At 46.8% G+C, this 259,497-nt stretch overlaps 2 protein-coding genes and 1 pseudogene across 3 annotated transcripts; 1 reads left to right on the top strand and 2 right to left on the bottom strand.

Moving 5' to 3' along the window:
* Nucleotides 1-9,989: 9,989 nt before the first annotated feature.
* Nucleotides 9,990-40,184, bottom strand: PLD4 (phospholipase D family member 4). Its single transcript, XM_060261581.1, has 11 exons — nt 40,149-40,184; nt 38,458-38,532; nt 36,455-36,645; nt 30,520-30,703; nt 27,955-28,075; nt 24,591-24,718; nt 21,908-22,108; nt 19,961-20,100; nt 19,630-19,795; nt 10,912-11,008; nt 9,990-10,202 (listed from the first exon to the last, which is right to left on the bottom strand). Exons 1-11 carry the CDS (start codon nt 40,182-40,184, stop codon nt 10,003-10,005), a joined length of 1,539 nt encoding a protein of 512 aa, XP_060117564.1. The 3' UTR covers nt 9,990-10,002.
* Nucleotides 40,185-51,286: 11,102 nt separating this feature from the next.
* Nucleotides 51,287-179,471, bottom strand: CEP170B (centrosomal protein 170B). Of its 2 annotated transcripts, XM_060262925.1 has the most exons (19): nt 179,334-179,471; nt 156,795-156,884; nt 139,805-139,883; nt 135,521-135,579; nt 129,149-129,287; nt 105,421-105,540; nt 103,045-103,521; nt 97,458-98,215; nt 92,170-92,358; nt 88,643-88,778; nt 82,599-84,350; nt 75,626-75,872; nt 68,527-68,680; nt 66,272-66,295; nt 61,420-61,563; nt 57,936-58,024; nt 56,737-56,830; nt 54,878-54,929; nt 51,287-51,583 (listed from the first exon to the last, which is right to left on the bottom strand). In XM_060262925.1, exons 1-19 carry the CDS (start codon nt 179,436-179,438, stop codon nt 51,345-51,347), a joined length of 4,947 nt encoding a protein of 1,648 aa, XP_060118908.1. In that variant the 5' UTR covers nt 179,439-179,471; the 3' UTR covers nt 51,287-51,344. The 2 variants fall into 2 exon arrangements, with proteins under 2 accessions (XP_060118908.1, XP_060118909.1); XM_060262926.1 differs by lacking the exon at nt 66,272-66,295.
* Nucleotides 179,472-205,268: 25,797 nt separating this feature from the next.
* Nucleotides 205,269-229,789, top strand: LOC132589036 (oocyte zinc finger protein XlCOF6-like; annotated as a pseudogene).
* The last annotated feature ends 29,708 nt before the right edge of the window (nt 229,790-259,497 follow it).

Raw genomic sequence — 259,497 nt, 5'->3', positions numbered from 1 at the left:
ACAACTGAAGTCATTTATTTGCACTGTCCTTTCATGCAGTGAAATTTCCCTGCTTCCCCAGATTCGAATCAGGTGCAGAAAAGCAGTAAAATTCTTCTAGCTGCTCGACAGAACAGCAAAGACATTCATGCTTAGAATATCGCCTCATTGTTGGGCTATCTCATCCTGTTTGATTTGGTGTTGCCTTACGCTGTGTAATCCCGCCTTGAGTCTCAGGGAGAAAGGTGGGCTAAAGTAAATAAGTGAATAAAAGAATAAATGCAAGCAAACATGCAGAAACGGGCAAAGGTCTGCCTAGTCCCAGCATCATATTTCATACAGTGGACAACGAGATGCCCCCTGGAAGGAACAGAGACCGCCTCCCCCTACAATTGCCCCCAAGCACTGATATTCAGAGAGTATTCCTGTGAACATAAAAATGTCTTTTTTGTCAGTGTGTTTAATAGTTGCAGATAGCTCTTATTCTCCTAGAATCTGCCTAATCCTTTTCTCTAGACACTTGAGCTAATAGCCATCATTCCTGTAGCAGTGAATCCCACTAGTAAATTACTCTTTAAGCAAACAAGTGCTTCCTTTTGTGCGTCTGCTGCCTACCAGGTTCATTGGGCGCACATAAGTACAAGTATTTGGAGAGAAAATGCTTTCTGTCCACTTTCTCTACCCATGCATAATTTTGGAATCTTCGCTCACCACCACTCCTTTGAGTAAGCTCTTCTAATTAAAAAGCTCCAAACTCCTTAGCTGTTTCTCATAAGAAAGGTAGTCCAACCCCTTAATCGTTTCGGTTGGCCTTTTCTGCATCTTTTCCAACTGTACCTTTTTGAGATGCAGTAACCCAAACTGTCTGACAGCATTCTAAATGGGACCACGCCAAAGATTTATATAAGGGTCATACGATACTTCAGAGGATGGTGGAAGACGGGAAGGCCTGGCGTGACTTGGTCCATGAGGTCGCAAAGAGATGGACTCGACTGTGTGACTGAACAACAACAACATACAATACTGGCCATTCTATTTTCAGTCCCTTTTCTAATCTGTAGCTACTCCGTAAGGCAACTTTTTAATGGAGATGTGCACCACAACAAAACGGCCTTGTACATATGGCAGCAAGTAGTTACCTCATCTTTATTCACTTTACCATGTGGTAATTTATCACAACGTGCATAGAACGTAAGAAGAGCACTGCTGGATCAGACCAGTGGTCCATCTACTCCAGCATTCTGTCTCACACTTACTCTGAAGGGTCAACAAACGGGCCATAGAGACCAAGGCCTTCCCTTTATGTTGCCCTCTGGCACTGGTATTCAGAGGGTTAATGCCTCTGAATGTAGATGTTCCTTTTAATCATCATGATAAATCTGTCTTCATGAATGTTTAATTCCCTTTTAAATACATCTGTGCTTGTGGCCATCACGACATCCTCTGGCAGCACATTTTAATCACTCATCGTAGAAAGAAGCATTTCCTTTTGTCTGTCCTGAATCTACTGCCCATCAGCTCTGTTTGGCAAGCAGTATTTTCTACATACCTTGCACGAACACAAGGTAGCACCTTAGTCCCAAGAGTTGCATCAAGCTCCTTAAGATTCCATTTTTGCACCAAGCTCCTTAAGATTCCATTTTTGCACCAAGCTCCTTAAGATTCCATTTTTGCCAGAACGCATCTGTGATATGAACCCGTAACGGGAAAAGGCAGCACATAAGCCTATGAAACAAACCTGACAAGAAATACATCTAACCATCCTGAAGGAACAGTCCTTGGCATGGCTGTTTGATAAAAAGAAACCTCTGAAGCAGACTTCAGTATTCAGACCTTGACCCCTCTGAATTCATTGGGGCCTAAAGTGAAACTGGGAAGTAACACCTTTCAGGTATATTCAGAATGGAGAATATTCAAGCAGCTTTAAAGGCTTTTCTAGAGAGAGGGGTTGTAAATAGTTATTTGGCTTTCGGAGTATATGATTTCTTCTTACAGATATGCAGCCAACCAGAGGGTACATTGTGTTACCGTGCGGCAAGAATGTTGAATGTATTTCTGGTTATGTTCCTGGTATGAAATAAATGCAATACTGTTAAATGCTGTGATCATCAATTGGTATAATGAATTACAAAGCAAGCTAACCGGGATATTTCTTTCCTATCTGGAAAGTCTGAAATAAACCTTTGGTTCTTAGGAGCAGGATTCCCCAATGTGTTTACCAAGAAAAGAATATATCGCCATGCGACTTTTGACTGAGAATCCTTTCCCTTCATTTCTTATGGAGAAAGCTGGAATATAACCCTTGCAGTATGGTTTCAGACTCTTGTTATGAAAACTGTCCCGACCTCCCACGAGCACGACCGCAAAGCAGATGTAAATTTATTTGTTTGGTTGTTGACTTCATTTTTAATTTGCTTTTCTTGTCGAGACTCCAGGCAGATTACAAACAAATTAAAAACCAATAATATAATAAAAAGGCTTAACTGTTGTTGCCAGAGGCCGAGGAAACCCTGTTCCAGGCATAGCCTGTCATTTTGTTGCTGCAAAACTAAATGGGAGTCTTCTGGCAGCTTAAAGACAAGCAAGATGGGATGGTGGAATAAAATCATTTTCGTCTTTAAGGCAGGGGTGTCAAACATGTGGCTTGGGGGCCAAATCAGGCCCCCAGAGGGCTCCTATCAGGCCCCCAAGCACCTAACTGTCATCTGCTTCCTTCTCCTTCTCTCTTGCTTGCTTCTGCATAACAACTTGCTTTGCAAGGCTTGCTCAATTGCATAGGAGCTACAGAGCAAAACCTCTATTTTCTCCATTGGTTGAGGCTTCTTTCTTGGGGAGGCAGAGCTTGCTTTGCCAGGCTCTCTCAGTCACACAGCGCAGCTACTAAGCCAAGCCTCTCCTCCTACTATTGGCTGAGGCTCCTCCCCCTCCTGGTCCCCTGTGGAAGGAAGGAAAGAGTCAGAGCTTTCTTTGCCCAGTTCCCTGGATCCCATGGGAGAGATACAAAGAAAGCACCTTTAAGACCGAGTGCTAGTGTTGTAAGCATGTTCTAATTTTTTTTTTAATCTTTGTGCGTATCCTTTATAAAGTTTGTATCTCTGCTATCTTATTTTAAATATGTACACACATGGCTCAGCCCAACATGGCCTGGCCAACAAGGTCTCATTTATGTCAGATCCAGCCCTCATGAGTTTGACACCCCTGTTTAAGGTGCAACAAGACTTCTGCTTGTTTCTCTGAACCAAATGAGATGCCGGAGGATCTGAGAGCCTCAGTGAAGCTCTTCCTACATTTCATGGCCCTTTGAGTCTACTTTTTGCAAATTCACGTGATGGTCTATGGAGAACCCACTCCATGCATCTGATGCAGCAAGCGATGGACCGCAAAGGTTTACACTAGAACAGGAGTGGCCAAACTGGCTTGGGAGCCACATGTGGCTCTTTCGCACCTATTGTGTGGCTCTTGAAGGCTCCGTGACCCCGTCGACCAACTTGGAGAAGGCGTTCTTTCTCTTTAAATCACTTCTCCAAGCCAAGTCAGCCAGAGACTTGGAGAATGCATTTAAAGTTGCTATCTTTCCAGCTATAGGGCATCAGTGTCCAGTATGCTGTGACAGTGTAAGGCTATGTGTCACTGGCAGGATAATTCATACTAAGGTATTCTCTGTTGCTATGTACAGGTGTGAAACTTGGACAATGAAGAAACGTGACAGGAAGAAAGTTGACTCATTTGAAATGTGTTGGAGGAGAGTTTTACAGACACTGTCACATGAGTGGGTTTAGCCTGAACTCTCCCTAGAAGCTAAAATGACTAAACGGAGGCTACTTTGGTCACATTGTGAGAAAAGCATGATCACTGGAGAAGACAATAATGCTAGGGAAAGTGGAAGGCAGCAGGAAAAGAGGAAAACCTAACACGGGGGTCTTCTTGACAGCCTCAGGAAGGCCACTGCAGCAGATGGGCACTGGGGGAAAAAAGTCTGTAATGAACAGCCACTAGTCATGCTCCTCTGCCAGATGAAAGTTTTAACACACATTTAAAAGGAATTCAATAACTACTGAAAGAGGCATGCAGAACGTTACCTTCAGAGGAGGATGCCTGTCATATCTGTGAATTTCTGGCCTAAGCTTCCCACCTTCCAGTCAGAGGAGACACCCTTTTATTCCCTATGGAGACCAATTCCATAGGGTATAATGGAGATTTGATCCACTGGTATCCGGGGCTCAGGGGGGGCTGTTGTTTGAGACAGAGACACCAAATTTTCAGCATAGCATCCAGGGCCTCTCCTCAAAATACTCCCCAAGTTTCAAAAAGATTGGACCAGGGGGTCCAATTTTATGAGCTCCCAAAGAAAGTACCTCTATCCTTCGTTATTCTCAATGGAAGAAAGGCATTTAAAAAGGGTGCAGTCCCTTTAAATGTGATGGCCAAAACTCCCTTTGGAGTTCAATGCTTGTCACAACCTTACTACTGGCTCTACCCCCACCCCACCCCCCAAAGTCTCCTGGCTCTACCCCCAAAGTCCCCAGATATTTCTTGAATTGGACTTGGCAACCCCAAGTGCAACAATGAAATCTATAAACAGTAAAGGTGGTGCAAAATGAAAGAAAAGCCCTAAAGGTTCCCTTCCTCTAGTGCCAAAACTCATCCTCCTTGAGTGAGGGATCTCTCTCCAGCAGCCTTCCCTCCGAAGAGAACCTTCCTCCTTGAAGCCTTTTCTAGAGAGCAAACTTTCCTCTGCAGCAGGGCCTTTTATGCTTTCCTCCCAAGCCCTGCCCCTCCTATGCCAGTTTTCCCTCCAAAACTGCTTCACCCAATCAGAGGGACAGAAGGGATCTTGGGAAATGTAGGCCCTCTAGCAACACCTAAGCAGGCTTCTCCTTGCCCTCTAGGCCACACTACGCCTCAGATCATGACAGCCTCTATGCCCTGTTGGTTAGTCCTCCAGGGCAGATGTCTGGCTGAAGTGGGAAAGAGGATGCTGAACTAGATGGACCACTGGTTTGATCTAGCAGGGCTCATCAAAGGGTTCTTGAGGAGAACCTAGGGTTGCCAAGTCCGACTCAAGAAATATCTGGGGATTTTGGAGGTGGAGCCAGGAGACTTTGGGGGTGGAGCCAGGAGCAAGGGTGTGGCAAGCAAAATTGAACTCCGAAGGGAGTTCTGGCCATCCCATTGAAAGGGACCACACTCCTTTTTAATGCCTTCCCTTCCTTTGGACTAATGAAGGATAGGGGTGCCTTTCAGGGATCACAGAATTGGACCCCCTAGTCCAAACTTTTTGAAACCTGGGGGGGGGGGGATATTTTGAGAAGAGTCACCAGATGCTTTGCTGAAAATGTGGCACCTCTACTTTAAAAAACGTCCCCCCCCCTCAGAGCCCCAGATACCCACAGATCAATTTTCCATTTTACCCTATGGGAATCAGTCCCCATAGGGAATAATGGAGTGCCCAGCAGACATTTCCTTCCCCCCCTCCCGCTTTCTGATAACCCTGAAGTGGGGGGGGAGGGCCTCTAAACTGGGAGATCTCCTGCCCCTACCTGGGGACTGGCAGACCTAGGAGAATCAGAGGGCATGTGGCAAGTCTAACTACATTATGCCAGGTTGCCAACCTCCAGGTGAGGCCTGGAGATCTCCCGATATTATAACGTATCTTTGGACAGCAGAGATCAGTTTCCCTGGAGAAACGACTGCCTGGGAGGGTGCACTTTAAGGCATCACATCCCGTTGAAGTCCCTCCCCTCCCCAAACCCTGCCCTTCCCAGTTTCCACTCCCAAAACCTCCAGGTACTTCCCAACCTAGAGCCTCTTCACTGGGCTGATGTAAGAATTGTCTTGAATGTTAGGAAACATGAATAGAGAAGTGCAAAAACTTAACTAAACCTCCACTGTTAACGGTTGATATGTTTTGTTCAGTTTTCTAGCTGCCTTTTTTAAGGTTGAAGAGGGAGTGTGGCCTTCAGTAAGTGTTGACAAGGGCAATTTGAATTAAATTTTCGGAAACAGAGCCTCCGGTGCAATCATTTCCCACCTTTAATCAGCCTGTCGTTTTCTCAAACAGTGCCATCTTTTGACAACTGCAAACATGACATGTCTGTAGTCCAATGACATCATATGCTTCTGACCTCTGGGCTGCATGCAGTCTGGAACTGTAGGACGAACCCTGGGGTCCCGTGTGCATTGCTACATGGCCATCAGTCAGTTCAGAAAACCGAGACGAGTGCATTTAAAATGCTGTTATTCCCACAGCGGAAACCCAGTAGCGCCGTTCTGTTTTTCACACATGCACACCAACATAGAGAGACGATTTAGAAAATGGCATCGATTTTATTAAAGATTTTTATTTAAAATATTTATACACTGCATTTCTCTCCTTTCTCTGAGTGTAAAGTGCCAGCAAGTCACTCGCAGCCGACTTATGGCAACTCCAGCAAGGTGCTTTCCAGCCAGGTGATTAAACAAAGATGGCTGGCCATTGCCTTTTTCTGCAGAGCCTTCCTTGGTGGTCTCCCATCCATGGACTGGCCTTTGCTTCACTTCTGAAATCTGGCCGCACCATGCTGCTTCCCTTTCCCTTTTCTGCCCTAACACGCTCCAAACGACATACGTGAATTTGTTCTGCACAGTTTCACTAAAACTAGAAATAAAAGAAGTCCTTGGATCACATTTGCTGGGGGTGTATCTTTTTAGATATGCTTGCCCAGGTCTCGGATGCAGCGGGAGCTCACAGAAGAAGAAGAATTGCAGATTTATACCCCACCCTTCTCTCTGAATTAGAAACTCAGAGCGGCTTACAATCTCCTTTATCTTTCTCCCCCACAACAGAAACCCTGTGAAGTGGGTGGGGCTGGGAGGGCTCTCACAGCAGCTGCCCTTTCAAGGACAACCTCTGTGAGAGCTATGGCTAACCCAAGGCCAGCTCAGCTCCTGAACCTTTCTGGCAGTTCCATCTCCTTCCCACCTTGTCCATTGAATAGTACGTGCAGCTGCATAACAATCCCTGGATGAGCTCCACCACCTTTTTTTCTACAAAACAACCCCTGTGCTTTCTTGAAATTACTGTTAAATGCTTCAGATTAAAAGATATCTGCCAATTATGCCCTGTACTTCAAGCACCTTTTAAAAAAGCTGCTGTGTGTCACCTTAAGTCCACCAGGGGGAGGGAGAGGTAAAGGTTGGGGAAAAAAAACTCATGGGCATCCCTTTTTTTTAAGGACGATAGTCCATGAAGAAGAATAAGATAAATGTGAAGATTTTTGAAGAAACTGCTGAGGGACCACCAAGAAGATCATGAGAATTACTCAGCACACATATAAAGAAAAATCAAGTACCAAGACATTCACCTTTTAAGAGAAACCAGGGACCAGTACCCAGAGGTCGTTTTGTAGAAAAATAGGTGGTGGAGCTCATCCAGGGACTGTTAAGAAGCTGCACCTACTATTCAATGGACAAGGTGGGGAGGAGGAGGGGGAACCCTCAGAAAGCTTCAGAAGCTGTGCTCCTGTGAGCTCTTGCTGAATCCAAGGCCCGTCAGGACCTGAATAAATATGGGCAGGGCTTTTTTTTGTAGAAAAAGCCCAGCAGGGACTCATTTGCATATTAGGTCATGTCCCCTGACATCACTATTGCATTTTTTGTAGAAAAAGCCCAGCAGGAATATATTTGCATATTAGGCCACACCTCCTGATGTCAACCCAGCTGGAACTGCATTCCTGCTCAAGAAAAAGCTCTGAATGTTGGGATTTCAAACACGCATTCAGCTGTGCGTATGTTGAATGTATCTTGAGAATTATTCAACACACATATTAAGAAAAATCAAGTGTACATTATACGACCTTTCCCGGGCAAGAAGAACTAGGCGTGACGACAGAAGCTGAAATGCCACACTCTTCACTCTGACAGAACCCATGTCTCCATAGCATCAGGATGGATGTTACGACAAGCGTTACAACGGATGAGGAGATAAGGCGGATCAGAGAACAAGCAGTAATAACTAACGGTCTGATAAAACATTACAAAATGTTGCTGCAAGGGAAAAAAACAACTTGTGAAAGATCTTAATGGCTACAGTACGCAATGCCAATCAACTGCTTCAGAGGTTCAGAGTTCACAGGCAAACCAAGGTCAAGCCATGCCAGCGCCCCTAATCTCTGCGGCAGTACATGCGGATCCACCCATGAGCCCTGTGAGGGCAGAAGCTTCATTTAGCTGACCTCTGCACCAATTAAAGGTAGTCCCCTGTGCAAGCACCAGTCATTTCTGACTCTGGGGTGACATTGCTTTCACAACGTTTTCACAGCAGACTTTTTACGGGGTGGTTTGCCATTGCCTTCCCCAGTCATCTACGCTTTCCCCTCCTCCCAGCAAACTGGGTACTCATTTTCCCGACCTTGGGAGGATGGAAGGCTGAGTCAACCTTGAGCTGGTTACCTGAACCCAGCTTCCGCTGGGATTGAACTCAGGTTGTGAGCAGAGCTTAGGACTGCAGTACTGCAGCTTTACCACTCTGCACCACAGGGCTCTCCCCCTTTAATGTCACCAGTATTTACACCTTCTTATTCCTGGCAAACTATTCAGCAGCCTCCAGTAGCACAAACAGCCTACATGCATGAACTTGCACCTTTCCAACCTGGGGAAGGCTACTACATCAATTGAGCTATCTCTCTTGCATCCTCATTTCCCGTTGAGGGACGCACCAGAGCAGCAAGTTTGCAGACAGCTCTGCACTTTCTTTAGATACTTTCAGGGCTTTTCTTTTTTTTAGCAGGTACGCACGGAAACACAATTCTGGCTGGCTTGGTGTTGTGCGGTGTGGCCTAATGCAAATGAGGCCCTGCTGGGCTTTTTTGTAGAAACAAAATGGTGTGACATTTTTTGTGTGAAACAATGGTGATGTCAGGGGTGTGACATAATATGCAAATAAGCTCCTCCTGGGCTTTTTCTACAAAAAAAGCCCTGCGCCAAACAATGGTGACATCAGGGGGTGTGGCCTAATATGCAAATGAGGCCCTGCTGGGCTTTTTCTGCAAAAAAGCCCTGCGTGAAACAATGGTGATGTCAGGGGTGTGGCATAATATGCAAATAAGTTCCTCCTGGGCTTTTTCTACAAAAAAGCCCTGTGCCGAACAATGGTGACATCAGGGGGTGTGGCCTAATATGCAAATGAGTTCCTTCTGGGCTTTTTCTAGAAAAAAGCCCCGTGAAAAACAATGGTGATGTCAGGGATGTGACCTAATATGCAAACAAGTTTCTGCTGAGCCCCATGTGAAACAATGTTGCATCAGGGGGTGTGGTGTAATATACAAATGAGTTCCTGCTGGGCTTTTTCTACAAAAAAAGCCCTGGATGCTTTTCAACAGAAACCAGCTGTCAGCACCAGTTTCCCCTCCACTGTTTTCTTTTCAACCTTCAGTGGAGAGATTCATCTTATGCTGCTTACCCACAAGATACTTCAGCCTTCTGCTCAGGTATGCCAGTACCGTAATGGTCATCATTTGTCGTTCATCAGCGCATAAAACATTCCGCGTGTGTCCCGCATCAGGTCAATAAACCTGAACGGCCCAGGCTAGCCTAATCTTGTCAGATCTCAGGAACTAAGCAGGGTGGGCCACCAAGGAAGTCCAGGGTTTCTATGCAGAGGCAGGCAATGGCAAAACACCTCAGTTCACCTCTTGCCTTGGAAACCCTATGAGGTCACCCAATAGCACCTTCCACTGCCATCGTATCAATGCCAGGTTGAGAAATTCCTAGAGAGGGACATGGAATATACATGCATTCGCTGTAATATGTGAATAGGTTTAATGTTAAAAAGCGGGAGTGGGGGGACATGGGAACCAGTTTTGTTTGTGATCAAGGTCTGAGAAGCCATGGATTGAAGTATTCCTCATCAGCCAAGCACATAACAAAAAGCCAAAGTTTCATGCATTGAAAGCCTAGGTTTCTTACATAGACATAATTCATCACCAACAACAACAAAAAGAATTTAGCTTCCCCCCTCCCCCCCCAAAAAAAAGATTAAATGCATTATCTCCAAGCACAATCCTTCTGCCCAGATAGGTCCTTAATATTTACTGAATATTGGGAGTTCCAGTCCCGTTCAAAAAGAGACCGCAATTGATCCTGGATTACTGGGATCTTTCTTTGAGGATCTGTCAGGGACTGGGTAGCGATCAGCCCCACTCCAGCTGTGCTGGTGAAGTATTCTTCTGACCAATTAGAAGTCCCTAGAGGTAACACAAAATTGAAGACGGAACTGTCATTTTCATTTATTGCAATTAACGACAATAAACTTGAGCTTTCCCGTTCTGGTGTTATCATTTGAAACAAGCCTTTAGTGGTAGTGAAGAAGCAGCAAAATGTAGGTACATGAAGAAAAAAAAAGGCAAGAAAAACCTTCTCATGGAATCTTCTCAGGGGAAGAGGCCTACAGCAAGGGGTGAAAGCAACCTACACTGTTCATGGGGTTACCATTTCTGGCTTGGGAATTTCCTGGGGATTTGGGGGGTGATGGAGGGCAGAAAATGGGGAAGGCGGGTGGGTTTGGGGGAAGGGAGGGACCTCAGAGGCCATAATGCCAGGGAGTCCATCATCCAAAGCAGCCATCTTCTGCAAGGGAACCGATGTCTGTAGACTGAAGATTAGTTGGGGTTTAGTCAACTCCAGGTGGGGAAATTCTCTCAGCCTAGCCTACCTCACAAGATTGGTGTGAGGAGAAATCAGAGAATAGAAGAACAATGTAAGCTGCTTTGGGTCCCTGTTGGGGAGAAAGAAGGGATATAAATAAAATAAATGTTTTTAAAAGTTGTACTTCCGGGAGACCCCCAAGTCCCACCTACGGCTGCAATGAGAAACTTAAAGCAAGCAGAATGACGGTGCATGTTCAGAAATGCTTTAGGGACTCATGTAGGCCTCTTTTCCAATAGGAACACTCACCAATATAGGCTGTCTTTTCAGTGACCATATATTTGCCGTGACTGAGTCTTGCAAAGGGGATGTTTGTGTGGTTTGCCACTGGAACAATGAAGATTTTCTGCGGGGAAGTAAAGACAAAAGATGGGTATGGTGAGCAAGAAGGAAACATGGGTGACTTTGTGGACTAATGCCACTTGCCTGCATTTCCTGATAGTACAACAGAAGAGCTCCTGGCTAAGGTTCAGGAGACTGACAGCTTTCAAAAACAGCCCCAGACTTTTCCATTATATTACCCAGCAAAAAAAACATACACCTGTAACAAGTATTTTATGAAGTACCCCTAAAATGATCAATCTTGTGTTGCACCAGTTTACCAATATTTTCCTTTAGAAATGACACTTTAGACACATTTAAACAGTTAAACAGCATTTAGATTTATTTGAACAAACAGGCAGGGAAGTACAGCTGCCAAGCCTGGGCTGGGTGGGGATTCCCCCGCCCCGGAGATTTCCAACCTGCCCGCCTGCATTGGGCCTGTAGGGGGGATCCTCCCCTGATGTTGCTGGCATGGTGATGTCACTCGCAGTGACATCATCACACTGGAGACGTCACGTGCCAGCCGCTCTAGGAGCTTCCAGGAAAACTCTATGGTTTTTTCATATACTCTAGCAATTTAAGAGGGGAAACTCTATGGTTCCATAGAGAAACCCGCCCCCCCAGAGGCTGCGGGGGACTTGGCAACCCTACAGGAAGGAAATCAATATTTACTTAATATTTGGAATTTTGTTTAAAACAATTTATTATACTGTAATATATAATAATAACACTTATCATTTGTTATTAAAAATTAATACATATACATTAAATTTTCTCCACCCTCCCCCCCTTTCGGTGACTCCCAGCAGTGTATTTTAATTAAATTGCTAAAAAAAGATAATCACCGTCCGGGGAGGGACGGTGGCTCAGTGGTAGAGCATCTGCTTGGGAAGCAGAAGGTCCCAGGTTCAATCCCCGGCATCTCCAACTAAATAGGGTCCAGGCAAATAGGCATGAAAAACCCCAGCTTGAGACCCTGGAGAGCCGCTGCCAGTCTGAGTAGACAATACTGACTTTGATGGACCGAGGGTCTGATTCAGTATGAGGCAGCTTCATATGTTCATATGTTCAATTTAATCTGTTAAAGAATCTTCATAAAAAAGAAAACATCATAAAGCAAAAAGAAAAAAGAAAAAAAACCCATATGTTATAATTATAGTCCATCTTCATAGTAGTCCTTTAGTCATTGTCAAAAGAAAGATAAAAGATATATTCCAATAGTCTTACTTTTTTACTATAATCCATTTAACGTTCCTTTAGAATTTAATCATTCTCAAAGATCATAAGAACATAAGAGAAGCCATGTTGGATCAGGCCAATGGCCCATCCAGTCCAACACTCTGTGTCACACAGTGGCCAAAAAATTTATATATATATATATATATATATATATATATATATATATATATATATATATACACACATACATACACACACACACACACATATATATATACACACTGTGGCTAATAGCCACTGATGGACCTCTGCTCCATATTTTTATCTAACCTCCTCTTGAAGCTGGCTATGCTTATAGCCGCCGCCACCTCCTGTGGCAGTGAATTCCACATGTTAATCACCCTTCGGGTGAAGAAGTACCTCCTTTTATCCGTTCTAACCCGACTGCTCAGCAATTACATTGAATGCCCACGAGTTCTTGTATTGTGAGAAAGGGAGAAAAGTACTTCTTTCTCTACCTTCTCCATCCCATGCATAATCTTGTAAACCTCTATCATGTCACCCCGCAGTCGACGTTTCTCCAAGCTAAAGAGCCCCAAGCGTTTTAACCTTTCTTCATAGGGAAAGTGTTCCAAACCTTTAATCATTCTAGTTGCCCTTTTCTGCACTTTTTCCAATGCTATAATATCCTTTTTGAGGTGCGGTGACCAGAATTGCACATAGTATTCCAAATGAGACCGCACCATCGATTTATACAGGGGCATTATGATTTGTTTTCAGTTCCCTTCCTAATAATTCCCAGCATGGCGTTGGCCTTTTTTATTGCAATCGCACACTGTTTTGACATTTTCAATGAGTTATCTACCACGACCCCAAGATCTCTCTCTTGGTCAGTCTCTGCCAGTTCACACCCCATCAACTTGTATTTGTAGCAGGGATTCTTGGCCCCAATGTGCATTACTTTTCACTTGGCCACATTAAACCTCATCTGCCACGTTGACACCCACTACCCAGCCTCAACCGATCCCTTTGGAGTTCCTCACAATCCTCTCTGGTTCTCACCACCCTGAACAATTTAGTGTCATCTGCAAACCTGGCCACTTCACCGCTTACTCTCAACTTCAAATCATTTATGAACAAGTTAAAGAGCATGGGACCCAGTACTGAGCCCTGTGGCACTCCACTGCTTACCGTCCTCCACTGTGAAGACTGCCCATTTATACTCACTCTCTGCTTCCTATTAATTAGCCAGTTTTTGATCCACAAGAGGACCTGTCCTTTTACTCCATGACTCTCGAGCTTACTAAGGAGCCTTTGATGAGGAACTTTATTGCCAAATATCTCTTAACATTCCATTGTTTTTCAACATATTTTTGGAATTTTCCCCACTAATTTTTAAACTTCTCTAAATCATGTTCTTTTAAGATTCTTGTAAGCTTGTCCATTTCATTCCAATAACTTTTAGAGTCCATTCCCACTTTTCTGGTATTTTGTCTTGCTTCCACATCTGCGATAATATTTGGGATTTTGAATTGGTAAACAGAAAAAGATACAGAACTGCATCTTATGGTGCAGAATACATAAGAGACATTTTCAGACTCAAAACTGTTTTACTTTCACTGAAGGTATTACAGATGTTACAGTGCTTTATCTTAGATATTAACTGGTTCTTGATTTCCTTAGGTTTCCCTTTGAATTTAATATTTGTTGGTTACACAGACTTGAGAAGGTACTCAGCGTTATCCCTTTTTGTTTAAGATTAGGGTTTTCCTACTAGACCCTTTTCTCTGGCAAGATCGTTATCTTCTCTTGAAGATAATGACTGGGGCTTTTGGCATTTTTTAGGGCATTTCAATGCCACTTCAAACCATTTGAGCAAACCATGGTGAAATTGGCTACAAATCATAAAGTTTTGCCCAAAGACGAGAGTGTCACCTCCCTGGTGTCAACGATAAGATGACGTCACTACCAGGTGATGTCATCATCGCACTGTGTGCTTTGCGCAGGGGTCATTTTGTAGAAAAATAGGTGGCGCTCATTAGCATAATTTATTAGCATATGCTGCCCTTTCACCAGCCAAAAGCAACCGAACGCAAGAAAGGAGAGCCCCGGGCGAGCAAGGCCTGCTTGGGCTGGCTAGAGATCCAGTCAGCCCAAGCAGGTCTTGCTCGCCTGGGGTTCTCTTTGGCCACCACCCCCCCTCACAGTCAAAAGGCCAGCAAGCCACCAGCTGCCCAAAATCACATAAGGAGTGGTGAAAGGGTGGTGTGGGCTTCTCCAGGGGTTAATGAGGGCTGCTGGGGGTGTGGCAAAGCCCCTGGTGGCTGGCTGGCTACCCGCTCTCCTAATCCAGGGATTGTTATGCAGCTGCACCTACTATTCAATGGAGAAGGTAGATGGGGAGGAAGAAGGGGAACCCTCAGAAAAGTTCAGGAGCTGTGCTCCTGTGAGCTCCTGCTGCATTCAAGGCCTGGCTTTGTATATGTGGCATAAGATCCCAAAGAGAACCAACAATCCCCCTGCCAGCTGCCAGGTAAGACCTGGGAACCCGAGGGAGAAGGGTGGGATATAAAGTAAAAAACAAAACAAAACCTCTATGAATCTTTTGAAGTCATTTTTAACACTGCACATCTGTCCCAAATCTTGCATGTACCACGCCTGCTGTATGCACCTTTTGTGTTTTTGTCAGGTCACATCTGACTGACTGCTCTCAGCACCAGAGATCTGCAGACTGCAGAGATCTCCCAGGAGGGATTGGCAGTTTCAGAGCCTCTGTAGCATCACATCCCCACTCAGCTCCATCTCCTCCCCGGACTTCTCCCTTTCCAGGCTCTGCCCCAAATATCCAGGAACTTCCGTATAAAAAAGTTGGCAGCCCTACCTCATAGCCAGAGGGTGGTGACTTCTGCGGGCACCTAACCACTTTTGAGGCTGAACCTGGACCTGTTTTCTGACCAAGGCAAACGGACAACTGCTGTGGACTGCTACGGGGCCAGCCCTGGACTGTCTGGCACACTAGGCAAGGCAAACTTCTGTCACCCCTCCCTACACTGATAACATCACTGAGTCATATTGTGGTAGGGTTGCCAGGTCCAATTCAAGACATATCTGGGGACTTCGGGGGTGGAGTCGGGAGACTTTTTGGGTGGAGCCAGGAGAAAGGTTGTAACAAGCATAACTGAACTCTGAAGGGAGTTCTGGCCATCGCATTTAAAGGGACAGCACACCTTTTAAATGCCTTCCCACCACTGGAAATAATGAAGGATAGGGGCACCTCCTTTTGGGGCTCATAGAATTGCACCCCTCAGTCCAATCTTTTTGAAACCTGGTGGGTCTTTTGAGGAGGCGTGTGGAATGCTGTGCTGCAAATATGGTGCCTCTATCTCAAAACACACACACACACACACACACACACACACACACACCGAGCCCCAGATACCCGCAGATCAATTATCCATTATTCCCTATGGGAATCGGTCTCCATAGGGAATACTGGAGTGCAAAGCAGACATTTCCCTCCCCTCCCCCCGCTTTCTGATGGCCCTGAAGTGGGGGAGGGCCTCCAAACCGGGGATTCCCTGCCCCCCACCTGGGGATTGGGCAAACCGGAAACTGCAGTGTACTGATTAGCAAACACTAGAAATAAACCACTGCGTTTTCATGTTGCAAATAAATGCTTAGGCAATTTTTTTCATACTGATGCAATTATACGATTATCATCACAAACCAAAAATTCATTAAATGTCCATAGAAAAATCAAAAAGTTATTTCACGCCACTCTTGTAAGGTAGCACTTTCAAAATCAGAATGTTATTTCACACCACTCTTGTAAGGTAGTACTTTACAGTTCACCATCTCAGTTCTCCTTTGCTTGAAAGACGTAGACAGTCCCACGCTTGTATACGACTCCTCCTATGCGTAGCACCTGTCAGACTTTGGTCTGCTACCATTGATTTTGAAAGCACTACCTTACAAGAGTGGTGTGAAATAACTTTTCGATTTTTTTCCTATGGACATTTAATGAATTTTGGTTTGTGATGATAATAATATAATTGCATCAGTGTGAAAGAAATTGCTTAAGCATTTATTTGCAACATAAAAATGCAGTGGTTTATTTCTAGTGTTTCCCGCCTCGGGATTGGCAACCCTTTACGATGGGCGTCCAGAAGGCCAGTGCCCAGGGAAATCACCTAGTCTGCCATGTGGCAGGGCCAGCCTGCACAATGGGCAGGGCAGGGCACTGATCGACCATGGCGGCTCCACTCGTTCCTTGGCACCAGCACCGCAGGAGTCAACTGGAATGCCAGCCTCCAGGTGGGGCTCAGAGATCTCCTGGAAATACAAATCTCCAGATACTTGAAGTATTTTATTATACTGGTAAGAGTTAAGCAGATATTGAAGATCCTTACGATGACTTTTGATTTGTGAACCTAAGGTTGATCTGCTGGAATACAGGTTGCTTCTTCCTTCCTCCCATCCTTGCTGAAAAATCAGTTATTTGGCCTGCTGATCAATCAGCGACTGTATCTCAGTCAAGGGTCTGCTCCATATTTATCTCCCATGAAAAATGTGTAAAGGGCTTATGAACATACGAAACTGCCTTATACTGAATCAGACCCTGGGTTCATCAAGAGGGCAGCATACTCAAGAGGACTGAAGATACTGGAATTTAATATTAGCACCAAATTGTTTTAATATGTTTTAATTGTTTATATTGTTCAGTGTTTTAATGGTTAAAGTTTAGTACTGTAAATGTTTTATTGATGTAAGCCGCCCTGAACCTGCTTCGGCGGGGAGGGCGGGATATAAATCAAATCAATCAATAAATAAATAAATTAGATTTAATGCACTACCATCGGCCATCCTCTCCGGAAGATACCACAGAATCCCCCGCAATCTTAGACGATGCCCTTGTAGCCAAGGAGTCATCGAAATGGTCCCTCATGTTCTTCTGGACTGCCCTTTCTATAGCAGCCCATGAGCAAAATACCTAGATGCTCTGCTCTCTGACCATCAAGGCCTTTCTGATAATGCCAAGGTCCGCTTTTTACTCCACGGGAAACACAACTTTGTCACTACTCACGTTGCTTGTTTTTTACAGGTTGCGATCTGAATCAGAGAGGCTTTCACTCATGCATAGCCCACAGCTATTTTATGTTATTTAACTTTTGCTGGGTTTTTTTATTATATTATATTTTTTATTATATTTTTATTATATTTTATGTCATTTAACTTTTGCTCGTTTTATATTATATAATTTTTATTATACTCTATAGTGTCACTGCTGGTTTTAAAGTATTCTTATATTAATGCCAATAAAGGTCTATGATGATAAATAAAATTCAATATTGTCTACTCAGACTGGCAGTGGCTCTCCAGGGTCTCAAGCTGAGGTTTTCCACACCTATTTGCCTGGACCCTTTTGAGTTGGAGATGCCAGGGATTGAACCTGGGACCTTCTGCTTACCCAGCAGATGCTCTACCACTGAGCCAGAGCCCCACTTCATGGCTCTTCGGGGTCTCAGGCTGAGGTCTTTCCTATCACCTCCTCCCTGGTCCTTTTTAACTGGAGATGCCGGGGATTGAACCTGGGACCTTCTGCTTATCCAGCAGCTGCTCTACCACTGAGCCACCGTCCCTCCCCAAACGTTCCTTTTCTTATGTTCTTTTTCTCCCTCAAAGGCATTATAAAATTATCCTTGGGGTGGAGAGAGTGGACAAACATAAACATTTTTCCATCTCCCCAAATACTGGAACTTGTAGGCATCCAGTGAACCCGACGGGCAGAAAGTTCAGGACAGACAAAAGGAAATACTACTTTATGCAGAGAGTGTTTAAAATGTGGAATTCACTGCCAGAGGGTGCCGTGATGACCACAGGAACAAACAGCTTTAAAACAGGATTAGATGGATTCATGGAGGATAAGTCTAACAATGGCTACGAGCCATGGTGACTAAGGGGAAGCTCCACATTTCAGGAGCACGAATCCTCTGAATCCCAGAGCCAGGAGGCAACATCAGGGGAAGGTCTTGGCCTCTCTGCCCTGTTGTTGGCCCTCCAGAAGAACTGGCTGGCCGCTATGTGAGACAGGATGCTGGACTAGATGGACCACTGGTCTGATTCAGCAGGGCTCTTCTGATGTTCTAATGAAGGCACTGGCCTCTCTGCCCTGTTGTTGGCCCTCCAGAAGAACTGGCTGGCCGCTATGTGAGACAGGATGCTGGACTAGATGGACCACTGGTCTGATTCAGCAGGGCTCTTCTGATGTTCTTATGTAGGCTTTGGCCTCTCTGCCCTGTTGGCCCTCCAGAGGAGCAGCTTGGCCACTGTGTGACACAGGATGCTGGATTAGATGGATCACTGATCTGATCTAAGAGAGCTCTTATTATGTTCTTAGATTTCATCAGCATGATACTTTGATTGGTTAGGATTTGCTTCCAGTTTTTAAAAATGATGCTTTTCTGCTTTTTGTCCTATAGAAACAACATTAACATATTTACCCATTATGGTTTTATCCCACACTTTTTCCGAGGAGATCCACACGCTATATAAAACACACACATAAACGCATGAAGCTGCCTTATACTGAATCGGACCCTTGGTCAATCAAAGTCAAACTGGAGATCAGTTGTCCATGTGGAAGTTGAGTTAAAGCACAATAAATATACTGTGGTCAAATTACTAATCAAGTCAACTAGTTATATCCATCACCAATCAATCCAGACTTAACACAATTCATTCAAAGCACAGATATTTCCACATTGCATGTAACAATCTTCCAATAAAGTGCTTGTTTCAAAGTAAAGTGCTTCTGTCAAAGTCTCTTAATAATTCAGTCAATAGTGTCAAAAGTGGAAACTTGTACAGGATGCCTTAGACACCTAAGACATTGCTTACCAGCTAATGTACAGGATGTTGGAGGTGTCTAAGACGTCCTGTACAAGTTTCCATGTTTGGCCCTATTGACTGAAATTAAGAGACTTTGACAGAAGCACTTTACTTTGAAACAAGCACTTTATTGGAAGATTGTTACATGCAATGTGGAAATATCTATGTTTTGAATGAATTGTGTTAAGTCTGGATTGATCGGTGATGGATATAACTAGTTGACTTGATTAGTAATTTGACCACAGTATATTTATTGTGCTTTCACTTGTCTTCCCATGGCTCTCTTCATTGTATATCCCACATGGAAGTTGGCAACCCTATCTGGGGGAAGTCACCTTGCAGCAGAGGTGGCTACCATTAGCTGTACAGATCCCAGGCAAATGCAACCCTGCAATAGGACCGTGAGTGGTGAACACCTGAAGAAAGACCACAGACCCCCAGACATAGAATCATAGAGTTTGAAGGGACCTCCAGGGTCATCTAGTCCACCCCCTGCACAATGCAGGAAAGTCACAAATACCACCACGCACACATACAGACACACACAGAGTGACCCCTGCTCCATTTTTGTCTTACCACTTCAATTGTGATGTTGGCATGTGGATCACTGAGCGAACTGAGGGACGCCAAATAATGAAACATAGAAGGATCAGAATGCATCCAACAACTGATCAAAAGCCGAATGCATATATTACGGCCGATGGCTACACTTCGCAGAGCATTATCAATAGTTGGCCAGTACCTGGAAAAGTAACACATGGTAAACAATATTGCTTTAATTGTTAATAACTAAGAATAAGGCTCATTGTGGGGGGAAATACAATGGGCTGTAGAAAGTTTGGAGGAGCCCAAAGTCACTTAACTGAGAACAGAAAAGGGTGCGTAATGTTCAGGCTTCAATGGGTACCTTGGTGGATGTCTGAACCGGCTTGTAGGGAAATACTCCATAACAGAAACATACACAAATTCTTCTGCACTGTTGATCACATCAAGTATACCTTGGAGGTCATCGGTGCGACCCTCTGGACAAAACGAGAAGGGAGAAGCCTAGAGCAGAAGAGAGGTTTAATGGCTACAACATCTAATCTCCCCATAACTCTCTAAATTTGTATGTCCAGTTCAGGGGTGGCCAAACTGCGGCTTGGAAGCCACATGTGTCTCTTTCACACATATTGTGTGAACAGCTCCCCCTAACCCCTTCAGCCAGCTCGGAGAAAGCATTTGTCTCTCTAAATACCTTCTCCAAGCTAAGCTGGCTGGTGTGAGGATAGGGGGCTTGGAGAACACATTTAAAGTTAAACATGCTTTCTTTCCACCTATCCCTCTCCCCTTCTATTTGTTTTCTTTCCACCTTTCTCTCTCCCTTGCTTCCTTCCTCTCCCTCCCTAATGTCATTCTTCTTTCCTTCCTTCCTCTCTTTCTCTCTCTCATTTGTTTGAGGGAGCTAGAGAATGCTTGGCAAAATATATCACTTTGGAGGAAAAAATCAGGAAACAAATAGTTCTAGTTATCTAGTAATTAGTTCAGTTTATTACCATCAAAGATCAGTTAAAAATTGAAATAAATAAGATGTTGTGCCAGCACCTCAAGGCTACTGTTATTCTTTCCTGATGCACTCTCTCTCGTTTAATCTCAGTAGGCTCAGCACTGGCAAGTATTTGGATGGGAGACTGCTAGGGAATGCCAGGGCCATAGCACACAGGCAGGTAATGGCAAGCCACCTCTGAATGCTTTTTGCCTTAGAAACCCTATGGTCCCATTCCTCTGCTGACAGCTCTTCTGCTGTTGTGGAGAGTGAGAGTCTCTAATTTGGCGTCAGTCTGAGGAGGAGGGATGTGATCCCATAAAAGGGACCTCTTTCTTGGGAGACAGACCAATATTCTCTCATACTGAAGATATCGCTCTGGGGTTGAGCGGAGGTGGGTTTTGGTAGTGGGGAATTCAATTGGTAGGAATATAGAGAGCCAGTTTGGTGTCGTGGTTAAGTGCACTGACTCTTATCTGGGAGAACCAGGTTTGATTCCCCACTCCTCCACTTGCAGCTGCTGGAGTGACCTTGGGTCAGTCATAACTCTCTTGGAGCTGTTCTCTGAGAGCTCTCTCAGCCCCACCTACCTCACAGGCAATGTTCCCTCTAAGCTGAGTTAGTGTGAGCTAGCTCACAGTTTTTTAGCCTCCAGCTCACACATTCTTGTCTTAGCTCAGGAAAAATAGCCCCAGAGCAAGCTAATTTATGCAGTAGCTCACAACTTCTACGCCAGTAGCTCATGAAGCATTATTTTTGCTCACAAGACGCCACACCTTAGAGGGAGTATTGCTCACAAGGTTGCTGCTTTGGGGTGGGGAAGGGAAAAGAGATTGTAAACTACTCTGAGATTCCGAGTGAAGAGTGAGGTATAAATCCTAACTCCTCTTCCTCCTCCTCCTCCTCTTCTCCATCATCATCTGTGATGTGAGGGCACTTTCCACCACACTAGGTGGCAAATCTCACTGAGTTTGGTCAGATTACCCTCTAAGTACACATGCCCCCATGGCACAAAGTGGTAAGCTGCAGTACTGCAGTCCAGCTCTGCTCACGACCTGAGTTCGATCCTGGCGGAAGGTGGGTTCAGGTAGCCAGCTTGAGGGTGACACAGCCTTCCATCCTTCTGAGGTTGGTAAAATCAATACCCAGTTTACTGGGGGTGAAGTGTAGATGACTGGGGAAGGCAATGGCAAACCACCCCGTAAAAAGTCTGCCAAGAAAACGTCATGATGTGACATCACCCATGGGTCGGTAACAACTCGGTGCTTGCACAGGGGACTACCTTTACCTTCTTACACATGAAGACGATTGGGCTGTCGGTCCACTTACAGAGAAATAAGCCTTGGTGGTCATTCCTTTGAACTGCACTTCCAAAGGGCTCTCCCTGTTAATGTCGGTGGAATAATTCCTCGGCCAGGGAGAGGGGACGGTGGCGCTGGATCCTCCAAGATCCCAGTATGTCTTGAAGGTCTTCCAGAGATCGTTCGCCAGGCAGCTGCAGTTGCTGATCACCACGCCAACTTCTTTCACCTGCGGAAATGGAGAAGCTAGAGGGAGAGGCATGTGCCAAGCCAAACAGCTGTCATCCTTCCCACCCTCAAGCAGTTCTCCATCTGGTTCTAGTTACTGATCTGTTCCTCTTTGAAATCATTGCTGTAGATTATGAAGGGAGCATGGAGCAAAACACACATGGGGGAAACGCTGCTTCAAGAAGGCTACCAGCTTTAGCAGCGTAGTCTATTGTTTTGTTATATTTTTAATGTTCCAGCGTAATCCACTTTGATTCCTAGAGAGCCAGTTTGGTGTAGTGGTTAAGTGTGTGGACTCTTATCAGGGAGAACCGGGTTTGATTCCCCACTCCTCCACTTGCACCTGCTGGAATGGCCTTTCTCCACTTGCACCTGCTGGAATGGCCTTGAGTTAGCCGTAGCTCGCAGGAGTTGTCCTTGAAAGGGCAGCTGCTGTGAGAGCCCTCTCAGTCCCACTCATCTCACAGGGTGTCTGCTGTGGGGGAAGAAGATATAGGAGATTGTAAGTCACTCTGAGTCTCTGATTCAGAGAGAAGGGCGGGGTATAAATCTGCAGTCTTCTTCTTGATAAGAAGCAAATGGGGTTATTTGTTTTAAAGACCTAAGTCAATGAATGAACATCACCGGTTTCTTTTTAAACATTTACATCCCGCAAAAACTCTCAGCTTAAGAGCTTTCGATACAACCTGCATACAATCAGTAGTAATTAAAACAATAATTGAAATTACCGTTGATAATTTATTGTATTTATTTTAAAAATTTATATCCCACTGTAGCTTGAGATTCCCCCCGCATCCAATTGGAGAACCTGACCTGGCACTTTCAAGGGACAATGCCTCTACAAAATGTTTAGCAACAGGGTTCTCCTGGGTTTAGCATATTAAAAGCTGATTAGCAACCTTTAATCTTGGAAATACCCAGGGCTTTTTTAGTAGAAAAAGCCCATGCATTTGCACGTTAGGCTACGCTCCCTGATGTCACCATTGTTTCACATAGGGCTTTTTTAGTAGAAAAAGCCCATGCATTTGCATGTTAGGCTACACCCCCTGATGTCACTTCATTATTCCCTATGGGTACTTCATTATTCCCTATGGAAATCGATTCCCATAGGGTAAAATGGAGGATTGATTTGGGGTATCTGGGGCTCTGGAGGGGCTGTATTTTGAGGTAGAGGCACCATATTTTCAGCATAGCATATGATGACTCTCCTCAAAATGCTCCCCACGTTTCAAAAAGATTGGCCCAGGGGGTCCCATTCTATGAGCCCCAAAAGAAGGTGCCCCTATCCTTCATTATTTCTAATGTAGGGAAGGCATTTAAAAGGTGTGCGGCTCCTTTAAATGTGATGGCCAGAACTCCCTTTGGAGTTCAATTGTGCTTGTCACAACTTTGCTTATGGCTCCACCCCCAATGTCTCCTGGCTCCACCCCCAAAGTCCCCAGATATTTCTTGAATTGGACTTGGCAACCCTAGTCTGTAGACACAACCCACATGCAGAACAAGTTCTGCGTCTATGGTGGCCTCCCGTTCTACTCAGAGGAAAGTCCGGTTTTTTTAACAGAGATGACCAAAAAATCTCCAATAGTCTTGGTCCTCCTGTAACCAGTCCTAGGACCATCCTGGAAGATCTTTAACTACAAACCAATATTTCCTGATGATATTTTGCATGGAGTGCGCCAAGGGAGAGTACTGCATTGCACAAGTAATCCTAGATGTCTCACATCGAGGCTGTTGTTTAACCTTAAGTAAAGTAGCCAGGGCTTTTTTTTATAGCAGGAACTCCTTTGCATTTTAGGCCACACACCCCTGATGTAGCCAATCCTCCAAGAGCTTACAGTAGGCTCTGTAAGAAGAACCCTGTAAGCTCTTGGAGGATTGGTTACATCAGGAGGGTGTGGCCTAAAATGCAAAGGAGTTCCTGCTACAAAAAAAAGTCCTGAAAGTATCCCTCGGAACACTGTTGATCCTGGTAAGAGCCCCCTGAAAACCTTTCCAGGAGCAAATGTGAAACAAGGGCATCAGTACGACCTAGCTGCAATAACTAGATTGCTGACTGCAATCCATAAAAAGATTTGGCTTGGTGACATCATCTTTCTTCACTTCACCGTCGGATTTTCTGGCAAGAGACAGCATTGATTTGCTTTGAATATAGACTTGGTTTCTGATGGTCTTTAAGACGTTCTACCCTTTGTATAAGTGATTGAATTGGTTCTATTTTGAATATTACTCTAAATAAGACTTCCATCTTTTGTATAAGAGACTGAATCGGTTCTCTTTTGAACATCGCTTTATATTACACGAGTCTTTTTTATATATTGTTTGGTTTGGTTACTGATTTCTGAGGCAGGTAATCATGGAAGCTTCGTGCTTTTTTCCCCTGCTACTCACCTGGAGATTGGCAACCCTACAAAATAGGGGGTGTTAGGATCAACCTCTTTTTCCACATACCTGCCCCTTCCACTTTATATCTCCAGATCTCTCACCTGAGTTATAGCTCTCCAGTCCATATTAGAGCTGCCAAGAAAGACATGTTTCTTGTCTACAATCCAGAATTTGGAGTGCAGGACACCCATGGTTAGACGTTGAAAGTTAATTCTTCTAACCTGAGCCCCTGTTAGGATGACATAAGCGGGGAAGGGGGATTATCAAACAACCGGTTTGCTGCCAATTTAAGCAGTAGTTGACAACGAGCGAGTCATCGGCTGTGTCTGTTCCCTCACCATTTCTATGATCGTTTATACGTAGGTGTTCTGTTCCTCTGGCTTTCTGTTTCTCTCCTTAGAATTATTTTTAGTTTATGGCATTTTGCATAAAACATACAAACCTGAATGCACACATCTGAAGATGTACTTAGCTTAGCTACTTGTTGCCAACACAAAAGAGGAAGCCATGTAAAACCAGAAACAAAAGCTCACGGCAAATAGCTGTAAATTGTATAATGTATTCAATCAAGTGCTATAAATCTGAATTTTCTGAAATTCTTAGGAAAGATGTCAACCAAAACAAACTGTACAATGACAACCTAAAGACACTCTGTGCGTACCCAAAATAGCATGCTCATATATAAAGTCCACATTACGATGCAAGCATAATCTTGTAGCTAGAGTAATGAAGTCCACACAAGAGCTAATTGTAATCCATTAGAGCAGGGGTGGCCACCTAGAATAAACGTCAGATGTCTGAGAGCTGCAAGACATGAACATCAAATGTTTGAGCGCTGCGAGACAGGAAGGAAGGAAGGAAGGAAGGAAGGAAGGAAGGAAGGAAGGAAGGAAGGAAGGAAGGAAGGAAGGAAGGAAGGAAGGAAGGAAGGAAGGAAGGAAGGAAGGAAGGAAGATAAATGGGGGGGAGAGGGAGGGAGAGGTGGAAAGAAACCAACTTTAAAGGCATTCTCCAAGCCACCAGCTGGCTTAGCTTGGAGAAGTGATTTAAAGAGAGAAATGCCTTCTCCTAGCCAGCTTACAGGGCAGTGGGGGCTCTGAGAGCCACACAATATGTGTGAAAGAGCCACGTGTGGCTCCTTTGGCCACCCCTGCATTAGAGCCTTGCTCTGTCTCTTTGCTTACGTGGAATTATAAAGGAACCAGTCCAGTTGTCCCAAATGAAAGAAGTGCAATGGATAACCGGGCACTACCAAGCCGTTTCCCAGCAGGGCTTCATCAGGCCCGTGGTCCTGGATAATTGATACGATCAGGAACTTGCTTCGAGTCATACAGAAAAGCGGGCGTCTTCAGATCGCTCAGCTACTTGTTGCAGCATTTCATTAGCTGGTGAATTCACACAACATTCCTACACTTTTCCCCAAGGCTTAATGTGAAGGGACTTGATGGGGGAACCCAAAAATACTGGCCTTTGAAATGATTTGCAGCTGTACAACCTACGAGCATTTTGCTCTTCGTGGCATCACATCCAGTATTAGGCATTAAGGCACAAAACTGCCTTACTCTGAATCAGACCCTTTGTTCATCAAGGTCAGTATCATCTACTCAGACCTACAGCTGCTCTCCAGGGTCTCAGACAGAGGTCTTTCCCATCACCCACTGCCTGGTCCTTTTATTGGAGATGCCAGGGATAAAACCTGGGACCTTCTGCATGCCAAGGAGATGCTCTTCCACGAGAGCTTTTTTTGGTAGCAGAGCTCCTTTGCATATTAGGCCACATGCCCCTGGTGCAGCCAATCCTTCAAGAGCTTATAGTAGGCCCTGTAAGAAGAACCCTGTAATCTCTTGGAGGATTGGCTACATCCGGGGATGTGGCCTAATATGCAAAGGAGTCCTGCTACAAAAAAGCTGTTTACCACTGAACCACAGCCCCTTAAATACAATGTATACAAAAATTTTAAATAATAACTGTGTAGACTTCCATTCTATTCTGCCTTGAATGTGCCTTCCAGTCCAATGTTGAAAAATAATTAAACCAAAGTCCTGGCTCACTCACAAGAAAGCCTAAATGCAAACCGCTGTGTATATTACTCATAATTGCTCCTATGTATTGGAATTGCTTATTGCTTATCTGTAGGTGTTTTTTAAGCCAAGGACGGGAGTGGAGTTGCCTTGGGAACCGTAAGGTGAAAAGTGCAAATGCAGGGGAGGGTTTGCTGAAACGGGACGCTTTAGGATGCCTTTGAGTATGCGTATCTATTGCTAGGCAGATAGTGAGGGGGCCCCACCAATTTGTGGGAAGAGAAACTTCAGAGTTAGCCAATTAGTGTGGAATTTTACTCACTTAGGAGAGATGAGATAATGAAGTAATAGTATCTGTGAAGTGCTGTTTTGCGGCCGGGAGTAGTCAGATTGTGCACCCTGCCAATGGCCTGTTTGGTCACAGGGGGAGAGAGAAGGGGGGCGGGGGGGGGGGCGTGCGTCGGGAATGCTTAAAAAACAGCAGCTTAGGCTAAAGCGGGAGAGAGGCAGCCTCTAGCATGAAGCGTCTCTCTCTCACATTGCAATGAGATTTTTACAAATAAACCTTTGGACTTTTGAGCAAAAAGTCTCTGCCTGGTAAATTGTTTTTGGGTTTTCAGGGCTGTGGCCCAGAACCTGTTAACACTATTAAACTGAATCTTGGGATTCCAGTTAGGGTTGCCAACCCCAGGAAGGAAATGGAGATCTTATAGAAGTACAACTGATCTCAGAGATTCATTCCTTTGGTGGAGATTGGAGCTTCAGAGGGTAGATTGTATGATTTACCACAATCCTATGTGAAATTCCTCCCCCAATCCCCCCTCTGCAGGTTCTGCCCCCAAATCTCCAGGGAATTTCTCAGGATGTAGTTGGGAACCTTACCTAAGACTCCAAGAGTCTAGGGTCCTGGCTGCTGAGGCCCCATATAAGAGTGCAAGAACTCAGTAGAGTCAGGCCTCAGATTCAGCAGGAGCTCAGAGAAGCACAGCTCCTGAACCTTTCTGATGGTTCCCCCTCTTCCTCCCCATCTACCTTGTCCATTGAATAGTAGGTGCAGCTGCATAACAATCCCTGGATTAGGAGAGCGGGCAGCCAGCCAGACACCAGGGGCTTTGCCATGCCCCAGCAGCCCTGGAGAAGTCCACACTACCCTTTCTCCACTTCTTATGTGATTTTGGGTGGTGGGTGACTTGCTGGCCTTTTGACTGTTGGGGGGGGGGCTAGGAGAGCCCCAAGCGAGTGAGGCCTGCTTGGGCTGGCTGGATCTTTAGCCAGCCCAAGCAGGCCTTGCTCGCCCGGGGCTCTCTTGCATCAGGTTGCTTTTGGCTTTGGGGAGGGGAAGCGACATATGCTAATGAGTTATGCCAATGAGCTCCACCCCCTATTTTTCTACAAAATGACCCCTTAGTCATTATGCTTATAAAGAGAAGGAATTAAAAATTACCTTTTGCCTCCAGAAACTCAAGATCAGTGGAGTTACGGTCTTGAGAGGGCACGTTTGTCGCGATAAACAGAGAGACGTTTCTCAGAAGCAAACTTCCAAATTTAGCAAGAACCTCTTCACCCTGCAGAATCATTTGTATTGCACAAGGGTAGAGGTTGCCACACTTTGAATGGGGAAAACATACAGAGCTCCATGGTACATTAGGTACCAACCAAAGGAGAAAACCGTGGAAAACAATTGTATAAAAATCTTACCAGAATTTTACCATCAGATATGTTAAATCCAGGTAGGTAGTTCAACAGGTCAAGTCCAAATCCACTATCATATAAGTTAAATACAAGTAGGTAGTTCAACAAGTAAAGTCCAAAAAAAGTGTCCAAGCCCAAAATCTCTGCAGAAGTGAAGCTGAATATTTGAAGGCTTGCTGTTCCGTTTTGAAACTGATGCATCTATTCAGTATTATATGAATAAGGTACCAGGCTCTTGATAAAGGGAACTACACTCCAAAACGATTAACAGGTTTGGACACTTTTCTCCATAGTTATCTATGCTGGAGGAGTCCACTAGGAGTGATTCTGAGCAGGAACTCATTTGCATATTAGGCCACACCCCTGGCATCAACATTGTTTCAGCATGAACTTATTTGCATATTAGGCCATGCCCCCTGACGCCAAGCCAGCCGGAACTGTGTTACTGTGCGTTCCTGCTAAAATAAAAGAGCCCTGGTTCTAATTATATTCTTTAGAGATTCTTCACCCGATTGAGCACGGTTGTTTTACTAGCATTGTTGCTGCTGATAGATTTGAACTTGACCTGTTGAACTACCTGCCTATATTTAACTTACGTGATAATAAATTTTCTGATAAAATTTTTATACAATTTTACGTGTTAAAACAATTTTATTGGTAACATATGGCGGTTATATCTAATACTAATAAAATATTAATAATCACTTAATACCTTCCCCATACATTACCCTTTTCCCTCCCCCCAGTCTTAATTATAAACATTGGTAACATAAGGTAACAATTTCTATTTCTACATCCTTAATCATTTTTCACCACCATCCCCTATATTACTTTCTAATTACCCTCCCCCCGTTACTTAGTTAAAGTTATGACATGGAGTGAAATGGACAAATTAACAAGAACTTTAAGAGACTACGATTTGGAGGTTTTTAAGATGGAGTGGAAAAAATTTAGAATATATGCAGAAAAAGAGTGGAAAGTGAAAGGACATTGGACAATTTTTGATAATGATTAAGTCTTAGAAGAAAGAAGAATATTAATTTTTGGTTTTAGTAGTTAAGTGTATCTTTAAATGTTAGTAGTTTTTGATAATGATTAAGATTAAGTTTTAGAAGAAGATAGAGTATAAATATTGGTTCTTGATTAGAATAGAGTACCTTTAAATATTATTATTTTGAATTAATTTTTATACAATTTCTCCTTTCATTGGTACACTTTGAATGGGGCCATTCCACCCAGCTGCTAAGCATGCTGCTTTTGGGTTGCCAGCCTCTAGGTGGGGCCTGGAGATCTCCTGGAATTGCAGCAGACCTCCAGGCTACATAGATCAGTTCCCATGGAGAAAACGGCCGTTTTGGAGGGTGGACTCTATGGTCTTATGGCTGAGAACCCACCCTTCCCTGAACCCCACCTCCCCCAAATTTCACCTCTAAATCACCAGGAATTTCTCAGCCTGGATATGGGAATCGGAAGACTTATATCCTCTGGTGTGGGGAAACCCAATTTGGTCTTAGTCTGATCACACACATGGTAAAGGGCAGGAGGGAAAACACAGTCTGAAACTGAAAGAAAGGCATCTGAAACAAGTTCAAAGAACTTCTTCCAGGGTTTTTTGATAGGAAAAGCCCAGCAGGAATCATTTGCATATTAGGCCACACACCCTGTTGCCAGGCCAGCCGGAACTGCGTTCCTGCTATTTAAAAAGCCCTGACTTTTCCCCTTTACTTTACCTTGGGGTCAACGTTCCCTCTAAGCTGCAGAATCTTGTGAGCAACAATTCTACTTGGTGTGCTACTTGGCACGAAAGTTGGGAGCTCCTGGCATTAAAGTTGTGAGCTACTGCATAAATTAGTGTGCCCCGGGGTCATCCTTCCTGAGCTAAGGCTAAAAATCTGTGAGTAGCTCACACTAACTCAGTTTAGAGGGAACACTGCTTGGGGTGTGTCTACTTAAGAGTCCTGCTGGATTAGACCAAAAGTTCAGCATTCTTTCTCTAACTGTGTGTAAATACATGCTCCTAGAACATGCAAAAGGAGGCCTTGGAATTAAAAGAGATCAGAGGGAAATATTTACTGAGAGTTCTCCAGTCTTGTTTGCAAATTGCTGCAGCTTTTTTTGACCCCAGCTTGGGAAGTAGTTTGAACACCGTGAAAAGAACTTCAGTTATCGGCTTTAAAATGAGCTGTTACAGTCAAGGTAGTGCCGACACACAGAGGGCATGTTTAATTCTCAAATTGTATTGGAAAATTGACTGAATGGTCTGTACTTGCATCAGATCTGGGGGAGGGTTTTTTTTTTTAAAAAAATCTGATCTCACCTGTTTAGATGATGAGTCGTGAACACCTAGATCTTCCCCAGTCAGAGACCAATAAAAAGAAGCCACGTGGATGCTTTCCTGGGTCATATTCAAGAGCTCCATCCATGCCTGGTATAAGGGTTTCGCCATGCTGCTGTTTGGCTCGTAGGGCATATCACAAGGAAGGCTTTCCACAAGCTGAAAACTGGAAGAGACATTCCGTGACCGTGACGCTAGATCGAGGTGGTTAGCTGTGTTAGTCTGTATGCAGCAGCGGAAAAGAGCAAGAGTCCAGTAGCACCTTAAAGACTTACGCAATTTTGTGTCAGGGTGGGAGCTTCCGTGAGTCATTGCGCACTTCTTGTGACACAGAGTGGGACCGTGGCATCTAAGGAAAGGGGGCTTAACTTCCTCCTAACCAGGGCTGGCCCTACTGTCTGGCACCCTAGGCAAAGCTAACTTCTGCTGCCCACCCCCTGCACTGATAATGCTACTGAGTCATGTGGGGGTAGGGTTGCCAAGTCCAATTCAAGAAATATCTGGGGACTTTGGGGGTGGAGCCAGGAGACATTGGGGGCGGAGCCAGGAGACATTGGGGGCAGAGCCAGGAACAAGGGTGTGACAAGCATAATTGAACTCCAAGGGAGTTCTGGCCAGCACATTCAAAGGGACAGCACACTTTTTCAATGCCTTCCTTCCATAGGAAATAATGAAGGATACGGGCACCTTCTTTTGGGGCTCATAGAATTGGACCCCCTGGTCCAATCGTTTTGAAATTTGGAGGGTATTTTGGGGAGAGGCACTAGATGCTGTACTGAAAATTTGGTGCCTCTACCTCAAAAGACAGCCCCCCCCCAGAGCCCCAGATACCCACAGATCAATTATCCATTATTTTCTATGGGAATAAATCTCCATAGGGAATAACAGAGTTCCCAGCAGACATTTCCCTCCCCTCCCCCCGCTTTCTGACGACCCTGAAGCGGGGGGAGGGCCTCCAAACCGGGGGATCCCCTGCCCCCACCTGGGGATTGGCAACCCTATGTGGGGGGGCGGGCGCCTAAATCAGCTCCCCCAGAAGGCCCTGCTCCCAACCTGCAATGGACTCAGGCAGCTGAGGACGCAGTTGTGGCTCAGTTGGAGAGCCTCTGCTTTGATTGCAGCCGGTTGCTGGTTCAATCCTTCTCTAGTTAAAAGGACCAGGTAGCAAATGATGTAGGGCTGCCATGTTCCCAGGCGGGGTTTCCCCCACCCCAGAAGTTCCTAACCTGCCAGCCCACATTGGGCCGGCAGGGGGGATTCTCCCCCGACGTCACTGGAGTGATGACGTTACTCACAGTGACAACATTGTGCTGGCGACGTCACATGCCAGTCTCTCTAGGAGCTTCCAGGAAAACTCTATGGTTTTCCTGGACGCTCTAGCAATTTGGGAGGGAAAACTCTATGGTACAATAGATACCACTTGCCAGTAACGTCATCGCGCCGCGCACATAAAAGCAGTCCCCCACCAGAGGCTGCAGGGGACTCGGTACCCTAAAATGATGTGATAGTTCTCAGCCCCAAGACCCTGAAAAGCAGCTACCAGTTTGAGTAGAAAGTACTGACCTTGATGGACCAGTTGTCTGATTCAGTGTAAGGCAGCTTCATGTGCATTCATGAGTGTATTTGCCCCAATGGGAATCAATGTTCCCTCTAAGCTGCAGATTCTTGTGAGCAAAAATTCTACTTTGTGAGCTACTGGCATTAAAGTTGTGAGCTACTGCATAAATCAGTGTGCTCTGGGGTCATCCTTCCTGAGCTAAGACAAAAATGTGTGAGCTGGAGGCTAAAAATCTGTGAGCTAGCTCACGCTAACTCAGCTTAGAGGGAACACTGATGGGAATACCAATGGCTATATCAGGGGTGGCCAAACTTGTTTAATGTAAGAGCCACATTGATTAAATGTGAGATGTTTGAGAGCCTCAAGACATGAAAGTCAGGTGTTTGCAAGACGGATGGATGGAAGGAAGATAGGAAGGCATATAGATGGAGGAAAGAGGGAGAGGTGGAAAGAAACCAACTTTAAATGCATTCTCCAGCTAGCTTGGAGAAATGATTTAAGAAGAAGAAGAAGAAGACTGCAGATTTATACCCCGCCCTTCTCTCTGAATCAGAGACTCAGAGCGGCTTACAATCTCCTATATCTTCTCCCCCCACAACAGACACCCTGTGAGGTAGGTGGGGCTGGAGAGGGCTCTCACAGCAGCTGCCCTTTCAAGGACAACCTCTGCCAGAGCTATGGCTGACCCAAGGCCATGCTAGCAGGTGCAAGTGGAGGAGTGGGGAATCAAACCCAGTTCTCCCAGATAAGAGTCTGCACACTTAACCACTACACCAAACTGGCTCTTTAAAGAGACAAATGCTTTCTCCAAGCTGGCCAATGGGGTGGGGTGGGGGGCTTCAGGAGCCACACAATATATGTGATTGATAGAACCACATGTGACTCTTGAGCCACAGTTTGGCCATCCCTGGGCTATACCTTTGTTTTCCCAAGAGGGCAAATAGAAGCTCCCTGGGGCCATTTTAGGTTGAGAAAACAGCAGGCAGAAGCACTAGGGAGGCCAGACTAGTCTGGGGAAATCCCTGGAGATTTGGAGACAGTGCTTGGGGAGGGTGAAATTTGGTGAGGAGAGAGAGCTCAGAGGGCTGTGATGTCACTCTGGAACTTCTGAACTCTATGGTATACCATAGAGTTCCCCCTGCCATTTCCTCCAGGGGAACTGGTATCTTTGGTCTAAAGATGAGCTGTCATTCTGGGAGAACTCCGTGCCCCACATAGAAGCTGGTAAACCAGGGTGGGGGTGGGGGCTTAATTTCTCTCTGCCTGCACACTGAGTTCTGACACAAATTGCACTAACATGGGAGTCATGGGGCGTTTTCGCACTTATCTTACGCCGGAGCAACGTCCCTCTTCACCGCGCAGCGTCTGCGCGGATTTCGCACTAATTGCTCTGCAGAACCCGGAAGAGCCGCAAAGTCCCGGGGCTTTTGCGTCGCAAATGTAAACCGGCAAAAACCAGTTTACATTTGCGACGCAAAAGCCGCGGGACTTTGCGGCTCTTCCAGGTTCTGTGGAGCAATTAGTGCGAAATCCGCACAGACGCTGCGTGGTGAAGAGGGACGTCGCTCCGGCGTAAGGTAAGTGTGAAAACGCCCATATAGTAAAAGAGTCCAGTAGCACCCTTAAGACTAACACATTTTATTGTAGCATAAGCTTTTGGGAAACACAGCTCTCTTTGAGCTGTTTCTCGAATCACAGTTCTCTTCGAAAGCTTGAACTATGATTTATTTATTTATTTATTTATTTATTTATTCTATGACTTATATCCCGCCCTTCCCATAAAATGGCTCAGGGAGAGATAAAGAGAGCTTCGTCAGAGAGCTGTTTCTCAAAAGCTTATGCTACAATAAAATGTATTAGTCTTAAAGATGCTACTGAACTCTTGACTATTTATCAGCAGATTGCAGCGCTACCTCCTCTGGATCTATGGGAGACATATAACTCCCATTACGCATGCGATCAAAAGCCCATGTGGACTTTGCAACTTTTGAAACTGTCCACAAATATTGGATTCGTTAATTTTTAAATTTGTTTGGCAGCTTTTTGTTGGCCGTTTTGTGCAGCTGTGGCCCCTATCCGGTTAACAGAAATGAATGTCGTTCCAAATGGTTAAGCTCCCAGATCTGGCCTCAGTAAGCTATTATGCTTCATTCTGATGGAAGCCAGAAAGGAGCATCACGACGAGCTACGTTCTTTGCAGCCACGTCCAAACATTGATCATGCGCTCGTCTGCAATACCCGTTCTCTCTCAGCTCCAGCACCCCCAAGTGGTCACACCGGTGAATTGTTCACATTCCAAAACCATCAGAGTTTCTAACGATTCGATAGCGCTGAAGCTGGAGGCATTCAACCTTCATGGGCGGACAGCTGTTGTTGGCGCATGCTCACTATTTAATGCACTGCCAAAATTACAGGGTGGGGTTTGGGGAGAGGAGGGTCCTCAGTGGGGAACAGTTGTTGGAGTCAGAGACTCAGCATGCCTGGTCATTGGGGGTACCACATCACTCTAAGTTGGGGTTACCCAGGGGTGGAATTCTAGCAGGAGCTCCTTTGCATATTAGGCCACACACCCCTGATGTAGCCAATCCTCCAAGAGCTTATAAAGTTTTTGTAAGCTCTTGAAGGATTGGCTACATCAGGGGTGTGTGGCCTAATATGCAAAGGAGCATTTTGTATAAGGAGCTTTGTTGTAAAGTTTTTGTAAGCTCTTAGAGGATTGGCTACATTAGGGGTGTGTGGCCTGATATGCATAGGCGCTCCTGCTAGAATTCCACCCCTGGGGTTACCACCAGATGTCTTCTTTTTAGAGGATACGTCCTCTTTTGGGGGTGTCTGTCCTCGTTTGGGTTCTTTTTAAAAAACTGATGAAAATGTTCTCTTTTGAGGTTGGGAAGTTAGGAATATTTCTAGTTAGCAGCAATTATCCCAACTTAAATAGGAAGGGGTATTTAAAATGAGATTTGTTATTGTAATCACTTGTTTGAAATAGCCAGACTGAAAATATATCCTGTTTTGTTTTTCAAAATGTGGTAACCCCAAAACCCAACTTTTCTCTCTGGCCTTTTGTTCTATCCAAGTCTCCCCGTTGCTCTTCGTGGAGACACGTTTCTCTGAAGATCTCTCCTGTAGAAAACAGTGCCCTCATACTTCCATACATTTGGTGCCAGATTTAGCAGGCCACTTGCAACAGGGAAAGTACTCTTTAGATTCGGCTTCTCTCTCCTTTTGACTGCAACCTGAATGTGAACTGAATCGACTTGAATAAATATTTTTACATTTGCAATATACAGTTTGTCACAGAAGTGAGTTCACCCCCTCACATTTTGTAAATATTTAAGTATTTTAATGTGACAATACTGAAGAAATAACACGTGGCTGCAATGTAAAGTAGTGAGTCTACAGCTTATGTAACAGTGTAAATGTGCTGTCCCCTCAGAATTACGCAACACACAGCCATTAATGTCTAAACTGCTGGCAACAAAAGTGAGTACACCCCTAAATGATAATGTCTAAATGGGGCCCAAAGTGTCAATATTTTGTGTGGCCACCATTATTTTCCAGCACTGCCTTAACCCTCTTGGGCATAGAGTTCACAGAGCTTCACAGGTTGCCACTCGAGCCCTCTTCCACTCCTCCATGATGGCGTCACGTAGCTGGTGGATGTTAGAGGCCTTGAGCACCTCCACTTTCCATTTCAGGATGCCCCACAGATGCTCAATAGGGTTTAGGTCTGGAAACATGCTTGGCCAGTCCATCACCTTTACCCTCAGCTTCTTCAGCAAGGCAGTGGTCATTTTGGAGGTGTGTTTGGGGTCATTATCATATTGGAATACTGCCCTGCGGCCCAGTCTCTGAAGGGAGGGGATCATGCTCTACTTCAGTATGTCACAGTACGTGTTGGCATTCATGGTTCCCTCAATGAACTGTAGCTCCCCAGTGCCAGCAGCACTCATGCAGCCCCAGACCATGACATTCCCACCACCATACTTGACTGTAGGCAAGACACACTTGTCTTTGTACTCCTCACCTGGTTGCTGCCACACACGCTTGACACCATCTCCGGGGCAGATAGTGTGAAATCGGAAGGAAGCCCCGGTGAGAAGAGGAATGTGAGAGCAGCACAAGGCGAGTGGGAAATCGGTAAATAACACGCTTCTATGACTGGGCAATCCCTGCCATATTAACCAAATATCCAAGAATAGTGCCACAGAGTCCACTCTCCAAAGCAGCCATTTTCTCCAGGGGAGCTAACTTCTGTAGTCTGGAGATGAGCTGGAATTCCACCAGGTCTCTATACCCCATCTGGATGTTGACTTCCCTAGCTGAGAAGCTCCTTACTTGTATTGCTCGTTTGCTTACCTGCATGAATCATTACATCTAATGCTGCTTTCTATCTTGGTCATTCTCTCCTTTACAATTTCTTGGTCTTCGTTAACCAGGAGCCAGCTGCCAGGGACTACACCTTCATCCTCTGAAAGTGCCGTTGTGTCACGTTTTGTGAGGTGAGTTATTACCACAAGAAGCCCAGCCACTGAAATCAGCACAAGTACCTAGAAGAAGAACAGAATTCACATTTGTGATGGTCAGGGCTGAAGGTTTTCCCTTCGTGAGTTTTAGCAAGATGACCAAGCAAATAACCACCATGGCTATCAACAACCATCGCCACCCGCAGTCCCAATGAGAATTACTATAGTATAGAGCCTTTTTTAAAGAGAAAAGGGCCAGCAGGAATTCATTTGCATATTAGGCCACACACCCCTGCTGCCAAACCAGGCGGCACTGTGTTCCTGTGCGTTCCTACTAAAAAAAAGCTCTGATGTTTCCTCAGAATTTCGCAAGCATCTCCATAATCTTTAAAATTACTCTCTGGTGGTGGTGAAAAGCATCATCAGGTCACCGATGGCAACCCTGTAAGGTTTTCAAGGCAAAAGGTAAGATGTGGTGGTTTGCCATTGCCTGCCTCAGCATAGTGACCTTGGACTTCTTTGGTGGTCTCCCATCTAAACACTAGCCAGGACAGACCCCGCTTAGCTTCTGAGATCTGACAAGATTGGGCTAGCCAGTTCACTCTGTAGGGTAGGCCTAAGGTTGCCAGCTCTGGGTTGGAAAATACTTGGAGATTTTGGGGATGGAGCCTGGGGAAGGCAGGGTTTGGGGAAAGGAGTACGGTTGCCAGGTCTGTGTTGGAAAAAACCTGGAGACTTTGGAGGTGGAGCTGGGAGAGGGTGGGGTTTGGAGAAGGGAGGGGCTTCAGCAGGGTACACTGTCATAGAGTCCACCCTTCAAAGCAGCCATTTTCTTCAGGGGAGCTGTTCTCTGCCAACTGAAGATCAGTTGTGAAAGTGGGAGATCTCCAGGCTCCACCTGGAGGTTGGCAACCCTAGCCAGAGGAGGGACCTCAGCAGGGTATAATGCTACAGAGTTCACCCTTCAAAGCAGTTACTCATTCAGGTCCAGGCATGAGGTAGAAAACGTAAATAAGAGAATGTGCTCTCAGGTACTTTTCTCTTTATGTCATCACGGGCAACAGTTATACTGGCAGGTTTGCCAGTTTCCCAGTCAGAGCAGGGGATCGCCCGCCCTTGGGTTCTATATATATATATATATAAATGGAACTGTTGTGTACATTATTATGTCACTTCTGGAGGAAACCCAGAAAAGACAAAGGTTGTCTCTGGAGATTTATAAAGCTACCTGGCAATTCCTAGAGCAGGGCTGGCCAAACTGTGGCTTGGGAAACACATGTGGCTCTTTCACACATATTGTGTGGCTCTCAAAGCTCCCACCACCCTATTGGCCAGCTTGGAGAAGGCATTTCTCTCTTTACATCATTTCCCCAAGCCAAGCTTTATCCAGCTTGGATAATGAATTTAAAGTTAAAGCAACTTTCTTTCCACCTCTCTATCACTCTTCCCAATCTATTTTCCTTCCTTCCTTCCTTCCTTCCTTCCTTCCTTCCTTCCTTCCTTCCTTCCTTCCTTCCTTCCTTCCTTCCTTCCTTCCTTCCTTCCTTCCTTCCTTCCTTCCTTCCTTCCTTCGACATTCATGTCTTGTGGCTCTCAGACATCTGAAATTTATTTTATGTGGCTCTTACGTTAAGCACGTTTGGTCACCCCTGTCTTAGAGCTACTCTCTGTCACGCCCAGGTTTTCCCTGAAAGTGTTGTAACGATGCATGTCATGTTGAGCCCAATTCGAGTACCTGCCCCTAAACCTACTTGATGAAACTGAGGGTTCTGCTACTGCTGAACTATGATTTTACGTAAGTATGGGGCATTTCGCACACGCACACACACACACACACAAACACACCACACACACAAACACACATTTGCTGTATCTTGTTTTTATTCCAGCACTTACCACTTTAATGTCCATTTGTTCACTGGGCAGGAATCTCAAGGAGATGGGCCTGTTTGATAGCCAAGGTTTCCCGACCTAGAAAACAGAAATGTACAGCAAAGAAAAGAACCAAAGAGAATGAACAAACATAGGCCAGTGATTTGTCAAGCTTTTCTTCCTTTGGGGAATAGGGTTGCCAGGTCAGTCAAGTCAGTGGTTGGGGTGGGATTTACCTTTCCAGGAGCAAGGAGGGAGAAGCAGGAAATAAATGTGTTGTAATCAGGGCTTTCTTTGAGCAGGAACACACAGGAATGCAGTTCCAGCTGCTTGGCATCAGGGGGTGTGGCCTAATATGCAAATGAGTTCCTGCTGGGCCTTTTCTACAAAAAGCCCTGTGTGAAACAATGGTGCCATCAGAGGGTGTGGCCTAATATGCAAATACGTTCCTGCTAGTTTTTTCCTACAGAAAAGTCCCTGTTTGTGCTTATGTAATCAGGTAATGATGTAGGCACATCAGTGATGTGGGGGCGGGGGGCGACACCCTGGTTTTGGGGCAAAACTCTATGGTTTGAAGCTAATTCTACCATAGAGTTTTGCTCAATAACCAAAGTGTCACCCCTGACGTCACTAATGTGCTTATGTCACTTCCTGTTTACATAGGCACATTATATTTCTTACTTCTTGCTTGTTTGGGGGGGGGCGTAATTCCCACCACAGAAAGAAGTGCCCTGTGGCCATTTCTCCCTGCTTTCTGATAGCTCTGAAGTGGTGTGAAGGGCTTCAAACCAGGGGATTTCCTGCGCCCAACTGGGGATTGGCAACTGTACCATTCATGCAGGGTACTTCTCACAAGGCTACTAGGCATGTCAGGTTGTACTGGATCTACTGAGGCTGTACCCCTAAATACATCAACATTCCCCTGTAGGCCTGGCTCACAATCTCAGGAAAATTAGGAAACTCAGGAAAATTAGTATGATTGTCTGAACATGAGATACTCCACAATGGTTACTTAGTAGGATCCATCAAAGCAAAACCTGAAAGTGTGGTTTTAAGTTCGTTTATTAACCACAGTTAGTATTAGCAGTGCTTTTGCATGACTTCCAAATGCCAATATCCCCAAGGTCACTCTCAAAACACTACCTAGCTTTAGAGTTAGTCACTTGATTCAGAGAGCCAGTTGGTGTAGTGGTTAAGTGTGCAGACTCTTATCTGGGAGAACCAGGTTTGATTCCCCACTCCTCCACTTGCAGCTGCTGGAATGGCCTTGGGTCAGCCATAGCTCTTGCAGAGCTGTCCTTGAGGACAGCTGCTGTAAGAGCTCTCTAAGCTCCATCTACCTCACAGGGTATCTGTTGAGGGGGGGAAGGTAAAGGAGATTGTGACTGCTCTGAGATTCAGAGTATAGGGTGGGATATAAATCCAGTATCATAATCATAATTATTATCATCTTCATCTTCTTCTTTGAGTGAAGGAGGTGGAACCAACATATGTCAAGGATTTGAGTGATTCTCTGTTAGCTAAACATTGGTTTCACAAACTAACTATAATAAAAATATGGCATAGCTTCATAAGAAAATAAGAAGTGCCCTGCTGGATCAGATTAGTGGTCCATCTAGTTCAGCATCCTGTCTTACACAGTGGCCAACCAGCTCCCGTGGAGGGCCAAGGCCTTCCCCTGATGTTGTCTCCTGGTGCTGAAAGCCAGAGGTTGCCTGCTTCTGAATGCGGAAGTTCTCTTTACTCACCATGGCTAGTAGCCAGTGATAGACCTATCGTCCATGAATCTGTCTGAACTAAGCTATTACTTGCGGTGCCAGATTAAACCCTGTGGAGGCCCCTAGGTAGTCAAAATCTCAGGGGGGGGGAGGGGGCTCGTAGATTATCTCAGAGCTGGAGCACCCACCCCCTTGCCCATGACCCCTGCTGCAGTCTGAAGACACCTTCTTAAAAGCCCCTTTTACTAAGTTGCAGGGGAGAGCTAGAGAGAGGCAAACTTGGCGACAACGCCAGCATCAGCCGAATCAGGTAAGCTGGGCAAAGAGTGGCTCAGTTGCTGGCTGTGTGTGAAGGCTGGGAGGACTGCAAGCAGGGGGGAAACTGGGTGGGGGGGAGCCAGCTCAGGGCCCCTAAGGGCACGGGGGCCCATAAACCAGTGCCTACTTGGTCTAATTGTAAATTCAGCCCTGGTCCTAAAAGGTTCAACTCAACATAACCACGTGACTAGTTTAGACTGAACAATAGTCACATAGATTTGGTGGTGGTCACAGATACAAAGTTGGAGTCCCGTGGCACCTTTAAGACCATCAAAGTTTAATTCTAGATATAAACTTTTGTGTGCATGCACACTTCTTCAGATTCTTCCGGTATCTAAAGAAGTGTGCGTGCACGTGAAAGCTTATGCCTCAAATTAAACTGTGTCTAAAAGGTGCCACTGGACTTAAACTTTCTTCTGTTACTTCAGACCAACATGACTATTCACCCGAATTGCAAGTAATTCCTAACTAATTATCTCACTGAGTCAGAAATGCACAGAGATTTTCTCCTTCTCTCAATGGTTCCTGTTTCTTCTTGCCTCATGCAACCATCACTTAAAGGAGTGTCAAGAGCTTGAGGCAAACTGAAAGAATGAAATCTAACCTGCCCTCCTGCGCCATTAGTTGATGGTGGGAACTGATGGGAAAGGGGTGGTTAGAATGTGGAGACCACAAGCGGTGCCCTCTCAGAGGCCCAGAAATGCATTCAATGGCTTTATCGCCAAAGAAGCTCACACAGATCTTGAAAAAGTTAAATTCCTGTTGTGTATCCATAACTGAAAAAGGCTCACCATCTCCAATGCTTGCTCGAATTGATGAATCTCTGCTGTGCTCTGCCTCCTCCAAATCAACCCCAACCGGACGCAACTGCCGTTCTAAACAGCAGTAATGCTCAGCTTGTGTTGGTGGGGGGTTTCAGAACAATAATTGGAGGTGCAAAGTCTCATACGTGCTGAACTTCCCTTTTAAGAACAGAATGTCACAATTCAACAGCTAAATATAGAGGGACAGACAACATCACAGTTTTGGTAGCAGCTATCGGACCAGAAAGAGCCCCCATGGCGCAGAGTGGTAAAGCTGCAGTACTGCAGTCCAAAGCTCTGCTCATGACCTGAGTTCGATCCCAGCGGAAGCTGGGTTCAGGTAGCCACCTTGAGGTTGACTCAGCCTTCCATCCTTCTGAGGTCGGTAAAATGAGGACCCAGCTTGCTGGGGGGAAAGTGTAGATGACTGGAGAAGGAAATGGCAAACCACCCTGTAAAAAGTCTGCCGTGAAAACGTTGTGAAAGCAACGTCACCACAGAGTCAGAAACGACTGGTGCTTGCACAGGGAACTACCTTTACCTTTATCGGACCAGAACCATTGGGTTGAAATTAAATCAACTCAGCTAAACATTAGAAAGAACTTCCTAAGTTAGAGCGATTCCTCAGTAGAACAGGCTTCCTCAGGAGGTGGTGGGCTCATTCTTTGGAGGTTTTTAAGCAGAGGCTAGATGGCCATCTGACAGTAATGCTGATCCTGTGAATTAGAGCCTGATGTTCACACTGAAATGAGAAGCTTAATGCTGTAATTAGAGAATTTAGAACAGGGTTCCTAAATAATTAAGCCGTCAAACTGAAGAAAGAATTGAAACGTCATCAAAATCTAGAGAGACATCTTTTTAAGAAAGTGGCTGCGTTGAAGGTACACTCTTCAGGAGCACCCACCTTGTGAATTTCAGTTGGACTATTTCCAAGTCTGGAATTATATCTTTTCATTTGGAGACTGGGTTTTTTGGCCCTTTGGGGTTTTCTGTTACTTTAAAAGGCCCTAGCACCGCCGGCCTCTATCATTATTGTATTGTCTATTATGTGTTGGACACAATACTTATATTTTTGCAAACTGAAAGATGGTGTACTACTTGGTGGCTTTGATCAGTTGATCCTGTGGGGGTCACAAAGCAATTTTTCTCCAGGCAAGTTTAGCCAAGGATCCAGGCCAGTTTTTCCAATCACTGGAGGTGTGGGGGGAGGTATTTGTGAATTTCCTGTATCGTGCAGGGGGTTGGACTAATGACCTCGAAGAGCCCTTCCAACTCTATGATTTGAAGAAACGTTTCTATGATACCTGAGTTACAATAGATCTGACACTGATCAGGTTATTAGCTACTTCCACATGGGGATTTTATCAAAACATAGAAAGTGGGAAGCCCTGGAAACTCTGAATATGTCGCGTGACCTTCCTGGGGCTTTCCCTTTTAATACAGAAAACACACCTGCTTTTCTCCAATTTAAAGCCAGATTTTCAGAGTGACTGAAGGAATGTCCACATGTCCTAAGATTGACAACATCTACATGGGGCCAGGAGATCTGCTGGGATTATAACTGATTTCTAGACTACAGGTATCAATTCCCCTGGAGAAAATAGCTGCTTTGAATGGTGGACTCGATGGCATTATAGCTCACTGAAGTCTAGGGTTGCTAGGTCTGTGCCTGAAAATACTAGACTTTGGGGGTGGACTCAGAAGAGGGCGGGGTTTGAGGAGGGAAAGGGCCTCAGCAGGGATGCCATAGAGCCCACCCTTCAGAGCAGCCATCTCCAGGGGAGCTGATCTCTGCTAGCTAGAGAACAATTGTAAAACCTGGAGGCTGGCAACCCCACGGAGGTCTCTCCCCAAACTCTGACATCTCCAGGATCCACCACTAATGTGCAAATGAGTTCCTGCTAGGCTTTCTCTTTAAAAAAAAAAAAAAAGCCCTGGGCATTGTTGTGTATGGTTGATATTTGTGTTTCAATGATGTCTTCCATGTGCGTTATCTACTCTGAGTGTAAGTGATTCAAAGGAGGAAGTTGTTTGATTTTTTTTAAAATTGGTTCTCGCTTTCCCACAACACCATGGTGTATGGGTTTCCCAGCAGCTTTTCTCCTTTCTCAAACCTGCTTTCCTCTGAATTTTTTTGGGGGAAAGGTCACCGTTAAAGCCTGGATAGCTGTCATGTGGGGTGGCAACATTTGGGGTTTTATTGCCAATGTGGCAGCCATTTGCACTGGCACTGTCCCCACAACACAAGTGTCGGGGGGAGGAGAAGCAGAAGAAGAAGCCGAAGAAGAAGAATCAGCACTGGAATATCAAGGCTCATCTCCAACAGCAGAAGGTCTAAATGCTAAAGTACTCCACAACTCATGGAGATAGGGTTGCCAAGTCCAATTCAAAAAATATCTAGGGACTTTGGGGGCGGGGCCAGGAGACTTGGGGGGGGGGGAGCCAGGAGACATTGGGGGGTGAAACCAGGAGCAAGGGTGTGACAAGTATAATTGAACTCCAAGGGAGTTCTGGCCATCACTTTTAAAAAGGACCACACACCTTTTAAAGTGCCTTCCTTCCACAGGAAATAATGAAGGACGGGGCACCTTCTTTTGGAGCTCATAGAATTGGGCCCTATGGTCCAATCTTTTCGAAACTTGGGCGGTATTTTGGGGAGAGGCACTGGATGCTATACTGAAAATTTGGTGCCTCTACCTCAAAAAACAGCCCCCCCCCCAGAGCCCCAGATACCCACGGATCAATTCTCCATTATTTTCCATGGGATTAAATCTTCATAGGGAATAATGAAGTGTCGAGCAGACATTTCCCTCTCCTGCCCTGTTTCTGATGACTCTGAAGTGGGGGGAGGGCCTCCAAACTGGGGATCCTCTGCCCCCACCTAGGGATTGGCAACCCTAATATACTTACTTGCTCTGAAACGAAAGCAAAACAAACGAAGAGACTTTGACAAGGTCTGCTGCTGACACTTCCCAATTAAGTACTTTCTGCTCTTATTTAAAGGAACACACACACATTTTAAAACGAAACCTATTTGCAGGTTTCTAAACTTGCCGGAGATCTTCCCCTGCTGGCCAGCTGGCTGGGGGTGGGGAGAAGCCAGTAAAACCAGGAGATCCCCCACTGGGACCTGGGGATTGGGAAGCCTACATGAAGACCACCAATCACCCCTGTAGATCCCTGTGGCTACATTGTGTCAATGCACAAAGGTCAAAGGTGAGGAAAAACAATTTCAAACCTTCTTCCATCAGGATAGGGACATTTTCCCTGGTGATTTTACAGCATTTACTTCCATTATAAAACTGAAATTCTCAGAAAGACTTCAAAAATTTTAAAATAGTGTCACATGGGAAAAAAGGAATGATTTATTATAGCAAATTTATGATAAAATTATATAAAATAACTATTTATTTTGTTTTTTTAAGACATCCACAACATCACTTTGGAACAAAAATATACAGATAATTGCCTATAAACCAAATAAATTATCATTTTAAAAAAACAAAAATTTCCCAAAGTTGAGGAAGGGGGGAAAAAATAACATGAAACCCAGCTGTTTATGGTTGGGTGGGGAGAAAGAGGAACTTTAAAATTATACACCTTAAAAAAAAAAGATGTGAAAATGAAAGGAGGAAGAAACCAGACAAGCCATTAAAACAGTTTTGGATTTTACAAAGTTGAATTTCAGTTATACTCTCATACAGCTCAGCTTTGCGTTTTGTGCTGCATGCAGATGGAATGGTTGATTTCCGTGATGAATGTTTTCGAAGAGCAGAAAATGGTTTCAGCAGCATAAACAACAGCAGATAGTTAGGCACAATTCAGCAAGGAGCACAGCAGAAAGTGAACAGGTAGATAATGTCGTTTTTACAGCTGCAAAGTCTATATTCTAGCAGCATTTGCTAGATTTTTTAAAAATACCCTACCATCAATTTACTAAAATAAAGAAAAAAGATCAGTAGAATACTGCACTTTTACAATAGCTTTTTAAAAAAAAAAAAAAAAACCAACCCTGTAAACATTCAAAGTAAAGGTTTGTTCTTATTTAAAGATGACTTGGGGCCGTTTCAAACATTACAGTATTTAGATGTATCCCTAACAGCCCTAGCCTATTCAATTTTTACTCAGAAGTAAATTCCACCTGCTTCAGAAGCACTCACTCCTAAGTCAGTGTGCATAGGGTTACGATCATAGCCATTTTACATATATGTATATTAAAAAAATTGAAAAGTGCAGATGTAATGAACATATGTACAATGGAAAGAAATTTGTCACGATAGTTACAGTTGCCTGTTTAACTGTACACTGTGGTAAACCGGGGTTTTGCCAACACATAATGTATGAAATGTCCCTCAGAGCTTATCCACACAACCAGTTTCCTCAGATTCTTCTTCCAGTGGGCTGACTGAGCTGCTAGTCTTCTGAATGTGCCTCCAGAATAGATTCTGAAGAACTTGACGGTTTCTCACTCAGTCTGAAGCAAATCCAGTCACGCCGGCTCACCAAATGGACACTGAGGAAAAATGATTTGTGAATGGGCCACTTCATTGGATTATATTGTCACCAAGGGCATCAGAATGCCACATTATCAGAATAGGCAACTGAGAATTTACATTCAGTCTATCATAATGAAACTAGAATGTAATCTAAATGTAACCTTCTGTGTGGGGCTTTTTTTTTCAAGCTTTTAGAACCAAGCAGCAGTTCTTTAAATAAAGAAAAAGAAAGAATCCTGAGGCAGTCAGATACCCTATTTGCCACTGAACTCCCATGAGATATGGGCCTTCTATCCCTCTGAAACGTACCAGATGAGTAGATCTTTCGAAAAATTAAAATATAAACAATACATGCAATTATGTATACAGGTAAAACAAAAAGCAACGTGCCTGTCAAGAAACCCCAAAATGCCCAATGACAACCAGAAACTCAGTCCATTGATATAAATGATATCTGGATAGTCCAGAATATCAAGATGAATGTTTAACAAATTATATGCATTACAAAAACTGGAACTCAACAAGGACCCAAAGATGAGGGAGGGAGTTTCCTCTTTGGCTTAATTACATCTGACAGAAGGCAGACCAAGCTGTAACGTTAGATACACAGCCCCTCTCCCTTGGAGGAACTAAAGACTTGGGCCAGTGGGGTCACACAATCACAGAGAGGTCACACGAGTGTGCCTATCCAGTCTCCAGGCCTGTGTGTGGATGCGGCATTTTTGCCTGTGTAGGCAAAAGATCACACGTGTGATATGAGGTGTAGTGGTTGAGACCGGTGGACTCTAATCTGGAGAACAGGATTTGATTCCCCACTTCTCCTCAACATGAAGGGTGTGATCTTGAGTCAGTCACTATTCTCACAGAGCTATCTCAGCCGCACGTCCTCACAAGGTGTTTGCTGTGGGGAGAGGAAGGGAAGTCGACTGTAAGCTGCTCTGAGACTCCTTAGGGCAGATAAAAGTGGGGTATGAAAACCATCACCTCTTTTTCTTCATGCTTAGGACAGAATCTCCCAGATTTTACAACTGAGCTGTTTGGGCCTACATGTATAAACAATAAATGCCACCTCAGAGTGGCTTATGTAGATCTTCCTTCCCCATTTTATTCTTGCAACCATAGCTTTTTTTCAGGAACTTCAAGCATGAAGTGGGGGGGGAAACATATTACATGTCATTCTCCCAATTATGCTCAATTGCCCTTCTTGTTCAAAACGGACAACATATATATTTTCTGCTTCAGTACACACAAACCAGCACCCAGGGATAGGGTTACGCATGTACTGAGGCTGAAAATACAGACATTTGGCCCTTTCAGACAAAATGGTGAGTGTTATCAATAGGATAAAAAGTAGTACTTTCTGCTCATACGCATAGTAAAACATGAACTGAAAAGGGTCTTGTAACTGGCCCAAGAGAACTCAGCAAACATCATGGCAGAGTGTAAATTCAAACCCAGCTCTCCCTGGTTCTAGCTTGACCACTATACCACCCAGCTTGTCCATGTTTAGACACACAAACAGGTCTAGAAAGCAGGGCAGCTAACAACGGCCCAGTCCACTACATGCACTCCCTATGCTTGTTTTTTCTTTCAGTGCGTTTCAAAAGATATTCAAAACTCAAAACTGACAAAGACAGAGAAAGAGTTGCACTATATCTGTTTAGTTATGGTGAAGAATCAAAGGAAGGGGAGAGTACCATAGTCAAACCATCCCTTTGAGGTCAAATGACTTCTGAAATATGCCCGAAGAACAAAAATCAAAGATTACTGTGAGGCAAACGAAGAACAAGTGACTCAGATAACCCATTTATAAGGTAATAGTAGAATTCATGGTCACAGGGTATAGTGACGGTGGCTAGTTTAGTTGGCTTTAAAAGGAGATCAGACACATTCGTGGGAGACAAGCCCATCTGAAGTTCAGAGCCAAGTAATGTGACGAAATAAATTTACCTCATTTCTCCTCAGCCAACATTTTTAATCAACTGCACAGCTGTGGTAGAACACAGCTCACCGTATGACATCTCTCAACATGGCTACTTTCCTCCAGGGGTTAAGCCATTACAGGGAACTGAACACGGGCAACCGATTAAGCGGGTCTCCATCTGGATCACAAAATCAGAGTTTGTGGATCCACTGCTGTGTGTCTCTGCAGCAGCGTTTGTGCTGTTTAAGCCTCTACGCAGCCAGTACCAGGAAAAATAAGTGTTTAAAGGAAAAACAAACAAACAAAAAGGATAGCATGAATTTTCTATAGGCAGTGATGAAACATATGATGACCAAGTGCTTTGTTATTTTGCCTGGGCAATTTTACTTCTACCTTCTAACGTGAAGTCTGGGTTTTAAAAAATCTAGCACAGACTAGTATTCTCTCTATTGCAGCAGTCCTCGCAACCTTTGTGAGTCTGCCGGCACATATGGAATTCTGACATGGCATGGTGGGCACAGCAACAAAATGGCTGCCACAGGAGGCGGAGCCAGCCACAAAATGACTGCCACAGCTTAACTTCAGTAACAGTATAATTTCTTGTGCTGGGATGGCAGCTGCTGCCAAAGCAACATTGAAAAACAATCTTCACACCCAATCAGGACAAAAGCTTCACCTAGCCCCACCCACTTCTAAGAACACTTGGTGGGCTCCAGAAAGGTATCAGAGGGTGCCATGGCCCCCACAGGCGCCATGTTGGGAAATCCTGCTCTATCGGCTTCATCCTGATTCTCTATCTCCCCTCTGCACACAATCCCTGCATGTTCCATTCTACATAAATCTCCTGTTTATAGCCCCTATTTACAACAAACAAGAAATCAGGAATCACCATGCATTAGATTAGGTTCCAGGATCGATCCCTGGTATCTCCAGTTAAAAATGATAGCATGAAGCCAATTCCATTTTGGCAAAATCATTTTGAGCAATGTAATTTCAGCAGAAATGCCTCAACTAAATTTAATTCTATCTTCAGCAATAAATAGACATTTTTTCTTTTTTTACAGCAACTACTTAGGAAAACGAGAGTTTTACAAGAGGAAGGGTTTCACTTGGCCAACTGGCCTCAGCAAACACTCGTAACACTTAAAAGGACCATTTGCCCCTCTATTTAAGCTCCACTAATTGCTTAGAATTTGGCAAGCAGAAATGGAAAACCGTTTTTTAAATGCTGTGTTTTTAAACAGCGTGCACATCCGTCTTAGCATTACCCACAACTACAGTGCTTGAAACTTAAAAATGGTACTAATAACACTGCATTTAAAATCCAGCTATCCAATACATTTATTTCCTAGAAGCCCAACAGGACTCCTGTCTCTGGAATCAACAGTTGTAAGATGGCACTGACATCAGGCTTAAACTACAGCTTTGAGAGCAACGGAATGAGCATAAATACACCATCACCGCTTTTGCTCGGACATCCTGATTCTCACAAGGGCTCTGCCAGCTCCAATTCCCGTCTCCATTTTGGCATGACCACTTGGAACAGACCAAGCATTGGAGCATATGTTAATTGACACCAAAACGGGAACCACAGTAGGCTGAAATTATGAACCCGTTAAAAGAAAATACCAACTGCAATGCCGGCAGCTGTAATTTTGGCATCCATAAGCAACGCAAAGGGACCACTGGAATGCCACCTGGAGTAAGTTTTGTGATTTCAGACTTCAAGTTTAACAAGGAAAGGTATTGCAGCAGCTGCTGTGACCATGTTCAACAATATTCCGGTCTTACAGCCAGCTCCAGAAAGAGGCAAAATAAGACATCTGCAGGAGATCCAAGGCCAGAAAAGGGACAGTCATCCCTAGAGAGAGAGAGATTCTTAGTTTTGAATGGAGCCCCCAAGAAGACAGGGTGGCAGGAGAGGATTCTCAGCTTGCGTGACCCGTATGCTGTATCAGTTTGGCAGGGCTTACAGAGCATGCCTTGAACCAGGGCTTTTTTTTGAAGCAGGAACTCCTTTCCATATTAAGCCACCTACCCCTGGTGTAGCCAATCCTCCAAGAGCTTACAGGGCTCTTCTTACAGGGCCTCTTGGAGGACTGGCTGCTTCAAGGGGGTGCTGCCTAATATACAAAGGAGTTCCTGCTACAAAAAAAGCCCTGACTGGAACACATGTAGATACCATGAGATCATTAATATAGTCTTCTCTGATTGGCAGCCTCTCTCCAGGGTCTCAGGTGGGAGATCTTTTGCATCACCTACTGCCTGATCTCTTTTAAAAACTATTGATGAGAACTGGGACCTTCTGGGTGCAAGGCAAATGCTCTGCAAGTGAGCCACAGCACTCTTCCATGAGGGCCTCACCTGAGGGTTCTCAAAATCCTGGAGCCGGCACTGTACCTGGCATCACACGAACATAACTTCCCACAAGTGTAAAAAGCATGTACAAACTTCAGAGTATGGAACACTGCTGACAGATATTGATAAAATTCAAAACATGAAACGGCAGGGGGGAGAGGTGTTTACTTCCTCGGTAATCTCCCCAAACTCACGAACTGCAGAATCATCTGCAAGAAATATGGAGTTCTGTTAATTATGGGGAGGGGGGGACCATGTTTGGACCACATAAAGCTTTGATAACACAGCAGATGCTGTGACAGAATAAAAATTTTGGCAACACTGTTATGAAAAACCTTGACCTGATGATTGCATTGTCTCCTCTAGATCTATAGATCATGCATCTCTTGAGTGAATTACAGTCATTCAGAGGGGTGGGGGGTGTTATTGACTGCTCTCCATCATCGGCAGGGGTGGAATTCTAGCAGGAGCTCCTTTGCACATTAGGTCACACACCCCTGATGTAGCCAATCCTCCAAGAGCTTACAGAGCTCTTAGTACAGGACCTACTGTAAGCTCTGGGAGGATTGGCTACATCAGGGGTGTGTGACCTAATGTGCAAAGGAGCTCCTGCTAGAATTCCACCCCTGATCATCAGCATTCCTGGTGGTAGAGTGAAAGGGGCATTAACAAAACTGGAATGGTTTAATGGCCATCCTTGTTTCCTGTCTTCCTGAAGGGGGCCTGCATGAAACCGCTCCTGGATTCCCCAAAGAAACCTTCTGTGCCCCTTCTATTGGAGGAAATCTTCACGCTATTTTGAGTGAAGTGGCAGATATAAACCATTGTGTTGAAAATTATAATATACGGTAGCAGCCCCCTCCTATTGCCCCCTGTCCAAAAGGTAGAATTTCCAAAACAGAGAGCCTATACAACTAAACAATTAGCTACAAACAGGCTACATACAGGTACAGCTTCAGCAGTACGGAATTGAACACGCAAAGCCCATTTTGCTATGGCACGTTGGAGGAATTACGCATTGGTAGCTTTCTCTTGAAAATTCGGAATCTGCCTCTATGCTGAATATGTGCTCTTCCACAGTGCTAGTCTTTTTAAAAAAGGCATATATATATATAGGCCTGCCACACACACCCCACTCAGCATAGATTGTACCTTACTTTCTTTTCTTTTGTGCAATGGATTAGCAATCTAAAGAACTGCTCCATACAGACTTATCCACAACCACTCATACACAAATACTAACACCACAGTTTAAGTTACATACAAGAGGGATAAGCGATAGAAAATATTCTATTTAGATCACATATTTCTCCCCATCTGGAACAAAGCTTGCATCCTGCAGATTAGAAGGGCCAAAGTTCGATTTCTGCACGTAATTCCTCTTCTTAATGGGAGACAACGCCTCCATCGGGGACCCAGAAAGGCTATTAGCAGTCCTGACTTTAGCTGCCGCGGATTGGGTGGTCATAGAAGAGGTTTTATTATTGGCGATCATATCCAGGTTTCCGCTGGGATCGATGATGGCGTTTATAACTGTGAGGGAGAGAAAGCATTGTCAGCATCAGCCTAAGATCACTGAAACGGCTGGGCTGCCAAACAACTCAAAGATCCCACCAGAATATATTCTCTACAAAAAGTCTCACGGAACTCAGATAGGCTCATGGAACTGGAACAGGCCTTTTGAGCTAGCAATCCTCTGTTCAGTGCAGAAATCCAAGATACAGCATCCCACAGACAGGTTTAAAGGGGGATGACACAAATTCATGGAGGGCAAGTCTATCAGTGGCTAATAGCCATGGTGACTAAAGGGAACCTCCAGATCAAACAGTAGTGAGTCTCTGAATCCCAGTGCCAGGAGGCAAGATCAGGGGAAGGCCTCTATGCCAGGAATGTAAAACATGTGTTCAAGGGGCCCAATCAGGCCCCTGGAAGGCTCCTATCAGGCCCACAAGCAACTGGCTCTTGTCTGCTTCCTTCTCCTTCTCTCTTGCTTCCTTCTGCATCTCAGCTTGCTTTGCAAGGCTTGCTCAATCATACAGAAGCTACAGAGCAAAACTTCTGTTTTCTCCATTGGTTGAGGCTCCTTCCCCTCCTGGTCCCCAGGGGAGGGAGAAAAAGAGCCAGAGCTTCCTTTGCCAAGTTCCCTGGATCCCATGGGAGTAATACAAAGAAAGAAGATGATGATGATTTTGGATTTATATCCCTCCCTATACTCTGAATCTCAGAGCGGTCACAATCTTTTCTACCTCCCCCCCCCCCCCCCCAACAAACACCCTGTGAGGCAGGTGGGGCTGAGAGTGCTTTTACAGCAGCTGCCCTTTCAAGGACAGCTTCTATGAAAGCTATGGCTGACCCAAGGCCATCTCAGCAGGTGCAAGTGGAGGAGTGGGGAATCAAACCCGGTTCTCCCAGATAAGAATCCGCGCACTTAACCACTACATCAAACTAGCTCTCTCTTAAAACACCTTTAAGACCAACAAGTGCTAATGTTTTAAGTTTTTTTTAAAAAAAATCTTTAGTTGTGTTTGTTTATCTCTTTTTAAAAGTTTATATCTCTGCTACCTAAACTTAAATAGGTACACACATGGCCTGGCCTGACATGGCCCAGCTTAGAAAGGTCTCATTTACGTCAGATCTGGCCCTCATAACAAATAAGTTCGACATCCCTGCTCTATGCCCTGTTGTTCGCCTTCCAAAGGAACTGGGTGGCTACTCTGAAAGGCAGGATGCTGGACTAGATGGACCCCAGGTCTGGTCCAGCAGGGCTCTTATGTTCTTAAGGTACACAGATGTCTGTCTTACTTTAAAACCTCCACTGAGGAATAGCCTTCTCTACACCTCAAGTGTTTCTCCCCATTAGGAATTGGATCCTAATGTTTACCTGCAATCTACCGTCTCATATTTATTTATTTATTTATTTATTTATTTATTTATTTATTTATTTCATTTATATCCCGCCCTCCCCCACCTTGGCAGGCTCAGGGCGGCTAGCAGCAATCCATAAAAACACACCATAATAAATAAAACATTAGAATTACATTATAGAACAATAAAACATTAAAACATTAAATTAAAACCAGTCTAGTAGATACAATTATACTGCGGTATAGATCTTTGGACCGCATTGGCGGATCTTTAATTACCATTTTTCTTAGCAGTCCGAATATGCTGATTTAAAAAGGATGGTCTTGCAGGCCCTGCGGAACTGTTCAAGGCTCCGCAGGGCCCGCACCTCCTCGGGGAGTCGGTTCCATAGGGTAGGGGCCGCGATCGAAAAGGCCCGTATTCTGGTGCTCTGATATTTAACTTCCTTCGGCCCAGGGATAGTCATTAAGTTTTTCCCCGTTGACCTCAGTGCTCTCTGGGGTTCATATGGGGAAAGACGGTCCCTCAGGTAGGCAGGTCCTCGGCCATATAAGGCTTTAAAGGTAACGACCAACACTTTGTACTGGACCCGGTATATAATCGGCAGCCAGTGCAGTTCACGTAGTCCCGGCCATATATGCTCCCGTTTCGGGAGTCCCAACAACAGCCTGGCCGCCGCGTTCTGCACTAGCTGCAATTTCCGGGTCCGGCACAGAGGTAGCCCCAAGTAGAGGGCGTTACAGTAGTCTAGTCTTGAGGTGACCGTTGCGTGGATCACTGTTGCGAGGTCCCGGCGCTCAAGGAAAGGGGCCAACTGCCTTGCCCGCCTCTTGAAACTGCCAAGTGATAAACATGCATGCAGGACCGCAACCCTGAGAAGATGGGATCCTCTCAGTTTTTTTTTTAAAGGCTATCTTAAAATATTCCCAATACTCTTCAGTACAAACAGGCAGGCCTTTTTTTTGAGCAGGAATGCATAGGAATGCCATTCCGGCTGGCTTGGTGTCAGGGGGTGTGGCCTGATATGCAAATGAGTCTCTGTTGGGCTCTTTCTACAAAAAGCCCTGCACAAAACAATGGTGACATCAGGGGGTGTGGCCTAATATGCAAATGAGTCGCCACTGGGCTTTTTCCTATAAAAAAGCCCTGCAAACAGGCAAAAGGTAATTTGATCCCTCAGTCCTAATATTGGATGATACAGGCAGGATTTCAACAAAGCAATCAAAAGCAGCAAGAATTGACATCCGTTATATTACTGAAATCCTAAAGCTGCCGTCATTTACATAAGTGGCTCCAGCCATTTGCTGACTTTCTCATCTGCGTCTTGGGTGCAGCAGTACACAGCTGCAATCATCACAACGCAATTTTTCTTAAGGCTTTTAGGAAAACTGAATAGGATGCATAAATGCAGGACAGCTATGGGGATACACAACCCTTGGGTTTGCATGTGGCTGCCGTCTTGGCATGGGAAAAACGGGACTGTGGCATCATCCTGTGTTATTAATAATTCTGTGATTTCATCCGTAAGCAAGATGAGTTCAGTACAGTACAGTACAGTTCAGTGGGAGGAGTCTATGGTGGTGGAAAGTGCCATCTGACTTCTGGAGCTTCTTAGGGTTTTCAAGGCATTCAGAGGTTGCAAGAGGCATTCAGAGGTTGTTTGCCATTGCCTGCCTCTGCATCCCAACCCTGGGATTCCTTGGAGGTCTCCCATCCAAATACTAGCCAGGGCCAACCCTGCTTACCTTCTGAGATCTGATAAGATCAGGCTAGGCCCAAGGAATGCAACAGTAAAAAAGAGAGTTATATTTTGGGCTGGGAACAAAGCAACAAAAAACCCACTGAAGTAGAATTTCCACCAAACGACAAAGTATATTCTTTAGTTTCTGAGATTTTATGAGATCGGGGTAGACTTGGTGATCCAGCTCAGGAGAGAGGTCTAGTAACAGGGATTTAACTAACCTTCAAGTTGTTTCTGGACTCTTCTTAGCTCCTTCAGAATTGAGCTGATCTCCTAGCAATGAGCAACAACAAAGTTAGTCAAAACACAAGCAGTGAAGACAAGCATGGAAATTTCAGTTTACTCCACTTTTTGCATTTATATTTTAGTTCCAGATTTGTACAGATTTCTGCACCAAAAAGTATAAACCAGGGCACCACTTCCAAGTTTGAATGTTTACTCTTTGTTTAAATAGTTGAAATCCAATTAGTCAAACTTGATTTTTGATCCCACTGTGTTGGCACTACAATGGAAATTTTACATAGCCACAAAACACAGTTCCTTAGATTTAGAAAAAGTAAAAATCGTCATATGCACAACCTGATTTTTAAAAAGCCACATTTCCAAATTGGCTGTCACCCAATTCTGTAAATCTGGCTGCTGGAGAAAAAGTCTACTCACCAAGTACTGTAAAGGAAAGTTGAAAAGAATTTTGAAAAGAGAGAGCTTAAAAGTAATTAAGCGGTAAATGGGTTCAGTCCCCTCAGCTCAAAACCTCAAATTCTATCTAAATATTTTTATCTCACCTTTCTTCCACAGAAGGAACTCAAGAGCAGTGTTCATGAGATGGTGTAGTGATTAAAAGTGGCAGACTCTAATCAGGAGAACTGGGTTTGATTCCCCACTTCTCCAAATGAAGCCTGCTAGGTGACCTTGGGCCAAACCCAGTTCTCTCAGAGCTCCCTCAGCCCCACCTGCCTCACAAAGGAACTGTTGTGGGGAGAGGAAGAGAAGTTAGAGAAAACAGAGTATAAAAACCAATTCTTCTTCTTCCACAGGAAGCCTGCTGGGTGACCTTGGGCCAGTCACAGTTCTCTCAGAAAAACCAGTCACAGTTCTCTCAGAAAAACCAGTTCCTGGGCGGGAACTTGGTTTTATATTAGAGGTTTTTGGAGGGAAACGGGAGTTAGAAGTTTTCAGGGGAAGCTGGCAGTCAGGTTGAGTTTTGATTTGAGTCTTGGAGACTGGTGAGTCAGTTCTGGATGGTATGGTCAGCGCCAGTTATATATTAGGGAAAGAAGGAGCGTTTATCCCTACTTTCATTTATTACTTCTGTTCACCCTGTATTTAAAAATGCCTGTAAATAGTTATACACTTTAAATAAATATTTTGTCTGTTTAAAAAGGTAGTCCCTCCGTACCACACAGGTTCCCCAACCACCTTAGATCACGCTACTTCAAGGGGGGAGTCCAGGGAAGGGGGGAAGGCACGCAGTTGGCAACGGTGCCAATCCTCCAGGGGTCTCCCAAAGAAGGACTGTGGTCTCTGTGTTAACCAGGTGCTGGGTTGGCAGATGACCTTAAGGCCACAGAACTGGCAAGGGGGATTGGGAGTCCTGTTCCTCTCAGTCAGGAACCCCTAAATTGAACAGGTGGTGGCAGCGTGCCCTAGTGAGGGGAAGAAGACAAGCTCCCTTCAGGAGTTGGCAACTCAAAAGGAAGTTGACAGGACAGGGTCTGAAGGCAGAATCGGGCCGGTTCCGTCACAGTAACTATACCATAAATTTTAATGCTCACCATTCATTTCTCGTTCATTATTTCAGTTATCAGCTGCCATCACTCAGAGAGAGGGGAAGCAGCTATGACATCTGGGCTTCACATGTTATATTTTAATTGGTATTTGTGTACACTTTTGCTGTAAGCTATTTCCGAAGCCATTTTTTTTTTTTTTTGGTCTGAAAAGGGGGGGGGGGGGAGGGAAATCAACTGCTTTGCAGCTGTGTGATAAGTATTTGCACTTGCAATTCCAAAGGCTGAAGATCTGCAAAAATGGCTTTTGAAACCAAGTTTCCTAGAACAGGATTTAGGACAATTTTACACACCTTGTTTGAGGTCTTCAGAATTGGCACTTCATTTTCAGAGTTAATTCTGGCCTCCATCTCCTCCCACGTCCGCTCGGTATTCTGGAAAAGGAGCCTGATAACCAAACAGATAGAATCTCATCCAAGTGTCAGAAACTGTATCATCACTTAAAGTAATAAACCATCAAGGCAACAAGCTGAACTTCTGGGGAGGGCTTTTTCAGTTCTTTCCTCCTCTTACTGAAGACCTCCTACTCTACCCTCTTTTCTTGGGGAACCCCCATCTTTCAGGAACAGCATTTCAGGGGGAATTTTTGGCTGCAGTGGGAGGCGATACTGGAAGTTCCACTTTGCTGCAAGAAATCCCTCTTACAGCAACATACTGGAACAAAAGTAATAATAATAATAATAAATTTTATTTATACCCCGCCCTCCCCGCCGAGGCAGGCTCAGGGCGGCTTACAGGACATGGCAAAAGCCATGTTAAAACAATAAAACACGATTATACAGTTCAATACAATTAACAATTCAGTATTTAAATAATCTAAAAACAGTCTAAAATAGAATCTAATAATGCTGCATCTCAGTTATATTAATGATGGCGTGATGTTTGTTCCAAGCTCCATCTTAGAAGGCTAGCCGGAAGAGGGCGGTTTGGCTAAGGTTCCGTAGGGCCCGCACCTCTTCCGGCAGCTGGTTCCACCATTGGGGTGCTTTTATAGAGAAGGCCTGTTCTCTAGTTGTTTTTAATTTGGCCTCCTTTGGCCCAGGTACTTCCAGAAGGTTTTGTGAGCTGGATCGTAGTGCTCTCTGGGGAGCATATGGAGAGAGGCGGTCCCTAAGGTAGCCTAGTGTGCCCTGAATTCTTAGGTTCTAACTGCTAAGCACATAAAATTTAGCAGATGTGCCTTCTGTCAAAGTCACTTATTAAACTGTGACATAAGCTTATACTTCCCAGTTCTTTCCTGAATGGAACACAGCCTAATATTTTAGGGCTTGCCCATCATAGAATTGGAAGGGACCTCCAGGGTCACCTAGTCCAACCCCCTGCACAATGCAGATACATCCCCATATTTAAAATATGAATTGCAAGCTCCTTTGAGACTCGGAGTGAAGAGTGAGGTATAAATCCAATTTCCTCTTCCTTGCAACACAAACTCTCAGGTAAGGCGGTGTTATTCCACCGCTGCACAATTCAGGTTAAAGGTTGATCAACTCACTTCATTTTCTCAGCCAGGGTTTCTGTATTTTCACGGATGGTGTGAGATAACTGGGAGACTGGGTTGAGCATCAGGTTGTCAAAAATTACCTGAAACACAATCAGAACAGGAGAATCGTAACAACAGCATTTGCTTCAATAAGTGCCGATTTGCATTTCTCAGAAATGTTACAACAGGATTTATATTCCCTGCAAAAGGAGGATGGTTTGTGAGATTCTGGCAAAAGCATAGGTTGATATTTGTAATACAGTAAAGCTTTCTTGTAGTATTTCACTGGTACATTAAAAACTGGCGCTGATATCAGATAGAGGCCTGCCTAGTCACAAAGGGAAGTGCTCTGTCTTTGCTGAGGGACACTTTGGATCCTGGCCTGCATTCACATAGGAAAAAAGCCACATTTCCATTACACCGCAGATACTTTCTTTTGCCCCCTGGACCACCAGTCTGTTTAGTCCTTTGAACAAGGAAAGAAAAGGGGATCTTGAGAAGCCCTGATGTGATTCCTATCAGAGAAGAGAAAAGGACCTACAATGATATGAAATGAGAAAAGAAAAGGACCTGCAAGAACATGGGTTGTATCTAGGCTTCCCAATCCCCAGGTCCCAGCGGGGGATCCCCCGGTTCTACAGGCTTCCCCCTGCCCCCAGCCAGCAGGGGAAGCCCCGTCCCCACAGCCACCATGTACCTCTAGAGCTCTGGCAGGTTTAGAAACCTGCAAAAAGGTCTGTTTCAAAATGTGTGTGTGTCTGTGCCTTTAAAGTTAAGCAGGAAGTACTTCATGGGGAAGGGTCAGCAGCACAGTCCCTTCGTTTGTTTTGCTTTCGTTTCAGAATGTGTGTGTGTATGTGTGTGTGTGTGTGTGTGTGTGAGAGAGAGAGAGAGAGTGCAGCATAGCCCCTGTTCTTTTCAGATGTCATTGTGGAGGAACCAGACCCAGTAAGTGTGCGTGTGTGTGAAAGAGAGTTGCCAATCCCCAGGTTTGGAGGCCTTCCCCACCCCACCCCACTTTAGGGTCATCAGAAAGCAAGGGTGGGGGAGGGAAATGTCTACTGGGCACTCTATTATTCCTATGAAGAACAATTCACATAGGGAATAATGGGGAATTGATCCGCGGGTATCAGGGGTTCTGAGGGGGCTGTTGAGGAAGAGGCACCAAATTTTCAGTATAGCATCTAGTGCCTCTCCCCAAAGTACCCCCCAAGTTTCAAAACAATTGGACCAGGGGATCCAATTCTATGAGCCCCAAAAGAAGGTGCTCCTATTCTTCATTATTTCCTATGGAAGGAAGGCACTTAAAAAGTGTGCGGTCCTTTTAAATGTGATGGCCAGAACTCCCTTGGAGTTCAATTATGCTTGTCACACCCTTGCTTCTGGCTCCACCCCCAATGCCTCCTGGCTCCACTCCCAAAGTCCCCAGATATTTATTGAATTCGACTTGGCAACCCAAGTTGTATCCAACAATCTGTTCACACTGATTTGACTGTGAATCTTCCCCAATTTCCCCACCCTGTACTGACAGAAGATGCAGAAAAGGTAATGTTGCCCCCTCTCAGCTGAAGCCTACTCCACTTTTCTGAGATTAGAAGGGACAGCTCAGGTGGAGGGAGTGGGGAAGATCCATGATTATCAGTGCCTTCCATTGACAGACTGCCTTGTCTTGTGACGCACAGCTTATCATTGGAATTCTCTGTTTGTGGCAGTGATGCTCTGTATTCTGGGTGGTGGTGGGGGGGCACAGTGGGAGGACTTCTAATGTCCTGGCCTCACTGGTGGACCTCCTGATAGCACTTGGGGTTTTTTGGCCACTGTATGACACAGAGTGTTGAACTGGATGGGCCATTGGCCTGATCCAACATGGCTTCTCTTATGTTCTTATGCGTGACACAGAGTGTTGGACTGGATGGGCCATTGGCCTGATCCAACATGGCTTCTCTTTTGTTCTTATGTGTGACACAGAGTGTTGGACTGGATGGGCCATTGGCCTGATCCAACATGGCTTCTCTTATGTTCTTATTGAACTCAAAACCACCATGTTATTATTAAGTCATTGCTATTGCTGGTGTGGTGGAAAAGAGAGAATGAAAACGAGGCCATACTATCAATGGCTCTGAGTTCTCGTAGAAAGTCGGTTGGGAATATTCGGTGCACGTTCATGACTGTTTACACGATGGCACCGAAAGTGTTCAGGCAGTCACCCTTGAACACTCCACAGAAAATCCCTCTTCCATATTTGAAGGAATACAGAGGAGGAGAAAAAAAATAAGACAAGTCTCCTGAGATCATCTTCAGAATGCTGTGACCTGCTACAGAATTCTAAGATGCCTGGATGACAAAAGGGAAGAAAATTCCTTCCTTCAACTACCTAAAATCAGTTTTCAGTGAAATCCGCAGACCAGGGGTGTCTAACTCATTTGTTATGAGAGCTGGATCTGACATAAATGAGACCTTGTCGGGCTGGGTCATACGTGTGCCTATTTAAGATTAGGTAGCAGAGATATAAATGTCATAAGGAGAAGGAAAGGTCCCCTGTGCAAGCACCAGTCGTTTCCGACTCTGGGGTGACGTTGCTTTCACAATGTTCTCATAGCAGACTTTTTACGGGGTGGTTTGCCATTACCTTCCCCAGTCATCTACACTTTTCCCCCAGCAAGCTGGGTACTCATTTCACCGACCTCAGAAGGATGGAAGGCTGAGTCAGCCTCGAGCCAGCTACCTGAAAACCCAGCTTCCACCGGGGATCGAACTCAGGTCGTGAGCAGAGCTTAGGACTACAGTGTTGCAGCTTTAACACTCTGCGCCATGGGGTTCTTAAACTTCATACACAGAAAAATACAAAGATTATTTTTTTTTACAAAATTCAAACATGCTTAAAACATTAGCACTCATTGGTCTTAAAAGTGCTTTCTTTGTATTCTCCCAGGGACCCAGGAAACTGAGCAAAGGAAGTTCTATCTTTTTCCTTCCTTCCCTAGGGAACCAGGAGGGGGAGGAGCCTCAACCAATAGAAGGAAGAGAGGCTTGGCTCAGTAGCTCTGCTGTGTGATTGAAAGAACCTGGCAAAGCAAGCTCTGCCTCCCCTTCCTTCCTCCCCAAGGACAATGGAGAAAATAGAAGCTTTGCTTCGTAGCTCCTGTGCGATTGAGCAAGCCTTGCAAAGCAAGCTGTGATGCAGAAGGAAGCAAGAGAGAGGGAGAAGGAAGCAGATGACAACCAGTTGCTCAGGGGCCTGATAGGAGCCCTCCGGGGGCCTAATTTGGCCCCCAGGCTGCACATTTGACATCCCTGCCTTAGAGCACCTAAGGTCAACTCTGACTTTTCAGTACTCTGTATGTACTCGGCAGGAATGATGAAGAACGCAATACATTGGCAGGTGGTCATTCTCCCCACCCCCCACCCAAAATAGTCCTTAGTTAAGCATCTCAGCTAGGCAGAAGTTTTGTTCACTTAACTGCTGTCAAATACAGACCGAGAGAGGTGAACTTGCCTCATCCCTGTTCCTCATCCTGGTTTTTCTCGTGAGATCCTCTTCCCGGCTATCGTTCATGTTTTGGTCGAAATCGCTGAACCCCGTCGATCCGGGAGGCACCTTCTGGTAGTTCAGGCTCGCTTCGGGGATGTGCTGCACCAGCTTGAAAAGACATAACGACAAGGAGATGACCAAATGGCATTCACAAGAACGAAACACAGAGCGGAATAAAGAAGCAAACGCAGGATTCGTTCCCTAACGCCAGCCCTGCTTCGCCCTGGCTGAAATGCCGCATGAACACGTGCGGAGCTGCCTTAGACTGAATCAGAGCACTGAGCCACCAGGTCAGCCTCGTCTACTCAAACTGGTAGCAGATCTCTATGGTCTTAGGCAGAGGTCTTCCATGTCACCTACTATGTGGTCCTTTCAACTGGAGATGTCAGGGACTGAACCTGGGACCTTCTGCATGTTATTGAGCTACAGCCAGGCCTCAGATTCAGCAGGAGCTCACAGGAGCACAGCTCCTGAACCTTTCTGAGGGTTTCTCCTCTTCCTCCCCACCCACCTTTTCCATTGAATAGTAGGTGCAGCTGCATAACAATCCCTGGATTAGGAGAGTGGGCAGCCAGCCAGCCACCAGGGGCTTTGCCACATCCCCAGCAGCCCTCATTAACCCCTGGAGAAGCCCACACCACCCTTTCTCCACTTCTTATGTGATTCTAGGCAGTGGGTGGTTTGCTGGCATTTTGACTGGGGGGGTCGACCCAGGAGAGCGAGGCCTGCTTGGGCTGGCTGGATCTCTAGCCAGCCAAAGCAGGCCTTGCTCACCCAGGGTTGTTTCTTGCATCAGATTGCTTTTGGTGTGGTGGGGGATATGCTAATGAGTTATGCTAATGAGCTTCAGCACCTGTTTTTCTACAAAACGACCGCTGGCTACAGCCGCATTATACACAATATGGAAAAGGTTATCCCTATATTGTCTGTTCTTTTCTTTTCCCTGGGACATGATGTGACATCTCATAGAATGTTTTCCTGACCTGTTTCCACAGCATTGGCTGCTACTGGTCTTTTACTTTCATTAGTCCTGAATACAATTGCTACAAGCCGGGTAAACCTTACATGGTAGCCTAGCAGGGTTGTGTCTTTCCCAGGGCTTTTTTTTTTGTAGCAGAAACTCCTTTGCATATTAGGCCACACACTTCTGATGCCGCCAATCCCCCTGGAGCTTACAGTAGGCCCTGTACTAAGAGCCCTGTAAGCTCTTGGAGTATTGGCTACATCAGGGGTGTGTGGCCTAATATGCAAAGGACTTCATGCTACCAAAAAAAGCCCTGGTCTTTCCCATTCCACAGCCTTCCGGCTTAAGTTTATGTACACATCAGCCTATTCATGTACATTACTTGCCTTTCACAATCACAAACTGCACACATTTAGCATGGGTGCATGAGAGTCTATACACATATACATGCCATATATGATGTTGTATTGAAAATGTGGGGGGTCCAGGATGAAGCCAATTGTGAGAAGACATTTCTGAACCCCAAAATTCACCCTACACGTCTTATCTTTTTTTAACACTGTTTTTTAAAAATATGTAACATAATGAGGCCAGGAAATAAAAATGTTTGCATCTAATTCTAAAATCCAGCAGAAAGGAGGAGTAGGGGGAGGGGGAGGGAGAGGAGGAGGAAAAGGGGAGGTGACAAAGCAGGAAATAATATAAAACCAGCCAAGCTTCTAAAGAAAGTCAACTATATTTTTTTAGCTTAAAAGTGATCCATGTCATGAGGCAAAACTTAAGTTTAAAAGAAATTTGCAGTGCCCGGAAGGGGACAGTAATGGGATGGAAAATGCACCTGAGATGGAATTCCTGCCCGTAAAGATGAATGAGAAATCTGTATTTTAAAAAAAAATTAGGAAGAAAAAGAAAGATAGAAAGATCAATGCAGGCCACGGGATTAACAGAATCTGTACACACAGTCACACAGACCAGGGGTGGCCAACAGTAGCTCTCCAGATGTTTTGCCTACAACTCCCATCAGCCCCAGCCAGCATGGCTGATGGCTGGGGCTGATGGGAGTTGTAGGCAAAAAAAGCGTCTGGAGAGCTACTGTTGGCCACCCCTGACACAGACCATGGACAAAACCAGAGGCAAAAGTACAAGGCAGCACATTCCAGAGGGCCAAAGTCAAATTAAAGAAGCCACAACACTACTACAAAAAAAATCCCAACACCTCACATGAAACGGCTTTATAGCAACACAATACCTTCAGTCCCTGATACCTTCTACCCTATCAGTAGCTCTCCAGGACATAGGAGAAGCCCTGCTGGGTGGATCAGACCAGTGGTCCATCTAGCCCAGCATCCTGCCTCACACAGCATCCAAAACAGCTGCTCTGGTGTGTCAACCAACAGGGCGTAGAGGCCAAGGCTTTCCCTGAAGTTGCCTCCTAGCACTGGGATTCAGAAGTTGACTGCCAGTGAATGTGTAGGTTCCCTTTAGCTCCTGGTAGAGCTGTCCTTCACTAATCCCTTTTAAAGCTGTCTGCACCTATGGCCGTCAGCACATCCCCCAGCAGTGAAGTCCACATTTTAATCATTCTTTGTGTAAAAAAGTATTTGCTGTTGCTCATCCTGTACCTACTAAGAGAAGTCTATACTAGTATTGCTAGCTGAGATTTTCTTAACTACAGTGCCTCACTTACCAACAGGCTCAGCGCCAGATCAACCATTACCCTTCACAGTTTATTTTTATGGATGGGTGCCATCATCTCAGAACCAAGCTATTCTTCTAAACACTTATCACACTAAAGAAAAATGGAATTCTGGTCTGGCTTTTCCTGTTCTGGAATACAATATGCAACCAATTGTACTCAGTACTGCAGGAATACTGACTTTTTAAATTTAGTAAGTAATATCTGTATGCCTTGTATGTGCACAACTGAACAAAGGGTATATAAAGAAGCATTTTGGGGAGAGGGGGATATTCCACATGTGCAAAAAGCCCTGAGCTTGTTTTTAAGCCTGTATATCACAGGTTAATAACTAGATCAGCAGTGTCGAACATGCAGTTCGGGGGCCGAATCAGGTCCGAGCAACTGGCTGTCATCTGCTTCCTTCTCCATATATCTTGCTTCCTACTGCATAACAGCTTGCTATGCAAGGCTTGATCAATTGCACAGGAGCTAGAGCAAAACCTCTATTTTCTCCATTGGCTGAGTCTCCTCCCTTGGAGAGGAAGGGGGGAGGAATAGCTTGCTTTTCCAGGCTCTCTCAATTGCACATTAGAGCTACTGAGCCAAGCCTCTCTTCCTTCTATTGGCCGAGGCTCCCCCCCCTCCTGGTCCCCTGAGGAAGGAAGGAAAGAGCCAGAGCTTCCTTTCCTCAATTCCCTGGATCCCATGGGAGAAATACAAAGAAAGCATCTTTAAAACCAATGAGTGCTAACGTTTTAAGCATGTTTAAAGTTTTTTTAAAAATATATTTGGGTTTGTCTGTGTTCTTCATAAAATTTCTATCTCTGCTACCTATAAAATTTATCTCTCTGCCCTTTTAATCTTAAATAGGTACACACATGGCCCGGCCCAACAAGGTTTCATTTATGTCAGATCCGGCCCTCATACCAAATGAGTTCGACACCCCTGAACCAGATGAACAGGAGGCTCATTCTGAGTGTATTGCCCGCACATCCCATTGCGACATCCACTATTACTTTTATGTATCCATCTTACTTTCCAGGTAGCAAAGCAGAGGTGAAAGGTGATCAACTTCAGAGGCCATTTCCTTACCCTGGAGCCTCCACTTGCTGACCCCTATGACCAACCGCAGCTAGTGTGGTGCTTCGCTAAAAAAAAATGGAGCTACCATGTCAGAGTGCTAAAAGAAGGGGCCCTTTCCTCTTTTCCTGCTGCCTTCAACTCTTCCTAGCATTATTGTCTCTCCCAGTGACTCTTGTCTTCTCAGAATGTAACCAAAATTATGATAGCCTCAATTTAGTCATTTTATCTTCTAAGGAGAGTTCAGGTTTGACTTGATCTAGAACCCACATATATCCTCACAGTGAATCGCTGCACAAACTACATCTGCCAATGAGAGATTGAAGGGGGCTTTAATACATTTCAGTTAAGTTTTTAGTGTTTTAATCATACGGCAATGTGTGCCTTCTTATCTGTTATTTCATTATCTGTTATTCAGTCAGTTAGTTCATTTATTGTAATTAGCCATTGGCTGTTACAAATCCACAAAAATGTCAAGAAAAAAGAAAGTAAACTAGAAGTTAAAACACACAAAGTATCATGTAAGGTATAACAACGGATGCAATACAATGGCAATAACAATAAAGGTGTAGACGTAGATCTAAAAGTTATCCTTTTGCATTGCCACCTTGGCACGTATTTTCTTTGCTCCAAGGGCAAAGACTGAAACTTTCTGGGAGATATAAGCATCAGTATCAGATAAAAGAAATACTACTTTTTCCTCGACTGAATAAGCACTTAGGCCTGACAGAATCCCATCTAAAAATTTAGCCCTTGGACTGGAATAGAGCGAACAGAAAAGCAAATAGTGAGGTAAATCCTCTCACCATTCTAGTAAAACACGACTCTCCATTGATAAGAACAAAACAATAGTAGACAGTCAACAGATAGATTAGGCTGTCTCTAATTAAGCAGAGGTTGGGATGAGAATGGATTTTTTTTTTAAATGCAGGTTTTAGATTTCAATTCCAACTCCCGGTTCTTTAGCTTTAAGGGCAGGGCAGCTGCACGTCTTACAAAGCACCAAACAAAGCACATACACAAAAGACTCTATTATCTCTATACTAATCTATGTCTGAGAAAGGGGTGCAGGTGCATATTAATATTTTACTTACAGGTAATAAAAAGTCCAGCTGAAACTGCGAGGCAAGAGGGAGAATTGTTATCTGGCAGCTCATTATAACAAAATCTGCAGGTGTGCAATTCAATCCCAACATTATCCATGCTCTACTGGCAAACCATTACTCCGGTTTAGCTGCTCTGAGCTACAAATGCTCGATGCAACCAGCGGAAGAGCTCAGGAAACAGAGTTTTGCTCTTGGAGGTCAGGATGTCTTATTGCAGTGATCAAGATGGGCAGCCGTGTTAGTCTGTCTGTAGCAGTAGAACAGAGTAACAGTCCAGTAGTACCTTAAAGACTAACAAAATTTGTGGCAGGGGAGGAGCTCTTGTGAGTTATGGCTCACTTCTTCAGACACTGAAGATGTAGGTCATACCCTACCACAAAATTTGTCAGTCTTTAAGGTGCTACTGGGCTCTTGCTCTTTTCTGTTAATGCAGTGATGATATGGCTAGTTTGTGTGTAAAAAGACAACACAGTTATCAGTTGGCTAATCCTGCTTCTGTCTTGCACATTTTATATCCTACCCTTCATCCAAAGTGTTCAGGATGGCATACCCCTTCCAGATTTTTTCCCCTTGTGAGGTAGGGTAGGGCGGCTCAGCAACACCAAGCAATCTTCATGGCGGAGTGCTCAATCTGGGATTCCCAAATCCTAATCTAACACTCTAACCGAAGATTGTCAAACCCCAGGTCTGGGTGGGGGTTCTCCCAATTTTGGAGGCTCCAATCTGCTGCTGGCCAACTAGTTGGCTATGGAAGCCCCAGCTCCAAACAGCCCTCTCCCGCGTCAATGTTGGTGGCATGATGACAGCATGTGGAAGTGACGTCATCATGCCAGGCACATTGCATGGCGATGCGCTAGCATTTTGCTCAAAACTCTATGATAACCATAGAGTTTGATCAAAATGGTAGAGCATCGCTGTGCGATGATGACGATGGCACTTCTGCATGATGTCATCGTGCTGACACCCTGCCCTCCTCACTCCCAGAAGGCTCCCTCCCACCCCCCACTGGCCGGGTAAGTAGACCTGGCAACCTTACTCTAACCACAACACCAAACTGACTCTCTTGCCCTTGGAGCCTTGGAGTCAAGGGCTTACAGTACCACTAAGGAAATCTTGGGAATGCCTTGTCTCCCAAAAAAGGAGGCAATTGCCTTTCTTAATCTTGTGTTGGCAGAACAGTATTCTGCTATTCAAGAATGGCAGAAGGCAACGTAAGGTGGAAGGCATCAAACTGTAGGAAGGCAGAGCCCGGTCAAAGGGAACCTGGTTACACAAGGGGTATCAAAGTGTGCCAAGTGTAACCAGAAGTGTGCCCAAGTTCCAATATGATTAAAAGTGTACCAAGAGTCAAAGGAAAGAAGATGTCCACCTGGAAGGAAGTACCCTCTAACACCACCACCATAACCTTGAAGGTGCAGGAGTAGCAACTCTAAGCTGGTGCAAATGAGCATGCAGAATGAATGAGCTTGGAGAGTCAACGTGGAAGTCAAGTCATGCTTTAAGTCTGCCCGTCAGTGGGGTGGGCAGCATCAAGTCATATGACAACTCTGAAGTTCAGACTTGAATTCTGACCACATGAACGGACTCTAGATACAATCAGATGCGTAACATCCATCTTTGTGGTGCCCCAAGAAGGGAACAGAAAGAACCTGGGGCCAAACATGATGAAATTTAAAAGGAACCTTGCAAGTGCATTTGGATTATGTTCAGTGTTTTGCTGGTAAAGTACGAAATAATCATTTTTCCTCAAGGAGAACAACCGGTAAGTGACAGGGTGCCTGAGAATGTACCAAGGATGCAATTATGGGCTTCTCAGGTTGAGGAATAAGGAGCAAGGTCTCATAACATTTCAAAAGAGAGATGAGGGCGGCGGGAATGGAATAATAAGAGAGTCTTTGCACAAACGGTGTCATCCAATGCAGAGTTATACCCAGGGCTTTTTTTGAGCAGGAATGCACAGAAACGCAGCTAGCTTGGTGTCAGGGGGTGTGGCCTAACACGCAAATAAGTTCTGCTGGGCTTTTTCTACAGAAAAGACCTGTGTGAAACAATGGTGGCATCAAGGGGTGTGGCCTAATATGCAAATGAGTTCCTGCTGGGCTTTTTTTTTTTTTTTTTTTAAACCTTTTAAAAGCCCTGGTTATACCTTAAGAAAGGTGCAGTTCTGCTTAAGAGGGCACTTCAGGGACACATTTTACCTTCTGTTTTGCTTTGTACCCACAAGTCTTTACCAGACATCTCACCTCTTCCCTGGCTGATATGGTAGAAGCGGGGGTATTCGGCACAGAACTGAGGGAAGTGCTAGGTCCCGAGGAGCTCTGGGAATCACCGTCCCCAGCAACGTCGTGAATCTCTCGAGCCAGGATCGCAACGTCCTTCACCAAAGTCTGGCTTAATCTGGAAGAAAGGACAATAAATAAAGCAATAGAAAAGACCAAGAGTCCAGTTAGCCCCTGAACAAAATTTGTGGCAGAGTTTGAGCTTTCGTGAGCCACTGCTCACTTCTTTGGGTTCAAGGCAAGGTATTGGCTATCACGTACATATCCTTTCATGGCCTTGGTAACCCTCGTAACTGCAGTACTGCCTCTCCCCTATGCTCTGCCACATCACCTTCGCTCATCAGAACAGGGCCTTCTGTGGGTGCCCTGCAAATGGGCAAGTTCAAGAACTGTCAATACGCAGGGCTTTATTTGTAGCAGGAACTCCTTTGATTAGGCCACACACCCCTGATGTAGCCAATCCTCCAAGAGCTTACAGGGCTCTTAGTACAGGGCCTACTGAAAGCTCTTGGAGTATTGGCTACATCAGCAGGGTGTAGCCTAATATGCAAAGGAGTTCCTGCTACAAAAAAAACCCTGCCAGTACATATGAAAGAGCTCTGTGGTGCAGAGTGGTAAAGCTGCAGTACTGCAGTCTGAGCTCTCTGCTCACGACCTGAGTTCAATCCCGGCAGAAGCTGGGTTCAGATAGCCGGCTCAAGATTGACTCAGCCTTCCATCCTTCCGAGGTTGGTAAAATAAGTACCCAGCTTGCTGGGGGGAAAAGGTTTTAAGGTTTTTAAATGTTTTGACTTTTTAACTGTAACAATTTTGCACTTTGTGTATTGTTTTATCGTTTGTTGTGAGCCGCCCTGAGCCATTTTATGGGAAGGGCGGGATATAAGTCATAGAATAAATAAATAAATAAATAAAACGTAGATGACTGGGGAAGGCAATGCCAAACCTCCCCGTAAAAAGTCTGCTGTGAAAATGTTGTGAAAGCAATGTCACCCCAGAAACAACTGGTGCTTGCACAGGGGACTACCTTTACCATTTTAATACATATGACCCCTGCTCTATGGAGGATTTCAGGAATGCTTCCACTCTCCTGGAATTCCACAAACCATGCACGTCTTAATTTTTCAGGAGGGCATTTTTACAAAATTAATAAGAGCTTTATTATAATGGTAGGAGCCCATTATACTGCAGAGTGGTGCAGAGTGGTGAAGCTGCAGTACTGCAGTCCAAGCTCTCCACTCATGACCTGAGTTTGATCCCGATGGAAGCTGGGTTTCAGGTAGCCAGCTCCAGGTTGACTCAGCCTTCCATCCTTCCGAGGTCGGTCAAATGAGTGCTCAGCTTGCTGGGGGGAAAGTGTAGATGACTGGGGAAGGCAACGGCAAACCACCCTGTAAAAAGTCTGCCATGAAAACATCGTGATGCGACATCACCCCAGAGTCAGAAATGACTGGTGCTTGCATAGGGGACTATTTTACTTTTTATTATAAAGGTATGGTTCATGAAGACACTTTTAATACTTTACACAAAGAGTAATTCAAATGTGGAATTTGCGGTCAGAGGATGTAGTGAAATAAATAAACAGAAATACACAGCTTTAGAAGGGATTAGGCAGATTCATGGAGGAGAGGTCCATCAATGGCTACCAACTATGGCGGCTGAGGGGAACCCCCACATTCAGGGACACTAATACTCTGAATCCCAGTGCCAGGAAGCAACATCAGGGGAAGGTCTCAGCCTCTATGCCCTCCAGAAGAACTGGTTGGCCACTGTGTGAGGCAGGATGCTGGACTAGATGGACCACTGGTCTGATCCAGCAGGCCTCTTCCGATGTTCTTAGGAAGGCCTCAGCCTCTATGCCCTGTCGTTGGCCCTCCAGAGGAACTAGTTGGCCACTGTGTGAGGCAGGATGCTGGACTAGATGGACCACTGGTCTGATTCAGCAGGCCTCTTCTGATGTTCTTAGGAAGGTTTCGACCTCTATGCCCTGTTATTGGCCCTCCAGAGGAACTGGTTGGCCACTGTGTGAGGCAGGATGCTGACCAGATGGACCACTGGTCAGATCCAGCAGGCCTCTTCTGATGTTCTTAGGAAGGCCTCAGCCTCTATGCCCTGTTGTTGGCCCTCCAGAGGAACTGGTTGGCCAATGTGTGAGGCAGGATGCTGGACTAGATGGACCACTGGTCTGATCCAGCAGGCCTCTTCTGATGTTCTTAGGAAGGCCTCAGCCTCTATGCCCTGTTGTTGGCCCTCCAGAGGAACTGGTTGGCCACTGTGTGAGACAGGATGCTGGTCTAGATGGACCACTGGGCTGATCCAGCAGGGCTCTTCTTGCATTCTTAAAAAGGAGAAATGAACATATGAAGCTGCCTCAGTCCATCAAAGCCAGTATTGTTTACTCAGACTGGCAGTGGCTCTCCAGAGTCTCAAGCTGAGGTTTTTCATGTCTATTTGCCCGGACCCTTTTTAGTTGGAGTTGCCAGGGATTGAACCGGGAACCTTCAGCTTACCACTCTACCACTGAGCCACTTCCCTCCGCAAATTGCCAGTACGTATGGAAAATGGGACTGTGAACTGTCTGTGAGGGAACAGTCTGAACTACCGTGCATAGGACATTTTATGTTGCCAAATATATGGTCCTACTATGTAATAATATTTCAGGTAAGTACATATGCTTGTTTCAACTCTGTTTTTCTGCTTGGTTTCAAATTTCCAGTCCTAATCCTATTACACCGCTTATTGGATGTGAACTGCATTGATTTGCAGAGTAATCCCCCTTAAGTCTCCGTGAGAAAGGTGGGCTAATAAATAATCTAAATAAAAAGGATAAATAAAATCCTATATGTTCATTCAATTTTTTTGATTTTTTTTTCCTCTGTGGTAAATATGGCCAATTATATTGGTTTGTATCCTACGAATGAGTTCTGTGTGCGCTAGTTAGCCTCTGCCACAGCACACGCTTTCTCTTCTGCTAATATCTGTGTTTGAACAAGACCAGTGGCTTTCGGTGGAGAGCCAGTTTGGTGTAGTGGTTAAGTGTGCAGACTCTTATCTGGGAGAACTGGGTTTGATCCCCCACTCCTCCACTTGTACCTGCTGGAATGGCCTTGGGTCAGCCATAGCTATCACAGAGGTTGTCCTTGAAAGGGCAGCTGCTGTGAGAGCCCTCTCAGCCCCACCCACCTCACAGGTGTCTGTTGTGGGAGGAGAAGATAAAGGAGAGTGTAAGCCACTCTGAGTCTCTGATTCAGAGAGAAGGGCGGGGTATAAATCTGCAGTCCACTCCATGGCAGAGACTGTCTAGGGTGGGATGGTACCGCCGGCTGTATATTAGGGGAAACCTTTTTTACAGTCAGAGTTGTTCAGCAGTGGAATCAGCTCCCTAGAGAAGTGGTGAGCTCCCCCTCACTGGCAGTCTTTAAGCAGCGACTGGAGAAACGCTTGCTGGGGATGCTGTGGGCTGATCCTGCATTGAGCAGGGGGTTAGATGGCCCCATTGAGCAGGGGGCTTGGATGGCCCCTTCCAACTCTGTGGTTCTACTGTTTGTTTGTTTATTATTTCAAATTTAGGTCCCACCCTTCCCAAATAGCCTCAGGGCAGTTAACCTCAAAGGAAAACAATACATAAATACTAAAGTAGCCCAGCTAAAAAAAGGTAAAGGTAGTCCCCTGTGCAAGCACCAGCTGTTTCTGACTCTGGGGTGACGTTGCTTTCACACCGTTTTCACGGCAGACTTTTTATGGGGTGGTTTGCCATTGCCTTCCCCAGTCATCTACACTTTCCCCCCAGCAAGCTGGGTACTCATTTTACCGACCTCGGAAGGATAGAAGGCTGAGTCAACCTCGAGCCGGCTACCTGAAAACCCAGCTTCCGCTGTGATCGAACTCAGGTCGTGAGCAGAGCTTAGGACTGCAGTACTGCAGCTTTGCCACTCAGCGCCACAGGGCTCTTAGCTAGCTAAAACATACAGACAATAGTAGCAATACAATTCAGGTGCAGATGGCAACCATTTTCTACTAATACTGGCCCCTGGCTGACAAATGGAGACAGATGATGGACCATCATACAACAGCGTGTGACAGGGAGGCCAGGGCTGGTGTGTAGAAGTTGGTGAGGTAGGTGGTCGCCTTGGGCGCCAACTTGCCTACAGGATGCCTTCAGGTGCCTTCTCCCACTGCTTTGCGGCTCGCAGACCCCAGAAGCTAAGAGTGGCGGAACTGTGTGCCGGTTTGTGCTCTCCTCCAAGTCCAGCTTCCTAGCCAGGTTTAGAGGAGAGCAGCCTTGCTCTGAAGCTGCCTCCCCTGCCAGGGGAGACACCCTCAGAGCGAGGCACAGCAGTTCCGTGGCCCTTTCCCCCGACCGGCAGCCAGGTGGAGGAAGGAGGTGGCACAGCGTCACTCTGAAACTGCCTTCCCTGCAAGGCACGGCAGTCCCGTGGCCCTTTCCCCTGCCCAGCAGCCAGGTGGAGGAAGGAGGTGGCACAGCGTCACTCTGAAACTGCCTTCCCTGCAAGGGAGACACCCTCAGAGTAAGGCACGGCAGTCCCGTGGCCCTTTCCCCCACCCGGCAGCCAGGTGGAGGAAGGAGGTGGCACAGCATCACTCTGAAACTGCCTTCCCTGCAAGGGAGACACCCTCAGAGCAAGGCACGGCAGTCCCATGGCCCTTTCCCCCGCCCGGCAGCCAGGTGGAGGAAGGAGGTGGCACAGCGTCACTCTGAAACTGCCTTCCCTGCAAGGGAGACACCCTCAGAGCAAGGCACGGCAGTCCCGTGGCCCTTTCCCCCGCCCGGCAGCCAGGTGGAGGAAGGAGGTGGCACAGCGTCACTCTGAAACTGCCTTCCCTGCAAAGGGAGACAGCCTCAGAGCAAGGCACGGCAGTCCCGTGGCCCTTTCCCCCGCCCGGCAGCCAGGTGGAGGAAGGAGGTGGCACAGCGTCTCTCTGAAGCTGCCTTCCCTGCAAAGGGAGACAGCCTCAGAGTGAGGCACGGCAGTCCCGTGGCACATTTCCCTGCCCAGCAGCCGGGTGGGTGAAAGGAACCGCGTAGCCTCGCTCAGCGCAACTGCGTGGGCAACCTGGGGCAGCAAAAACCCTAGTGCCGCCCCTGAGGGAGGTCATATTGATATTCAGATATTAAGTGATGTCCCCCCACCCCCAAATGAAGGCCTAGAGGAACAGCTCCATTTTACAGGCCCTGCGGAACTGCAACAGACTCCGCAGGGTCCGGATCTCCAATGCTACCTTGTTCCACCAGGCAGGGGCCAGGGCAGAAAAGGCCCTGGCCCTAGCTGAGGTTAAGTGGACATCCTCTGGGTCAGGGACTATCAGCAGATGCTGCTCAGCAGAGCGTAAAGCTCTCCGAGGGGTATACAGGCAGAGGATAGGAATATATATATATTCCTTTGCAGCTGCTTTCTTGTTCAATGAAAGCTCCAGGTTTTATTTCTTCTTTTGAAATTTCTGAGACTTCTTTTGGAGTTTATTCGTATCTCAAATCTGGTTAGGAAATTACATTCTAAAATTTAAGGTTACCTACCAATACTGGCCCCACCATCGAATCAATGCATGCCTCACCTGATTAAGCTACCTGACTTCTTGCGGTCCTTTAAAAAAAAAATGCACAAAACGATAAGGTTTCCAAAATATTTGAAAGCCGTTTCCTTGGAAGCGAAAAGGGTGCACGCGATAGAACTGGCTGTGTTCAGAAAAGCATGACTAATTGAGCGGCTAGGATTGTCTGGGGTCGGAGGAGTACCTTCTAATACCTCAATTACGCAATTAAGTCCAGCATCAACAAGCAGGGATAATTTCCCTTTGAACTCTCACTTGCTATTCCTCCCGCGTCTCCCAGTTAATTCAGAAGGCCCAGCAGAGGAGAATGCCAAAAGACTGCAATTACGGGGTGGCCTCCTTGGAAATTTCAATAGCGGCCTCTCTGCTGCCAAACGCCATGCTGATTCAAGGGGAGGCATCTGGTTTTAGCTTCTGCGATGCCCAAAGGGTTCTCAAAAGCACAGATTTCTTTTTAGGAAGCCAAACGGCTATTTCTGCTGTGAGATCGGGTGCTGTAGTCCGAAAAACATTTTCAGACTTTGCACAGCCAACGGAAGACACTTGTCAAAAGATGCAAGATTCAAGTCCAGTGGCACCTTAAAGACAACAGGATTTCCAGTACATAAACCTTTGGGAACTGTTAGCACTTTTAGAATTCTGGCACAGGGTGGCGGGCGCAACCCAAAAATGGCTGCTATAGGAGGCAGAGCCAACCAAAAATTGGGATTGAGGGTAGGCATAATTCTAATAGTTAATCTTCAACATTTCAGGCAGAAGTTCAGTTTAAAAGGGTGCCTTTGAAAATGAACATACTTTTGTTCATTTTGCTCATATATAATTGGTTTCAAGGACTAAGGTTAGGCATAATTCTAACAGTCAGGGCTTTTTTTGTAGCAGGAACTCCTTTGCATATTAGGCCACACACCCCTGATGTAGCCAATCCTCTAAGAGCTTACAGTAGGCCCTGTATGAAGAGCCCTGTAAGCTCTTGAAGGATTGGCTACATCAGGGGGGTGTAGCCTAATATGCAAAGGAGTTCCTGCTACAAAAAGAGCCCTGGCTAATAGTTAATCTTCAACAATTCAGACAAAAGTTCTGTTTAACAGGATTCCTTTTAAAATGAACATACTTTTTTTTACAGGGTGTTTTTTCCCCATATTCACATCTTCCCACCTTCAGTCATTCAGTACAGACCCTTGTGTTATGGCGATAAAAAGGTAAAGGTAGTCCCATGAGCCAGGATGCAATAGTACATGCAACATGTAATCAGATGGATAAGAACAGGAGAGAAGTGTTGTGTAGTGGTTTAAGTGTTGGGAGACTCAGGTTCAAATCCCCACCCTGCCACAGAAGCTCATTGGGCAACCTCAGGCCAGTTATTCTCTCAGCCTAACCCACCTCATCAGATTCGCAGTGTGAGTGGAACAGAGGAGAACAATTCACAACTCTCTGTTGTCCAAATGGCCCCACCCAACCACCCCCTTGGCTCCAAATGCCGCCCACTCTGACCCACCTGGCTATTTCTGCGATCTCCGCCGTCTGCGCAATGAAGTTGTAGGGGTCGCGTTCGTCATAATCTTCCTCTTCTGTCTCTCGGCTGCTGCTGCGCTTCTGTTTGCTCAGGCCGGCACCTCGCGGCCTGGGCGTCTGGGTGGCTGTTGAAGTATGGGAGCGTTTGTGTTTAGGGGAGCTGTGGTTTGAGCCATACTCCTCCTCGGAAGTAGAGGTATAATCTGAACCCTGCTGCCGCCGCCTCGAAGCTTATAAAAAATGAATTGGTTTCAGGCGGCGAAGGAGGAGAGGAGGAAAGAGAAAAAGGGAAGAAGAAAAGACTTTTCAGGCTGACTTCGAAGCGGAAGGAGAAAACGGCGATACAAACCAGCTCCAGAATGAAAGGGTGGGGAGGAAGGGGGCAAGAAGCCTTCTGTGCATAACCACAAAGTGAAACTTTGAAGTATTAAGACTGAAATGGTTTGTGTTCTAACCACGAGTGGACCCAAGACAATCATTTTCACCATATATTTCAGAACACATCTACGATTTCCTAATCCCTTCACAGAAAACAGAATCACCTGAGGCTGAGGGAGAACATGCAGAATAGGCTATGGGTCAAAATTCATGGCTAGAGTCTCCCAGTGTTATTAAAATGCTAACAGAACTTTCAAAAGGGATTCTGCTCAGCTCAGGGTCATGAGGTGAGAGAAATTTTAACCCGTGTCCACTGTGAGGTTTGTTTGTTTGAGAGAGAGTTTTGGGGGGTTCTCTGTCAAGATGCTTCTGACTTGAGGCAACTCTATGAATTAATGTCTGCCAAAATGTCCTATCATTAACAGCCTTGTTCAAGCCTTGAAAACTGAGGGTCATGATTTCCTTGATTGAGTCATTCCAGCTCATGTTGGGTTTTCCTCTTTTCCTGATGCCTTCAACTTTGCCTAGCACTACTGTCGTTTCCAGTGAACCTCATTTCATGATGTGACCAAAGTACAATAAAGGTCATTTTAGATTCTAGGGAAAGTTCAGACTTAATTTGACCTAGAATCCATTTATTTGACTTTTTGCCAGTCTACAGTATCCATAAAACTCTCCTCCAACATCACATTTCAAATGAATTAATTTTCTTCCTGTCAGCTTTCTTCATTGTCCAACTTTCACACCTATATATACATGGATACTAATTCACAGGGTCACCACAAGTCAGAAGCAACAGCATTTAACACACACGACAATAAAATATGGTTCTGACTAGGACACTGCTCAAAGTTCGACTCTTCTTGCCCATAACATTTACTTGTGTATCCCCTCAACATCCAGCTGAGAGGTAAGAAAAATTTTAACATACTTTCACTGCAGATGTGGTATGAGAGAATATATTAAAAATGGCTGTCTTTATCTGCCCTTTATCTGTCACAATTTAGTCATAACAGACAACACTCACTGAGTTTTAGTGCAACAAAACACGAATTGCAGATTATCAACTGTGGCCTGCTGCACTTGTCACAACATTCCAACTACGGGTGTGTGCTTAGTATACATTGAGCCAAAAAAATATTCAGCCGAATACAGATTATACAATCTGATTCAGCTACCGAAATAGTCACTCCCCTAATTCTAACACTTAAGGCTAGGGCTGCCAAGTCCAATTCAAGAAATATTTGGGGACTTTGGGGGTGGAGCCAGGAGACTTTGGGGTGGAGTCAAGATCAAGGCTGTGACAAGCATAATTGAACTCCAAAGGGAGTCCTGGCCATCACATTTAAAGGGATGGCACACCTTTTCAATTCCTTCCTCCACAGGAAATAATGAAGGATAGGGGCACCTTCTTTTGGGGCTGATAGAATTGGACCTCCTGGTCCAATCGTTTTGAAACTTGGGGAGTATTTTGGGGAGAGGGACTAGATACTATACTGAAAATTTGGTGCCTCTACCCCAAAAAACAGCCCCCCCAGAGCCCCAGATACCCGCAGATCAATTCTCCATGATTTTCTATGGGAATAATAAATCTTCATAGGGAATAATAGAGTTCCCAGCAGACATTTCCCTCCCCTCCCCCCGCTTTCTGATGACCCTGAAGCGGGGGGAAGGCCTCCAAACCGGGGGATCCCCTGCCCTCACCTGGGGATTGGCAACCCTACTTAAGGCGCCACGTGGACTTCTCATTAATTTCTCTAGGACCATGGCATGTTGTAGGAATTGTGTAATATGTCTTGCAGCCCTGAATTCTGTTATGCACAGAAGACTCCAGTAAAAATGATTAAGCGGGTTAGATTCCCCCCGCATTCTCCATCCACACAGCTTCATTCCCAAATGCAGTTAAGTACCCCCTCAAAGACGACCAGGAGAGTAGAAATGCTTGGCTTGTTTACACACTTAGGAGCATCCTTGGTGCTCTATTTAGTGTCATTATAACCTTCAGCCAGTGGATTTCAAATTGTAGAGCTGACCAGAGGGGGCACGAAATATGGGGAGGAGGGTAAAGAGGATCTTGCAGCAGAGACCTGTGTTGTCACCACCCAAACTGCTATGCAGGCCATGAAACTAGCAGGGGAACAGGGAATCTATTAGTGCTTCTAATCACAAAACGCTCTCCCCTCCAGATGGTTTCCCTTGTGCTGCTTTTACATAGGCTCAGAGCATCATTTAAATTGAGCAGCAATACATGCAAAGCAGCTACAGGTGCTTAGTGTACGTGCCAGAGACTCTGAGTGTGCTCGTTGTACGCATGTAGTTACTTCATACCAGGGCTTTTTTGGTAGAAAAAGCCCAACAGAAACTTATTTGCAAAGTAGGCCACACCCCCTGACATCACCATTGTTTTACATAGGGCTTTTTTGTCAAAAAAGCCCAGTGGAAACTCATTTGCATATCAGGTCACACCCCCTGACACCCAGCCAGCTGGAACTGCGTTCCTGTGTATTCCTGTTAAAAAAAAAAAAAGCCCTGTTTCATACTAGAAGTCATACTATTAAAACCAGGATCTCAGCTTATGCTGAGGAGCACTTTTCTCTCACCAACATCAAATTCAAAATAGACCTCAAGAAGAGACACTGAGATGTGCAGTTCTAGCGGCTTGGCTAAAAGATTCATACAGCACACTGTGAACTGCGCACACATGTGTGACGATTTTGTACATTCACCTGCCAGAGGTGGCTGCTGATGAGTTGCGGGGCTCAGGAGGTAGAGTTAATTTAGTATAATGCAAAAAAAGGTATGAAAAATCAACACAATTTTTTCACATAAACTGAGGGGAGGAGGAGGAGTTGGGTTTATACCCCACCCTTCACTAGAGTCTCAGAGTGGCTTACTTTCTCTCCACTTCCCCACAACAGACACCTGTGAGGTAGGTGGGGCCTGAGAGAGGTCTAACTGAGAACGACTCTTGAGAAAGCAGATCTTTCTAGAACTGTGACTGACCCAAGCTAGTTTATTATTTTTGCTCGCTTGTTTTCTAAACCCCCCAGCACATCTCTGAATATCCAAACCAATAAGCATGCTATTCTTTACCTCAGAATAAAGCTGAGGCAAGCTGAGAGCCGCTAACAATTCAGGGGCTCTTTTCATTGTCATCCAATTAAGTGCAAAGGGGTAGCTGTGTCTTAAGTATGTTATAGCAAAATAAAACAAGAGGTCAAGGAACACCTTAAAAAATATCACCACTTGTTCCATGAGTCACAACTCACTGCCTCAGAGGTGGGGAAGAAAATTTCCCACCAAATATCTGAGGCAGTTTTAGAAGGCAGCCATGTTGGTTTGCAGCGGAACAGCTAAATTCAAGTCCAACAGAGCCTGAAGAGACCAACAAGATTTTTCAGGGTATGAGCTTTTGAGAATCAAACCACGAGACAGCTGATGAAGAGAGTTTTGACTCTTAAAAGTTCATATCCCCCAAACCTTGTTGGCTTTTAAGGCACTACTGGACTCAGCCTAGAATACCTGAGGCAGCTAGCACTGACTCATTACAGCTATTACTGAAATAACTGTTGTGAGTCTTTAAGGCGCCACTGGACTTTCGTTTTATTGTACCCAGCTAAGGCAAGCTAATGAAACAAAGGGAAGAGCAATACCTCAGGATAACTGATTGTGTAAACAAGCCCAGCAAGTAAGAAAGAGAACCATTAACCAGGAAGGGGGCTCCATCTGGTGTTTGTTCTCAGTAAGTCAGTGCAGATAATCTTCATTATCTCCATGAGATTTCTGTTTGCCAGCCAGCATTTGCAAGTTACCTTTTACTAAGAAGTTATCATGCAAAGCTCTACCGCATTGGTAGATGGTTCCTAGCTGCAGCCAGTCGAGGCAAAAACCCACAGTTGCTTTGGATCCCTGGAACATGCTTCCCCCCTAGCCACGAGAGATGTCTTCCGGGTCCAGATTTGAGGACAGTAACTTCATGACAATTCCAAAAGCACCATCAGGTAGGTACTTTGACAGCGATAGCACTGTGTTTCATCTTATCAACATCAACCTGTTTTGCCCGCTTCTTTCTCAAAACAAAAGGTGTTAAGATGTACATGGACAGTAGAGGCTGAACACACTAGATACCCGTCTCCATTCTACAAAGCCCAGTCAACACCACCAGCCTATGCAGGTTTAGTACCAAACCTAAAACCCCTACAAAGGAATTAGAGCATTAGTAACGTTAAGCCGCATATTGAGTCTTAAGGAATCCTCGGGTTAATTCTACGCTTGAAATGGTTAGCGGTTCTTGCAAAGTGACAGAAGGACAAAACCAATTCATTTAAAACAAGGAGTGGACAAGGTAGGGTGGAAGGTCTCTCGGACAAGGATTCTCGGCAGCAGAATCAAACAATTCAGAAGTCGTGACAGTTAAATTGGTTAAAGTTTATGCTGGCCCAATGGTACCCTAGCCAACCTTCGTATTATTTATTCCAAGGGTGCGATCTGCTAACTTTAAATCATTTGACCCACAAGCATCTCAAACCTCATGAGGCACTAAACCAAGTAATCTCCAGCACGATGCCCCTGACCACCACCACGCCTGCTGTTGTGTTTCCCTGGTGCCCAGTCATTTCTTGCCCAAAGCAAACCGCCAATCTTGGCTTTCGCTTACCTCAGCAAAACAAAATTTGAAAATCATAGGATCCATTGTATTAGGGTCTTTAGGGAGCTCCTATTAGCCGCCCCCATCACAAGAAGACACTTGGCTTGGAACTTCCCAATGTGTAGCGATTGGCTCCAACTCCCACGGCAGCCACTTTGTGGTGGCGCCCACTTCTCATTCTCAAAAAATCCCAGGAAGGAATTGTCTTTGGGGAGCACCCATTTGGAAATAGGTGTCTCTCTCATGGGAGACCACCCAGCTTGGAAACTCCTAGTATTTCATGCTTGGTGCCACCTCCCATGGTAGCCATTTTGTGTTGGTGCTACCCATATGTGTTATTGTGACCCATATGCTCAACAAGTTTGGGGACCTCTGCAACAAGCCTGTGGCTGCTCAAAGTTACAAGGGATTTGGTAGCCTTTAGTTCTCCCTCTAGGGCAGCGGTAGCCAAACTGTGGCTTGGGAGCCACGTGTGGCTCTTTCACACATATTGTGTGGGTCTTGAAGCCTCCTATCAGCTGGCTTGGAGAATGTGTTTAAAACTACTTTCTTTCCACCTCTTCCTCCCTCTCCCATCTACTTGCCTGCCTTCCTTCCTTCCCTTCCTTCCTCTTGCAGCTCGCAAACATCTGATATTAATGTTTTGCGACTCTCAAACATCAGATGTTTATTTTGTGTGGCTCTTACATGAAAGTAAGTTTGGCCATCCCTGCTCCGGGGCTCATCAGCCCACAAGAACTTCACAGACTCCCAGCTAAACAAAAGAAAAGGGATCAAAATTAGCCTCAGTAAAAGGAAGGTATGAGAATGGGCCAATCTTTGCTGGCTGCGCAGGCACAACGATTCACCAAGGCAGGCTGTTCTCTGCGTTTTGTCCTCTTCATTGCCCCTTTCCACTGCCCTGACCTCGCCCACTGCTCTGCCTGCCTCCTCCATGCCAGGACAGCTTCCTTTCCCTTCCTGTGTCAATTTGACAATGTCAAAGCAGCTGTTGGTGGTGGTCTCTCTCTTGCCCCCGGACAGGAGGAGATCAACGGTTTCAGACAGGAGAGGGGGCCCTTTCTCATACTGGCTGAGCCTTTCAATCACCCTTATGTAGCCAATCCTCCTGGAGTTTGCAGTAGGCCCTGTACTAAGAGGCCTGAAAGCTCTTGGGAGGATTGGCAAAATGAGGACCTGGCTTGCTGGGGGGGGAAAGCGTAGTTGACTGGGGAAGGCAATGGCAAACCACCCCGTAAACAGTCTGCCGTGAAAATGTTGTGAAAGCAACGTCACCCCAGAGTTGGAAACGACTGGTGCTTGCACAGGGGACCTTTCCTTTCTTTCAAGTGGTGGGGGGGGGGGCAGGAGGAAAGGTCAGGGCTCCTGAGTTGGGTGCCCCTAAGTGCCCCCCTCCAGCTTTTTACATATCCCCCGACTTTTAAAATCCTGGCTATGGGCCTGGCACTGGTATTGAGATTTGCTGCTTCTGAATGTGGAGGTTCCCTTTAGCCATCATGGCTAGTAGCCACTGACAGACCCATCTTCCATGAACCCGTCTAATCCCCTTTTAAAGTTTTCTCCCTCGCTTAACTTTGAATTCTTTGATAGAGAATGCTAGGAATCAAAACTCCAAGCTGAGGTAAAGAAAGGTGCGTCCAGTCCAGGGGTGGCCAAACTGTGGCTTGTGTGGCTCTCGAAGCCCCCACTGCCCCATTGGCCAGCTTGGAGAAGGCATTTCTCTCTTTAAATCACCTCTCCAAGCCAAGCCAGCTGGCAGCTTGGAGGATGCATTTAAAGTTGCTTTCTTCCCACCTCTCTCTCCCCCTCCTCCTATTTGCCTGCCTGCCTGCCTTCTTCCTTCCTTCCCTGTCTTGTGGCTCTCAAACATCTGGTGTTTATTCTATGCAGCTCTTACGATAAGCAAGTTTGACCAGTCACTCTTACTCACTGGAAGAAGACGAATATTTGATACTGCTGGGGCGCGTTCTGGTGAAAGGCTGCTTGGAGGTAGCTATTGCCGCTGCGGTCTTTCTAGCAGCATTTCTGGCTTCTGAGACAGGCGGCTTTCGGGTGGCGTAATACGACTCTGCACTGCGCCCCGAGAAGGTTGGTCTTGGCGGTGTGCTCTCCGAATCACTCGGAACATTGAAGGATCCTGCCCGTTTCCTTGGCATGGCGAGGATGTCGAGCCTTGAAAGCTTCTTGGGCTCAGCAGGCGGTTTGGGAGATGCTGCCGTCCCTTCAGGGTGAGACGTCGTTTTCTCGGTGTCAGCGCTCTCATTGTCTGAGGTGTCCCCCAATCGGGCGCGCCGAAGTTTCGAGGCTCTCGTCGGTCTCGGGGTAGATAAGCTATTGGACCTCGTGAGAACTTGCTGGATCTTCTGCACCGTCGGAGTGACTTTGCTGTAGTCTTCTTTGGTGGCCTGCGAGAAAGGCTTCTTTTTGGTGAGAGGCCTCGAGATGGACTGTTCTTGATCGGAGGAGACGGTTTCGGTCACTGGCAGGTAGGGGAGGCTGGTACAGCGTTCATCATCTGTATAATCCTGAGACCCTCCAGTCCCTGCGCAACGCTTGACTTGGAAGCGCTTTGTCGTTTCCCCTTTGTTTCCCGACTCTGATGGAACGGTCTTGCGTTTCTCCGAAAGCCTTTCGCGTGCGCTTGGTTGAACGTTCTGCTCTTGGATCGACAGTGCAGAAGAGGATTTCTCTTTTGGTGAGGCCGTCGCAGCTTTACGCTTTGGCGGGTGGGTGGGGACGTTTTTACCGCTGACCAAGCTTACAGTGCTTGCCGTGTCCACGTCAGAGTCCCCAGATAAGGAGTCATCCAACGGCCCTGGCGTACTTTCTGGAGCATCGAGCTGCTGTGTTTGACAGAGTAATTTGGCCTCCAGGGCTGCCAGAGCCGTTTCCGTGTCTTTAAGAAGAAGATGAGTGTCCGGATTATAGTCCATGCGGTTTGCTCGCGCCACGTCGAGATCTTTAAGCAGAGGGTGGCTAGAAATATGAGGCAACCTGTTTTGAGAAACGCTGCTGCTGGATTTCTCTTTGGTAAAACTTTCTTGCCGGACAAAGGACGCGCTTTCTTTCGTGGCTGCTCCTTGTTCTTGAACAGGAAGACTCGAGTGTAAGGAAATGACCATTTTTCCATTTGAGCTGACATAGCTATTGCTAATGCCTTTAACAGCTGTCTTGACAGGCGGGAAGGCAGCGTCTTCTTTGTCTGCTCGAGAATGAGAGGCGCTTGGGGAAAGCTTGGAAGGAACTCCTGCCTCCTCCTCGTCCCCGATATAAAACGAGGTGGACAATGGATCACTTGAAGCTCTCAGGCTTGACAGCCTGGGGACAGCTTGCTGACGGTTTTGGGGTTTTCCATGCTCAGGCCTCACTTGCTCCTGCTTGTCTTGGCATTTCCTTCCTTTGTCCAAGCCAAAACCGTCGTCAGATTTGCTGGCATCGCTAAGGCTGTCAGGGTCCAGATCTTCTTGAATGAGCAGCCGACCGGAAGGATCAACGTAGATTTCTGCCCTGGGATCATTCGCAGCGTTCCTTGGAGAAGCATCAGAATAGGAATCCGGGCAGATCAAAATGGGCGGAGTTGGACTTTCAGGCTTGTCCCCCGGTGGGAGCTGAGGAAGAAGGCGCCTTGTCCGTGAAGCCACAGAGGTCTCCGATTCTCCCATTTTTGGAACAGAATCCTTTTCTAATAAGAATAAGTAAAACAGGAATCTTACTTAATGATGCAGTGTGACACATCTTCATTTATATCTTAGCGGGGGGGGGGGTTGTAGCTGGAACTCCTTTGCATATCAGGCCACACACCCCTGATGTACCCAGTCATCCTGGAGCTTACAGTAGGCCCTGTACTAACAGCCCTGTAAGCTCTTGGAGGATTGGCTACATAAGAAGAAGACACTGGATTTATATTCCAGCCTCCACTCAAGAGTTTCAGAGCGGCTCACAATCTCCTTTATCTCCCTCCCCCACAACAGACACCCTGTGAGGTGGGTGGGGCTGAGAGGACTCACAGCAGCTGCCCTTTCAAGGACAACCTCTGCCAGAGCTATGGCTGACTCAAGGCCATGCCAGCAGGTGCAAATGGAGGAGTGGGGAATCAAACCTGGTTCTCCCAGATAAGAGTCCCCACACTTAACCACTACACCAAACTGGCGTGAACATATGAAGCTGCCTTCTACTGAATCAGACCCTCGGTCCATCAAAGTCAGTATTGTCTACTCAGACTGGCAGTGGCTCTCCAGGGTCTCAAGCTGAGGTCTTTCCCATCACCTCCTGCCTGGTCCTTTTTAACTGGAGATGCCAGGGCCGTCGCTCCCAGAAAGGTCAGTATTGTCTACTCTGACTGGCAGCAGCTCTCCAGGGTCTCAAGCTGAGGTTTTTCATGCTTACTTGCCTGGATCCTTTTCAGTTGAAGATGCCGGGGATTGAACCTGGGACCTTCTGCCGTCCCTCCGTGTGGCCTAATATGCAAAGGAGTTCCTGCTACAAAAAAAGCCCGGTGTCTAAGAGCTGGGCTATACATTTACACTTCATTTCAGAGGATTGCTGTGTTGGTCTGCAACGGAAGAGCGAGACTCAAGTCTGGTAGCCCTTTAGAGACCAACAAGATTTCCAAGGTATAATATTTGAGAGTCCAAGGGAGATGTCAGCTCTCTAACAAAGGGAGCTTTGACTCTCAAAAGCTTATACTGGGGTTCCCGACATGGGGTGCAGGCTTTCGAGATTCATAGGGTCACCGTATCTGACAAAGGGAGCTTTGACTCTCAAAGGTTTATCCCCCGAAAATCTTGTTGGTTTCTAAGGTGCGACTGGACTCAAATCTAACATGATTGTTCACAAGATGACCGATTACTTGGCTACCCTTGTTCCTGAAATGGTTTTGCTGAACTTCTGGCCTGATCCCAATATTCCCTCATGCTGGAAGGACTTTTTATATTGTTATCAGCAGCTATAGCTACCATTGCCCAAACCTGGAAAAATGTAGTGTCTCCTTCCCAGGGTGGAATTCTAGCCGGAGCTCCTTTGCATATCGGGCCACACACTCCTGATGTAGCCAATCCTCCGAGAGCTTACAAGGCTCTTTTTTGTAAGCTCTTGGAGGATTGGCTACATCAGGGGTGTGTGGCTTAATATGCAAAGGAGTTCCTGCTAGAATTCCACCCCTGTCTCCTTCAATTTCTAAATGGTTTAAATTACTCTGGGCTTTCGTCACTATGGGGAGGCTTTCCAATCATCTCTCTTGTTTATACAATCCCAGCTATGAATCACAGTTCGTTACAATTTGGGGGCCATTTTTGAATTTTGTTCGATCTGATTCAACCTTTCAACGGTTTAGCAATATCTTAGATAAGCTTTTATCTTTCTCCTGAATTATTTGGATATGGTATAAACTCGGTATGTTATATTTGTTGTTCTCATAATCCAACTTTTCTGGTGTTACAGCTTTTGTCAATGCGGATATGATTCTTTTCATGGATTACTATGATTAGTAGAATCATGAAATCATAGAGTTGAAAGGAATCTCCAGGCTCATCTAGTCCAACCCCCTGCACAATGCAGAAAACTCACAAATACCTCCCCCTAGTAGTAGCAGTATCATTATTTTTTCTCTGTTCTCCCATTTTCTCTTTTGTTAACCTGTACAATTTATAACATTCAGAAAACCAAATATTGTTTTAAAAAATCTAACACGTTAATACTTAATACATAAAAAGCAGAGTGGTTAACATACCAGAACATAAGAATATAAGAGAAGCCATGTTGGATAAGGCCAATGGCCCATCCAGTCCAACACTCTGTGTCACACATAAGAACATAAGAGAAGCCATGCTGGATCAGGCCAATGGCCCATCCAGTCCAACACTCTGTGTCACACAGTGGCCAAAAAACCCAGGTGGCATCAGGAGGCCAGGACACCAGAATTCCTCCCACTGTTGCCCCCCCCCCCCCCGCACCAAGAATACTGAGCATCACTGCCCCAGACAGAGGGTTCCAACAATACACTGTGGCTAATAGCCACTGATGGACCTCTGCTCCATATGTTCATCCAATCTCCAAACTCTGAAGGATACCTCCTCTACGGGCAAGAAAAGCTGGGGGACCTTGAAGTCATATGTGCAGAGGAGGAGTAATTGGATGGGATTTTTCTTTTTAATTTTTTGGGTCTGCGATCAACTCCAGCTTTCTTTTTTGGCCTCTAACAGCTGGGAGGAAAGGAGCAGAGAAGAACAGCCAAAGTGAGAAAGAAAACAGGAAGAAAAAAACAGGCCAATGGCTTCTCTTTCCCCATGAATTCAGACACAACAGTTTTTATTGCCTTGCAGACAATCTGTGCTATCCTGAGAGTTACACCCTTCAAAGCCTACTGATATGAAGGGGATAACTCTGCTTTGGACAGCATTGTGAGTATCTTGAATACACAAAACCAGGTTGCTTTTTTTACATGACAAGTGTAATATGTAGCTCAACTCTTAACAACATACATATTTTATACAGGGTTTCTTTTATAGCAGGAACTCCTTTGCATACTAGGCCACACACCCCTGATGTAGCCAATCCACCAAGAGCTTACAGGATGTACTGTGAGCTCCAGGAGGACTGGCTACATCAGGGGTGTGTGGCCTAGTATGCAAAGGAGCTTCCTGCTACAAAAAAGGCCCTGATTTATGTAAGACAGAATTGTCCACTTAAGCTCGATTATGAACTACATACATATTTGGAGGGGCTGCAGCTCAGAGGCAGAGTTAACTGCTTTGCATGCAGAGGGTCCCAGGTTCAAGCATCTCTGGTTAAAAGGATCAGGGGGTAGATGATGTGAAAGACCTCCGCCTGAGACTTCTGAGTTCTGCTGTCAGTCTGAGTAGACAATACTAGCTTTGATGGTTAAAGGATGTGATTCAGTACAAGGCACCTACATGTGTTCATATTTGTCTTATATCAAAGTCAGACCACTGATCCATCTAACTCAGACTTGTCTACACTGACTGGCTTTTGAGCAGAGCAAGGTGATTTCATGCTCATTTTCAACAAATCTCTGTCCGGTCTCATGGTGTCTGTATGTAGTTCGTCATGATGTCTGTATGCAACCAATCCCTTCTGGAAGCACTATGATTTAAGAGACATGGGCTGTGTTCACACATGCTCAGGGCTTTTTTTTGCAGCAGGAATGGAAGAACATAAGAGAAGCCATGTTGGATCAGGCCAATGGCCCATCCAGTCCAACATTCTGTGTCACACAGTGGCCAAAAAACACAGGTGCCATCAGGAGGTCCATTAGTGGGGCCAGGACACTAGAAGTCCTCACACTGTTGTCCCTCCCAAGCACTAAGAATACAGAGCATCACTTGCCCCCGAAGGAGAGTTCCAACAATACGCTGTGGCTAATACCCACTGATGGACTTCTGCTCCAGATGTTTATCTAATCCCTTCTTGAACTCCTTTGCATATTAGGCCACACAGCCAATCCTCCTGGAGCTTGCAGTACACCTTGTACTAAGAGTCCTGTAAGCTCTTGGAGGATTGGTTACATCAAGAAGAAGAAGATGATGTTGGATTTATATCCCGCCCTCCACTCCGAAGAGTCTCAGAGCAGCTCACAATCTCCTTTACCTTCCTCCCCCACAACAGACACCCTGTGACGTGGGTGGGGCTGGAGAGGGCTCTCACAGCAGCTGCCCTTTCAAGGACAATCTCTGCCAGAGGTATGGCTGACCCAACGCCATGCTAGCAGGTGCATCAGGGGTGCGTGGCCTAATATGCAAATGAATTCCTGCTACAAAAAAGGCCCCGCACACACTGAATAATGCACTTTCCAACTGGATTTTACTGGCAAAATCCAACTGGAAAGTGGATTGAAAGTGCCTTATTTAGTGTGTGTGATCACAGCCATATATCAACCCTAATGCAAAGCTACGGAAAGAAGGCACAAAACCAAGGGCACTTGGACCATGTGAGACCAGCATCAGCAGCAGTACATACCAGCGCCAGCCTGAGAAAGGGAGCCCTGCTGCTGGATGTCTCCAAGTCCTGGAGCAGATCCTGTGTCTGTGTAGCTATCTGCCAGGCTTGCCCATCTGGACACCCATTTCTGGCCACCTTGAGATGCTGGTGGAAGCTACAAAGTGTAAAAAAAAAGTAATCAATAAAAAGTGAGGGAGAAGGGAAATTCTGCACCATTAACTCAATGTCATCTACCAAAGCTTCATCATGAGCCATAACCAGGGGTGGAATTCTAGCAGGAGCTCCTTTGCATATTAGTCCACACCCTCTGAAGTAGCCAATCCTCCAAGAACTTACAAGGCTCTTTTTTGTAAGCTCCAAGAGAACTGGCTACATCTGGGATGTGTGGCCTAATATGCAAAGGAGTTCCTGCTAGAATTCCACCCCTGGCCATAACATCTCGGCATATCTGCTGTTGGTAGTAAGAAATGTTAGATTTGGCGGAAGAACAAATTATGCCGGCATAAACCAAAGAAAGAGGAGACATGGCATTTTAAAGACTAGCACATTTATTTTGGCATCAGCTTTCACTAATCAGAACTCACTTTGTCAGGTATGTGAAGTGCATACTCGTGAATGCGTGTATCTTTCTGCCAACACTCAGCTGGCAGAGAGATAAAGAGAAAATAACTTGTAAGCAGCAAAATCAAGAGGCAAGGAATGAAAGAGAATCAGCATTATGCTATCTCTATGCAAAGCACAAACATGCATACAAAACAAAAATCACAGATACATAGAATCACAAATACATAAAATCACAATTTTATGTATTTTATGTACATAAAATACAATTGTATGTATATGTGATTCTATGTATCTGTGATTTTTGTTTTGTATGCATGTTTGTGCTTTGCATAGAGATAGCATAATGCTGATTCTCTTTCATTCCTTGCCTCTTGATTTTGCTGCTTACAAGTTATTTTCTCTTTATCTCTCTGCCAGCTGAGTTGGAAGGGACCTCCAGGGTCATTTAGTCCACCCCCTGCACAATGCAGGAAATTCAAAAATACCTCTCTCTCTCACACACACACACACACACACACACACACACAGTGACCCCTGCTCCATGCCCAGAAGATGGCAAAAAAAAAAAAAATCCCTGGTCAAACTGGCCTGGAGAAAAATTGCTGCTTGATCCCAAAGTGGTGATCGGCATTTCCCTGGGCATGTAAGGGCCATGAGAACTGAGGACTTATGCGAGCCTTCCCGCCCTCCTTCTCAGGATCTGTCTTATTCACAGGCCTCAGATTCAGCAGGAGCTCACAAGAGCGCAGCTCTTAAACCTTTCTGACGGCTCCCCCTCTTCCTCCCCACCTACCTTGTCCATTGAATAGGAGGGGAAGCTGCATAACAATCCCTGGATTAGGAGAGCAGCCAGCCAGCCAACCACCAGGGCTTTGCCACACCCCCAGCAGCCCTCATTAACTCCTGGAGAAGCCCACGCCACCCTTTCTCCATTTCTTATGTGATTTTGGGTGACGGGTGGTTTGCTGGTCTTTTGACTGGAGAGGGGCAGCCCAGGAGAGCCCCAGGCAAGAGAGGCCTGCTTGGGCTGGCTGGATCTCTAACCAGCCCAAGAAGGCCTTGCTCACCTGGGGCTCTCCTTTCTTGCATCGGGTTGCTTTTGGCTGGGGGGGGGAATATGCTAATAAGCTCTGCCACCTATTTTTCTACAAAATAGTAGAAATTATCTAAATAATTCCACAAAATAAATTATCTAAATAAATAAAATGACCCCTGCTTATACAGTAAACATATCTTATACTGAATCGGACCATTATTAAGGTTGTGTTGTCTATGCTGACTGGCAGCGGCTATTACCCGATCCTTGTTTAACCGGACAGGCCAGGAATTGAACGCTGATCCTTTTGGTTACAAAGCAGATACTCTACTACTGAGCCACACCCTTCTCTGACTGAAACCTTAGGAAGCCACTACAAATTATGCATAGACAATACTGAGCAAGATGGACCAATGGTTTGACTCAGTATAAAGCAGCTTTCCTTATCATTATACCTAATTTTGAATGTGACAAAATGCAGACTAAAGAATCCACAAAATAAGGCCAAATAAGGGGGAAACGATCTAAAAATTCAGGGAAGCTTGTGGAAATATTCAGGAACAGGAAATAAGGGAATGGGGTTTGTAATAGTGCCAAAACTGAAACATACCGGTGTGGGGGGGGGGGAAAGGGCAGGACCAGATCTACATGTTTTTTGAGGGGGGGCCCAAATTAAAAAAAATGGCGCCCCCTTATGGGCCATTCTATATTATGGTCCCATAAAATAGACTCCATACCCAATTTGGCACACACCCCCCCCCGCTCTGTCGGCGCCCAGGGCAAGCACCCCCCCTCTGCCACCCCCCTAGATCCAGCCCTGGGAGAGTGAATATACATCAAGAGATCTCAGCTGCCATTTTGAGGGTTGCCTAATAACCCCGTAAACATTGTTGCAGGCCGGTGTAGCCACCACTGAGAGAAGCGGAACAAGATGGGGGTGGAGGGAGCGGCAATAAGGAAAATGACAACTGATGGCGAAGGTGGTGGCAGCAGTGTTTCAAGGGCAGGCAAGTGGACAACTGAGCCAGCCAGTGAGATGGCAGACAACCGAGCCAGTGGCAGACAAAAGAGCAAAAGGGAAGTGAGGCAACATGCAAGCAAGGCAAATAGCTTCTAGCGCAGGGGTGGCCAAACTGTGGCTCTTTCACACATATTTTGCGGCTCACAAAACCACCAATGCACTGTCAGCCAGCTTGGAGAAGGCGTTTTGCTCTTTAAATAACTTCTTGAAGCAAGCCAGGTGGTGACTTGAAGAATGCATTTAAAGTTGTTTTCTTTCCACCTCTCCCTCTCTCCTATCTATTTGACTTCCTTCCTGCTCTCAAACATCTGACGTTCACGTCTTGCAGCTCTCAAACATCTTTTTTATTCTACGCGGCCCTCACGTTAAGCAAATTTGGCCACCCTTGAGAGAGCCAGTTTGGTGTAGTGGTTTGGTGTAGTGGTTAAGTGTGCGGACCCTTATCTGGGAGAACTGGGTTTGATTCCCCACTCCTCCACTTGCACCTGCTGGAATGGCCCTGGGTTAGCCACAACTATCGCAAGAGTTGTCCTTGAAAGGACAGCTGTTGTGAGAGCCTTCTCAGCCCCACCCACCTGTCAGGGTGCCTGTTGTGGGGGAAGATATAGGAGATTGTAAACCACTCTAAGTCTCTGATTCTGAGAAAAGGGCGGCGTATTAATCTGCAGTCTTTTTCTTTACCATAGTGCACAGAGAGCAAGTGTGAGGCAGAAAGGTGGTTAAAGAAAAAAAAACAAGTATGAGGGGCAAGAGAAGTGATGGCGATGAAAGGGGCAGCAGGAAGGAACAAGGAGGAGAGTGTAATCTCCTCTGGGGGCTTCTTATGGGTCCCCCCCCCCCCCCGTTTGTACAGAAGTCAGCTTTTACAACAAATCTGTGGAGTTGAAAATGCACGCCATTAGAACCGACAAGCGGTGGTTGTACCTGCGTATCTATGTGTTGTCCGCTTGCCACTTTGGACGCAATGACCTGCATCATAGTCACCCTTGGGCTTGAGCCGTTTTCATTGATCAAATGATGGGCCCCCAGTTCTTCTTTTTCGCCTTTAATCACTGGCCTGAAGGCTGGCGAAGACATTTTGGACAATTCAGCAGACTCCAAAACACCAAAAACCTGATAAAGCAAAAAGAGCAAAAAGCTTTTAATGAAACAATGAATTCCCATTCCGCCACAAATCTCTGTCCAGAATCCCTGAAGGGGTCAGCCTATGAAAAATCCTTCATATGGGAGCACCTTCTATATGCCGGTCTGGTAGCATCTCAGAGGTAACAATAATCTTGTGGACAGGGGCCTGTTGTATGGGTCTCTGTCATCCAACTGATTCCTCCAGTTTGGTGTAGTGGTTAAGTGCACAGACTCTTATCTGGGAGAACTGGGTTTGATTCCCCTTTCCTCCACTTGCAGCTGCTGGAATGGCTTTGGGTCAGCCATAGCTATCGCAGGAGTCGTCCTTGAAAGGGCAGCTGCTGTGAGAGCCCTCTCAGCCCCACCCACCTCACAGGGTGTCTGTTGTGGGGGAAGGAGATAAAGGAGATTGTGAGCTGCTCTGAGACTGTGATTCAGGGATACGGGTGGGATATAAATCTGCTGTCTTCTTGTTTGCTTCTTCTTCTCCCTTCCCATCCATATAATAACCAGGTGGGAAAGACATCCAGGGCTTTTTTTGTAGAAAAAGCCCAGCAGGAACTCATTTGCACATTAGGCCACACCCCCTGACATCACCATTGTTTCACACAGGACTTTTTGTAGAAAATGCCCAGCAGGAACTCATTTCCATATTAGGCCACACCCCCTGATGCCAAGCCAGACGGAACTGCATTCCTGTGTGTTCCTGCTCAAAAAAAGCCCTGAACATACCTAAACAATACCAGTCCCAAAAACATCATATTATAGTTCTGTAATAACACATAATGGGCCCCTTCAATTATCTCACACCCAGAAAACAACCAGGAAAAGGAAAGGTCCCCTGTGCAAGCACCAGTTGTTTCCGACTCTGGGGTGACACTGCTTTCACATTTTCATGGCAGACTTTTTACGGGGTGGTTTGCCATTGCCTTCCCCAGTCATCTATGCTTTCCCCCCAGCAAGCTGGGTCCTCATTTTACCGACCTCGGAAGGATGAAAGGCTGAGTCAACCTCGAGCCGGCTACCTGAAAACCCAGCTTCCGCTGGGATCAAACTCAGGTCGTGAGCAGAGAGTTCACAGACCACAGTACTGCAGCTTTACCACTCTGCGCCACGAGGCAACAACCAGAGTGGCTTGTATTTCTGGGTTTTTATAACTCAGTGGAACTATCGAGTGGTTTAAGTTAAGCTTTGTACTTGGTTAGGGTTTTGGATTTTTCTCTTCTGGCCCAGAACCAGTTTTTCCAGCCCAGAATGCATCATTCTCTTCAGGACAGGCAACATGTGATTCTACTTTCTCCATCTGTTTCCCCTTAAGATTCCCCATCCGCACCCAGATTAAGCAACAACCAAGGCAGCACTCCTAAGATTGCATCACTATAGTTAAATGGCACGTTATGCTTTTGCTTTCCTGTGCTCATCATTTTCTAGCTTCATATCTTGTCAGGCGAATAAAGATTTCCTTACTGGAGATTATCTCTGTTTCGTCTTTCTAAGAAAGGGCACTGTGTAGGCAACAGACTGAAAGGGTTCCAAATAATAACTTTGGAACATGCATATAAATATGTCGAGGACACTATGTGCACAGCAGATCTGGTGCAGGAATTTGGGGAACCAGACGGGGAGGGGCTGTGGCTCAGTGGCAGAGCTTCCGCTCAGCATGCAGAAGGTCCCAGGTTCAATCTCCAGTATCTCCAGTTAAAGGACTTGGCAGCAGGTAATGTGGACAGCCACTACCTGAGCACTACTGCCAATGAGTCGGAGCGAACAATACAGACTTAGATGGACCACCGGTCTGACTCATTACAAGGCAACTTCATGCATGTTCATATTCTTCACCAGCTCCAGTTTCCAATCATCTTCAAGGGCAGCCCCACATGAAAAGTCTTACAGCAGTTGAGCCTCGAGATTACGTCCAAACAGATCAATTTAGCCACATTGGCAGACTCCAAGCAGTCAGAGAGCTTGCTGTCATGGATGTGGCCAGAAATACAGGGGAATTGCTGCTAAGGATGGGAAGGATGGGATGGGATGGGAAGGGGAGGGGAGGGGAGGGAAGGGAAGGGAAGGGAAGGGAAGGGAAGGGAAGGGAAGGGAAGGGAAGGGAAGGGGAGGGAAGGGAAGGGGAGGGGAGGGAAGGGGAGGGAAGGGGAGGGGAGGGAGGGAGAAAGGGAGAAAGAGAGAGAGAGAGAAAGAGAGAGAGAAAGAGAGAGAGAAAGAGAGAGAGAGAGAGAGAGAGAGAAAGAGAGAGAAAGAGAGAGAAAGAGAGAGAAAGAGAGAGAAAGAGAGAGAAAGAGAGAGAAAGAGAGAGAGAGAGAGAAAGAAAGAAGAAAGAAAGAAAGAAAGAAAGAAAGAAAGAAAGAAAGAAAGAAAGAAAGAAAGAAAGAAAGAAAGAAAGAAAGAAAGAAAGAAAGAAAGAAAGAAAGAAAGAAAGAAAGAAAGAAAGAAAGAAAGAAAGAAAGAAAGAAAGAAAGAAAGAAAGAAAGGTCTCTGTACTAGCATGGCCTCTTAGTGAAGCATGCTGAAAAGGGATTCTAAAGACCCAGAACAGAATAGCCTTGGAGAGGAACAAGAAGAAACAAAGTAGTAACATAATTATATGGCCTTGCATAGATCAGAAGCTAACTCATTATCAATAGGTATAATTTGTTGAAGCCCAGGTGCAGGTGTGCCCAAACATCACAAGAACATCCAGCTTCACAGAAGTGAAGACATGATTGAAAGATGGGCGTGTTGGTTACGGGCCAAAAGGTATATGAATGAGAAATCTATAGTGCTATTTTATTTGTTAAGATAACAAGTAGCAAGAACTAGCAGTTTCTGTCCAGGTGGGGACTGCAGCCATATTGGTCTGAAGCAGTAGAGCAAAGTTTGAGTCGAGAAGCACTTTTAAGACCAACAAAGTTTTATTCAAGGTATGAGCTTTCGTGTGCATGCACTGGGCTCAAACTTTGTCCTAACGGTTTTTATATATATTTAAGAAGACATTTCAAGTATAGATAATCTTGTATGGCAGTTGAAATTATAAGATAAAAAGAACATGTACCCATATCAAGTGGACAATCAGCTATTGTTAGATTATTCTAAAATCCTATAAATATGGGAAACTGAATTGATTGAGAGCTTCTTTTCCGAAAGGGCTCTTTTCCTGTGACCTTATTTTCAGGTAAGAAGTTCCGATGAACTGATATAATTGCTCTCCTTTCATTGTCTATGTAACAGTGATGGATGTTACAATTTTCTGTTGGTGTAGTCAGTATCAAGAATGCAATAGCTATGCTTTAATAAAGAGCTTAACAAGTGAGCAGAGATTCTCTAATAATACTTACTTGTGCAGTATAACCAGAACAAACCTAAAGCATTGCTGAGGTGTAGCTCCAGCCAGCAATGATCTGATATAGGCAAGGAGACTAAATGTTTAGGGATTCTTGAGTGCATGCCTATATCTAAATCAGGACTGACTTGAATCGTTATAATACTATGAGTCAAATAACAGTCAATAAAAAGCATAAAACGTTAAAGCATAAAAGTTAAAACGGATAAAAGGAAGTACTTCTTCACCCAAAGCGTGATTAACATGTGGAATTCACTGCCACAGGAGGTGGTGGCGGCCACAAGCATAGCCACCTTCAAGAGGGGTTTAGATAAAAATATGGAGCAGACGTCCATCAGTGGCTATTAGCCACAGTGTGTGTGTATGTATAAATTTTTTTGCCACTGTGTGACACAGAGTGTTGGACTGGATGGGCCATTGGCCTGATCCAACATGGCTTCTCTTATGTTCTTATGTTCTTATAAAAGTAGTATGTTTAAACTATGACTTGTGCAGAAAATTCTGCTTAGTGTATCAGATGTAAGAGAGAGCCAGTTTGGTGTAGTGGTTAAGTGCGTGGACTCTTATCTTGGAGAACCGCATTTGATTCCCCATTCCTCCACTTGCAGCTGCTGGAATGGCCTTGGGTCATAGCTCTCAGCCATAGCAGCTCTCGTAGGAGTTGTCCTTGAAAGAGCAGTTTCTGGAAGAGCTCTCTCAGCCCCACCCATCTCACAGGGTGTCTGTTGGGGGGAAGAAGATAACGAAGATTGTAAGCCACTCCGAGTCTCTGATTCAGAGAGAAGGGCGGAGTATAAATCTGAAATTCTTCTTCTTCTAAGTTAATGAACCCTAGTTTGCTCAGGAATCCAAAAGTTCTCCATCTCTTGTCTCCTCTCCGTATCTCAGTCCAGGGAGGAAATATTCCCTTTACTGTGTCTCTGTGGCCAAATGACTGAGTAAAGTAGTGTTATTGAATGAACTGATTTGTCAGTTCAGACACCATGGCAAACCACAACTAATACAATCAACTGTTGGAGAGAGAGGAAGGGAAGGTGATTGCAAGCTGCTTTGAGACTCCTTAAAGGTAGAGAGAAATGGGGCATAAAAACCACCTCTTCTTCTTCTACCTCTCAAGATGCCTGCTGTAGGAAGGGAAGGTAGGGAAAATGTGGGTTATAACAACCAACTCACCTTCTATACCAGGGAAATTCTATGTTATAGCTCTGTATGTACTCCTGTGTATAGTATGCTGCAAGTTGGATCCTAGTTTCCAATTTTGCATCATTAATGTGTGGTGCTTGCACAGGGGGCAACCTTTACCTTTTTATATCTCCTAATAGCAGATTCGGTAGCCGAATCTGATTTGGGAGATATTCGGCTATTCCCGAATATACGGCCCCATTATACCTTATGGGGCATTGAAATCAATGGCAAAATAGGGTATAATAAAGGCAGATGGAGGGGAGGGGGTATGAGGTAGAGGCCCCAAATTTACAGGACAGCTGCAGGGGCCTCTCCCCTATAGAACCCCCAAAGTGTGGCCTAATATGCAAATGAATTCCTGCTGGACTTTTTCTACCAAAAAAACCCCTGGAACTGTCCATGATGCAAGCTTGAAGGTGTCTAGTTTTCTAAACATTTTGAGATATTATAGATTTCTTTCCTCTTGTTTCTTTCTGTAAAGCTTGCAAATTTTCATTATAAACAAATTTTTGGAAAAAATCAACAGCCAGCAAATACAAAGTTCCCAGTGTCTAAATTTTTTTATTACCTGATCGATCATTTTCCGAGCCTCTTCCACTTCTTTATCTTGCGATTCGGTCTCAATGGTGTATGTGCCTGTTTCACTCAAGCTGTCCTCTTCCTCGTGCTTCCTAGCTTTGACCAAGTTAGGATCGACAATAGGCGCAGGGACGGTTTCAGGTGGTGAGGGTACTACCACCCGTGGGGTGAGCGGTGCAGGCATAGGAGGCGGCTTCTCCACAGCTTTCACGGCTTGAGAGCTCTCTTTCAGGCATTCGGCAGCAAAATCCTGTGCAATTTTTGACTTCCGCCCGGCACTGCCATGATTTTTTACTGAAGACCTTGACGTGGAGGATGAGGAAGAGCTGATCCGTTCCTCTGTCTTCTCCCTCTTAAAGGAGCCAGCTCGTGGAGTGTTGAAAGGGCTTGGCCCTTTCGTTCCTCCAGGGGCCAGGTATGATGATGGTGCTGAACTCCCTGGTTTCTCAGCGGGGACGGTAATTTTTCGTTTCTCAACCTTGGTCTTCAGGGCAGCATCCACTTCATTCTGGGTGGCGTGGCCACTGTGCGTGAAAGACTGCGACCTCTTCTTCCGAGGCGTGTCATCGTCGAAGAACTCGATGACGAACGCTTGCTGGTTGTGAAGCATTTCCTGAGGGTCGCGCCGAATTTGCCGCTGGAGTTTGGATTGCTCGCCCATGTGGTCGTGGACAGCTGACTCCTTTTCAGGTTTGGGTGCAACTGGGTCTTCCGAATCGCTCTGTGTTCCGTCTTCGTGTCTGTTACCTGCAAAGTTCAGGCACAATTAGTTGTCCTGGTATGAAGCTTACTGAATCAAACATCGATCTCACTGAGCTAGCATTTTCAAGACCATTGCTCTGGAAACTAAGATATATTATGTTAAAACCATGCAAAGGGTACGATTCAGTTGCTGTTCTGCTACCATGATCTTCATCCAATATGGCTGAGGACTTGTTTACCTGAGGGACTGTCTGTCCCTGCACATTCCCCAGAGAGTACTAAGATCTGGATCTCAACATCTCCTAGTGATCCCTGGGCTGAAAGAGGCGAGACTGTCGACCACCAGGGATCGGGCCTTTTCAGTGGTAGCCCCCTCCTGGTGGAATAAATTGCCGGAAGAGGTTAGGGCCTTGTGGAACCTCGCTAAGTTTCGCAAGGCCTGTAAGACCGCTCTCTTCTGGCAAGCCTTCAGTCGACTGTAGGAGAATTCTGGAACAACTGTTGTCCTGTTGTCCTGAGAATATGAGTAACATCTCATTTGTTAGCACCAACTGTAGGTTGTTTTAACTTGTACTGTTTAATGGTTTTATTGATTTTACAACTGCAATCATAGTATACTATGATTTGATGTAAGCTGCCCTGAGCCTGCCTCAGCAGGGAGGGCGGGGTATAAATCGAATTAAACATACACATACACATAAACAAACCTGGAGCTTACTTGCTTGAGCTATCTGGAAGAACCTTCCAGCAAAATTTGCACCTGCTCTCTGCTTGTTCATACCCTGATTAACAACAGGACAACCTCTTTGAATGTCAGAAGAAAAAAAAGCACCCCCATACTATATGTGGTGGGACTGTCCCACAGTGTCAAACTTCTGGAACAAAGTGGTAGAGCAAATAAAACTTATATTCGATCTAACCATTCCAGTGGATTTTAAACTTCTTTTATTTGATATCTGGTCTGATAAATTGGTGAGTAAAGATCAGAAATCTTTAATCTCGACGATGTTGGCGATAGCTCGTATGACGAGTGCTAAAAATTGGAAACCCCCACATACTCCCACGTTTGAAATGTGGTATGATAAAGTTATGGGACCAGTATGTAATGGGTAAGACAATGGATAACCCTTTCTTCGAAAGTGATACTGATTTGGCTATAGATTATGATTTGCTTTGGGCCCCGGTTTTGGAATTTTGGGGGGATATTTCTTTTTTGCCTAATAGAATAAATGGTAGGCTTCCTCTTAATTCTTAATACCCAGCGTATTATGTATTTGTTTTTGTAAATTGTTTGTTATATGCATCCAGTGATCTAAATTGGACTCTTGTATGTTGGATTTGTATTTCTGTTATTTGTTTCCCCTATGTTCTCTATGTTCCCTGTGTTCCCCTTGTGTTGGTTTGGATTCAATATAATAATAATAAAACTTTTAAAAAAAACTTGCACCTGCTCTCTGCTTGTTCATACCCTGATTAACAACAGGACAACCTCTTTGAATGTCAGGAGAAAAAAAGTACCCACAATTTGGGAAGACACTGGTGAGCCAGCAAACAACAACGCGGAGAGGTGGGTCACACCTAGCCAGATATACTACACGTAAGTGGCATATCGATTTTTGTTTTTGCACAAGAGTAAAGGAGTATGACTGTTTTAAGAATTTCAACACGAAGCATCAGAAGTTATGCTTTGAGGAACACACTTATTTATTCATTCATTTTCCATTATTTGTAGTCCACCTTTCTCGCCGACACTCAAGGAGGATTACAACAATGCAAGTCAATGCAATCAACAGGATTTCAAGATAAAATATGAATGAAAATAAAGCCAGCATATTGCCTTGCCTTAAAAGGTGCTTTGTCAGCACGGTCCTAGCTGGGCTCCAGAAGACCAGTGGAAGATTTTCTATTCAAACTTCCAGTTCCCAGAACTACGGTAGGAGATTCACAGTTGGAATGGGTTCATACAAGGACCGTCACAGGGCTGCACTCAGGCCTCTGCTAAAACTGTAACTTTAAGTTCTATAGTAACGAGCTTCTAGACTTGAAACTTTGGTTCAGTTTCCCAGGAGATTTTAGGACACTTCTGGTGATGTGACCTTTCTGGTACACATAACACGGTACATGATTTTTGCCTTATATGATTTTTCCTTTTTGAAATGTTCATACACTGTTTTATGTGGCCCCAGAAGGTGGGATCAGAACCAATAGGTTGAAATTAAATCAAAAGAGTATCCGGCTCAACATTAGGAAGAAGTGCACTTTCTGACCGTTAGAGCGGTTCCTCAGTGGAACAGGCTTCCTCGGGAGGTGGTGGGCTTTCCTTCCTTGGAGGTTTTTAAACAGAGGCTAAATGGCCATCTGACAGCAATGCGGATCTTGTGAATTTAGGGGGAGGTATTTATGAATTTCCTGCATTGTGCAGAGAGTTGGACTAGATGACCCTGGAGGTTCCTTCCAATTCTATGATTCTATGAATTCTAAATAGGTAGAGCAGGGGTGTCAAACTCATTCGTTATGAGGACCGGATCTGACATAAATGAGACCTTGTTGAGGTGGGACATGTCGGGTTGGGCCAAGCCATGTCGGGACAGGCCATGTGTGTACCTATTTAAGATTACGTAGCAGAGATATAAACTTTATAAAGGACACAAACACAATTAAATATATAACTATATTTTAAAAACTTAAAACATTAGCACTTGTTGGTCTTAAAGGTGCTTTCTTTGTATTTCTCTCATGGGATCTAGGGAACTGGGCAAAAGAAGCTGTGGCTCTTTCCTTCCTTCCCCTAGGGACTGGGGTGGGTGGGGAAGGAGTCTCAGCCAATAGAAGGAAGAGAGGCTTGGCTCAGTAGCTCTGCTGTGCAATTGAGGGAGCCTGGAAAAACAAGCTCTGCCTCCCCCCCCCTTCCTTCCCAAGGGAGGAGCCTCAGCTAATGGAAAAAAATAGAGGTTTTGCTTTGTAGCTCCTGCGCAATTGAGCAAGCCTTGCAAAGCAAGCTGTGATGCAGAAGGAAGCAAGATAGAGGGAGCAGGAAGCAGATGACAGCCAGTTGCTTGGGGGCCTGATAGGAGCCCTTCAGGGGCCTAATTTAGCCCCTGGACATCATGTTTGACACCCCTGCTCTACCACTTAGCCACGGCTCCTCGCTTGCCTCAGGACTCTGCCAGCTTCCAGTCTGGCTTTACCAAAAGCTCACTGGACTCATTCTACTTCTAACCCTCTTATTATATTATTTTAATACTTGGACTAAGTACTGGTATTACTACGGTGATGTTTAAACGAAGACAAAATTTGCACAACTTAAAGAAAAGAATGTTCCAGTAAGGAAAAAAAAAAGTTCAATGTTTTGCCTGAATGAACCAAAATGCAGAGAAAGTTTTGCAGCTGAGCCACTGGGAAAAGCTTCCTTGAACATCCAATCCAAATACTCCTATCTTCAACCTGCGAGTACCTGATTAATCAAACTAAATTCACAAGCCTTAATCAGACTAAATTCACAACTCCAGTTAACAACCAGCTACAGGGAGTTGCTGACAGGTCAAACCAGGCTTATTCTTTCTTGAGCTGGTATTTCTGATCCACACTAACAGTGTAATCCTGAGACTTTCTTGGGAGCAAGCCCCTTTGAATAGACCTGAGCACGATTCTGAGTAGACCCAATTAGGATTGCTCTCAAAAACGAAAATCCCTGCCCGGATCCCTTCCATTAAACTCCATAGAATGAAGTTAAGAGTCCAGTGGCACCTTTAAGAGGAACAAAGCTTTATTCAAGGTATGAGCTTTTGTGTTTGGTGTAGTGGTTAAGTGTTCGGATTCTTATCTGGGAGAACCGGGTTTGATTCTCCACTCCTCCACTTGCAGCTGCTGGAATGGCCTTGGGTTAGCCATAGTTCTCGTAGGAGTTGTCCTTGAAAGGGCAGCTTCTGTCAGAGGTCTATGAGCCCCACCTACCTCATAGGGTGTCTATTGTGTGTGGGGGGGGGGGGTAAAAGAGACTGTGACCGCTCTGAGACTCTGGGATTCAGAGTATAGGGTGGGATATAAATCCAATATCATCATCATCATCTTCTTCGAGACTCTGGGATTCAGAGTACAGGGTAGCATATAAATCTAATATCGTCACTTCTTCTTCTTCACTCTGGTATTCAGAGTATAGGGCAGGATATAAATCAAATATCATCATCATCTTCAGTGTGAACACGAAAGCTCATACCTTGAATAAAAATTTTGTTAGTCTTAAAGGTGCCACTGGACTCTAACTTCATTCTACTGCGTTCAGACTGTGTGCAGTTCTGGTCGCCGCACCTCAAAAAGGATATTATAGCATTGGAGAAAGTCCAGAGAAGGGCAACTAGAATGATTAAAGGGCTGGAGCACTATCCCTATGAAGAAAGGTTGAAACGCTTGGGACTCTTTAGCTTGGAGAAACGTCGACTGCGGGGTGACATGATAGAGGTTTACAAGATAATGCATGGGATGGAGAAAGTAGAGAAAGAAGTACTTTTCTCCCTTTCTCACAATACAAGAACTCATGGGCATTCGATGAAATTGCTGAGCAGAAAAGTTAAAACGGATAAAAGGAAGTACTTCTTCACCCAAAGGGTGATTAACATGTGGAATTCACTGCCACAGGAGGTGGTGGCGGCCACAAGTATAGCCACCTTCAAGAGGGGTTTAGATAAAAATATGGAGCACAGGTCCATCAGTGGCTATTAGCCACAGTGTATGTGTGTATATAAAATTTTTTGCCACTGTGTGACACAGAGTGTTGGACTTGATGGGCCGTTGGCCTGATCCAACATGACTTCTCTTATGTTCTTATGTTCAGACCAACACGGCTACCCACCTTGATCTATCAACTCCATGCTTACCTTTCAGAGTTCTCACGTGCACCGGGAGGTCGCTTTTGGTGCTGTAGACATCATCTCCCACCGCCTGCCTTCTCATGAGGCAGGGGTCATTCTGTACCAGCCAGTCGGCCACTTTGTTCTCCACCGAAATCATCTCGGTGTGGCCAGCTTCCTTGCTGAGGTTCCTTCTCTGCCTGAGTGAAAATTTAGTTACGTGATCTTTTATCTTGATTTTGCCCGGAGTGCAGTCGTCGAACTCAATGGTGAAAGAGGCATGGCTTTGCACGACAGGCAGCACTGCCGCGTCAACATCCTTGGTGGGGATCTCGTGGACTTGCGCCTCTGGAGATTTCACCGGCTGCTGGAATTCTTTTGTCGGGATTTCGAAATAACTGGGTTCTCTCCGGAAGGCATACACGGAGTCGCCTTGAGAATCTCTGTAGCCACTGATGTTACCGTTGATTTCTTCTTCGTGTTGGACTATTTCTTTTGTTCTTTCTAAAGGTTAAAAATGAAAAATTGAGGGGAGGGGCGGAGATATTCAAAACATACACCAGAGCAGGGGTGGGCAAACTGCAGCTTGGGAGCTACATGTGGCTCTTTCACACATACTGTGTGGCTCTCAAAGCCCCCGCCACCCTGTCAGACAGCTTGGAGAAATAATTTACATGTGGGAATTCTGAAAGGTAAGCATGGAGTCAAACCGAGCCAGCCTGCAACTTGGGGAATGCATTTAAAGTTGCTTTATTTCCACCCCTCTCTCTCCCTGTTCCCTCCCCTATCTATTTTCCTTCCTTCCTTCCTTCCTTCCTTCCTTCCTTCCTTCCTTCCTTCCTCGTCTTGTGGCTGTCAGACATCTGACATTCATGTATTGCAGCTCTCAGACATCTGAAGTTTATTTTTATGGCTCTTATGTTAAGCAAGTTTGGCCACCCCTGCACCAGAGGTTAGTGTGACCAGTGTGCTTTAGACACCAAATAATAGGTTGCTTTTACTATTCTAACTTGATTCTAACTTGATGTTACAATTTTTATGTCGCAAGTTTGTTCACAGTTTTTCTCTTCCTAGTTTACTATTATAAAAACTCTGTGCCTGTGGCAGGTTAAAGTGAATGTGATCAGCACAGGGTCACCCAGGGATCTGAACACATGAAACTGCCTTATGTTCATTGGTCCATCAAGGTCAGTATTGTCTACTCTGACTGGCAGAGGCACTCCAGAGTCTCAAGCAGAGGTCTTTCCCATCACCTTCTACTTGGTCCTTTTAACCAGAGATGCCAGGGACTCAACCTGGGAGCTTCCTCATTCAAAACAGACCCTCTACCACAGAGTCACAGCTTCTCCCCACAGCTGAATGGGGATCTAACTATTAAGCCTGTCGCCATTACTCTACACTGGTTCTACGGTGATTTGACTGACTTGGATCCCAAGGTTTGTCCTGCTGGCACAGAACCAGGGGTGGAATTCTAGCAGGAGCTCCTTTGCATATTAGGCCACACACCCCTGATGTAGCCAATCCTCCAAGAGCATACAAGGCTCATTTTTGTAAGCTCTTGTAGGATTGGCTACATCACGGGTGTGCGGCTTGATATGCAAAGGAGCTCCTGTTAGAATTCTGCACAGAACAACTCTTTGGTTTGATGAGGAGGGGAGAGGAATTGCTGACAATTTTCACCCTCCTGCCCCAGATTTGAGTTCTTCTCCACAAACTGTTTTTTCGGGTCCACTGACCTAAAGGAGCAGTTCACAGAGAAGTGGAAGATATGAGTGGAAAATAGGGAAGTGATCTTCCTTGAGCAGAATTTGGCTAGCACTGTTTAGAATCCAAGCCAGTGTGTCTTAGGCGAAGTAAAAAAATAAGTCAAAAATAAATAAATAGTATTAGTAAGATACTTCAAGAAACCCGGAGATGTCTGCCATTTTTATCCTACCTTCTTCTAATATATGGTTCTACCTTCTCACATCACATTTTACCATCAAAATACTCTTTAAAATTTTTGTTAAAAGTTTGTTTTATTGCTATTGTAAGCCACCTTGCAGCCCTGTGGCACAGAATGGTCAGCTGTAGTACTGTAGTCCAAGCTCTGCTCATGACATGAGTTTGATCCCAGTGGAAGCTGGGATCAGGTAGCCGGCCCAAGGTTGACTCAGCTTTCCATCCTTCTGAGATTAGTAAAATGAGTACCCAGTTTGCTGGGGGGAAAGTGTAGATGACTGAGGAAGGCAATGGCAAACCACCCCGTAAAAAGTCTGCCAAAACATCATGATGTGACATCACCCCAGAGTCAGAAACGACTGGTGCTTGCACAGTGGACTACCTCTTCCTTTAAGCCACTGTGAGTTCTGCAAGGAAAATAGGCAGCCAATATATATTTTCTAAAAATGAATAAAATAATACCTGAATAATGTTCTTCTTGCCTCCTATCATCCGAGGTCTCCAACTTATTATTGGCATCATCCTCACCCCACCATGATGGCTGGCCATAAAGGGGCGTGCGGTACGTACTCGTTGTCGTCTCTGGAGATGGGATTTTTTTCAAACACAAAAATAAAAAGTTAAAAGTTAACTTCCTGTAAAGTACCACTAGAGAAACATCATCTGACTCTAGAAGGTGACAGAGTACACATTCTAGATCAGGGATGTCAAACGTGTAGTTCAGGGGCTGAATCAGGACCCCAGAGAGCCGGTTTGGTATAGTGGTTAAGTGTGCGGACTCTTATCTGGGAGAACCGGGTTTGATTCCCCACTCCTCCACTTGCACCTGCTAGCATGGCCTTGGGTCAGCCATAGCTCTGGCAGAGGTTGTCCTTGAAAGGGCAGCTGCTGTGAGAGCCCTCTCCAGCCCCACCCACCTCACAGGGTGACTGTTGTGGGGGAGGAAGGTAAAGGAGATTGTGAGCCGCTCTGAGACTCTTCGGAGTGGAGGGCGGGATATAAATCCAATATCTTCTTCTTCTATCAGGCCCCCGAGCAACTGGCTGCCAACTGCTTTCTTCTCCCTATACCTTGCTTCCTTCTGCATAACAGCTTGTTTTGCAAGGCTTGCTCAATTGCCCAGGAGCTACAGAGCAAAACCTCTATTTTCTCCATTGGCTGAGGCTCCTCTCTTGGGGAGGAATAGCTTGCTTTGCCGGCTCTCTCAGTCACACAGCAGAGCTAATGAGTCAGGCCTCTCTTCCTTCTATTGATTGAGGTTCCTCCCCCTCCTGGTCCCCTGGGGAAGGAAGGAAACAGCCAGAGCTTCCTTTGCACCTAATCTTAAATAGGTACACATGTGGCCCAGCCTGACATGGCTCGGCCCAACCCGACATGGCCCGGCCCAACAAGGTCTCATTTATGTCAGATCTGGCCCTCATAACAAATGAATCTGATACCCCTGTTCTAGATAGCATTCTGGATGATAGAGCACATCTTTATTCCTAAGAATGCCTTTTAGGAAGCTACATAATGTATTTAACTGAATTGTGTTCTACTCAAAGTTTTGGATACCTGAAATTGGTAGAACTCCTTCACTACAAACACAAAGGCTCAGATCTGAGTTTAAGGGTAGAATCATCTGATATTGCACTACAGTCATGATTTCAGCTCCTGCTTTTTCCCGGTCTAGACAGAAAAATACAGGAGCAAAATAACAACTACAGAGCAATACCTTAAAAATATATCGATGTGGCCAGGGTTCTGCCTAGGCTAGTTTTTATAAAAAGTTAAACACAGTTCATAACCCTAGCCACATCTCTTTAGCCACAGTTAACTCCTGTGCAGATACATTCTTATCCACAATAAAAGCCATGTTGATGCAGGATTCCAAGGTCAGACATAAGTTTCCTAGTCACAGCGAAGGAAGACCCTGCATTACATTTGCTTTGATCTTAAACCCAGCTTTTAGGAGTTCTAGAAGGGAATACATTTGTGCTTCTACAGCTCTAACAAGAAGGTGTCAAAACACAACAGCTATTAAGAACATAAGAGAAGCCATGTTGGAACAGGCCAATGGCCCATCCAGTCCAACACTCTGTGTCACACGGTGGCCAAAAAACTCAGGTGCCATCAGGAGGTCCATCAGCAGGGCCAGAACTCCAGAAGCACTCCCACTTGGCTCCCCAAGCCACTGATAGATCTGCAGCAGTGAATTCAACCATGCAGAAAGCTATGCAGAATGCACAGCAAAGTCGAGTCAGCAAGCACAAAGATTTTAATTTATGGTAGATATTCCACTGCTTTATTTCTGTTCATATTTCTACCATGCTTTGCTCCCCAATGAGGATACAAAGCAACTTACAACATCATACTCCCTCACCCTCTCCTTCATTTTATGCTCACAACAACTAGCCTGTGAGGTAAGTTGGTTGTGAGAGAGCAAATGATCCAGCTCACCCAGATGAGCTTCCATGCAAGAATGAGGATTTGAACCTGGTTCTCTCAGATCTCAGTCCAACAGTATACCCCCCTACAGTTTGGTATAGAGGTTAAGTGTGCACTCTTATCTGGGAGAACCAGGTTTGATTCCTCATTCCAACTGCTGGAATGGCCTTGGGTCAACCGTAGCTCTGGCAGAGTTGTCCTTGAAAGGGCAGCTTCTGGGAGAGCTCTCTCAGCCCTACCTACCTCACAGGATGTCTGTTGTTGGGGGAAAAGGTAAAGGAGATTGTAAACTACTCCGGGACTCTGAGATTCAGAGTGAAGGGTGGGATATAAATCCAACATCTTCTATCTTCTACACCATACTGGCTCTTTTTGGTGACTCTCCAAAACCTGAACTTTCTTCAGAAGAACATTTTATGGAGACTGGCTTGCAATGTCTCGGTCCAAGTCTTGAACGGGATTAAATTCCAGCACAGATTTTGCCTCTGTCTTGAGTCTTACCTGGGGCCATAGTATGTATTATTTTAACCATTCTAACACATGCTGAGAATTAGGAACAGGGCTTGCTAGGGCTTGAAACGCACGATCCATGTTCTCTCATGCAAACATGAAAGATGGCTCTTCTGATAGTTTCTTCCATGATGCAGACTGAGTTTCTCTTTCTTCTTCTTATCGTTGTTGTTATTTTAATACAGTACTCTGTTAGAATGTGAGAGTAGGCTTAAGATACCCATAGTGATTTTTCTAAATGAACATCATTTCTAATTTTGAGAGAAAGCACTTGTAGTAGCTAAAAAAAGGGCCAAGCTACAACCACGGGCGTTGAATTCTTTTTTTTAAATGAGAGCTGGATCAGACATAAATGTTGCTTTGATAGGAAACTGGTGCTCCCTAAAAATCATTAAGGACTGAGCATAGTTAAGAGCAGATGAGAGGTAGCGTTGCCATTCTATTGGTGGGGCCTAGAGTTTTCCTATAGTTACAACTGGTCCCCTGGAGAAAATGCCTGCTTTGGAGGGTGAACTTGATGGCACTGTACCCCACAGAGGTCCTTCCCCCCCAAGCCCTGCCCTGCCCTCCTCTCCAGGCTCCACCTCCAAATCTCCAGGAATTTCCCAACCCGGATTTGGCAACTCTACCAAGAAGGCCTCATCTGGATCTTCACTAGAGTTACCAGCTCCACGCTGGGAAATGTCTAGAGATTTTGGGGAGGATATAATACCATTGAGTCCACCTTCCATAGCAGCCAATTACTCCAGGTGAACAGATATTGATCACCTGGAGATCAGTTGTAATCCTAAGAGATTGGCAACTCTAGTTTCTACCCAACTTGGAGAGCTCTGAGGAGAATTCTTCTCCACAGTAAGAACCACTCATAGACTCTCAGAACCACTTCTTATGTTAGAAAATTCCTACACAGAAGAGGCCTGCTTATAGGAATTATTATATGATAGCTCTACCTCTGACTAGATAGATAGAGTCACTGGAAAGGGGGAACTGGAAAGGGGGAACACCGCTTCAATACTTCCTAAATCTCCACAGGTCTGAGGCAGATGATGTAGAAAACTTTGCTATAAGTGTGGGTAGGAACACATTCTCACACATGCCTGTGCAAGCAACTGTGGAGGATCAATGCCACGATACTGTTTAAACATGGGGACTCTTTAAGCATTACCCTAATCACACTGAAATCACTGTTCTGTGTGTATCTCCTACACAACTGAGGTAATGTTTGAAATTACTCAACCAGGTGGGCAGGGGCCAATCACACAGGTGCTTACTGTGGAACTGGCACCTTGCTGGCAAGGGGTGCCAATTGTATGAACATATCCATGCAATCAAACCACACCCATGTGACAGTGTCATTTAACTGCTACCTCAGCCACATTCACAAAAAAGGAGTTCCCTCACAGCTCAGGTTAATAGGCTCACTGAAAAGCCACAGAACCCAGTACTGGGCAAATCTCAATTCGTTTTTTCAAAAAGACCCCAAAACCCAAGCAGCAGTAGAAGTGTTTTATACCCCACTTTTCTCTACCATAAGGAATCACAAAGCAGCTTATAATCACCTTCCCTTCCTTCCCTCCATAACAGACAACTTGTGAGGCAGATGGGCCTGAGAGAGTTCTGAGAGAACTGTGACTGGCCCAAGGACACCCAGCTGGCTTCATGGGAAGGAAGAGCAGGAATCAAAATTGGTTCTCCAGATTAGAAACTGCCCCTCTTAACTACTAAGGGAACATAAGAATGTAAGAGAAACCATGTTGGATCAGGTCAATGGCTCATCCAGTCCAACACTCTGTCACTGCCACAGGAGGTGGTGGCGGCCACAAGCATAGCCACCTTCAAGAGGGGTTTAGATAAAATATGGAGCAGAGGTCCATCAGTGGCAATTAGCCACAGAGTGTGTGTGTGTGTGTGTATAAAAATTTTTGCCACTGTGTGACACAGAGTGTTGGAAAGGATGGGCCATTGGCCTGATCTAACATGGCTTCTCTTATGTTCTTATGTACTCTGTCATACAGTGGCAAAAAAACCCCTAGGTGCCATCAGGAGGTCCACCAATGGGACAAGGACACTAGAAACCCTCCCACTGTTGCCCCCCCAAGCACCAAGAATACAGAGCATTCCTGCCCCAGACAGAGAGTTCCATCTATACCAGGTCTACATCACACTGGTTCCTAGACCTTATGGAGATTTAGCTATACTTGAAAACTGCATAAGAGTGAGACTACAGAATCCAAAAGAATAGCTGAATAAGAATTCCAGTGGTCAGAGGACATTAGAACGCATGAAGCCGCCTTATTCTGAATCAGACCATCAATGCCAGTATTGTCTATTCAGACTGGCAAAAGCCCTCCAGGGTCTCAGATAGAGGTCTTTCACCCCACCTCCTACTTGATCCTGTTCAATGGAGAAGCTGGGGATTGAACCGGGGGCCTTCTGCATGCCAAGCAAGGTGTAAACACCTCTCCGTCCTCATCGCTTTTTCTTTTTAATCACATCACAGACAGCTTACAGTGATCCCGTATGGTTTTCAAGGCAAGAGACATCCAGAGGATGCTTGCCATTGTCTTTCTTTGAGTAATACCTTTGGTATTCCAAAGCAGGGCCAACTAAGGCCGATTCCCCACTAGCCTTATGCCGCTCTCCCTCTCCTCTTCTCCGCGGGGCTTCTGTCAGATTTCACACTATCTGCCCCAGGGCTGCAGCTCACTCCGCCTCTTTCGTGCAGCAAACAAGATCCTCTAAAAACCAGTTTCTGTTTGCCGTGCAAAAAAGGCGAAGCGAGTTGCGGCCCAGGGCAGATAGTGTGAAATCCGACAGAAGCCCTACAGAGCAGAGGAGCGTGAGAGCAGCATAAGGCTAGTGGGGAATCGGTCTAATACTAACCAGGGCTGACCCAGCTTGGCATCCGAGAACAAAATTAATTACACAAACCCAGGAACCAAGCAAAACACAAAGGCTGTAGGTGAGAGCAAAGCTTCAGTGAAAAGTAACTAAGCCACGCTCCGTCATTTCCACGGTACTTAAGCCGGTCTCTTTGAAGGCAGCTCATTAACCGCCTGTCCAAAATGCCCCCACCCTCCACCACCACTTCATGCCAGCCTGCCCAGATGGCACAGATTCATCCCAGCCCTTTTCTTGGCTCATCAATTCCAGCAGACAGCCTGGGCACAGGCAGGGATTGGGGGGATGGTGGAGCACGGGGAGAGACAATATCCATTTAAATGACAGGATTAAGGTCAGCTTGAGCACTTGTCTAGATAAATATTGAACTGTTGGTGACAGCGCGATGCAGTGAAAGCAGTCGGCAGGCAGGCAACCTCTTCCCAGACCAGCTCCTACAGTTGTAAGTTAATCAAAATACTAAGGGAGAGGAGGAGAACTGGATCAACACACAGAGGGATGGAGTACCAGCAAAATATTTATCTCCTTGCAGTACCCTGCAGCCCTCAGTGAGCTTACAGGGATGTGAAACATGTGGCCTGGGGATGGATCAGGTCCCTGGAAGGCTCGTATCAGGCCCCCGAGAAAGTCTGCTTCCTCCTCCCTCTCTCTTGCTTCTTTCTGCATCACACCTTGCTTTGCCAGGCTTGTGCAATCGCACAGGAGCAACAGAGCAAAGCCTTTATTTTCTCTATTGGCTGAGGCTCCTCCCTTGGGGAAGAAGGGGGGGAGGGACCGCTTGCTTTGTCAGCTCTCACAATCATACAGCAGAGCTACTGAGCCAAGCTTCTCTTCCTTCTATTGGCTGAGGCTCCTCCCCCTCCTCATCCCCTGTGAAGGGATGGAAAGAGCCAGTTTGCCCAGTTCCCTCGATCCTAAAGGAAAAATACAAAGAAAGCATCTTTTTTTAAAAAAAAGAAAAGAAAAGTTTGCACTAGCCCAAATGCATTTGTATGAATTACCTGCCTAGACATAACAAGCAAATCGTTTTCGATTTCTGTAAAATATTTCCTAGCTGGTTGTCTGGAGGAGCCTTGTACTTACCACTGACGATCAAGTACATAAGAACATAAGAGAAGCCATGTTGGATCAGGCCAATGGCACATCCAGTCCAACATTCTGTCACACAGTGGCCACAAAACAAAACAAAAATATCTCCACCAGTCTCTGGTGCCATCAGGAGGTCCACCAGTGGAGCTAGAAGCCCTTCCACTGTGCCCCCCTCAAGCACCAAGAATACAGAGCATCACTGCCCCAGACAGTTCCAATAATATGCTGTGGCTAATAGCCACTGATGGACCTCTGCTCCATATGCTTATCCATTCCCCTCTTGAAGCTGCCTATGCTTGTAGCCGCCACCACCTCCTGTGGCAGTGAATTCCACATGTTTTCCACAAGTACAGGGCTGCTTAAAACGCAGGCTTGAAATCAGCGCATATATACTTTCTGAGATCCAGGGTGGTGAAGTGGTTAAAGTGTCAGATTACAATCTGGGAGACCCAGGTTCAAACCCCCTCTCTGCCATGGAAGCTTGCTGGGTGACCTTGGGCCGGTCACGTTCTCTCAGCCTAACCTACCTGACAAGGTTGTTGTGAGGATAAAAGAGAGGCAAGGAGAATCATGCAAGCCGCTCTGGGTCCCCATTGGGGCGAAAGGCAGAATATAAATAAATAAAAAATTGCTGAAAGGTTTTTGTAGGATCACTCACAGTGGCTTTCTTTGCCTCCTCTGTTAGGTCTGCAATCTGAGTTCTGCAGAATTCGGGATTCCACAGTACCCAGAGCAAGGGTAGAGAGAAAGAGCTAGGAACACAAAAAATTGGGGGAGGGACAGCTGAGCAGGGGATCTAGGAGGGATCTCAGGAATCATGTCATAGAAATCTTTAGGAGTCAAGGTAAACCAGCAACCTCTTTCCTGTTTTTTTTACAAAAACCAACAAAACTAAAATGAGTGATAACAAAGAGGGCACTGTACGAGCTCGCTCCAGACAACGAATTTGAGAGCACGGCTAAAAATACCGCCTGGTCAAATCATAGAAAGGAGAGCTATGCACTAAAATAGGGCAGCTTCCCAGGAGACATCTTTTAATTGACGGCTCCTGCCACTTTGATGGTAGCTGCGGTTTCGTCTCTGCACAATGGTGTGTCTTTTTTTTACATTAACCCTAGAGTGTACAGGATCTTCAACTTTAACAAATTGTTTTAAAGCGGAGCAAAAAATGACCCTCTGACATACAGCTGAAAAGAGTGGGGTGGGCACATAAACCATTACGCAAATGGTTCTGAAGACCTGCAAGGGCAAAAAGAGAAATCCATATTGCCGCAGTCCAGCCCTTTCGCTACACCTACCGCAGCCAGAAAACGGACAGATGGCTTGCTGAGAAGCTGAAAGGAGAAGTTCAGTTTTAACCAGGGATGGAATTCTAGCAAGAGCTCCTTTGCATATTAGGCCACACCTCCCCGATGTAGCCAACCCTCGGAGAGCTTACAAAAAAGAGCCTTGTAAGCTCTTGGAGGATTGGCTACATCAGAGGTGTGGGGTCGCCTAATATGCAAAACTGCTCCTGCAAGAATTCCACCCCTGGCTTTAATGTCTTAAGGTTTACAGAACGCCTAAAGCCTCCGATTCTGATCAAGTGAGCTCGGCCTCACGAAAATCTAAGAGTGGAAAGTGCTGTCAAGTCACAGCCTACATATGGAGATCACAGAGGACAGGCCATATAGAGCCATCAATTAAAAGATTTCTCCTGGGAAGCTGCCCCATCTTAATGCATAGCTCTGCTTTCTCTGATTTGGCCAGGCAGTATTTTTAGCTATGCTCTCAAGCTTATTGTCTGGAGAGCCAGTTTGGTTCAGCGGTTAAGTGTGCAGACTCTTAGCTAGCTACATCGGGGGGGGGGGGGGCGGGGGCAGCCTAATATGCAAAGGAGTTCCTGCTACAAAAAAAGCCCTGTCGGTGGGACTTTAATAAGGTTGTTTTAAAAAATGTTGTGCACGAAGCGAAGCAAATGGCTAATTTTTCCCCTTCCTCTCCCACAATACAGCATTAAAATTCAGAGTTGCCCAATTAAATTGATTAGGAACAGATTTAAGACATGAAGGCTTGAAAGGCCTACTGATGAAGGCTAGAGCAAAAAAGTGACAAAAGCTGGATTACAGCTGAATATCAAGAAGCCAAAAGTAATGACCACTGCAGAATCACACACCTTTAAGGTTGATGATGAAGAAACTGAAATTGTTCAAGATTTGCCTTTCCTTGCCTTGCTCCAATCATCAACCAAAAGGGAGACTGCAACCAAGAAATCAGAGGGAGACTGAGACTGAGAAGGGCAGCTATGAAGGAGCTAAGAAAGATTTTTAAGTGCAAGCAGGGCTATTTTTGTAGCAGGATCTCCTTTGCATATTAGGCCACACACCCCTGATGTAGCCAATCCTCCAAGAGCTTATAGGGCTCTTCGTACAGGGCCTCCCTGTAAGCTCCAGGAGGATTGGCTACCTCAGGGGTGTGTGGCCTAATATGCAAAGGAGTTCCTGCTACAAAAAAAGCCCTGAGTGCAAGGATGTGTCACTGGTGACCAAGGTCAAGTTAATTCATTACACAGTATTTCCTGTTACTAGGTATGGTTGTGAAAGCTGGTCAGTGAAGAAAGCTGACAGGAAGAAAGCAGACTGTTCTGAAATGTGGTGTCAGAGGAGAGTTTTACAGATACCATGGACTACAAAGGAAACCAATATGTGAGTTCTAGACCGAATCAAGCCTGAACTCACCTTTTTAGAAGCTGAAATGACTGAGGCTATAACTGAGATCACATTGTAAGAAGAAGAGCCCGCTTCGGTGGGGTACGGCAGGATATAAATTGAATGAAATAAATAAATAAGACAGCCACTGGAAAAGACAGTAATGCCAGGGAAGAAGAAGAGGAAGAAGAAGAAGAAGAGGAGGAAGAAGAAGAAGAGGAAGTAGAAGAAGAGGAGGAAGAAGAAGATGACAACGACGATATTGGATTTATATCCTGCCGTATACTCTGAATCTCAGAGTCTCAGAGCGGTCACAATCTCCTTTTACCTTCTCTCCCTCCCCCCACAACAGACACCCTGTGAGGTAGGTGGGGCTGAGAGAGCTCTTGCAGCAGCTGCCCTTTCAAGGACAGCTCTGTGAGAGCTGTGACTGACCCCAGGCCATTCCAGCAGCTGTAAGTGGAGGAGTGGGGAATCAAACCCGGCTCTCCCAGATAAGAGTCCGCATACTTAACCACTACACCAAACTGGAAAATGGAAGGCAGCAGGAAAAGAGGAAGGCCCAACAGGAGATGAATGGACTCAATAAAGGAAGCCATGGCCCTCAAGCTGCAAGACCTGAACAAGGCTGTGAATGACAGGACATTTCGGAGAATTTTAATTCATAGGGAAGCTACTTGATACTGCTTAACACACACATAAAACACATAAAAGGAAAGCTTCAGTATTCACTGTCGGAAGGCATGGCGTTGGCTAGTTGCCTAGACGGTGTTTTAAAAGGATTGGACAAATTTATTTATAGAGTATACATCTCCCAAAGGTTATTAGCTGTGATAACTGAATGGAAACTCCATATTCATTCTGCCTACAAGTACCAGGTAAGAGAAACCATAGGGACACCCCGCCGCTGTTAGAAAGATGACCAAAAAATTATTTTAAGGGCTAACAAAAGCAAGTGTGAAGAGTTCGATTAGCGAAACCACGCAGGGGTAGAAGGATTAAACCAGGAGTGGCCAAACTGTGGCTCAGGAAACATTTGTGGCTCTTTCACACATATTGTGTGGCTCTTGAAGCTCCCACTGGCCCGTCAGCTGGCTTGGAAAAGGCATTTGTCTCTTTAAATCACTTCTCCAAGCCAAGCCAGCCAGTGAATACATTTAAAGTTAAGGTTGCTTTCTTTCCACCTCCCCCTGCTTGCTTGCTTCTTTCTTGCAATTCACTGCCACAGGAGGTGGCGGCGGCTACCAGCATATCCACCTTCAAGAGGGGATTGGATAAGCATCTGGAGCACAGGTCCATCAGTGGCTATTAGCCACAGCTTACTGTTGGAACTCTCTGTCTGGGGCAGTGATGCTCTGTATTCTTGGTGCTTCAGGGGGCACAGTGGGAGGGCTTCTAGTGTTCTGGCCTCACTGGTGGATCTTTGATGGCACTTGGGTTTTTTTGGCCACTGTATGACACAGAGTGTTGAACTGGATGGGCCACTGATCTGATCCAACATGGCTTCTCTTATGTTCTGTTATGTTCTTGTGGCTGCTAAACATCTCACAGTCATTCAAAGTGACTGTTACAATAAGCATGTTTGGCCACCCCTGGATTAAACCCTATCTCCCGTCCCTGATCCAAATGGAAGGGAGGGCCTGAGGAGGCAAAAAATTTACTGTTAAAAGTCGCAGGGAGGCTTGAGATGTCCGTCTCACTTTGCCTGACCTACGGAGGAATAATAAGGATAGACGTGGAACTTCATTAGTTCCCTCATCAGTGATTAAAGTGTGAAATTCACTATCATCGAGAAGTACTTCCATTTTCCACAGCCATACCTTTTACCAGTTGCCTTAAGAATCTTCTTAGCAATAGGAACCCTGAGGTTACATACAAATTAGCAAAATTTGGCTGGCTTGCCACAAGAATAAGGAAAACTCTAATAGTTCAGTCAGGAAACGGCTAAACACCTTTGCCAATCTGTTTGCTGTAACTGCCATGTTGTGTTATATTTGTAGTTTTATAACAGTATTTTATGCCTTTTATGTATGGTTTTATGGTCAATCAGGCTTAATTTTGTATGATTTTACTGCTTTAAATGCTGGCTTAGGCAGTGAATAATTTATTTATTTATTTATTTATTTATTTATTTATTAAGGGAAGAACAAAGAGGTCTAGACAGGGTTTTTTAGTTAATCCTTGGTTTCAACACTAATTTTACATCTTCTTTGTCAGTGTCTTAAAGCCTATATTCGTATTTGATGTATATTTTAGGTGGTATCATATTTTAGTATTGTATAATAATTATTGTATATTTATATCACCTTTTATTGGTTATGAATTGGACTTTTATGAATTGTTTGCTGGTCTATGATCGTTATAAATTCATTCATTCATTCATTCATTCATTCATTCATTCATTCATTCAGCCAGCCAGCCAGCCAGCCAGCCAGCCATTCACTCACTCACTCACTCACTCACTCACTCACTCTCAGAGGATGCAGGGATGGCCACAGGAAGAGACAGCTTTAAAAGATTAGACAGATTCCTAGTCTTCTGGCAAAGGGAGAAGTTCTCCACCCCAGACATAATTTTATAAACCACTATAACGTCTCCCCTTCCATGCCAGTCCTAGGGCACATGGCACCCCAGGCAGGCTCCCTGCCCACCACCTCCCCCGCTGCTGCACTCTGTCGTTCCCTCCTCAATCAATTAGAAGAGTCTGCTGCCCCGAGGCACGGCATACTCCTGGGCAGGGCGTGGAGCACAGCATGGCAGAAGGGAAGGGAGGGAGCTGGCGGCAGCAGGGGGGAGAGAGACATATTTAGGTGGCTGTCTTGGGCACCAGGAGGGGGGGAGGTCAATTTGGCGCAATGCTCCCAGCGCCCTAGGCAACCACCTAGTTTCCCTAGTGGGCGAGCTGGCCCTGCTCCCCTTAGTTGACTCTTTTCTAAACTCTTCTCTTGCTCCTCTGGCTTGCTACCTACCTGGTGCACTTTCTTCACTACTGTAAGTGGTAGGGAGATCTCTTGGTGGCTGGAGATCTCTTGGCAAAAGAGATCAGTTCCCTTGGAGAAAATGGCTGCTCTCTAGGCAAAAGAGATCAGTTCCCTTGGAGAAAATGGCTGCTCTGGAAGGTGGACTCTATGGCATTATACCCCATTGAAATCCCTCCCCTCCCCAAACATTTCCCTCCTCAGGCTCCCCCTCCCCCTCCAAAAATCTCCAGGTATTTCCCAGCCTAGCACTAGTACGGTAATTCTAAACCGAATGCACACAACTCCCAAGAATTATTCTAAAACATACCTGTTGCCCTTGTGCAGTTCACTGCTGTCTCAAAAGGGGGGGGGGGGCGCAAAGGGAAGACTGAAGCAACTATAGACTACCCCCGGACGTACGCAAGGCATTGCACCTAGGAAAATACGTCTTCCTAATCCGATCAGACCATCATTTTCTTATATTAAACAATAACAAATTCTCACAAAGCGCAGGTGGCTCGAGGACTTTTGATTTACTTCTTTCAATAACATCTCAGAGCAATGGGTTTGCTTCTGCCTCATATTAAAATTGACCAAAAAAAAAGTTGTGTATCCTTCCACTGTGCTGTTTCAATGTTTTATTAAAATATATTGCAAGGGATGGTAAAGAGTAACAGGAAACGATTTGCTTTTTTGGCTCCTTTGCCTCTCCCGTGTCTCTTACACTTTCCTGTTTCCTCCCCAAAAGAGACCTTTGGTCACCCAAGACCTTGGCTTTAATTTGCTAGAAGCAAATTACTAAAATACCTACAGGCTTAGCCAAGCTGTTTTGTCCCGAAAGCCTCTTTTCTGCTCTAAGTAAGCCCATTTTGCCGTTCAAGGTATTACGATGGCCATTCTGTTAATGATTTAAATCCACTAATGATCTTGAAAGAAAAGAGATGGCAGAGACCCCAATAGGGTTGCCAATCCCCAGGAAGGGGCAGGGGATCCCCCAGTTTGGAGGCCCTTCCCCCTCTTCAGAGTCATTAGAAAGCAGAGGGGGGAGGGAAATATCTGCTGGCACTCCATTATTCCCTATGGAGACCAATTCCCATCGGAAGGGTCACGACCCTGCCCCAGGTCTCAGACCTCTGGCTACCGGGTTGCGGGGAGACAACTAAGTGCCGAGCTCCCCTCCCCATTTAAACACCCAAGGGGGGGGGGTGCTTAAATGTGGGGAGGAGGCAAATCGCCCGCCTTTGCAGCCTCCCCGCAATGCGGGAAGACAGTAAAGGCAATTCATGGGCTTCCTCCCCCTTTAAACAACCTGGTGGGCTGTTTAAAAGTGTGTGGGGGGTAGATTGCCTGCCTTTGCTGTCTCCCTGCCAGGCAGGGAGACGGCAAAGGGAGCTCCAAGCTTCCCCCCCCCCTTTAAACACCCCTGGCAAGGTGTTTAAATGGGGGGGAGGCAGATCATCTGACTTTGCAGAATCCCCGCCAGGTGGGGAGACATCCTTTCCTGTCTCCCGGCTCCATCCCCAAAGTCTCCTGGCTCCACCCCCAAATTTTAGTGGGCCAGGAAGGAGCAGTGTAAAAATAACCGGGCCACACGAGGTGAAAAATTTGGGAAACCCTGCCATAGGGGTATCTGGGACTCGGGGAGAGGCTGTTCTTAGAGATAAAGGCACCAAATTTTCAGCTTAGCATTTGCTGACTCTCCTCAAGACACCCTCCAAGTTTCAAAAACACTGGACCAGGGGGTCCAATTCTATGAGCCCCCCAAAAGGTGCCCCTATCCTTCATTATTTCCAAAGGGAGGGAACGCATTAAAAAGTGTGCGGTCCCTTTAAATGTGATGGCCAGAACTCCCTTTGGAGTTCAATTATGCTTGTCACAACCTCGCTCCTGGCTCCGCCCCCTATGTGTCATTGCTCCACCCCCAAAATCCCCAGATATTTCTTAAATTGGACCTGGCAACCCTAGACCCCAATTCATCAAGAGCCACCATTCAGAGCTGCAAAATACTTGCATGAACCTTTTATGGACAAATGCACACGAGAAATCGATTTAGAAGAGAATGATAAAGCTCTCCTGGGAACATTGAACTTTAGAAAGCAGGGAAGGGGATACTGTGGTTAAGGGCTACGTCATACAAAATCCTTCCTGCCCAAGGAAACAGCGGGCAGGGACAAATTGGCCCTCCAACTTAACAAGGGAAGTTACTGTAGAGCTGCTTCCTTGTGATGTCGCTGGCAACTCAGAACAAGCTAAGCTGAGCCCAAGCTGCAGTGCCTTAAGAGCGGCTCAGCTCAGAGCTAGGCAGTGGAGGTGAAGATTATTTAGGCTCACCATCACCTCTGCTGATGCCACTAGCTGAGTACAAGGGCCGGATCTGACATAAATGAGGCCTTGTCAGGCTGGGCCCTGTGTGTCATAAAATGTAACGCCAGGTAGCGGAGATATAAACTTAATAAAGGACACAGACAAATACTCCCAACTTTTTTAGCCAGGCAGTTAGGCTTCCCAATCCCCAGGTCCCAGCGGGGGATCCCCCGGTTTTACAGGCTTCCACCCCCAGCCAGCTGGCCAGCGGGGGGAAGCCACGACCCCCCCACAGCCACCAGTACTGCTAGATCTCCTGCAGTACTGCTAGATCTCCTGCAGGAGATCTGCTAGATCTCCTGCAGGAGAGCCAGTTTGGTGTAATGGTTAAGTGTGCGGACTCTTATCTGGGAGAACCCGGTTTGATTCCCCACTCCTCCACTTGCACCTGCTAGCATGGCCTTGGGTCCGCCATAGCTCTGGCAGAGGTTGTCCTTGAAAGGGCAGCTGCTGTGAGAGCCCTCTCCAGCCCCACCCACCTCACAGGGTGTCTGTTGTGGGGGAGGAAGGTAAAGGAGATTGTGAGCCGCTCTGAGACTCTTCGGAGTGGAGGGCGGGATAGAAATCCAATATCTTCTATCTTCTAAAGGTTAAGAAACTTGCAAACAGGTTCTGTTTTAAAATCCCTCTTTGTGTGTGTGTGCCCCTTTAAAGTTGAGCAGGAAGCAGGAAGTACTTCATGGGGAAGGGTCAGAAGCAGAGCCTCCATTTATTTTGCTTTAGTTTCACAGCAAGTAAGTGTGTGCGTGTGTGAGAGAGAGAGAGAGCAGAGCAGCCCCTGTAATTGTCAGATGTTGTTGTGGAGGAGCCAGACCCAGCGAGAGAGAGAGTACTTTTCAGAAGTCTTTGTAGGGGAGGCAGTAATAGTGTGTCTGTCTCTGTGCTTGTTTTGCATTGTTTTCAGAGTCTTTGTATAGGAGCCTGTTTATGGGATACAGGAAAACTCCACCTCTCTCTTTTTTGTTTGCCTGTGTTAGGCTGAAGAACAGCAGTTCCTGTGAGTAAAGCCCCAGTGAGATCACAAAAATGTGAGCTTGCAAACTGTGCATTTTGGCTGCTTTTTGTGTGTTTACACTTTCATTTACTAGAATTGCACCTATTGGGGGATGAGGAAATGATGACTATTTAGGTGAGTTACACTGCTGTATTTTTATGCATCTATTTTGGAAATGGGAAAGTCTGACTCTGCCCCAAAGTCTCCTGGCTCCACCCCCAAAGTCCCCAAATATTTTCTGAATTAGACTTGGCAACCTTACAGGCAGTACAAACCCTTGAGATACAATTCAACAAGGATCAGTGCAGAGTTCAGTATCTGGGTAACAAAAATGAGAAGCATGCATACTGAGTGGGGGAAACATTTCTGGGGTACAGGGTAGACTGGAAGATAAGCAGTCAAGGTGATGCAGCAGCAAAAAAGGCTAATGCAGTCTTGGGGTGCATCAGCAAAGGCATAACGTTCAAACTGCAACGTTATGTCATAGTCCTGCTGTACAGTGCACTGATCAGGCCACACTAGGAGTACTGTCTGCAGTTCTGGAGCCTCACTTTTAAAAAAGATGGACAGAATGGAGTGGGTGCAGAGGACGACAATGAAGATCATCATGGACCTGGAGACCAAGCCTTACAAGGAAAGACTGAGGGATGCAGGAATATTCAATTTGGAGACGAGGAGGTTGCGGCGGACATGATTGCTCCCTTGAAGTATTTTTGGTGTAAAACTTGTGAAAAAACAAAACAATTTGGCAGATGATTCAACAAGAGATTATAAAAATATTAGGATATGGCTTTAAGAGACTTCCAGAGACGTTTTTATTGGGATTACAAATGGAAAAGTTTCCAAAGGAAGACAGAACTTTAATTTGGTACTTACTTTCAGCTGCAAGGACATTGTATGCGCAGTTATGGAAGCAAGATAAAATGCCAGAAAAATGGGACTGGGTTGTAAAAGTTATGTCATGGCGTGAAATGGATAAACTCACAAGAATCTTAAAAGACTATGAGTTGGATGGATTTAAAATGGACTGGGGAAAATACAGAAGATATATAGAAAAAGTATGGAAGATAAAAGGACATTGGGCAATTTTTGATAACAATTAAGTGTTAAAAATATTAAAATGAAGAACGAAGGTGTACTATAACAATGAAGTTAGGGTTATGTATTAGTATTAGAAATATGTATTTTCTTGAAAAATAACAATTTTATATTTTCTTTTCTATTTTTATGTTATAAGATTCTTAAGAGATAAGGTTACCTTCTTTTAATAAGTATTTTAATCAAATGACACCAGCAGAAGTCAAGCTATAGGGGGGAAGGAAGGGTGGAAAATAGCAACATATGAGATAGCTAATGAGTTTTATTAATGTTTTATTGAAATTGAACATCATATGTTGCTAAAATAAAAAGTGTTTTACACCTCCCTTGAAGTATTTGAAAGGCTGTCACTTAGAGGAGGGCAGGGAGGATAGGACTCACAATAATGGGTTTAAATTACAGGCTAAAAGGTAGCTGCTGGATATTAGGAAAAAACTGTTTACAATCAGAGTAGTTCAGGAATGGAATTGGCTGTCTGGGAAGGTAGTGAGCTCTCCCTCACCGGCAGTTTTCATGCAACGGCCAGATAAATACTTGTCAGGAATGCTTTAGGCCAGGGGTGTCAAATATGTGGCCCCAGGGGCTGAATCAGGCCCCCGGAGGGTTCCAATCAGGCCCCCAAGCAACTGACTGTCATCTGGTTCCTTCTTCCTCTCTCCTGCTTCCTTCTGCATCACAGGAGCTACAGAGCAAAGCCTCTATTTTCTCCAAGACTTTTTTTGAGCAGGAACGCACAGGAATGCAGTTCCGGCTGGCTTGGGATCAGGGGGTGTGACCTAATATGCAAATGAGATCCTGTGTGAATCAATGGTGACATCAGGGATTTGGTCTAATATGCAAATGAGTTCCTGTTAGGCTTTTTCTACCAAAAAAGCCCTGATTTTTTCCATTGGCCGAGGCTCCTCCCTTGGGGAGGAAGGGAGGGGGGGAGAGTTTGCTTTGCCAGGCTCTCTCAATTGCACAGCAGAGCTACTGAGCCAAGCCTCCCTTCTATTGACTGAGGCTCCTCCCCCTCCTGGTCCCCTGAGGAGGGAGGGAAAGAGCCAGAGCTTCTTTTGCCTAGTTTCCTGGATCCCGTGGGAGAGATACAAAGAAAACACCTTTAAGACCAGCGAGTGCTAATGTTTTAAGCATGTTTTAAGTTTAAAAATATATATATTTAATTGTGTTTGTCTGTGTCCTTTATAAAGTTTATATCTCTGCTACCTGGCATTACATTTTATGACACACATGGCCTGGCCCAACAAGATCTCATTTATGTCTGATCTGTCCCTCATTAAAAAAACCCAAAACCCTGCTTTAGGCTGATCCTGTGTTGAGCAGGAGGTTATTATTTATTTTTCTTTATTTTTGGATTTATAAAGAAGATATTGGATTTATATCCCGCCCTCCACTCCGAATCTCAGAGTGGCTCACAATCTCCTTTACCTTCCTCCCCCACAACAGACACCCTGTGAGATGGGTGGGCTGAGAGGACTCTCACAGCAGCTGCCCTTTCAAGGACAACCTCTGCCAGAGCTATGGCTGACCCAAGGCCATTCCAGCAGCTGCAAGTGGAGGAGTGGGGAATCAAACCCAGTTCTCCCAGTCCACGCATTTAACCACTGCACCAAACTGGCTCCCACAAAGGGCTCAGGGCTGTGTACATCACGGCCTCTATGGCCCTTCCCATCTCTATGATTCTATAGCCAAGCCTGCTCTAAGTAATAGCTGTCTGACCATTCTGCCTTTCCAAGGTCAACAGAGAAATATATTCAGACAAGCACAAAATGTGCTTTGGGTCAAACTGCAGACCCCAGGCCATAACTGCTCTCAGAGATCCTGCTGATCGGAGAAAACACCTCTCCTGTCTGGGTTTGGGCCTAGCCACCCCCAATCATGGCTCACACGCTACATTCCGTGTTGACACACTCTTCAACAGGTGCCAGCTATCAACACGCCCGCCCAAAGCATTTGTTTGCAAACGAACAGCCCATGAGATGTGGGCACCCCGGCTGCCAAGCCGGCAGGTGACAGGTGCAAATTAACGACACTGGGGATTGCACACAGGTCTTTATGCCACATGCGACGAAGGATCCGGCTTACGGTACAGCTGCTACTGGCAGCCGCCGGGCAACTCCCTTCAAGGCTGAGAAAGCAGTAACCTCCTTTCACCCTTCTCTGCCGTCAACGCTAATCACCGGGAAAGCGCTCCGACAGACAGCGAGTTCCCGGTTTGCATCTAGCAACGCAGTATGGCACCTGTCACGTCGGCTGGAGCTGCCCCAGGTAGAGCGGGCCCACTCAAGCATTCGACGGTAAAGTGAGATCCTTCTGACAGAAGCAAAGGGTGCGCGAGAGAAATAGAAACCTGTGCAGGTACTTTCCCCTCTTTCTCCGAGCTCCAGACCCAAGCAAAGAACTAGCAGCGAAAGGACGACGCTAATACCCTCTCCCAGCTTAAGAGGGGATTTTTGCAAGGACAATACGCCGCACGGAAGATTAAGGTCACGAGAATCAGTGTCGCCCGGCACAGCCACAGACCAGCCTCCATAAGGCCAGCTAAGGATCACTTCCTTTTTTTTTTATTTGCAACTGAGATTGGTTTAAAGAGTGAACTGAAGGAATATGTCCAGAGCCCTGTCCTCTTCTGACCTGTAAGCGCTCCTATAGAAAAGCTGGCCCTTGAAACAATACGACTAATGACTGCTGAAGGGAGAAATGAAGGGCTGGCTTGAGCTTAACGTTCCCTATTCTAGAATGTTTTGGAAAACACTCGTGCTAGAGAACCAATGTAGGGCAGCAATTTCAGAGGCAGGAGTTTGTCTGTTGCCACACAAATAAACAGGAATCTAGTGGCACGCTAGAGGCGGACATGTTTTTACATGAGCATAAAACTGTGCTCATCTTGAACGGGCCTCTAGAGCCAGTTTGGTGTGGTAGTTAAGTGTGCGGACTCTTATCTGGGAGAACCGGGTTTGATTCTCCACTCCTTCACTTGCACCTGCTGGAATGGCCTTGGGTCAGCCACAGCTCTGGCAGAGGTTGTCCTTGAAAGGGCAACTGCTGTGAGAGCCCTCTCAGCCCCACCCACACAGGGTGTCTGTTGTGGGGGGAGAAGATAAAGGAGATTGTAGGCCGCTTTGAGTCTCTGAGTTCAGAGAGAAGGGCGGGGAATAAATCTGTGGTCGTCTTCTTCTTAGATTCCTGTTTCTTTTTGTAGCCTGGTGGCTAGAGTGTTGGTTTAGGACTGGCAAGACCCCAGTGCAAATTCTTATCAGGGACTCATGAAGATGTTTCTGGATTCTCCTCGCCTGATCAACATTTCCCACAGAAACACCAAAAAAGCTGCAGATAACTTATTTCTCCAAGTGACACGGGGATGTATCAGGGTTATGCTGCAAGGAGTAAGGTTACCAGCTTTGGGTTGGGAAACACCTGGAGATTTTGGGGATAAAGGATGGGTGGGGTTTGAGACCCCGGGTACAGTGCCACAGAGTCCACCCTCCAAAAAAGCCAATTTCTTCAGAATAGTAAAGAGTCCAGTAGCACCTTTAAGACTAACAATTTTTATTGTAGCATAAGCTTTCGAGTAACACAGCTCTCTTCATCAAATGCATGAAGCTACTGCTAAGAACATAAGAGAAGCCATGTTGGATCATTTTGGTGCTTGGGAGGGGCAACAGTGTGAGGACTTCTAGTGTCCTGACTCCACTGATGGACCTCCTGATGGCACCTGGGTTTCTTGGCCACTGTGTGTACAGTGTTGGACTGGCTGGGCTGGCCTGATCCAACATGGCTTCTCTTATGTTCTTATCAAGCCAATGGTCCATCCAGTCCAACACTCTGTGGCACACAGTGGTCAAAAAAACCCAGGTGCCACCAGGAGGTCCACCAGTGGGGCTAGGACACTAGAAGACCACCCCCCACACTGTTGCCCCCTGGCCAAGCACCAAGAATATAGAGCATCACTGCCCCAGACAGAGAGTTCCATCTATACCCTTTGGCTAACTGGACTCTTTACTGCTACTGGACTCTATACCATTTTGCAGCAAACGACTAACATGGCTAACTCCTCAGAATCAACTTCTCCAGAGGGACTGATCTCTATTGTCTGGAGATCAGCTGTAGTAGGCGAGAGATCTCCAGGCTTCAGTTTTCCCAATCCAAAACAGCCCCAGGGAGTTGTTTTTAAGAACGTAAGAGAAGCCATGTTGGATCCAGTCCAACACTTCGTGTCACACAGTGGCCAAAAAAACCCAGGTGCCATCAGGAGATCCATCAGTGGGGCCAGGACACTAGAAGCCCTCCCACTGTTGCCCCCCCAAGCACCAAGAATACACAGCATCACTGCCCCAGACAGAGGGTTCCAACAATACGCTCTGGCTAACAGCCACTGATAGACCTCTGCTCACAAACCCTGAGCCAAACCCCAACCTGACGCATGGAGAAACATGCTGTGTAGTTTGGGCCTCAGCCATGATACTTGCTGAATGAAATGGGGCCCTTTGCTCTCTTTCCACCTAACGCCACCTCACTGGGTTGTCCTGAGACTCCACTTTTATCGGAATATGAGACCTTTCGAGACTTCTGCAATAACAAACCTACCACCTTCTCAGCAAGGCGAAGAGAGTGAGGGAAATTCCATGAATCTTAATCCTGCTCTCTCATTCAAACAGAGCTTTTTACATTTACCAGCAATAGTCCCTGTCTCTAATCCTGTTTTGACCAGGCTTCATCCTCTCGGACGATTCTGGAGAGGCCTTGTAATCTGGAGAGGCCAGTAAAATACTCTCTTTTTTGGGAGGGTGGGTTTCATAGTGGTGAACATGCAGCTGCACTGGCTCACATCTTACAACTCCACTCAACAAGGTTTGAAGATTTCCTCTGGCCTAAGGTAATAAAATGTACTGGGTTCAAAGCATGAGGACGCCCAAGAGATAGTGAGTTCAGCTCTTTATTCAGTGATTCAGCATAGTGAGATAGGAACAGAACTGTCTGGCAGGAACAACAGCCCTGCCTATATGCATGCAAACCTCCCAACTCAAAAACTCATTACCATCATCCCATTACACACTATAGGTTAATAGCTGGCCTAACAATCCCTGATGGGCCTCCTTTCCTGAATCCAGGTGGCTGTTGTTTTAGCGTCTCCAGCTCAGTCAAGTCTCTGCTGGCCCTAAGGCCAAACTCCAGTTCCAATACATAACAGGTGACTTCCTCTGACTGGGCCTCACATTTGGAAACTAAAATAACACAGGGGATGGAGGGATACGGTGGCCAAATCCAGATTGGGGAAGAAGGGGAAGAGACTGGATTTATATCCTGCACTTCACCTGGAGTTTCAGAGCAGTTTACAATCTCCTTTCCCATCCCATCCCCCACAACAGACTCCCTGTGGGGCTAAGAGAGCTCTCCGAGAACTGTTCTTGAGAGGCCCATGTGGGCAGCCGTGTTGGTCTGAAGCAATGTGACAAAGTTACAATAGCACCTTTAGAAGAAGAAGAAGATGATATTGGATTTATATCCCGCCCTCCACTCTGAAGAGTCTCAGAGCGGCTCACAATCTCCTTTACCTTCCTCCCCCACCACAACAGACACCCTGCGTGGTGGGTGGGGCTGGAGAGGGCTCTCACAGCAGCTGCCCTTGCAAGGACAGCTCTGCAAGAGCTATGGCTGACCCAAGGCCATTCCAGCAGGTGCAAGTGGAGGAGTGGGGAATCAAACCCGGTTCTCCCAGATAAGAGTCGACACACTTAACCACTACACCAAACTGGCTCTCTGTTGTTAAGACCAACAAAGTTTTTATTGGGGCTGTGAATTTTCGTGTGTATGCACACTTTGTCAAACAAGATGGAATCAGACTTGCCTGGCTATCTATCATCCAGCCGTCCGTCCATCTATAAAAGGTTGAGCAGCAAACTAGCATACAAGCATACAATACAATGAAATGTTTCGACAGATGCAAACAGAAATAACAAGCGAAGTATATAAGGTGATTATAGTTTAGATTCAATTCTGGGAGAAAACAGGCAGCCACAAGTTCTCTCAAGGCTGTTTCCTCTCAAGAGCAGTTTCTGTCAGAGTTCTCTCAGTCCCACCTACCTCACAGGGTGTCTGTTGTAGGGAGGGGAAAGGAAAGGAGATTTGTAAGCCATGAGACTCCTTTGGCTAGCGAAGGACGGGGTATAAATCCAGTCTCTTCTTCTCTAAACGTCTCAGAGTGCTTTCTATTTGCATCTGTTAAAACATTTCATTATATATGCCTGTATGCTAATTTGCTGTTCAACCTCTACTATAAGTGTGCGTGTGTGTGTGTGTGTGTGTGTGAGAGAGAGAGGGAGAGAGAAAGAGAGAGAGAGAGAGAATGAACAGGCAAGTCTGATTCCACCCTGTTTGACAAAGTGTGCATGCAAACAAAAGCTCACAGCCCAAATAAAACTTTGTTGGTCTTTAAGGTGCTATTGGACTCTCTGTTCTTGAGAGGAACAGCTTTGAGAGAGCTCTGGCTGACCCAAGGTCATTCCAGCAGCTGCAAGTGGAGGAGTGGGGAATCAAACCCAGTTCTCCCAGACTAGAGTCCATGCACTTTACCACTACACCAAATTGGCTCTCCTGGAGATTTGAGGGTAGGGCCTGGGGAGTACAGGGATGCCAAAGCCTCCATTTTCTCCAGGGGGACAATCTCTGTAATCTAGAGATGAGCTGTAATTCTAGGGGGTCTCCAGGTCTCACCTGGAAGCTGACATCCCTACTATCAGCTGTAACAGTAAACTTGCCAAATACCACTTGCTCCTGATTCTATTGAAGACTCAATTCAACTTTCCCATAACCTCAACATAAAAATCCACGTCCTCAGAGACTCTTTCCCCCAGCTAAGCCATTTGTGATTCATTCACATAAAAAGAAAGACATGACAAGCAAAAAAAGAAAGAAAAGAAAGCGGACAGACCTGCTCAGCCCACAACCTTTTTGTGTTATTTCACTCACACGCAGAGCACTTACTCACACGCACAGTACAAAGAAACATGAGCTTATCTCATTTCAGCCCGCCTACGAAGAAATGAGTTTTATCATCAGCAATCCACAACAACTCCCCAAAGAAGCAGCTACAGGGAAAAACCAAAATTCCCAAAGGGCTTCTGTCAGCCCTTGATGGACTGGTTTTCTAAAACTGGTACCTGTAACTGCTTTCTTGTCACCTTTCTCCAGCTTGGCTTGTGGCGATTCGGTCTCTCCACCATGTTCCATCAGCTGCTCCGCCCGTTTCATGGCCATTCCTTTAAAACTCATCTGAAGCTGGCTGGTGTATTTCTCATGCTGAAGGGGGGAAAGGCAAGAGATGTGATTTATTTTCTTTTTCTGATGGGAGCCTAACACCTTCTGAGGCAGCTTATAAAGCACAATAAATGTTTGGCAATGACCGGAAAAGAATTTCCTTCCTTCCTTCCTTCCTTCCTTCCTTCCTTCCTTCCTTCCTTCCTTCCTTCCTTCCTTCCTTCCTTCCTTCCCTCCCTTCCTCCCTGTCAAGTCATAGTCGATTTAGAACAGGGGTGGCCAAACTGTGGCTCGGGAGCCACATGTGGCTCTTTCACACACATTATGTGGCTCTCAAAGCCCCCTCTGCCCCATCAGCCAGCTTGGAGAAGGCATTTCTCCCTTTAAATCACTTCCCCAAGCCAAGCCAGCCAGTGGCTTGGAGAATGCGTTTAAAGTTGCTTTCTTTCAACCTCCCACCATCTATTTTCTTTCCTTCCTTCCTTCCAGCTCTCAAACATCTGACATTCATGTCTTGTGGCTCTCAGACATTTATTCTATGTATGTGGTTCTTATGTTAAGCAAGTTTGGCCAACCCTGACTTAGAATCATAGAACTGGAAGGGGCCACACAGGCCATCTAGTCCAACCCCCTGCTCAATGTAGGATCAGCCTAAAGCCTTCTAAGTGTTCACGCAGCCACTGCTTGAAGACTGCCAGTAAGCAAGAGCTCACCACCTCCCTAGGCAGTCAATTCCACTGCTGAACTACTCTGACAGTAAATCCCCCCCCCCAATATTCAGCTGGTACCTTTCTGTCCATAATTTAAGCCCATTACTGCAAGTCCTATCCTCTGCTGCCAACAGGAACAGTTCCCTGCCCACCTCTAAGTGGCAGCCTTTAAAATATTTCAAGAGAGCAATCACGTCCCCCTCTCAACCGCCTCTACTCCAAAACATTCCCATGTCCCTCATCCTTTCTTCATAGAGCCAGGTTCCTGATCATCGCCCTCCTCTGCACTCGTTCCATTTTGTCTGCATCTTTTTAAAAGTATGGCCTCCAGAGTTGCACTCAGTACTCTCAATGTAGCTTGATCAGTGCATTGTATTGTGGGACTATGACATTTTGCAATTTGGATACTGTTCCTCTGCTTAGATTCCAAGACTGCATTAGCCTTTTTTGCTGCTGCATCACATTGACTGCTCATATTCATCTCGCAGTCCACCCTCTAGCCAGGGCAATTTATATTTAGCCCAACTTTTAAAAATCATTCTCTGTTTTCTTAATTATTAGACACAGATTTTGTTCTATTGTTTGGTCCAACTTATTAGAGACTAGAATGCCTAAATATCTTATTTTCTCACTGACACACATTATTTCACTTATTATACTTTTATCCACTTCTTTTAGTCCTACTCCAATCAGCAAAGACTTAATGTTGCTAATTTTACATCCAGAGATTGCCCCAAACTGCATTACTGTTTGATTTAGACTCTGCACTGAGATCTTAGGATCCCATAATGTAAAAATTATATCATCGGCATACAATAAAAGTTTTGCAGCATTTTCCTGGAAATTGATGTCTTTGATGCTGACACACCCACTGTCGCCAAAATTTCAATGCTAGAATATAAATTTCATAAAGAAATACATAAATAGGTTGCCCTCATCAAGATGAATTAGTTCAGAAAATACTGCAAGTCGCCGAATTGGATGTTTTAACTAACTTAGTTAGAGGGATGTCAAAAACTGAAGCGCTGGAAAAGTGGGAAAAATGTTATATTTGGTTGGAAAAAAAACGAAAATGAAATTATTCAATTGATATATTTATGAAAATATATTGTTGTATTAGTAATTTTATTTTACTTAAGTAGGTGATGTTATTAAGATTGGAGTTAACCACAATCAACCTCTCCTAATACGAATTTAAACTGTATAATTGGATAACAGATGTAGATAATTTGTTTTATTGCTATCTTTGTGTTTCCATATATGTTTAAAATAAACGTTAAAAACTGAAGAAAAAAAAAGAAAAAAAAGAAATACATAAATAAATAAATTCATGGGAGCCTGGCTTGCTGGCATTTTGGTTTAAGCCAAGGGGTGGCCACACTGCAGCTCAGGAGCCACACGTGGCTCTTTCAAAAATATTGTGTGGCTCTTGAAGTCCCCAACACCCTGTCAGCCAGCTTGGAGAAGGCATTTCTCTCTTTAAATCACCTCGCCAAGCCAAGCTGCCCGGTGGTTTGGAAAATGCATTTAAAGTTAAAGTTGCTTTCTTTTCACCTCTACGTCCACCATCTATTTCCCTCCCTCCCTCCTTCCTTCCATCCAACGTCTGACGTTCATGTCTTGTGGATCTCAAACATCTGATGTTTATTCTATGTGGCTCTTATGTTTAGCAAGTTTGGCCACCCCTGGTTTATGCCATGAGCTTGCATTAGACTCTTAAAACAAGCCACATACTTTTTTTTTTCTTTATAAGTCTCTAGAAATCAGGATTGTGGGCAAAAGACCCAAAGGCAGAATACCCTGCAGGGCAGGTGGAGATCTCATTCTTGCTGAAATAACTGTCTTGGCAAGACACTGATCTTTCAGGAGGATTAACTCAGATATCTACGATTGCTCAGCATAATGTGTTGGAACGTTCTCCTGGGAAAGCTTTGTCGAAATGAAAAGGAGTGGCACGAAGGCACGTCTGCACTCTTGCACAAAAGACTTATTCACATCACTGCAGCTTCTGCAAGAGAAAGCCTGGACAGATTATGCCCGTCACATGCCAAGTTCATTGGGGTGATGTGGGCGGTGGTGGTGGTAGGGGGGGAGTCACAAAAAGGGACAGATCTTGGCAAGCTCAGGATTCTAAAATCCCTGAAATATCCAAGAACCTTTGGGGTAGCCAGAACGGTGGTGGTGGTGGAGGAGGAGGAAGAGGAGAAGCAGGAGGAGGAGGAGGAGGAGGAGGAGAAGAAGACTGCAGATTTATACCCCGCCCTTCTCTCTGAATCAGAGACTCAGAGTGGCTTACAATCTCCTATATTAGTCAAAATATATCCCACCTATGCTCCAGGAAACTCAAAGCAGTGTTTCAGCCTCACGACAAACCTACAAAGCAAAGTTTCAGTTCAGTGGTCTTTAAGACCAACAAAGTTTAATTCTGGGTTTAAGCTTTTGTGCGCATGCACACTTTTCCAGATATTTGTGTGCAAGCGCACAAAAGCTTATACCCAGAATGAAACTCAGTAGGTCTTAAAAGACCACTGAACGCAAACTTCGTTCTGCTGATTCAGACCAACACAGCTACCCACTTGAATCTACCAACAAACCTACAAGGCAAGCCATAGGGTTGCCAGGTCCAATTCAAGAAATATCTGGGGACTTTGGGGGTGGAGCCAGGAGACTTTGGGGGTGGAGCCAGGAGACACTGCAGTGGAGCCAGGAGCAAGGGTGTGACAAGCATAACTGAACTCCAAGGGAGTTCTGGCCACCACATTTAAAAGGACCACACACCTTTTCAATGCCTTCCTTCCATAAGAAATAATGAAAGATAGGGGCACCTTCTTCTGGGGCTCATAGAACTGGATGTCCTGGTCCAATCTTTTTGAAACTTGAGGGGTATTTTGTCGAGAGGCACTGAATGCTATGCGGAAAATTTGGGGCCACTACCTCAAAAAACAGCCCCCCCAAAGCTCCAGATACTGCAGATCAATTCTCCATGATTTCCTATGGGAATAAGTCTCCACAGGGAATAACAGAGTTCCCAGCAGACATTTCCCTCCCATCCTCCCGGCTTTCTGATGACCCCAAAGTGGGGCGCAGGCCTCCAAACCAAGGGATCCCCTGCCCCCATCTGGGGATTGGCAACCTTAGAAGGCAAGCTTCAGAAAGAGTAACTGGCCTCAAAGTCACCCATTTAACTACGTGGATAAAGCTGGGATTCTGAACCCAAATCCAAGCCCAACACTGTATCGATTATGCCACACTGCACAGTTCAAGTCTCTGCTCATCTTTAAAGCTTGCTGTGTAACCTGGGAACTTGCACGGTTTCCCTGGAGCATTCCCCCCCACACACACACACAAGGTATAAATCACTTGGAGTTTCTCATGGAAGCAGAGTTTATCTATGCATCACATTTAAATGTCAGTTGGCTGTTCACAAGAAGAGGCATTTATTACATGACTCAGTATTACAGATCAGGACACCTGTAGAATTCTGCCCTATTGGATTTCTCTCCAGATGGCAGGATTCCACATTGAAAGATCTTCTGGGTCAGACAATTGCTTCAATCAGGTAGCTTCAATCGGCCCCAAACAACGTCGCCTGTCTGTTGATGCGGGCTGCCTCAGTTCAATTTTATTACGGTCAGCGACCAGATCCAAATGACAAAAATATGATCACAGGTATTCAAGTTAAGCTCCAGTTAAAATAGAAACAGAAAATTTTAAACAAAAATCTAGATAAAATTACGTGGTAGAAGGAGAATAAAACATAAAATACATAAAATAACATCATAAATAACCATATTTAAAATTTGGAATTGGGCTGTACATTTTACCTGCTACATTGGTTATGTTTTTTTGCTTTTGGACACAGTTTGAGGTGCTGGTTTTTAACCTCTAAAGCTCTAAACTGCTTGGGACCAGAATACCTGAGGTAATACCTGCTTCCATTCATTGAGATCTGCCACTCAGGCCCGTCAGAGACTGGTATCTAAAAGGAAAAGGGTGCTCTCAGGAGTCCAGTATCATGTAACTTTTTCCCAGAAGAGGTCAAGTTGACTGCAATAGTCATGTTTTTAAGGAAACAGTTAAATCTGTTCTTCTAGAGGGGAAGAAGAATTGGTTTTTATACCCTGCCTTTATCTTAAGGAGTGTGAAAGAGGCTTACAATCTCCTTTCCTCCTCACCACAACAGGCACCTTGTGAGGCAGGTGGGGCTGAGAGAGTTCTGAGAGAACCATGACTGGCCCAAGGTCACCCCGCAGGCTTCTTAGGGAGGGGGAGGGGGAATCAAACTCAGTTCTCCGCATTAGAGTCCACTGCTCTTAACCACTACACCACGCTGGCTCATGATGTAGTTGTCAGAGTTCTGGACTGGGAGCTGGGTTCTGTTCCTTACTCACAACAAAACTACCTGTGCAACCTTAAACCAGTCACTCTCTCACCCAAACTCACCTCACAGCACTCTTATGAGAATTAAAAACAAGGGAAGGGAAACCACATATGCCACTCAAGAGCTTCTTAAAAGAAGGGTAAGATTAAAAATGGTAGAGATGGGCTTTTAGGAGTTTTTTATGGTCTCTGATGGTTTAAAAGGTTATTGGATTTGCTTGGTTGTAAAGATTGGTTTTAATAAGTGTTATTATGTCGATCTGAAGGCTTTATTGGTTTTCCTCTAATCAGTTTTACAGAACCAATTTTCATTTTTTTGCTGACGTAGTTAGTATTTATGATCTCCTATAGCTGTTTTTAGACTTGTGCTAATAACTACTCTCTATTTTGTAACAGTTCAGCAACTAGGAAATTTGCCAAAGACCAAAATAAAAAATCACAACAGGGCCGGTACCAATTTATAATGGCAAACTGGCTCTGGCAGAAGCAATTCCGGCAGGGGTGGAATTCTAGCAGGAGTTCCTTTGCATACTAGGCCACACACCCCTGATGTAGCCAATCCTCCAAGAGCTTACAAGGCTCTTTTTTTGTAAGGTCTTGGAGGATTGGCTACATCAGGAGTGTGTGGCCTAATATGCAAAGGAGCTCCTGCTAGAATTCCACCCCTGAATTCCAGGATTTGTAACTTTTGGGACGCCAAATGTATGTATAAAGGATGAAGGGGCAACAGGAGAGGGAGACATAAGGGTCCCATCAGACTCCTAATAATATTATCAGGAGTCTAAAAAAATATTATTGGGATCCAGGAAAAACTGAATTTCAGAACTGGGTCCTAACAAAACAACGAAAATGTGGGGTTTTAAAAACAGCTTCGTTTGTCAAGCCCAGTTATGAATCAAGCCAAGCGATGTGGTGATTTTCCCCTTCTTTTCTTGTATGTATCTGCCTGAGGGTGGTTTTTAAATAAAAGAAACAAAAAAGAAAACCCTTTTTGAGGTCACTAAGGTGAGCCACCAATGGTTAACAGAAGTCCAATAGCATCTCAAAGACTAACAAACGTCTATTTAATTAGGCTGAAGCCAACTAACACTGCTACCCCTCTGGAACTAAGGTTAAGGTCAGACCCACTAGCTGGTCTTAAACACCCTCTGTAATTCTCCCACAAGAACAAAGATTCGGGCTCACCTTTAATGCTTCTTCTGGGACCTTGTGTTGGATCTGTTCCAACACATACATGTTAGCATGTGAGAGGGGAAAAAACCATTAAGGAAAATCTACTGTTACAGTAATAGAAACAACTGAAGAACCACCGCCACCCTTCCAAAAGTCACTGTGTGAGCTGGGACCAGTTTGCAGCTCAAAGGGTGGCCATTTGTAAAGGGCAGTCAACCTCCCCCCCCCGCCCCATGACTCCACTGGGAAAGAATGAGTGGTACTGTCATGTGAAAGAAAGTTAAAGTAATGACATCATCCTGCACCATCTAGCCATCCACTTATGAGACGCTGGATTTCAAATAGGTAGAAAAGAAAGCTTTGCTTCGTGCATGGCTGCTGTGATCCAGGATATGCCTTTGCCAGGTATGCAGCGATTTCACACTAATAGCAAATACGTTTTGTTATTAATTGCTAGAGCAGGATTTAAAAATAAAGCTGTAATGAAGACTGACAACTCTGTAATGAAGACAGTGCTGGGGGGGGGGCAGAAGTTCAGCCGAGACATGATGTCACTCTAGGACTTCTCTTTCTCCTAGACTCAATGGTATACCATCAAGTTTGCCCACCAAAGCTGCCATTTTCTGATTTCCGTTGTCTTGAGGTCCACTGTAATTCTGTCCCCATCTAGTACTCCCCCTAAGCTGTGTCTTGTGAGCAAAAATTCTACTTCATGAGCTACTGGCATTAGAGTTGTGAGCTACTGCATAAATTAGTGTGCTCTGGGGCCATTTTACCTGAGCTAAGATAAACATGTGTGAGTCGGATGCTAAAAAACTGTGAGCTAGCTCACACTTAGAGGGAACGCTGCTTGGGAGTTGGTAACCTTACAGACTGCAGCAAGCATAGCTATACGTTATACTCTCCATCGTGTCAGTGCTCATGTAGACGGGCATCACACAGGAACTCCCAAGGGGAATGCAGAGCCAATGCTCTTGACAACTACCCCCCTAATGTAGCCAATCCTCCTGGAGCTTATAGTAGGCCCTGTAAGAAGAGCCCTGTAAGCTCTCGGAGGATTGGCTACATCAGGGGTGTGGGTGGGCCTAATATGCAAAGGAGTTCCTGCTACAGAAAAAAAAGCCCTGGCTACCATCAATGATCAGCAATAGGGCACTGAGATCACATCTGGGATTCTGCCTGCTTTCGGTGGGCTCCAAACTGAACGTCCTGTCTATACCTGGAATTCCCAATGCATCAGCTGTGACTCTCAGGGTCAAAAACCTGCACTTCCTTCCCCCAACTTAGAAAAACACAAATATGAGGTAAGCAGCAGTGCCGGCCATAAAGAGAATACAATCTGCAAAATTTACACAGGCCCAGTTATGGCTGCACAAACCAGATGAGTGAAACTTTGCCACCGGAGCAGCAGTGTGTCGGGGGGAATGAGGAAGGGGATGATTTGGCAGAACACAAAAGACAAGAAAGGATGGGAAATGTTCCCATTAAAAATAGACCAAGCGCAGGCTACGTTTTGGCACAGCTGGGAAAATTCACTGCGAGAGAACACTGCTGACTCAGGCGATGCGAAAGATGATGGAATCCGGAAAACCCTAAATGAAGAGGGGAAGGGGCAGGGGGATGAAAAGAAATGCCAGCGGGACAGCAGAGAAGGGTGAAGGAACTGCCTTGGGATGCAAAAACTGAATCCATGCTTTCATTTGCAGCGATTTTATTTCAGCGACAATTTTTCCCCACAGCCTGCCTGCCTCTGTCTGTCTCTCTCTCACACACACACACACACACCCTACACAAAAGAATGAGCTGAACAAACGCAAGGACTTCATAGCTGTGTCTGCTGCCAAGGTCCACCGTAATCTGCATTTTGTTTTGTTTTGTTTTTAAGCCTTCACTTGCCAACACAGAATGCAGGACAGTAAGGTCTGTGTCTACAAAAAAAAACCCCAAAACCCGAAACTGATGAAATGTACAGCGATAACAAAAGCTTACAAGACACAAAAAGGGGGAAATGTCTAAGAAAGAGAAGAACCGTGATTCATTGTCCAGTTCAGCAACTTATTTAAACTGATGTCTTACTCACCAGGAGCAGGTTGTGGGCTGTTCTTTTAAAATTAGAATTATTATGTTTGTTCTGCCGCTGATCTGCTTTTTGAAACAGGGATGCCTCCATAAGGAGAAATCCGTAAAGATAGGGGAGAATGGAAGAAGGAGAAATGCGTGTGTCACGTATGCGCATGAAAGAGCATGCTGGTCCCTGACACAAGGTCTGAGCGTATTATGGGTTGTAAACTGAGTGCAGCATCCCTAAACTTACTCTCAGTGCCAATACCCAAGTCAGACCATTGGTCCACCTCGTTCAGTGGCGTCTGCTCTGATTGGCTGAAGCTCTGCAGGGTCTCAAAAAGAGAACGATCTTTCCCTACACTGAGTTTGTAGTCTCCGGCTGTGACCACACACACGAAATAATGCCCTTTCAATCTGTTTCTAGCGCACTTTCTGACTGGATTTTGCCAGGTGACAAAGTAAAATCCAGGTGGAAAGTGCACTGAAAGTGGATCGGAAGTGCATTATTTCAGTGTGTGTGATCGCAGCCTCTCTCTTACTATACATCTTTGTGAAGATCTGAAGCTGCCTTATACTAAGTCAAACCTCGTGTCCTTCAGCTGATCGACGGGGAGGTCATCCTTTAAATAGCTGGGGAGGTACTTCACCGTCCCTTCCCTGGCCTTAAAATGGTGAAAACGGAGGGAGGAGGAGGCGCCACAGGGAGGAGGGGGGAGGGAGGCTGAATTCGATGCCCCCACCCTGCTGGCCCTGCGGCCATGGTGGGCGGATTGGCCCTGGTGCCAAAAAGGTTGGGTGCCACTGGCCTAGAATACCACTGCACAGGAGCGCTTCATCAATCACGAAGACGTTTGCACGACTGTTAAAATTATTTCAGGGTATTCTTTGATACAGGCACTAAAAATGAAGCACCTGAGCAAAATGAGGGAATGCCCATTTCTGAGTTGAAGAGCCTCTTTCAAAGGGAGGACATGGAGGCACCCAAAGTCCCCAGTGGCACCAGCTTGTGAGCCCCCAAAGACCCTCCACAGAAGCCTTGCATGCTGGCAGTGCTTTGTGTACTGCCGCCTAGGGCTGCCAGAGGGAATGATGAACCCCTCTCAGAGTGAGAAGAGCCTAGAGTCAAAACCTGGCTTCAAGCAGGATACTCTGCCAGCATCCCATCTCCACCACCTTACACAAAGAGGCGGCAGCTTAGCAAGTTGGGATCCACCTCCCCTTATCTGAGAAGGGTATAGAAGTCACAAAAGCTAGGCAAGGAAGCTGCCTGTGAGGCTGCTGTCCTGTTGGATGCTGCTAAAGATGAGTGCAGAAGAATAGATGCTTTCGAGCTGTGGTGCTGGAGAAGAATCTTGAGAGTCCCTTGGACTGCAAGAAGATCCAATCAGTCAGTCCTGAGGGAAATCAACCCTGACTGCTCCCTGGAAGGTCAGATGCTGAAGCTGAAGCTCAAATACTTTGGCCACCAAATGAGAAGGGAGCACTCCCTGGAGAAGACCCTGATGCTTGGAAAGACAGAAGGCAGAAGAAGAAGGGGACGGCAAAAGATGAGATGGCTGGACAGCGTTACTGATGTAACTAACACGAATTTGAGCAGACTTCGGAGGATGGTGGAAGACAGGAGGACCTGACATGACATGGCCCATGGGGTCGCAAAGAGTAAGAATTGACTGTGCGACTGAACAACAACAACAAAGATGAGCGGTTGACGAAAGCTACGGATGGTCAGTGGTCCCTCCCAGAATGACAAGAACGTGGCAGGCAAAAGAGATAAGAACATAAGAGAAGCCATGTGGGATCAGGCCAATGGCCCATCCAGTCCAACACTATCATGTCACTCCGCAGTTGACGTTTCTCCAAGCTAAAGAGCCCCAAACGTTTTAACCTTTCTTCATAGGGAAAGTGTTCCAACCCTTTAATCATTCTAGTTGCCCTTTTCTGGACTTTTTCCAATGCTATAATATCCTTTTTGAGGTGCAGTGACCAGAACTGCACACAGTATTCCAATTGTAATGTCTGGCTTCCCTGTTCTACACTGGGCACTAAAAGTGGAAACTGTGGCATGGAGAATAAAGTCACCGAGTTGGCAGAGAAAGGCACTGAACGCTCAGGATTAATTCAAAGCAGTAATTAAACCTCCGCAGCACAAGGTCAAAAGGGAAAGCCTCCTGAAGGTGCACCTGCAAAGCTGCGCACAACCGGACTTGCAGAATTCACACGACAAAAGGATATCGTAGCCGAAGCGGATTACGTCGTTCAGTTTCAACGTGATGTATTTCTGGTCGGGGATCCGTACGTCATTCACAAAAGTCTACGGAAAAGAAGGACAAAAAACATCATTAGGTTTAAACAGGGATCATTTCATAGAAAAAGAGGCAATGGAGCTCATTAGCACAACTCATTTGCAGATGCCATACACCCCTGACATCACCAAAAGGTGTACTAAATTATATTAGCTCAGCATCTACCTTAAAATGCTTCTTGAATTATAATTGTCATAATAAAACCTTACTCCCATCATACTTTTAAAATTACTTTTTCCCTATGTGACCACAGTGGCATGATGAAGATTTCCATCTGTTTGCTTGATATGTTTTGGTTATTTTCCATTTTTTTGTGGGGAGAAATATTAGAAAGTTTGTCAAATCTTAAGAGTTCAGCAAAATTCTCACAGGGAGGTTGAACAACAGAGCCCAGAAGGAAGTATTTTTTTTTGGGGGGGGGGACCATAAGAAAGAAAGAGCACAATAAAATTTAGAGGTTCCAGAGTTCCGCTCCTGTTAGCGCCTGCGCAAAAGGAAGGAAAAGCAGCCTGGTCTATTTTCTAGAGAAGCACACATGAGCGGCAGAAATCCATCTGCCCAGGCCTCCTTTAGACACCGATCTTCCCACTACCTCCCGGATCCCTGCTTCTCAGAACGACCAGATCCTTTTACACCAGAGGTCCTCAGCGTTGTGCCTACCAACAATTTTCCTGGAGAACCCCTCCCCAAGTGTTTTTAGAAAGTGGTCAGCAAGGCTTCTGATTGGTTTCTGGAGATTCAATTGGCTGTGCAGATTTAAAAGGAGGAGGAGGAAGGGGAGGAAGAGGAAGAAGAAGAGGAAGAAGAAGAAGAGGAAGAATAATAAGAGGAAGAGGAAGAAGAGGAAGAGAAAGAGGAAGAAGAGGAGGAAGAAAAAGAAAGAAAGAAGAATTGCAGATTTATACCCCACCCTTCTCTCTGAATCAAAGACTCAGAGCGGCTTACAATCTCCTATATCTTCTTCCCCCACAACAGACACCCTGTGAGGTGGGTGGGGCTGAGAGGGCTCTCACAGCAGCTGCCCTTTCAAGGACAACCTCTGCCAGAGCTATGGCTGACCCAAGGCCATTCCAGCAGCTGCAAGTGGAAGAGTGGGGAATCAAACCCGGTTCTCCCAGATAAGAGTCCGCACACTTAACCACTACACCAAACTGAGTCCCCAAACATTGTTTGGGCTGGAGCTGCCACCGCAGAGCAAGGATCTTCAGTGTGTTATTGAAGACAAGCTACGGCTGCCACTTGGTGGCTCGCTCCGCCTCCTAAGCAGCCAATGATATGATCACCATCTTCAAGTACTTGAAGGGCTGTCATATAGAAGGAAGTGTGGAATTGTTTTCTGTTGCCCAGAAGGTTGAAATTAAATCAAAAGAGTTTCCAGCTAAACATCAGGAAGAACTTCCTGAGAATTAGAGCGGTTCCTCAGTGGAACAGGCTTCCTGGGGAGGTGAAGGGCTCTCCTTCCTTGGGAGGTTTTAAAGCAGAGGCTAGATGGCCACCTGACAGCAATGCGAGTTAGGCAGATCATGAGAAAGAGGGCAGGAAGGGTGGCATCAGTGCTTAGTTCTCATGGCCCTTTCTTACACACCCAGGGAAATGCTGATCACTACTTTGGGATCAGGCAGCAATCTGCCTCCAGGCCAGATTCTGGAGAGGGTTTTTGGCCACATTCTGGACATGGAGCAGGTGTCACTGGGGGTGTGGGGGAGTGGTATTTGTGAGTTTCCTGCATTGTGCAAGGGCTTGCATTAGATGACCCTGGAGGTCCCTTCTAACTCTATGATTCTAAGACTCATTAGGTGACAACCATTTTGTGGCTGTGCCCACCTCGCTGTGTCAGAATTCCAAAGGTGCCCAGAGGCTCAGAAAGGTTGAGGACCCGTGTTCTACCCTCTCTGTCGCTGAAAAGAAGAAGACTATAGATTTATACCCCACCCTTCTCTCTGAATCAGAGATTCAGAGCGGCTTACAATCTCCTATATCTTCTTCCCCCACAACAGACCCTGTGAGGTGGGTGGGGCTGAGAGAGCTCTCCCAGAAGCTGCCCTTTCAAGGACAAGCCATGTGAGAGCTATGGCTGACCCAAGGCCATTCCAGCAGCTGCAAGTGGAGGAGTGGGGAATCAAATCCGGTTCTCCCAGATAAGAGTCCACGCACTTAACCACTACACCAAAACTTCAATCAACACTGCTTATTTTACCAAGTCCTCCTCAATATGTGGGAGGAACAACAGCGACAGCCTAGCCATGCTCTTTCCGGCAACTGTGCTTCTTAATCACTGCAACCAGTGTTTGCATCTTTTGCGCATCATGAAATGCCACAAATCCCTCTCATCTTCCCTGAGCCATGGAGGCAGCATATGCACCAACTGCAACGCCATCGCAATGGCTTTCCAAGGTCAGAAACATCCATCGGCTGCTGTTTCTGGCTTGGAAAAGAGGCGTTTTGGCACTCGCGAGGAGTAATAAATCAATAACAATACTTAGCATTCATGAAGCATGTCAGAGCCTTCGAAGCATTTAAGGTACGTGATATTACAGAGCTGATTTATAAAACTGGGATCTTCCTTGTACGGCTCAGCCTCTTAGCCCTTATAGTGTTCAAGTACAAGAGATGCTGTGAAACACCCAGAGAAACTGCCACTCGCCTTGGAGACAACGAACTCTGGCTCTGAAGAACATGGAAAACATGGCGTGACAGTACCAGTGCTGTATACAATCTAACGTGTCCAACCTTCAAGTGGGACCTGGAAATCTCCTAGAATTAGAACTCATCACCAGGCAACAGAGATCAGTTGCCCTGGAGAAAATGGCTGCTTTGGAGGGTGGACTCTATGGCGTTATACTCTGCTGAGGTTCCCCCCCCTTCCCAAACCCTGCCTTCCCTGGGCTTCACCCCCCCCCCCCCAAAATCTCCAGAATTTCCCAACTCACGGCTGGCAGCCCTTAGCTTCCAATACTGTTCTCTCCATTTCATTATTACAACCCCCCACCTTGAGAGGTAGGCTAGGTTGAGAGGTGTTTGTAAAGTTTTTGTAATCTGCCTTGACGCTCAATGAGAAAGACAGGCTATCAGTGAAACGAAACAAAATGATAACTAGTTCAAGGTCACCTCGTGAACTTTGACGGCAGAGCGGAGATTTGAACCTGGGTCTCCCAGAGGGGAGGGACTGTGGCTCGCGGGAAAACATTCTTTACAAAACAAGAAGCCTTCCCAACTCTATTTATTTGTTTGCTTGAATCCTTTCTGCCCCACCTTATCTCTTTAGACTCAATCCCTGGCAGCTCAAAGCAGGACCTGTCAAAGTCCTTTCTCTGTCTGAGGCCTTGAAAATCTGAAACCAGTCAGTTCTATGCTAGATAGGGTTGCCAGGTCCAGCTCAAGAAATATCTGGAGACTCTGGGGGTGGAGCCAGGAGACTCTGAGGGTGGAGCCAGGAGCAAGGTTGTGACAAGCACGAATGAACTCTGAAGGGAGTTCTGGCCATCACATTTAAAGGGATGGTGCCCCTTTTAAAATGCCTTCGCTCCACTGGAAATAATGGAGGATAGGATCACCTTATTTGGGGGGCTCATAGAATTGGACCCCCTACCAATCTTTTAGAAATTTGGAGGGGGGGGGAGTGTGAGGAGAGGCACCAGATGCTATGATGAAAATATGGTGCCTCTACCTCAAAGAACAGCCTGAGCCCCAGATACCCACAGGTCGATTCTCTATTATACCCTAAGGGAACAGGTCTCCATAGGGAATAATGGAGTACCCAGCAGAGATTTTCTTCTCCCCACCCTGCTTTCTGATAACTCTGAAGCGAGGAGAGGGCCTCCAATCCAGGGGATCCCCTGCCCCCAACTGGGGATTGGCAACCCAAGATGAACCACTCTGCAAGTTATTCAAATTAAACTCCCCCCGCCCCCAGAACATAGCTTTTTTTTTTTTAATTCATTTTGTACAACTGTGGTTTCCTCAGAAACTGGAAAACCAACCGTGTAAATTCTATAACATGCACTGTGGTCTCTGCCACCCACAGGGATTAGCCGAAAGAGTACTACCTAGATGTACCGTGGGAACTCGTCAAGTTCCAGCATGTCCGTGTTCTTTGAACTGTCAGGTGTCGGCTGCTGGCCAGACCTGGCCCAACCAAAAGGACACATGAGCCAAAACTTCAGAGGCATCTGCCTCAGCTAAGTCCTGGAGAGAGGTGGAGAGAGCACACTGCTAATTATACTCCTCAAGGAGGAACATAACTTAGCTGCTCATTGAATGGTTGGGGTTTTTCTACATTTCACAGGACAGGATCAAAGATCTGAAAAAGTCCAAAGATGTACCCCAAGGGGCATAGCATATACAAAAAAAATTTTTTTTAAACCCCATCTATATCAGGGGTGGCCAAACTGTGGCTCAGGAGCCACATGTGGCTCTTTTACACACATTGTGTGGCTCTCAAAGCCCCCACCACCCTGTTGGCTGGCTTGGAGAAGGTGTTTCTCTCTTTCTCTCTTTAAATGCATTTAAAGTTGCTTTCTTTTCCACCTCTCCCTCCCCATCTTCCTTCCTTGTCTTGTCACCCTCAAACATCTGACATTCATTTCTGGTGGCTCTCAAACATTTGATATTTATTCTATGTGTATCTTATGGTAAACAAGTTTGGCCACCTCTGATCTATATTATTAGAACAAAGTTAGAGTCCGGTGCATACCCTTAAAACCAACAAAGTTATATTCAAGGTACAATCTTTTGTGTGCATGCACACTTCTTCAGATACATTGAAATGGAAATTACCAGTCCATACATATGGGCAGAGGGAGAGCAGCAAATCAGCATGCCGTTTGGCACATGCAAGAACCATCGTTGCATTTGTTAAACAACTTTAGTAAGTCCTGCACAGTCCTCATCCACAGACACTTCTCAGTATTTAGCAGAGTAAGTTTATCGCATGAGTGTGGCAGGTGCAGAGCAAGATACCTCTTGCTGAAACTGAGGCTTACGGCCTCAGACCTTATATATATATAGGCTTGGATCCATCCATTCCTAGTAGCATCATTAAGCCAGAAATGAAAGGACATTCTCTGGGCCTCTAGGGTTGCCAAGTCCCCAGCGTTGCCTGGCAGGCACAATGACATCATTGCACTGGTGACATTGCTTGTGACCACTCTAGGTGTTTCTGGGGAAACTCTGTTTTTGCTGGACGCTCTAGCCATTTGGGAGGGGAAAACTCTATGGTACCTATTGTACCATAGTTTTCCCTCCCAAATGGCTAGAGCATCCAGGGAAAACCATAGAGTTTCCCCAGAAATGCCTAGAGTGGCCGCTGCATGACGTCACCAGCGTGATGACATCGGGGGAGGTTCCCCTGCTGGCCTAATATGGGAACCTCCCGGGCGGGGACTGGGGGTTGGCACCTCTATGGGTCTCAGATAACATAGATTGACCTTGGTACCATGGTGTTCTCTGTTCCCAGGGTAGAAATGGTTACTTTGTAAGGTGCAGACATAACAGGCCAAGCATGCAGCAGCATAATAATAATAAAGCTAAGTTGAACACAGTGAGGTTACTTTCAGTCACGTAAGAATCCTGGGACTATTTCCATGGCAAGAGGCACTCTTGACATACGATAATTTGCTGGTCACCCTCTTCTGATACAGATGGATTGGTAACTTCCATTTCAATGCATCTGCAGAAGTGTGCGTGCACACAAAAGCTTATACCTGGAATATAACTTTGCTGGTCTTAAGGGTACCACTGGACTCAAACTTTGTTATGCGTCTTCAGACCAACATGGCTACCCACCTGAATCTATCTATATTAATACGTAGGTCATACATATTCAACTGTTTTATTTCACTGTTTTCTGCTTCTGCAAAAATAAACCATCTGAATATCTGCATCTAAGGAATCTGTTCTTCCTAACACAGAAAGGTTCAGTTTTGGAAAGAGAGTTGTACGAATCCACACATCTAGATATAGGTTGTTAAACGGCACAAGAGATCGCTTAAAGCAGGCCCCTTACTCTGAGTTGATTTGCTTTAAAACAGAGTTATTGCTTTTTAACATACCAATGGATGAGCTTTCCGCTCCTCTACCCTTTTGCCTCAAATACCACAATTATTTGCCTCCGAACCTAGCAATAATTTCTTCTTCCTCTCTGGCCCTCCCTCATGTAGATGGTATACCTTTTAAATCCTCCCTCCCCATTTTTTCCAAGTACGTTCTAAGGTGATCCAATTAAACAGCATACGGAATCTTTTTCGAATCTTTTTTTAACTTTTGAAACACTGCTAAGGGAAGGCCAGAAGAACACCTTTGTGGCTGTCATAAGGGCCAGCCAAACACTGCGCAGCCCCTTTAATTGCAAAGAGGAAAAACTGGCTTTCCCCAAGCTTGAAGCTTGGGCACCTGACTGAAAACAGGATGCGTAAGCAAGGTCACCATTTAATATATCCAGGGCATCTAGATGCACCCTGAGGTTTCAAAAGTGACTTGCTGAAACTCATATAGAAAGTCTGTAGCAAAGAAAGTCTTGTCCCAATGACAGCATAGGGAGCTGCTTTATAGGGCTGCCAATCCACAGGTGGATAATTGACAACACAACCAAAAGGTTATAGCGGCCGCTTAGAGCCATCTTTGAGCATTTGCCACAAGTAAAAGACGAAAGAGGAGACTTTTTGTTATTCAGTCATACAGTCGAGTCCGACTCTTTGCGTCCCCATGGACTAAGTCACGCCAGGCCCTCCTGTCTTCCACCATCCTCCGAAGTCTGCTCAAATTCGTGTTAGTTACATCAGTAACACTGTCCAGCCATCTCATCTTTTGCCGCCCCCTTCTTCTTTTGCCTTCTGTCTTTCCCAGCATCAGGGTCTTCTCCAGTGAGTGCTGCCTTCTCATTTGGTGGCCAAAGTATTTGAGCTTCAGCTTTAGCATCTGACTTTCCAGGGAACAGTCTGAGTTGATTTCCCTTAGGACTGACTGATTTGATCTCCTTGTAGTCCAAGGGACTCTCAAGAGTCTTCTCCAGCACCGCAGCTCAAAAGCATCTATTGTTCTGCGCTCGGCCTTCCTTATGGTCCAGCTCTCACAGCCATACATTATTACTGGGAATACCATCGCTTTGACTATACGAACTTTTGCTGGCAGAGTGATGTCTCTACTTTTTATTATACTGCCCTATTAGTGTTGTTTGAGGGATTATTATTCATTATTTCTAATATCAGCAGAATATCCCCTTTTGAAAAAGACTGGGAAACAGGTGGGGCAGAAGTCAATGACCTGTCCAGAGAATTCCAAGTTGGTTGCGTTACCAAGTCATTTGAAGGATATTATCTTCATTGAAAGAGTTTTCAACATGAAGACGACATCCGCATCTGCTGAACATATAAACTATTTTCTTTTGGGACTTGATTAGGGACTTATGTTTCTCTTTTTTGCTTGATGCTATACGTAAATCATTAGCTATTTGTCACTATAACCTTTTGGTTGTGTTGTCAATTACCTCTAGAGCAGGGGTGTCGAACTCTTTTGTTATGAGGGCCGGATCTAACATAAATGAGACCTGGTGGGGCCGGGCCATGTGTGTACCTATTTAAGATTACGTAGCAGAGATATAAATTTTATAAAGAACACAGACAAACACAATTTTTTAAAAAAAAAAAACTTTAAATATGCTTAAAACGTTAGCACTCATTAGTTTTAAAGATGCTTTCTTTGTATTTCTCCTATGGCATCCAGGGAACTGGGCAAAGGAAGCTCTGGCTCTTTCCTTCCTTCCCTAGGGGACCAGGAGGGAGAGGAGCCTCAGCCAACCGAAGGAAGAGAGGCTTGGCTCAGTAGCTCTAATGTGCAATTGAGAGAGTCTGGCAAAGCAAGCTATTCCTCCCCCCTTCCTCCCCAAGGGAGGAGCCTCAGCCAGTGGAGAAAATAGAGGTTTGCTCTGTAGCTCCTGTGCAATTGAGCAAGCCTTGCAAAGCAAGCTGTTATGCAGAAGGAAGCAAGATATATGCAGAAGGAAGCGGATGACAGCCAGTTGCTCAGGGGCCTGATAGGAGCCCTCCAGGGGCCTCATTCTGCCCCCAAACTGCATGTTCGACACCCCTGCTCTAAAGTGACTTCTCTCGTGTCTACAAAATCCCCAGGTAGAAGCCGGGTATCCCCTGGTTTGGAGCCCATCCCCCCCGTTTCAAGGTTAACAGAAATCAGGGGGGAGGGTTGAATGTCCCAATGGAGACCAGTCCCCATAGCGTATAATGGAGAATCGATCTGTGAGTATCTGGGGCTCTGGGGAGGGGGGCTGGTTTTTTAGATAGAGGCACCAAATTTTCAGCGCAGCATCTGGTGCCTCTCCTCAAATCCACCCCACCCATTTCAAAAATAAAACTGGACAAGGGGGATTGATTCTATGAGTTCCAAAAGGAGGTGCCCTCCTCTTCCATTCTTTCCAATGAAGGGAAGGCGTTTAAAAGGAACACCTTTCAAGGACAACCTCTGCCAGAGCTATGGCTGACCCAAGGCCATTACAGCAGGTGCAAGTGGAGGAGTGGGGTATCAAACCCGGTTCTCCCAGATAAGAGTCCGCACACTTAACCACTACACCAAACTGGCTCTCAGTTATAGCCTATGCGGTGTACACAATTTGTTTATATTGGTTGCTGGCTCCTAGGGCTGCCAGCAGTGGGGAAACTGGGGTATGGGGAAGCTGGCCCAGGGCCCCTAAAGGCATGGGAAGAAGAAGAAGACCATAGATTTATACCCCGCCCTTTTCTCTAAATCAGAGACTCAGAGCGGCTTACAATCTCCTATATCTTCTCCCTCCACAACAGACACCCTGTGAGGTGGGTGGGGCTGAGAGGGCTCTCACAGCAGCTGCCCTTTCAAGGACAATTCTGCGAGAGCTGTGGTTAACCCAAGGCTTGGCAACCCTCTTTATTCTGATCCAAATGTCTGGTCCATCAAGATCGCTGGTATCATCTAAGACTGGCAGTAGCTCTCCTGGAACTCAGATAGATTTTTCACATCACTGACTGCCAGATCAGTTTAACGGGAGATGGAGAGGATTGAACCTGGGACCTTCTGCAGCGCACAAAGCCGATGCTCTCCCGCTGAGCCACGGCCCCTCCCCAGTCTTAACCATAAGGCTGCTCTCTTGGAGAAGTCGCTCGTTTTTTGCATTGTGCCTGTGAGGAAGGGAAAGAAAAAGACTGCTTTCTTTAAACGCAAAGCAGCAGCTCCAAAATATAAAATCGATTGCCAGCAGATGCAGACGTGTGCTGGCAAGCCGAAACAGCCGAGGCATGGACGGCTGCACTTGGAAGGCAAGAGCGGTATTGAGAAATACTGAGGGTGATCAATCTGTTGCAGATGGGATTTGCACAGCAAATGAAGAGAGGAAATTAGCTCCGAGCCCCTTAGCAGGGGGGCTCTGACTTTTACAGCAACGATGCAGAAATAACCTTGCCTGACGCCAAACGCTTCGACAGGAAGCCGCTTGCTATGGAATTAGAGTGCTGATCTACCACCGTCTGTATCACTTGTTCTGACTGTGGCAACGGTTCTCTGGATCGTTGGCATCACCCAGAACCTCATCCTTTTGACCAGAGATGTTAGGGATTGAATTTGGAACCTTCTGCATGCCAAGCAGATGCTCAGCCACTGAGCCATAAGAACAGAAGAGAAGCCATGCTGGATCAGGCCAATGGCCCATCCAGTCCAACACTCTGTGTCACACAAGTGCCATCAGAAGGTTCACAAGTGGGGCTAGAAGCCCTTCCACTTTGCCCCCCCTCAAAGCACCAAGCATACAGAGCATCACTGCCCCAGACAGTTCCAATAATATACTGTGGCTAATAGCCACTGAAGGACCTCTGTTCCATATGTTGATCCAATCCTCTCTTGAAGCTGTCTATGCTTGTAGCCTCCACCACCTCCTGAGGCAGTGAATTCCACATGTTAATCACCCTTTGGGTGAAGAAGTACTTCCTTTTATCCGTTCTAACCCGACTGCTCAGCAATTTCATTGAATGCCCACGAGTTCTTCTATTGTGACAAAGGGAGAAAATTACTTCTTTTTCTACTTTCTCCATCCCATGCATTATCTTGTAAACCACTATCATGTCACCCCGCAGTCGACGTTTCTCCAAGCTAAAGAGCCCCAAGCGTTTTAACCTTTCTTCATAGGGAAAGTGCTCCAACCCTTTAATAATTCTAGTTGCCCTATCTTCAAGCCAGGGCCAGTGCTAGGGTTTTTGGTGCCCTAGGCGAGCTGCCCACTAGCGCCCCCCCGCCCGGCAGAAATTTTAAAAACAGAGAATTGTAGGAGAAATGAAGAAACTTGAAACTTATTTACTTTTAATTTACAGTTTATTTTAAATGTTATTTATTTTTTTTAAATTGTGAGATTAAGCAATAAAAATTGTGAGAATACTACTCGATCGTTTTAGCTGGAGGTGCCGGGGACTTCGCATGACCATTTCTACTTGATCCTTTTAGCGGGAGGTGCCAGTGACAAGACCTTCTCATGACCATTTCTACTTGATCCTTTTAGCGGGAGGTGCCAGGGACAAGACTTTGTGCAGGCAAGAAAGATGCTCTAGCACTGAGCTATGGCTCCCACCCCATGGTTCTGTTAGAGTAGGAAGGATGAGTGGCAGCATACGACTTCAACAGGAGCCAATTTTTAGGAACTGTCATTGGCTCTTCTTCAGCTTTTACAATTGGTTAATTTAACCCAGCTGGGCTCCAAGGGGCACACTGTGCAAGCGCCGTTTGCTTTCTCATTTCCCAGGTCTGTAACAGACCCAGGGAACGCAAAACTGGCTGGGCAGCATCTACACTCATTGAGCCTGCTTTCCATTGGGGAAGGCAGGCTCCAAGGAGCACACATGCTGCACATGCGGAGAGGGGTCGCCTAGCAGTACCCCCTAGGCGGTTGCCTACTTGGCCAACTGTTATGCACCGGTCATGCCTCAAGCACAGCTGAAAACCCAATAAGGCAATGAAGGCTATATCAAAACCCTGGAAGTAATGCAGGTTCGCTCTAGGAATTGCTATGGTTTTATCATAGAGTCTCTTAATTCCTAGAGCTACCTTGCGTCACTTCCAGACTTTCCCCACAAGTGACGCAAAAACGCAGCTGACATCACACTCCCTCCTCATCTCCACCTCTAACTCTCCCATGGCTTGGCAGGTTTGGACTGGAAACCCTGTTTCCACATCAGCAACTTATGTCAAATTAACCCTTTCAAGCTAGTCTTCGCCTGATCATTTCGGGGCTGCTTTTTGGAAAGGTCTGCTGCTTGCACCCAAGCCCATCAAACCTCCTCTCTCTTTGCATACCCAATGAGAGGAGCAGCAGAAAGCAAAGGGAGAACGCTCAGTAATTAGGGTTGCCAACATCCAAGTGGGGCCTGGAGATCTCCCAGAATTAGAACTGATCTCCAGCTCCCCTGGAGAAAATAGCTGCTTTGTGCATACACAAAGCTGGATTCTGTGCAGGGTGAGTCAAAGATGCTGGCAGGAGCTTATTTTTCCCACCACACCCTTCAGCACCTGCCCGTGAGCATCAGAAAGGGTTGTGGGATCCACATGCCCTCTCATGTTGTTGTTGTTCAGATGCACAGTCGAGTCCGACTCTGCGACCCCATGGGCAAAGTCATGCCAGGCCCTTCTGTCTTCCACCATCCTCCAAAGTCTGCTAAAATTCATGTTTGTTAAATCAGTAACGCTGTCCAACCATCTCATCCTTTGCCATCCCCTTCTTCTTTTGCCTTCTGTCTTTCCCAGCATCAGGATCTTCTCCAGGGAGTACTCCCTTCTCATTTGGTGGCCAAAGTATTTGAGCTTCAGCTTCAGCATCTGGCCTTCCAGGGAACAGTCAGGGTTGATTTCCCTCAGGACTGACTGATTTGATCTTCTTGCAGTCCAAGGGACTCTCAAGAGTCTTCTCCAGCACCACAGCTCAAAAGCCCTCTCACAAGAGATAAGAAAAACCAACTTCCATTTTTTGCTGGCAACACACAGAATCCATCCGAGGAGAGGTGACGGCTCAGAGAACCAGAAAAATATGGAAGAATTCTTTTTTCAATTTTTCCAATGGGAAAAAAACCTCAGGAAATTTGTAGGGTGCACTAACCCCCCCCCCCCAACAACCATGAAATATTTTTCTTTTGGATTGAGTGAAATGCTTACAAAGGGAGAAAGTTAGACTCCAGTGGCACCTTTAAGACAAAGTTTTATTCAAGGCATTAGCTTTTGTGTGCACGCACACTTCCTCAGATACGTTGAAATGGAAATTAACAGTTCATACATACAGAGGCAGATGAACAGCAAATTAGCATACAACTCACTGAAGATGTTATGACATATGCAAATGCCAAAGAGCAATAACAAATGAAGTTTATACAGTTACCAGGTCACTATTTGTTTGGATTTAATTAGGGGGAAGGGAGAAACGGTGTAGCCTGGATCTATGCTTACATAGGGTTCTACTCGTTCCAAATGTATAGCATGAAACAGTATGTGCCTAGGTTCCTAGAGAGGCAGTACATTTTTCAAAATAAATAAATACATGCATCCCCATATGAACCCCAGAGAGCACTGAGGTCAGCAGGGAAGAACCTGCTGACTATCCCCAGGCCAAAGGAGGTAAGACTCCAGAGCACCCGTACTCGGGCCTTTTCTGCCATGGCCCCACAGCTCTGGAACCAGCTCCCAGAAGAAATGCGGGCCCTGTAGGACCTTGAACAGTTCCGCAGGGCCTCCAAGACCATCCTGTTCCAGAACGGCCTTCACCAGCTAAAACTACTAAACTACTAGTAAACTTGCCAGTGATGTAGCACAAAGTATTAATGTTTTTAGAATTTTAACGCATTTTAATTAACTGTAATTATTTGTTATTTATCGTATATTGTATGTATTGAGCTTTTGCTGTTAGCCGCCCTGAGCCGCTTTGGTCGGGGAGGGCGGGATACAAATAAAATGTGACTGACTGACTGACTGATAGGAACTGCCGTTATCTAAAGAATGTTGTCATCAGGGGTCATTTTGTAGAAAAACAGGTGGTGGAGCTCATTATTTATTTTATTTTAGTATAGTATATTTCTATTCCGTCCATTCCCCATAGGGCTCAGGGCAGAGTACAACATATGATAAAACAATAAAATACAATAAAAACATTTTAAAAACAGACAACTCAACAGCACTCAGAGAAGTTTACCGTATCGTCACATATTGTCCAGCCTGGCCGTCTTACATCATGATATCTCATAGAAATGGCAGATGATAATCCATTTTATAGCACAGGTGGGCTATAGGGGAGGCCAACCAAATCAAGAATAGATGCCCTCAGCCTCAAGTAAAAGCCTGGCGGAACAGCTCCGTTTTACAGGCCCTACGGAAGGCTAATAAGCCAGGTAGGGCCCGGATCTCTGTAGGGAGCTGATTCTACCAGGTCAGGGCCAGGACTGAAAAAGCCCTGGCCCTAGTTGAGCCAAGGTGGGCGTATCTTGGACCAGGGATGGCCAACAGATGTTGGGAGGCCGAACGTAACAACCTCCTGGGCATTTATGGAAGCATAAACATATATTAGCATAACTTATTAGCATATGCCACCCCCCACCAGCCAAAAGCAACCCGATGCAAGAAAGGAGAGCCCTGGGCAAGTGAGGCCTGCTTGAGCTGGCTAGAGATCCAGCCAGCCTAAGCAGGCCTCGCTCATCTGGGGCTCTCCTTGGCCACTCCCACCCACCCCAAGTCAAAAAGCCAGCAAGCCACCTGCCATCCAAAAACACAAAAGAAGTGGAGAAAGGGTGGTGTGGGCTTCTCCAGGCGTTAATGAGGGCTGCTGGGGGTGTGGCAAGGCTCCTGGTGGCTGGCTGGCTGCCTGTTCTCCTAACCCAGGGGTTATTATGCAGCTATACCTCCAATCGATAAGGTAAGTGGGGAGGAGGAGGGGAAACCCTCAGAAAGGTTCAGAGGCTCTTGCACTGAACCACATCCTCCAACAGTAGATACAAGGATGAGGTGTGATCTGGAGATCCATAATTCCATTCCCAATTCTTCAATCTAGTCATGCGGTTACCTGAATCAAGCTACTTTCAGTCTGCCCTACTACCATCACACAACTGCATTCTACAATAACAGCACTGTCACACAGAGCTGCTCCAAAAATTATACCAAGGTACAGCACATAAGAAAAGCCTTGCTGGATCAGGCCAATGGCCCCTCCAGTCCAAATTCTGTGTCACACAGTGGCCAAAACCAAGTTGCCATCAGAAGGTCCACCAGTGGGGCAAGAACTCCAGAAGCCCTTCCTCTCTTGCCCCCAAGCACAGAGCATCACTGCCCCAGACAGAGTGTTCCCTGTAGACCTTGTGGCTAACAGGCACTGATGAGCCTTTGCTCCATATGTTTATCCAAGCTGCCTATGCTCTCACAGCAGTGAATTCCACGTGTTAATTACTCTTTGGGTGAAGAAGTACTTCCTTTTATCTGTTCTAAGCTTACCGCTCATTAATTTCATTGAACGTCCACATGAAGAACTCTGAAGACCAGAAGCATTAGGTGAGGGGTCTCCAACCTCTTTGAGCCTCTGAGCACCTTTGGAATTTTGACAACGCATGGTGGGTGTGACAACAAAATGGCTGCCACATGAGGAGGACCCAACCACAACATTTCATGGAGCGAAGTGCATAGTGACTCTTCAATGCTTTAGGGACAAGCTGTATTAAACAGGATGTCTTTTAATCTGCACAGCCAATCAGAAGTTCTTCAGGGCAAAAAGTCCACCTGTCCCTGTCCACTTTCTAAAAACGCTTGGTGGGCATGATGGCACCTCTCTGCTAGATACACACTAAATATCAATAGCAGGGCTCTTTTTTTTTTTTTTAAGCAGGAACGCACAGGAATGCAGTTCTGGCTTGCTTGGGGTTGGGGGTGTGGCTTCTACAAAAAAGCCCTGTGCAAAACAACAGTGATGTGAAGGGGTGTGGCCTATTATGCAAATGAGTTCCTGCTGGGCTTTTTCTACAAAAAGCCCCATGCAAGACAATGGTTATGTAAAGGGGTGTGGCCTAATATGCAAATAAGTTCTTGCTGGGTTTTTTCTAAAAAAAAAAAAGTCCTGATCATTTGCCTCTCTTTGGCCCTGAAAATACCTGAATCTAACAGAAGGCTGACAGCAGACAGAGAGAGTCCAAGGGTCACACATGCTCCACAGGTTTCAAACCAAAATATGCCTCTCCCATGCACTTTGCACACTCATTTAAGAGTGAGTCAACAATTCTGCAGGCATCTCCCCTCCTGCCACTCCGAAATACTTGTACTTCAAGTCCACAAGCCTTTCATCAGGAGCAACCAATTCTGGGCTGAGAAAAGTCACATTTCTCAGGGCTTTTTGTGTAGAAAAGCACAGCATGAGCTCATTTGCATATTAGACCACACCCTCTGACATCACCATTGTTTCACACAGGGCTTATTTTTGTAGAAAAGCCCGGCAGGAACTTATTTGCATATTAAGCCATGCCCCTGAAACCAAACCAGCCGGAACTGCATTTCTGTACGTTCCTGCTCAAAAAAACCGCTGACATTTCTTATTAGCCACCAATCAACTCCTCCTTCTTGTGAGCAAGTGTGTGACTAGTGCCCTATAAATAGCCACGATATCTCCAAGCAATGGATTCCAAAAGGTGAAAGGGCCTGTGAGATTAATTTAAAAGCCGACATGTCCTGGGAATGGTTCTCGTTCATTAGAGCTTCCACTTATCAGTTCAGCAACAAAACTTCAAACGCTTTGGATGCAGTGACACCCCCCCTCCCCCGTTCAATTAATCCCCTTGGAAGTTACTCCTTGTCATCAGTTACTTGGTTTCCTTCCTATCCGCCAAAATTAGAAGCCACATAAAATATTCAGGTATATCAAGCTGCAAATTAAAAACTCAAAACTGTAAAACAAAATCAAATCAGAGTTATGGGTAAATAGCATTTAAATTAGGGCTGCTAACTCCATCTTGAAGAAGATGATGACATAAGATTTATACCCTGCCCTTCACTCTAAATCTCAGAGTGGCTTACAATCTCCTTTATCTTCTTTCACCACAATAGACACCCTGTGAGGTAGGTGGGGCTGAGAGAGCTCTCCCAGAAGCGGCCCTTTCAAGGACAACTCCTACGAGAACTATGGCTGACCCCAGGCCATTCCAGCAGCTGCAAGTGGAGGAGTGGGGAATCAAACCCGGTTCTCCCAGATAAGAGTCCACGCACTTAACCACTACACCAAACTGAGAAATTCCTGAAGATTTGGGGGAGATGCCTGGTGAGGAAACTCAGCAGGGATGTGATGCCATTAAGACCATCCTCGGAAGCTGCTGTTTCCTTCATCTCTGTAGCTTCATTTTATGAAAACTCCAGGCACTACCTAAAGAACAGCACCCCTAGGCTGAACCAGTGTCTATATTCTAAATAAAAATCCAGTGCCACAATTCACTGCCATCATTGGCAAGCATGAAGGGGTTTCTGTCAGGTTCTGGCACAATTATCTCCTCCAAAAAGAAAAAGATGATGATATTGGATTTATATCCTGCACTATACTCTGTATATCAGTCTCAGAGAGGTCACAATCTCCACCTCCCACACCCCCAACAACAAACACCCTGTGAGGTGAGTGGGGCTAAAAGAGCTCTTGCAGCAGCTGCCCTTTCAAGGACAACCTCTGCCAGAGCTATGGCTGACCCAAGGCCATTCCAGCAGCTGCAAGTGGAAGAGTGGGGAATCAAACCCGGTTCTCCCAGATAAGAGTCCGCACACTTACCCCAACACCAAACTGGCTCTCATAACGGCTAGGAATTCAAGAAAATTCAAGGAAAATGAGCAAGCTGACAACAGCAGGGGAGAAAAACAGCACAGAAAATGCATTTAGCGGCAGCAAGCTCCCTACTTACCCCATTTAAGCTTCCCAGGTCCTTGACACAATGCTCATCTTTCTCCTTGTCGTAGTTGATGACCGCATGCTGCTTATCCACACTGCGAGACTGGGGACAAAAGAGAAAAACACAGCACTTTTAGGCCCACAGGATAGCCATCGCCTTCATAATTGCAGTGGCACACAGTGGTGGCTTTCTGATGCAAAGGAAAAGGTGTACCTTGCTGGACAGGTACAGTATGTGTTGTCCCTCCCATTCCAGGCACCCAGTTTGAACACCATGAATACATGAAGCTGTCTTATACTGAATCAGACCCTGGCTCCATAAGGGTTAGCAGGGCTTTTTTTGTAGCAGGAACTCCTCTGCAGATCAGGCCACGCCCCCTGATGTAGCCAATCCTCCAGAAGTCCTGTAAGCTCTTGGGGGATTGGCTACACCAGGGGGTGCGGCCTAATAGTCAAAGGAGTTCCTGCTATAAAAAAAGCCCTGAGGGTCAGTATTGTCAGCTCTGACTGGCAGCAGCTTTTCAGGGTCTCAGACAGAGAGATCTGTCTTGCCCTGTTAAATGGAGATGCCAGGGACTGAACCTGGGACCCTCTGCATGTCAAGCAGAGGCTCTTCCGCTGAGCCGCAGTGCCTCCCAACCTCCCAAGGTTTCTTTCATTGCAGTATTCTAAACAGGCCTCTTTGCCCAAAGACACCGTACAATATTTCTGCAGCGCCGAGCAAAAATTCTGCACCTTCTCCTGGTCCCTGCGTTACAATGTGAACGCAATAAAACAGAAACAAAAGCTTAGATTCTCAATAAAACTTTGTTGGGTCTTAAAGGTGCTACTGGACTCCTACTTTGTTCTATTGCTTCAGACCAACATGGCTGCAAACCTGGATCTATTCAAATACCACTGTGAATAAAACTATCTTCAGCTGCCTCCCAAAGGATAACAGTGAAGGGGCCATGTGCATAAAATTGCCACATCTGGACTGTGAAATACCTGGAGATTTGAGGGGAGGGGTGGAGATTGAGGGCGGGGTTTGGTTAAGGGAGGGAGTTCAGTGGGGTATAACGCCACAGAACCTGCCTTCCAAAGCATTCATTTTCTCCAGGTGATCTGATCTCCACCTCTCAGAGAACCGCTGCAATCTCAGGAGATATCCAGCTACCACCTGGAGGTTGGCAACCCTAGGCCAAACACATCTCCCTAAGAAGGTTATCCCATAATTGTGGGGCTGCTGTTAAAAAGGCCTTCTCTTTGCCTTTCATAAAGCCAGACCTCACAATTCTGGTAGGAGCTTATTTTGGAATATTTTAGCGCAAGATACTGCAGGAGAGAAATGATATCCAAGAGCCCCAGTTTCCAGAGGTACCCATGTCTGTGGAATAGAGGATGGGTACAAGTCTTTTTTGTTTCTTTCTTTAAGAAAAGGAATGTGTGAGTAAAGGGAAATAAGCCCTGCTCCTTCCCTTTTCTTTACCCCACTTTGCTCCCATTTCTTGAACCGTTTTCCATCCCAGTCTAGTACTGATACTGAGAAGAACAACAAGAACAAGGAGTAGGAGGAGATTGGACTTATACAGGGCCGGATTAAACCCTGTGGAGCCCCCTAGGCAGTCGACATCTTGGGGGGCCCCTCACAAATTATCTCCAAGTTGGAGCATCCGCCCCACTGCCCGCGTGCTGCAGCCTGCAGGCACCAGTGGCTAAAAAGGCATTCCCACATTTCTGCACCGCAGCTCTTCCCACCCCGTTCCTACCTACCCCCCGTCTCCCAGCAGCCCTGTTTTTGCCACTGCCGCTCTCCCCAGGCTCTTCCCTGCCTCCCCCGCTCTCCCTGCGGCCCCGTTTTCCCCACTGCTGCTCTCCCCGGGCTCTTCTCTGCCTCCCCCGCTCTCCCCGCAGCCCCATTTTCCACACTGCCGCTCTTCCCTGCCTCCCCCGTGGCCCCATTTTCCCCACTGCCATTCTCCTCGGGCTCTTCCCTGCCTCTCCCGCTCTCCCCACGGCCCCATTTTCCCCACTATCGCTCTCCCCGAGCTCTTCCCTGCCTCCCCCGCTCTCCTCGCAGCCCTATTTTCCCTTCTGCCACTCCCCCCAGGCTCTTCCCACCCCCAAGAACGTGAGAGCGAGTGAGCTGTGGCCAGGCAGCTGGCAGCTGGAAAAAGCAGCCAAGCCTCCATGGCCCCCCCACCCAGAAATTTCTGGCTACGGGGCTGAGCTGCAGTTAACCGACTAAGGGAACCAACAGTTAATTAACAGCACATTTATCCATAAATCAGACTCACGGTTACTTATATTCTTACAGATGAAATAGCTAGGATGCTGTTGCTCCACTGCTAAGTTGCTCAGCACAGCAGAGCCGCCCCTCCTGCACGGGATTCCATGGATGGGGGCTGGGGGGAAAGAGCAAGTGAGACCCAAGGCCAAAGGGAGGGAGGGGGAGCAGAGCCTCACAGACTCCCAGCTAAGCCAGTCAGACTGAGCCAGCCAAGGAAACGGCTGCTCCCAGTTGCACGGAGGTCCTTTCGGTGCCGGCCTTTCTCAGCTTCAGTTTGAGAACAGCTGCTGCCCGCCGCGCGTGCCTGCTCCACCCCTATCATGTGCCACCGCCAAACACCAGCCAGTCTGCACAGGATGTCAGCAGGATGCTGGGAAAGAGCATTGTCTGCTGGGAAAGTGATTTTCAGAGTCACGCCGCGGAGGACGGCAGAGGGATGCACAAGGAATATGCTGGCCATGAAAATGGGGCGGGGGTAGGGAAGCTGGTCCGGAGTCCCCCAGAGACACGAGGCCCCTAGGCAAGTGCCTAATTTGCCTAATTGTTAATCTGGCTCTGGACTTATACCTCACCCTTTGCTAACCAAAGGAGTCCCAGAGCGGCTTACAAATCTCCTTTCCCTTCCCCTCACCACAACAGACACCCTGTGAGGCAGGTGGGGCTGAAAGAGCTCTCCCAGGAGCTGCCCTTTCAAGGACAGCTCTGCCAGAGCTATGGCTGACCCAAGGCCATTCCAGCAGCTGCAAGTGGAGGAGTAGGAAATCAAACCTGGTTCTCCCAGTTAAGAGTCTACGCACTTAACCACTACACCAAACTGGCTAAATGAACTGGATGGGTAAGAAAATGCTGGAGAGAGCAGAGCTGCAAACTCAAAGTCAAGCAGGTTTCAGCTCCTCTTGTGCCCACATTCTTTTTAGTCCAGAAGAGTTACCTACTATTATCCTCTGCTTAAAGGAAGAAACATGCAAACAAATATATGCAGTCATCCATTTTGGCTCTCAGTGTGCCTCCAAGCATAAGTTGTTAAAGCCAACAGTCCCAAAATATTTTTATGAGGTAGGGCGTGTCACCAGAAGTTGGCAGAGGCAGGTTGTGTTTAGCTGGCATCCTTAATGTCAAGCTCCTGAACTCAGTGCAACCCAAATAAACAGAGAGCATCTGTGCCTGACGTGTTGAGGTCCCCATAAAATATACATTCCAAAGGCTGGCTGTCAGTAGAAGAAGATGAAGATATTCGATTTCTATCCCGCCCTCCACTCTGAATCTTAGAGGCTCAGAGGTGGCTCACAATTACCTTCCTCCCCCACAACAAGCACCCTATGAGGTAGATGGGGCTGAGAGAGCTCTCCCAGAAGCTGCCCTTTCAAGGACAGCTCTGCGAGAGCTATGGCTGACCCAAGGCCATTCCAACAGCTGCAAGTGGAAGAATGGGGAATCAAACCTGGTTCTCCCAGATAAGAGTCCGCAAACTTAACCACTACACCAAACTGGCTCTCAAAGAACAAAGTGAAGTTCATGTGGATAGAGTTGTCAACCTCCAGATAGTACAACCAATGAGAGAAGTCACAATACAAAGCTACCAATTTGAACAAAAATGGTTATTGTGGCAAATTACTTATCACAGAATGCTTTATAGCAGGGATCGCCAATGGTAGCTCTCCAATTGTTTTTTGCCTACAACTCCCATCAGCCCCAGGCATTGGCCATGCTGGCTGGGGCTGATGGGAGTTGAAGGCAAAATAAAATCTGGAGAGCTACCATTGGCCACCCCTGTTTTATAGAAATGATATTAGTAAACAATTCAGTACTGAAGCAGAGATGCTCCACTGTGATCTTGTCTTGCAATTTCCTAGTGTAGTATACACAGGGGTCATTTTGTGGGAAAAGAGGTGCAAGAGCTCATTAGCACAACTCATTTGCATATGCCACACATTCCTGACATCACTGGAAAGTGTACTAAATTATATCAGCCCAGCATCTACCTTAAAATGCTTCTTGAATTATAACTGTCATAATCAGGGGTCCTCAAACTACGGCCCGTGGGCCAGATGCAGCCCGCTGAGGACGTTTATGCGGCCCGCCGGGTTATGGCGAAATCAGACCAGAAGTGACGTTCGACCTAAACTCGCGTTAGCAACGCACACTTCCGGCACTGGGCTGAGGTGGCGGAGACAGAGTGTGAGGTGATACCGAGGTGAGGTGAGTTCTCAGGCCAGGGTGTGTGGTGTGGGGAAGGGAGAGAGATGCAGAAGACGGAGAACTGACGGCCCACGGCCTTGTACAGTAACGGCAGTCTGGCCCTCCAACAGTCTGAGGGACAGTGAACTGGCCCCCTATTTAAAAAGTTTGAGGACCCCTGGTCATAATAAAACCTTATTCCCATCATACTTTTTAAATTAATTTATCCTATGTCACCACAGTGGCATTATGAGGATTTCCGTCTGTCTGCTTCATGGGTTTGCGTTGTTTTCCCATTTTTTTGTGAGGGGGGGGAATATTAGAAAGTTTGTCAAATCTTAAGAGTTCAGCAAAATTAGGAACATAAAAGAAGCCATGTTGGATCAGGTCAGTGGCTCATCCAGTCCAACACTGTGTCACACAGTGGTCAAATAAACCAGGTGCCATCAGGAGCCCCATCAGTGCGGACAGGTTTCTCACAGGTGGTTTGAACCATGGAGCCAAGAAGCAAGTATATTTTTTTTTTGAAGGGGGGTTGGTACGAAAGAAAGAGCATAATAAAAATTTGGAGGTTCTGGAGCTCCACTCCTGTGAGCTCCTGCCCAAACTGAGGTCTGAGTACACAGTAATTCAAGAATCACAACAATATAGAATTGTCCATAATCCCAGGCACAGAAAAAATATTGTCTTAATTGGAGAACTAACGTCTTCTCAATTCAATTCTTCCATGCCAAAAGGGTGTAAAAACCCACTGACAAACAGTGCGCACAAGCTCATAACTGAACATGTGTCCATGCAAAAAGAACACCCTTCCCACCCTAAAATATAAGACATACACACACTCACACACACTTATTTAACTTTTATGTTCAATTTTTTTAAAAAAGGAGAGGGGGAAAAAAAGAAAAGAAAAAGAAGGTGGGGAAAAAGAAAAAGAAAATAACAAGATACATACATTTGCAACCACAGGTACCCTGTTTCCCTGAAAATAAGACCTACCCAAAAAATCAGCCCTAGCAGGATTTCTAAGCATTTGTTAAATATAAGCCCTACCCCGATAATAAGACCTAGTGATGGGCGTGGCTATGCAGCGTATCTGCACAGCCACGCCATGCATTTCGGAGCGGAGTGGTAAGGAAGACTGAAATACCTTTTATCTGCTACACCTGTATTTGAATAAATGTAGATTGTTGGATCATACTTATTAAAAAATAAGACATCCCCTGAAAATAAGCCCTAGTGTGTGTCTTCTTGAGAAAAAACAAATATAAGACAGTGTCTTATTTTCGGGAAAACACGGAAGTAGGTTGTTAACTTATTCCATAATACAACATAATACAAGAGAGCCAGTTTGGTGTAGTGGTTAAGCGCGCAGACTCTTATCTGGGAGAACCGGGTGTGATTCCCCACTCCTCCACATGCAGCTCCTGGGATGGCCCTGGGTCAGCCATAGCTCTCCCAGGAGTTGTCCTTGAAAGGGCAGCTGCTGTGAGAGTCCTCTCAGCCCTGCCCACCTCACAGGGTGTCTGTTGTGGGGGAAGAAGATATGAGATTGTAAGCCGCTCTGAGTCTCTGATTCAGAGAAAAGGGTGTGGTATAAATCTGCGGTCGTCTTCTTCTTCCTCCCATGCCTTTAGGGGCTCTGGGCCAGTTTCCCCCCTGCTGGCAGCCCTAGGAGCCAGCAACCGATATAAACAAATTGTGTACACCGCAAGGGCCATAACTGAGAGCCAGTTTGGTGTAGTGGTTAAGTGTACAGACTCTTATCTGGGAGAACCAGATAACCCCACTCCTCCACTCGCAGCTGCTGGAATGGCCTTGGGTCAGCCATAGCTCTGGCAGAGGTTGTCCTTGAAAGGGCAGCTGCTGTGAGAGCCCTCACGGGGTGTCTGTTGTGGGGGGAGAAGATAAAGAAGATTGTAAGCCGCTCTGAGTCTCTGATTCAGAGAGAAGAGCAGGGTATATATAAATCTGCAATCTTCTTCTTCTTATAGAACCAAATCTTCTCTTTTATGCATCTATGTGTCTTTGCTATTCACTCCACAAACCCAGAAGTTAATAATTAATTTTTTTTCTCAGTCCCTGCAAAAAGTCAATCAGAGGTTTCCAGTTCTTTATAAATATTTTAAAGACTTTTCCTTAATTAAAGCATTCAATATTAAACTGACCGCTTTAATATAAGACATTTCTGAGAGAAAGACTAAGATAGAAGCATGTTCTTGACACCTAACAGGGTAAGAATCCGGTGAAGACTATCCTAGCTAGCTACCAGCAGCCGAACGAGATCTGACTGAATTTGTTTCTCCTTGGCTCACAGGTGTTTAAGGCTTGGAACGAAAGAGCTCCAGCCCTGAGTAGAAGGAAAGACCTGGCAGGGGAGGGAGAGGCTGAGAAACCTGTTCTTCTCTCAAAAGCCACCATTCTCCTGGGTTTTTTCTGTATTGACAACTGCTTGGGGGTGGGGGAGGAGATGATGATGAATATAATGACGACAACGACGATATTGGATTTATACCCCGCCCTATACTCTGAATCTCAGAGTGGCTCACAATCTCCTTTACCTTCCTCCCCCACAATAGACATCCTGGGAGGTAGGTGAGGCTGAGAGAGCTCTCTCAGAAGCTGCCCTTTTAAGGACAGCTTTGCGAGAGCCAAGCCTTGAATTCAGCACAGGAGTTCACAGGAGTACAGTTCCTGAACCTTTCTGAGGGTTCCCCCTCCTCCCCCCCACCTACCTACCACTGAATATTAGGTGCAACTGCACAACAATCCCTGGATGAGCTCCACCACCTATTTTTCTACAAAATGACCCCTAATGAGAGCTATGGCTGACCCAAGGCCATTCCAGCAGCTGTAAGTGGAGGAGTGGGGAATCAAACTCAGTTCCCCCAGGGTAAGAGTTCGTGCACTTAACCCCTACACCAAACACAAAAGCTCATAACCTTGAATAAAGCTTTGTTCATCTTAAAGATGCCACTGAATTGAATGAAACAATCAAATAAATAATTTGCAATGTGCTAGGTTGGAGGAGCATTTAAGCCCCGGAGCCTCTCCCCAACACTTCTGGAGTGCCACTGAGCAGTCCCTTTACCACCTCCTTAGCCATTTGCATGAATGGGGTCAAAGAGAGACACTGCCAAAAAGCCAATCGAGGGTGCCTTTCTGAGAATCCAGCACACACACACACAGGCTTTGTAATACCGCTAAGCTGGTCCGCTGGTTGGCACAGCCTTCAAATGCAAACATTTACAGGTTCCGTGCCCTGACAACCCACTCTACACAAACCAGCAAGTGCAGGAAGTTGGTCCAATCTGAAAGGCTTGCTTCCTCCTAGCCTAAGAGATTAAAACTGGTTGACTCAGCAATTTATCCCCACACACCTTACAAGCATATACTTCAGGAACAACAATATTTCCCCACCACCACCACAAAGGTGCGGCTTGCTTTCTCCCAAAGGCTTAGAGTCGGTGACGACATTGTCTTAATGATGCACCTTAACAGGGGCCGTTTTGTAGGAAAATAGGTGGTGGAGCTCATTAGCATAACTCATTAGCATATGCCACCGCCCCGCAGTCAAAAGCAACCTGATGCAAGAAAGGAGAGCCCCGGGCGAGCAAGGCCTGATTGGGCTGGCTAGAGATCCACCCAGCCCAAGCAGGTCTCACTTGCCTGGGGCTCTCCTGTGCCCCCCCCCCAGTCAAAAGGCCAGCAAGCCACCCACCACCCAAAATCACATTAGAAGTGGAGAAAGGGTGGTGTGGGCTTCTCCAGGGGTTAATGAGGGCTGCTGGGGGTGTGGCAAAGCCCCTGGTGGCTGGCTGGCTACCCGCTCTCCTAATCCAGGGATTGTTATGCAGCTGCACTTGCTATTCAATGGACAGGGTAGGAAGAGGGGGAACCCTCAGAAAGGTTCAGGAGCTGTGCTCCTGTGAGCTCCTGCTGAATCTGAGGCCTGCATCTTAATGTTTTAACTTTCACTGTCTGGGCTGCCATCTCTGGACAGAAAGGCACAGCATACATATTTTGTGTGCAACAATAAAAAATAGGGAGCGATTCAAAGCTGGTCTCTTAAAGGGGAACTATTCCCAGGAAAGTGCATTCTTAGAACTGCAGCAAATGGTGCAATGGATTGGTAGGGTGGAAGTCCATTTAGGATTCCACAGACAGCCACAACCCTCCCCCTCCCCCACCCATTCAAATAACAACATCTTGTATCCAGTATTCCCTCTAAACTGCAGAGTCTTGTGAGCCAAAATTCTACTTTGGGAGCTACTGGTATTAAAAGTTGTGAGCTACTGGCATTAAAGTTGTGAGTTAATGCATAAATTATTGTGCTCTGGGGCTATTTTTCCTGAGCTAAAACAAAAATCTGTGAGCTAGAGGCTAAAAAATCTGTGAGCTAGCTCACTCTAACTCAGCTTAGATGGAACACCGCTTGTATCTCTTGCAGACGACCAAATGAAGTATTTATTAATAGGGCAATGTGAGAGAAGCAGTAATAATTCACCAACTGTGGAAGGGAAGGCAGAGCTGGCCCTTCCAGTAGGCAAATTAGGCATTTCCTAGGGCGCCACCCCTGGGAAAGGCACCAAATTGGGTGCCCCCCGCTCGCAGAGGCCTTCCCCGCTTCCCTGCTGCCTTTCTTGTGCTTGTCCTGGCTCTCTCACTTTCCTGCCTCCTTTCTTCTGCTCACCCTGGCTCCCTTGCTTTCCTGCTGCTTTTCTCGCATTCCTACCACCTTCCCCACCTCCATCTTGCCTCTCTCGCTGTGTGGGCGGTGGGGTGTGGCACTGAGGAGAGCCGCATGCCTGCCTAGGGCACTGTGCACCCAAGAGTTGGCCCCAGGGGAGGGAAGGGGAGGTGAGAGGAGATCATGTGATCAGAGAAGTACTACCTGTTCCAAAAGAAGCCAAAAGAAAACCAGAGCTTTTTTTGTAGCAGGAACTCCTTTGCATATTAGGCCACACACCTCTGATGTAGTCAGTCCTCCTGGAGCTTACAGGAGGCCCTGTACTAAGAGCCCTGTAAACTCTTGGAAGATTGGCTACATCAGGGGTGCGTGGCCTAATATGCAAAGGAGTTCCTGCCACAAAAAAAGCCCTGTTTTACCCATGCCAGAACAAAAACCGTTCCTTGGAAAGATTATTACAAGTTATGGTCATCTAGTATTGCCATGTCCAATTTACGAAATATCTGGGGACTTTGGGGGTGGAGCCCGGAGCAAGGTTGTGACAAGCATAACTGAACTCCAAAAGGAGTTCTGGCCATCACATTTAAGGGACCACGCATCTTTGAAATGCCTTCCCTCCATTAGAAATCATGAAAGATAGGGGCACCTTCTTTTGGGGCTCATAGAATTGAACCCCCTGGTCCAGTCTTTTTGAAATTTGGAGGGTGTTTTGAGGAGAGGCATCAGATGATATGCTACAATTTTGGTGCCCCTACCTCAAAAAACAGTCCCCCCAAGAGCCCCAGATACCTATGGATCAATTCTCCATTATATTCTATGGGAATTGGTTTCCATAGGGAATAATGGAGCGCCCCGCAGACATTTCCCTCCGCTCGCACTTTCTGATGACCCTGAAGCGGGGGCAGGGCATCCAGACCAAGGGATCCCCTGCCCTCACCTGGGGATTGGAAACCCTAGGTGCATCTCTGCCCAATTTACAAGTATTTTTAGTTACATACAAAAGGAACAGTTCTATGACAGGATAACAGCCTTGCAGTCCTAGGTGCCAGTGCAAACCCAGAGCAGCTGGGGGCAAAGGAGATGAGAAGCCAGGCAGGCTAAAAGCAGCACACGGTTCTGTCAAGACCGTTGAAACCGTTAAAGATGTTGCTGTTTAAACATTAACAAGCTCGCAATCCAGCCCACACAGCTATTACCAGCTCTGCCACTGATTTTTGTTAACACATCGTTGCACTCTGATGTCAGTCATACATGCACAGATAAACAAGGTAAAAGGTAAAGGTAGTCCCTTGTGCAAGCACCAGTCGTTTCCGACTCTGGGGTGACGTTGCATCACGGAATTTTCACGGCAGACCTTTTTACGGGGTGGTTTGCCATTGCCTTCCCCAGTCATCTACACTTTCCCCCCAGCAAGCTGGATACTCATTTTACCGACCTCGGAAAGATGGAAGGCTGAGTCAACCTCGAGCCGGCTACCTGGGCCCAGCTTCTGCCGGGATCAAACTCAGGTCGTGAGCAGAGGGCTTGGACTGCAGTACTGCAGCTTTACCACTCTGCACCACGGGGCTGTCTGCACAGATAAAAGCAGGGCTTTTTTTGTAGCAGGAACTCCTCTGCATATTAGGCCACACACCCCTGATGTAGCCAATCTTCCAAGAGCTTACAGGGCTCTTCTTACAGGGCTTACTATAAGCTCCAGGAGGATTGGCTACATGAAGGGATGTGTGGCTTAATATGCAAAGGAGTTCCTGCTACAAAAAAGCCCTGGATAAAAGTATGGCGAGTACTGGAAAGCATGCATTCCTCAGGCACAAAGGGTCTCAGATAAGCCTTTAAATATTTTCCCAACAATATATAAACAGTAAGCCCTGACCTGGACAGCCCAGACGAGCGTGATCTCCTCAGATCTCAGAAGCTAAGTAGGACTGACCCTGGTTAGTACTTGAACACGAGACCACCAAGGAAGCCCAGGGTTGCTACGCAGAGGCAGGCAATGGCAAACCACCTCTGTTCTGCTCTGACCTGGATAGCCCAGGCTAGCTCGATCTCATCAGATCTTGGAACTTAAGCAGAATCAGCCCTGGGCAGTACTTGGATGGGAGACCACCAAGGAAGTGCAGAGTCACTATGCAGAGGCAGGCAACGGCAAACCACTCAGGACATCTCTTGCCTTGGAAACTCTACAGGGTCCACTGCAAGGCAGCTGAAACATGACAGCACTTCACACACACACCAACAGTAAAGGAATCTCTATTGCAGTTGTGGACAAATTGCGGATCGGGAGCCACATGTGGCTCTTTCACACATATTGCGCAGCTCCCGAAGCCCCCACTGCCCTTTGGAGAAGGCATTTGTCTCTTTAAATCACTTCTTCAGACCAAGCCAGCTGGTGGCTTGGAGAATGGATTTTAAATTGTTAAAGTTGCTTTCTTTCCATCTCTCCCTTCCTCTTCCTCCTTCCTTTCTGTCTTGTGGTTCTCAAACATCTGACAATTATTCTATGTGGCTCCTGCATTAAGTTTGGCCACACCTGCCTTATTGTTTAGTAATGTAAATGCTTGATGTTTTACATCCCTAACTCAGGGGTGGAGTTCTAGCAGGAGCTCCTTTGCATATTAGGCCACACCCCCTGATTTAGCCAATCCTCCAAGAGCTGACCCAAAAAAACCTTGTAAGCTCTTGGAGGACTGGCTACATCAGGGGGTGTGGCCTAATATGCACAGGAGCTCCTGCTAGAATTCCACCCCTGTCCCTACTAGAAATTCATTTCGGAAGACACTGCAGATCAGGAAGTACCAAACACAAGAAGCCACCTTGTACTAGCCTTGTACAGGCCAGCTGTCCATGCACTGACCAACCGCGCAGAGAGGGAACGTGGGCAGGAATCCTCTGGTCCCGTCTGTTCCACCTACTGAGTCAGACTCCTGGGCTAGTCAGTATTACCTACTCTGGCTGGCAGCAGCTCTCCAAGGTCTCAGGCAAAAATCTTTCACATCACCTAGTGCAGGGATGACCAAACCTGCATAATGTAAGAGCCAGATAGCATAAATGTCAGATATTTGAGAGCCACAACAAATGAACGTCAGATGCTTGAGAGCAGGAAGGAAGGAAGATGGGGAAGGAGAGATGGAAAGGAAGCAACTTAAACTTTAAATGCGTTCTCCAAAACAGTCAATGGGGCAGTGGGGATTTCCAAGAGCCACACGATATGTGTGAAAGAGCCACATGTGGCTCCCGAGCCGCAGTTTAGCCACCCCTGACTTAGGGCCTGGGAGTGCCAGAGACTGAACCTGGAACCTTCTGCATGCAAAGCAAATACATGCAGGAGTTCCTTTGCATATTAGTCCACACACCCTGATTTAGCCAATCCTCCAAATACAATTTAAGTGGAGCCATTCAGAGATTTCTTCTACTGAAAAGTTTTACTTTAAAACACTTCTTCAATATTACCACATTAATATGTTAGCTTTTTAAACAGCTGGCAGTTTCTAGGACAGGGGTGGGGAACAGTGGTTCTTCAGATGTTTTTTGCCTACAACTCCCATCCGCTCCAGCCAGCATGGCCAATGGCTGGGGCTGATGGGAGGTGTAGGCAAAAAACATCTGGAAAGCCACTGTTCTCCACCCCTGATCTAGGAGGAAGAGAAAATGTTGCCTCGCAAGGAATCCAAATGAAACAAGATGTACTTTTTTTTTTCAATTTTGCAAAAAGCAACAAATGTGACTGCAATTGCACGTCATATGCTAACACCCACAAGAGAACGCCTCTTTCCATAGGAATGGCTAATTTCTGAGCTAGAGTCATCATTACACTCCAGAAGGGGGGAGAGAAGCTCAAAATTATCTCCAGTCCCAAAACAGAAGCCACTATCAGCCAGAAAATTATACCTAAATGGCAGACAGACAGCAGTTTAGACGTTGAGTGACAGAATACATAAACCTTCCTGAACGGCAAACTGAAAAGAACGTCTAATACACATGCGTCTCCCATGCAATTTTCATTTACTCCCAGATAACTTCTTTTTTCTCCTGCAATTCATAGGAAAGGCACTGATGTTATATTTAGATGTCTGGCTTAGAAGATTGGGGGGGGGGGGCTTGTTTTTGCTGTCAGGTCACAGCTGACTTAGGGAGACCCTCATCAGGGCCGGCCCTAGACCGTCTGGCACCCTAGGCAAGGTTAACTTCTGGCACCCCCCTGTAGTGATAATGTCACCAAGTCCTGTGGGGGTCACCCAATTTGGCGCCCCCAGAAGGAAGGCGCCCTAGGCGACTGCTTCGCCATTCAGCCATGTCCCCTTCCCAAAGGAAGCCAGTCACTCCTCAAAAAACCTTTAAAAAATGTGTCCTTTAAAAAAAAGATTAAAAATAAAAGTAAACCCATATAAATGTATATATATTAGAAAAAAAACTATTTGAACAGCAGCAAAAAAGGAAGTGGTCAAAACCGACTCAACCAGATTCTTGGGCCGATAGACAAGTTTATATCAAATCTATCCAATCTCCTATAGGCAGTTTGGGTGCTCGTGTTGTTTCCTAATGTAAAGCATTTGGTTACTTGGCTGTTATGAGAAGCAGCGTTTGGGACTAGCACAAATAGAAGATCACTCAGATTTATACCTTTAATACCGCTCGATTCAAGCCCAGCAGCACCTTTAGAGCGCAAGATTTTCGGAGTGTGAACTGACAAGAGTTAGAGCTCTTGAAAGCTTACAGTAGGCCCTGTACTAAGAGCCCTGTAAGCTCCAGGAGGATTTGGTACGTCAGGGTTGCGTGGCCTAAGATGCGAAGGAGTTCCTGCCACAGAAAAAGCCTTATTTAAGACAAGTGTTCCCTCTAAGCTGAGTTAGCATGAGCTAGCTCACAAATTTTGAGCCTCCAGCTCACACATTTTTGTCTTAGCTCAGGAAGGATGACCCCCAGAGCACACTAATTTATGCAGTAGCTCGCAACTTTAATGTCAGTAGCTCACAAAGTAGAATTTTTGCTCACAAGACTCTGCAGCTTAGAAGGAACACTGTTTAAGACCAAAACGGTCAAGTTTATGATCCACCAGGAATTGCACAAGGTAGCCAAATGCGGGCCAGCAGGCACACCTGGTGGCCCAACTGAGTTTGCAATGCCTGCCTGGAACTGCCAAAATCCAGGGCCCCTGGCTCTCATACTGCAATGGACAGGATCTTTGTTTGAAGGTGCATTTGGCCAGTAGTGCACAGCACTACATGTTACGAACAGTCTACTGACATTATTAAAAAGTGGGTCCTGTAGAAAAGTGAGGAAAGTCCTTGTGTTTCTTGATGAGTTCTAATCCAGCACTTTCCCACTGTACAATCCTTTCAAAGTTTTTCTGCGGAACAGTGATTTTCAGATCTGCAGCACAAGCTGAAGCTTCTGAACAGTCTTCAAGGGCAGTACAGCCTAGTGCAAGGTGCAGTAGTCTAGCTGCGATCGGAGAATTATTGTTGTTGTGTTGTTAAAATTCAATTTACTAAGCCACCCGTCCTTGCCAGCAGGGCTCAGAATGGCTTATAGCAGGAGAGGTACAATAAAAACACAAAGCAAAATCAACATTAAAATTTGAAAACTAAAAAACTAAAGGTAGTAGTCCCCTGTGCAAGCACCAGTCATTTACAACTCTGGGGTGACGTTGCTTTCACAACGTTTTCACGGCAGACTTTTTACGAGGTGGTTTGCCCTTGCCTTCCCCAGTCATCTACACTTTCCCCCCAGCAAGCTAGGTACCCATTTTACCGACCTCGGAAGGATGGAAGGCTGTGTCAGCCTTGGCTACCTGAACCAGTTTCTACCAAGATCAAACTCAGGTTGTGAGCAGAGAGTACTGCAGCTTTACCACTCTGCGCCACGGGGCTCTTATTAAAGTTTGAATACTACCAACAGTTAAAACACTACACTTAAAAGATGGCAGAATATAATTTAAATTTAGATATCCACAGCCACCTGGGGGGAGGGAGGTTACAGAAAGTGAGGGATGGGGATGAGACAGTGCCAGATCTTATACTGTCCCCATAGCTGTCCTCAACTGAATGCCTGGCCAAACATCTCTGCCTTGCATGCCCCACAGAAAGGCAATAAATCCTGCAGGGCCCAGGGTCTGTGTGTTCTCCAGCATGGCTCAAAGCACATGATTTGCCATGAAGTATTGCACATGAAATCATGCTTGCTCTTGCTACCAGACAGGACACAAACCAATGCATGATGCAATTAAGACCCTCTTTCCTAAAAGTAATATGCTCCAGACCCCAAATCTGAATTTCCCACATCCAATTACTACGTTTTACTAACAATGCGCTCACACAACATAGAGCCAACTCATGAAGCATCTAGTCACTGAGTAACTACAACAGAAGTACTTCCCAGACTTTTAATACCAAAGAGACAGCTGTGGTTTCAAGATTAAAATTTAAAGCATTTGGACACTCAAAAAGACACACATCCATTGTCTTGATCTACTACCAGACAATGGGAAGGGTATCCAATGAGGAAGCACCTGAGTAATGTTACATCAGCTTCCCATCCCTTTTGCCCATTAAGTCATGGCCCAGAAATGGAACCATGCAGTCTAGGCCAGGGGTGTCAAACATGTGGCTTGGGGGCCAAATCAGGCCCCTGGAGGACTCCTATCAGGTCCCTGAGCAACTGGCTCTTGTCTGCTTCCTTCTCCCTGTCTCTTGCTTCTTTCTGCATCTCAACTTATTTTGCAAGGCTTGCTCAATCGCGCAGGATCAACAAAGCAAAACCTTGATTTTCTCCACTGGTTGAGGCTCCTCCCCCTCCTGGTCCCCCAGAGAGGGAGGGAAAGAGCCAGAGCTTCCTACGCCCAGTTCCCTGGATCCCATGGGAGAGATACAAAGAAAGCACCATTAAGATGAACAAGTACTAATGTTTCAAGCATATTTTATTTTAAGGTTTTATTTTGAAAACTCTTTTGTTGTGTTAGTCTGTGTCCTTTAAAAAGTTTATATCTCTGCTACCTAATCCTTAATAGGTACACACATGGCCTGGTCCAACACGGCGCAGCTCAGCCGGGTCTCATTTACGTCAGATCCGGCCCTCATAACAAATGAGTTCGACACCCCTGGTCTAGGCAATGGCTACTTCCAAGATTCCTCCCATCTGTAAGCAGCCAGAAATTGCAGTGTTTCCTTATTACTCCTTTCTGGAAGTTTCCGGCATTCATACAGTGACCAGAGGGATGGGGAAATCAATGCTGTACAGAGCAGGGGTGCGAAACTCATTTGTTATGAGGGCCGGATCTGACATAAATGAGACCTTGTCAGGCTGGGCCATGTGTGTCACAAAATGTAATGCCAGGCAGTGCAGATATAAAACTTTGTAAAGGACACAAACAAAGAGAATTAAAGATGTTTTTCAAAAAATAAAACATGCTTAAAACATTAGCAGTTGTTGATCTTAACAGTGCTTTCTTTGTATCTCTCCTGTGCGATCCAGGGAACTGGGCAAAAGATGCTCTGGCTCTTTCCTTCCTTCCTCAGGAGACCAGGAGGGGGAGGAGCCTCAGCCAACAGAAGGAAGTGAGGCTTGGCTCAGTAGCTCTGCTGTGTGATTGAGCAAGCCTGGCAAAGCAAGCTTTGATGCAGAGGAAAGCAGGAGAGAGAGAGAAGGAAGCAGACAAGAGCCAGTTGCTCAGGGGCCTAATAGAAGCCCTCCAGGGGTCTGATTTGGCCCCCAGGCCGCATGTTTGACACACAGAGAGGTGGATGTATTCCCCACAGTGGCTTTTTTGGGCAAAGCCATTTCAGTTCCTCTAGCACAGTAGCTAGGCTTCCCAATCTCCAGGTCCCAGTGGGGGATCCCCCAGTTTTACAGGCTTGCCCCTGCCCCCAGCCGGTGGGGGAAGCCCCTCCTCCAAAGCCACCCTGTATCTGTAGATCTCCAGCAGGATTAGAAACCTGCAAACAGGTGCCATTTCAAAATGTGTGTGTGTGCCTTTAAATAAGAGCAGGAAGTACTTCATGGGGAAGGGTCAGCAGCAGAGCTACGTCCAAGCACAGCCCCTCAGTTTTGCTTTCATTTCAAAGCAAGTGAGTGTGTGTAAAACAGAGCAGTATAGCCCCTGTACTTTTCAGACCTTGTTGTGGAGGTGCCAGAGACAGTTAAGAGTGTGTGTGTGCGTGTGTGCGTGAGAGAGAGAACACGCACAGAAGTCTTTGTAGAGCCAGTAAGAGGGTGTGTGTGTCTCTGTGCTTGTTTTGCATTGTTTTCAGAGTCTGTGTAGGGTTGTCGCCAGGTGGAGGCAGGGGATGCCCTGGTTTGGAGGCCCTCCACCTGCTTCAGGATCATCAGAAAGCAAGGGGAGGGGAGGGAAATGAGTACTGGGAACTCTATTATTCCCTATGGAGACTTATTCTTATAGGAAATAATGGAGAATTGTTCTGAGGGTATCTGGGGCTCTGGGGGGCTGTTTTTTGAGACAGAGGCACCAAATTTGCAGCATAGCACCCAGTGCCTCTCCCCAAAATACCCAAGTTTCAAAAAGATTAGACCATGGGGTCCAATTCTACGAGCCCCAAAAGAAGGTGCCCCTATCCTTCATTATTTCCTATGGAAGGAAGGCATTTAAAAAGGTGTGTGATCCCTTTAAATGTGATGGCCAGAAGTCCCTTGGAGTTCAATTATGATTGTCGCTCCCTTGCTCCTGGCTCCCCCACAATGTCTCCTGGCCCCACCCCCAAAGTCCCCAGATATTTCTTGACTTGGCAACCCTAACAGTGACCCCCAACATGGTTCTTGGCACCTGCCAACTGTTTTTAGAAAATGAGCAAGGCCAGAAAGGATTCTGATTGGCCACTGGAGATTTGACTGACCATACAGGTTTTTTAAAATGTCATTCCAGCAATCAGCTGTTACTGCATGGCCAAAAGTCAGATGTGCCTCCATCACGCCATGTCAGAATTCTAAACGTGTCCAGAGGCTCAAAAAGATTGGAAATCTCACCTCTAGAAGCACACTGGTATGCTCCACTTCCGAGAGAGCAATCCCACAAAGGACTACTCGAAATCTTATTCAGGTCCAGCGTTCCCTCTAAGCTGAGAGTGTGAGCTAGCTCATAGTTTTTATGCTTCTGGCTCACACATTTTTGTCATAGCTCGGGAAAAATGGCCCCAGAGCAAACTAATGTATGCAGTAGCTCACAAAGTAGAATTTTTGCTCACAGGATTCCACAGCTCAGAGCAGGGGTGTCAAAATATGCAGCCCAGGGGCCACATCAAGCCCCCAGAGGGCTCCTATCAGGCCCCAAAGCAACTGGTTGTTGTCTGCTTCCTTCTCCCTCTCTCTTGCTTCTTTTTTCATCACAGTTTGCTTTGCAAGGCTTGCTCAATCACATAGGAGCTACAGAGCAAAACCTCTATTTTCTCAATTGGCTAAGGCTCTTGCCCTGGGGAGAAGGGGGGAGCTTGTTTTGTCAGGCTCTCTCAATTGCACAGTAGAGCTACTGAGCCAAGCCCCTCTTCCTTCTATTGGCTGAGGCTCCCCCCCCCCCCGGTCCACCGGGGAAGGAAGGAACGAGCCAGAGCTTTCTTTGCCCAGTTCCTTGGATCCCATGGAAGAGATACAAAGAAAGCCCAACAAGGTCCCATTTATGTCAGATCCGGCCCTCGTAACAAATGAGTTCGACACCCCTGGTTAGAGGGAGCACTGCTCAAGTCTATTCAGTGGGTCTTACTCCCAGGAAAGCTTTCTGAGGACTCATTTGGCTCACAAATGAGAGAAACCTATCAGCCAGAGCAATCTGAAGGACAGGGAAACCTGTATGAGAGAGTAGCCGCAAGCAGATTCTCTGAAGAAGCGACATTTTTACAATTCTAAATAAATAATATCTGTCTATCTTCCTCCAAGACTTTTTTTTTCCTTGGTAGCTGCGCCTGTGATTAATGCAGGATCTTCTGGCGCTAACTGGAATGCCTGGAACAGTCATGGGACATGTACAAACTCCACCAAGTCTGGGAGCATTTCCAGTTCTAAATGCGGCAGTCAACGCAAACGCGCGAACAGATTTCTGGCACACAAAGGGTGACGGGATTTGGTCCACATCAGCTCTGCGAAGCCAACTGAAACCTCCAAAATAAGACGAATTCCATCTCCGGCTAAATGTGCTTAACGGCTACCTAAAGTTCAGCACTGCGCATTCTTTAATCCTCACAAGTATTTTGAATGTTTCTAATCGGTACAGCAGGCAGAAGTAATTTCTTGGAAGAGTGAGCTGCCCCCATTAACAAAATTAAGTTTAAAATTTTCCAAATGTTTTAGGCCAGGGGTGGCTAAACTGCAGCTCGGGAGCCACATGTGGCTCTTTCACACATACTGTGTGGCTCTCGAAGACCCCACCGTTCCATCAACTGACTTGGAGAAGGCATTTGTCTCTTTGAATCACTTATCCAAGTCAAGCCAGATGGCAGCTTGGGGAATGCATTTAAAGGTAAAGTTGCTTTCTTTCCACCCCTCCTTCCTTCCTTCCTTCCAGCTCTCAAACATCTGCTGTTCATGTCTTGCAGCTCCCAAACGTCTGACATTTATTCCATGTGGTTCTTCCATTAAGCAAGTTTGGCTTCCCCTATTTAGGCTGCTTCTACCATTTCCTGTGGCAACCAATCCAAATTTAAAGCATGAAATAAAAATCCAAGAAGGACTTTAAAAAGCCACGATAAATGAAAGACAGTAACCACTAGTATCATATCCATCAGAAATCAAGCAAATTAAAATATGGAATTTGCTAGCAGAGGGGGTTAGATAGATTCATGGAGGAAAGGTCTATCAATGGCTACTAGTTATGGAGACTAAAGAAAATCCAAATTGAGAGATAACAAACTCTGAATGTAAAACTTAGAATACACCAGGAGACAACATCAGAGGGAAGGCCTCCTCAACCTCTATGCCCTATTACTGGCCCTACAGAGGAACTCGTGGGCCACTGTGTGAGACAGGATGGTGGACTAGATGGACTGCTGGTCTGATCCAGCAGGGCTTTTCTGATGTTCTCATGAAGGCCTCAGTCTCTATGCCCTGTTGTTGGCCCTCCAGAGGAACTGGTTGGCCACTGTGTGAGGCAGGATAAAGAACCAGATGGACTACTGGTCTGATTCAGCAGGGCTCTTCTGATGTTCTAATGAAAGTTGTGGCCTCTATGCCTTGTTGTTGGCCTTCCAAAGGAACTGGTTGGTCACTGTGTGAGACAGGATGCAGGACCAGATGGACCACTGATCTGATCCAGCAGGGCTCTTCTGATGTTCTAATGAAGGCCTCAGCCTCTCTGTCCTGTTGTTGGCTCTCCAGAGGAACTAGTTGGCCACTGTGTGAGGCAGGATGCTGGACTGGATGGACCATTGCTCTGATCCAGCAGGGCTCTTCTTCTGCTTTTAAATAAAGGTTAAGATAAGGCCCAAATGAATCTACAGCAGGGCTAACTTTATATACTCTCCAGGTCACTGACTGATCTTGAGTTTTCACATGCTAGCAGCACTGACTGCTGAAGAATGAATGAGGCCACATCTCCTATGAGACATTTTTCTACAGGATCACAAGACCACAGAAAGCTACCAAAAAGGCAGTTTCTACGACAGGGTGGAACACACAAGAAAGGCCTCCACACAATCAATTGAAGGAGTTTTTATAAACTGAGAAGAGAAGGTTTTTATACCCTGCTTTTCTCTAACTCAGGGGTGTCAAACATGCAGTTCAGGTGCCGAATCAGGCCAAGATGGCTCCTATCAGGCACCCGAGCAAACTGGCTGTCGTCTGCTTCATGCTCCCTCTCTCTTGCTTCCTTCTGCATAACTTCTTGCATTGCAAGGCTTGCTCAACTGCACAGGAGCTACAGAACAAAACCTCTATTTTCTCCATTGGCTGAGGCTCCTCCCCCACCAGTCCCCTGAGGAAGGAAGGAAAGAGTCAGAGCTTCCTTTGCCCAGTTCCCTTGATTCCATGGGAGAAATACAAATAAAGCATCTTTAAGACCAATGAGTACTAACGTTTTAAGTATGTTTTAAGCTTTTTTTAAAAAGCGTTGTGTTGGTCTGCGTTCTTTATAAAATTTATATCTCTGCTACCTAATCTTAAACAGGTACACACATGGCCCGGCCCAACAAGGTCTCATTTATGTCAGATCCGTCCCTCATAACAAATGAGTTCGACACCCCTGCTCTATCTAAGAAATCCCAAACCAGTTTACAATTGCCTTGCCTTCCTCCCCCCACAACAGGCATCTTATGAGATGGGGCTGAGAGTGTTCTAAGAGAACCATGACTGGCCCAAGGTCACCCAGCTGGCTTCATGTGAAGAAGGACGAGGGAAAATCAAACCTGGCTTTCCAGATTAGCATCCACTGCTCTTAACCAACACACCATGCTGACTCTCAACTGAAAGAGCATCAAATCTCCCCTGGTTCAGACAGCTGATGTGGGTAGCGCCACAGGCTCAATTCAGAGAATGGGACCCCAGTAACATCTTCCACCTGTCAGGGGCAGCGTTCCCTCTAAGCTGAGTTAGTGTGAGCTAGCTCACAGTTTTTTAGCCTCTGGCTCACACACTGGCTACATCAGGCAGGTGTGGCCTAATATGCAAAGGAGTTCCTGTTACAAAAAAAAAAGCCCCGGTTGTAGCTAGTAACACCTGACCTCTCCTCCATAATCTGTCCAATCCTTTTCAAAATCCATCTAAACCAATGACCACCACCACATCATGTGGCAATAGGGCAGGCAGACCTCCCACTACAGTGAGAAGCCTAATTTAAAAAAAAAAAATCAGCATTAAGTGTGTCACAACATCACTTCCAGGGAAAACCTGGAAGTGACAGAGTAGCTCTAGGAATCTAGAATTACTAGAGCCAGGGCCAAAGCTAGGGGTTCTGCCACTAAAGACAGACCCCCTGCGCAGTGCCCCCCCCCCCTCGCTCCTTTGGAAAACAAAATCGCGCGCACGCGAAGTGCATGCATGGCACAATGACATCACCGAAAATGACGTCATCACAAGGCCAGGGGCAAGGAGGGCGACAAGCAAGCCCCAGCCCCGCTCAGGCTTCTTGCTTTGCAGGAAGCCTGATCGGGGGCAGGGAGAGCCGACCCTTGCATGCCGCGCTCCTCGCGAGGAGCATGGTATGCAAGCCCTGGACTGGCTCATCAAGCCCTAGGCAGGCGCCAACCCCGCCTACTCCAACGCACCAGCTACTCAGGAGCCACTTCCAGGTTTTCTCTGGAAGTGGTGTCATGGTGCATACAATGTCATCACAGCGCACACAACACTACACACACACCATGTCTCCATCTCCACTGCACAGTGGCGAGTTCCACAACCAAACTCAAACAAGAAACCAAAACTGCATCAAGTAGCACTTTCAAATGCACATTCTCATCTACAGAAGAGCTGAAATGCATATCTACCTGGAGCATCAGTTCACAATCTTCTCGGCCGACAAAGATCATCTCCCGGGGAAGCCGGTGTCGGATGCCAGCGCTGCTCACCAAGAACCAAGACGTCACACTCATTTTGGCATTTGGTGCTTCAGCTTTCCACCATCCTGAAAGGACAGAAAGAAACAGAATTTTTTTTTTAAAGTAACCAAGTTATGTCAAATGAGAACATGCCAAGCTTCCCCAAAAAAGAACAATATACAACATTCTTATGTTTTTAAACATCAGGCTAATGAGAGGTACTTAAATTATTCACAGTTACTTAAATCTTTACAGGGCTTTCTTGTTAGAAAAAGCCCAGCAGGAACTCATTTGCATATTAGGCCACAACCCCTCACAAGCCAGCCAGAACTGCATTCCAGTGCATTCCTGCTAAAAAAAAAAAAAAAGCCCCAGATCTTTACATTGAGAGGCTTTTGTTTTTATATTTCCCCAAACACTTCAGCACACTTTATTTGTATAATCGTTGACTTTCAGGGCTTTTTTGGCAGAAAAAGTCCAGTAGGAACTCATTTGCATATAAGGCCGCAGCCAGGCCTGTATCTAGGGGTCGCAGGGGGAGGGGGCCCTTTAAATTGTGCAGGAGGCTGGTGACTGGGGTGACGTTACTTTCACAACATTTTCACGGCAGACTTTTTACAGGGTGGTTTTGCCATTACCTTCCCCAGTCATCTACACTTCCCCACCAGCAAACTGGATACTCATTTTACCGACCTCAGAAGGATGGAAGGCCGGGTCAACCTTGAGCCGGCTACCTGAACCCAGCTTCCACCAGGATCAAACAGGTCATGAGCACAGCTTGGACTGCAGTACTGCAGCTTTACCATTCTGCGCCATGGGGCCTCAAATTATCTATATATCTATATCTATATATCTATCTTAATTTAGTGAAATTTACACTGGAGACCTTTTTTTGAGCCAGAGCCCTGGCCAAGCCAGCCAGAACTGCGTTCCTGCTTTTAAAAAGCCCTTCTGATTCTTCTGGTATTCTCTGCCCAGCACTCAAACCCTTTTCTTGGAACACCACTACTCTTCTCACAATGGCCAACCAGGCAGTTTCTAATCATACCCGATGAGGGATCTCTGCACTCCTCAGAGATAACCGTAACACCTGCATGCAAAGGCAGGCCCTGGCTGGTCATAGCGTGGTCTGAACAAACCAGTTCCCAGATTCCATGCCAAGTTAACATTCTGATGGATCACAAAGCAGTTTCTTGATTCCCTGGCAACTACCTGTGCCTCCACGGGAAGACCCACCTTGACGTTCTCGGAACCAGTATATTCCAAGTACAATCTTAAGTGGATTCCAAGCCCAGTGACTTCAATGAACTCAAAAAAATGCAGTTCTGCTTAGGAGGTCACTGTGTGTTTGTGTGCACGCACTCATGCCTGGAAGTCATGATGACTTCTGGCAACCCATACCGGGGCAGACAGAGCATTCAGACAAGTGCCTTGATACAGTCTGCCCCTGCTTCCCAATCCTGGTATTCCAAGGAGGTCTTCCCATTCAAGTTCTTGCCAGGGTTGGCCCCACTTAGTTTCCAAGATCGGACTTGCACAGGCTTTCCAGGTCATGGCACTGTGCATCATTCTTGATCAACATCTCAAGAAGTCCATAAAAGTTTGTCCTAGAATAAAATCTTGTTCATCCTTAAAGTGCCTAAAAAGCAAAAATAAAGGTAGTCCCCTGAGCAAGCACCAGTCGTTTCCGACTCTGGGGTGACGTTGCTTTCACAATGTTTTCACGGCAGACTTTTTATGGGGTGGTTTGCCATTGCCTTCCCCAGTCATTTACACTTTCCCCTCCAGCAAGCTGGGGACTCATTTTACTGACCTCGGAAGGATGGAAGGCAGAGTCAACCTCGAGCCGGCTACCTGAACCCAACTTCCACCGGAGATCGAACTCAGGTCATGAGCAGAGCTTAGGACTGCAGTACTGCAGCTTTACCACTTTGCACCACGGGACTCTAAAGTGCCTACAGACACCTATTGATATTTGGGAACAAGCTGAAAACATGGTGCTTTTAATTTATTTATTTATTTTAAAAAACACATTTTATGCCACTTTTCCAATCAAATAGCGTACCCAAGGAGGCAGACATGATGTTGTAGTTTGAGTGCTGGGCTAGGACCAGAGAAAGCCAGGTTCAAATCTGCCCTCTACCACGTCAGCTTGCCGAGTTACCATGGGCCAGTCGCATACTCAAATTCTAACCTACTTCACAAGGTTGTTGCGAGGATAAAATGGAGAGGAAAGGAACGATGTAAGCTGCTTTGTGTTTCCATTGAGAAGGCAAGGTCTAACAAATTAGATTTAAAAAATAAATTTAAAAGTTATCAAAGGAAGCTTTGCATAGAGAATACTTTTTCATCTGCCCTGTTCAGGGGCCTGAATAACAGGCTGGCATGCAGAAATTTAACCCTGATGTTTTCCTATTGCAGGAAAACAAGTCTGCCTGCTAAATGCTTCTGTGTTCCAGGCTTCTCTTCAAAAGCAAAGGAAAAGAGTAAGTTAAAAAGGTGGCAACCTTGCAGATATCGCTTGTTTTACAAATCACTTTAGGCAAGCAGGCAAGGCATTAACATGCAGATATGCAGATGATACCACTCTAATGGCAGAAAATAAAGTCGACCTAAAGAACTTCTTGTTGAGGGTGAAAGAGGAGAGCGCAAAAGTAGGCTTGAAACTCAACATCAAAAAAACTAAGATCACGGTGTCCAGCCCCATCACTCCTTGGCAAATAGAAGGGGAAGATATGAAAGTCGTGACAGACTTCACATTTCTGGGATCCAAGATCACTGCAGATGGTGACTGTAGCCATGGAATTAAAAGACGTTTGCTCCTTGGGAGGACAGCTATGGCAAACCTGGGCAGTATAATAAAAAGTAGAGACAACAAAAGTCCGTATAGTCAAAGCGATGGTATTCCCAGTAGTAATGTATGGCTGTGAGAACTGGACCATAAGGAAGGCCGAGCCCAGAAGAACAGATGCTTTCGAGCTGTGTTGCTGTAGAAGAATCTTGAGAGTCCCTTGGACTGCAAGATCAAATCAGTCCGTCCTAAGGGAAATCAACCCTGTTCCTTGGAAGGTCAGAGGCTGAAGCTCAAATACTTTGGCCATCAAACGAGAAGGGAGCACTCACTGGAGAAGATCCTGATGCTGGGAAAGACAGAAGGCAAAAGAAGAAGGGGACAGCAAAAGATGAGATGGCTGGACACCGTTACTGATGTAACTAACACAAATTTGAGCTGACTTCGGAGGATGGGGGAAGATAGGAAGGCCTGGCGACTTTGTTCATGGGGGTCACAAAAGGCCGGACTTGACTGTGCGATTTGAACAACTACAACAAGGCATTAACATATCCAGGTATGAACAGGTGGGAAAAAGGAACCAGCAGATAGAGAAGCCTTCCTATAGGGAACATTTCACTTGTAAATCCACTTCCTCCTCACCACTAATAATTCAAACCAGCTCTCTGCCAGGCCATGTAACATCTAAAATAAGTTTGCAAACCATCAGAGTGTGACTATTTTAAAAGAGCCAGGACCAAGGGCTTTTTTGTATCAGGAACTCCTTTGCATATTAGGCCACGCATCCCTGATGTAGCCAAGCCTCCAAGAGCTTACAGGGCTCTTAGCACAGGGCCTACTGGAAGCTCCAGGTGGATTGGCTACATCAGGGGGTGTGGCCTAATATGCAAAGGAGGTCCTGCTAAAATTCCTTACTGGGCTCTTAGCACAGGGCCAACTGTAAGCTTCAGGAGGATTGGCTACATCAGGGGTGTGTGGCCTAATATGCAAAGGAGGTCCTGCTAGAATTCCTTACAGGGCTCTTAGCACAGGGCCTACTGGAAGCTCCAGGTGGATTGGCTACATCAGGGGGTGTGGCCTAATATGCAAAGGAGGTCCTGCTAGAATTCCTTACTGGGCTCTTAGCACAGGGCCAACTGTAAGCTTCAGGAGGATTGGCTACATCAGGGGTGTGTGGCCTAATATGCAAAGGAGTTCCTGCTACAAAAAAAAGTCCTGCCATGACCTATTTATCCAGCCTTCTCTACAGCGTTGTTGTGGTGATGCAGAATGTCTACCCAGTGCTGAAGTTTTTCTGAACATCTCTACCTGGCAGGCACAACACCTTTTCTCTCGCCCAGCATGCAAACAGCACACCTTTCCTAACAAGTGTCAAATTTTGAATATTTCTACCTATCAAAAAAGTGTGAAGAAACTCTCCATGGAATACAAAGGTTTTTAAAGTCTCCATGAACCACAAGTGTGGAGTAGTGACTACAGTGTCGGACAAGGATCTGAGAGACCTGTGTTCAAATCCCCATTCTGTCACGGAAGTTCACTGGGCTAAACAAAATTAGAATCCAGTGGCACCTTAAAGACCAACACAATTTTATTCGAGGCATAAGCTTTTGTGTGTATGCACACCTCTTCAGATTGGCATCCTCTTCAGAAACTCTGGGGTAGCTCACTCTAACTTAGCTTAGAGGGAACACTGCTGGTGACCTAGATCAAGATAACCAATATTACTGTGTGCCCCATTACTACATATGGATATAAAAGTTGGACAATGGAGAAAACTGCCAGGAAGAAAATGGATTCATTTGAGATGCGGTGCTGGAGAAGAGTTTTGCAGATACAAAAGACAAATCAATGGGCTCTAAATCAAATCAAGTCTGAACTCTCCCTAGAAGTTAAATGACTAAACTGAGGCTATCGTCGTTTGGTCACATTATGAGAAGATGATAGCCACTGGAAAAGACAATCACGCAGAGAAAAGTGGAAGGCGGCAGGAAAAAAGGAAGACCCAACATGAGATGGATTGAAGACGACGACAGTAGATTTATACCCTGCTCTTCTCTCTGAATCAGAGTCTCAGAATGGCTTACAATCTCCTTTATCTTCTTCCCCCACAACAGACACCCTGTGAGGTTGGTGGGACTGAGGGGGCTCTCACAGAAACTGCCCTTTCAAGAACAACTCTGCGAGAGCTATGGCTAACTCAAGGCTATTCCAGCAGCTGCAAGTGGAAGAGTGGGGAAACATACCCGGTTCTCCCAGATTAAGAGTCTGCACACTTAACCACTACTCCAAACTGGCTCAATATTGACTTTATTGACTCAATAAAGGAAGCCATGGCCCTCAGTCTTCAAAAGCTGACTAAGAATGTTAATGATAGGATGTTCTGAAGGTAATTCATTCATAAGGTTACCATAAATTAGAAGTGACTTGATGGCACTTAACAAACACACACACAATAAACCTTGCCCAGATCATGACATTACAGTGTTCTTCGATATCACTGGCTACTACTGGTTGTGGAGACCTGAACACACTTGAAGCTGCCTTATACTGAATCAACCAGTGCACTGAGCTCAGTATTGCCTACTCAGACTGGCAGCTGCTTTCAGGGTGTCAGGAAGAAAAGTCTTTCACATCACCTACTATCAGAGCCTTTTAACTAAAGATGGTGGGGGACTAAACCAGGGACATTCTGAATGAAAAGCAGAGGTTTTTCCACTGAGCCAGAGCTCAGAAAGAAGAGGATTTGTGACATCAGGATTCAGGTAATTTTCCAGACATAATTAGAAGTGCTGGTTATTACCTGTAAACATTGTGGGACCAAAGTACTCAAAAAACATCCTACTCTCATTTAGCATCGGAGTTCTGACTCACAAAAGCTCATGCCAGAACAAACAGCCTTGAAAGAACCACAGGACTTTTGTTTTATTTTGCTACAACAGACTACCACAGCTACCCCTCCGGCATTCCCAAATATTCCTGCCCACTTTTAAATATAAGCCAGGTGGCAACCGGGGGGGGGGGGGCTTTCTCTACAGAACCTCTGAGGAATAGTTCCAGAGAGGTAGCCAAGTTAGTCAGTCTCAGCAAAATCAGGCGTCTGGAAATATCAGCCTGACAAAATGTATCGCAGTATAAGCTTTTGTGAGGCAGCTGTCACTTCATCAGATACAGATTTCCAGAAAAACCTGTGTTCGTCTTCCAGACACTCCTGGACTTCTGTACTTTATTTAACCTCGCCTCTGAAACTCTCTTCTCATAGAAATTCTCCCAACACCTGGTTTGGTTTCTTTTAGAGACCCAATGAAAACTTCTTTATTTCCTCCTCAGGTTTCAACGGAAGTGATTGTTTTCTGGCAGCGAATTCCACTCAGTAATTCCACTCAGCGAATTCCACTAAGTAAAATAGTACTTTACTTAGTGAATACTCACTCAGTCATTTTATATTATTCTTTTTGTACGTATGTTTTTCTTATCCCATGGATTATTCTGCTGGTTTTAACACAGGCAGGCTTATTTTCACAGCTGTTTTATTACAAATTGTAATGTATTGGTTTTTAATTGTCTGTTATTTACTTCATGGAAAGCGTTTTTTTAAAGAACCACCACAGATGAAAACAGATCAAATCAATAAATTCTGCTAGATATTACAAGCAGGAAATGGGGACATCAAAGTGTGGAAGCCATTTCTCATTTAGTGCCACATGATACGAAGATCACAACAACATCGGAAGAGCCCTGCTGGATCAGACCAGCGATCCATCTGGTCCAGCATCCTGTCTCACACAGCAGCCAACCAGTTCCTCTGGAGGGCCAACAACAGGGCATAGAGACTGAGGCCTTCATGAGAACATCAGAAAAGCCCTGCTGGATCAGACCAGCAGTCCATTTAGTCCAGCATCCTGTCTCACACAGTGGCCAACCAGTTCCTCTGAAGACCCAACAACAGAGCATTAAGACCGAGGCCTTCCCTTGATTGAGTTCCTCTTGGCACTGGGATCCAGAGGCTGGCTGCCTCCAAATGCAGAGATTACCTTTAGTCACTACACCTAGGAGCCACTGATAGACCTATCCTCTGTGAATCTGTCTAATCCTCTTTTGAAGCTGCCTATGCCTGTAAACATCAATACATCTGGCAGCGAATTCCACTCACTCACTAAATAAAATAATATTTTCTCTTTTTTTCCCCACCTTGAATCCACTGCCCATCAGCTTCACTGCATGCCCTCAAGTTCTGTCAACTCCCTTCACCCTGAGCATTATGTTATAAACCACTCTCTCGGCCTAAAAACATAAGAGCAGCCATGTTGGATCAAGTCAATGGCCCATCCAGTCCAACACTCTGTGTCACACAGTGGCCAAAAAAAAAAGGTGCCATCAGGAGGACCATCAGTGGCGCTAAGACACTAGAAGTCCTCTCACTGTTGCTCCCCCAAGCCCCAAGAATACAGAGCATCACTGCCCCAGAGAGAGAGTTCCAACGATACGCTCTGGCTAACAGCCACTGATGGACCTCTGCTCCATATGCTAACCTACCTCACAGAGCCGTCACAAGGATAAAATGGAGATGAGAACAACGTTAGGACACTCTGAGTCCCCATTGGGGAGAAAGGAAACACATAAGTAAATAAATACATTTCAATCCAAAGGGTCCAACAGTTCAAGGTCAGACCCCCATTCCCCCTGCCTCAACCTCTCACCTCTCTGAAACATGGGGACAACTCAACTCAGCTACCTTGCACAGTCACTGTACAGATCATACACGAATTCTTGCAAAGCATTGTCTGCCCACTAAGCATTATCAAACACAGGCCTCTCTCCCACCTTCTTGTCATGTCCGCATTCTCCCCCCCACCACTCCTTTTTGTTTTTTTGGCACAGTCTGCCAATGCATGCAGCCGGGTTGCAGGGACTTGTTGGCATCCGTTGCTAGGAGGAAGGGAATAAACATGCCAGGCAAGCTTCTGTCGGCCCACAACGCACACACACAAGTCGGAGCAGTCAAGCTGCCAGTTCATTTGCGCTCCGATTGGGCAAGCTGTATCTTTAACCAGCTCTCTGCAACACACTACACTCCCCCCAATAGCACCAGATCCTGTGAGCAACTAATACTTATTATGGACATTTCCCTAGGAGGAGGGGAAGGTTTGAAAGCAAACACACCGAACAAGGCCACCATAATCTGGCTGGGCATTTCTGCAGACTTTAAAGAGAGAGGGAGAGGGGAGAGAAAGAGATGGGATTTCCCTAAACGAAGCACATGATTGTGCAAACCATTACAATAGAACAGCAGAGCATTGGGGAGAGATGAAAAATCATTGTGCCCAAGGAGGGTGAACCTGGCTTGGCAGGCTCCAGATGCCAATTATGCTGGGCTGGGCAATTCCAGAGCCGCCACCATTACAAAGCCGCTGCCAGCAGCTATACACACCCAGGAAAAGGGAGGGGGGGTAGAGAGAGAGAACAGAGAGAGACCAATATCCAGAGCAGGAGCAGTCAAAGGAACGGTCTGACAATAAAAACATGAGCCTGCCAGATCTGCCTGCGTTTCTGGATGTGTTTCGCCGGTAGGTCAGTGAGCCATTGGGCCATAGCAGAGAGCCTTCAGACCTGGTCTCTTTGTTTGGAAGGCAGACTGGGGAGGAGAGGGGGGGCAGCAGAGGTAGAAACCTAAGCTGCTGGATCTCTGGGTCTCTGAAATATACATAGATATATAAATATATACACATTATTTGGTGTCAGAAAGGGTTTTTAGCAGGAGGACCCAGAACCGGCTGGAGACAGGGATTTCCAATCCCAGCCTGAGATTTAAACCAGACTCTCCCACACACACACACACATCCATACACAAACACGCACATAAACCACAGCCATTGTGAAATAAAGGAAACCTTCCAAGGGCCACCTCGACCCCCGCATTCGCCATCCCACCCCCCTCAGCATCGCCATCACTCACCCCAGAACCGACTGACATCCCAGGTAAGGTGGGAAAGGCCAAACCCCCTTCCTCCATCCATCCATCCCCCTCACCTGGGCTGAATCCTTCGCCCCTTACCGCCTCCCCCAGCTCCTCCGCGCCATCCCAACCTGCGTCCCCGCCCCCCCCTTCCATCCTTCCTCTCCCCAGCCCCAAATCTAGCACCAACTCCCCACTTTGGGGGTGGGTGGGAATGCCCCCTTCCCCCGCCCGTCCTTTGAAAAACCCTCCGCACCTCTTTCCCATCCCAGCTCCGCTCCTGCAGCAGAGAGAAGAAGCAGAAGCGGCTTCCTCCTCCTCGGTCATCCTCCGGGCCTTTGCACGGGTGGGGGGGGGAGCGCGGCGGCGCAGGGCGGGAGGGGAGGGCCGGCTGGCCGATGCAGCCCGCCCAGGTGCGCCGGAGGCCGCAGGCCAAGCGGAGGGGAGCAGCTGCAGACCGCGATCTTCCCCTCCCCAGCCGCGGCTCCCCCAACCTCTCCCTTGCACCGTTCCCCCTCCCCAGCCCTGCCCACCTTCCAGGCGCGAGAAGAGACCCCCCTCTGCCGGCGGCTGGCCTCCTAGCGCGGCTTACGGCATTGCACGCGGCGGCCGCCCAAGGGCTGCCTTCTCTTGCTTCCAGCTGCCGGGCGTCGGGGAAGGGGAGGCGGTGGAAGTGGAAGAAGCAGCAGCAGCAGCGCCGCCCGCGCTCACTTGCACAGCAGGTTCCAGACGTCAGGAGGAGGAGGAGGCGGCGGCTTCTCTCGGCTGGTGTCTCTCTCGATCCCTCCCTTCCAGCCTAGCCCAGTCCTGCTCGGATCTTCCCCCTTCCCTTCCAGCAGGTTAGATCAGGTGATAAAGGCGGGCGAAGCGTGCTCGCCACCCCCAGGTGCAAAGTCAGCAACGCGGGGCGACGGGCCGTAGCAAGGCAGGGGTGGGGGCTTTGCTTTCTTTCTCTCTCCCTCCCTCCTTTCAGGGCTGCTGCTGCTGCTGCAAAACAGACGGGCGTCGGGAACACCCCGTGGGCGTGATCCGGCGAGGAGGAGCGGGCGGAAGATGTGTCTTTTTCCTCTTAGGAGGAGGAGGGAGCAAAGAAAAATGCTATGGATTTCCCCCCCCCCCCTAACTCGGGTGGATGGCGGATGGGGGCCCTGCAATCCGGGTTGGCTGCCTCGGTCGAGGATAGTTGCCGCCTCTTCCTCGGCGGTTCCTGCTTCCCGGTTCCAGCTTCGCTCCGGGCCGAGCTTGCAACGAAGGCTGTGGTCATAACAAGCTAAATAAGGCACTTTCAAGCCGCTTCCAATGCAGTCTCCAACTGGATTTTGCAAGTTCACACCGTAAAATCCAGTTGTAAAGTGCATTGGAAGTGGATTGAAAGTGCATTATTTAGTGTGTGTGACTGCAAGCCTTCGGCCTGAATGGGGAATTTGGAGCTTGGAAGCCTGCCAGGACCGGAGGATGCAAATGCAGGAAAGGGAAGAAAGGAAGGGGGGGCGGGTTGTGGAATCTAGCAGATCTGGTTTTGCTATGCATTCAGCCTGGTGGAGTTTGGAGAGGGGGCGTGGCTTGGGGCACATGGGCAAGGGGGGGCTATAGTTTGAGGGGGGAAGCGGGAGTGAAAACTCTGCTTATTTCCTTGGTTTATACCTGGCCTTTCTCTAACCCTGGGCATTCAAACTGGCTTATTACATTGCTCTCCCTCAATTTTCTCTTCACAACAACCTTGTGCGGTAGGTTAGGCTGCTACATCACACCGGCTCTCATGCAGAAGAAGATGATGATATTGGAGTTATAGCCTGCCCTTCACTCTGAATCTCAGGGTGGTCACAATCTCCTTTACCTTCCTCCCCCACAACAGACACCCTGTGAGGTAGGTGGGGCTGAGAGAGCTCTTATAGTAGCTGCCCTTTCAAGGACAACTCCTCAGAAGCACGCTGTGTTTTCCCCCACTTTCAGTTATAGGGTTTTGCTTGGTCCCACAGCCACAACCAGTCAGTCGATGCATCAGAAAGTAAATGGGTTTATTGGAGGGATACTTATTGTGGTGCCGTCAGATTTGTTCCCTTTGTGCAGGGATCTTGGTTTTGAGGAAAGACCAGATTTGGCCCCTTTCCCAGTAGAAAATTGCAGTCTGTTCAGTTTTATCTCCTAAAAACTAAGATGGCCGCTCAGAACTGGCTCTCTGCATTTGCTGTACCCATTCTTGAATAGCCCATGACAAATAAGGTCAAAGACCAGAGGTGAAAAACCCAGCTCCTGAGATCAAACCATCAGGCAGTTAAAAGGAGGCCAAAAATTAAAATGTAGGGGTGGCCAAACTTGCTTAATGTAAGAGCCACATAGAATAAGTATCAGATGTTTGAGAGCTACAAGAAATGAAAGTCAGATGTTTGAAGGAAGGAAAATAGATGGGGGGAGGGAGGAAGAGGTGGAAAAAAGCAACTTTAAATGCATTCTCCAAGCCACTGGTTTGCTTGAGTCGGAGAAGTGATTTGAAGAAACAAATGGCTTCTCCAAGCCAGCTGACAGGGCGGTGGAGGCTTCAAGAGTCACACAATATGTGTGAAAGAGTCACATGTGGCTCCCAAGCTGCAGTTTGGCCACCCTGATCTAGACAGAGCTCCTGTCCCCAGGGAATCCACAGAGCAAATGTCTCTCAGAATAATAACCACCATGCCTTCCAGAAGGTGTGGCAACAGAACTCTCCGGATTCATCTCTGACAAACTCTTCCTGTAGGTGCCACAGTGGAAAAGACTCAGGAACAAGCCTAGATGATTTATGGTGAAGTACAGAACTGAGGCCACAGAACAAAGTTTGAGTTCAGTGGCATCTTTAAGACCAACAATGTTTAATTTGGGGTAAACTTCCGCATGCGTGCATTCCATGCATTAATTCCCTATTGCTGGATCCTGTGTTTCCAACAGTGGCCAACCAGAGTCCCCTTGGAAGCCCACAAGGCACGGGGGCTCTCTTGCAATGACTCTCTAACAATGCTTTTTCAGAACATGGCCGCTCCATTTAGTTACTACATGGATAGACCTGTCCTCTGTGAATGCTTCTAATCCTCAGGCCTTTCTGCATTCTCATTTCCCTCCCTTTTAAGTTCCTGTTCTTTTTTTTCTTTTTTTAGGGGGGGGGTGTTTCTGTTGTGTATTTTGCTCTCTCTAGTGGCGTATTCAATATTACATCAGTTATGTCTGGCATCGAAACCTGCAGTTTAAGTCTGCAGGGCTGTTAAGAACATAAGAGAAGCCATGTTGGATCAGGCCAGTGGCCCATCCAGTCCAATACTCTGTGTCACACAGTGGCCAAAAAAACCCAAGTGCTATCAGGAGGTTCACAAGTGGGGCTAGAAGCCCTTCCACTTTGTCCCCCCGCACCAAGAATACAGAGCATCACTGCCCCAGACAGAGAGTTCCAACAATATGCTGTGGCTAATAGCCACTGATGGACCTATGCTCCATATTTTTATCCAATCCCCTCTTGAAGCTGGCTATGCTTGTAGCCTCCGCCACCTTCTGTGGCAGTGAATTCCACAACTTAATCACCCTTCGGGTGAAGAAGTACTTCCTTTTATCCGTTCTAACCTGACAGCTCAGCAATTTCATTGCATGCCCACAAATTCTTGTATGATGAGAAAAGTACTTATTTCTTTACTTTCTCCATCCCATGCATAATCTTGTAAACCTCTATCATGTCACCCCACAGTCGACGTTTCTCCAAGCTAAAGAGCCCCAAGTGTTTTAACCTTTCTTCATAAGGAAAGTGTTCCAAACCTTTAATCATTCTAGTTGCCCTTTTCTGGACTTTTTCCAATGCTATAATATCCTTTTTGAAGTGCGGTGACATATGCTAGACATCTGTGATGGAATATCGAGTCAACTGCTAGAAAACATAAGAATATAAGAGAAGCCATGGCCCATCCAGTCCAACACTCTTTGTCACACAGTGGCCAAAAAAACCAGGTGCCATCAGGAGGCCCATCAGTGGGACCAGGACACTAGAAGCCTTCCCACTGTGCCCCCCCCAGCACCAAGAAGACAGAGCATCACTGCCCCAGACAGAGAATTCAGACAATACACTGCGGCTCGTAGCCACTGATGGACCTGTGCTCCAGATGCTTATCCAGTCCCCTCTTGAAGATTATTATGCTTATAGCCGTCGCAGCCACCTCCTGTGGCAGTGAATTCCATGTGTTAATTGCCCGTTGGGTGAAGAAGTACATGCAGAACAGAACAGGCCTGCCCCCCAAGATACGAACTAGTTACAAGAGAGGAAATTTAAAATGCAAAACAGCCCCCCATTTAGTATTACAGGAGGGGAGGGGGGATTTTCTGTCCATTCACTATTTTATTGCCTTCTTTTCTGTTCCCTTCTTCCCCCAGATCACCTCCACTAAGAAAGCCCCAAACCTATTTGCTTCTCTTCAAAAGAAAGGTGTTCCAGCCCCCCTGATCATTTTGATTGTCCTTTTGATGGAGCCAGTTTAGTGTAGTGGTTAAGTGTGTGGACTCATCTGGGAGAACCGGGTTTGATTCCCCACTCCTCCACTTGCACTTGCTGGAATGGCCTTGGGTTAGCCATAGCTATCACAGGAGCTGTCCTTGAAAGGGCAGCTGCTGTGAGAGCCCTTTCAGCCCCACCCATCTCACAGGGTGTCTGTTGGGGGAGAAGACATAGGAGATTGTAAACCGCTCTGAGTCTCTGGTTCAGGGAGAAGGGCGGGGTATAAATCTTCAATTCTTCTTTCTACACATTTTTAAACTCCACAATATCTCTTTTTGGTCAATATTCTCTTGTGTTGTATAGCTTTTCATGAAGGACTCAAAGCAAAAGGATCTCAGGTATTACAAGTATGCCTGTCGCTCCGATTTCCACCGTAGTAAAATCAGACTGATGAATAATTGGCTTTTCTGTTCCGGATTATTCCTAAGAGAGACGCTGCCCTTTCCTATCATCTTCCATTCAAAGGGTTGTTTGCTAAGATCTGCTGTACCTTTTGCTACCCTGTGATAACCAGGTCATTAGAGAAGGCCATCTTGATGGAGCACGCTAATGAAACAAATATTTTGGACCTGCTGATCCGCTACAATGATTACCGAGCGGGGCTGAAAATTCCACTTAAATAAAGTTCCTTCACAGAGACAACCAACAAAGTCACCGGGACTGATATTCCTTGAAGGAATTTATTTCACAGCACTCAACAAGGGATTGTACTAATCTTGGGGGCTGGCAAACTGAGTCCAAATGCCTTTGTTAACAAAAGTGTTTGTAAGAAGAGGCATGTATGACTCGTGGGTTTCTGCTTGGTTAGATGTGTCAAGCAGTGTAAATGGATATCCCCAGGGCTTTTTTTGTAGCAGGAACTCCTTTGCATATTAGGCCACACACCCCTGATCTGTAGCCAATCCTCCCAAGAGCTTACAGGGCTCTTCTTGCACGCAAAAGAATCTGGAAGGGAAAGGGTTAAGAGAATTCTGTCACTCAGGCACATGTGGCAATTGGCCCCACCCTCTCATTGGTGAGATCTCGAGCATCTTTGACCCTTGCTTGCCTTCTGTGTTTCATCTTATAGGACCTCTCTTCTCTGTCTCGATGCTGTAACATTTTTGAAGTTAATCTGTTCACCATATAAGTTAAATGTGCCTACATGAATTTGTCATGTAAGAAGTGCTTCCATTTTTGTAAGTAAAAATTCTTTGTCTTGTTGGACTCAAAAGTCATCTTTGCAATTTCTTTGAACAGCATTTTCCCCTTAACTGGGAAATGTGGAGGATCGGGGATACAAGTTCGTGCTTCCTACACAATTGATTCCCCCTTTCCAATATATATCAGGGCTTTTATGGTAGCAGGAACTCCTTTGCATATTAGGCCACACCAGGGGTGGGATTCTAGCAGGAGCTCCTTTGCATATTAGGCCACACACCCTTGATGTAGCCAATCCTCCAAGAGCTTGCAAAAAAGAGCCTTGTAAGCTCCAGGAGGATTAGCCACATCAGGGGGTGTGGCCTAATATGCAAAGGAACTGCTAGGATTCTACCCCTGGGCCTCACCACAACATTTTTCAATGCCTGCTTGTCCCCTGGATAAATATGATATAGGGAGGTGAAGAAAGGAGAGAGGGCAGAATGTGAGAGTGCCAGGCCATCGCTGTCCTCGACCGAATGCCAGGAAGAACATCTCTGCCTTTGCAAGCCCTACAGCAAATGTAAAAGAACAAAGCATTGAAAACCATTGATCTTCCCCAAAAGGAAGTCTTAGCAGAACAGGAAGTACATCCCGTGGCAGAGACTGGCATGCCGAGACCTCGTTCATAGGATCCAAGCCATAGGAATTTCTCTATACCCTTATCGCTATATCTGCCTTTGTAGAGGAGCATGCGGCCGTCGTAGAGCACAGATTGTTTGAGGAGATCAGAAGAGTGCCGAAGCCGGATCAAAAGGGACACCTGTTCTGTTCATTCCCAGTGATGCTAGAAACAACAGCACTGGCATTCGTTAACAACAGAGGGACATAAAAAGAGCAGTAATCTTCTGTGCTTGGACTAATACATGTGTTCAAAGTGCCGTCAAGTTGCAGCTGAGTTACAGAAAGCCCAACAAGGGGCTTTCAAGGCAAGTGAGGAGCAGAGGTGGTTTGCCCTTGCCTGCCTCTGCGTAGCAACCCTGCACTTCCTTGGTGATCCTCCAGGGCTCATTTTGTAGCAGGAGCTCCTTTGCATTTTAGGCCACGCACCCCTGATTTGCATTTTAGGCCACAATCCTCCAGGAGCTTACAGGGCTCTTATTACAGGGCCTGCCGTAAGCTCTAGGAGGACTGGGTACGTCGAGTGTGTGGTCTAGTATGCTACAAACCCCCCCCCCCACTTAAAGTAATTCATAAAACACAAGTCAGCTGTTAAAAGGGTTAGCAAACTGAAAGGCCTGGATTTAAAGGTGTGTTTTGACCTGGCACCCAAAATGAAAACAAAGTAAGCCCCAAGCAAACCACAAGGGGGGCATTTCAGAGGCAAGGTGCCACCATGGAAAGTACCCTGTCTCACCTCTGAAGGTTAGTGGGGTGTTATATACCTGGTCATATTCTTTACCCCCATACCATGAACCACAGCACCTGCCTATTCCCACTCATTAAAAGGGACACGATATATGTATCTCCAGGTTGTTGGCAACCCTCCGTGAAATGAAGGGCAGTGTTTCTTTAATGGCTGCCAGAAAGGAAGACATTTGTCATGTGAAGCATCAGGCCTCATTTTGGGCAGGAGCTAACCAAGAGCAGAGCTCCAGAACCTCTAAATTTTATTGTGCTCTTTCTTTCTTACCCCCCACCCCAACTACATGCTTCTAGGCTCCATTGTTCAAACCCGCTGTGAGAATTTCGCTGAACTTTTTAAGATTTCTCAAACTTTGTTATATTTTTCCCCACAAAAATGGGGAAATAACCAAAAGATATAAAGCAGACACTGTGGCCGCATAGGAGAAAGTAATTTTAAAAGCTGCATACTCAGAGGGGTAATTTGCTGTTATTCTATATTTATCATCATTAGTGAATGCAAAAAAAAAAATTTTGTCCATCATTTCCTTAAGATAGGAAACAAACCACCTAACAAAAACATGGGAATCAGACTAGTAATGGAAATAACCACTGTGTAAACTGTACTAATAAACCTTCAAAAATCTGTATGCAACCAACAATGTATATAATCAGGGCTTGTTTTTGTAGCAGGAATTCCTTTGCATATTAGACCACACACCCCTGATGTAGCCAGTCCTCCTGGAGCTTACAGTAGGCCTTGTAATAAGAGTCCTGTAAGCTCTTGGAGGACTGGCTACATAAGAGGGGCATGGCCTAATAGACAGAGGAGTTCCTGCTACCAAAAAAGCCCCGTATATAATTATTTCTTTACATTTTTGTCATTATCAGTGACAATGATCATACTTATACCCCAAACCAACAGGTCTCAAACCTGCCTATGGGGGGGAAAAATCAGTCACAATGAAGCCAAGACAGCCTCTACGATAACATAATGCTCCATGTTGCTTAGGAAATCAGACCATTTCTATAAAAAGCCAGGATTTCTGGCCTATCCTCAGAGGCACCCTCCCCGCCGTGGCCTGCTGGACTGATCTCAGTCCTCTCCCATCCCCCTCTTGTTAGGAGAGGTTACCTGCAAAAGGTAGAAGATGGCAAAATGTGTAACATTCCCTTTCAGGATCCAGGTGCACCCTCATATTTGAAAGAGGCCACCTGACAAAGGTAAGTCAGGTAAGTAGATTTCTCTTCCAGCAAAACTATCCTCCCGTTTACAGGACGATTCTCCCAGATACGGGAGCCATTCATTATGAACCCTCAGAGAGAGCGGCTGAAGACAGAAGACGCCACGGGCTTCTCTCTCGAGGCAACCTTGCCGAAGACACCCTCAGGATCCCGAAGACAATGGCTGTTCATGACAAGTTCCTTGTCCTCAGCGCAGTGCCCACCTGCAGAAGGTAAGTCAGGTAGGTAACTTTCTCTTCCACCAAACTATCCTCCCGTTTACAGGATGATCTCCCAGATATGGGAGCCATTCATTATGAACCCTCTGAGAGAGCAGCTGAAGACAGAAGATGCCACGGGCTTCTCTCTCGAGGCAACCTTGCCGAAGACACCCTCAGGATCCCGAAGACAATGGCTGTTCATGACAAGTTCCTTGTCCTCAGCGCAGTGCCCACCTGCAGAAGGTAAGTCAGGTAGGTAACTTTCTCTTCCAGCAAAACTATCCTCCCGCTTACAGGACGATCTCCCAGATATGGGAGCCATTCATTATGAACCCTCTGAGAGAGCAGCTGAAGACAGAAGATGCCACGGGCTTCTCTCTCGAGGCAACCTTGCCGAAGACACCCTCAGGATCCCGAAGACAATGGCTGTTCATGACAAGTTCCTTGTCTTCAGCGCAGTGCCCACCTGCAGAAGGTAAGTCAGATAGGTAACTTTCTCTTCCAGCAAAACTATCCTCCCGCTTACAGGACGATCTCCCAGATATGGGAGCCATTCATTATGAACCCTCTGAGAGAGCAGCTGAAGACAGAAGACGCCACGGGCTTCTCTCTCGAGGCAACCTTGCCGAAGACACCCTCAGGATCCCGAAGACAATGGCTGTTCATGACAATTTCCTTGTCCTCAGCGCAGTGCCCACCTGCAGAAGGTAAGTCAGGTAGGTAACTTTCTCTTCCAGCAAAACTATCCTCCCGTTTACGGGACGATCTCCCAGATATGGGAGCCATTCATTATGAACCCTTTTTAGCAGAGCAGCTGAAGAAAGAAGATGCCACGGGCTTGTCTCTCGAGGCAGCCTTGCCGCAGACACCCTCAAGATCCCGAAGACAATGGCTGTTCATGACAAGTTCCTTGTCCTCAGCGCAGTGCCCACCTGCAGAAGGTAAGTCAGGTAGGTAACTTTCTCTTCCAGCAAAACTATCCTCCCGCTTACAGGACGATCTCCCAGATATGGGAGCCATTCATTATGAACCCTCTGAGAGAGCAGCTGAAGACAGAAGATGCCACGGGCTTCTCTCTCGAGGCAGCCTTGCCGAAGACACCCTCAGGATCCCGAAGACAATGGCTGTTCATGACAAGTTCCTTGTCCTCACTGCAGTGCCCACCTGCAGAAGGTAAGTCAGGTAGGTAACTTTCTCTTCCAGCAAAACTATCCTCCCGCTTACAGGACGATCTCCCAGATATGGGAGCCATTCATTATGAACCCTCTGAGAGAGCAGCTGAAGACAGAAGATGCCACGGGCTTCTCTCTCGAGGCAACCTTGCCGAAGACACCCTCAGGATCCCGAAGACAATGGCTGTTCATGACAAGTTCCTTGTCCTCAGCGCAGTGCCCACCTGCAGAAGGTAAGTCAGGTAGGTAACTTTCTCTTCCAGCAAAACTATCCTCCCGTTTACGGGACGATCTCCCCGATATGGGAGCCATTCATTATGAACCCTCTTTAGCAGAGCAGCTGAAGACAGAAGACGCCACGGGCTTCTCTCTCGAGGCAGCCTTGCCGAAGACTCGGGATGCAGAAGACAATGACTGTTCATCACAATAAATTTCTTGTCACTGCAATGCCCACCATTTTAACCCGACAGTTCAGGATTGTTTTTCCAGTTGCCGCTATTTGGAGCTTAGAAGGAATTTTTCCCTGGTGGTCCCCGGTTTTTCGCCTTCTCTGCACTGCCTTCATTTGACAGATGGCCCATCTTGATGGCGACCAACAAATGAGTTAAACTGAGGGCAATCAAAACATTATCTGATAAATGTCATAATTCAACCATATCACCTTGGTCCTGTGTCTTTACTGCCTGGAATTGTCTCTTTTGTGACATATTGAGGATTCTGTCCTTTGTTGGGACAAAAGATCCCTTAAAATGAAGCACCTCATGAGGAAAAGTGGGACTTAGAGAGGCCTGATTAGAAGAGAAGATCAGACTCAAGCCTGGGTTGTGTGGGGGGTGGGGCAGTGATGTATAGTGGTTAGAGTGCGGGACTGGCATCTGGGAGACCCTGTCAGATTCCCACTTGTGCCATGGAAGCTTGCTGGGTAGCCCCGGGCCAGTCACATGAGGGCTGCCAACCTCAAGGTAAAAATGGCTGCTTTGGAAGGTGAACTCTATGACGTTATACCTGCAGAGTCCCCTCCCTTCCCAAAACTCCACCCTTTCCAGGCTCCCCCCCTCCCCACCAACTCTCCCAAGTATTTCACAACCCAGAGCTGGTCACATCCCACCTCACAGGGTTATTGTGACAGGGTTATTGTGAGCAGAGCGCTTTTTTCCCTTTGTAGCAGGAAGTCCTTTGCATATTAGGCCACAATCCCCTGATGTAGCCAATCCTCTAAGAGCTTACAAGGCTCTTAGTACAGGTCCTACTGTAAGCTGCAGGAGGATTGGCTACATCAGGGAGGTGTGGCCTGATATGCAAAGGAGATCCTGCTATAAAAAATGCCCTGATTGTGAGGTTATAACAGAGGATAAGAGTATGGTGTCCGCCACTCTGGGTCCTCTCTGAGGAGAAAGGTGATTATTGGTCAATCAATGGATACATGTTTTTAAAAGCCTACCACCTTGTAGGCAGGTGACAAAATACTACTTCTGTACCAGTGTTGCAGTTGATGCTAGTAGCTTAAAAATCGGTAGAGAAGCTTAAAAGCCAAGTGTCTCACAGAAGAAAAAGAACAGGAGCGCATGGAAAAGAATTCAGATTTCAGTATGCATGTGAAAAATGTAAAATACTCTGGTTTTTTAAAAAATAACAAAAAACTCATGCCAGTATCCAACACGGCAGTGGACGTCCAGTTTTAGCAGCTATTCCACCAGTTGGCTTCCCTTGTTGTGACACCATGCTTTACAGCCTTATTATGTTGCTGAATCTTATTAACATCATTTTCCTTGGGTCCAAGACTGCTGTATCTTGTGAAATGTGCCCTTCCTGCCGATAATGCACTTTATTTTGTTTTATTGATCTATTGTCTGGGTTTTTATTATATTGTTTCAAATTTAAATTTTAGGTTTTTATTGTTCAATTTATGTTGTCATCCGCCCAGAGCCCGTTATGGGAAAGGGTGGAATATAAGCCTACTAAATAAAATAAATAAAAAATACACACGCTTTCACCCTCTTTGAATTCTTTGGTGGGGTTGGATGGTAAAACAAATGGGAGGGGAGCACCTCTCAAGCAGTCTAATGGGGGAACTAAGCGATCACCTTTATGGATCACTGTCCACAGCTTCCCATCTGTCCCCTATTTAGGGTTGCCAGCTCTAGGCTGGGAAATTTCGGGAGATTTGGGGGGCAGGCAAGGTTTGGAAAGGGGAGGGGCCTCAGCAGGGTCAAGCATCTCACCTCACACAGTGGTTGGCCAGTTTCTCTGAACAGCCAGCAACTGGGCACTGAGGTCGCAAAGGGTTGCTACAGCACGTTGAAAACATAATATCTGGCGAATGTGAAATTAACCTGACGCAGTACCGCGCCCGTAGCTACAGGGGGGCGTGGGAGAGACCAGGCCAGGCCCATCCTTTCAAACCCCTGTTCCAACTGTATGGAGGGCCCCACCCAAATCTGTCTCCTTTGCTCACTACCACTCTGAACAAGTAGCATCATTGCTGCTTAGGGTTGCCAAGTCCAATTTAAGAAATATCTGGGGACTTTGGGGGTGGAGCCAGGAGACTTTGGGGGTGGAGCCTGGAGACTTTGGGGTGGAGTCAAAATCAAGGCTGTGACAAGCATAATTGAACTCTAAAGGGAGTTCTGGCCAACCTTTTCAATGCTTTCCTTCCATAGGAAATAATAAAGGATAGGGGCACCTTCTTTTGGGGCTCATAGAATTGGACCCTCTGGTCCAATCGTTTTGAAACTAGGGGGGGTATTTTGCGGAGAGGCACTAGATACTGTACTGAAAATTTGGTGCCTCTACCTCAAAAAACAGCCCCCCTCAGAGCCCCAGATACCCACAGATCAATTCTCCATTATTTTCTATGGGAATAAATCTCCATAGGGAATAACAGAGTTCCCAGCAGACATTTCCCTCCCCTCCCCCCGCTTTCTGACGACCCTGAAGCGGGGGGAGGGTCTGCAAACCGGGGGATCCCCTGCCCCCACCTGGGGATTGGCAACCCTATTGCTGCTGGTCTTTTTGCTTTTTTCTCTCCCCTTCCCTAACACAGCATGCAGAGCAAGGGGGGGGGGGAGTCACAAGGTCTCTCTCTGAGAGAGGGGCACATAAGAAGGAGGTGGGGGGGAGCAGAGCTGCTGTGACCATCCAGGCAAAGGGGGGTTAGATTGTGGAACTCAGGGCAGCTTACAATGCTAAGAGCACAGGGCCACCAAACCAGGTGGCTCCTCGCACTCCACCCCCCCAACAACAAACCCTGTGGTGTGCCCACCAAACGTGAAATCCTGGCTACGGCCCTGCGTGGTACCAGGCCTCATTTTGGGCAGGAGCGAAGCTTCAGAACCTCCAAATATTATTGTGCTCGCTCTTTCTTACCCCCACCCCAACTATTAGCTCCTGGGCTCCATTGTTCAACCCCCCCTGTGAGAATTCTGCTGAACGCTAAGATTTCGCAAACTTTCTAATATTTCCCCCCGCAAAAAAGGGGAAATAACCAAAACATATAAAGCAGACATTGTGGCTGCATAGGAGAAAGTAATTTTAAAACTGCATACTCAACATAGAGGGGTAATTTGCAGTTATCTTGTCTATAACAAGGTTGTCAAACATGCAGGTCGGGGGCCGAATCAGGTCCCCAGAGGGCTCCTATCAGGCCCCTGAGCAACTGCCTGTCATCTGCTTCCTTCTCCCTCTCTCTTGCTTCCTTCTGCATCACAGCTTGCTTTGCCAGGCTTCCTCAATCACACAGGAGCTACAGAGCAAAACCTCTATTTCTCTCCATTGGCTGAGGCTCCTCCCTTGGGGAGGAAGGGGGGAGGAATAGCTTGTTTTGTCAGGCTCTCTCAATTGCACAGTAGAGCTGCTGAGCCAAGTCTTTCTTCCTTCTATTGGCTGAGGCTCCTTCCCCCCCTGCCCAGTCCCCTGGGGAAGGAAAGAAAGAGCCAGAGTGTCATGGGTGCTGGGGGCCCTGGAGAAGAAGCCGAGCCTGCAGAAGAAACTGTGCCCCTGCCACCTGCACCAGTGCCCCTGCCTCCTGCTGGAGAAGATCCAAGCCCCTCTGCCTCGCCCTCTCGGGTGGCTCGTGTGCGTGACCGCCTTCGTCAGGACCTCAGGGATCGGAGGAGGGCGGCACGCTCATGAGCAAGACGCTCCCTGAGCCCTGAGTTTTGAAAGGATTCTGGCCCTTCTAGGAGTGAGGGTGCTTGAGTCTCAGCAGGATCCTGGCTGCCCTCTGAGTCAGCAATTAGCCCAAATGGGCAACAGACAGCAGAGGGCTATATAGCTGTGGGCTTTGAGAGAAGGCTTTGTGGAAGCAACTAGTCACTTACCTGACGTTCTAGCATCCACTTCAGCTTCTGACCGGCTTCTGGACCCCCTGACTCTGGCATTGGCCGTTTTCCCACTTAGCGTTTGCTCCCCTTATTCCCCGGCGCAATTATCTCCGGATCATTTTTCTCGTTTTTCCACTAGTGACTCTTTGCGGAGTCGCCTTCCCTGAAGCCCCGGCTCAAATCGTTTTCCCACTGGCATCGGCTTGAGTTCGATGCCCTGTCAATCATTTTTTTTTTAAGCGCAAGTCTGGTTGCGTAATGACGTACTAACGTACTAACGTGCTAACGTAACATCGAGCTGTTCCCTCCCCTTCATTTCGTGGACAAACCGCATCACGTGTGCTGCTGCTGCTCATGGATTGGCTGCAGCTGTAGAGTCCTCCACAGTCCTTTATGTATTAACAGAAGCATTCCTAGCACTATATTCCCCCCCCAAATTCTGAATTTGCGAAATATCGCAATAACGAAGAGAGAGAAATCGAGGGGTTTGTGTGTGTGTGTGTGTGTGGCAGCTTCTTCCCTTCGCTCCCTCCCGGGTGGCGAAGCTGGGATTTCCTCCGCTCTCTTTCCCCTCTCCGGCTGGCGCTTGCAACGGGGGACCTGACTGATTCCTGCTGCCAGAGCTCCCCCCCCCGCCCCATTCTCTCCTTCCCCTTCTGTGGCGGGTGTGAAGAGCGAGCTCCGTCTATTTTCTAACCGAGCGGAATGTAGCCAGGGAGAAGAATGCAGGACTCCAACTTCCCATTTTATACATGGCGATTTTGTGCAGGTCCAGAAATCCTGGTGGCACAGCTGAGGGAGGCATTCCGTTTTTAACACACACACATGAACGCTTTGGCCCGCACCGGCACTAGATTCCCCCCCCCCAACAATGGAGAAGCGCCGCCGCCGCCAAATGTCTCTGGGCGGCTGGGCTCCCTTTGCCAAGGCGGCGGCGGCAGCGGGAAGCCGGCGGGGTCAAGCGGGGCGCAAATGGAAGTGAAGTGGGGGGGGTTGAGCTGGGGAGAGTCGAAGCTGCCGGGGCCCCTCCGCCGGCCCGCTGAACCCGCCTCCTTCCCGCTCGCCCTCCCCAAACTAGACCTGAAACGAACTGGCTGGAAAAGGCCTGCTGGGGGGGCTGCCGCGGTCCCCCCACCGGGGCCCCTAAAGGGAGAAGAGGCGGGGGATAACGCAACAGCGAAATAACGCAACTATTCCAGGAGGGGTTTTTTTTTTTCCCTTTGTTAATTTCGAAATATCGCTATTACGCAAAACTGTGAAGTTAAAAAAAAAAAATGGCCGCGCCGGCACTTCGGGGAAGCGCCGCGAAAGGCTGATGATTGGCCAAGGGGGTGGATGGGGTGGGAGGACGGAAAGGGAGAGGGTGCCGCCCACAAAGCAGTCGATCCGGCGTGGATGGATTTCCCACAGCAAACTCCGCTGAGTGGATCCGGAGTGGATCCGGAGGTTTTCGGAAACTCCGGCAACATGCTGAAAAACATACTCCGGCGTAAAATCCCTGTAGCGCCGGAGCAAACCGCAGCGCCGGAGCAAGATGTGCGAAATCCAAGAGAAGATCCGGAGGTAAATGGGGCGCTACGACGGAGCAAACGCTAGTGCGAAAACGGCCATTGACTTCTGGACCCCCTGACTTTGGCTTCTGAACCTCTGACCTACGATACCTGGACTGTGATTCGGTTTTGGCGCTTTGGACCCTCCTTGCTACCCAGCTACAGACCTTGGACTGCCCCTGGACTTTGCCTGGCCTGGCCCCAGCCCGTGACACAGAGCTTCTTTTGCCAGTTCTCTGGATCCCATGGGAGAAATACAAAGAAAGCACCTTTAAGACCAATGAGTGCTAATGTTTTAAGCATTTTTTAAAAGTTTTTAAAAAACATTTGTGTTTCTATGTCTTCTTTATAAAATTTATATCTTTGCTACCTAATCTTAAATAGTGTCTCGGCCTGACATGGCTTGGCCCAACCCAACATGGCCTGGCCCAACAAGGTCTCATCTATGTCAGATCCAGACCTCAAAACAAATGAGTTTGACAAACCTGGTTTAGATCATCAGTAGTAAATACAAAAAAAATTGTTTGTCCATCATATTCCTAAGATAGGAAATAAACCACCGAATGGAAACACGGAAATCAGACTAGTAATGAAAATAACCACTGTGTAAACTGTACTAATAAACCTTCAAAAATCTGTATGCAACCAACAATGTATATAATCAGGGCTTTTTTTTGTAGCAGGAATTCCTTTGCATATTAGACCACACACCCCTGATCTAGCCAATCCTCCTGGAGCTTACAGTAGGCCTTGTAATAAGAGTCCTGTAAGCTCTTGGAGGACTGGCTACTTAAGAGGGGCATGGCCTAATAGACAGAGGAGTTCCTGCTACCAAAAAAGGCCCGTATATAATTATTTCTTTACATTTTTGTCATTATCAGTGACAATAATCATACTTATACCCCAAACCAACAGGTCTCAAACCTGCCTATGGGGGAAAAAATCAGTCACAATGAAGCCAAGACAGCCTCTACGATGTCATAATGCTCCATGTTGCTTACGAAATCAGACCATTTCTATAAAAAGCCAGGATTTCTGGCCTATCCTCAGAGGCACCCTCCCCGCCGTGGCCTGCTGGACTGATCTCAGTCCTCTCCCATCCCCCTCTTATTAGGAGAGATTACCTGCCAAAGGTAGAAGATGGCAAAATGTGTAGCATTCCCTTTCAGGATCCAGGTGCACCCTCATATTTGAAAGAGGCCACCTGACAAAGGTAAGTCAGGTAAGTAGATTTCTCTTCCAGCAAAACTATCCTCCCGTTTACAGGACGATTCTCCCAGATACGGGAGCCGTTCATTATGAACCCTCAGAGAGAGCGGCTGAAGACAGAAGACGCCACGGGCTTCTCTCTCGAGCAACCTTGCCGAAGACACCCTCAGGATCCCGAAGACAATGGCTGTTCATGACAAGTTCCTTGTCCTCAGCGCAGTGCACACCTGCAGAAGGTAAGTCAGGTAGGTAACTTTCTCTTCCAGCAAAACTATCCTCCCGTTTACAGGACGATCTCCCAGATATGGGAGCCATTCATTATGAACCCTCTTAGAGAGCGGCTGAAGACAGAAGACGCCACAGGCTTCTCTCTCGAGGCAACCTTGCTGAAGACACCCTCAGGATCCCGAAGACAATGGCTGTTCATGACAAGTTCCTTGTCCTCAGCGCAGTGCCCACCTGCAGAAGGTAAGTCAGGTAGGTAACTTTCTCTTCCAGCAAAACTATCCTCCCGCTTACAGGACGATCTCCCAGATATGGGAGCCATTCATTATGAACCCTCTGAGAGAGCAGCTGAAGACAGAAGATGCCACGGGCTTCTCTCTCGAGGCAGCCTTGCCGAAGACACCCTCAGGATCCCGAAGACAATGGCTGTTCATGACAAGTTCCTTGTCCTCACTGCAGTGCCCACCTGCAGAAGGTAAGTCAGATAGGTAACTTTCTCTTCCAGCAAAACTATCCTCCCGCTTACAGGACGATCTCCCAGATATGGGAGCCATTCATTATGAACCCTCTGAGAGAGCAGCTGAAGACAGAAGACGCCACGGGCTTCTCTCTCGAGGCAGCCTTGCCGAAGACTCGGGATGCAGTAGACAATGACTGTTCATCACAATAAATTTCTTGTCACTGCAATGCCCACCATTTTAACCCGACAGTGCAGGATTGTTTTTCTAGTTGCCGCTATTTGGAGCTGAGAAGGAATTTTTCCCTGGTGGTCCCAGGTTTTTCGCCTTCTCTACACTGCCTTCATTTGACAGATGGCCCATCTTGATGGCATCCGACGAATGAGTTAAACTGTGGGCAATCAAAACATTATCTGATGAATGCCATAATTCAACCATATCACCTTGGTCCTGTGTCTTTACTGCCTGGAATTGTCTCTTTTGTGACATATTGAGGATTCTGTCCTTTGTTGGGACAAAAGATCCCTTAAAATGAAGCACCTTGTGGTAGTTCTCTTAGGAGGAGCCATTTCTGACAGGAATGTTTCACAAAACTGTCTTAATACCTTTACTGCAGTGTCCCTCTACTTTCTGTGTGTCTTAGTGACACTTATCTTGGGGGTTTTCTTTGAAATCCCGACGCTGGCAACCAATTATAGCAGCGCCCGCCTCACGGCCTCACTGGATCTCTTTATTTCAGTCTCTTCGGGGTATTTTACTGGTTTATTTGATGGAAATATAATTCACTTCATAGGGGACCACAGCAGCTTTGTTTGTTTTTCCCAAAAATATAAGCTCTCGAGAACTTTAACTTAAACCACAGATTTATTATAACACAAAGTCTTTAAACTGGGGATATGGGAGATATTTACACAGGCTAACACGTTGCTCAGTTGTTTCAGGCTTTTCATTAACTTTTTCTTTTGAGTCTCTCTCAGTTACACAGTTCACAGTTTCCCTATATCTTGCTCTCTCCACCTCTAGCAAAGGTCTGGCCTCTTGGGAATGATGTGCCAAGTCTCACCCCTCGACTGGAGTCTCTCTCTCAGCCCTTCTTGGTGACTCAGATCCACTCCCTCAACCACCTCTCTAGATCTTCAGAGTTGTCTATAGGTGTCTGTGACCGTTCAGGTCTTGACTGACTCACACACACAGCCCTCTTGGCTGGTTTTGTCGAGTTTGCAGCCTCTGGAAGTCTTTCCCGCCACTGTCTCAAGCTCCTTCACAGGATCAGCTGTCTCCTCAGCCTCTGTCAGGCACGAACTGACCCTCTCAGTCTCTGTCAGGCTCCAACACTGATCAACTGACTGAATCACTGCCTCAGCAGCTTCTGTCCCTCACAGACTTTTCCTCCCTGAGAGTTCTGAGCACCATGCCCCCACCCTCAGGTCACCTGACGCAGGCCCTATGTGTCTTCAGCTTCTGGTTAACCCCTAGCTTTCTGTCACACACCTCATGAGGAAAAGTGGGACTTAGAGAGGCCTGATTAGAAGAGAAGATCAGACCCAAGCCTGGGTTGTGTTGGGGGGGGGGCAGTGATGTATAGTGGTTAGAGTGCGGGACTGGCATCTGGGAGACCCTGTCAGATTCCCACTTGTGCCATGGAAGCTTGCTGGGTAGCCCCGGGCCAGTCACATGAGGGCTGCCAACCTCAAGGTAAAAATGGCTGCTTTGGAAGGTGAACTCTATGACGTTATACCTGCAGAGTCCCCTCCCTTCCCAAAACTCCACCCTTTCCAGGCTCCCCCCCCTCCCCACCAACTCTCCCAAGTATTTCACAACCCAGAGCTGGTCACATCCCACCTCACAGGGTTATTGTGACAGGGTTATTGTGAGCAGAGCGCTTTTTTCCCCTTTGTAGCAGGAAGTCCTTTGCATATTAGGTCACAATCCCCTGATGCAGCCAATCCTCTAAGAGCTTACAAGGCTCTTAGTACAGGTCCTACTGTAAGCTGCAGGAGGATTGGCTACATCAGGGAGGTGTGGCCTGATATGCAAAGGCGATCCTGCTATAAAAAAATGCCCTGATTGTGAGGTTATTACAGAGGATAAGGGTATGGTGTCGGCTACTCTGGGTCCTCTCTGAGGAGAAAGGTGATTATTGTTCAATCAGTGGATACATGTATTTAAAAGCCTACCACCTTGTAGGCAGGTGACAAAATACTACTGCTGTACCAGTGTTGCAATTGATGCTAGCAGTTTAAAAATCGGTAGACAACTTTAAAAGCCAAGTGTCTCACAGAAGAAAAAGAAGAGGAGCGCATGGAAAAGAATTCAGATTTCAGTATGCATGAGAAAAATGTAAAATACTCCGGGTTTTTTAAAAATAATAATAAAAACATGCCAGTATCCAACACGGCAGTGGACGTCCAGTTTTAGCAGCTATTCCACCAGTTGACTTCCCTTGTTGTGACACCATGCTTTACAGCCTTATTATGGTGCTGAATCTTATTATTAACATCATTTTCCTTGGGTCCAAGACTGCTGTATCTTGTGAAATGTGCCCTTCCTGCTGATAATGCACTTTATTTTGTTTTATTGATCTATTGTTTTGGTTTTTTATTATATTGTTTCAAATTTAAATTTTAGGTTTTTATTGTTCAATTTATATTGTCATCCGCCCAGAGCCCGTTATGGGAAAGGGTGGAATATAAGCCTACTAAATAAAATAAAAAATACACAAGCTTTCACCCTCTTTGAATTCTTCAGTGGGGTTGGATGGTAAAACGAACGGGAGGGGAGCACCTCTCAAGCAGTCTAATGGGGGAACTAAGCGATCACCTTGATGGATCACTGTCAACAACTTCCCGTCTGTCCCCTATTTAGGGTTGCCAGCTCTAGGCTGGGAAATTTCGGGAGATTTGGGGGGCAGGCAAGGTTTGGAAAGGGGCAGGGCCTCAGCAGGGTCAAGCATCTCACCTCACACAGTGGTTGGCCAGTTTCTCTGAACAGCCAGCAACTGGACACTGAGGTCGCAAAGGGTTGCTACAGCATGTTGAGGTATAGTGGTTAGAGTGGGGGACTGGCATCTGGGAGACCCTGTCATATTCCCACTTGTGCCATGGAAGATTGTTGGGTAGCCACAGGCCAGTCACACGAGGCTGCCAACTTCAGGTAAAAATGGCTGCTTTGGAAGGTTCACTCTATGACATCATACCTGCAGAGGCCCCTTCCCCAAACTCCACCTCTTCCAGGTCCCCCCCCCCCCCAAATCTCCAAGTATTTCACAACCCAGAGCTCTAGGTTAGGAAATTCCTGGGGATTTCGGGGCAGGCAAGGTTTGGAAAGGGGAGGGATCACAGCAGTATCGAGCATCTCCTCTCACACAGTAGCCAACCAGTTCTTCTGAACAATCAACAACTAGGCCCCGAGGCTGCAAAGAAATGCTACAGTACATTGAAAATGCAATATCTAGCGAATCTGAAATTAACCTGATGCAGTACCAGGCTTCATTTTGGGCAGGAGCTCCAGAACCTCTAAATTTTATTGTGCTCTTTCTTACCACTACCTCCCCCACAACACCAGCTGCTTGCTTCTGGGCTCCAAATCCTCTTGTGAGAATTTTGCTGAACTCTTAAGATTTAACTAACTTCCTAATATTTTTTCCCACAAGAATGGGGAAATAATCAAAACGTATAAAGCAGACACTATGGCCTCATAGGAGAAAGTAAATTTAAAAGTGTGATGGGAATAAGGTTTTGTTATGACCATTATAATTCAAGAAGACTTTTAAGGTAGATGCTGAGCTGATATAATTTAGTGCACCTTCCGGTGATGTCGGGTGTGTGGCATATGCAAATGAATTGTGCGAATGAGGTCCAGCAACTCTTTTTCTATGAAATGACCCCTGTGAAGCATGAAGACGGGGTGATGAGGAAGGGGGTCGTCGGGTGAATTTCTGTAATTAGTTAAAAGAAGGAGCTATCATAAAGAGCAGTGGAGCTTTATATAAAGAGATGTCAAAGAATCTTCTGAACGGTCCCAAATAGGTAGCCATATTAGTCTGTTGAAGGAAAAGTCTTGCGGCACTTTTAAGACTAACAAGATTTTATTCCATCTTGTAAAACTTGAAAGATGAAGCGAGTTTTCTTCCACATGAAATAAACAAGATTCTTGCGGTACTTTAAAGGTTAACAATATATGGAATAAACGGGGCTAGTGGGACTTTAAAGATTAACAAGATTTCCTTCCATGTAAAACAGTCTTGTGGCACTTTAAAAACTAATGGCCTTTTCTCCCATATGAATGAGAAACAAGAGCCTTGTGACATTTTAAAGACTGACTTTTTTTTTTCATATGAAATAAGATTCCTGTGGCACTTAAAAGACTAATTAAAAATTTTTCTCAGCATTTGGGCACTAGAGCTCAGATGCATCAGAAAATCTGTGGGTTCTAATCCACAAAAGCAAGTTCTGCCAGCGTGCAATCTCGTTCATCTTTATCTTTAAAGTGCAGCTAGATTATTATTTAAAAGATGGGATGGTGGCTAAGTGGTAGAGCATCTGCTTGGTAAGCAGAAGCTCCCAGATTCAATCCCCAGCATCTCCAACTAAAAAGGGTCCAGGCTTGAGACCCTGGAGAGTCGCTGCCAGTCTGAGTGGACAAATACCGACTTAGATGGACTGAGGGTCTGATTCAGTATAAGGCAGCTTTATAGGTTCATATGTTATTTCTCTTTTTACCATGCTGAGCGATTCTTATATTCTTTGGGCAAACCAGTTAAATGTGCAGTTGGAAACCAGCCCTTTTGCAGAAGGGTCTGTTCGGAACACCTTCTCCCTTTGTTATCGAAGGGGTTTGAGGTTGTTTCCCCCCCCCCCTTCTTGCTCTGAGGGGCAGGGAGAGGATTATAAATGGCAAGCCAAGGTCATCTGCATCCCAGACAAAGGAGTCTGCGCAAATGAGGCCGAAGCCCATGGGTGACATTCATTATTTATCATCATGCATGCAACAAAATCAAGCGGCACCTTGGATTGTGCTTCTTTTGCCAGAGGGGAAAAGGGGGAGATGGGCTCATTTGTTGCTGTTTTGAAGGGGACAAATTTACAACATCATAAGTGAAGTTTTCTGGATTTTTTTTTTTAATACAGCATATTGCATATGGTTGAGTTACATCGCTCCTTGGCAAATAGAAGGAGAAGACGTGGACGTAGTGACAGACTTTACATTCCTGGGATCCGAGATCACTGCAGATGGTGACTGTAGCCATGGAATTAAAAGACGTTTGCTCCTTGGGAGGACAGCTATGGCGAACCTGGGCAGTATAATAAAAAGTAGAGACATCACCCTGCCAACAAAAGCCCATATAGTCAAAGTGATGGTATTCCCAGTAGTAATGTATAGCTGTGAGAGCTGGACCATAAGGAAGGCCGAACGCAGAAGAATAGATGCTTTCGAGCTGTGGTGCTGAAGAAGACTCTTGAGTCCCTTGGACTGCAAGAAGATCAAGTCAGTCAGTCCTAAGGGAAATCAACCCTGACTGTTCCCTGGAAGGTCAGATGCTGAAGCTGAAGCTCAAATACTTTGGCCACCATAGGAGAAGGGAGCACTCACTGGAGAAGACCTTGATGCTGGGAAAGACAGAAGGCAAAAGAAGAAGGGTGCGGCAAAAGATGAGATGGCTGGACAGCGTTACTGATGTAACTAACATGAATTTGAGCAGACTTTGGAGGATGGTGGAAGACAGGAGGGCCTGGCGTGACTTGCTCCATGGGGTTGCAAAGAGTCGGACTTGACTGTGTGACTGAACAACAACAACCTGGACAGCATAAGGGCATGAAGGATTTCACTTATTTGAGACTAGCAACTGACTGGTACTTGGCAATGATCGGATCTATTTAGAACTCTTCTCTTCAGAAGCACTGGCCTCTCTTCACCCTTATACACCTTTGCCAAAATTTTCCTGTCGGTTATTCAGCCAGCTTAGCATATTTTCTGTGCCAAGGATAACAGGCCTTCCATATAATATCTGTTGTTTTTAGAAAGCGTTGAACGCATGAAGCTGCCTTACACTGAATCAGGACATTGGTCTGTCTGGATTAGTATTGTCTACTCTGACTGACTGGCTGGTAGGTCTTTCCCATCACCTACTGGCTGAGCTTTTCAGCTGGAGATGCTGGGGATTGAACCTGGGACCTTCTGTGTGCAAAGCAGAGGCTCTGTCACTGAGCCATGACTCCTCCCTGGGGGGTGGGGAACAGTATGATGTCATGGTCAGCACATCTAATGGGGGTGGGAAGACCTGGGTTCAAATCCCGCAGTCAAGCCATTAAGTTAATTGGATGGTCTTGAGCCAGTCAGAGCCAGTCACTGTCTTTAGGCCTGTTGCCACGGGGGGCCTGTGGGGGCACTGCCCCTCGACTCCCAGGGGCCCCTCTGAGGCACAGCCTGCTTTTTTTTTCTTTTTGACATGGCTGAGGCGGCAAAGCGTCATCAGCGGCAGCCAGAGCCGAAAGAGCTGAGCAGGGCACAGGGCACTGCAGCAGCAAAAGGGAAGGGAAGTGGAGGAGCAGGAGGCAATGGAAGCCATGTGGAATGGGCCAGGGAGGGGAAGATGGAGCTGCTGGCTGCAAAGCACCAGGGCGGAGGAGAGGGAGGTGGAAGGAAACCCCCCTGCTTGCATGCAAGGTGAGGTCCCTTCTTGACTCCAACGTTTTAGGGTTGGCTGCCTCGACTTGGCCACTTTCAGAGCCTCCGGCTTTTGCCCCTACCCCAGGAAGTTTCTGAGAAGCAGCAAGTGGGTGGGAAAGGGTGCCCCCTGACTTTTTAAAAAGTCCCCCCCAACTTTTAAAATCCTGGCTAAGCCCCTGAGGCCTTTCAGCTGAGCCCGCCCAACAGCGTTGTTGTGAAGATAAAGTGGCAGGAGGGGAGAGAGGATCCGCCTACCATTTATTTATTTGTTTTTGTTTATTTATTACCTTAAATTTCTATCTCACCCTCTCCGCAAGCAGACTCACGGTGGCTAACAGACATTTATATTTAAAATTTAAAGCCAATAAAATACAGTTACAATTAAAACCATTCCGTGGTACTGTACCACTTCAATATAGGTGGGTACCACTCCAATATACCTTGGAGGATGGATGGGTGGGGGTGGGGAACTGGAATCACTATTGACTATGTGGCCCAAAGTTACGGGATGACAGCCTAGATTGCAACCTAAGAAAGAATATTTGATTTGAAGCATTAGAATCTGTTCACATTTTATTTAATATGAAAGGAAGTAACCTTTAACATAAATTAATAATAGAAAAGAGCAAGAGTCCTTAAAGACTAACAAAATTTGTGGCCGGGGTTGAGCAAGTCACAGGTCCTTCGTTGGATACAGCTAGAATATGATTCCATCTGTCTGTCTGTACCTGTGTACGTTCCCCCCCCACACACACACACACACACAAGGTTGATGGATTTCCATCCTGTACGGCTAAATGTGGTGCTTTCTATAGAGATAGATGAAGATGGGTAGTCATGATAGCCTGTCTGTAGCAGTAGAAAAAAGCAAGAGTCCAGTTAGCTCTTTATGGACTAACAGGGGTCATTTTGTAGAAAAATAGGTGGTGGAGCTCATTAGCATAACTCATTAGCATATACCACCATCACTCCCCAAGCCAAAAGCAACCTGATGCAAGAAAGAAGAGCCCTGGGTGAGCAAGGCCTGCTTGGGCTGGCTAGAGATCCAGCCAGCCCAAGCAGGCCTCACTCTCCTTGGGCTCTCCTGGGCCGCCCCCCCAGTCAAAAGGCCAGCAAGCCACCTTCCACCCAAAATCACATAAGAGGTGGAGAAAGGGTGGTGTGGGCTTCTCCAGGGGTTAATGGGGGCTGCTGGGGGCGTGGCAAAGCTCCTCCTGGCTGGCTGCCTGCTCTCCTAATCCAGCGATTGTTATGCAGCTGCACCTACTATGCAATGGACAAGGTAGGTGGGGGGAGGGGGAACCCTCAGAAAGGTTCAGGAGCTGTCCTCCTGTGAGCTCCTGCTGAATCTGAGGCCTGAAAACTAACTAAATTTGTGGCAGGGGAGGAGCTTTTGTGAGTCACTGCTCGCTTCTTCAGGTACAGCTAGAATGGGAGTCCATCTGAAACCACTTCACTCTCCAATATATAGGATAGATGAAACCGACCTGCTTCATGCGCAAATACGCTACACGCATGAACACACATGAAGCTGCCTTACATTGAATCAGACCCTTCGAGGTCAATATTGTCTGCTTAGACTGGCAGCAGCTCTCCCGGGTCTCAAGCGGACAAATGTGATTTCACATCACCTACTATGAATTGGAGATGCTGGGGATTGAACCTGGGACCTTCTGCACGCAAAGTGGAGGCTCTTCCACTGTGCCAAAGCCCATCACCCCTACTTTTGTACTTGGCTCAATCCTGCTTTCCCAAGTGGTGTCATGCAGGGGAAGCCTGTTCAGGAAGGAACATGCACTCCTTTATTTTTTTTTTTCCATTTTCCTACTGACAGCTGGAAGATGAGTAATATTCCTTGAGAAACTGAGTGGAGACCTAAAAAAGCCATGCTTGATAGGTGTAGCAGCATCCTTTACCTAACAGAAGATACAAGGCTGGAAAAAGTCCCATGGAGATATCTTGCAGTGCTGTTCCATTGCCTGAGTAAGAGATCCAGAATTATCCAAGAGCCAGGAAATATACTGAGGACATCTACTTAGGGCTTACGATTCTCAGGAATGGTCTTGCTACTCAGTCGAACCCTGTGTGTGCAAAGGAATGTGTCATGATCCTGCTTTGAATGGTACCATAAGTGGAGCTCAGAGTGATATATATGATCTCCACTCTTCCACGATTTGCACAACAATTTTGTGAAGTAAGTTTAGCTGAGAAAGGGGGGAAAAAATAGGACTTTAGCTCAAGATCAACCACTGAGCTTCCTGGAACAGTAGGGATTTGAACCCAAGTCTTTTTGTTGGTCCCAGTCAAACATGCTCATCTAGGGTGGCCAAGTTTAACTCAGAAAATACTTTGGGGTGGGGTTGGAAGACTTTCCCATTCTGTAAAATAAATAAAAACAGCAGTGCAGTTCCCTTGGATACAGTTTTCATTTCCTCACCTCAAGCAGCTGTACCTCCCCTGTACACACACTCTCTTTCACACACACACACACACAGAAGCCAAAATAAACAGTTTGCAATTCCACACTTGTGTGGTCTTACGGGGGCGATTTACTCACGAGTTGCTGAAGTTCCAGGTTCTTCAGACTAACACATGGAAACCAAAGGTTCTAGTTTACCCTTTACTATGCAAACGACCTCTGAAAATAATGTAAAACAAACAGAGATTCTGGGCTGCCATCACAGCTATTGGGAGCAGCCATGTTGTTCTGCCTGCTCACCCAGCCCCCATTCAGCCTGGCTTCTAGATTTAAAGGCACAGACATGCCGTCTAAAAAGTAAGCCTTTCCAAACGTCTCCTTAAGCCTCCCAAAGTGGAAAGGCAGTTGGTGGCTGTGGAGGCAGGGCTCTCCCCCTGCCCACTGGCCAGCTGACTGGGGGTGGTAGGAGCCTCCAAAAGCCTGGGAACTCCGACTGGGACCTAGGGATTGGCAAGCCTATGCTAATCATTACAAGGTGTCATGATCTGAGGCCTAGTAAGGCCTAGAGGGCAGGGAGAAGCCTGCCTATGAGTAGATACAGGGATCTACATCTCCCAGGATCCCTTCTTTCCCTGTGATTGGGTGGAGAAATTTTGGAGGGAAAACTAGCCCACGAGGGGTGGGACCTGCGAGGAAAGCATAAATAGGCCTGGCTGGAAAGGAGGTTTGGTCTCTCTGGAACAGGCTGGAGGGGGAAAGGTTCTCTCTGGAGAGAAGGCAGCTGGAGAAAGATCTCTCACGCAAGGAGGGTGAGTTTAGAATTAGAGGAAGGGAATGTTTAGCAAGTTGTGTTAGGGCTTTTCTTTTTGTTTACACCAACTTTTACTGTTTATATCTTTCACTGTTGCACTAAAAGTTTTTTCTTACCCACATTGTTTGAGCACTGTTGACTGTTGTTGTTGTTGAATTGCCAGAGTCCTCACATCTCCTCGGTCACAGTTAAAAGATTTTGCTAAAAAGGAAGAGACGAGGGTGGTTGGGTGCTCTGAGCCCTCCCAGACAGACTAGGGCTGCCAATCCCCAGGTGGGGGCAGGGGATCCCCTGGTTTGGAGACCCTCCTCCCGCTTCAGGGTCATCAGAAAGCGGGTGGAGGGGAGGGAAATGTCTGCTGGGAACTCTATGGAGATTTATTCCCATAGAAAATAATGGAGAATTGATCCGTGGGTATCTGGGGCTCTGGGGGGGGGGCTGCTTTTTTGGATAGAGGCACCAAATTTTCAGTATAGCATCTAGTACCTCTCTCCAAAATACCCTCCAAGTTTCAAAAAGATTGGACCAGCGGGTCCAATTCTATGAGCCCCAAAAGAAGGTGCCCCTATCCTTTATTATTTCCTATGGAAGGAAGGAATTGAAAAGGTGTGCTGTCCCTTTAAATGTGATGGCCAGAACTCTCTTGGAGTTCATTTATGTTTGTCACACCCTTGCTCCTGGCTCCGCCCCAAAGTCTCCTGGCTCCACCCCCAAAGTCCCCAGATATTTCTTGAATTGGACTTGGCAACCCTAAGACAGACCCTTACCAGAGTGGTGGCAGCCAGTAGAAGGCCTTTCCTAGTCCCCTACTGTGTGACACGAGGCATGAAGCTGCCTTGTGCAAGTCAGATCTTCAGCCTATCAGGATCATTATTGTCTGCTCTGGCTGGCAGAGGCTCTCCAGGGTCTGCAGATGGTCTTTTACATGTCTTACTACTTGATCTTTTATTTCCTCCGTTTATATGAACATATGCAGCTGCCTTATACTGAATCAGACCCTCAGTCCATCAAAGTCAGTATTGTCTGCTCAGACTGGCAGCGGCTCTCCAGGGTCTCCAGCTGAGTTTTTTCACACCTATTGCCAGGACTCTTTTTAGCTGGAGATGCTGGGGATCGAACCTGGGACCTTCTGCTTACCAAGCAGATGCTCTACCACTGAGCCACCGTGCCTCCTAATACTCCACCTTTCTCCCCGATGGGGACCTAAAGTGGTTTGTAGTATCATTCTCCTTTCCTCCATTTAATCCTCACAACAACTCTGCATGGAAGAAGAGCACTTAACCATTACACCAAAGTGGCTCTCGGGCTGAGTGTGTGTGTCTGGCCCAATGTCACCCAGTCAATTCCATGGCAAGGAGAGGATTCAAACCTGGGTCTCCCAGATCCCAGTCTGATATTTGAATCATTACTCCACACTGGCTCTTTTTAAAACTGGAGATGCCAGGGACTGAACCTGGTACTGGGTCCCATGCTCTTTAACTTGTTCATAAATTATTTAGAATTAGGAGTGAGCAGTGAAGTGGCCAAGTCTGCGGATGACACTAGATTGTTCAGGGTGGTGAGAACCAGAGAGGATTGTGAGGAACTCCAAAAGGATTTGTTGAGGCTGGGTGAGTGGGCGTCAACGTGGCAGATGAGGTTTTCTGTGGCCTCAGAAAGCAGGACCAGAACCAATGGGTTGAAATTAAATCAAAAGAGTTTCCGGCTCAACATTAGGAAGAACTTCCTGACCGTTACAGCGATTCCTCAGTGGAACAGGCTTGATCCTGGGTAGGTGGTGGGCTCTCCTTCCTTGGAGGTTTCTCAACAGAGGCTAGATGGCCATCTGACAGCAATGAAGATCCTGTGAATTTAGGGGGAGGTGTTTGTGAGTTTCCTGCATTGTGCAGGGGGTTGGACTAGATGACCCTGGAGGTCCCTTCCAACTCTATGATTCTAAGGGTCCTTCTGCCACGGTGAGTTGGGTCCCCCCCCCCCCTTCATGGGTGCTGGGACAGTTCTCACCTAACACTTCTGGCCTTTTGAAGAGATGCCTGAGATAGTAAAGGGGTCACCGGTCCCTCTGGTGCTTCTGGTTTCCCACAGGAATTAGGCCCCACGACAGACGGAGCCAAAGGAATGAGAGGCTCAGCTTGTAACATCTCTAAGAAGGCAACAGAGTCTCTTAACTTCCCCCCAAAAACAAGGTGGCACATCTAAAATCCCTTGGCATGTGATACAGCAGAATAATATTAAATCGATCTACAAACCACAAGGAACTCTTTTGTCCTGATTGGCCAGGGCAATTCTCAGGTGTCCCCTGAGCGTATGTAGGTTTGTGATTTCGGGTGGTGTATCTCCAGTCTCCATTTTCCTTGTGACATGTTAGTGTTTGTGTCTCTCCTTTTCCCCAGAGAGAAGCCTTTCTTCAGAGTCAAGTGAACGAAGGCATCTTTCCACAGATGGAGGTGACTCCACAGAAGGAGCAGAAGATGGAAGAGCAGGATCCAGAAAGACCTGGGACTGGCAAGAGAGCAAGGAAAAGCCCCTTTCTCCTCCAAGCTGGGAGTGGTGTTGAATTCCGGGAAAGGGCTGGGCCAGAGAGCCTGGCTAAGGACACCGTGACCTCAGATGCGCACAGCCTACGCTTCCGGCAGTTCCGCTACCATGAGGCCGATGGGCCCCGAGAGGTTTGCAGCCAGCTCCATGGACTTTGCAGCCAGTGGCTGGAGCCGGAGAGGCACACCAAGAAGCAGATCGTGGACCTGGTGATCCTGGAGCAGTTCCTGACTCTCCTGCCCCAGGAAATGCAGGGCTGGGTCAGAGGATGTGGGCCGGAGACCAGTTCCCAGGCGGTGGCCCTGGCCGAAGGTTTCCTCCTGAGTCAGGCAGAGGAGAAGAGGCAGGCAGGACAGGTGAGGGGGTTGCCTCCAATACGTCCAATTCAAGCAATGATACCTGGCCCTTTTCTAAAGGTTCCCTGCCAGATTTTCTTCTAGAGGATTCCTGATCGCTGCAAGTAACTCTCCAGGTCTCCTGATGGAAGGGTGCAGAGTCGGGGAGTGGGGCAGGATCCATTCCTTGGCCTCTTTTCCATCCAGTCTCTTACCCCCCCCCTCCCTGGCTGCTTTTTCAGATGTGGGCCTCATCCAGGAAGAAAGAAGCTACGTTCCCTGAGGCGGAAGGAGCTTCCTTGGAGCAAGGGCAGAGGGCGCAGGCTGTGGAGCGTGTCCAAGATGCCCTCCCTTGTGGTAAGGGCCTTTTGTGCCTATATACCAGTGGTGGCCAATGGTAGCTCTCCAGAAGTTTTTTGCCTACAACTCCCATCAGCCCCAGCCATTGGCCATACTTGCTGGGGCTGATGGGAGTTGTAGGCAAAAAAACATCTGGAGAGCTACCATTGGCCACCCCTGCTATATACCATTGGGGCACCCCATGAATTTGTTGCCTAGAGAGTTCGGGGGTGGGGTGGGGGTGGGATTTAAATGTTTTCCCACACAGCCCAGAGTTAAAATATGGTCGTTCAGTTGCTAATACTCGTCATTAGGTGATATGGCTTTTATTGATATGCTGACATTCACAAGGAAGACGGTTCTTGTGAAAACTAATCACGGTGGAGACTCACCCTGTCTTATACCTTTCTCCCCTCGCCGTTACCCGCTTGAATACGAAGGCTCAAGGAAGCCATCCCTCCCGCCAAAACCCGTTCCCACGCCCCTTTCGCAGGTGCACACATCAGCAGACACGCCTATGGCCTTGACTCTCTCTGAGACCAGGCAGAAGTAGGTTCTAGCGGTGACAAAGAGACAGTTGCTAGGCAAAAACAGAGGTCAGAAGAAGAAGAAGAAGATATTGGATTTATATCCTGCCCTCCATTCCGAGGAATCTCAGAGCGGATCACAATCTCCTTTACCTTCCTCCCCCACAACAGACACCCTGTGAGGTAGAAGAAGATATTGGATTTATATCCTGCCCTCCACGCTGTGGAGTCTCAGAGTGGCTCACAATCTCCTTTCCCTTCCTCCCCCACAACAGACACCCTGTGAGGTAGATGAAGATATTGGATTTATATTCTGCCCTCCTCTCCGAAGAGTCTCAGAGCGGCTCACAATCTCCTTTCCCTTCCTCCTCCACAACAGACACCCTGTAAGGTGGGTGGGGCTGAGAGGGCTCCCACAGCAGCTGCCCTTTCAAGGACAGAGGCTCAGAGCAGCGTACAATCTCCTTTCCCTTCCTCCCCCACAACAGACACCCTTTGAGGTGGGTGGAGCTGAGAGGGCTCTCCCAGCAGCTGCCCGTTCAAGGACAACCTCTGCCAGATAGTTAGGAAGTGGGGCAGAAAAAGAACTGCAGATTTATACCCCACCCTTCTCTCTGAATCAGACTCAGAGCGGCCTACAATCTCCTTTATCTCCTTTCCCTTCCTCCCCCACAACAGACACCCTGTGAGGTGGGTGGGGCTGAGAGGGCTCTCACAGTAGCTGCCCGTTCAAGGACAGAGTCTCAGAGCAACTTACAATCTCCTTTCCCTTCCTCCCCCACAACAGACACCCTGTGAGGTGGGTGGGGCTGAGAGGGCTCTCACAGTAGCTGCACTTTCAAGGACAGAGGCTCAGAGTGGCCTACAATCTCCTTTCCCTTCCTCCCCCACAACAGACACCCTGTGAGGTGGGTGGGGCTGAGACAGCTCTCCCAGAAGCTGCCCTTTCAAGACAGACGCTCAAAGTGGCCTATAATCTCCTTTATCTTCCTCTGCCAAAACAGACACCCTGTGAGGTGGGTGGGGCTGAGAGGGCTCTCACGGCAGCTGAGCTTTCAAGGACAACCTCTGCCAGAGCTATAGCTGACTCAAGGCCATTCCAGCAGGTGCAAATGTCCTTGAAATGTTCCAGATGTCGCATCTGGCTGAAAACATGTTTGTGAAGGCACACTGTGAAAACTCATTTGTATTAGCCAGTGTAGTGTATTGGTTAAGAGCGTGGACTCTAATCTGGGAGACGTAGTCTGATTCCCCACTCCTCCACATGCAGCTGCTGGGTCACTTTGGGTCAGTCGAGTTCTCTCAGAGCTGTTCTCTCAAGACTGGTTTCTGTCAGAGCTCTCTCAGCCCCTCCTACCCCACAGGTTCCTGTTCTGGGGAGTGGAAGGGAATGAGATTGTAAGCCACTCTGAGACCCTGAGTGAAGGGCGGGGTATAAATCCAGTCTCTTCTTCTTCTGCCTTTGAGTCTCTAGATGCGCTCAAGTCACTTGCGGGCCAACGTAACAGTGATGTGTCGCGCAGCGTCATTTCCACCCCCTCCGAAATACATCAGCAGCCTTTGTAATGCTTGAGGCTTTCAGGTCCCAGAATTTAGTATAAAGTATTTTAAAATTTGAAAAGAGGCCAGTAGCACCTTTTAGACTAACAGATTTTATTGTAACGTCAGCTTTTGAGAAACACAACTCTTTTCTTCATTAAAAATGTGGTGTGTGTACAGAGGGCCAGGTTTCACATCCCTGGGAAGGGGGGGCATGAAGCAAGGTACAAACAAGCCAATGGAATAGCAAGTCTCAGAAAACACTCCTCATTCCTCCTTTGTCTCAGGAACAGGCAGTGGAGAGAGGCTGTTGAGCCGTCGTCTTTTCAGAGGGGTGGAAACGGCTGCTGCACCTCCAATCCAGGTAGGAGAGATGAGATGTGCAGAGGACAACCTGGGCCCCTCCTCCTTTCTCAGGGGAACTTTTGCTCCTTCAGTTTCTAGAAGGTTTCTGGGTAAGAGAGGGTCTGCATGCCATTCCCCCAAGCCTTACTTTCCGAACCTTCCCAGATACTCCCTTCCAGTGTGCAGTCTCTGCCTGGCCTGACCTCTGATGAGGAGGGAATCTGCTTTTTCTTCCAGGGTCCCTTTTCCTTTGAAGAGGTGTCCGTCCCTTTCACGGAGGCAGAGTGGGCCCTGCTGGATCCGGACCAAAGAGCTCTGTACAGGGAAGTCATGCTGGAGAACTATGGGAATTTGGCCTCTCTGGGTAAGGACCTTTTATAGGCGCGAAAGGTGTGAATTCCGCCATTGTGATGAGGCATGAATCAAAACACTGAACAGCAATATGCTGTTTTGATTCCCTGTCGCGTTACTTGCCCAGAGGCAACGGTGGCCGGTGGTGTAGTTGTCACCCAAGCTAGAGAAGGGGTCCTGGACTGAGGTGAAGGTGGGATGAGAGGCCCTCAGAAAGTCTCCAGAAGGGGCCAGATCCTCATTTCTCTGTTGCCAGCCTTTTTAACATACGTTTTCCCTGGACGGTATTACGAACATTTGCTCTGACTGTGATCTGGAAATGATTATTACTGAATCCCCTTATACTAGCTGGGATTCATTATGCGGAGAAATACAACGGGTGCTGGTGTCAAGCAGCGATATTTCTCAATAATCAAGCTTTTGTTATTGAATCAAAAGTTGCTTTATTGTATAAAATGGATAAAAGGAAGTCCTTCTTCACCCAAAGGGTGATTAACATGTGGAATTCACTGTCGCAGGAGGTGGTGGCGGCTACAAGCATAACCAGCTTCAGGAGGGGGTTGGATAAAAATATGGAGCAGAGGTCCATCAGCGGCTATTAGCCACAGTGTGTGTATATATATATGTGTGTGTGTGTATATCTATCTATCTATCTATCTATCTATCTATCTATCTATCTATCTATCTATCTATCTATCTATCTATCTATCTATCTATCTATCTATCTATCTATCTATATAAAATTTTTGGCCACTGTGTGACACAGAGTGTTGGACTGGATGGGCCACTGACCTGATCCAACATGGCTTCTCTTATGTTCTTATGTGACACAGAGTGTTGGACTGGATGGGCCACTGGCCTGATCCAACATGGCTTCTCTTATGTTCTTATGTGACACAGAGTGTTGGACTGGATGGGCCACTGACCTGATCCAACATAAGAACATAAGAACATAAGAGAAGCCATGTTAGATCAGGCCAATGGCCCATCCAGTCCAACATTCTGTGTCACACAGCGGCCAAATATATATATATATATATATATATATATATATACACACACACACACACACACACACTGTGGCTAATAGCCACTGATGGACCTCTGCTCCATATTTTTATCTAACCCCTTCTTGAAGGTGGCTATGCTTGTGGACGCCACCACCTCCTGTGGCAGTGAATTCCACATGTTAATCACCCTTTGGGTGAAGAAGTACTTCCTTTTATCCGTTTTAACCTGTCTGCTCAGCAATTTCATCGAATGCCCACGAGTTCTTGTATTGTGAGAAAGGGAGAAAAGTACTTCTTTCTCTACTTTCTCCATCCCATGCATTATCTTGTAAACTTCTATCATGTCACCCCTCAGTCGACGTTTCTCCAAGCTAAAGAGCCCTAAGCGTTTCAACCTTTCTTCATAGGGAAGGTGTTCCAGCCCTTTAATCATTTTAGTTGCCCTTTTCTGAACTTTCTCCAATGCTATAATATCCTTTTTGAGGTGCGGCGACCAGAACTGCACACAGTACTCCAAATGAGACCGCACCATCGATTTATACAGAGGCATTATGATACTGGCTGATTTGTTTTCAATTCCCTTCCTAATAATTCCCAGCATGGCGTTGGCCCTTTTTATTGCAAACGCACACTGTCTTGACATTTTCAGTGAATTATCTACCATGACCCCAAGATCTCTCTCTTGGTCTGTCTCTGCCAGTTCACACCCCATCAACTTGTATTTGTAGCTGGGATTCTTGGCCCCAATGTGCATTACTTTGCACTTGGCCACATTGAACCGCATCTGCCACGTTGACGCCCACTCACCCAGCCTCAACAGATCCCTTTGGAGTTCCTCACAATCCTCTCTGGTTCTCACCACCCTGAACAATTTAGTGTCATCCGCAAATTTGGCCACTTCACTGCTCACTCCCAACTCTAAATCATTTATGAACAAGTTAAAGAGGATGGGACCCAGTACCGAGCCCTGCGGCACTCCACTGCTTACCGTCCTCCACTGCGAAGACTGCCCATTTATACTCACTCTCTGCTTCCTATTACTCAGCCAGTTTTTGATCCACAAGAGGACCTGTCCTTTTACTCCATGACTCTCAAGCTTTCTAAGGAGCCTTTGATGAGGAACTTTATCAAAAGCTTTCTGGAAGTCAAGGTAAACAACATCTATCGGGTCTCCTTTGTCCACATGTTTGTTCACCCCCTCAAAGAAATGTAACAGGTTAGTGAGGCAAGATCTTCCCTTGCAGAACCCATGCTGAGTCTTCCTCAATAACCCGTGTTCATCAATGTGCCTACTCATTCTGTCCTTGATAATGGTTTCTACCAACTTTCCCGGTATTGAAGTCAGACTGACTGGCCTGTAATTTCCCGGATCTCCTCTGGAACCCTTTTTAAAGATGGGGGTGACATTTGCTACCTTCCAGTCCTCAGGAACGGAGGCAGATTTCAATGAAAGATTACAGATTTTTGTTAGAAGATCCACAAGTTCAACTTTGAGTTCTTTCAGAACTCTCGGATGTATGCCATCCGGACCCGGTGACTTATTAGTTTTTAATTTGTCTATTAGTTGTAGGACCTCCTCTTTTGTCACCTCATGGCTTCTCTTATGTGACACAGAGTGTTGGACTGGATGGTCCACTGACCTGATCGAACATGGCTTCTCTTATGTTGTTTTGTGACACAGAGTGTTGGACTGGATGGGCCATTGGCTGATCCAACATGGCTTCTCTTATGTTCTTTTGTGACACAGAGTGTTGGACTGGATGATCTCCAACGGCACCTGGATCGGGGCGGTGTGGCGGTGCTGATGTTGCTGGACCTGTCGCCCGCGTTCGACACGGTCGACCATCGGCTACTGACCCGCCGCCTCGCCAATGTAGGGGTGAGGGGGTCTGCCCTACAATGGCTCTCCTCCTTCCTCGAGGATCGGGGACAAAGGGTGGCAATTGGGGGCGAGCGGTCCCAGAGGCGCACACTGGATTGTGGAGTGCCTCAGGGGGCAGTTCTCTCACCAATGCTATTTAATATCTATATGCGCCCCCTTGCCCAGATTGCCAGGAGACATGGACTTGGGTGCCATCAATATGCAGATGACACCCAACTCTACCTGCTGATGGACGGCCGGCCTGACTGCGTCCCAGAGAATTTAGACCGGGCCATGCAGGATATGGCAACTTGGTTGAGGAGGAGCGGGCTGAAATTGAATCCAGCGAAGACAGAAGTCCTTTGTCTGGGTCGGGGCGCTCGGGAAGGGGAAATACCTCTCCCGGTCTTCAACGGGTTAAGAGCCTGGGAGTTTTACTGGAGCCTTCACTATCAATGGAGGCCCAGATTGCAGCCACTGCCAAGTCAGCCTTTTTCCATCTAAGGCGGGCAAAGCAGTTGGCTCCCTTCCTAGAGCGCCAAGATCTGGCAACGGTGCTTCATGCAACGGTCACCTCGAGACTGGATTACTGCAATGCCCTCTACATGGGGCTGCCTCTGTACCGAACCCGGAAGCTGCAGCTGGTGCAGAATGCAGCGGCTAGACTGTTGTTGGGGCTTCCTAAATGGGAGCACATACAGCCTGGACTGCGAGAACTGCACTGGCTGCCAGTTATATACCGGGTCCGTTACAAAGTGCTGGTCATTAGCTTTAAAGCCCTATATGGTCGAGGAGCTGCCTACCTTAGGGACCGTCTCTCCCCATATGAACCCCAGAGAGCACTGAGGTCAGCCGGGAAAAACTTGTTGACTTCCCCCGGACCGAGAGAGGTGAAGCTGCAAAGCACCCGTAACCGGGCCTTCTCCTCTATAGCCCCGAGCCTATGGAACCAACTTCCAGAGGAAATGCGGGCCCTGCGGGATCTTGAACAATTCCGCAGGGCCTGCAAGACCTTCCTCTTCCGACTGGCTTTCGCTGATGAAAAAGGAAATTGCTAATGAAAACCGCCATCATAAAAAACAAACATAGTATTAGCACTTTTATCAATTTAATTTAAATTAATTTTTAAAGACTTAACCAGAATTTTAATTGAAATGTTTATAATGCTTGAATGTGATTTTATTCATCTCTGTATAATTGAAACTTGAATGGTGCTGTTAGCCGCCCTGAGCCTGCTCCGGCGGGGAGGGTGGGATACAAATAAAACTTTGTTGTTGTTGTTGTTGTTGTTGGATGGGCCATTGGCCTGATCCAACATGGCTTCTCTTATGTTCTTATGTGACACCGAGTGTTGGACTGGATGGGCCATTGGCCTGATCCAATATGGCTTCTCTTATGTTCTTTTGTGACACAGAGTGTTGGACTGGATGGGCCATTAGCCTGATCCAACATTGCTTCTCTTATGTTCTTATGTGACACAGGTGTTGGACTGGATGTGCTATTGGCCTGATCCAACATGGCTTCTCTTATGTTCTTATGTAAAAACTCCATAGCTTTGTCAAGGACAAACCCTTGGAAGTAATGACGGATACAGATTCGAATCGTTACTTTATAGGAAAACTTCAAAAGGATAACATACAGGTGCAATTTGAGTCACGGGTTCAAAGGCTAGTATCTCTTTTATGACTAAAGAATGCAAGCTAATACAAACATCTCCCTTTCTCACACTTTCTCTGAGAGCAGATAAGACCTGGCTGTGTGAATTTGGGAGAGAGGCACCTTCCACTGTTTCTGCAAGGCTAACCGAAACATTCTTTGGCCAGATGGCTCTATTATGCACCCTTTAGTTGTAAAGGTTGGGGAGGGCAGGCCAGAGTGGTGTTCTGCTCTGTATCTTGTGGACTTTCATGGCACATAAAATATGCATGCTTGACAGCTAGAAATCTGCTGTAAGTCAGTGTTGTGACCCAGGATGGGGTGGAAAGGGAAAGGGAAAGATAGAGGGCGGCAAGGTATGTCGAGAAAGCAGCTGTTGGGAAGGGAGATGGACAAAGTGAGGAAATGTGGGGTAAATTATTCTTTTATTCTTGCTTGGATTCTGCCCTTCCCCTATTAGAATCGTCATTCTCCCTCTCTAAGAAAGAAACAGGGATGAAAAGAGAGCCTGTTGCGAGGAAAAATGTTATCTGGTGGTTCCCCTTGGAGTACTGCCTCACTTAAGTTCACCGGGCTGGACGGGATCTGGCTAGAGCCAAGTTTTGGTAGGAAGAGAAGGAGACACAAGCATGCTCTAATGTATTTGATTGAACCTTCAGCAAAATAACTGACCAGCTCAGAGCACACAACTTCAACGCAGCGTCCACTGCTTAACCGAAGTCAGAAAAGAGAATTCTCTTGACGGCCACACAACGGAACGTTGACAAAATTTATACCTTTTTTTGCAAAATAAAAACTTCCCTGTGGGAATCTCTTGAGCGCGCCGGTTGTCAGACCCTTCCAGATGATGGCACTATAAAACCTTAAACTTTGCCCATCGACTGGTTGTCAGCCAGACCAGAGCCCCTGGTCATACAGGAGAGATGTGACACTAATCTCTAGACATTCAACCAGAGACAGAGCATAGAATTTAAGGAATGTAAGCTTGGGGGGGGGAGGGGACAGCAGCCAGGCACTGCCTGTGTGGGAAAGACAGGAATAGCCATGTTGCAGTGGTTTCTGGGAAGCAACCTAAGTCTGCTTTTGCTAACGTTTATTCAGGATACCTTATAGATAAATGGCATGGGATGGAGAAAGTAGAGAAGTCCTTTTCTCCCTTTCTCATATTTCAAGAAATCGTGGGCATTCAATGAAATTGCTGAGCAGTCCGGTTAAAACGGATAAAAGGAAGTACTACTTCACCCAAAGGTGATTAACATGTGGACTTCACTGCCACAGGAAGAGGTGGTGGCTACAAGTATAGCCATCTTCAAGAGGGGATTGCATAAAAATATGGAGCAGAGGTCCATCAGTGGCTACTAGCCACAGTATATATATATATATATGTGTGTGTGTGTGTGTGTGTGTATGTACACACAGACATATATTGGCCACTGTGTGACACAGTGTTGGACTGGATGGGCCATTGGCCTGATCCAAAATGCCTTCTCTTATGTTCTTATGGCCACGGCTTCCTTAGTCCAAAATTTTGCTACAGAGACTATGGTGGAGACAGATAGCTGGCTCACATCCAAGGAAAGGCTGGAGAGTTTCTCAAGAAGATCTCAGGAGAGCTTTTCCTTCCCAAGTGAGCTGGTAGAAACTGGGTTTCTTTCATGGTTATGTCAAGGCAACAAGCAAGGAATGCCCATGAGACGTTTCTGCTTCACTTTTAAGCAGCTCTTAGTTTGGTAGAATAATAAACCCCACTGGACAAGGTGGGAGGGACGCCTTCTGGGGCCTGGAATTTGGAAAGTCAGCAGCTCCTTCTGGGAAAGAGCTCAGCTGTGGCTCTTGAAAGGTATCCTTAAATCCGAAATGTTCTGGGGAAAGGTGGGTTGGTTAAGGTTAGTCAAGCGTGACGAGGCCAAGGGGTCGTCACACAGATGGCCCTTACCTACCCTCCCAGGTACTAATGCTTCTATTTTTTTTCCAGCAAAGGATGATCAGATGAATGAGGAGTGTGAGGAACTACAGCTGCGTTTGCCAGATGAAGTTATTAATAAAGACTCGAAAGGAAATGTAAGGAATCGAGGCAGACCCCAGAGAAAGAAGGACAGCCATTTTGTTGAGAAGAGAAATGGAAGAAGGCGTAATGTACTTTTCCCCAAGCGCAACAGAACGGAGATGAGTCAGTCCATTAAGTATGGAAAGGACATCAGATATAGATCACAGATTCTAGTGAACCAAAGAATAGAAAAACGAGATAAATCTTTTGAAAGCTCGGAGTGTGGAAAGAAATTCAATCAGAATGGCAAGCTTCAGCAGCGTCAAAGAACTCACAAAGAGGATAAACAGTTTGAAAGCTCAGCAGGTGGAAAGATATTTGGGTTGAATGGCAATCTTCAGCAGCATCAAAAAACCCACACAGGAGAGAAACCTTTTGAATGCACAGAGTGTGAAAAGAGATTCAGTCGGTGTGAACATCTTCAAGAACATCAAAGAACTCATACAGGGGAGAAACCTTTTAAATACACTGATTGTGGAAAGAGATTCAGTCGGAGTAGCACTCTTCACCAACATCAGAGAACCCACACAGGGGAGAAACGTTTTGTATGCTTAGCGTGTGGAAAGACATTCAGCGACAAGAGCAGTCTTAAACAGCATCAGAGAACCCACACAGGAGAGAAACATTTTGAATGCACAGAGTGTGGAAAGAGATTCACTGACAGTGGCACTCTTCAAAGGCATCAGAGAACTCACACAGGGGAGAAACCTTTTGAATGCACAGAGTGTGGAAAGAGATTCACTGACAGTGGCACTCTTCAAAGGCATCAGAGAACTCACACAGGGGAGAAACCTTTTGAATGCACAGAGTGTGGAAAGAGATTCACTGACAGTGACACTCTTCAAAGGCATCAGAGAACTCACACAGGGGAGAAACCTTTTGAATGCACAGAGTGTGGAAAGAGATTCACTGACAGTGGCACTCTTCAAAGGCATCAGAGAACTCACACAGGGGAGAAACCTTTTGAATGCACAGAGTGTGGAAAGAGATTCAGTCACAGTTGCACTCTTCAAAGGCATCAGAGAACTCACACAGGGGAGAAACCTTTTGAATGCACAGAGTGTGGAAAGAGATTCACTGACAGTGGCACTCTTCAAAGGCATCAGAGAACTCACACAGGGGAGAAACCTTTTGAATGCACAGAGTGTGGAAAGAGATTCACTGACAGTGGCACTCTTCAAAGGCATCAGAGAACTCACACAGGTGAGAAACCTTTTGAATGCACAGAGTGTGGAAAGAGATTCACTGACAGTGGCACTCTTCAAAAGCATCAGAGAACTCACACAGGGGAGAAACCTTTTGAATGCACAGAGTGTGGAAAGAGATTCACTGACAGTGGCAACCTTCAAAACCACCAAAGAACTCACACAGGGGAGAAACCTTTTGAATGCACAGAGTGTCGAAAGAGATTCAGTCACAGTTGCACTCTTCAAAAGCATCAGAGAACTCACACAGGGGAGAAACCTTTTGAATGCACAGTGTGTGGAAAGAGATTCAGTCAGAGTGGCCATCTTCAAAACCACCAAAGAACTCACACAGGGGAGAAACCTTTTGAATGCACAGAGTGTGGAAAGAGATTCAGTCAGAGTGGCCATCTTCAAAACCACCAAAGAACTCACACAGGGGAGAAACCTTTTGAATGCACAGTGTCGAAGGAGATTCAGTCACAGTTGCACTCTTCAAAGGCATCAGAGAACCCACACAGGGGAGAAACCTTTTAAATGCACAGAGTGTGGAAAGAGATTCAGTCACAATTGCACTCTTCAAAAGCATCAGAGAACCCACACAGGAGAGAAACCTTTTGAATGCTCAGAGTTTGGAAAGAGATTCAGTCACAATTAGGGTGGCCGGACCGTCCCGGTTGCCCGGGACAGTCCCGATTTTGGCCGTCAATTCCCGGCTCCCGGGCTGGCTATACCGGGACCATTCGAGATCCCGGTTTAGCCAGCCAGAGAGCCGGTGGGCCGCGCGGGCGGGGAATGCGGCGAGTGAGGGAGGGAGCATCCCTGCGCGTGCGCAGGGTGATTGGCGGCGGTGTGGCGGGCTCTGCGCATTGCGCGGGGACGCTCCCTCCCTCACTCGCCGCCTTCCCCGCCGGCGGTGGCGGAGGCCGGGGAGGCGGCGGAGAGGCCGTCGCTGGTCGCTGGAGGGAGCCTCCGCCACCGGGCCCCGCGCGCGGGCCTCCACTGCAGGCAGAGGCCGGGGAGGTGGCGGAGAGGCCGGCGCTGGTCGCTGGAGGGAGCCTCCGCCACCGGGCCCCACGTGCGGGCCTCCACTGCAGGCGGAGGCCGGGGAGGCGGCGGAGAGGCCGGCGCTGGTCGCTGGAGGGCCTCCAGCGACCAGCCTCTCCGCCGCCTTCCCGGCCTCCGCCACCGCCGCTGGGCCCCGCGCGGGGGCCTCCTCTGCAGGCGGAGGCTGGGGAGGCAGCGGAGAGGCCGGTCGCTGGAGGGCCTCCAGCGCCGGCCTCTCCGCCGCCTCCCCGGCCTCTGCCACCGCCACCGGGCCGCGCACTGGCCTCCACTGGAGGAAGGAAGGAAGGCCGCCAGCCCGCCACCCGCCCTGGAAGAAGGTAAGCAGGCAGGCTGGGAGGGAGGGGGCCGAAAGCGGGGGGGGGGCGGCTGGCGGGAGTGGGCGGCCTTCCTTCCTTCCTTCCTTCCTTCCTTCCTTCCTTCCTTCCTTCCTTCCTTCCTTCCTTCCTTCCCTCCCCCCCTCCTTCCTTCCTTCCCTCCCTCCCTTTCTTCCTTCCTTCCCTCTCTCCTCCCTTCCTTCCTTCCTTCCCTCCCTCCTCCCTTCCTCCCTCCCTCCTTCCTTCCCTCCTTCCCTCCCTCCTTCCTTCCTTTCTTCCTCCCTTCCCTCCCTCCCTCTTTCCTTTCTTCCTCCCTTCCCTCCCTCCTTCCTTCCTCCCTTCCCTCCCTCCCTCCTTCCTTTCTTCCTCCCTTCCCTCCCTCCTTCCTTCCTTTACTGCACCATTTGGAATCCTTGTTGCTTCTATCCATTTCTCACTAGGATAAATATTTAGAATATGTTGTATGGGAGAAAAGTCGTTTGGTTCTGGTTCATGCAGATGTTTGAAGGGAAGGTGTGAGTTGCAGGCATTGTTTACATGTTGTGCATGTTGTTATTTATGATGTTTTTTCATTGGTTATACCTGTTTATATGATGTTATTTCATTGTTTACATGTTGTGCATGTTGTTATTTATGATGTTATTTCATTGTTTATGCCTGCACGGGCAGTGTGCTCCTAGCTATTGTTTTGTTCTTCTGATGTTTACGCACTTTTATTAAAGTTATGTTTGCACTTTTCCCTGTTCAGTGTCTAGGTAAAGGAAAACGACACCTTAAGGTTTCAACAATAACAAAAATTTATTTGAACTAACAACACATTAACAAGAACATTAACAAGAATAAAACTTTATTCCCCAACACCCCCACCCCTCCCAACACCCCCACCCCTCCCAATGGCCCGTTCAATTCGTGCAAAACGCCGCTGGAATCTTCTCTCAAGAGCATCAATCCTGCGAGTGAAGGCTCTGACTGCAATTTAGAAAAGATTCAAGTAAGTGCAACGTCCTCCTTAATGTACGCACATCTCTCAATCATTCACTCACAAGAACTATCCATCATGCAAAATACTGAGCACTCACATGTGGAGCGGCAGAGGGCGTCTAGCCGCGCTATTGCTTCCAGCTGGGGCTCCTGTGCTGGGCCCACACGCTCCGCAGCCGCTGCCCCTCCAGGCGGACCTGAAATGCAAGCACACAATGCATGTTACAGAAATTTAGGCATGGGTGCATTGTGTAGCAACATCACTGAACACTGGCCCGAGAGGACCATTAGTATTGCAGCAGGCACTGCACTCCTGTAATCATCTTACAGGGTGGTTGAAAAGGTTGCAATGTGCTGAGCATCATATTTAATGAAACTTTGCACGCCATGCCTATTGATTTCTATCTGCAGCTCAGCGAACCCACCTGCTCCTTCTGCGGCCTCTTGTTCTCCTGCAGGCTCTGCTATTGCAGGGGCAGGCTCACCGCCACCTAAGATTTGTAGAAATAATCATTAAGTGCTGGAGAAAGATCAACACACATCTGCATGACGCTATATGCATTCCAGCTTTGCGTCCTCTCGTGCTAAATTCCCGCCTCCATATGCAAGCTCCGTGGCTGCCACCCTTCTGACACTCCCTCCCTCCCTCCCTCATGCATTACTTAATCCCTTCCTCACCCCCTCACCAACCCTGATGAGCATGATAAGCAGCATTTGCAGCAATTCTGCACCGGCTTGCTAAGACACATATTATTATGTTCTCGAACATGGCTTCTTAGTGCCTTTACTGTGCAGTAACCCACAAGTGGCTGCTTTGTCAGGCAATGTACCTTCTTGCTCCTGGGCAACCAGCTGAGGACCCTCATCATCCTCTTCCACCAGGGGTGGGCCTGGCTGCTCTACCGCGCCTCGGGGACGGTTGTCGACTGCGGTTGGATATAGAAAAGAAAAAAGTAATTAAACTCATGTGAATGAAAGCACACAGCAGATGTGAAAAATGCACTGGAATCTGCAGTGCCACTTATTGGACCAGTAATATCATAACAGGGGAGGGTGGCTGGTGGTGGGATCCATTGAATAAGGAGTCTGTGCACATACATGGTGCCTCACCCTGGCACACATTCCACCAGTAAGGCTTATCAGAACAGGGAAGGGTGGGTGGGGGTGGGAGTCTGTGCACATACCTGGTGCTTCCCCCTGGCACACATTCCACCAGTAAGGCATATCAGAAACTAGAAGGGGGAGGGGGGGGAAATTGTACTGTACTGCCATCAAGCAGTAATAAAGAAGGAAGGGGTCGTTTGTGTGCTGTGTCTTGTGTGTGCGGCGTTACTCACAATCATGATGGCGGTCCTCCCAACGGGGCCTCCCCGCCAACTCCCACAGGCGCACCATGGCCTCGTGGTAGGGCGTCCTGCCTGACGCCCTGGGGATACCGCCCCATGCCTGAAGGCTAGCCATGAAGCTGCAGCGGAGGCGTTTCATTTTGGAACGGCACTGCGCTGCAGTCCGTTCAAACCCCCTCCGCTGCAGCCTCCTTGCTATTGCCTCATAAACGTGGCTGGTGCAGAGGTGGGTGCTGGACATTACTTCAGGAGCGTGGCCGCCCCTCTCAGCAATGTCCAGCATTGCCAGCACCTCGTCTCGCTGCCAGAAAGTGCCCCTTCTCCCTCCTCTCCCTCTGGCCGCCATTTCGAAATAACGCTCCTTCGATGTAGCGAAATAGCAACTTCCGCATTCATTCATCCAATCAGGGGGAAGGCATTTTATGATCGACAAGGCAAAAACAGAGCCAGCCCAGGAGCACGTGTAGGACCACTGGTGCACCGAAATATTGCTCCCCCCCCCAACCTTAACCAAAATAAATGAAAACAATGCAGTTTATAATGCCCAAAGCTTTATTCGCTGAAACGGGAAGCAGTCTAAACAAACGCAGGCATAATGTTAAGGCGGTTATACAGAGAACGGTTGAAACAGCGTAACTTCGCAGCACCGAAAAAGCAGTCTTTCATTCAAGGGCGGCGGCAGCGAGAGGCATGGGGGACAGAAAGCCGAAGAATCATCTCCTTTGATAAATATATTCTGCGACAGCATCCCGCACAATCTTCCCCCTGTCTAACTGCCTCCTGTTTATAACCCTGAAGTCTGGCTCTTTTGGGTCTGGGAGGAGTGTTATCTCCTTATCTGGAATGTCCAGCGTGACCGCATGTCCCTTTCCCTCACAAATATTGTGCAGAGTCACAGATGCGGTCACGATGGAGAAAACACTCCGGTACTGTGCGTTCATTCGCATTAGCAGGACACGCCAGCGAGCCTTAAGCCTCCCGAAAGCACGCTCCACCACGTTCCTGGCCCTGGCGTGTTTCTTGTTAAAGTGCTTCTGCACGGGCCCGACGGGTGTCCTGTACGGGGACAACAGCCACGGTCTAAGGGGGTACGCTCCGTCGCCCAAAACAAGCGCAGGTATGGTTACATTTCCCAAAGTCACCCTGAGGTTCCCTGGAACCCAGAGCCCTGCATCATTGCCAGAGCAGAGATGGCTGTTCGCGAAAACAAAGGCATCGTTGGTCTTTCCGCTGTGGCCAAACTCTGCATCCACGAAGCGTCCTGTGTGATCAACCGTGCCTTGGAGGATCACGGAGCAGAACATCTTCCGGTTGCAGAACTCCTCCGATCTGCCCCCAGGCGCCCGTATCGGGATATGCGATCCATCAACAGCAGCCACCGTATGCGGCATACCGAGTTTACCGAAACCATCCATAATCTGTAGAGAAATGGAGTACAATGGATCAGGGTTATTTCAACTTCCACTGTGTTAGCAATAGGGAATCACATCATGGTCCGATATATCGATGTCACGTTATAACGCAAAACTAGGGGAAAAAGAAAAAAATATATACACACCGTTCCGATGTCGTCACCGAGGCACACGACCTTTGAAAACAAACGTGTCTCGATGGCTTCGCAGACCTCCATCACAATCCCATGGACGGTGGAAACGCCGATCCCGAACTGCGAACCGACTTCCCGATAGGCGCTTCCGGTAGCGAGGTACCATAGCGCTACCGCGAGCCGCTTCTCAGGGTGGACCGGAGACCTCATCCGTGTGGTTTGCCTTTCCAGCTTGTCCTTCAAAGCGGCATAAATCTCCAGAAAGGTCCCTCTGGTCATCCGGAAGTTATACAGCCATTGCTCGTCGCCCCAGTACACAAGCACAAAGTTCTCCCACCAGCCGAGTTCACGGGGGAACAGCCAATACCTGGGCGAGAACCGGATACCGGCAAGGTAGTGCCATCTACGTTCCTGGCGGCGACTGCCACCTCTAATCAGCCGAAGACGGGCGTCAGACTTCCTAGAGGCGGCCAGAGGTTTCGGTGATCTAAGTCCATGAGCGAGGAGTTTTTCTCCGGTGCGGAGGACTTGGCGCCCGGCGTAGAGACACAAAATCAGAAGCTCCACTGCTGAATAAAGCAGCGCCATAGTCTCGTCATCAGGATTCTCCATTGTGAATGCTTCTGACGATACAAGGCAGTGTGGAGGACGCCGCTGCTGTGGCCAGTATTAAAACAGAACCGTCACGTGATGGTTTGCCCGCGAAAAAGGGGATTCTCTAGTACGTTGTTGCGTTGTTACGTAATTACGCAACTAGAATGGCGTTTAAAAAAAAAAAAGATTGACAGGGCATCGAACTCAAGTCGATGCCAGTGCGAAAACGATTTGAGCCGGGGCTTCAGGGAGGGCGACTCCGCAAAGAGGCACTAGTGGGAAAACGAGAAAAATGATCCGGACATTATTGCGCCGCGGAATAAGGGGAGCAAACGCTAAGTGCGAAAACGGCCCAAGCGTTTAAGCTTCATTATGCAATAGGTTGCAAGAGTATTCCCTGAGCTCTAGCAAAATGAAAATTGAATTGTAATCCTCAGGAAACCATGAGTTCAGGGTAGGCTTTTTTTGTGTGTGTGTGATAGCTTAGACAGCCAGCGTCACCATCTTCCAGAGAAAAGTATGCATATGGAGACATAATGAGCTGTTTAGTTTAAATTTTCATTTTAAGGACCATGTGTTGCTGCAGCAGTTCCATGTAGCATGTATTTGCAAACTGTAGTTACAAACAGAAGAGACAGGAATGAGGTTCACAATTGATATTTTATTTGGTAAAAAAGATATTAAGATGAGAAATACATCAACAATATGATGGGACTTCTATGGCCTTGTATATGTTTCACTATGATTTACTTGATGGTTCCATCTGTTGGTTTAAATGGATATAATGGCCTTTATAAGAGATCAGCGCAATTGTTATCCAGGGACTCTCTCTGTCTCTTATATGCCCTTCAAATGCTGAATGAGGTGTAGAGAGCAGAATGTGCACAGAAAGCTGGCGTGAAGTGGGCACGCCAAATCATTTAATAAACTGTGGATTTTGATGTTTTTGTGTGTCCGTGCGTGTGTGTTGCTGCAATATTGTCTTGACTACCATTTCCTGTGATGTATGACTAGGGTTGCCAAATTCTTGGAGATTTGGGGGCAGTAGCTGGGGAAGGCAGGTTTTGGGGAGAGGAGGGGAGGGAGGCAGCAGAGATATGATGCCCCGGAGTCTGCCCTTTGAAATTCCCATTCCCTTCAGGGGAACTGGTCTCTCTAGTTCAGAGACCATTTGTAATTCCAGAACTCCAGGCCCCACCTGGAGGTTGGTAAGACTATGTATGAGCTGTATTCTCTCCCCCCCTCCCCCCAATGGCTTGCCTTTGGCTAAACAGGACTCCAAATGACACATATACATTTATTTTAAATGCTGTCAGCTTTTAATTATCTTCAGTATAACAATGTTGAGAGCCAGTTTGGTGTAGTGGTTAAGTGTGTAAACTCTTATCTGGGAGAACGAGTTTTGATTCCCCATTCCTCCATTTGCAGCTGCTGGAATGGCCTTGGGTCAGCCATAGCTCTCGTAGGAGTTGTCCTTGAAAGGGTAGCTTCTGTGAGAGCTCTCTCAGCCCCACCTACCTCACAGGGTGTCTGTTTTTTTTGGGGGGGGGGGATGTAAAGGAGATTGTGACCACTCTGAGACTCCCTCCCACTGCTGTATGCTGCTGTTTCCAAGAGTGCCAGCCCAGTAGATGGAAACATGGCACGCACTCTCCCGCAATCCACCAAGTAGTTTTCCTACACAAGTATCCATTTCACACAGTTCTCATTGATTTTTTTTGCAAAAGAGGTTTTATGACTGTTCATAACAAATCAGTCTTTCTCCCCCCTGTTCTTTTGTTCCCTCAGTTTGCCATCTGAGATTGTTACCTTCCCTTATTCACATGATGGCTGCCGAAGGTTTCCAAAACCAGTCTATGGTGGGAGTTTACAGTGTTCTCTGCGGCACATTGTGGCTGTGTGAATGCCATGAGGAAGTTCCCTCCCTCCTTCCTTCCTTCCTCCCTTCCCTCCCTCCTTCCTTCCTACCTTCCCTCCCTCCTTCCTTCCTTTCTTCCTCCCTTCCCTCCCTCCCTCCCTTCTTCCTTCCTACCTTCCCTCCCTCCTTCCCTCCCTCCTTCCCTCCTTCCTTCCTTCCTTCCTTCCTCCCTCCCTCCCTCCTTCCTTCCCTCCCTCCTTCCTTCCTTCCTTCCTTCCTTCCTCCCTTCCCTCCCTCCTTCCTTCCTACCTTCCCTCCCTCCTTCCTTCCTTTCTTCCTCCCTTCCCTCCCTCCCTCCTTCCTTCCTACCTTCCCTCCCTCCTTCCCTCCCTCCTTCCTCCCTCCCTCCCTCCCTCCTTCCTTCCTACCTTCCCTCCTTCCTTCCTTCCTTCCTTCCTTCCTTCCTTCCTTCCTTCCTTCCTTCCTCCCTTCCCTCCCTCCTTCCTTCCTCCCTTCCCTCCCTCCTTCCTTCCTTTCTTCCTCCCTTCCCTCCCTCCCTCCTTCCTTCCTCCCTTCCCTCCCTCCTTCCCTCCCTCCTTCCTTCCCTCCTTCCTTCCTTCCTTCCTTCCCTCCCTCCTTCCTTCCTCCCTCCCTCCCTCCTTCCTTTCTTTTTTTGGTGCTTGGTGGGGGGCAACAGTGGGAGGGCTTCTTGTCCTGGCCCCACTACTGGACCTCCTGATAGCCCCTAGTTTTTGGGCCACTGTGTTTTTGCGCCACCATCACTTTCGGGGTGTGGATCCCCCATTGGGGTGGGCTCCTGACTCCCTCCGCCAGCTGTTTCTGATAGCCCTGCGCCCCCTCTTTCATTTGATATGTGTCCCGTGCGGGTGCCACCCTCCTGCCGGGAGATGCCGCAAAATGAGCCCCCTTGAGGCTTATGGCGGCAGGGCTCGGGGGAAGCGAGCTAGACTGCTGTTCTTTTGAGGGGTTATAGAGTGTTTTGAGCCCGTCCCTGTGGCATCGGTCCCATCGTTGTGGGACCCAGGGGGCCGGCGTGGCAGCCCGCCGAAGCAGCCTGTCACTAATAACACAGGTCGAGATGCAGGACAGGAACCCGGAAGTGACCGACAGGCTGCTTCAGCGGGCCACCGCGCCGGCCCCCTATCCGTATCCAGTAGTAGACCGAACAGGAGGGATCTTTGCTGTATTCACTTGCAAGGAATGATGGGAAAGGAGCTGCAGTGGGGAGAAACAGGAGGGGCAGCCATACATCCTTCCCCCTCAGACCTGTGAGGTTGCTTACGCCAAGAGAGATTCTCTAGCCCAAGGTCACCCAGCGAGCTACATGGCATTTGAACATAAGAGAAGCCATGCTGGATCAGGACAGGGGCCATCCAGTCCAACACTATGTGTCACACAATGGCTGAAAAAGCCAGGTACCAGGACACTAGAAGCCCTTCCACTATTGCCCCCCCACCAAGCACCATGGCAGAGCTGGAATTCTCTAACAATGGATCTTCTAACAAAAATCTGTAATCTTTCATTGAAATCTGCCTCCGTTCCTGAGGACTGGAAGGTAGAAAATGTCACCCCCATCTTTAAAAAGGGTTCCAGAGGAGATCCGGGAAATTACAGGCCAGTCAGTCTGACTTCAATACCGGGAAAGTTGGTAGAAACCATTATCAAGGACAGAATAAGTAGGCACATTGATGAACACGGGTTATTGAGGAAGACTCAGCATGGGTTCTGTAGGGGAAGATCTTGCCTCACTAACCTGTTACATTTCTTTGAGGGGGTGAACAAACATGTGGACAAAGGTGACCCGATAGATGTTGTTTACCTGGACTTCCAGAAAGCTTTTGATAAAGTTCCTCATCAAAAGCTCCTTAGAAAGCTTGAGAGTCATGGAGTAAAAGGACAGGTCCTTTTGTGGATCAAAAACTGGCTGAGTAATAGGAAGCAGAGAGTGAGTATAAATGGGCAGACTTCGCAGTGGAGGACGGTAAGCAGTGGGGTGCCGCAGGGCTCGGTACTGGGTCCCATGCTCTTTAACTTGTTTATAAATGATTTAGAGTTGGGAGTGAGCAGTGAAGTGGCCAAATTTGCGGATGACACTAAATTGTTCAGGGTGGTGAGAACCAGAGAGGATTGTGAGGAACTCCAAAGGGATCTGTTGAGGGTGGGTGAGTGGGCGTCAACATGGCAGATGCGGTTCAATGTGGCCAAGTGCAAAGTAATGCACATTGGGGCCAAGAATCCCAGCTACAAATACAAGTTGATGGGGTGTGAACTGGCAGAGACTGACCATGAGAGAGATCTTGGGGTTGTGGTAGATAATTCACTGAAAATGTCAAGACAGTGTGCGTTTGCAATAAAAAAGGCCAACGCCATGCTGGGAATTATTAGGAAGGGAATTGAAAACAAATCAGCCAGTATCATAATGCCCCTGTATAAATCGATGGTGCGGTCTCATTTGGAGTACTGTGTGCAGTTCTGGTTGCCGCACCTCAAAAAGGATATTATAGCATTGGAGAAAGTTCAGAAAAGGGCAACTAGAATGATTAAAGGGCTGGAACACCTTCCCTATGAAGAAAGGTTGAAATGCTTAGGGCTCTTTAGCTTGGAGAAACGTCGACTGCGGGGTGACATGATAGAGGTTTACATGATAATGCATGGGATGGAGAAAGTAGAGAAAGAAGTACTTTTCTCCCTTTCTCACAATACAAGAACTCGTGGGCATTCGATGAAATTGCTGAGCAGACAGGTTAAAACGGATAAAAGGAAGTACTTCTTCACCCAAACAGTGTGTGTTTGTGTGTGTGTGTATATATATATATATATATATATATATATTTGGCCGCTGAGTGACACAGAATGTTGGACTGGATGGGCCATTGGCCTGATCTAACATGGCTTCTCTTATGTTCTTATGAATTTGAACCTGGGTCTCCCAGATCCTAGCTCAGCGGTGGCCAAACTGCAGTACAGGAGCCACATGTGGCTCTTTCATGCATTTTGTGTGGCTCTTGATACCCTCCACTGCCCCGTCATCTGGCTTGGAAAAGACATTTGCTTCTTTAAATGACTTCTCCAAGCCAAGCTAGCTGGCAGCTTGGAGAGTGCATTTAAAGTTAAAGTTCCTTTCTTTCCACCTCTCTCTCCCTCCTATTTCTTCCTTCCCTCCCTCCCTGTCTTATGACTCTCAGACATCTGACGTTCATGCCTTGTAGCTCTCAGATATGTGACGTTTATTCTGTGTGGCTCTTACATTGTGCAAGTTTGGCCACCCCTGTCCTAGCTGAACACTCTTATTCACTGTACTACACCAGCTATATGTTGTGCCTCTGTTCTGTTTTTCTTGCATCCTGTCCAGGTTACACTCTGGAATCGCACTCACAACCTGAATTCGGTGGGTTTTTGAAAAATTGTCTGTGCGTGCATACATGCCTGGAAGCACCTTCCCCCCCGCCCTGCCCTTTCTTCCGGATCTTTTTCCTTCCAATCATTGCTGCTTCCTCCCACCTTGTCCCCTGCACCACATTCGTTGTTGCCACACTATGGCATTGTTTACTGGGACTGCTAAGCAACCCAAAAAATACAGTGGCTGATTTCTCATAGTGACCTAATGCGTTGCTTTTCACACTTTGGAGGGATTTTAGCACCCTACCTACCACCACCTCTGTTTATGGACAAATCCCTCTTCTCTGTACATTGCCCCACCGTACGCATTTTTTGATCCGCATTCCTACACCGTGTTCAGAATTAGATGTTAAGAGCCACAAAAATGCCCTAAGCCTTCAGTGCTGTCTCTTTGAAAGGGAACCAACCTATACAAAATCTATCCCTGGAACTTCTCATCACTCACATAGCATAACATAATAATAACATAACCGTTAGAGCGGTTCCTCAGTGTGGTGGGCTCTCCTTCTTTGGAGGTTTTTAAACAGAGGCTAGATGGCCATCTGACAGCAATGAAGATCCTGTGAATTTAGGGGGAGGTGTTTGTGAGTTTCCTGCATTGTGCAGGGGGTTGGACTTGATGACCCTGGAGATCCCTTCCAACTCTGTGATTCTGTGATTCTAACATAAGGAGTTCCAATCCATTCCTGGGTTCTCTCCCTTCAAAGTTGAACGACTGTCCTTCGAGTCAGGATGTTGGCAGCCCTAATCCAACACCCACGAGGATATTTGTTGATACCATAAACATACACTAAGTGAACTGTCCTGGATTCCATTAAGGAACTTGGAAAGGTTTCCAAGTCTGAAAACCTGTAGCTATAGACTCCATTTCCAAAGAGGAAAACATACGTAGGCTTTATGCCCATTTAACTGTGATGGCGTAAACCCTAAAGAATCTCAGGGCGTATAGTTTAGTGAGGATGACTGTAGTTTAGTGAGGATACTGAATTTTCTTTCTCAGACCGATTCCTCACTAGCAGTCGCTCCACCCCTGGGGCTTCTGCTTTCTCTGGCTCAAGTGATCAATTCCCCACCAGTTGCTGCATGGGTGCATTTTGGTCAGCAACTCCCTCCAATTTCTTTCGTGTCTTCTGGATCTCTAAAAAAACAACAGGAAGCCACGAGAAAAATTGGAGGGAGCCACAGATCAAAATGCACCCTGTGCAGCAATTGGTGGGAAATTGATCACTTGAACCGGAGAAAGCAGAAGATGACTGTGGATTTATACCCCACTGAATCAGAGTCTCAGAGCAGCTTACAGTCTCCTTTATCTTCTTCCCCCACAACAGACACCCTGTGAGGTAGGTGGGGCTGAAAGAGCTCTCACAGAGGCTGTCCTTTCAAGGACAACTGCGAGAGCTATAGGTGACCCAAGGCCATCCCAGCAGGTGCAAGTGGAGGAGTGGGGACTCAAATCCAGTTCTTCCAGATAAGAGTCCGCACACTTAACCACTACACCGAACTGGCTCCCTGGGGGCGGAGCTACTGTTAGTGAGGAATCAATCTTAATTTGTCTGCTTCCCCTTCCCAATACTTTGTCAAAGAAATGAAAAGTTACTAAGTCTATACTATAAATCATGACCTCAGGGAAAGCTGAATCCATCGCACTGGTTCAACAAAGGTCAACAATTGTCCATGGGAAGCAGCCAACTTATTTATTTATTTTATTGAAGCATTTGCCTGCAAGAATCTTCTCCATTTTAATCCTCACAACTACCCTGTGAGGTAGGGTAGGCTGAGAACACGCAACCAGCCCAAGGTCGCCCTGCAAGTTTCCGCGGCAGAGTGCGGCTCTGAAGTTTGACACGCTAACCACTAGGCAGTGCCGACTTTCCATCCCGAGTTCCAGGCTGATAAGGTATTCCAGTAGAAAACATTTAGAGACATTTGGCTTTGACAGTTTTCAGCTGAGATCTCTTCCTAGTTTGCACGTTGCTTGCTTTGTCTCTGCTTGGCTACATGCAGTCCTCAGATTCAGCAGGAGCTCACAGGAGTGCAGCTCCCGAACCTTTCTGACAGTTTCCCCTCTTCCTTCCCAGCCACCTACCTTGTCCATTGACTAGTAGGTGCAGCTGCATAACAATCTGTGGATTAGGAGAGTGGGCGGACAGCCAGCCACCAGGGGCTTTGCCACGCCCCCAGCAGCCCTCATTAACCCCTGGAGAAGCCCACACCACCCTTTCTCCACTTCTTATGTGATTTTGGGCAGGTGGCGGCTTGCTGGCCTTTTGACTGGGGAGGGGGATGACCCAGGAGAGCCCCAGGTGAGCGAGGCCTGCTAGGGCTGGTTGGATCTCTACCTAGCCCAAGCTGGCCTCACTCTTCTTTCTTGCATTGGGTTGCTTTTGGCTGGGAGGGGGCAGCAAAACGACTCCCGGCTACATATATGGACGGTGATCACTTCATGTATGCAACCTAGTAGTTTATGCCAAACAGAGCAGAATACAATATTTACTCCAATAGAACAAAGTTGGGAGTTCAGGGGCACCTTTAAGACCAACAAAATTTAATCTTCAACGTAAGCTTTTGGGTGCACACACACTTCTTCAGATACCCAAGAAAGTTTAATTCTGGGCATAAGCTTTTGTGTGCATGCACACTTCTTCTGATGCCATGCACACAGAAGTTTATACCTAGCTAGAATTCAAGTGTGTTGGTCTTAAAAGGTGCCCCTGGACTCAAACTTTGTTCTGCTGCTTCAGACCAACACGGCTGCCCTCCTGGATCTGTTTACTTCAATGTTGTTGTTGTTCAGTCGCACAGCTGAGTCAGACTCTTTGCGACCCCATGGGCCAAGTCACGCCAGGCCCTCCTGTCTTTCACCATCCTCCGAAGTCTGCTCAAATTCGTGTTTGTTACATCAGTAACACTGTCCAGCCATCTCACCTTTTGCCGTCCCCTTCTTCTTTTGCCTTCTGTCTTGAAATGAATATATGAAGCTGCCTTATACTGAATCAGACCCTTGGTCCATCAAAGTCAGTATTGTCTTCTCAGACTGGCAGCGGCTCTCCAGGGCCTCAAGCTGAGGTTTTTCACGCCTATTTGCCTGGACCCTTTTGTTTGGAGATGCCAGGGATTGAACCTGGGACCTTCTGCTTCCCAAGCAGATGCTCTACCACTGAGCCACCGTCCCTTCCCACCGTCCCTTCTCAGCATCAGGGTCTTCTCTAGTGAGTGCTCCCTTCTCATTTGGTGGCCAAAGTATTTGAGCTTCAGCCTCTGACCTTCCAAGGAACAGTCAGGGTTGATTTCCCTTAGGACTGACTGATTTGATCTTCTTGCAGTCCAAGTGACTCTCAAGAGTCTTCTCCAGGGAGTGCTCCCTTCTCCTATGGTGGCCAAAGTATTTGCGCTTCAGCTTTAGCATCTGACCTTCCAGGGAACAGTCAGGGTTGATTTCCCTTAGGACTGACTGATTTGATCTTCTTGCAGTCCAAGGGACTCTCAAGAGTCTTCTCCAGGGAGTGCTCCCTTCTCCTATGGTGGCCAAAGTATTTGCGCTTCAGCTTTAGCATCTGACCTTCCAGGGAACAGTCAGGGTTGATTTCCCTTAGGACTGACTGATTTGATCTTCTTGCAGTCCAAGGGACTCTCAAGAGTCTTCTCCAGGGAGTGCTCCCTTCTCCTATGGTGGCCAAAGTATTTGCGCTTCAGCTTTAGCATCTGACCTTCCAGGGAACAGTCAGGGTTGATTTCCCTTAGGACTGACTGATTTGATCTTCTTGCAGTCCAAGGGACTCTCAAGAGTCTTCTCCAGCACCGCAGCAAGTAAGACCAGGGTTTTCCCCCAGGTATGTTATCAACAAAAAGAAGTGGTCATCTTACATGTGCATACAGGCTACAGTTATGTCCAATAATACATTTTGTGTTCACATAACATTTTCAAAGGGCTTGTCTCAGGGTGGTCTTCCGTCTGAGTAAATACATAGCACCGGGGCTTGGCCTGGCTGAGGATGCTTGTGTGCTACCTCAGAGGTACACTAGAGGGCACTCTTGGGTAATTCTTAAGCCATTCAAGTGCTCATTCCAGCTGCTTAAATTACATGTTTTAACAAGATTACAAGAGCGAGATTAACAGAATAAGAAGCATTGACACACCAGACAATGCATAATGCGAGGATAATGAAGGATCCTGATAAGCACATTTTTCCCCATTTCAATGCCGTGAAGCTCAGCTTGCATCTCAGAATTGGTCCGTCTTTAAAAATATTTCAGGATCTGGATAGATCAGGAGGTCGCAGGGGCAGACTAGGCGCTGTGGCTTTCTAAGCGGGCATAAAGCTGCTATTGAACTGGACGTACAAAGTACAGGGCTCATAAATCCCTAAGGGACATTTCCTTTGCAAAATATCTGCCCACAATGTGCTGAGGCGGGGGGGGGTGCACAAAACGATTGCACATAACGTTATGACTGCATTTACTCAAATGCAGAATGATTTCCCCTCCTCCTGGGGCATGCCACCCAACTGACCTGGGTCTCCCTGGCTAGCCAAATCTCGTCAGAACTTCGAAGCTAAGCAGGGTTGGCTCTGGTTAGTGTTTGGATGGGAGACCTCTAAGGCAGCAGTCCACAACATTTTGGGCACCAGGGACCAGTTTTGTGAAACACAATTTTTCTATGGACTGGGGGTGAGGGGGGAGGTTTCGGGATAATACCATTGTGAACATATGAAGCTGCCTTATACTGAATCAGACCTTTGGTCCATCAAAGTCAGTATTGTCTTCTCAGACTGGCAGTGGCTCTCCAGGGTCTCAAGCGGAGGTTTTTCACACCTATTTGCCTGGACCCTTTTTTGGAGATGCCAGGGATTGAACCTGGGACCTTCTGCTTCCCAAGCAGATGCTCTGCCACTGAGCCACCGTCCCTCCCTTGTGCACTTTATTAATATTAGTTTGGTGTGGTGGTAAAGTGTGCAGACTCTTATCTCATGGGATGGAGAAAGTAGAGAAAGAAGTACTTTTCTCCCTTTCTCACAATACAAGAACTCGTGGGCATTCGATGAAATTGCTGAGCAGTCAGGTTAAAACGGATAAAAGGAAGTACTTCTTCACCCAAAGGGTGATTAACATGTGGAATTCACTGCCACAGGAGGTGGTGGCGGCCACAAGCATGGCCACCTTCAAGAGGGGGTTAGATAAAAATATGGAGCAGAGGTCCATCAGTGGCTATTAGCCACAGTGTGTGTGTGTGTGTGTATATATATATATATATTGGCTGCTGTGTGACACAGAATGTTGGACTGGATGGGCCATTGGCCTGATCTAACATGGCTTCTCTTATGTTCTTATCTGGGAGAACTGGGTTTGATTCCCCACTCCTCCTCTTGCAGCTGCCGGAATGGCCTTGGGTCAGCCATAGCTCTAGTAGGAATGGTCCTTGAAAGGGCAGCTTCTGGGGAGAGCTGTCTCAGCCCCACCTGCCTCACAGGGAGAGGAAGGTAAAGGAGGTTGTGAGCTGCTCTGAGACTCTGAAATTTGGAGCGGAGGGCAGAATATAAATCCAATGTCATCATCTTCGTATTATTATTATTATTACTACATTGTAATATGTAATGAAATAATGATACAACTCATGGCCCAGTTGCTAACAGGCCATGGACTGGTACTAGTCCGCAGACCGGGGGTTGGGGACCCCTGCTCTAAGGAATACCAAGGTTGCTATGCAGAGGCAGGCAATGGCAAGTTTGGTGTAGTGGTTAAGTTGTCCAGAGGAACCGGGTTTGATTCCCCACTCCTCCACTTGCACCTGCTGGAATGGCCTTGGGTCAGCCATAGCTCTGGCAGGAGTTGTCCTTGAAAGGGCAGCTTCTGGGAGAGCTCTCTCAGCCCCACCCACCTCACAAGGTGCCTGTTGTGGAGGGAGAAGATATAGGAGATTGCGAGCCGCTCTGAGATTCAGAGTGGAGGGCGGGATATAAATCCGATATCATCATCATCAAACTCCCTTTGTTCATCTCTTGCTTTGAAAATCCTTTTTGTTGTTCAGTCGCACAGTCGAGTCCGACTCTTTGTGACCCCGTGGACCAAGTCACGCCCGGCCCTCCTGTCTTCCACCATCCTCAAAAGTCTGCTCAAATTCATGTTAGTTATATCAGTAACACTGTCCAGCCATCTCATCTTTTGCTGCCCCCTTCTTCTTTTGCTTTCTGTCTTTCCCAGCATCAGGCTTCTCCAGGGAGTGCTCCCTTCTCCTATGGTGGCCAAAGTATTTGAGCTTCAGCATTTGACCTTCCAGGAAACAGTCAGGGTTGATTTCCCTTAGGACTGACTGATTGGATCTTCTTGCAGTCTCAAGAGTCTTCTCCAGCACCACACCTCAAAAGCATCTATTCTTCTGCGCTCGGCCTTCCTTATGGTCCAGCTCTCACAGCCATACATTACCACTGGGAATACCATCGCTTTGACTATACAGACTTTTGTTGGCAGGGTGATGTCTCTACTTTTTCTTATATTGCCTAGGTTTGCCATAGCTGTCCTCCCAAGAAGCAATCGTCCACAGAGCTGCCATTAATCAGCTGCAACTTAACAGCAATACAGGGATTTGGATGGGAGACCACCAAGGAAGCCCAGGGTTGCTACGCAGAGGCTAGCAAATGGCAAACCTTCTCTGAATGTCCCTTGCCTTGAAAACTCTACGGGAGTCACCATACATCTGCTGTAACTTGACAGTGTAGGGATTTGGATGGGAGACTATCCAGTGCAGGGTTGCTATGCAGAGGCAGGCAGGGCTAAACCACCTCTGAATGTCCCTTGCCTTGAAAATCCTACAGGAGTCACCATAAGTCAGCTGTAACTTGACAGCAGTGTAGGGATATGGATGGGAGACCATCAAGCAGGCCTCGCTCACCTGGTGCTCTCCTTGGCCTACTGTAAGCTCCAGGAGGATTGGCTACATCAGGGGGTGTGGCCTAATATGCAAAGGAGCTCCTGCTAGAATTCCTTACAGGGCTCTTCGTACAGGGCCTACTGGAAGCTCCAGGAGGATTGGCTACATCAGGGGGGCATGGCCTAATATGCAAAGGAGGTCCTGCTAGAATTCCTTACAGGGCTCTAAGTACAGGGCCTACTGTAAGCTCCAAGAGGATTGGCTACATCAGGGGGTGTGGCCTAATACGCAAAGGAGCTCCAGCTAGAAAGTGAGCCCTGGGCCAATCAATGTCGACTGGTAGTCCCTGGCCCAAAAGATGTTCTGTTAGCCGCCACGAGAACCAGGGCCTTTTCAGCTCTGGCACCTACCTGGTAGAATGAGCTCCCCATGGAGATTAGAGCTGTGCGGGGTCTCCTGCAGTTGAGCGAGGTGGAGCTCTTCCGCCAGGCATTTCGGTGAGGTCCTTTGCTGGGGCAGGGGGGGGGCAGCTTGCCTGCCTGATTTGATTTGTCCCTCCTGCAGTATGCTATGTGCTGTTGTTGGCCCAGACTGTTCTTATCATGTTAAGTGCCTGAAATTTAATTATTATTTGTAGGCTTGAGCAGACCTAAGGAACCTAGCCATCTGGTTTTACTGCTGTTATATTACAAGTTGCAAATTGTCTTATGGATGAATTTTGTATGGCAGGTGGGGGCAGGGGACCCCCGATTGGAGGCCCTCCCCCTGCTTCAGCGTTATCAGAAAGTGGGGGGGGGACGTGGGGGAGAAATGACTGCTGGGCACTCTGTTATACCCTATGGAGACCGATTCCCATAGGGCAGGGGTGTCGAACTCATTTGTTGTCTGACATAAATGAGATCTTGTCGGGCCGGGGCGTGTTGGGCTAGGCCGTGTGTGTAACTATTTACCTCTTTTTCTACAGAATGACCCCTGAGCAGAGATAATAAACTTTTTAAAGGACACAGACAAACATGATTAAAGATTTTTTTAAAAAAAACTTAAAACACTAGCACTTGTTGGTCTTAAAGGTGCTTTCTTTGTATCTCTCCCATGGGATCCAGGGAACTGGGCAAAGGAAGCTCTGGCTCTTTCCCTCCTTCCCCAGGGGACCAGAGCAAAATTCAAGGTTTTGCTCTGTAGCTCCTGTGCGATTGAGCAAGCCTTGGAAAGCAAGTTGAGATGCAGCATGAAGCAAGAGAGAGGAAGAAGGAAGCAGGCAAGAGCCAGTTGCTTGGGGGCCTGACAGCAGCCCTCCAGGGGCCTAATTCAGCCCCCAGGCGGCATGTTTGACACCCCTGGCTTAGAGGGAACACTGCTCCCATCATACTTTTCAAATTACTTTCTCCTATGTGGCCACAGTGGCATAATGAAGAATTCCATCTCTCTGCTTTATATGTTTTGGTTATTTTCTCATTTTTTTTTTGTGGCGGGAAAAATATTAGAAAGTTTGTCAAATCTTAAAGAGTTCAGCTAAATTCTCACAAGGGGGTTGAACAATGGACCCCAGAAGCAAGTTTGTTTTATTTGGGGGGGGGGGGGGAATAAGAAAGAGCACAACATCGAGAGGTTCTGGAGCTCTGCTCCTGGGAGCTCCTGCTCAAAATGAGGCCTGAGCGGAAGGAAGGGCTGGCAAACAGGCAAGGGAATGACACACAGCCAGGTGGTAAGCATGCGTGTGGGTGGGAAAGCATGAGTTAGGGGTGTCAGCTTCATCCTAGGTCCCATTACTGAGTCACAAAACCTGAATTTAATCTTGGAAGAGTGGAGAACAGAGGATGGAAAGCCCCGAGTTCCTCCAGAAAGCACGCAGACTTGGCTTGGAACCTAAACCTCCTTGGGTTTAGTCCGGCATCGTTCATGAGGTGGTGTGAGCTAGTTAGGGTTGCCAAGTCCAATTCATGAAATATCCAGGGACTTTGGAGCCAGGAGACATTGGGGCGGAGCCAAGATCAAGGCTGTGACAAGCATAATCGAATTCCAAAGGGAGTTCTGGCCATCACATTTAAAGGGACCGCACACCTTTTCAATTCCTTCCTTCCATAGGAAATAACGAAGGATAGGGGCACCTTCTTTGGACCCTGGTCCGATCTTTTTGAAACTCGGGGCGTATTTTGGGGAGAGGCACTGGATGATATACTGAAAATTTGGTGCCTCTACCTCACTAAACAGTCTCCCCAGAGCCCCAGATACCCACAGATCAAATCTTCATTATACCCTACGGGAATCTCCATAGGGAATAATGAAGTGCCCAGCAGATATTCCCCCCCTCCGCTTTCTGAAGCAGGGGGAGAGCCTCCAAGCCGAGGATCCCCTGCTCCCACCTGGGGACTGGCAACCCGAGGGCTATTCTTTCAGATCAGACAGGAGTAGGTGTGAATCAGCTGTTGCTCCTGAGAAATGCCTGGAGACTTCGGCTTGCCCAGAAGGCTCGAGTTGTCGCAACACTGTGAATGTGCAACCAGCGTGTGGCAAGATCTGTTGCCTCCGCCGTTGTCGGGCATCCTGGGAGTCCTGCAGCGGCTTGTCCTGTAATTACGCTGAGTTCTTCGGGTAGGCTCTTGCACCAACTCCATTTGCTCTCCGGGCTTCCAAGGATTAAATAATAATTAGCTGGGCAGGAGAGAAGAGAATGCTGCATCGGCAAACGGGATACGGAACGAGGGATGCCACGGTTTGCTCTGCAAATGCGTTCAGTGGCTGAATGTACCGAGTTCGAATGCAATGATCAGAAACGAGCTAATCCCCCAGTCTTTTGAGTTCTGGCCAGATCGGGGGGGGGGGGTCCCTCACAAGCTGGTTTGTATCAGGTTTTTCAAAACTGCACATCATGTGAAAACGCTGCCAATCCAAAACAGATCGGCATCCATTAACATAGCTAGGAACTACTTAGACCAGGTCCCCAACGTGGCGGCCTTAGACTCAGGGCTGGTTCCAGGTTTCTGTAGGCCCTGTGCAAGGGAGTATAACTGGGGCAGCAGAAGAAGAGGAGGAGGAGGAGGAGATTGGATTTATCCCCCACCCTTCACTCAGAATTTCAGAGTGGCCTACAATCTCCTTCCTTTCCCCATCACAAACACCCTGGGAGAAGAAGAAGAAGGCATGGATTTATATTCCGCCCTCCACCCTGAATCTCAGAGTCTCAGAGCGGCTCACAATCTCCTTTACCTTCCTCCCCCAAAACAGACACCCTGTGAGGTGGGTGGGGCTGGAGAGGGCTCTCCCAGAAGCTGCCCTTTCAAGGACAACCTCTGCCAGAGCTATGGCTGACCCAAGGCCATTCCAGCAGCTGCAAGTGGAGGAGTGGGGAATCAAACTGCTTCTCCCAGGTAAGAGTCCACACGCTTAACCACTACACCAAACTGGTAGGTGGAGCTGACACAGTTCTGACAGAAACTGCTCTTTGACTTGGCAGGAATATAGGGATACCTTTTGAGCAGCAAAAAAGCTAACCCAGGCAACCCCAGGTTAGCAAAAGTAATGCAGGACAAGGGCTGCAGCAAGGAGGAGAATCAGGTAAGGCCGAGTGGAAACGGTGGGAGAATCCAATCCAATATGTTGTCAAGGGTTCAAAGTACACTGTGGTGTGCAGAATGGGCAGCCGTGCACAGCCTGATGAATTCCTGTTCCTGCACATGCATTTATGTAGGTGTGCATTACAGGCAAGATGCGTCCGGACACACGCCCCTACTCAGGGACTTATCTTCCAGAACCCTGGAGAGGGACCAAGAATGAGAATGCTAAACAATGTTGCCTACACTAACAAAAGTTTTACTAGTTAGCCTCCTAAACCAGGAGTGTCAAATATGTTTCTTGGCGGCCAGATCAGGCCCCTGGAGGGTTCCTATTAGGCCCACGAGCAAGTCTGCTTTCTTCTCCCTCTCTCTTGCTTCCTTCACAGCTTGCTTTGCCAGGCTCTCTGAATCGCACAGGAGAGCTACTGCACCAAGCCTCTTTTTCTTCTATTGGCTGTGGCTCCACCCCCTCCTTATCCTGTGGGGAGGCAGAGAAAGAGCCAGAGCCAGTTTGGTGTAGTGGTTAAGTGTGCGGACTCTTGTCTGGAAGAACCAGGTTTGATTCCCCACTCCTCCACTTGCAGCTGCTGGAATGGCCTTGGGTCAGCCATAGCTCTGGCAGAGGTTGTCCTTGAAAGGGCAGCTGTTGTGAGAGCCCTCTCCAGCCCCACCCACCTCACAGGGTGTCTGTTGTGGGGGAGGAAGGTAAAGGAGATTGTGAGCCGCTCTGAAACTGAATTTCAGAGTGGAGGGCGGGATATAAATCAAATATCTTCTTCCTTTACTCAATTCCCTCGATCACACGGGAGAGATACAAAATATTTAATTGTGTTTGTCTGTGTCCTTTATAAAGTTTATATCTCCACTACCTGGCAGTATATTTTATGACACACCTAGCCCAGCTCAACAGGGTCTAATTTATGTTAGTTCTGGCCCTCATGAGATCGACACCCCTGTCCTAAACGAATGTCAGGACAGTGATTTGTCAGGGAAAGGAAAGGTCCCCTGTGCAAGCACCAGTCGTTTCCAACTATGGGGTGACGTTGCTTTCACAACATTTTCATGGCAGACTTTTTACAGGGTGGTTTGCCATTGCCTTTCCCAGTCATCTACACTTTCCCCCCAGCAAACTGGGTACTCGTTTTATCGACCTCAGAAGGATGGAAGGCTGAGTCAACTGGGAGCCGGCTACCTGAAAACCCAGCTTCCACCGGGGATCGAACTCCGTGAGCAAAGCTTAGGACTGCAGCTTTAATACTCTGTGCCACAGGGCTCTTTTTGTCAGGGAGGGGGAGCAGAAATTAGGCACTGTCCCTGATCAATAGAGACAGCTGGAGCAGATGCCGTCCACTTTGTGAATGCAAGAACCCTTTCAGGTTTGCAGAGCTTGGGAGAAAGTAGCATGCAGGGGAAACACGGTGCCTTCCAACTTTCCCGTTTGATTTCCTACAGATGTACCTTTGCCAGCGCTGACTCCAGTCACCTTGCCTTTCACAGTTTCAACGAACATGTGGAAAGTGAATATTTAATGAGCCTAATAAAATGTAATTGGAAAAGGGAGCACAGCATTTAGCGACTATGTATGCTCCGGCAATGTGCCCTTGGTTCTCGCGACTCTGGCGTTCGTTTCCATTTTTGAGCTAGAAAAAAGTGGCAAATTTAAATTGGGAGTCGGAACAGTGGGGACTTGCTAGTTCCGTTCAAGAGGGCAGCTGTGCCGATCGGAAGCTGCAGAGCGTCGTTGGAGCCCAGTGGCACCTTGGAGACCGATAACTTTTAAAATTTCATGGGCAGGCACACTTCTTCAGATACATGCACCCAAAAACTTACACCCAGCATGAAACGTCAGTCTTAAAGATGCCACTGGACTCAAACTTTGTTCTGTTGCAAGTCCCAAGTTGGCACGCTTTGAACCTGGACTGCAGCCACAGGAACACAAAGGGAAGATCCTAGGCCTTGAATTCAGCAGGAGCTCACAGGAGAGCAGCTCCTGAACCTTTCTGAGAGTTCCCCCTCCTCGCATGGTGCCACGCTCAGCGCAGACTTTCCCAGACAACACCAGGTAGATCCAATCAGGTGCTTGTCTTGTGTAATCAAGGGCAACTAAAATGATTAAAGGGTTGGAACCCTTTCCCTATGAAGAAAGGTTAAAACGCTTGGCGCTCTTTAGCTTGGAGAAACGTCGACTGAGGGATGACATGATAGAGGTTTACAAGATTATGCATGGGATGGAGAAGGTAGAGAAAGAAGTCCTTTACTCCCTTTCTCACAATAGGAGAACTCGTGGACATTTCAATGAAATCGCTGAGCAGTAAGGTTAGAACCGATAGAAGAAAGAACTTCTTCACCCAAAGGGTGATTAACACATGGAATTCACTGCCACAGGTCGCAGCACCTGCCAGCATAGACAGCTTCAAGAGGGGATTGGATCAACATATGGAGCAGAGGTCAATCAGTGGCTATTAGCATATTGATGGAATTCTCTGTCTGAGGCAGTGATGCTCTGTATCCTTGGTGCTTGGGTGGGCGGCAACAGTGGGATGGCTTCTAGTGTCCTAGCCCCACTGGTGGACCTCCTGATGGTGCCTGATTGGGCCATTGGTCTGATCCAACATGGCTTCTCTTATGTTCTTAAAGGCGCTGGAGCAATGTAAGGTTACTTGGTCCTGGGAAAAGGCTCTGGCTCAGTGGTAGAGCATCTGTTTGGCATGCAGAAGGTCCCGGGTTAAATCCCTAACACCTCCAGTTTTAAAGAATCTAACAGTAGGGGATGTGAAAGACCTCTGCATAAGACCGTAGAGAGCTGCTGCCAGTCTGAGTAAACAATACCGACTGTGACGGGCCAAGGGGTCTGATTCAGTAGAAGGCAGCTTCATATGTTCATGTGATCCTGTTTGGTTTTAAGTTCTCTGCATGGCTAGTTGGGTACATGGATCTTCCCTTTGTGTTCCTGTGGTTGCAGTCCAGGTTCAAAGTGTGCAAACTTGGACATTCAACAGAACAAAGTTTGAGTCCAGTGGGACCTTTAAGACCAACTATGTTTCATTCTGAGTATAAGTTTTTGCAAGAGTCATTTTGTAGAAAAATAGCTGGTGGAGCTTAATTAACATAATTCATGGCATATCCCCCCAGCCAAAAGCAACCTGATGCAAGAAAGGAGAGCCCCGGTCGAGCAAGGCCTGCTTGGGTCGGCTAGAGATCCAGCCAGCCCAAGCAGGCCTCGCTTGCCTGGTGCTCTCCTGGGCCACCCCTGCATCCCGATTCAAAAAGCCAGCAAGCCACCAGCTTCCCAAAATCACATAAGAAGTTGAGAAAGGGTGGCTTGGGCTTCTCCAGGGGTTAACGAGGGCTGCTGGGGGTGTGGCAAAGCCCCTGGGGGGTGGCTGGCTGCCCGCTCTCCTAATCCAGGGATTCTTATGCAGCTGCACCTCCTAGACAAGGTAGGTAGGTGGGGAGAAGGAGACCCGACTGCGAGGTTGGCAGGGCTCATGGGCAGACCCTGATGGCCGCAGAGATATATAAGTAGTAAGTCACAACTCAGCAATAACAAACTGGATTTCCTCCCTCTTTTTTTTTTACTATGTGTCTTTTGAAAATTGGAAGCCGCAGCAGCTGATGTGTGGTGCGGGGCCTGAAAGAAGGCCATATAATAATACAAGAAAGCAGTAATTAAAACTGTGGCCATCAGTGTCTGCCCATGAGCCCTGCCAACCTTGCAGTCAGGTCTTGCAGTCACTTCTCAGATAGATGCCCCGTGGCACAGAGTGGTAAAGCTGCAGTACTGCAATCCAAACTCTCTGCTCACGAGCTGAATTAGATCCCGGCGGAAGCTGGGTTAAGGTAGCCAGCTCCATGTTGACTCAGCCTTCCATCCTACCGAGGTTGTTAAAACGAGTACCCAGTTTGCTGGGGGGGGGGGGAGTGTAGATGACTGGGGGAGGCAATGGCAAACCACCCCGTAAAAAAGTCTGCTGTGAAAACGGCGTGATGCGACGTCACCCCAGAGTCGGAAACGACTGGTGCTTGCAAAGGGGACTGACTACCTTTACCTTTTTTAAACAGCTCACCAAACAATTGACTCTCTGCTTGTGACCAGCAAGTAGGACATACGCCGAATCAAACAGCGTTGGGACGTCATTGCATGCCTCAGCAGCCTTCTTATATCATCTCATGCTGCGTTGCAAAGCGTTTGTTAACCTCAGATGTTTCGAAAAGAAGCTTGTTTTGCAGGGGCAGAGGCATATTCAGACTGAAGCCTTGTTCTTCACAAGCATAAAGGGTCTCTCGAAAAATTAAGCACTGCAGAAGGAACTGCTTGAGCTATATTTTAACGGCCTAAGATATTTGACAGTAATGTGCGCCTGGCCGCGATTGGCTAAGTGAGCCTTCGGCTTCCATTCGTTGAGGTGCTTTCTTCTGAGAGAGGGGTGGGTCCTAAGGGGGGGAGGACAGGGCTTGGGAAAAGAGGCAGAGCTATGACAAGGCAGTAGGCTGACGCAAGCAGGTGTGCTAGGGTTGCCAATCCCCAGGTGGGGGCAGGGGATCCCCTGGTTTGGAGACCCTCCCCCCGCTTCAGGGTCATCAGAATGCAGGGGGAGGGGAGGGAAATGTCTGCTGGGAACTCTATTATTCCCTATGGAGATTTTTCTCCCATAGAAAATCATGGAGAATTGATCTGCGGGTATCTGGGGCTCTGGGGGGGCTGTTTTTTGGGGTAGAGGCACCAAATTTTCAGTATAGCATCTAGTGCCTCTCCCCAAAATACCCTCCAAGTTTCAAAAAGATTGGACCAGGGGGTCCAATTCTATGAGCCCCAAAAGAAGGTGCCCCTATCCTTCATTATTTCCTATGGAAGGAAGGAATTGAAAAGGTGTGCTGTCCCTTTAAATGTGATGGCCAGAACTCCCTTGGAGTTCATTTATGCTTGTCACACCCTTGCTCCTGGCTCCGCCCCAAAGTCTCCTGGCTCCACCCCCAAAGTCCCCAGATATTTCTTGAATTGGATTTGGCAACCTTAAGGCGTGCCAAGAAAATAAGGCTTGCCAAAGGGCCTGAGCTGGAGGAATAAGGAGGATGGAGCCAGGAGAATGGCAGAGGAGGGCAAATGAGGAGTCAGAGTGCCCATCACTCAAAGCCACGGAGGCTGAAATTCATCTATGGAGTTGCAGCATGCAGCCAAGAGTGTAGCTACAAGTAAGGGCTTTTTTGTAGCAGGAACTCCTTTGCATATTAGGCCACACACCCTTGATGTCATGTAGCCAATCCTCCAAGAGCTTGTTGTTCAGCCGCACAGCGAAGTCCGACTCTTTGCGACCCCACGGACAAAGTCACCCCAGGCCGTCCTGTCTTCTACCAACCTCTGAAGTCTGCTCAAATTCGTGTTGCAGGGCTCTTACTTCAGGGCCTAATGTAAGCTCTTGGAGGATTGGCTACACCAGGGGTGTGTGGCCTGATATGCAAAGGAGTTCCTAATACAAAAAGCCCGGTGGCTACAAGCCACTAGTTCAGGGGTGGTCGAACTGTGGCTTGGGAGCCAGATGTGGGTCCTTCACACACGTTGACTGATTACAGCCCGGCACTTTGGGTTGACTCAGACGCTTCTGAAGTCGACCCAAGAAATCTGTACAGACGGCAACATCTGCTGCCCGTCCTCCAGGCACCTGAGACCGGCTCAAAAAGCGACCACTTCCAAAGTGGCAGCAAATCTTTGAGCTGGCCATCAGTTCCTTCCCTGCTGTCTGGACGGGGAAGGATGCAAGTGAGGTGACTTGGCGGTGTGGAACTTCCAAGCTGCCCCAAGCTGTTCCTGGGTTTTTTCCTTCAATAAAGCATTCAGAGCGCTGGAGCACTTGTGCACATCAGCGCTTGCCCCCTCCCCCCAGGAGAAAAAAGAGAATCTGGCTTCTGGGTCGCCTTCTCGTGCAGAGATGCCCAGCCACCTCACAGATGGGCTGGGGGTGGCATGTGGGTGAGCATGTGGAGTCTCCGGGAGAGCTCTTTTTGAGCCATCCCGATTCGGGACGCCTCCCAGCAGCCCCAGAATGCCCATCTGGTCTCAGCCCTTGTGTGGCTTTCGAAGCCCTCACCGCCCCGTCGGCTGGTTTGGAGAAGGCATTTCTTTCTTTACGTTACTTCTCCGAACCAAGCCAGCTGACAGCTTGGAGAATGCAAGTTAAAGTTGCTTTCTTTCCACCTCTCCCTCCTTCTCCCCATCTCAGGGATGGCCCAACTGCAGCTCGGGAGCCACTTATTGTGTCTCTCTCCAAACCTTCACTTTGCTGTCGGCCAGCTTGGAGAAGACATTTCTCTCTTACAATCACTTCTCCAAATCAAGCCAGTTGGCAGCTTGGAGAAGGCATTTAAAGTTAAATAACAACAACAACAACAACAATAATAATAATAATAAAATTTTATTTGTATCCCGCCCTCCCCACCGAAGCAGGCTCAGGGCGGCTAACAACATACATAGGTATACAATACAATATAATAGGTATACAGATATTACATAAAAGCAGAACAACCAAAAAATATCTCCAATTTGGTTCAGTTTGTCAGACTCTTTGAAAATAAATTAGTTTTTTATAATAGTGCTTTCTAGGAAGGATATTTTTTTCATAAAAGTAAGAAACTAAAGGGTACCAAACGGATACCACGTGTTTTTCATATTCGTAGGTTATATCATAAGAGTTATATGCGATTTTTATTACAATAAAAGTTTCCCATACCCTTTGGTACCATATGTCCACTGTCAGTATGCTTTTGTCCATCCACAAAGCTGCAATTGTCAGTCTTGCTATTTCTATTAGAATATGAACCAGTTCTGCAGTGCTGGATCCAGCTTTGGGATCTAACCAGTTGTGGAGTAGAAATATGTCTGGTTCCAGTGGTTGGTCTCTTTGTGTGATTAACTTTGATTTGTTGCCAAAATTTGACAATGAATTTACATTTCCACCAACCATGGAAAAAGTCAGATTGCTCTCCACAAGACTTTTTACAGAGCGGGTCTATAAAGGGAAATATTTTGTTTACTTTATTCGGAGACCAATACCATCGTAGGAGTGCCTTATGGAATTGGAGGAAAGGAAAGGTCCCCTGTGCAAGCACCAGTCGTTTCCGACTCTGGGATGACGTTGCTTTCACAACGTTTTCACGGCAGACTTTTTACGGGGTGGTTTGCCATTGCCTTCCCCAGTCTTTTAACACTTCCCCCCCAGCAAACTGGGGACTCATTTTACCGACCTCGGAAAGATGGAAGGCTGAGTCAACCTTGGGCCGGCTACCTGAATCCAGCTTCCGCTGGAATTGAACTCAAATCGTGAGCAGAGAGTTCAGACCACAGTACTGCTGATTTACTACTCTGCGCCACGGGGCCGTTAAATTGGAACTTGATGTTAAAAACGTTTGATTTGTTACAGTGTGAACTCCAGATCTCCCTTCCTATCTTGCAACTCTCAAACATCGGGCATTTATTCTATGTGGCTCTTACATTAAGCAAGTCTGGCCACCCCTGCTCTAGTTGCACAACCACTCTGCAAAGGATACAGCCCAATGGACATGTTGGTTAGAAATGCAAAAGCATGAGCATTCGGCCTCCTCCCTGACCTTATTGGGCTTCACAGCGTGGGCTTTGTACGCCTGCCCACTTTTTGCACATCTCCTGCCCTTCATGCTGTTCTCCTAGATCTGTTAAGTCGGATATGCACCTGCCAGCCTCTAGGTGGGACCTGGAGATCTCCCACTTTTACAACTGATCTCCAGCTGGCAGAGATCAGCTCCCCCCGCCCCCACAACAGACAGCCTGTGAGGTAGGTGGGGATGAGAGAGCTCTGAGAGACCTGCTGTTGAGAGAACAGCTCTGAGAGGACTGTGACTGACCCAAGCTCACCCAGCAGGTGCATGTGGGGGAATGGGGAACCAAACTCGGTTCTCCCAGATAACAGTCTGTGCAATTAACCACTACAACAAACTGGCTCTCTTTATATGTCTCTATGGCAATTACCCTGCTGAGGCCCTCCCCCTCTCCAAACCCCGCCCTCTCCTGGATCCACCCTCAAAGTCTCCTGGTATTTTCCAACACAGACCGAGAAACCCTAGAAGCAGTAGCTGGGGGGGGGGGGGGGGATATATTTATGCAGAATGCCCAGAGCAGCCTTGGAGAACAACAGCAGCATAAAAATGGTGACTGCGTATAATTCTTCTTGGACTCTAGCTGACTTTCCCCCCCAGTAGACAAATGATCTCCCCTTTTTAATGCTTCCACTGGGGCCAGGTATGTTTGTGCGACTTTAATAAAAACGGCAATAACCCAGGGACCAGTTGCCGCCTTTGCCCAAGCACTCTGGCTCAGAAGAAAGTAGATAATGAACTGTGGGCTTGGGGTTGCTCCTTTAAGGGCTCCCTGATGCTTTCTTGGCATGACCCGAGAGTCCCAATCAGCTCTACCTTACATTTTTGTCCTTCCTTTCCTCCCAGGAGTTCTGAGTGACCCATTGATTTCTCTCCTCCCTGTTTATCGCCATAATGACCCTGTGAGGTAGGCAGGGGTGGAATTCTAGCAGGAGCTCCTTTGCATATTAGGCCACACACCCCTGATGTAGCCAATCCTCCAAGAGCTTACAAGGCTCTTTTTTGAAAACTAGGAGGATTGGCTACATCAGGGGTAGCTACATCAGGGGAAAGCTCTTGGAGGATTGGCTACATCAGGGGTGTGTGGCCTAATATGCAAAGGTGCTCCTGCAAGAATTCCACCCCTGGAGGTAGGTCAGGCTGAGACAGAGTGAGTGG

This window comes from Heteronotia binoei, chromosome 21 (genome assembly GCF_032191835.1).
Source record: "Heteronotia binoei isolate CCM8104 ecotype False Entrance Well chromosome 21, APGP_CSIRO_Hbin_v1, whole genome shotgun sequence".
NCBI lineage: Eukaryota > Metazoa > Chordata > Lepidosauria > Squamata > Gekkonidae > Heteronotia > Heteronotia binoei.
This window is presented reverse-complemented; position numbering and strand designations above follow the sequence as displayed.

Coding starts and splice junctions, on each gene's coding strand:
- PLD4 (XM_060261581.1), bottom strand. CDS start 40,184: ATGGTGAGTAAAGAGAACTTCCGCATTCAGAAGCAG. Junction 28,076..30,519: donor ACGACTCATCATCTAAACAG/GTGAGATCAGAT, acceptor ATGATTCTGCAG/GGTGAAGAGGTTCTTGCTAA. Junction 10,203..10,911: donor TGAAAAGACAGCCTATATTG/GTGAGTGTTCCT, acceptor TGTTACCTCTAG/GGACTTCTAATTGGTCAGAA.
- CEP170B (XM_060262925.1), bottom strand. CDS start 179,438: ATGAGTGTGACGTCTTGGTTCTTGGTGAGCAGCGCTGGCATCCGACAC. Junction 75,873..82,598: donor CAAATATTCGTCTTCTTCCA/GTGAGTAAGAGT, acceptor ATTTTTTATAAG/CTTCGAGGCGGCGGCAGCAG. Junction 54,930..56,736: donor TTCTGAAGACCTCAAACAAG/GTGTGTAAAATT, acceptor GCTCATTGCTAG/GAGATCAGCTCAATTCTGAA.